The 288,358-nt window shown below is 45.7% G+C and overlaps 4 protein-coding genes across 10 annotated transcripts; 3 read left to right on the top strand and 1 right to left on the bottom strand.

Moving 5' to 3' along the window:
* Positions 1-18,467: 18,467 nt before the first annotated feature.
* TMC7 (transmembrane channel like 7) lies at positions 18,468-59,691 on the top strand. 2 transcript variants are annotated; one of them, XM_073647633.1, is made up of 16 exons: positions 18,472-18,659; positions 26,672-26,909; positions 29,209-29,357; positions 30,523-30,684; positions 32,250-32,332; positions 34,430-34,575; positions 37,089-37,236; positions 38,768-38,941; positions 48,454-48,611; positions 49,170-49,287; positions 50,340-50,437; positions 51,957-52,140; positions 54,885-55,015; positions 55,108-55,263; positions 55,743-55,821; positions 56,419-59,691. In XM_073647633.1, the coding sequence occupies exons 1-16, from the start codon at positions 18,638-18,640 to the stop codon at positions 56,497-56,499; spliced, it is 2,127 nt and encodes a 708-aa protein (XP_073503734.1). In that variant the 5' UTR covers positions 18,472-18,637; the 3' UTR covers positions 56,500-59,691. The 2 variants fall into 2 exon arrangements, with proteins under 2 accessions (XP_073503732.1, XP_073503734.1); XM_073647631.1 differs by lacking the exons at positions 54,885-55,015; positions 55,108-55,263; positions 55,743-55,821 and having other exon boundaries at positions 18,468-18,659; positions 58,479-59,691.
* Positions 59,692-63,197: 3,506 nt separating this feature from the next.
* LOC141162016 (uncharacterized) lies at positions 63,198-144,108 on the bottom strand. 5 transcript variants are annotated; one of them, XM_073647635.1, is made up of 14 exons: positions 143,969-144,108; positions 140,073-140,163; positions 137,930-138,112; positions 127,733-127,785; positions 126,192-126,300; positions 124,320-124,365; positions 123,600-123,688; positions 120,646-120,816; positions 99,002-99,080; positions 81,162-81,308; positions 71,188-72,311; positions 68,204-68,352; positions 66,515-66,584; positions 63,198-63,465 (listed from the first exon to the last, which is right to left on the bottom strand). In XM_073647635.1, exons 1-14 carry the CDS (start codon positions 144,094-144,096, stop codon positions 63,265-63,267), a joined length of 2,640 nt encoding a protein of 879 aa, XP_073503736.1. In that variant the 5' UTR covers positions 144,097-144,108; the 3' UTR covers positions 63,198-63,264. The 5 variants fall into 5 exon arrangements, with proteins under 5 accessions (XP_073503736.1, XP_073503735.1, XP_073503738.1 ...); XM_073647634.1 differs by having other exon boundaries at positions 123,600-123,754; XM_073647637.1 differs by lacking the exons at positions 124,320-124,365; positions 126,192-126,300; positions 127,733-127,785 and adding an exon at positions 139,710-139,966 and having other exon boundaries at positions 123,600-123,754.
* Positions 144,109-144,178: 70 nt separating this feature from the next.
* Positions 144,179-160,893, top strand: COQ7 (coenzyme Q7, hydroxylase). Its single transcript, XM_073647639.1, has 6 exons — positions 144,179-144,357; positions 145,643-145,839; positions 146,038-146,152; positions 156,113-156,252; positions 157,980-158,048; positions 160,459-160,893. Exons 1-6 carry the CDS (start codon positions 144,294-144,296, stop codon positions 160,534-160,536), a joined length of 663 nt encoding a protein of 220 aa, XP_073503740.1. The 5' UTR covers positions 144,179-144,293; the 3' UTR covers positions 160,537-160,893.
* Positions 160,894-223,323: 62,430 nt separating this feature from the next.
* LOC141162018 (palmitoleoyl-protein carboxylesterase notum2-like) lies at positions 223,324-283,962 on the top strand. Of its 2 annotated transcripts, none has more exons than XM_073647641.1 (12): positions 223,324-223,568; positions 251,641-251,996; positions 252,069-252,121; positions 252,270-252,365; positions 253,734-253,794; positions 256,755-256,813; positions 259,447-259,546; positions 271,985-272,173; positions 272,652-272,752; positions 274,330-274,477; positions 276,273-276,320; positions 278,988-283,962. In XM_073647641.1, exons 2-12 carry the CDS (start codon positions 251,689-251,691, stop codon positions 279,289-279,291), a joined length of 1,467 nt encoding a protein of 488 aa, XP_073503742.1. In that variant the 5' UTR covers positions 223,324-223,568; positions 251,641-251,688; the 3' UTR covers positions 279,292-283,962. The 2 variants fall into 2 exon arrangements, with proteins under 2 accessions (XP_073503742.1, XP_073503741.1); XM_073647640.1 differs by having other exon boundaries at positions 223,325-223,559; positions 278,988-283,961.
* The last annotated feature ends 4,396 nt before the right edge of the window (positions 283,963-288,358 follow it).

Here is a 288,358-nt window from a genome sequence, read left to right on the forward strand (position 1 = left end):
AGAAAGACCTGCAAGCGCCAGGACCGTATCTTAAAACTGTTTCAGCTGCGGGATCGGACTACCAGCAGTGCCGAGCTTGCTCAGGAATGGCCGCAGGCTGGTGTGAGTGCTTCTGCACGCACTGTGAGGCGGATGTTACAACTCTCCTGTTAGGTTTTTTTTAGTTTGCTGGTCACATGACCATTTTGCCTATTTAATCCAGCTCCGCCCTCCTGGCTTTGCTGGACTTCATTTGTATTTACTACTGTTGAGCTAGCTTGTTGCTCTGTTGCAGTTCTCTGTTAGTTTTGCTAGGTCTTCTGACCCCTATGCCTTTTTGTTGTGTGTTTGTCTTTGACTGCTACTATTTCTGCTAGGAGGTGTCCAACTTTTCCCAGTCCCTAGATCTTGTAGGGATCCCTCCCTCACATCTATAGGTCTGCTTTCAGACTAGCCGAGGACTTAAACGGGTCTGATCGCAGGATCAGGTTCCCCGTTACATCGTAGGGATCTAGTTTAGTTCTATTGTAGGGACAGATCTCCTCTCTTTCCTTAGTCTCTGTAGCAGATCATAACAGTAAGTCCAGCCATAAAAAAAAAAAATTTTCTCGAAGGAAAGACCTCCAGTTTTCCATCATGGTCTCGGTGCAAGATTTGGCTCAACGCTTGCAGGGACTCTCTCTGGAGGTGACCAAGCTCCAACAACACGTGAGTAGCTGTTCTGGAGCGCATTTTGTGGAACCTAAGGTACGTCTGCCTGATCTATTTTTTGGCGAACAACAAGATTTTTTTTCTTTTAAAAATGCTTGTCTATTATATTTTCGTTTGAGACCCGGATCCTCTGGTGATGAATCACAGCGCATAGGGATCATAATGTCACTTTTGCGCAAAGATCCTCAGGGATGGGCCTTCTCTCTCCAACCTAGTGATCCGTGCTTTAGATCAGTGGATAGTTTTTTTTCTGCTTTGGGTTTGTTGTACGATGATCCTGATCGTGTCTCATCTGCTGAGTCTGAATTAAGACGTTTGAGGCAGGGATCAGGTAATGTGGAAAAATATTGTTCTCACTTCCGTCGGTGGTCTGCCCAGGTGGGGTGGAACGATTCTGCTTTGAAAAGCTTGTTTCTTGCAGGGCTATGTGAAAGGGTAAAGGATTTACTGATTGCTTATCCCACACCTGGAAACTTGCAGGAGGCAATGCAATTAGCTATATGGGTGGACAGGAGAGTGCGTGAAAGGGTTAATGAGAGCAAATCCTCTGCTATGTCAGCTTCGAGTCCTGAGAGGTTCTGTGCTGACAATGGAGAGCCGATGGAAATTGGGGCGATGGCACCCCGCTCTCAGGAAAAAGACCGCCGACTTTCTGAAGGCTTGTGTTTCTATTGCGGAAATTCTGGTCATTTTATTAAGAGCTGTTTGCTTCGTAAGAAGAAAGAAAAAAAAATGGTCAGTCATGCTCGTATTGCCTGTTTAAATTCTAAGGGAGTATTCCTATCTGCCACTACTGCTGCTCAGGATGAATTAATTGAATTTCGGGTATTTGTGGATTGTGGATCTACTCTGAATGTGATTGATGGGGGATTCTTGGAAAAACTTAGATTAGAACCTAAAACTTTGTCATCCCCTATTGCTGTGGTTTCTGTCGATGGCTCTCCCTTGAAGAGTGTTACTCACAAGGTCTGTGAATTTCCCCTCACTATTAATGGTATTCATCAAGAGAATTTGGATTTGGTGGTATTGGATAATTTGCCTTCTCCAGTAATATTGGGGTTACCCTGGTTAAAATTGCACAATCCTGTACTGGATTGGTCTACCAATGAAATTAAGTCCTGGAGCCCTAAGTGTTATGACAAGTGTTGTAACGGGCGCATTGCTGCTGTGGATAGAGGGGAATTGCCTGTACCTATTCAGGATTTTTGGAGAGTTTTTTCTGAGGAGGAGTCGCAGGTTTTGCCTCCCCATAGAGACTATGATTGTACCATTGAATTTGTCCCTGGCGCGACTCTTCCTAAGAGTCGTTTATTTAATCTTACTATTCCTGAAAGAAAGGCTTTGGAAGAATACATACAGACAAGCTTGGCCGCCGGTCACATTAGGCCTTCCAAGTCTCCTGTGGCTGTTGGATTTTTTTTTGTAAAAAAAAAAGATGGCGGTTTACGTCCTTGTCTGGACTTTCGTGAGATTAATAAAATTACTGTACGCAATCCTTACCCACTGCCATTGATTCCTGATTTATTTAACCAGTTAGTGGGGGCCAAGTGGTTCTCTAAAATTGATCTCCGGGGGGCATACAATTTGTTGCGCATGAAGGAGGGTGATGAATGGAAGACTGCTTTTAACACTCCTGTGGGTCATTTTGAGAATCTGGTTATGCCTTTTGGTCTCACCAATGCTCCAGCATTTTTTCAGAATCTTATTAATGATATCCTTAGACCTTTAATCGGCAAAAATGTGGTTGTGTATTTGGATGACATTCTGATTTATTCGCCTGATCTGGAGTCTCATTGGCGGAGCGTACGTGAGGTATTACAGTTATTAATGGACAATTCGCTTTTTGCTAAGCTGGAGAAATGTGAGTTCGCTGTACAGAGAATTAGTTTTTTGGGCTACATTATCTCCAGTGAAGGTTTTGAGATGGACCCGGTTAAAGTTCAAGCTGTGCAGGAATGGCCTAGGCCTATTGGTTTGAAATCGATACAGAGGTTTTTGGGTTTCGCCAATTATTACAGAAAATTCATAAAAAATTTTTCTATTATTGTCAAACCGCTGACCGATCTCACCAGGAAAGGTGCTAATGCGGTTCAGTGGACTTCTGAGGCCATTGAAGCTTTTGTGTTTCTAAAGGAGAGGTTCACCTCTGCTCCCATCCTTATGCAGCCTGATGTGACTAAGCCGTTTTTGGTTGAGGTTGATGCTTCTTCGGTGGAGGTTGGTGCGGTGTTGTCTCAGGAAAACAAGGATGGAGTACATCCCTGTGCCTTTTTTTCAAAAAAATTTTCCGAGACTGAACTTAATTACGATATTGGTAATCGGGAATTGCTGGCGATTAAACTCGCATTTGAACACTGGCGTCATCTCTTGGAAGGTGCTGAATTTCCCATTCAGGTTTTCACTGATCATAAAAATCTGATCTATCTTGATGCTGCCAAGCGCTTGAATGCCCGTCAGGCTAGGTGGGCACTTTTTTTCTCGCGGTTTAATTTTTCCGTTACTTACATCCCGGGTACCAAGAATGTTAAAGCGGATGCTTTGTCTCGCAGCTTTTCTCCCATGGTCGGTGCTGAGGAGGAGGAGACCATTTTACAAGAAGGTGTTGTGATTGCTGCTTTGGACTCCGTTTTGGAGGATGAGATTCTTAAAGCACAGGAGAATGCCCCATCTAACACTCCCCATGGGAGGTTGTTTGTGCTTAGGACCTTTAGGAGAGATTTGTTTGTTGAGTGTCATGAGTCTCGGTTGGCAGGTCATCCAGGAATTTCTGAGACCAAGAGACTTGTGGGTCGCAGTTTTTGGTGGCCTGGATGGCAGAAGGAAGTCATTAAGTGGGTGCGCCAATGTACTGTGTGTGCAAGATCCAAGTCTTCGCATGCTCCTGCTGCGGGGTTGCTTTGCCCTCTGGAGGTTCCTAGTGCACCTTGGACACATCTGGCTATGGACTTTATTACTGACCTTCCTCCCTCTGAAGGTTTCACGGTCATCTGGGTGGTCGTGGACCGTTTTAGCAAGATGTGTCACTTGGTTCCCTTCATCAAACTGCCTTGCGCTAAGACACTCGCCAAGGCCTTTGTCAAGGAAATTGTCAGACTACATGGTGTTCCTACTGACATTGTTTCTGATAGGGGACCTCAGTTCGTGGCTCGTTTTTGGCGTGCCTTTTGTGACAGGTTGGGAGTTCATTTGTCGTTTTCATCCGGATATCATCCTGAGTCTAAGGGCCAGACAGAAAGGAAGAACCAGGATGTTGAGCAGTTCTTGCGTTGTTTTGTGGCAGACAATCAAGAGGGGTGGTCTGAGTTTCTGCCACTTGCTGAATTTGCTCTTAACAACCATATATCCTCTTCTGCTGGGTGTTCGCCTTTTTTTTGTTGTTCTGGGAGACATCCGTCTTTTGGGTCATTTTCCAAATTGGTTTCAGCTGTGCCTGAGGAGGAGAGTTTTTCCGGTGATTTGGAGAGAGTTTGGACGGATGTGCGTGGTAATCTTCAGGAGGCTAACAAGAAATCTAAGAGGTACTTTGATAGGAAACGGCAAGAGGTTTTGTTTGCTGCTGGTGACATGGTTTGGTTGTCCTCTAAGAATCTGCGATTGAGGATTCCTTCTAAAAAATTGGGTCCCAAGTTCGTAGGGCCCTTTAAGGTACTTCAGATAGTTAACCAATCTGCTGTTAGGCTGGAGGTTCCTACGTCCTGGAGGATTAATCCGGTGTTTCATGTTTCTCTGTTGAAAAAAGCTGATGTGTCGGATGGTGATGCCTCTGCCACTGTTCCTCCGGTGGTGGAGGACGGGGAATATGAAATTTCCCGCATCCTAAATTCTAGACGGTATAGAGGGAGTTTGCAGTATCTCGTCGCTTGGAAGGGTTTCGGACCTGAGGATAACTCATGGGTGAGGGCGGATGATGTTTCTGCTCCCAGACTTGTCCGAGCGTTTCACAGGAGGTTTCCTGATAAGCCTGGGCCTAGGGGATCCGGAGGATCCTCTTAGAAGAGGGGGTACTGTTACAACTCTCCTGTTAGTTTTTTTTTAGTTTGCTGGTCACATGACCATTTTGCCTATTTAATCCGGCTCCGCCCTCCTGGCTTTGCTGGACTTCATTTGTATTTACTACTGTTGAGCTAGCTTGTTGCTCTGTTGCCGTTCTCTGTTAGTTTTGCTAGGTCTTCTGACCCCTATGCCTTTTTGTTGTGTGTTTGTCTTTGACTGCTACTATTTCTGCTAGGAGGTGTCCAACTTTTCCCAGTCCCTAGATCTTGTAGGGATCCCTCCCTCACATCTATAGGTCTGCGTTCAGACTAGTCGAGGACTTTAGCATGTCTGATCGCAGGATCAGGTTCCCCGTTACATCGTAGGGATCTAGTTTAGTTCTATTGTAGGGACAGATCTCCTCTCTTTCCTTAGTCTCTGTAGCAGATCATAACAGCAGAGACTCTTTGAGCAAGGGCTGGTTTCAAGGAGGGCAGCAAAGAAGCCACTTCTCTCCAGAAAAAACATCAGGGACCGACTGATATTCTGCAAAAGGTACAGGGAGTGGACTGCTGAGGACTGGGGCAAAGTCATTTTCTCTGATGAATCCCCTTTTCGATTGTTTGGGACATCTGGAAAACAGCTTATTCGGAGAAGAAGAGGTGAGTGCTACCGCCTGTCTTGTCTCATGCCAACTGTAAAGCATCCTGAAACCATTCATGTGTGGGGTTGCTTCTCAGCCAAGGGAATCGGCTCACTCACAGTCTTGCCTAAAAACACAGCCATGAATAAAGAATGGTACCAGAATGTCCTCCAAGAGCAACTTCTCCCAACCGTCCAAGAGCAGTTTGGCGCCCAAAAATGCCTTTTCCAGCATGATGGAGCGCCTTGCCATAAAGCAAAGGTGATAATAAAATGGCTCATGGAACAAAACATAGAGATTTTGGGTCCATGGCCTGGAAACTCCCCAGATCTTAATCCCATTGAGAACTTGTGGTCAATCATCAAGAGACAGGTGGACAAACAAAAACCAACAAATTCTGGCAAAATGCAAGCATTGATTATGCAAGAATGGACTGCTATCAGTCAGGATTTGGTCCAAAAGTTGATTGAGAGCATGCCAGGGAGAATTACAGAGGTCTTGAAGAAGAAGGGGCAACACTGCAAATATTGACTTGCTGCATTAACTCATTCTAACTGTCAATATAACCTATTGGTACTCATAATATGATGGCAATTATATTTCTGTATGTGATATAAACATCAGACAAACACTAATAAAAACCAGAGGCCAGCAGATCATGTGAAAATATAATTTTGGTGTCATTCTCAAAACTTTTGGCCATGACTGTATATCAATTTGGTATTTTCGTACTTTTGTTGATATGCAAAATAAATTTATACCATGCAGTGATTGCTGTAAAAACTAATTCTATAAAACAAACTCCAAATATTGCAGAATTGCTGTTCTGGTTTGCACCCCCTCCCCTTCAAAAAAAATTATAAAATATAATCAATAAATTATATGTACTGTATACCAGAATAACAACTTGTGCCACAAAAAAACCCACAAAATGAATTTGGTTACATTGATGAAAAAATAAAAATGTTTTAGAGTAAAATAATGAAAAAAAATAGTCTAAAATTGTGTAAAATACCCTATATAGATAAAAGTACTGCAATACCCCTCACCAGGACAGCTTGGTTCACAAGATAATAGGTGAATACTGAGAAGGGTTACCTACTTGACCTTTTAGTTTTTCTTGACAGCTTATCAAAAAATCACAGACAGACAATATTTTTTACGGAAACATTGGAAAACTATAATAAATCACTATGATTACTAGGGGTACATGTCAACAGCCCATAAGAACACATTAGCAGCATTCACGGTAAACTGTAAAATGATGAGAATTACAGTAAAAAATAATCTGTATAAGGGACTTCAGCTTAAAAAAAAGAGGGACGCCTTTATTTTTTTAAGGACATGGTAAAAAGGTGCCCTATTTTTACAGATTGTCATAGAATTTCTGGATGGTTGGCAACCCTAATACCTATGTGGGCACCTGTGCAGGAGTGAACCATCCAGTCTCTCATGTTCCTACATGTGCAGAACTTGGTACAGTACACTTGATTTGGAGGCATAACTAGAGTACTATGGACAAGTTCTGGTCCAGGGCCCCCACATAACAGTAGCGTTGCTTTGGTGTACAGTGGGTACGGAAAGTATTCATGAGCTCAAAAGAACTGCTCAATTTGCTCAGAGACAGAATTGTGGCAAGGCACAGATCTGGCTAAGGTTACAAAAGAATTTCTGCATTACTCAAGGTTCCTAAGAGCACAGTGGCCTCCATAATCCTTAAATGGAAGAAGTTTGGGACCAACAGAAGTCTTCCTAGACCTGGCCATCCAGCCAAACTGAACAATCGTGGGAGAAGAGCCTTGGTGAGAGAGGTAAAGAAGAACCCCAAAGATCACTGTGGTTGATCTCCATAGATGCAGTAGGGAGAAGGGAGAAAGTTCCTTAAAGTCAACTATCACTTCAGCCGTCCATAAGTCGGGCCTTTATGGCAGAGTAGCCCGACGGAAGCCTGTCCTCAGTGCAAGACATATGGAAGCCCGCATAGACTTTTCTTAAAAACACATGAAGGACTCACAGACTATGAGAGAAAAGATTCTCTGGTCTGATGAGACGAAGATAGAACTTTTTGGTGATAATTCTAAGTGGTATGTGTGGAGAAAACCAGGCACTGCTCATCGCCTGCCCAATCCAATCCCAACAGTGAAACATGGTGGTGGCAGCATCATGCTATGGGGGTGTTTTTCAGCTGCAGGGACAGGACGACTGGTTGCAATTGAAGGAAACATGAATGCGCCCAAGTACAGAGATATCCTGGATGACAACCTCTTCCAGGGTGCTCTGGACCTCAAAAGTGGCCGAAGGTTCACCTTCCAACAAGACAATGACCCTAAGCACACAGCTAAAATAACAAAGGAGTGGCTTCAGAACAACTCTGTGACCATTCTTGACTGGCCCAGCCAGAGCCCTGACCTAAACCCAATTGAGCATCTCTGGAGAGACCTGAAAATGGCTGTCCACCAACGTTAACCATCCAACCTGACGGAACTAGAGAGGATCTGCTAGGAAAAATGGCAGAGGGTCCCCAAATCCAGGTGTGAAAAACTTGTTGCATCATTCCCAAGAAGACTCATGGCTGTACTAGCTCAAAAGGGTGCTTCTACTCAATACTGAGCAAAGGGTCTGAATACTTATGAACATGTGTGTGAAGAATATTCTAGAATAATCACATGTTCCCTGGTTGTCAGGTCTCCAGGCACAGTGTAACCCGACTCCCAGCTGTAAGAGAGAAGGGAGGGGGGCTTCAGTGTGAGTGTCCCTCTGCAGTGTGAGCTGAGCTGACAGGCAAGCCCCCTGCTGTGATCCTTTCCTTTTTTTAAGTAACATATGCTCTGTTGTGTACAGTAAGGTACTATATTTCTATACCGAGCTGTGGAAGAACTATATGTCCCAGCTCTTCACAAAATGGATTTTCTATCTCAGGGGAAGATAGCGAACGCCAGACTGCATCCTAGACCACTCTAGCGTGTAGGGATGGGGAGATACACGTCCCAGCCTTTTAAAATCTCCTACAACTGCTATGTTTGGTACCCACACGTAGCAGGGGCCCGGCCAGGTCAGTTGACACCAGAACCGGTTCCCTGGGACCATCCAGTATGGGCCACGTTAGTCCTGGGAGTCTCTTAGCCTGGAAGGAACAGGGGGTGGAGACTTGAGCTGTACAGGGGGCAGGTAATGGGAATTCCCAGAGAGTTGGAAGGTCTGTGTAGCAAAATCCTATTGTCTTTTCCCTGGTGAAGCTCGTGACATGCAGAAGTGAGGGACAAGTCCAGCAACCAAGCAGGGCACACATTCTTCCCCATGTGGTCGCCTAACCCCCGAGCCATGCTTTCCATCTAACCGGTAATTGACTTTAAGATCTGTTATGCTTGATGTACCATGTATTTGTAACTCTGACCACTGTATATATAACCCTGATATATAGTACAGACCAAAAGTTTGGACACACCTTCTCATTTAAAGATTTTTCTGTATTTTCATCACTATGAAAATTGTACATTCACACTGAAGGCATCAAAACTATGAATTAACACATGTGAAATTATATACTTAACAAAAAAGTGTGAAACAACTGAAAATATGTCTTATATTCTAGGTTCTTCAAAGTAGCCACCTTTTGCTTTGATGACTGCTTTGCACACTCTTGGCATTCTCTTGATGAGCTTCAAGAGGTAGTCACCGGAAATGGTTTTCACTTCACAGGTGTGCCCTGTTAGTTTTAATAAGTGTGATTTCTTGCCTTATAAATGGGGTTGGGACCATCAGTTGTGTTGTGCAGAAGTCTGGTGGATACACAGCTGATAGTTCTACTGAATAGACTGTTAGAAATTGTATTATGGCAAGAAAAAAGCAGTTAAGTAAAGAAAAATAAGTGGCCATCATTACTTTAAGAAATGAAGGTCAGTCAGTCTGAAAAATTGGTAAAACTTTGAAAGTGTCCCCAAGTGCAGTTGCAAAAACCATCAAGCGCTACAAAGAAACTGGCTCACATGAGGACCGCCCCAGAAAAGGAAGACCAAGAGTCACCTCTGCTTCTAAGGATAAGTTTATCTGAGTCACCAGCCTCAGAAATCGCAGGTTAACAGCAGCTCAGATTAGAGACCAGGTCAATGCCACACGGAGTTCTAGCAGCAGACACATCTCTTCAACAACTGTTAAGAGGAGACTTTGTGCATCAGGCCTTCATGGTAAAATAGCTGCTAGGAAACCACTGCTAAGGACAGGCAACAAGCAGAAGAGACTTGTTTTGGCTAAAGAACACAAGGAATGGACATTAGACCAGTGGAAATCTGTGCTTTGGTCTGATGAGTTCAAATTTGAGATCTTTGGTTCCAACCACTGTGTCTTTGTGCGATGCAGAAAAGGTGAACGGATGGACTCTACATGCCTGGTTCCCACCGTGAAGCATGGAGGAGGAGGTGTGATGGTGTGGGGGTGCTTTGCTGGTGACACTGTTGGGGATTTATTCAAAATTGAAGGCATACTGAACCAACATGGCTACCACAGCATCTTGCAACGGCATACTATTCCATCCGGTTTGCGTTTAGTTGGACCATCATTTATTTTTCAACAGGACAATGACCCCAAACACACCTCCAGGCTTTGTAAGGGCTATTTTACCAAGAGGGAGAGTGATGGGGTGCTACGCCAGATGACCTGGCCTCCACAGTCACCAGACCTGAACCCAATCGAGATGGTTTGGGGTGAGCTGTACCGCAGAGTGAAGGCAAAAGGGCCAACAAGTGCTAAGCATCTCTGGGAACTCCTCCAAGATTGTTGGAAGACCATTTCCGGTGACTACCTTTTGAGGCTCATCAAGAGAATGCCAAGAGTGTGCAAAGCAGTCATCAAAGCAAAAGGTGGCTACTTTGAAGAACCTAGAATATAAGACATATTTTCAGTTGTTTCACACTTTTTTGTAAAGTATATAATTCCACATGTGTTAGTTCATAGTTTTGATGTCTTCAGTGTGAATGTACAATTTTCATAGTCATGAAAATACAGAAAAATCTTTAAATGAGAAGATGTGTCCAAACTTTTGGTCTGTACTGTAAGTATGTTATATCAAATAGAATCTGGTGCCAGCTCTATTCAGGTCGACAAGGCTCTGCTTCACTGGAGTAGTAAAAGAGCCTCTCAGCCCGTCAGGGGTGTGAGTGAGTGTGGGGGCCACGTCAGTAGCCCCCACATGGACCACCTTTTCTCACTCCCTGGTGCCTCTCTGTACCCGTGTGGACAGGAGGTGACGGTGTAGAACTGTGCCTTATGCGTCTTTGAGGGGGGGTGGGGAACGTCACATTAGCACAAGTAGTGGATCCGTATCACTTGCTCCATCTGGCGTAGTGTGACGTCCGGCGGGTGTGGATCCACTGGAAGAAGCGGCGACAGCTGGATTCTGCGGGGTCCCTCTGGTGGCGTTCCTTCACATTGGTGGCAAGCGGTGTGGGATCAAGATAATAGTGTGTGTGAGTGTTTAACACATACTCACAGACACTAAGGACTGCCAGTAGTAGCTTTGATGCTGGGGCCCTAAGATCAGCTCAGCACTAGACAGTCAGAGTTCAAATACTGTAGGATGTGTTGGTGCATCAGGTTGCAGTTCGGTGTCAGTGACCGTAGAGTGCAAGCATGACCAGTGGCAATAGGAGCAAAACCAATGAGATGTCCAATGCTCCAGATGATAAGGAGGAGGTGGAAGTCGTTGTCGCTCCAGAAGGAAGGGAGTTCTGCCCAGGCACCCCAGGGAGAGAGTCGCTAGTGGTTGGCCCTGCAGCAAACCGCCCACCACCTGCCCATCCCCCTAACCAGGCAGGCTTTGACCCCCTCATGTAAGTTGCCACCTTTGAGACCCTCACGGCGGAACGTCAACGGGAGCGCGAGCAGCAGGAGAAAATGCTTCAGCTCCAGCTTCAGCGGCAGGTCCCAGCCAGTACCAAGTCCCCCGAGATCCGAGTCCCGAAGCTGTGGGCGGAGGACTTCCCCCTGCTGGACAAAGGAGGGGACCTGGACAATTTCTTGCTGGCATTTGAAAAAACCTGCCGTCAGTACCATCTGCCTGAGGACCAGGGATTCGGTTCTTAACCCCTCGCCTTAGGGATAAGGCCCTAGAAATCTTTGCGTACCAGCCCAGTGAGACCACCCTGAGTTATGAGGACATCAAGCAGGCTCTGGTCCGGCAATACAACCTGACCCCAGAGATGTACCGGAAGAAGCTACGGAGTCTGCAGCGGGGTCCTGCAGACAGCTGGGTCGATCACATGCGGGCCCTACTGAGAGCCGTTGACCAATGGACCCGCATAACTGGAGCTCACCACCATCCAGCAACTGAAGGAGCTCATCGCAACTGAGCAGTTTCTGTGGAACTGCCCGGAGGCCCTCCAACAGTACCTCCGTGCGCGGAAGCCAAAGGGGGCCTGTGCAACAGCGACACTTGCAGACGAGTATTCCAACAAGAGGACTCCATAGGCCAGGAAACTTGCTGGCTGGAGAGGGAGTAAGTTGAACACAGTGCCTGCTGTCCCCAAGCCCAAGCCCAAGGGGGCACCTACCCATGCTTCCCTCTCGACGCCGGTAGGGGCACCCCTGGTGCCATTTCTTCACATTGTAGGGGAACCTCGACTGTGTCACCTTTGCCGGCAGCCGGGGCCACTTCAAAGCCATGTGTCCCCAGTGCCACAAGGGCCCGTCCCCGTTCCAGAGACTGGCCACTGTTTTGTGTGTGGGTGGGGGTGGTGAGAGGTCCCTTGACAACCTGCAAACTGTCACCATAGGCCAGGCCAGGGCCGTGGGACTTCGAGACACAGGCCTGAGATGACGTTGGTGCGGCCTGAACTGGTGTCATCCCAGGATTTGATACCTGGAAAAACTCTCGCTATCTCCGGGATTGGACGCGTCGAGCCGGTGCTGCCCGTCACCAAGGTGTATTTGGACTGGGGCGCCGGGAGGGGAGTGCAGGAGTTGGGGGTTACTCCGAGTGTTTTACTTGGGAGGGACTTGGGGCGGCTAGTGTCCCACTATGTGGCCACTGAACCCCCAAGGCCTGACTCCCTGGACAACATCATGTCCACCCCTATTGATTCTAATGTTATTAACATGCCTACTGATGGGGAGGCGGGGGTGGGTGATGTATTGTGTCCCTCTCCCCTAGGGGGGAGGAGATTGATCAAGTTGGCTGTGATAAAACCTTAGAGTGCAGCCAGCCGGCCGGCTGGAGCAGTTCGTCCTGTGAGGGTGTCACCAAGGTGACCTACAGGGAGCAAATAGAGGAGGAGGAGGAGCATGCCATGGAGGGCGGGGCAGTCCCATGAGAGGTAGGGCTCCCAGGTAAGGATGCATGGCAGGGTTCCCCCACAACCAGGATGTCAGAGGGCCAGAGTAGTCCATTTAGAGCGGAGGCTTGGTCAGAAGCAGAGGAGAAGCGGGCGCTACACGCGGACAAAGCGGCCAAAGTCGCTGTGACGCGCAGTGATGGCACCCAGGCCCCAGGGGCCCCTCGGGAGTCCGAAGGCTTCTCCCCTTCCAAACAAGTGGCTGCCGGGTAAGGCAGAGGCCAGGAGACAGGTCCCGGGGAACTGACAGAAGACGGGGCAGTTTCGTCTATTCTGGCCACGTCCAGTCAGGGATTTCAGGTGGCGTTAGAGACTGACGACAGCCTGAAAGCTCTTAAGGAGCAGGCGGCACAGCCTTCCTCGGACTCAGACCTCGAGCAGGTGGTCTGGGACCAAGGACAGCTGTACTGGGCAACAGTCCAGCGAGGTTCACCGGAGTTGTGGCCCAGGGACAGACAGTTAGTGGTACCCTATCCATTCAGGGCAGAGTTGTTGTGGATGGCGCACTAGATTCCGATGGGCGGACATCTAGGGATCCATAAGACCAAGGCCAGGTTAGCCCAGCATTTCTACTGGCCAAGGATGGGGGCCAAGGTGGCTGCCTACTGCCGTTCATGTGACTCCTGTCAGAGGGTGGGGAAGGAAGAGTGGCGCCCCAAAGCCCCACTGGTAGCTCTGCCCATTATTGAAGAGCCTTTCAGGAGAGTAGCTGTGGATTTGGTTGGCCCGATGGCCACTCCCAGCAGCTCTGGGAAGCGCTTCATACTAATGGTAGTAGACTATGCCACCCGGTACCTGGAAGCAGTAGCCTTGTCGTCCATTTGGGCCGACAAGGTGGCCACGCCTTAATGGAGATTTTCTCCCGAGTGGGTTTTCCTCAGGAAATGCTCACCGACTGGGGGACCCAGTTCATGTCGCAGCTGATGGAGTTCCTCTGTAAGCAAATACAGGTGCAACATCTGGTGACTAGCCCGTATCACCCACAGACCAATGGCCTGTGCGAATGGTTCAATGGCACCCTGAAGCAGATGCTTAAGATATTGGTCGACTCCCACGGGCGCAACTGGGAGCGGTACCTCCCACATCTGCTATTTGCCTACTAGGAGGTTCCACAGGCCCCTTTGAACTCCTGTACGGCCGGCCGGCGTGTGCCCTCTGGCTCTGGTGAGGGAGGTCTGGGAAGGGGACTTAGCCACCCCTGGAGTGTCGGTCATCGAATATGTTGTGCACTTCCATGACAAAATGTACGCCTTGTTGCAGCTGGTGCACGACAATATGACGCAAGCCCAGGCCCAGAAGCAATGGTATGACCTGAATGCTTGTGAAAGGACCCACCAGGTGGGTCAAAAGGTTTGGGTACTGGTCCCCGTATCCCAGGACAACCTTCAGGTGGCTTGGGAAGGCCCGTACCTCATGCACCAGCAGCTCAATGCCATGACGTACCTGGTCAGCCTGGACCACGCCCGAGGAAGGCGGAGGGCCTTCCACATGAACATGATGAAGGCACATCATGAACGGGAAGCCTGCACCCTTCCCGTGTGCAACCTGCCAGAGGAAGGAGAGGCGGAGACCCTCCCGGACATGCTCACCCAGGCCTGGGCGGGTGGGACCATTGAGGACGTGGAGGTTTGCCACCAGCAGTTGTCGGACCAACGGTCCCAGCTGTGGGCACACCTTCCGGGATTTGTTCAGCAACAAGCCCGGAAGGACAGAATCGGCTGTCCATCACGTGGACACTGGGGATCACCCCCCAATCCGGAGTTCAGCATATCGGGTCTCCCTGGAAGTGCAGCAGCACATGCACCAGGAGACTGACGAGATGCTGAAGCTGGGGGTCATCCAACCCTCCAGCACTGCTTGGGCCTCGCCTATGGTCCTTGTCCCAAAGAAGGATGGACTACAGGGGGCTCAACGCTGTTACAGTCACCAATGCGTACCCAATAGATGACCTGCTCGATCAGCTGGCCCGGGGCTAAGTACCTGACCATCATGGATCTCAGTAGGGGGTCTTGGCAGATTCCCCTGACCCCCAAGGCACGGAAACGCTCTGCCTTTATCACCCCATTCGGACTGTACGAGTCCACGGTGATGCCCTTCGGCATGTGGAAGGCCCCTGACACTTTTCAGCGGATGGTCAACAGGCTGCTCAAGGAACTCGAAGGGTATGCGGCTGCGTACCTGGATGACATTGCCATCTTCAGTCCCATCTGGGAGGATCACCTAGAGCATCTGGTGCAGGTGCTCGGGTGGATCCAATGGGCAGGCTTGACCATTAAGCAGGAAAAGTGCCAGCTGGGTATCAGTGAGATCCACTACCTGGGACACCGGGTAGGTGGGGGAGCTCTGAAGCCAGAGCCCGGGAAGATGGATGCCATCACATCCTGGCCCACCCCCAGGACCAAGAAACAGATGATGTCCTTCCTGGGCACTGCCTGGTACTACAGGAGGTTCGTCTCTCACTATAGTAGCCCGGCGAAGCCCGACGAACCTTACCAAGAAGAAGCTGCCATCTGCAGTCGATTGGACAAACGACTTTGAGACGGCCTTCCGGGTGCTGAAGACCGCCCTTTCCAGCTCCTCTGTACTACAGGCAGCTGACTTCACTCCGCCATTTGTAGTGCAGACCGACGCCAGTGACTTTGGCCTCGGTGCGGTGCTCAGCCAGGTCGACACTATGGGCCATGAACACCCGGTTTTGTACCTGAGCCAGAAGCTCCTGCTGAGGGAGGTGGCCTATTCCATGATGGAAAAGGAATGTCTGGCAATTGTGTGGGCCCTGCAGCATCTGCAGCTATACTTGTGCGGACGCCAATTCATCGTGGAAACAGACCACAATCCCCTCAGCTGGTTGCACACCGTGTCCGGAATGAATGGGAGGTTGCTGCGATGGAGCCTCAAGCTCCAGCAGTACCACTTTGCCATTCACCACAGAAAGGGCCGTGAGTATGGCAACGCTGACGGCTTATCCCGCCAAGGGGAGGTTGAGGATGGGCGCGCGGGGGAGCACCGAGTGGTGCTGCCCCCTAGCACCCGCTAAAGGGGGAGGTGTGAAGAATATTCTAGAATAATCACGTTCCCTGGTTGTCAGGTCTCCAGGCACAGCGTAACCCGACTCCCAGCTGTAAGAGAGAAGGGAGGGGGGCTTCAGTGCGAGTGTCCCTCTGCAGCCTGAGCTGAGCTGACAGGCAAGCCCCCTACTGTGATCCTTTCCTTTGTTCAGGAACATATGCACTGTTGTGTAAGGTACTATATTTGTATACCGAGCTGTGGAAGAATTAAATGTCCCAGCTCTTCACAAAATGGATTTTCTAGCTCAGGGGAAGATAGCAAACGCCAGACTGCATCCTAGACCACTCTAGCGTGTAGGGACGAGGAGATACATGCCCCAGCCTTTGGGAACCTCCTAGAACTGCTGTGTTTGGTACCCACACGTAGCAGGGGCCCGGCCGGTTCCGTTGACACCAGATCTAGGAGTATAGAGAAATGTCTGTTAGCTTTGGCGGTATGTAAGTCGTTAGTAATTTCGATCAGGGCAGTTTCGTTGAAATGTTGGGGACCGAAGCCAGATTGCCGGTTGTCAAAGTGTGAGTTAATGAGAGGTGGGGAGATAGTTGAGAATGGACATTCTGTTTGAGGAGTTTGGAGGCGAAGATGAGCAGAAATATTGGGCAATAGCTGGACGAAGAGGTTGGGTCGAGGCATGGTTTCATCAGGATAGGTGTGATTATTGCATGTTTGAAAGCAGAAGGGAAAGTAATTTCGGTCAGGGCAATTTCGTTGGGGTGTTGGGGACGGAAGCCAGATTGTATTTTGTCAAAGTGTGAGTTAGATGAGAGGTGGGGAGATAGTTGAGAATGGACATTCTGTTTGAGGAGTTTGGAGGCGAAGATGAGCAGAAATATGGGGCAATAGCTGGACGAAGAGGTTGGGTCGAGGGATGGTTTCTTCAGGATAGGTGTGATTATTGCATGTTTGAAAGCAGAAGGAAAAGTAATTTCGGTCAGGGCAATTTCGTTGGGGTGTTGGGGACGGAAGCCAGATTGTATTTTGTCAAAGTGTGAGTTAGATGAGAGGTGGGGAGATAGTTGAGAATGGACATTCTGTTTGAGGAGTTTGGAGGCGAAGGTGAGCAGAAATATGGGACAATAGCTGGACGAAGAGGTCGGGTCGAGCGACGGTTTCATCAGGATAGGTGTGATTGTTGCATGTTAGAAAGCAGAAGGGAAAGTACCAGAAGTTAACGATAGGTTAAAGAGATGGGTTAGGGCAGGGATAAGCAGGGTGGTGAGGTTGTGGAGGAGATGGGATGGGATCAAGTGCACAAGTGGTGAGGTGTGATTTGGAGAGATGAGTGAGCTCTCCTTTAGTAATGGGAGGGAGGAAGGTTACGTGGGAGGGGCAGAGGTCTGTTATACATAGTGGTTGTGGTGGATGGGCAGTAAAGACTTGCCTGGTTTGGTCGATCTTGTTTTTGAAATGTGCGGCAATGTCTTCTGCAGAGATGAGGGAGGTCCGAGGGAGTGGTGGTGGCGGAGGAGAGAGTTAAAAGTGTTGAAAACTGTTTGGGGTTGTAGGATAAAGAAGATATGAGGGTTGAGAAGTCGTGGTGTGCAGCACAGGTGAGGGTCGACTTGAATGTGAAAGTTGCTTTTATGAATGCGGTGAAGTCTTTTTGCGAATGTGTTTTCTTCCAGCACCGCTCCGCAACCCTGGACACTTGACAAAGCTTTATAGTGAGGTTGTTGTGCCAGGGTTGTCTTTTGATTAGTCACACTCTGCCATGCACGAGAAGGGCGATCAAGTCAATAGAGGATGGAATTGTGGCGCTATAGAAATGGTGGCGCTGTCTGTGTTGTGGAGGGAAGATATGGAGGACAGCGGCAGAATAGAGTCGGAGAGTGTGTGAATGTCTAAGTGTGCGAGGTTTCTGGGGGTGCGCTAGTTCCAGGACATGGGGGGCAGGTGAGGAGGACAGGGATGAGAAAGTTAGTAGAAGGTGGTCAGATTAAATAAATGACCCCGGCTTCATTATAAACAAACCGCTGTACTCGCCCTCCCCAGGTCCACCGGTGAGTATCAGCCACTGCTCCCGGTTTCTGGCATTGGCTACGGCGCTGACGTCACGTTGACAGCCAATCAGTGAGCTCAGCCAGTGTAGACAGAACGTCAGAGCTGTTGAGTAGGGATGAGTGGACCCGTGGAAGTTTGGGTTCGTGGGGGTTGACTGAACTGTAGTCCAAAGTTCAGTTCGGGTACCAGAACCTTACATGAACCCAATAGAAACCAATAGGGACCCAAACTTTCGAGCTGGAAAATCTCTCTCTTTCTCGAATGGAATAAACCCCTTGAGGGGTAAAGGTGCGCTCACTGGAGGGTCACGTTTACACCCTGGCAGAGACTATCAGACACCCCTAATAGCGCGTTTTTGCAGCACTTTGCTTTGCACTGCTCATGGGGTGGCTCTCCAGAAGGTGCTGCTTATCAAGGGACACTTCCAGGAAAGTACTAGGCCCATTTGTGTTTATTGGACTGTCTGGGGGTCAGTGTTTATGGGGGTGCTGTTTGGAAGACGCAGCTTATAAGGGCACTCCTTGTAAAGAACTGCATATTGAAGCACTTTCTGGAAATCCCTGCTTGGTCCCTGTTCACATCTGCGTTGTCATAGCGGCATAGTGTTATGAAGCTGCTCGTCATGCAGGTCTCCTCCATACTGGTCACATCCGCTCCTCCCCCCTCAGGTGCGGTCACGTGCTCGCACACCTCGCTCACTTCTGCGAACTCCTCCCCCTCCCGTGTGCAACACCTGGACTAAGATGCGCCCACTACAGTCCTCCCAACCAATCAGACTGCTCCGGGATACGAAGACCCTCCTCATGGATCGTCATGGCAACCATGGTGTGAGGAGGGGGAATCGCAGCTCGGGAGGGATCGACGTAGTCCCGCCCAGCCTGGAACAAGTGGAGGAGTCCCGGGACAAGTCCGTGCGACCGAGCGGAGCCCGGGCAGGATGGACACTGAGACCGATAACGGTAGGTGCCCGGCCGCAGTGAGTCACACACACGAGCTCTGTGACGTCACTAGGTGTGAGAGTGACGTAATGTAGAAGCGGCCACCTTGTGTACTGAGACATTAGGAGACGGGGTCCTGGCGCTCCACAGATGGTTATGAGCAGTTTACACTGGGGAGTCTGTTTTTACAGGGGCAAAAGTTTTAGTATTGACCCCATTGAGTTCAATATAAGTTTTTAAACAAGTCTATGCAGGGTCACGTCGGGGTCCACGCAGGGTCACGTCGAGGTCCATTCAGGACCATGTTGAGGTCCATGCACCTCAGTGTCGAAGGTCACGTCGAGGTCCATTCAGGACCATGATGAGGTCCATACACCTCAATGTCGAAGGTCACGTCGAGGTCCATTCAGGACCATGTTGAGGTCCATACACCTCAGTGTTGAGGGTCACGTCGAGGTCCATTCAGGACCATGTTGAGGTCCATACACGTCAATGTCGAGGGCCACGTCGAGGTCCATACAGCGCTATGTCGCTTTTTATTTTTCCTCCTCTCCTGCTGTAACTTTGCACTTTTCGGTGGACAGGGCTGTTGGTATTTTCCGGTACCATCTGTAGTTTGTATCATTACAATGTCGGGGTTCATAAAACTTTCCGATTTTTTTTTTTATTGTTTCTGTCATTTCTATTATTGTTTTGGTGTCAATGTCTGGTATAAATATTAGTATTAGTTCAGACAGGTGGAATATGTTCTATTTTTTATTTTTTTAAAATTTTCATAATGTACTAGGAATAATAGGGTGACTTTAATTTAAATATATCTATTGTCCCCTATGGGCTTTGAACCTGTGGCCACTAATGCAATGTACCGCAGTATTGCAAAAGATTTTCTTCACACCGGTATCCTCTCTAGCCCAGCCACAGGCTCATAGGTCTTCAAACAGGGCAGATAGGGGAAGAAAGGCAAAGAGAAATCGCACATCGGCTCTCCCTCAATAAGGGGGCACTGACAGAGACCACGGGCCAGCTCCAGGGTGAAAGTGATCAGGTAGAAGGCAGGAAGATATTCAGCAAAAATAAAAGAAACACACCAGGCCTACGCGTTTCAGGCGCTAAGGCCTCGCTCACATGGGAGGATAACTTGGATGAGTGCATGTGATGATTTATCGGATAGCGCTCGGCCCAATGTTATATTATAGGGCAGAGCAGATCTGCAATTTTATTTCTCATCTCTAATCGGTCTGTGGAAAAAATTGCAGCATGCTGCAAGTGTATCTGCTATTCGAAGGGCAGGCACCCTACAAGTCTATGGGTGCATGTGAAACGCCTGACTGCACTTGGATGTCATCTGAGTGCAGTCCAATATCCGCAGACTCAGACAGTGGAAAAGATGGACAAGTTAAGATTTTAGTCTTCCCCGCACCTGAACTCCCAATTTTCTCTTGAGAGAATCAGATCACATTAAGGCAGGTTTCCCACGTCCTAATTTTTCCGGTACCAGAAAAACCCATACCGGAGATATTCGTGTTCGTGTGTACCTGTGTGGCAACCTTGTGCCACCCATGTGCCGCATCAGTGTGATACGTACCGACGCCTATGAATCAGTGTACAGTTAGCGCTGTTCCCAAGTGCCGGGTTCTGAACGCTGCCCTCATCATTGTCCCCTGCTCGCTCTGTGATCAGCACGAGCAAGGGATAATGTTGAGAGTGGTAGTGTCTGCTCCTGCAGTGTCTATGTGTAAAAATAAGAATAAAATAATAAAATCCTTATACTCACTCACCTGTCTGGAGATGTCCCTCCGCTGTAATCCTCTGACTGCTGACGCCAGGGAAAACGAGTCCTGCACTGAGCGGAGCTCACTGAGTGACAAGACACCGCTCCTGAGCTCAGCGCAGCTCTGGGGCCCGCTCGCTGGAGCGGCTCATTCTCCCCGGCATCAGCAGTCAGAGGATTACAGGTGAAATATAAGGATTTTATTGTTTTATTCTTATTTTTACACATGGAAACTACAGGAGCAGTATACTACTCCCAACATTGTCCCTTGCTGGTGCTGATCGCAGCGCGAGCAAGGGACAATGATGAGGACAGCGTTTGGGAACAGCGCTAACTGTACACTGATTCCCAAGCGCCGGTATGTGTCACTTTGATGATATACGGATGTCATCCGTGTGTGTTCAGCGTGAGACATTTTGCGGACCTTGCAATCCTGAAAAAAACGGACATGTCTACGTGTGGAGCACATGGACACACAGTCCGTGGAAACACACTGACGTGCGTAGACCCATAGATTTGAATGGGTCTATGTGTGTCAGTGTCTCCACAGAGGGAATATACGATCCTGTGACCCCGGCCTCACAGCACATGATGATTTGTTATGATTAAGACCCTTAGTAATGAGACGCCTAGGCCCAGTGTGTTTATTTTATTTTTTCCCTTTTGATATTTTAATAGTTACTACAGTGGCGGACAGACGGAAGAGGGCCGTGTGCAAGAACTGTATATGGGCCCCTCTTTGTGTTTGTCCACCCCTGAGTTACTAATAAATAATGTTTTTATGGTCCTTTCCATTGCGGTCTCTGGATGTCTTCCTGCCTTCTGCCTGTGTAAGGTCCCTAGTTGCTGTGACAGCCTCATCAACACCCTATTTCCTTCCAATCTGTCAGAAAGATCAACACTTCATTTGCATATGAATGAAAATAATGATTTCTCAGGAATGCAGCAACAGATAAAAGATATGGAAAGGTTTCAATGGATTTACATGTCAAAGTCCTGCATGTCCATAGATGCAGTTTGGTTGGGTTGATCTTACTGACAGATTTCCAAATTAATAGCGGAACTCTGTTGTTAGAGACGGGTGCTGGCTGTACTACACATCTGGCTTCCCGAGCCCGCTCCATACATGCAGCGCAGACATGGCTAGTGTGCCTCATCACTTGCCCCTGTTCGGCAGTGGCTGTATCAATCTGAATAGTGACTGATGCCTGGCTGTCTGTCCTTATACATGTAGATATAATAGTAGTATTTTGTGCACCATATATGGCACTTAAACACTTCAGCAAAAATGCTGTAAAAGCGACACATTTATTTATTTTTCTTATATAGAGCCATTACTTTCCACAGCTCTTTACAGACATTATCATTCATCACTGTCCCCATAGGGGCTCACAATCTACATTCCCTATCATTATGTCTTCGGAGTGTGGGAGGAAACCAGAGAACCCGGAGGAAACCCACACAAACACGGGGAGAACAGACAAACTCCTTGCAGATGATGTCCTTGAACATACCCCTAGGGTGTGTGTTTTTCTGCAATTTTTTTGCAGAATAGAGCTAACAATACAATCAAATAATGGTCCGATTATATTGTATGGAAAAAAGACATATATAAGACTTAGAATTATTATTATTTTTATCCACACGTGAAATCTGCCAGTGATAAAGCAAAAAACGCAATGTGTCTTTCCAATACGAATGAATAGGATACTTGTTGCAAGCAGATTTAAAGCTTTTTTTTTTTTTTTAATTCTTGTTATTGTTACAGAATCCGTACCAAAAAGCTGCATACATATATATATGTCTTATATTCTAGGTTCTTCAAAGTAGCCACCTTTTGCTTTGATGACTGCTTTGCACACTCTTGGCATTCTCTTGATGAGCTTCAAGAGGTAGTCACCGGAAATGGTTTTCACTTCACAGGTGTGCCCTGTCAGGTTTAATAAGTGGAATTTCTTGGCTTATAAATGGGGTTGGGACCATAAGTTGTGTTGTGCAGAAGTCAGGTGGATACACAGCTGATAGTCCTACTGAATAGACTGTTAGAATTTGTATTATGGCAAGAAAAAAGCTGCTAAGTAAAGAAAAACGAGTGGCCATCATTACTTTAAGAAATGAAGGTCAGTCAGTGCAAAAAATTGGGCAAACTTTGAAAGTGTCCCCAAGTGCAGTTGCAAAAACCATCAAGTGCTACAAAGAAACTGGCTCACATGAGGACCGCTCCAGGAAAGGAAGACCAAGAGTCACCTCTGCTTCTGAGGATAAGTTTATCCGAGTCACCAGCCTCAGAAATCGCAGGTTAACAGCAGCTCAGATTAGAGACCAGGTCAATGCCACACAGAGTTCTAGCAGAAGACACATCTCTACAACAACTGTTAAGAGGAGACTTTGTGCAGCAGGCCTTCATGGTAAAATAGCTGCTAGGAAACCACTGCTAAGGACAGGCAACAAGCAGAAGAGACTTGTTTGGGCTAAATAACGCAAGGAATGGACATTAGACCAGTGGAAATCTGTGCTTTGGTCTGATGAGTCCAAATTTGAGATCTTTGGTTCCAACCACCGTCTCTTTGTGCGACGCAGAAAAGGTGAACAGATGGACTCTACATGCCTGGTTCCCACCGTGAAGCATGGAGGAGGAGGTGTGATGGTGTGGGGGTGCTTTGCTGGTGACACTGTTGGGGATTTATTCAAAATTGAAGGCATACTGAACCAGCATGGCTACCACAGCATCTTGCAGTGGCATGCTATTCCATCCGGTTTGCGTTTAGTTGGACCATCATTTATTTTTCAACAGGATAATGACCCCAAACACACCTCCAGGCTGTGTAAGGGCTATTTGACCAAGGAAGAGAGTGATGGGGTGCTACGCCAGATGACCTGGCCTCCAAAGTCACCAGAACTGAACCCAATCGTGATGGTTTGGGGTGAGCTGGACCGCAGAGTGAAGGCAAAAGGGCCAACAAGTGCTAAGCATCTCTGGGAACTCCTTCAAGATTGTTGGAAGACCATTTCCGATGACTACCTCTTGAAGCTCATCAAGAGAATGCCAAGAGTGTGCAAAGCAGTCATCAAAGCAAAAGGTTGCTACTTTGAAGAGCCTAGAATATAAGACATATTTTCAGTTGTTTCACACTTTTTTGTTAAGTATATAATTCCACTTGTGTTAATTCATAGTTTTGATGCCTTCAGTGTGAATGTACAATTTTCAAAGTCATGAAAATACAGAAAAATCTTTAAATGAGAAGGTGTGTCCACACTTTTGGTCTGTACTGTATGCACAGCAAGTTGTTTTGACATTGCTGCGTTTCTTTTTATTCGTTTTGACGTTTCTTTTTGCACTTTTTATTTTAGGCTTGTTCCAGGCAGAATCTGCCTGAAAAAGGTGTTTGTGTGCACGTTCTCTATTAACATACTCGAGTATGTTCACACAGTGCTTTTTAGGTCTAGGTATCTAACAGCTGAATAGTAGTTTATTGAGGAGCAGCATTTATACAGTATTTGTATCTGAGAGATGACCGGATTGGTGTTGTAGGACGAGGATATAACTTCGTTTTCTTCTTGAAAATTTCCGTAAAACAAATTTTACTTCCAAATTTTCAGGTGGGAAATTTGCACTTGAAAACATTCTGAGAAAGGTGAATGAGATTTTTGTCCTCTCGTCCTCTCCCTGCTTTTACTTTGACCTGATCTAAAAAGTTTTCGTGTCCGCTTCTTATGTAGATTTTCCCTGTAGACATGAATTGGGGGGGATAAATTCAAAACTGAAAACACACAACTGTAGCTTTTGTCGTTTTGACATTGCTGTGCATTTTTTTTCCTTCATTTTTTTACGGCACGTTTGCGGCGCTTTTTCAGGTGGATTGCAGGCAGAGTCTGCCCATTACTACCACTTTTTATATACGCTTTGGCCAGAAATGAGGGAAGCTGAAGTCCGAGGTGCGGACAGCATGTAGTAGAGTAGGAAGAGTTCAGCTAATTGATATGTACTTATGTTATAAAAGATGCAGGAAAAGTTAAATTATTTAAAGCCAACTTTCCATAAATCTGTCGCCCAAGTGAATATATAAAACTGTAATATTTATCAGAGAAATATTTTTTGTTTTCTCTATTTTAGTTGCTGCTTCTTCCCCTCTGCACCTCCTGAGCTCACTATTAGGCCATGGCGCCACTATTTGGTCAGTATTTTTTCTCAGGAGTGGGAGCCAAAACCAGGTGAGGAACAATCAGAGAAAAGGTATAATAGAAACAAGTCACCAATTCTGTATTTATCACCCACTCCTGGTTTTGGCTCCCACTCCTGAGAAAAAATACTAATAGTGGGGCCGTGGCCTTACAGCTAAAATCCCACTTTGATAACACAGAGGATACTGCCAGAGACTGTCAGCTCCCTGAGGTATCAGATTACAGCTGCTTATTGAAGCTTTGAGGGTGAAGGGGAGATGAGCAGAGTGATAGAGAGGCTGAGTCACCCAAGTGCTGGAGTCACAGCTACACTGCTCTCTACTGCTGTATAATGTCATCCATGTTGCCAGATGAACATGAGTGGGTGTCTTTATTTTTTTACCAGTGATTGACAGTTATTTCTGTATGAAGAACTATACTACATTTCTAATTGGAGGTATTTGCTAATATTATTATTACACCTACTACGTATTGGGATAGGATCTTGGATATGGGAATACAACCTTTAATACAAAAGTTATATTGTGGATCAGGATGATGCTTAAGCAGTGGCAACAAAATGTCAGTTTTCCCAGCATATCTCTTTACTACCACAGCTGTAACTTGACCGATGTCTTTTATTTTCCAGATCACAAAAGTAGTTATCGTATATAGGTCACTTTCACTGTTGTATGTAATTCACAGTTGTATTAGTTTTCCACCAGTTAATTATTATTCCTATAAAAAAGATTCTAGAACTCGCTCTGTGCTTATCAGGAAAAGTGCTATTTCATCTCTGCTGCGTCTGTGTAGTGGTGTGCCTCCTGGCGATGTAACTGGATCTGTATTCGTGTAATAAGAACGAACCATAGTAAAGTGCTCAATAGCGAATTCTGTTACTGCCTCTAGGGCTTACTGACAAGTTGCGGCAAGTTTTCCGTACATTACTACTTTCAGACTCCAGAGGATGTGTGTCACTGACATTGCTACTGACAACACAAGCAACATGGACATAATGATGTACATGAAAGGGGTTGTCTCTGGATCGCTGCCCGTTTATATGACTTTATGGGCACATGGACATAACAGAAGAGCGTACCCTTCTATGTACCCATGTATTTAAAAAGCCACAATATATTGTTAGATTTCCTCTTCTTCATGAGAGCCAAGTTTTTGCTGGAACGCATTAAGTGATGGACGTCTGGAACCAGTTTTGTTGTCCCTCTGCTGTGTAGGCCATGACCATCAGGTACACTGCATCAATATGTGGGTACAGTTGGCATAGTTTGCTTAAAAGTATCTTTGAGGGAGGGACTGGCTCTCATTGGAGTGATCATACATGTACGGAGGCTTCCAGGATAGATACAAATGCAAACTGGCTCATTCCTAGGCTTCATACACAACTGGTCTCCTGAAAGGGGTTGTCTCAAGTTCATCAATGGGGAAAATTTGGGTAAAAAGTGATTGTTTTTACAGTCAACTTTGCAATATACTTATTAAAAATCCTCTCCGTTCTCAAAAACCAAGGGTTTTTTAATTGTATAGTGTACAGCTTGTTGCTTAGATTACCTGCCACCCTAGAGGTCCAGCTTGGCCGATGGAGAGCGCAGCGCGAGCAGACCTGTGCTTTACAGATTGCTCGTGCCGCTCTGAATCTGGCTGCACCCTGCCCGCCTCAGTCCCCCTGCGCTGCTTCCTCTACTTACCGTCTGGGAGAGAGCACAGATCGGACCAGTGGTCCGACCAGGCCACTGTCGATCTACAGAAGCCCACTCCCCCATCAAAGTAGGTAGTCAGGGGTGAAACTGCATACTGAGATAACCCCTTTTAATGAGAGCAAGTACCCAGCATCAAGAGTATTTTATTCATCTAGCAAAAAACTTGCTTTTTACTGATGAGGGGCAAATACCCTGAAACAGCCTTGTGTAGGTGGTATCTGTATTGCTTAATACTGTAACTCTGGTCATGTTGTATGAGTTGGACAATGATGGCTAGGTTGACTACGATCAATACATAAAGTATATAAAAGTCACTGCTGCGACATACTTGTTAGCATAACCTGTAAGAGTTCAGCAATGAAGTAGAGCTTTTTGTATTTCAGATGTCTTTCTCCCGGAAGGAAGCACGGTTACGTCGAACCAATTCTTACACGAGTTACCAAGTTACCAGTCCCTGGTGCGAAGGAAACCATCCAATTATGGAACTATGGAGTCGAGGAGAAGCACGCGGCAGAAACTCTCACTGTCCCGGGGGCTTAGTCATATAGAGGCTACGGATGCCGAGCTCAGTACTCCTCCACGAGAGTTTGCCCTCAGCATGCAGGAAAAAAGAAGATTGAGGTTATTATTACTGATGATTAATGGCTGTATTTCCCAGAACCTGATTAATCATTTAATGCTCCCCTATGGAAAAGTAAAGAAAAATAAATTTGAAAAGTATTTAAGGCCACGTGCACACGTTCAGTATTTGGTGAGTTTTTTTTACCTCAGTATTTGTAAACCAAAACCTGAGGAAAAGTATAGTAGAAACACGTCACCACTTCTGTATTTATCACCCACTCCTGGTTTTGTCTTACACATACTGATGTAAAATACTGACCAAATACTGAATGTGTGCACATGGCCTAAGGATTAAAAAAAAAATACTGGTCGCCCTTTTCCCCAGTTAAAAATAAAGAAATGATAAAGCATATTTGGTTTTGCCGCATTCAAAAAAGTTTGATTTCTCAACATATAAAATAGTTTCACCCTTAGGTATAAGCATTGTATAGGAAGGAAAGTATAAAAAAGCCAAAATTGCTGATTTTGTTCGCTTTACCTCCCATAAAAATATGCAATAAAAAATGATTAAAAGATCACATGTACCATCGAAAACTAAAGCTTAGCACTCAAAGCCCTAATCCAGTTACATAGAGTGAGAAGAAAATTAAGGAGAGAAAAAAATTATATATATATATATATATATATATACACACGCTCACACTAAATAAATGAATAAATATAAAAAAAGTGATTGTTTGTGTGTATATATATATATATATATATATATATATATATATATATATATATATATATATATATATATACATATACATACAGGTTTAGTAATATCAGTACAATCATACTGACATGGAGACTCATGTTGCCAGGTCATTTTTTTGTATATTCTTTATTCTATGAAACAAGTAAGCAAACAAGACATTTTTAGAGAAACTGAGAGCAGCGTATGTATAATATTTGTTAACATTTTACTCAACGTTTATCAAAAAATGTGTGTGTATAAATATATAATATTTTTACACTTTTATTTTCCATATCTCTCAATTTCACTTGGTTCATTAACCCTTTCCCTAATACACGGTGTTCTGTTGTCTTTCCAATATCTCATATAAAACATGGGAAGTTTGTGGGCCATGTCTGCGCTGCCAGCTTGTGAAGAAACGTCAGAAGTATTCTAAAATGCCGCTTTCTTTTATTTTCCTCTGCTTTTTAAAGTATAACCCACTTCTTCAGGAAGTAAAGAAGCTTATCCATATGGCTTGTTATTCATATCCTATATATGGGGGAGTTTATAGCTGTTGTTTGTATATCGAATATGTGTAAGTATAAATGTCTCTGCTAAACGTCAGGTCATTTTTACAGCATAGTTGTAAAAAAAAATGACCACCCCCCCCCCCCAAATATCTGGTTTTATTCCCCATCTCACCACATTTGTATTTTATTTACATTTTTTCGTTTTTCAGTATATTATATGGTCAAATGAATGGTACCGCTTAAAAGTACAACATGTCAAGCAAAAATCGAACTCTCATACGTCTATATCATTTGGAAAATAAATTTGCTGTGCCTCTGAGAAGAAAAGGTGGGAAAAAAAAAACCACCCGATGGCGGTGACCGAATCTTATCTATTGGAGAGCAAAACAGCTCCATCAATTATATAGTGGCTGTGGTGGGGTACTGCAGATCCACTCATTCATTCAAATAGGGGCGGATCAGCAGTACCCATCCGCGGCCACTATACTGTTGACTTAGCTGTGGAGCTCTGCAGTTGATAACATCTGGCCGCTTCCCTGTGGTGCTCCATAGGTGAATATAGTAAACTCAGTATAGGGGTACTCACTGATGGGCTGGATTCAGACAATTCCAGTGGCCATGAACTTTACATTGCTGCTGGCAGATCCTTCCAATTTAGATTATATAGGTGATAGTTACCTATGTGAATTAATAAGAGCAAGCAATGGCTTTTAATGCGAGTAGATCCTATGCTACATGATATATAAATGGCTCATTCTCATTAGAACAGACCTCGATTATTCCAAAATGCCTTTGTGTTCCATTGTTCTCTGATTTGTAACCGAGCCAGAAATGAAAGCTCTGTGTACTATAGGGTTTCTTTGTGAGACAGAGGAGTACAATGCAGTCATGGCTGCAGCAAAGTATGCAGATCTTTTATATATATATATATATATATATATATATATATATATATATATATGTGTGTGTGTGTGTTTGTATATACATGTGTGCATGTATGTGTGTGTTATATACGCGTGTGTGTGATAACATATGAAAATATGAATTACTATCATATGAAAATCTCTCTTTTTTGCATTCATTTTTTTTTTTTTTTATTCTTTAGGGATGAGCAAGTGATGTACTCCCAGCAGACCAGAGGCTGGACTCTTTGGAAAGACAATACTAGAAATTTTAGCAAAAAATTCAAGTATGATGCTTTAGCCTTCCTAAAACATCTGGGGCTCTGGAGGTCCAATATTCATGATATTGAGGGTGAGTATTTGTAAGAGGCGACTCGATCAATAATATGAGCGGACCTTGGACTATTTCCTCCGGTAACAGGACACCGGTTATTTGTGAAGAATGCCTTCCGCAAGTTGATACTCCCATCCCTCAGTCAGTGACAGCTCATAGCTGGGAATCCGGGAGGGGGAAAGCGGAGAGTGAGTGGGTGAAATGCAAGACTAAAACTGCATCATACACCATAAAGCTGTATATCACATGAACACAACCATTCTTCCTTTGCCAAGAGGCTGGCAGATCAGGTGGCGTGGTCCTCGGCCGACAGCTCAGCTTTAAAGGGGTAGTACATGATTAGAAAATAAAGGTACAGTGCCATTGGTTGTAAACTTCTTGATTATGTTGCGCACTGTGGACAAATTAACATCATGATCTCTGGAGATGGACTTTTAACCTTGATATTGTTCAATAATTTTGGTTCTCAAGTCCTCAGACAGTTCTCTTCTCCTCTTTCTGTTCTCCATGCTTAATGTGGCACACTCAGACAAACAATGCAAAGACTAAGTCAACTTCTCCCTTTTTTATCTGTCTTCAGGTGTGATTTTCATATTGCCCACACCTGTTACTTGCCACATGTAAGTTTGTTACAAGCATGTGATGCTTGTTCAAAGTTGTTTACCCACAATTTTGGAAAGGTGGCAACAATTTTGTCTGGCTCATTGTTGTGGTTCTGTGTGAAATTATGTACAATTTGCCTTTTTTTGTGTTGTTCCAATACACACAAAGGAAATAAACGTGTATAACAAAACATGAGTAATTGTAATAATTTTCTGGGAGAAATACTCCCATTTTCTGGAACAATTTCAAGGGACCCAACACTTTTAGCCATGACTGTATGTGCAGCTGCCCCTCTATTCTAATGCAAACATGAGACCCCTGTTCTCGGGATCAGTGGGGTCCCAGCGGTCTGATTCTCCCCCAAAATCAACTTGTTATACTTAGAATAGCTATGTAATATATTTAGATTTCATCACACTTTTAGGCTAAGTTCACTCACTCAGGATTTGATGTGGATTTCGGTCTGGATTCTGTGCCGAATTCACATCAATAGCCATAAAAGATATTGTTTTACTCTCTAAAATCTATGTAAAGGTGTTTTTTTTTTCTCCTTCTAACCATCCTTTGTCCTTACTTTTAGGTAAATTTGGTACTGGTATTGGGTCTTACTTCTCGTTTCTGAGATTCGTGGTGCTGCTGAATTTTGTCATTTTTCTTTTGATGTTCTGTTTTACAATCCTGCCACTTGTCATTTCTAAAATGGAAGTTTTCAACAGCACCCAAATTGTTTCATCCAGTGTTGGTAAGAAACATATTTTCTTTTTTGTATATACACCACTGTATATTAAAGAGGTTTCCCCATCGTTATAAATGGGTAAAATTGCAAATTGCTTGTAAAAACAAGCAACTTTCCAGTTTACTTCTTATTAAATTCTATTGTGTATTGCTCAATTCTTAGGTTACCAGCCACCGGTGCAGTCAGAGGTGGTCGTGCTCCTATGTAAGGTAAAGCGCTTACAAGTAGTGATGAGTGAGCGCGCTCGTTTAACCTTTTCGACAGCCTCAATATATGCAGGGATTGCCTGTTTGTTAGGGAATCCTCACATGCGTTGAGGCTGTTTTACGGTTGTAAATCATGCTGATGATGGGACTCAAACATAATATTCGAGCACGCTGAAGATACTCGGTAAGCACCCGAGCATGCTCGGTGAAAGGGTTCGACGAGCACTCTCGCTCATCACTACTTACAAGCTCTTTGCAGTGGAGCTTGCTGATCACTAGATCTGGCCAGCTTCAGTTCCCCTGTAATGAATGATGAGCGAGCATGTTCTGTTAACCCTTTCGGCGAACATGCTCGGGTGCTCGCCGAGTATCTTCAGCGTGCTCGGGTGTTATGTTTGAGTCACTCCGTGTGCATGATTTGTGACTGTTTGACAGCTTTAATACGTGTGAGGAATGCCTAAGAAACAGGCATTCCTCACACGTATTGAAGCTGTCAAACAGTCGCAAATCATGCGCACGGAGTGACTCAAACATAACACCGAAGCACACTGAAGATACTTGGAAAACACCCGAGCATGCTCGTAAATCTCGAGTAACGAGCATGCTCGCTCATCACTATTCCCGTGCGCTCCTTCGATGCTGCAGAGGCAGTGGGAAAAGGCATAATTCAGACCAGTGACGTGACAATGCTGATTGTACAAACTGTCAATCATTCAGGAGCACGTCGCTCCTCAGCAAGCAGGGATCTGGAAGGCAGGGGAACAGTGCGCTCATGAAGTTCATCAGGAGAACAAACCTGAATTCTGATATTATGACTTGATATAATAAGTTTAGACCCATTATACTCGATTCATCAAGACCGGTGTTCACGCTGGTCTTGACAAGGGGACGTGCTGGAGTCAGATGCCACCGATTCATAGAGAGGACGTCTTTTCATGAGGCATGAGCCTCTGACTAGTGGCGTGCACCTCCCACAAATCTTACTCCAGTTGGGGACTGGAGTGAGATTTCTGGAGTAGGAAACGCCACAACCTGCCATGAATTAAACGAGCTGTGGTATCCCGCTGGCGTGGAAACGCCAAAAGTCGCATCTACATTTTGAGACTTTCCAAAGCTTTTACACCATAATTCTGGTGAAACAGCTTTCATGAATCCCGCCCAATGTAAATAATTGGTATATTTTCTAATACCTTGCTGCAGACCCCTAGGTACAGTATTCTCATCCTTGAATACTCTTTGTCCCTCACATATCTGCTCAAGATCTCCTGGGCACTGAATTAAGGAAACAGACACTCAATTACAAAGATTGACCCGATTGTTTGCTTGATATGGATTTTGGCCTAATATTTCTTTTCCTGTTTCCAGAGACCGAATGTTCAAACTACTCCCCACCTAGCCGGGTACTAAAATATTTCTACACGAATATCGTGGATCTGCTGTCTGGAACGGTATGTGTCCGGCCTTGGTTATTGTAAGATTCAATAAGAAATGGAGATATATTGTCCATGGAACTGTGTAGTACAAGAAGCTTTGCTGCTTTCCAGTACCTACTACTTACAGGGGTTCTCCCATGATGGTTAATAAATGTTTGATGACTGGGACCCCCACTCATCACAAGGATGAGGGTCTCCATCCCCAGTTCTATTTAGCTGCAGTTTGGATTAAATGGAACAGCGTATTCCTGCTGTCATCAGTTCACGGTTATGGAAACTAAAAGGATGGCTTTCTCCATCAGATCCAAAATAAAAAATATAAAAAAATGACGATCCAATGGATGAATTATTAAAAAAACAATGTTTTTATTTCTCCATCAGTCCCATAGATCATAAAAGGACCCTTTTTCTAGTTATCAGTGGGTGTCCTAGCGATTAGGCATTTGTAGACTTTTCTAGCAATGAACAACATTTTGGGGAAACCATTTTTGACATGGTGAACCTGATACCGATATAAATTTGAAAGGCAGGTTCTAATGTGACGTGTGTTTGTCCCCATGAGTCCTAACCTGGCAACTTGTTCCATGTCACCCCTTTGTGAAATAGAAGACCCTGACGTTTCAACACTTCACAGCATTTGGTTGTTTCCATCAGTATGATAGACTTTGGATAAAGAGACAGTGCACAGGCTCAAGCAGCGCTCCGTTCAGACTTCTTTCTGTATTTGAATAGCTCTGGGGACTCTGGGGTCCGAGAGTTGTACCTTCACCAACTTAATATCTATCACTTATCCAGTGGACTAGGGATAAATCTTTCGGGCCAAAATACATCTGAAAGGAATATGAATGATACCTGTGATGACACGGCTGCTAATCTTAATCAGCCAGACGTCTAGATTTGTTAAGCAAAGAGAAATACCCTATTGTGTTTGTGTTGACTTGTGAATATATGTGTATTTCTGTGGCTGGTCAAGAAAGACAGACCAGTATTTGTATAACCTTGATTGTTGTCTTCTCTTGTTTGTGAAACAATGATGTTTGTTACTATGCTAATTGCATATTATATTAAAGCCAGCTGAATGTTGATTTAAAAAGCCCCCTGCTATACCAACTATGTAAATTGATTAGCTCAAACAATGAGACCTGAGTGAGCCCTGCACCTTTACCTCTGACGTGTGACTGATGACCTTAGCCACATATGTAAATATAAAAGGGTTTTTCTATCCTGCTGTAAAGAGAATTGAAAGAGACACCATCCCTTGAAACAAGCATCGCTCTCTTTACAGTACCGACTGGAAGTATGTGTGGACTGAATTTCATGGCTGAGACATAGATCCGCTGCTTCTAGGTCCCAGTGGAAAGGTGGGGTTGTGAAAAACCGCCAAGTGCAGCTATGCCATGTTGTTTTTGTTACTCTCCTAGAAATAAATGGCAAATGTAAAAACTGCATGGCAAAATGAGCTATGCCAATATCATAACTCCTGAGTTGTGGAAACGGCATAGCTCATTGTGGTAAGTGTTGTTCATAACTCCCATTAATTTCTAGGGGATTTAAATAAAACCCATAGCTCGGCTGTTTTTGTAAGCTCACTTTTGGGGATTGTGACTTAGAAGCAATTATTCCCATCTCGACTATGAAATAAAAAGATGGTTGTAACCCTTTAAAAATGTTTTCCACCACTTTGATATTGATGGATAGGTCATCAATATCAGATCGGTGAGGTTTGGACACCCAACACACCCGCCGTTCAGCTCTTTGCACTGACTGCCGAGGTCACATGTAAACCATATGCGGATGGTAACATCGCCGTTCCATCACACTGTTTAGTGGTCACTGTTGAGTAACTTGGATCAATAGTCGCTGATCTGCAGTAACTGGTAGCGACAACTACACAGAGTGATTTGAGCTCTGGTGTTCCTGTCTGAAATGTATACATCCGGACACAGCAAAAAGCTGATCGGTGGAAGTGCGGGGTGTTGGACTGCCGCCAATCTGATATTGATGACCTTCTCCAAAGATGGGTCAGCAATAGCAAAGTAGTGGAAAACCTCTCTAGCATGAACTTTTAGATATTCGTATTGATATAATTCTGAAAATGTGCTTCTCTTTCAGGGTTTTCTTGAAGTTACTTATCTGTTCTATGGATTTTACACCATAGACTCCGTCACTGTGTACAATTTCAAGTACAAGCTACCACTAGCCTATGTAATGGTCACAATCGTCTACCTGATATTAAGCATCTCCTGGATTGTGAAGAGGTAAAGTTATCTTTTTCTATGTGACCTTTTGTATAGAATCTTCATTCTAGAGATGAGCGGATCTATTCGCTAGACTCCGGTCCAGCGTCCGCATCAATGGTACCTGGCCGTTAGATGGAAGTCCCACGAATCTAACTTTCGGCAACCCAAGCGCAGCACTTGATTCGTTAGGGCTGGCGCAACGTTATCTGTGCAACGTGACGCTGGACCAGAGTCCTGCGAATTGATCCGCTCCTCTCTAATTAGTACTTATTAAAATTGCATTTGAAATGAAATTGCAAAAATAGCAATCATGATGACTTTGGTTTCATAAATATATTCCGATAATGGTTCATCAAGGAAATCCACATGTTCAAGAGTGTTGGAAAAATTACAGACTGACACTAAATTTCAAGTCTACACGTATGAAAAATAATTAAAAAAAAAAAAAAATCATGTTTTTAAAAAAATAATTCAAGAAAACTCATATTCTGTGTTATACCGAAGAGTGGCCATACCCATTATCTAGGCGGAGGTTGATGATTAAACACCCATTGAACGAATGATCTCCTGGCGAAAGATCTTTATGCCAGCACCTCCATACATATTTTAGTCCATATTGGATGTTAGTCACTCAGATTTGGCCATACAATTTTAATAATGCCAGGTAGGGACCAATGATAGACCTAAGAATGTGCTTTCCCAGAAAGATCCTTTTTGGATTAGCGATTATATTAGTGGCCAAACAAACACTTTCCAGTCTGTCGTCGGACGACTGTTTGCAGAACTGGCTATTTCTTGTTAAATTTCACCACTAATATGTGCATTGCAGATTTGGATTATAGTATTTAAAAATCACATTGAATATAGTTTCTGGACTATAAAATAACCCTACATCTTAGAAGTCCATAGTCAGGGGGTTCAGTGCAGTGTCGAAATACCATGGCCGCTTTCTTTAGAGATCCACTTGATCATTGAGAGAACTGTGCAGCTTTTCATAGCTGCACAGATCTTCCTCACCTTTCCCAGCACTGATCTGTCTGATCGATCCAGGGCATGAAAAAGCTGATGTGCAGATCATGTTCAGCATTCTGTCATAAAGAGAAATTTGGTGCTGTTCCTAGCTGAACAATTCTCTACATGCCCTGCAAAGCTCTGTATGATCCGTGCAGGGCAGGTAAGAAGCTGAACCCAATGTGCACATCACGTAACCGTCACAGGTTTTATATGTGCCCTCTAATAGATGGCAATAGTGATTAGAACTTTTCTGATGTCTTTGTTTTAAAGTAGAGTTCAGTGAATCTCCTGAAATTTGAACAGATTTGCTCAACTGTGAGGTGTGTTATTCAATTCACACATCTTATTCTCGCCTCCTTCCGGACCTCCCTATCCCTCTTCCTTCATCTTCTCCCTTCTGATCTTCCACCACTGCTGACTAGATCCCCACACTATCATTTGGGGAGCGACGCATCTCAATAATGTGGAGCCTAGTCAGCAGCGGACCTCTCGTCTGCAGGAAGACCTGGAGGGAGAAGGAGGAAGAGTTGTTGATAGGAGGGCTGTGCAGGTTGCGGCGGCAGCGGGACAGGTTTTGAGAGAGTCAAACAGACGTGAGTGTAAGAGTTTATTGCGTTCTTTTTTTAAACCACTTCTCGGTCCTTGGACTCCTTACAAAATCTTGTCCACTCACCGTTTTGCTTTATTGATTTAAAATGAATCACCCAAGATTCAGGTTCTCCATCCATGAAATTTGGGAAATTGTAAACCAATTCAATTTTACTGTGATCATATTGCCCCTAGTGTGTGTGTTGCACAAGGTCAGAAAATTAGAGGTGTAAGGGACTGTTAGGACTGAATAGTAATTCCTCGTCTTCCCCAGACCACCAGCTAGTGACATTAAAGGGGTTGTCCACTACTAGGACAACCCCTTCTTGATCAAACTGTTTGGCCCTGAAAAAATAAAAAAGCCTATATTGACTTATACTGTCAAATCGACTCCGGGCCGCGGCTGATCTGCCTTCCTCTTCATGTTGAATTTGTCTGAGCGCAGGGACAGTGGTGCCAGCGCTAATTGGGCTCCGGGGTCACCTGTCATAACAACCGCGCGGGGGCCTGGAACCACGAGTGCCGACACCACTGGAACAGTGCAAGCATGCTAGACGAGTATAAGGTTTATTATTATATCGGGGCCAAACATTTTAGCTCAAGGGGTTGTCCTAGTAGTAGACCACTTCTTTAACTCTTCCACCAGTATCAGGGTCAAACATTTAGATCAAAGGGGATGTCCTAGAGTGGTAGACCACCAGGTAAGTTGTAATTGATATCCAGTAGTTTTATGATCTTTTTTTCTGCTGCTTAGTCCTGAGTGGGTCTTATAGTCCAAAATATACTGTGATTGAGGCAATAGTATTACAATGCAGCGAAAGCAGAGAGAAACCACTGGTCAGTGAGGACTTTTCTTAAGTGGAGTCCAGAGAGAAGAAGAAATGACGACGTTAAGGAGTTGACATATTGTTTTTGCATGTTCTCTCCAGGGCAGTGGAAGGCTTTAAGCGCAGCCTTGTACACGATGAAGACAGATTTCAGAGCTTCTGCAATAAAATATTTGCCGGATGGGATTTCTGTATTAAAGACCAGTACTATGCAGGTCTGAAGCACAGCACTCTGCTGCACGAGTTACAGGCGAGTTACATGTAGCCATGGAGTCTCTCTTTGTTTGCTATGTCACTAAGTGTTGGTGTGAGTCAGTCCTGTTCTTATTCTGCCTTAAAACACAATGGAAAGTCTACATCCTTGCCTTTATCCTGTAACATACAGCTGACACCCCTCTGCAATTGCCAGGGCTGCAAATACTGGCGATCTCAGATGTTTAACCCCTCATTAGATAGCATCTAAGTGGTTAACAGAGGGAGGGAGCGCTCTCTGCCATATCATAGCTCCCTGTGATGCGATTGTGGGGTGCCAAAGTATTTTCATGGTAACTAGGGGGCCTAACAATGACACTATGGCTGCCATCTTACTATACCTTTTCAGTCCTGACAGAGGTAAAAAACGCTGGAGTGGTGCTTTAAAAATAGATAAATAAATACATATAAATGGCAACACCGTGTCTTTAACAACTCAATAAAGGGATCACATACTTGAACCCCCCACAATGAACTCTACAACAAAAAAAATAATACTGACAAAGTTGCTATTTCTTGTTCATACCACCTTGCAAAAATACATAATAATAATAATTTTTATATAGCGCCAACATATTCCGCAGCAATTTACAATTAAGCCGCTGACATGTACAGACAATAAAAAACAATACAATGTATCACATTGAAACAGTTACAGGAGCAGTGAGGGCCCTACTTATAATCCATAAGGAAATAGGGGGGACGCAATAGGTAGAACATGCTGTTATGTACGGTACAGAATGAAAAGCAATCAAAGTCGTATGTAAATTAAGATGGCACAAACTCATCCCGCAACACCACAAAAAAATTTATAGTGCAGTAGTACTAAAAAAAAAATGGTATAAAAGTGCCCCTTCTGCAAAGGGGTTAAAGTGCTGTGCATTGCCAGATAGCTACAACTGTCAGTGTTACGCCAGGGACTACTAATAGAGAGAGGCTTCGGGCATGCGAAGGTAGGTGGAGCTTCACCGGACCCCGGTATGGCCACTTTTTGCTCAACTCTACTGAGAGACATATGGTTGAGAGCATTTTCCTTACCTTTACATATACGGTTCTCATCCGGGCTGTTATAGCCATTTGAACACAGCCTTATTCCAGTCCTATACACGTGTCCTACTGGTGCCTGAGCTATGGATGCACCTGATGTAAAGTCCTGTGGCTGGGATGAGCTCCGGAAGATGCCATGCAATGCCACACCTATCCTATAAGGAGGCCTAGAGTAAGTATGACATGTCAGTTGCTGGTGGCACGGCGGCCAGCAGCACATTTTGGCTGACTTTTATCTTTCCATTGCACCTTAAATATTCATCAGCACAAATTGAGTGCCATTAAGTTCCCATTACGTCTGTTACTGAGTTTTACTCCCTTATAGTTGAGTAAATTCAGTTTGTTTGCTTAGCCTAAATAGTTACTTAACCAATAAGCCACAGATCCTTCCAAGGAAGTGTTTACCATTGTAGTCGGCCAGTATTGCCACACTTCATTTTATTAACTCTAGATATTTATCAGTTCATTGTTTTTCCTCACAGACCGATTTGGCAGAAGAAAGATTGCGGCACAGGAAGCAGAAGCGAACACAGAGAGAAACGATTAAAATCTACTCCTTGAGAATTTTCCTGAACATTATCGTCATTGCAGTATTGGGTTGCTGCTTCTACGCAGTCTACTTGGCCACGGCCTATTCACAAGAGCATAGCAATGCTGTGAGTATCCGTCTGTGCGCGCCCGGTGCCGCGGGGAAGGTACTAGGCAAAGACATTAACATCAAGGTGGCACCATTACAATACTTAGAGGGGTGCATATCCAGGAGCGTAAGAAGTCGGCTTTCCTTTTTTGGTTATTATAAGGGGTCTCATTAGTAACACCATGTTCAGTCCTATTTACGTAGCCCATGTTCATGTGACACTGGCCTAATCCATGTTAGAGAGAGTCTTGAACTAATGGGGTAGAAGTTCAACCTTATAGACTTTTAGATAAACTACATAACATTTTCCAAGCAGTCCACAACAGCATAGTACTCCGTATTATTGTAAAGGGTTTCTCCAGGAGAAGAAAAAGATAAAGTAACTAAAGGAAATGCCCTTCAAAATTCCTAAATATTTTTTTAATAGCAAATTTCACTTGTTTTGTCTAGGGAGGTAATCATTATAGTACATAAAAATGGCTGCCCTTCTCTTATATTGACGGAAAGTTGGCCTTAACTGTTATTAGGCCATGTGCCGTAGGAAGCTCTGCTGCTGTGACTTGGAGTTAAACTATACCACATACAGCCAAGCTGTCTCCATCTCACAGCAGCCACTTAGCATTCTGAAAGACATGGTGGACAGAAGTGTGAGCAGCCTCTTCTTGCCTCATCACCCCTCGGATCTCTATTATTAGATAATAAAGACAGGGTGGACAGCAGTGTGAGCAGCCTGTTCCTACCTTAGCTCTTCTGGTATCTCGAGTATTACATCAGAAAGACAGGGTGGACAGCAGTGTGAGCAGCCTCTTCCTACCTTAGCTCTTCTGGTATCTCCAGTATTAGATCGGATAGACAGGATGAATAGAGCCGTGAGCAGCCTCTTCTTACCTCAGCACCTCTAGTTTCTCCAGTATTAGAGCAGATGCAGTGTGAGCAGCCTCTTCTAATACTAGAGATGCTGTGGTAAGATCGGGTATGCAGGGTGGACTGCAGTGTGAGCAGCCTTTTCTTACATCACCACCCTTGGTATCTCTAGTATTAGGTCAGATAGAGAGCGAGGACAACAGTGTATATAACTTTCACTAGACTTAATGTTTTCTTAAATGGGTTGTATCATCTCAAACATTTGTAGTCTATTGCTAGATCATGTTACCATGTCTGATCTACAGGGGTCACATTGGTCATCTTAAAGGCAGTCTGTCAGGACAAAATGATGTTCAAACCAAATACAGGCTACTGTGCACCCTTGGCATGGCACCTTCCCACCTACTGATTTTCCATCTTTCTCCACCCCCCCCTGTTTCCCTGTTAAAGTCAAAACTGACAAGGAAGAGGATGGAGTAAATAGATGGCAAACCAGTAGATGCGAAGGTACTGCATTGAACTGTTCGGCCATGGTAAGGGTCCACTGATCGACTGTGCTTGGTTTGATCAGTCAGTTTGTGCTGACAGACTCTTTCAAAAAAGTAATCAGTAGAATGAAGGAGCAGTGGTGCTGTCACCCTTCATCTCCGGTTGGCTTTGAGGCTACAAGAATCAGAGTAGCACTAGGTATTGGTTTAGTTTGTGTACATTTATATAATGTCATTTACTTAGAGGGGTTGTCCAAACTGTGGGTTCAGGTCTGCAGTCACTCTATGTGACTGCAGACTTGTGAGTCCTCACAGTGCACGCGCTGTCAGGGTTTGCCGGGATCGGCATGTCATGTGACCACAAGTTTACTTCAAGCCACATTCCGACTAGACATGTCAGGCCTTGCTCAATACACTTGTATTTAGCGAGGCCTCACACGTCTAGTTGGCATATGACCGCATGTACTGTAGTGTTCAAAATAATAGCAGTCCAATATGACTAACCTGATTAATCACTGTTTTTGGTATAAATTATATTACCACATTTCAAACAATTCACCAGTTGGTTCTGTAGATTCTAAGAAAACCAACAGACTCAGCATTCATGATCTGCATGTTTTTGAGTCAGTGTATTTGAATAATATATTGAAAGGGGGTGTTCAAAATAATAGCAGTGTGGAGTTCAATTAGTGAAGTCAATCATTCTGTGAACAAACAAGTGTGAATCAGGTGGCCATTATTTAACCCCTTTCCAACCCATGACGTCTTAGTACGCACATTTGCGTACCCCCGGTTCAGTGAGGGCTGCTGCGCTGAGCCCTCACTGAACCGAGCACATGTCAGCTGATTCTTACAGCTGACATGTGCCCGCGACAGCCGCGGGTGGAATCGCGATCCACCCGCGGCTGTTAACATGTTAAATACCGCTGTCAATCTCCGACAGCGGCATTTAACGCGCGCTTCCGGGTTGCGCGTCATAAGCCCCGCCCATCGGCGACCCCGTCACGTGATCGCGGGTCGCCGATGGGCGTGCATGACAACCCAGGGTCTGCAGCAGATGCCTGTGGTTGTCATGATCTGGTCGCTATGAGCGCCACCTAGTGGTCGGCGCTCATAGCACAGGACCATTTCTGCTGCATGCAGGGGATCTGCTCGTCCCCTGTATGTAGCAGAGACGATCAGACAACTGCTGCTTCTAGTCTCCTATGGAGACTATTGAAGCATGCAGTAAGTGGAAAAAAAAATGTTTTTAAAAATATAAAAAAAATAAAATATAAAAGTTTAAATCACCCCCCTTTCGCCCCATTCAAAATAAAATATAAAAAAAAACAACCCACATACACATATTTGGTATCGCCGCGTTCAGAATCGCCCGATCTATCAATATAAAAAAAGAATTCATCCGATCGGTAAACAGTGTAACGAGAAAAAAATTCTAAACGCCAGAATTATGTTTTTTGGTCGCTTCAAAATTGCAATAAAATGCAATAACGGGCGATCAAAACATCGGATCTACCCCAAAATGTTATCAATACAAACGTCAGCCCGGTGCGCAAAAAATAAGCCCTCACCCAGCCCCGGATCACGAAAAATGGAGACGCTACAGGTCTCGGAAAATGGCGCTATTTTTTTTTTTTTTTTTTTTTTTTTTTAGTTTTTTTTACCAAATTTTGGAATTTTTTTTTCACCACTTAAATATAAAATAACCTATACATGTTTGGTGTCTACGAACTCGTAATGACCTGGAGAATAAGAATGGCAGGTCAGTTTGAGCATTCAGTGAACGTGGTAAAAAAAATAAATAAAAAACAACTGTGGTATTGCACTTTTTTTGCAATTTTACCGCACTTGGAATTTTTTTCCCGTTTTCCCGTACACGATATGGTAAAACTAGTAATGTCGTTGAAAAGTACAACTTGTCCCGCAAAAAATAAGCCCTCACATAGCCATATTGTCCAAAAAATAAAAACGCTATGGCTCTGGGAACAAGGGGAGCAAAAAACGAAAAAGCAAAAACGACAAAACCCAAGGTTGCGAAGGGGTTAAGGGTGAAGCCAGCATGTGTTGTACATTCATTTCTCCTTGAAAGCCTGAGAAATATGGGTTGTTCGAGACATTGTTTAGAAGAACAGCGTACTTTGATTAAAAAGCTGATTGGCGAGGGTAAAACTTATTAAGAAGTGCAGACAATGATAGGCTGTTCAGCTAAAATGATCTTCAATGCTTTAAAATGGAAAGCAAAACCAGAGACATGGAAGAAAACAGAAGACTACCATTCGAATGGATCGAAGAATAGCCATAATGGCAAAGGCGCAGCCAATGATCAACTCCTGGATGATCAAAGACAGTCTCAAGTTACCTGTGAGCACTGTGACAGTTAGAAGACGCCTGTGTGAAGCTAATCTCTTAGCAAGAAGTCCCTGCAAAGTTCCACTGTTTAAAAAAAAAAAAGACGTGCTGAAGCGGATACAATTTGCCAAAAAAGACATTAACTGGCCTAAAGAGAAATTGAGAAACATTTTGTGGACTAATGAAAGTAAAATTATTCTTGTTGGGTTCAAGGGCCGCAGACAGTTCGTCAGACGACCCCCAAACTCTGCATTCAAGCCACATTACACTCTGAAGACGGTGAAACATGGTGGATCAAGCATCATGATATGGGCATGTTCCTCTTACTATGGTGCCGGACCTATTTACCTGATACCAGGGATCATGGACCAGTTTGCATATATTAAAATACTTGAAGAGGTCATGTTGCCTTACACTGAAGAGAATATGCCCCTGAAATGGGTGTTTCAACAAGACAACGACCCTAAACACACCAATAAACAAACAAAATCTTGGTTCCAGTCCAACAAATTGAAGTTATGGAGTGGCCAGCCCAATCCCCGGACCTTAATCCGATAGAACACTTGTGGGGTGACATCAAAAAATGCAGTTTCTGAGGCAAAGTCATCAAATGCCAAAAATTGTGGGATGTAGTCAAAGCTTCCTGGGCTGTAATAACAGGTGACAAGTGCCAGAAGTTTGTTGACTCTATGCAACATAGATGTGAAGCAGTTCTAAAACACTGCGGGTATACAACTAAATATTAGGTTAGTGATTCACAGGAATACTAAATCCTTAAAAAAGAGAGTACATATTGTGAGTTTGTAAAGACAAATGCAGACACTGCTTTTTTTAGAACAGCCCAATGTTCACTTTTTTGTTATTTTCCGTAAAGTAGTTAAAAATGATAGACATTTCTCTTCATGTTTTGAATTAAAAAGCAGTGTGCAATGTTTCCAATGCTCAAAAATAAAAACTAGTATAAAGATTTTGTGCTTAACTCATGTTTTTGAACACTACTTTTGTATGTAGAACGTATGTATGAGCCCCAAGCCTGAACTACCCCTTTTGAAAGTGACAGCAACTTATCAATATATAAAATATTACTTAAAGGGGTTTTCCCATGAATGAAAGTTCATTTTAATCAATAGATCTTGGAATAATAATAATTTCCACAATTGGATGTGTTTAAATCAAAATGTTCCTGTGCTGAGATAATCTTATAAATGTGCCCCTGCTGTGTACTGTGTAATGGCTGTGTCTGACTGTGCAGGAACATGGTCTGATCATACCACATCTCCTGGGCAGGGAAGGAGGCAAAAGACAGTATACAGACATTACAGCAGGAGATCACAGCTGATTCTTTGTTTGAAGTAAAGCATTGTTTAAAAGGAGGCCGTGAAATGTTTTACCTCACAGAAAGAATCAGCTGTGATCCTGTGCTGTCCTGCCTGTATACTCTTTTGCTTCCTCCCCTGCCCAGGAGATGTGGTATGATCAGACCATGTTGCTACACAGTCAGGCACAGCCATTACACAGTACACAGCAGGGGAACATTTATAAGATTATCTCAGCACAGGGACATTTTATTTAAACACATCCAATTGTGGAAGGTATTATTATTCCAATATCTGTTGATTAAAATCAACTTTCATTCGTGGGACAACACCTTTCTGACATGATACGCACTAATACGTTTCTGCGCCCTGGGCCTTATGGACCAGATACGTATTAGTACGCATCGGCTATTCCGCCCTCAAACAGGCTGTGCGAGGGGAATCGCCGCCAGGTGTGAGCTGATTGTCACAGCTGATACCCGATGCTATGTGCTGGAAGCGCGCCCGCCCCGCACCTAGCACATTAACCCCCGAAATGCTGCTATCGAAGTTGATCGCAGCATTCCAGTGGCAAGAGAAGGTAAGCACCGGTAGTCACCTCCTCACCGGTGTCTCATGGTGTCTGTGGCTGGGTCCCGTTGTTGTCATGTGACATCCGGGTCACCTGAGACCAGGAAGATACTTTGATCATGTGCAGTGCATGATCACAATATCTTTTCCCTCTGCAGCACTGACAGCATGTATAGCCCAAGGATGGTGCTGCATTCCTGTGCTATACAGACGATCAGCCTGCAAAAAGTGAAAGCCCCATAGTGGGACAACGTGGAAAAGTTAAAAAAGAATCAGAAAGTGAAAAAAATAAATTGTAAAATTATATAAAAATAAAATAAAAAATAATCCCCAAAAAATAAAAATATATTGTACCCATCAATAAATAGTATTATGAACAAAAAAAAACAATAAAATTACACATATTTGGTATCGCCGCGTACGAAACGACCCGACCTATAAAACTGTTCCACTAGTTAACCCCTTTAGTGAACACGGTAAAAAAATAAAATAAAAAACGAAGCCAAACAACGATTCTTTATCATCATACCACCAAAGAAAAAATCGAATAAAACGTGATCTAAAAGACGAATGTAAATAAAAATGGTACCGCTGAAAACGTCATCTTGTCCCACAAAAAACAAGCCGCCACACAGCTCCATCAGACGAAAAAATAAAAGTTACATCTCTCAGAATAAAGCGATGCAAAAAATATTTTTCTTTCTATAAGGCTATGTGCCCACGATGCAGAAATGCTCCGAATTTTTTCCTGAGCGTTTCAGCATCTCCCTGGCAGAAAAAACGCATGCGGATTGTACATGCGGATTGTACATGCGTTTTCCTGCCAGGGACATGCGGAAGTGAAGCGTTCTTCACATGCACTTCCGCATGCGGGTTGACAAGCGCTTTCCAAGCGATTTTAGCATCACTTGGAAAGTGCTTGACAACTTGGTCACACTATATAAATCCATGTAAACTGCCTGGATTTATATAGTGTGACCCCAAAGAATGGTTAAAAATAAAAAAATAAATCTATACTTACCTTCCGATGGCCCCCGCAGTCTTGCTTCACTCCGTCGTGGCTGCCGGCAGATCGCGGTACACTGAAGGACCTGCCGTCACATGACTAAATGACGTCAGCGCAGGTCCTTCAGTCCACCGCTAGCTGCCGGCATTGGAGGACGAGCGCAGCGGGGGCCGTCAGAAGGTAAATATAAAATTTTTTTATTTTATTCTTTTTTTTCACAGGTTCTATAGTACCCGGGTCCTGAGGAGAGTCTCCTGTCCTCCACACCCGGGTACCATCCGCACATTGGAACGCATGGAAAGCGCATCTACATATACAGTGATGCGTAATCCATGCGTTCCAATGCAAGTCAATGGCAGCGAAAACGCAGCGCTTCCGCAAAATAATTGGTAGTGCTGCGTTTTTTTCCGCAATGATAATCCGCAGCCGAAATTTCCACAGCATGTGCATAGCACAAGCGGGTTATCATTGGTGAACATGGCAGGCCTACTACCATGCGTTTTTTAAGCGTTTTTGCCGCTGCGGAAACGCTTGAAAAACGCATCGTGGGCACACAGCCTAAAATAGTTTTTATTGTGTGAAAGCGCCAAAACATAAAAAAGCGATATAAAGGTGGTACCGCTGTAAACGTACTGACCTGAAGAATAAAGCTACCTTATCAATTTTACCACACACAGAACGGAGTAAAAAAAAAAAAAAAAAAAGACTATTCCTGAATTGTTGGTTTTTGTTTATTCTGCCTCCCAAAAATCGGAATAGAAAGCGATCAAAAAATGTCACGTGCCCGAAAATGGAACCAATAAAAACGCCAACTTGTCCTTCAAAAAACAAGCCATCACATGACTCTGTCAGCCGCAATCTGGAAAAATTATAGCTTGCAAAATATGGCGATGCAAAAACTAGTCTTTGCAAAAAAAAGCGTCTTTTAGTGTGTGACAGCTGTCAATCATAAAAAACGCTATAAACCTGATATCGCTGTAATCGCACCGACCCGAAGAATAAGTGTCGAATCACTTATACGGCACGAAGAAAGGCGTAAAAAATAAACTCTAGGGTTTTGTTTCCGTTGTGTTGGGATATTTTCAAAAGTGAAGAAAAAAATGACTATATGGCAACCAGTGTTGAGCGCAAGTGCTCGCTACTTAAGTTTGCATCGGGTGCTCGGGTATGCACTGAGTATCGCGGGTGCTAGAGTGACATGCCTGAGTCTCCGCCCCATATGCTTCGTGACCAAAAAAACCTGGCAGGGATTGCCTGCCGTGCACGATCGATCCCCACATGTTTTTTTTTGGGTGTCTAACAATTGTGGAACATGCGGGCGGGGACTCTAACATGTCACTTGAGCACACGAGATACTTGGTGCATACCCGAGTACCCGATGCAAACTCAAGTATCGAGCACTTGTGCTCAAGACTAATGACAACTTATTCAATATGATGACATAATGTTATCAAATTCTGTGTCGTACCTCTGGGTCCAAAATGTTCACTATACCCCTTGATAAAGTCCTTGAGGGGTGTAGTTTCCAAAATTAGGTCACTTGTGGGGGGTTTCCACTATTTAGACGTCCGCTCTCAATTCCAGCCAATTTTGCGTTCGAAATGGCACACAGTGCTCCTTCCCTTGTGAAACCCTGCCGTGTGCCCAAACAGTGTATTTTCCACACATATGGGGTATTGGCGTACTCAGGAGAAATTGCACAAAAGTTTTTGGGGTCCATTTTCTCCTCTTGTGAAAATAAAAAATTTGTGGCTAAAACATCATTTTTGTGGAAAAAGTTTAATTTTTTTTTTATTTTCACGGCTCCATGTTATAAACTTCTGTGAAACACCTGGGGGTTGAGGGTGCTCACCACACATCTAGATAAGTTCCTTGAGGGGTCTAGTTTCCAAAATGGAGTCAGTTGTGGGGGGTTTCCACTGTTTAGGCACATCAGGGGCTCTCCAAACGCAACATGGCGTCCTCTAATTATTCAAGCAAATTTTACATTCAAAAAGTCAAATGGCGCTCCTTCCCTTCCGAACCCTGCCGTGCGCCCAAACAGTGGTTTGCCTCCACATATGGGGTATTGGCGTGCTCGGGAGAAATTGCACAACAAATTTTGTGGTCTAGTTTTTCCTGTTGCCCTTGCAAAAATAAAAAAATGGGGTCTAAAGTAACATTTTTGTGAAAAAAGTTAAATGTTAATTTTTTTTCTTCCACTTTCCAAAAATTCCTGTGAAGCACCTGAAGGGTTAATAAAGTTCTTGAATGTGGTTTTGAGCACCTTGAGGGGTGCAGTTTTTAGACTGGTGTCACTTTTGGGTATTTCTGTCATAAAGGCCCCTCAAAGTCACTTCAAATGTGATGTGGTCCCTAAAAAAAAATGGTTTTGTAAATTTTGTTTTAAAAATGAGAAATCGCTGGTCAACTTTTAACCCTTATAACTTCCTAACCAAAACAAATCTGGGTTCCAAAATTGTGCTGATGGAAAGTAGACATGTGGGAAATGTTATTTATTAACTATTTTGTGTGACACATCTCTCTGATTTAAGGGCATGAAAAATCAAAGTTTGAAAATTGCTAAATTTTCAACGTTTTCACCAAATTTCTGATTTTTTTTCACAAATAAACGCAAGTGATATCAAAGAAATTTTACCACAATCATGAAGTACAATATGTCCCGAAAAAACAGTCTCAGAATCAGGGGGATCCGTTGAAGCGTTCGAGAGTTATTACCTCATAAAGTGACAGTGGTCAGAATTGTAAAAATTGGCATAGTCATTAACGTGCAAACCACCCTCGGGGGTAAAAGGGGTTAATTTCCAAGCCAAATTGTTAGTAGCCTCTTACAAGAATAGTCTGTTTATAACCATGTCTGCTAGGTACATTAGTAATGTACACCGTTATCCGGATGAGAAGCCATTAATGCTTATAGTTCTCCTTGCCCCTTTTCCAGATGAGCACTCAGAAAGCTGACGGGCTGAGCCTTCTGGTGGAGTATCTTCCATCCATTGTAATCACTATTGCCAACTTTATCACTCCCATCATCTTTGAAAATATAGTACGATATGAAGACTACTCTCCAGGTTTTGAGATCCGGTTTACTCTTATAAGGTAAGTAACACTCTCCCTGTGATTTTGCCAGTCCTTTAGTTTCTGATGTGCTTACGTGACAGCGTCTTGCCATGGATCCATACATATACATTACGGGATGGGATTATTTATGGGCATTAAAGGCCATCAGCGCCCATCCCATGACACCGGAGCTCCTACTTCCGTCACTCCGTATAGATCTGACCTCTGTACATTTTTTGTCCTCTTTGTACACATGCCTTATATTAGTCATGTTCGTTATCAGTCCTTCAGGTTTTGTCTGTACAAGGCTGCGTTCCTGCTTCATTGAGCAAATAAGTAACGCCTTGCAGAACAGGAAAATCCTCCAGCCGCCGGATCCCGGACTCTAGAGTCTGACTGTATGGGCATACTGTCATATACTTGACACAGGTTAAACGGTTTTCCCCATCTCAACACTTTCTGATCAGTGGGGGCAGACTGCTGAGAGTTGCACATAGTCACGTAAAATATACAAGTCATATTATCACAAACTTTGGTGGATATATGAAAGGTAAAGTAGTTTCAGGTTTCTCCAATGGTTGTCCCTTCATCTTCCAGGTGCGTGTTTGTCCGGTTGGCCAGCATTGCGGTACTGCTCGTCTCCTTATGGAATAAAATTACTACCTGCCCAATTAAGGCTTGTCCAACCTGTGGATACAACTATATAGACTATCCAGTAAGTTATGTGTCAACTATATAATGTGTACATAGGTTGGCTGACATATGCCCTCCGCATGTGATATTTGGGGGTCTAACTGGTGGGATTATGGGCTTAGCACGGCTTTGTGCGGATCACCATTCTGCCTCGTTCACATTCGTTTTGCTGAGATGCAATACCAGCCCTTATATATGGAGCATAGAGGTGTGCTGTGCCTGTTGACTGAACGCTGGTGAGGGGTCACCGCTTCACTGATCGCTCAGTAAAGGGGTTTTCTTATCCCAATATGTAGTAGGTGTAGTAATATTAGCAAATACCTTCAATAAGAAATGTAGTATAGTTCTTCTGATTCACTAAGTCGCTTACCCCATGTGCAGGGCATTGCAGTAGCTTATGTAGCCATGGTTACAATAACTCATATAGTGAAAGTTAGTTAGCTGTTAGTGGTTGTAACCATGGATATCAAAGCTACTGCAATGCCCTGCACATGGGGTAACCGACATAGTGAATCAGATGAACTGTACTACATTTCAAATTGGAGTTATATGCTAATATTATTATTATTACACCTACTACATATTGGGATAGGATCTTGGAGATGGGAATACCCCTTTTAAAGGGATACCCTAGGATTATGCTATCAGCATAAAATGTGTATCCTGTAGCTATTACTCTGATATAGGTAGAGAAAAATCAGTCTCTTCCTTTCATACCCAATTTTCTCTTCTGAAAGTTCCCCACCTGTCACTGTTGCTGTCCTCAATATGCAAAAACATATCTCTATGCTAGAGATGAGGGGATAGATGCCGACACTTGGCGGCACCACAGTCGGCCATTAGCAGGTCCTGTGGCTTCCGAGAGTAAATGATGTAGGGGTTGGGACAGCACAGCGCCATACACTTACTGAAGTGAATCAGAACTGACCTGCAGCACCTGGGAGCGGCCACTACACATCTACAATTCTACAGGTTTTTTTTTCCTTTTTATGTTTGTTCTTTTGAAAGATTATGAGCATGTACTAATGTTATAAACTCTTAGCAAATCTTCTATTGCTCTGTTTTTTTCTACAGTGTTGGGAAACCAGGGTTGGACAAGAAATGTACAAGCTTATGATCTTTGACTTCTTAATCATTTTGGCAGTAACTATATTTGTAGAGTTTCCAAGAAAGTAAGTGTTTTTTTTTGTTATTTTCTTAATCATTAAATTATTATCATTCAGTCAATCATTACATTAATCTGTTTATTCACAAAAGCTTTTATTTAACCCATTCCTAATTTTCTTTCTTTTTCGCGCTTTCTTTATTTTCCTCCCCTTCATACAAGATCCATAACTTTTTTTTTAATCTTTTCATCGACATGGCCGTACAAGGGCTTCTTTTTTTGCAAGACGAATTGTTGTTTTTATTGACTCCATTCATTTTGCCATTTAGTGTACTGGAAAAATAAATAAAAAATAAAAAGATCCAAGTGTGGTGAAATTGTGCAAAAAACACAATTTTGCAATTATTGGGTTTTGTTTTTACAGCGTTTATTGTACTGCCTTTGATGCAGGATCCGGCGCTGAGCCCACATCTTTCACTGCATATGACAGCTGATCTGATGATGGTCATGTGCCTCTAACAGGCTGTTAACAAGTTAAATGCCGCTGTCAATCTCTGACACAACATTTAACATGCGCTGGCCGGAACTGAAAGTTCAAATCGCCCCTCTTTTTCCCCCATTTAAAATAATAGTGATAAAAAATTACACACATATTTGGTATAACTGCTTTCAGAAATGTCCGATCTATCGAAATATAAATTAAATTAATTCGAATGGTAAATGACGTAACGACAAAAAACACTCAGCCCCAGATCCCGAGAAATGGTGACGCTATGTGTCTTGAAAAATGGCGATGCTATGTGTCTTGAAAAATGGCGACGCTATGTGTCTTGAAAAATGGCGACCCTTTTTTTTTCCGTACAGATTTCCGATTTTTTTTTTCCACCACAAAAGAACCTATACATGTTTGGTATCTGTGAACTCGTAATGACCTGGAGAATCATAATGCCAGGTAAGGTTTAGCATTTAGTGAATGAACATGGTAAATAATAAACCCAAAATACAATTGTGGAAATGCATTTTTTTTTTATTTGCAATTTCACCGCACTTGGAATTTGTTTCCCGTTTTCCAGTACACGATATGGTAAAACCAATGGTGTCGTACAAAAGTACAACTCGTCCCGCCATTCTACCGAAGTCCGCAACTAGATCAATTTGCGCATATGCCGCTCCCGGCTAGGATGGCCTGATGACAGGTCCCCTTTAAGCTGGGCGTACAACTTGGGTATCTGATGAACTTGAATGTTTTCAATGAGTCGTCAGGAATAAGGAGCTGCCGGACTATTCTGTCTGTTGCAAGGGATAGTTAGGACACCACTCCTCATCCAACACCTCGGCACTTTGACTTTTGAGCGCAAAGATTTTTTTCACACTGCATATTACAAGTCCCAAAAAGTTTTATCATCTATTCATGCTGTTTCACCATACCAAACACAAAGGAATGCTGCCCAGATAAAGCTTTGTCTGAATGAGCCATACGGGCTGGTGTACCTTGATGGCAGAAAGGGACAGATTAGGAGAGTGCCACAAACTTACAAAATGATGCCAATCTTTACGTCTTCCTGTGCTGATTCTGTATCTTTTAGGTTGCTGGTAACGAATTTGTCATGGAAGCCCCTACAGTGGTGGGGTCAGCAGGAATTTGAGATCCCACAGAATGTACTGGAGCTTGTGTACGGGCAGACAATCTGCTGGATCGGAGCTTTCTATTCCCCTCTTCTTCCAGCTATAGCAACTATAAAGTATTTCATCATCTTTTATGTTAAAAAGGTAAGTGATCAAAACCATAGAGGACACTAGGGCTGCATATAGTGTACCGTTAGGGACTGGCTATTATCTTAAAATGACCTATTGTTTAAAACAGGTTTTTGTGTTACATGTACTTTAATTAAAGAGAAACCTTTCTTTTTAAAGAAAAGTAATTTTCACACTGGCCACTGGGGCTTTTTTAGGTTCCTATTTCCTGTCTTTTCAGGAAAATGTTATAGCATTTTCCTTATTAGAGGCGGAATTACAATGCCTCTGTACACAGCTGATAACTCAAGATCCATCAATCACAATGGGAGATGTCACCGCTCTCCTGCTCTCCTCCCTTCACAATGACTTTTGCACACGCTCATTAGATGCGTCAATACAGAAGATAGGGTTCAGAATCCGAAATATTGTGGCTGATGTACATGTGAATTTCCTTAAACTCAATGAAGCATGAGTCTAAAGTAGCCCCAGTGTGAAAATTGCAGATGTCTATTTTTTATTTTTAATGCTGCTTGTGATATCAGGAAAATACTTGCTAAAAATTAAAAATTAAAAAAATAAATTTAACACAAAAACCTGATTTTACGCTTCCAGTCATGGCCATTTTTCTTTTTTGCGTCTTTGTTTTTTCCTCCTTTTCTTTCACAAGCCGTAACTTTCTTATGTTTCTGCCCACATAGATGTATGAAGGTTTATTTTTTGCAGGACAACTTGTATGTGTGAATGACCCCATTCATTTTGCAATTTTTTTTTTTTTTGTGTGTGTGTTATCGAGTTTACCGGTCTGGTTTGTTTTATATTTCGATATATTGAACTTTTATGGGTGCGGTCACAGGGCTGTGGGGTCGGTAAGCCAAACCTCCGACTCTGACTCCTCAATTTCCATGACACTGAATCCAACTCCAGCTCCCTCATACACGGCTCATGTTTAAGTGATAAATTTACGGTAGGAAACATTTTTCTCAGCTAAAAGTCTAGACCCTTAGATCAGGAATAGGACAGACATTTATAGGACATTTCATAACTTTCCCAAATTCTTCTGAAAAAATATTCCCCACAAACTGCATTGAACTACTGTACCCAATTTATTATATATTTTAGGAGTCAGTCCATTTTATACCGACTCCACCAAAATGGGCACCGACTCCACGACTCCGACTCCACAGCCCTGTGTGGTCATGTCACATACTGTATGTGTATTTTTTATTTTATTTTATTTTTAAATATCTTTATTTTTAATGGATAAAAGGAAGGGAGTGGTTTGTGTGTTTTTTTTTTTTCTTTTTACTGAATTTGTTAGTCTCCTTAGGGGTCTAGAACTTGTGATCATCTGATCGCTTCTACTATATACAGCAATACCACAGAATTGCTGTTTATATAGCAAAAGTCACGGTCTCCTGTGAAGTCCAGCCACAGGCTGGGATCCAATGCAGCTCCAGGATGGCAAGTGCAGGGGTCTTCAGCAGATTCTCGATTGTCATAGCGGCCTATTGGTGTACCGCGATCACATCACCGGACGGCCAATGGACTTATAGAGTGATGTGTCCCCATGCCGGCGCGCTGTTTATGTTGCTGTCAGAGATTCACAGCGGCATTTAACAGATTAACAGTCGTGGACGGAGCTTCTCTTGCAGCCGCGGGCGGAGCTTCTCTTGCTGTCGCGGGCGGAGCTTCTCTTGCTGTCGCGGGCGGAGCTTCTCTTGCAGCCGCGGACGGAGCTTCTCTTGCAGCCGCGGACGGAGCTTCTCTTGCAGCCGCGGACGGAGCTTCTCTTGCAGCCGCGGACGGAGCTTCTCTTGCAGCCGCGGGCGGAGCTTCTCTTGCAGCCGCGGGCGGAGCTTCTCTTGCAGCCGCGGGCGGAGCTTCTCTTGCAGTTGCTGGCGGAGCTTCTCTTGCAGTTGCGGGCGGAGCTTCTCTTGCAGTTGCGGGCGGAGCTTCTCTTGCAGCCGCGGACGGAGCTTCTCTTGCAGCCGCGGACGGAGCTTCTCTTGCAGCCGCGGGCGGAGCTTCTCTTGCAGCCGCGGGCGGAGCTTCTCTTGCAGTTGCTGGCGGAGCTTCTCTTGCAGTTGCGGGCGGAGCTTCTCTTGCAGTTGCGGGCGGAGCTTCTCTTGCAGTCGCGGGCGGAGTTTCCCTACAGTCGCGGGCAGAGCTTCTCTTGCAGTCGCGGGCGGAGCTTCTCTTGCAGTCGCGGGCGGAGCTTCTGTTGCAGTCGCGGGCGGAGCTTCTGTTGCAGTCGCGGGCGGAGTTTCCGTTGCAGTCGCGGGCGGAGCTTCCCTACAGTCGCGGGCGGAGCTTCCCTACACCCACAGTTGTCAGAGGCAGGTCCTGGCCGTGTGTCACCATTATCTGCTGGGTATGGGGCCGCCCGCTCCATACACCCTATGAGCCTGTTCCATACGCCCGATCCTGACTTGTGCCGTACATGTACGGCAGATGTCTTGAAGGGGAAAACAATTGGTCATTTTCTAATGATCATTCCCTTTAAGTTAAGAATGAGGGTTCCATGTACAGGACCTAATGTGAAGAGTGACTGTAGTGCCTCAGACCGGAGGAGCTGTCATGTCTCCATTACATGAGGGGCCTATGACTTGGATGGGAGCTCTGCATGCTTATAGAGGTTGGTATAGATAACCCTCTGTCCTATACCCTGGGGTCCTGCAATCACGACGAGAGAATATCTAAAGCCGTCTACTCCTTTACCCTGCTAGATTTCTACGTATATTTTTGTGCTTTATCATCGATCCCCCTCTGTATCACAGATTACTTTGATGGAAAACTGCAGACCGCCAACTAGACCTTTCCGTGCTTCCAGTTCCAAATTCTTTTTCCTGGTGATATTACTGATTGGCCTCATCCTCGCCTGCGTCCCTGTCGGTATTGGAATAGCGCAGTAAGTCGGACCTTCCTTTTAGACTTTCACATCTGCTGCAAAAGACCCATTAGACCCAGAATCCACATTTCATCCTTTGTTTCAAACTGCAGGATAAATGCATCTAAAGCTTGTGGCCCCTTCATTAATTACAACACCTCCTGGCAAGTAATACCAGATACTGTGGAAACGTTTCCAGAAGGCTTGAAGAAGTTCATTTATGTCCTTTCTTCTGAATCTTTTGCCGTTCCGTTTTTCATGGTGTCGTGGTGAGTCTTGATTTGTGTTTTACTTGAGGGTACTGATATTCCAATACATTTTATTTTTTGGGTTTGGGCAGAAGATTACGGATCTGCTCACATATCAGATCTGACACTTTAATACATGACCTGTGGCAGAAATCCAAGATTGACAGTCACATTTTTGCTTATATGTGCTATGTATTCACACAAGGATTAACCGCTCACTCAGTGGGGTGAATCCACCAGTTTTACTATCCTGGATCCTCAAAAATAAGTATCATGCTCTTCCCTCTACCCTGTTCTTCTTTGCTGGTATCCCATGGTTCATTGTGATGATGAGCCCGCAGTGACCTCTTCTCCATAGAGCTGGCCGTGGTATATTACATTACTATGGACAAACATGACTGATAATGGTCACAGAATAGTGACCATACATAAGAGAGGAAGAAAATCTTGTCTGTTATACTGATTTCTGTGAACGTTCCCTATACTTTTTCTCTCTCCAGCTTGGTAATGTTTTATTTCATTGCGCTGGCCGGTGCCCATAAGAAAGTGGTGGAGCAGTTGCAAGAACAGCTGGCCATGGTAAGAACTAGATATCCATGTTCATTTCCATATCACTAGAGGTCTACTCATCTTCCTCTCAAAAGAGACAATTTGCATATTTCATTTTCCAGAAGAGCATTGCATGACTTATAAGTCTCCTCACCCTGACATGGCCGGCCTGGCTTGTCACTCGTTACAAGGAGAAACGTTACCCCTTAGACCTCAGTCCAGAGCCTCTCACCTTGCCAAATCAGATGTCATACTTTGCACTGACGAGGGGCAATACCTCGAAACACCGTGTCTGCAAATTGAGATTCTGTTTTGGCTTTTATCCTAAGTCTTATTGCAAGGCTCGTTTAAAGAGTCAACATTGACTTTTAGGATTGCTACTTCCAATGGGTGGCACTAGAGATTTAGTCCTCTTCCTCTCTGAAGAGACAATTTGCATATTTAATTTAGGCTTATAAGTCTCCTCACTCTGACATGCCAGGCTTAGCTTGTCATTCTCCACAAGGAGAAATGTTACCCGTTAGACCCACATCACAAGTAAAATGACAAAGCTGTAACCTTATTACCTGTGTGCTGTGCAGGGTATTATGCCAGTTCACAAGTCATTGTCTGTGTTTCGTCTTTTAGGAAAGCAGAGACAAAATGTTCTTAATCCGACGGCTGGCGGAAGCTCACAGCATCCATATCTTACATCGTTACGGGCAGTGAACCCAACACAACTGTTACTACTGGTACAAGAGGCCATGGTACTCGGTGGCTGAACGTATGGGTGCACTTTATTAATTGCAAGGAAAGTTGTATTACCAGTGATCATGGTGTACGCCGTTTACGTATTTTAAAGAGGACCTGTCACCAGATGAAGCGTGGCCAGTAGTTGCTCTAATTTTATTCTCACTGATCCTCTTTGCCATTATTTTTTGTTTAAATCCACCATACGGTTTAAGAAATGTTTTTTTTACATATAGTTTTTACCAAGGAGGCGTAGATCGCAGGATATTAATGGAGCTTTTTGACATGTGAGGAACACTCCCTTGTAAAGGCAATAAAGATTAGCATGAAAAAAAGCCAATATTTCTGGAACCGTATGATGGATTTAAAAAAAATAATACTTCAGTGAGGAGCAAGAGAAAAATCTGGCCACTTTTGACCCGGTGAGAGGTCTTTTTTTAAGCATCCAAAGTGCATTCATCTCTTAACATTACATAGACTTTTATTTATTTTACATTGTAAATGTGTAATCGCATAATATGACTTCTGACCTTGTATTGTATGCAGCCTGTGCTGTAGACCCCAACTGGAACCAGCTGGAAACTTGAAAGGGACTGCCTGGTGTAGAGAATCCTTTCTTCCTAGAAGGGTTCCCGGATGAGATGTGGACCACAAGGGGCTGCTGAGCCCTAGGTTATCCAGCGCGTTTCATGTCTGCATCAGGAGGAGAGAAGAACTGCTGATGCAGCGTTTGTGGTCTCCTTGCCAGGTCTCATGCCCACAAGTATCGTGCTCTTGTCGTGCAGATACTTGGCGAGTAGCCATGAGAGACCACGTCTGATGCAGAAGTGAGAGGTGCCAGATAACCCCTTTAAAGTGATTAGCTTTAATCTGGGGAGGAACCCAATGGCAAGAAAAGGCATGGACTTGCTGGGTTTTTCAAGATCAAGGGACACTCTTTATAGTCACATTGGACTTTGTCGAATACATTAGAGAGGGGATCCCGTTCCCCTGCTGCTCAGTCAGTGCATTTAGTTCCAGTTCTTGGATATATGTACTGATTCAGATGTGTCCGTTTTCTCCAAGGAGGCCATTAATTTGGCTATAAACTGCCTAATTACCTATTTGGCCCATGTTTGGGGGAGAGGGAAGTGGTATTTTGAGAACTTTTTATGCATGGAATCTTTCCAACCTTCCTACACACCATTACACACAAGGGAGATATCTGGATGAGGGGGAGCGAGGACGGGCAGATGTAGTTGTGAGTGAACTCCTCGTCTAGAACTTTCCTTATGGTAGCATTACACCTCAGACAGCTGCCAGCCAAGCGGTTGTTCAGATGTTGGTTATCCCTCTCATTCCCACCATAGCCATGAATGTTCAGCTGAACATACATAATGGGAAGAGGATAGTAAACTGCCGATTGACACTTCTGCCAGCAACTTGTCTCCCATAAGATTGAAAAGATCAAGCATGTCGAAATCGAACCTGCCCAACCCTTTTATACCTTCAAATCCCAACTATTGGGGTGACTTGTAACAGCACCTTACATATTATATAGTCTGCCGACTCCATCGAGATAAGCAAGGTCGGCCAGCATTCCTCCCATTTGTGGCCACCGTGCAGACATACGTTAATGATGGCTGCAGGAGTCTGATACAAGACCAGCAACGTTCGTTCTCTTCCACAACTGTTTCATCATTGTCCTAGACTCTAGGACAATAGCTTTCAGTGAATTCCTGGCCATCATGTAGGAGTATCGACAACATGACTCCATCAACCTCTAGCTGGGAGGAGTGGGGCTCCTCTTAGGAGGGTCTTGACAAAGCCGCCTAATTCCTGGCCTTTCTCCAAATTTATGGTTTCACGTAAACTAGTATCGGGGAAAAAAAGATGCAAAATGATGCCTCCTGAGACGAATGGATGAGGGTATGTTTTTTTTTTTTCACTTTTAGGTCTCTTTGCTTGTATTTTTTTAGGTGAGTGAACACTTGGCTTCCTTCTTGTCTGTGCATACAGTACTGTCATCCCATAGCCAAGCTGCCTGTGACCCGCTGCTCACAATCTAGACTGTTACACAGTTTTTCCATAACTTGAATATAAAGCAGTCCAATGGGAAAATGTAAGAAATTAAGTTTTTTGAAAAGACAAATGTAAAGGCCCCCATACACACTAGACTAAAGCTGCCCGGACCCGCCAATATTGTCTGACACTGTGTATGGAGGTGTCTTGATCATTCCTCCGACAGCTGATGTTGAGGGGGTACGAGAAGGTTCAACATGTTGGTTTTCCAATAGCCGATTCATTTGCTCTCCCTAGAGAGAAGTGTCCGGGGAAGTCGGGAGAGAAAACTGCCGACAGAATGATCATTCAGCCGACATCTATCCAATGTGTATGGGGGGGGCTTTAGATTTAGTGCACTGACCTCTGGCCAGCAATCTGCTTCTTATGGTTTTTACTATGAATTTTCCCTTTGACTGATACGAATACACAAATGTACTTTACCCGCAACTTACTCAAGAGTTAAAACTGAATATTAGCACTTTATGTATTCTGTGTTTTCTATGTTTCTGGTCCATGTATTACAATAAAGCAAAACACTGGTCCATTACCTATTTGTACAGTATAATGAACACTGGAAGACACCCAAGAAGCCATTATTACAGGTTTTCTTACCGGGATGTGGTTGATGATCTAAAGCACTTATTGTGTTGTAGTTTACTATTGTTTTATTCTTTTATTTGTTCTTTTTACATTGTTACATGTCAGTAAAATGTGTAAGGGTAAAACCAATACTAAACAATGTCTGCCAAAGAACATTACTGTGAAGGTAATGAAATAAAATGTATTTGATATTGTCCTTGTTGTTTCTTGTGTAAAGTAATCAATAATTCATAAAATAATTAAAAGGGGGTTCTCAAATCATAAGACTACTTTGCAAGAACTGTGTACTTACATTTGCTCATTTTGCCTTTCTATTTCTTCTTTTCTCTGCTTCTATATAGAAACAGGAAGTCTCTTTTCCCTGCATTTATCATTCCCCTCTTCAACTCCTGACCCTGCTGCTTCCTTCTTTTTTTCTATAAAATTAGTTTTTATTGTGTAAAAGCGCCAAAACATGTAAAAATTATATAAATGTGGTACCGCTGTAATCGTATGGCCCTGAAAAATAAAGCTGCCTTATCAATTTTACCATATGCGAAACAACATAAAAAAAAGCAATCCTGAATTGTTGGTTTTTGTTCATTCTGCCTCCCAAAAATCTGAATAGAAAGCAATCAAAAAATTTCACTTGCCCAAAAATGGTACCAATAAAAACGTCAACATGTCCCACAAAAAACAAGCCGTCACATGACTGTTGGCGGAAATATGGAAAAATTATAGCTCTCAAAATATGGCGATGCAAAAACTTATTTTAGTTAAAAAAAAAAAAAGCGTCTATTAGTGTGTGACAGCTGGTATCGCTGTAATTGCACCGACCTGAAGAATAAAGTTGTGTAATCACTTACTCTGCACGAGCAAAGACATAAAAAATAAATAAAACCAATTCTTCGCCTGCCGTCTTTTTAGGCGTGCATAAAAGTGCTGTCAGCCACAGTTTTGTGCAACTCAGCTGAACAGAGGCCAGATAGAGTCCAGAGTAACTCTGCTGCCTCATAGTGAATGGATTCCTGGGAGTTTCATCTGAATCACATCACTCGGAGATTTAAATGGAAACTCCAATGTAAGTGCTCAATGTAGAGCGCAGGATAAATGTGATCCAAAATATTACGTAAAATGTTCATAACAAAAGCTTTAAATCAATCCACAAAAAAAGTCCCGACTCGGGTCCGTCATCTGTCAATGGAAATATAGAGGCTTTCACGTTACTGGTAGTACAAAGGCTCTGGAAAAGCGCTATGGCTACTCGCCCTCCAAATTCTGCACTCCCAAATCCAAATGCCCCCCTCCTTTCTGAGCCCCAGTGTGCCTAAATCACATTTAGCGTCCACGTTTGGCATTTCTGTAGCGATGAGAGCCTGCCTAATTTACAGGTGCATGTCTCCAGAAGCACGAGCTGGGCATAACGTACTGGTCACTACAACGGCAGTTTGTAATTTTCACTCAGCAACATCCGCTGCTGCTTGTTTCTGGAAAACACCCATGGAGTCAAAATCATCACCACACCTGTATATAAATTCCCAGAGGGATGTCGTTTCCAAAATGTCCACAAACTATTCTACAATAATTTGTTCTCCAAGAGTCAAATAGCGCTCCGTCCCTCCCGAGTCTCGCCGTGTGGCTAAGCAGTACTGTACAGCCACATATGGGGTATTGCCACGTTCAACAGAAATTGTGTGACACATTTTGGAACCATTTTTACCCATTTCCCCAGTGAAAATATAAAGTCTGGGGCTAAAACTATTTTTTTGTGGTAAAAATGTAATTTTTTCATCACCTCCCAATGGTATAAAATTCTGTGACCCACCTGTGATGTCAATATGATCACTGCACCCCTAGATGAATTGATAGGTGTAGTTTGTAAAATGGGGTCACTTATAGGGGGTTCTGCTGTTCTGGGACCTCCGGGGTTCTGCTAATGTGACATGGCACTCGCAAGCCATAAGAGCAAAATCTGCACTGTAATATGGCGCTCCTTCCCTTTTGAGCTTTTCACTGTGCCTCAAAAGTAGTTTTCGACCACTTTTGGGGTATTGATGTATTTGAGAAATTGAATAACAAATTGTACTGTTTATCTCCTATTATCCCTTTCAAAAATTGCAAACTTGTGGTCAAAGCAACATTTTAGTGGAAAAAATAGTAATATTTCATTTACTCAGCCCAATGTTATACAAGTTTGTGAATCGCCTGAGGGTCAAAAATATTCACCACTCCCCTAGATGAATTCCTTGAGAGGTGTGGTTTACAAAATGGGGTTACTTGTGGGGGTTTCTGCTTTTTTGGCATGTCAGGGGTTCTTCAAATATGACATGACAATAGCGCTCCTTCCCTTCTGAGCCTTGCTGTGCGCCCAAACAGTAGTTTTCCACCACATATGGCGTATAGGCGTCCTCAGGCGAAATTGTACAACCAGTTTTGGGGTCCATTTTTTTTCTTGCTACCATTGTGAAAATAAAAAAATTGGGGCTAAAAGGGTGTTATTTAATTTTCATGGCTCAACACTATAAAATTCTGTAAAGGCCCTGAGGGTTCAAGGTGCTCACTACACATCTAGATACATTCCTTGAGGGGTCTAGTTTCCAAAATGGGGTCACTTGTGAGGGGTTTCCACTGTTTAGGGATATCAGGGCTCTCCAAACGCGACATGGCGTCTGCCATCGATTCCAGACAATTTCGTATTCCAAAACTCAAATGGTGCTCCTTCCCTTCTGAGCCCTGCCGTGCAGTCAAACAGTAGTTTTCCACTACATATGGGGTGTGAGCGTACTCAGGAGAAATTGCACAACAAATTTTATGGTGCATTTTCTCCTCTTACCCTTGTGAAAATTAAATATTTTTGGCTAAAGTAACATTTTTGTGGGAAAAAGTGAAATGTTAATTTTTTCCTTCCACATTCTATTAATTCCTGTGATGCACCTGAACGGTTAATAAACTTCTTCAGTGTGGTTTTGAGCATCTTGAGGGGTGCAGTTTTTAGAATGTTGTCACTTTTGGGTATTTTCTGTCATATAGACCTCTCAAAATCACTTCAAATGTGATGTGTTCCCTAAAAAAAAAATGGTTTTGTAAATTGTTGTAAAAATGAGAAATCGCTGGTCAACTTTTAACCCTTCTGACTTCCTAACAGAAAAAAAAATTGTTTCAAAAATTGTGCTGATATAAAGTAAACATGTGGGAAATGTTATTTTTTAACTATTTTGTGTGACATAACTCTGATTAAGGGCATAAAAATTAAAAGTTTGAAAATTGCTAAATTTTTGCCAAATTTCCATTTTTTCACAAATAAACGCAAGTCGTATTGAAGAAATTTTACCACCATCATGAAGTACAATATATTACGAAAAAACAATCTCAGAACCAGTGGGATCCGTTGAAGTTTTGAGTTATTACCTCAATGTGACAGTGATCAGAATTGAAAAAATTGGCCTGGTCACGAAGGCGAAAACAGGCTCTGGCACGAAAGATTTAAGGGTATGTGTATGCATGACACCTTTTAGACATCAGTGTACCTACATCGCAAAGGAAGAAAAAAGTGTTTTTCCTGAAGCGTCATCTTTGATGAAATTTGCACCATTTTTGCAACTTTTGCCCTTTTTTTTTTTTTTGTCAGCAAAGATAGTGCTGGCTTCCAAGCTGAAGCTGTCTGAAGAATGGACCTGTCACTATCTTTAGCTGCTTCATGGCTTTCAAGGCCTGAAGGAGTTAGAAGGATGGAACATCTGCACAGCAAGTCATTTTGACATTGCAGTTCATATGTTCTTTCTTTTTACCATTTTTTTGTGCTTTTTTCAGGCAAGTTCCAGACGGAATGTGCCTGAGCAACATGTTGTGCGAAAATATCCTAAGGAAGAAACTTACGTTACCTTTTAGTGATTTTGCTACGTCTCTTAACCTGCTTTTTCTCTTATATGACCTTACACATGGTAAGTATGATGTTCCCGTAAGAGTGATGCAAAATATAAACATAGCTGGAATTTCTAAAATAAATTTTTATTTAGGCAACATTCAAAAAGGGTGCACTAAAGGATTTAGTGAAGACGTGATAAGTAATAAATCTACCTGGACACACAAAGCATTTATCAGAATTTACAGAATTTCATCCTTTTATTTGGCCTGAATCTTCAATAGTGCAACATCCAACACAGTCTTGGACCTTTTATCTGGAATTTCCACTTTTGCACCATTATCCAGTAGTATCTTTATTGTTTTTGGATTATCTTTTTGTACAGCGTAATGTAAAGCAGTCTTCCCACACTTGTCCTGCTGGTCTATGTTCACCAGTCCAATATTGGTGTCCAACAGCACCTATTTTAAGGTGTGGAAAACATAAAGTTATTGAAATGCAATGGAAAATGTATGAATTGTCACTAAAGTTTAAGGAAGTCATTCAGCCCCAAACTGACGGCATAAACTAAGCACATAGCCTTGGGGAGATGTAGCCCCTATTAAAATCACACCTTTGTCAAATGCAGCGATGCACACTGCCCAGCAGGAGCGCAACGACCCAGGAATGGTCCAGGGAGCTTTGTAACGATCTCACAGCAGGGGCCTGATCGTTGCTACCTGTCAAACGTAACGAGATCGCTAGCGAAATCGCTATTGCATCACAAAACCCGTGACGTATCAACGATCTCGCTAGCGATCTCGTTATGTGTGACAGGGCCTTTAGTCTTCTAATTGCTGTCTCAGATAATCAGAAACTGAAGTTTAATCACATATGCTAATTAGGGTGCTCTATGCTGAGTGCACCATTCTGCCCACTGATTTTGCCTGCCCCCGGCTTACTTACCGGTGGCTGACAGCGCCATATTGTAGAGAGAAGTGTCTCCTAAGAAGGAATGGTCCTTGACAGGCCATTTGCTGGACAGTCACTGTAAGCTAGGATGGCTAATGTCACAAATTTAGCAGGGTCATCCAAAGACTGTCATAGTTCTGTTTGGAGATTCGATCCGGTGACCTGTTGCTGCATGGTGAGTTTCTCTGTCTGCTGAGCTATTACTCTTTCTTCCCTGTCCAAATGCTTATGGTTTCTATTGTCTTTGTTTTCCCTTCTTAATTGCTCCTCTCCAAGGATTTCTCATGTTCCCATTTTGGCTTGCCCTATCACATTCTGGGTGGAGTTTTATATGTTCACCCTTCACTGCACTTCCTTTCTGGCTATACCTCTTGGTGGATTTTTTGTTCAAGAGTTCCAGCTCTTCAGCAAAGGGGTTTACCCTGCTTGGTAAACTCCAGTTGTATTCTTGCAGTTAGTCTGCTTTCCTCCCCAGCACCTTTTCCCTTTACCACTGTTATGTTTCTTGGATATCATACTTGTTCCTTTATTTTTGGTTCTCCTTAACTTTCCCTCTCTACCCTATATGAATGTGTCTTAGTTTTTCACCTTGGGTTTTTGTATCTCTCTTCACACTTTCCTTTCCCTTTGGTTTCTCATACCTCCTGATGAACCAGAGGGGAGTCCGCAACACACTACCACTCAACAGCCTTTTGGGGAGTTAGGTCCGAGGTGGTGTTTTTAATTGTGCGACTAGGGCCTTTCTAGTCTGTACAGGGACCAGTTCGGTGTTGGTATGGTGTGACCCGTGTGTGTGAGTGTACACATTGATAACAGACTACCTGAATTAGTGGATTTGTAAACCACTCTTGTCATTAAGCGCAGGTATGGAAAAAGATGGTATGCACTCTTGGACTTGCCCTTGGTTCAGCTGACAATGCAAATAGGAAGGCCACAAGACTAGTGATATCAGAATACGAGGCCTCGACTAGGACAGGATGTGACGCTAGTCCAATTGGAGAGGATAAGTAGACCAAAACTATCACTCCTTGAAGGAGAACAAAATGAACCTTTTGGAGTTGGATGCAAATCCTGGCATAAAGCCTGGAATGGACAGCCAGTATAAAAAGAACTAGGAAATATAAGAAAAATCTGGGTCAGGCGGTGGCCAGCTCTACTAGAACAGTGAGCCCACAAGCAAGTAGGTTCCAGAGCTTGAGGAAGATGAAAGGTGTGGTCTTGAGGAAGGTTTCTGGGTAATCTTATTGGACCTTACCCTGCAAGGGATGGGGTAGGTGAGAACTGCAATCCTCTTCTTCTTGAGAGTGATATGTGAACATGGTCTAGGCAGAAAAGAGCTAAAGGTAAATTGAACAAAACTTGCCAAGAAGAGGAGAGCCTGACTGGAATGAATTAGAATTTATAAGCAGTTCATCTGTGGCTTGGAGAGGAGCATCATCTTGTTTAGGCAATATCCTCACTCCTCAATGGGGTGAGACAATACATTGTTCTCATGAGGCTGACTAACCTATATATCTGCGACTGACGTAAACTGCTGCAGAATCAACCTGGCTACGCACAAGTAAGATTTTTTGCCGGATGAGACATCATCTCACATATTAGAGCTGTGTCAGCCAGGATGGAAGGCAGGAACAGGGTCCGTCTGTCCTCATTACACTAAGGATGTTGAGTTGAAGAGCTCCACCTTAAAACGTTCTCCAATGTTCGGATGAGACAAACTCCTGGGAGGGTGTTGTTGCAAATGTTGCTTTCCTGCACACAATTTACTAAATCTATGGAGTTGTTGCCTTGATGGGCAAAACTTACAGATTCTAAGCAGATGTTGACGTAACGCATTAAGCAGGGAAGTGGCTGGGAAAGTTCTGAAGTTAAAAAATTGGATGGGGGGGCAAATACTTGGACAGTGTGTGGCATACTCGCCAATTCTTGTGTTACTCACCTCACCTTCATCTATTTAGCTTCAGCTTCCCTGGTCACTCAGCAGGGTCTGCCCCTTTAGTAACTGTCCCTTGGTCAAGAGAGTACGTTGGAATACTGGGGCCAGGTAGAAACGTCTGGTGACCATATGGCTGGTGGGAAGCAGGTGAGACATGGCGATCCTGTACCTCTTTGCCTTGATGAAGGAGTGAGGAACAGTGTGATAATTCAGCACAGTTTTCCCTCCTCCTTTGGGAGTAAGCAGAGAGATTGTGTTCTCCCTGTTTTCCAACTTTTGAGAATGAAGGGACAATAAAAAGCTAAAATAATAAAAGCAAGTAAGGGGGTCCGCCGCCTTCTAAGCTAAAGCTGACTGATGTCAGTGCCTGCAGAAGTGGTATAGCTGGTGCGAGGAACGAAGACCTATATTTAGTGCCTGCAGCAGCCATAACCCATGGTCTGTGTCCCCCAATAACACAGACAACAAATGAACATTTCCCTACTTAACTTAGTAGATACTACACTCATGCGCATTCACTGTGCTCAGCTCCCCACCGATTGGCAATTGATGGCATATCCTACTGATTTGCCATCTCTTGATGAAACAGGAAAACGTTTTTAGAAACCCATAATTTTCTATACCTGGCAAATACTTGGATTCTCCTGTGCAGCTGCATGGTGTAAAAGTGTTTTGCCGCCTTCATCTGTTACACTGAGAATATATAAATCAGATATATTTATAGATAATATAAAAAAAAGTAATGCAGCCAAAACATTTTATTCAGTAATTCAATAATTCAGCAAGATTTCGAACATGTATCTCATTGGCATGCTAACGTAACATGGATATGTGGCACTCCAGGGGTCTGGTTGCCACAGTGGCATTGCCTCCCTCACAAGAGGTGAGGTGATGCCATGCCTGGAAGCAAGCAGGGGTCCCCTAATCAGGTTTTACTAAGCATGCAACACTGTCCTGGCTCCAGACCAGCAAGGGGAGTTCCTCCCCTTGGCAACTGGGATCTAGAGGCGGGGTTAGTTAGTTAGTGTGAGGAGTTGAAGTCAGGACGTCTAAGAGAGAGGAGCTGGGGACTGCAGCTGCGCGGCAGCTTACCCCAGAAGGACCAGCACAGAGGAACCGGACACCGGAGTCCGAGGCTGTGGGGGCACTGAAGGCCCAGCAGCAGAACCCGGAGGGCTGAAGACTGCAGGTCTCCTGGCCCCATCAGACACCCGGAGGCTCAGCAGCACAGAGGGCCCAGCACCGCCACGTGGGAGCGATGCACCAGCAAGGCCCGAGCTGCCTGCCATACGGGTGAGCACAGAACCCTTGCACTCAGGGACGAGGGCCACCGCACAGCTACAAGCAGCAGGGCCAAAGAGATTAGTGGAAAGGAAAGGCCTCCAACTTCACCTGGCAAGGAGGATTCTTTACTTGCTTCCAGGCTGCCCGGACTTCCACTTCTAGCCAGTACCCTAGTCCCGGCTTGTCTAATCACCACCAGTAAAGCTAAGAGGAAACCGCCATTAAGTTGTGGACTGATTATTGCTGCACCATCAATCCCTGCACTACAACGCCCAGCATAACCTATAACATCAACACTGCCCTGGAGCTAAGCTCTACCTGTGGAGAGCCACACCATCCCTGCTGCAGTAACATCAGCTCCAGAGGACTGCTCCGCAGTGGCGGCTCCCTGAAGCCACATACCACAGGTGACGTCACGAACAGTATGCAAACACTATAAATCCCCTGGAAGTAACCACTTTTTATTGACCGCCCTGGGTCACGGACCAGGTCACCGCCACTGTGACATCCCCCAGCATCTACCGGCCCGGCACAGGGCACTCCACGGCCCAGGGGGCGCGTCAGATACATGGGTGGGGTTAATCAGCGTTATTCAAGGGGTTCATGAACAAGATCGATTTTCCCGTATGAGTGCTACGACTCATACCCATGATATTCTGTGGGGCTGTGCATATGTCCAATATTTTCCTTGGACCGAGTGGTCTGGAGAAAAAAAATCAGAGACAGATCAGATTTTGATCCGAAGGGTTGAATCAAAACCAGGAATGCAAGTCTATGGGTCTGTGCAAAAAAATCGGACCGTGCTCGGAGTCTGATTGTCATGGACTGCTTAAAAGGACAAGCGGGAGAAACTTTTTTTTCTCCACACGTATGAGAAAAACTGATGCCAGCTCTGATCAGAATAATCTGTCCGGTTTTCTCGTATGTGGAGAAATTCGTCGTGTGACACTACCTAATATGGAAGTCATGAGATTACTGGTGGTACATGTTCTATTATATTTGTACATGTAGTAACGGATATATTATACCTGGGTAAAAAGAAAAAGGACTGGCACAAAATCCTAAGTGTTGCATCATCTTGATCACGTATTGCAGCTAATGAGCGCTGAAAAATGTTTGAGTTTTCGCTGCACGATTCCACTCTTCTCTGTCTACGGATCTGATACTTGGACTGTTTCTAAAATGCAAAAAAAAAAAAAATTGGTAACAGAAATACAGTGGGGAAAAAAAGTATTTAGTCAGCCACCAATTGTGCAAGTTCTCCCACTTAAAAAGATGAGAGAGGCCTGTAATTGACATCATAGGTAGACCTCAACTATGACAGACAAAATGAGAAAACAAATCCTGAAAATCACATTGTCTGATTTGGAAAGAAATTTTTTTTCAAATTTTGATGGAAAATAAGTATTTGGTCAATTACAAACAAGCAAGATTTCTGGTTCTCACAGACCTGTAGCTTCTTCTTTAGGAGGCTCCTCTGTCCTCCACTCATTACCTGTAGAACTGGCACCTGTTTGAACTTGTTATCAGTATAAAAGACACCTGTCCGCAACCTCAAACAGTCCCACTCCAAACTCCACTATGGTGAAGACCAAAGAGCTGTCGAAGAAACAAAACTTTGCACAAATCAATAGTAAATGCAAATATAAAACTTTGTGATCGGTCTTATCAGAGAATTCTGCTTCTTTCTCCGCTTATAAGCCACGTCTTCCCCTCCTCCCCTGCATTATAAATTTGCCATCCACGCTGGGAAAAAAACAGCTTAACACTGTCTGGTACAACACAAATAGAACTGCCAACACAGCAAGGGTATGCCCTCACTCAAGTGATTTTTTTGGAGCAAACCTGCTTCAAAAAAACATCCTATTAATTTCTATTGTAAAACTATTTGCTGGTCATATGTTCAGTCTTTTGATCGTTTTTCTTCCACTTGAAGTTTTGAGTGTCTCCTGGTGGAAAATGCATGTGCCAAACTAGGCACTGTCTAATCAAAAGGCTGCACAAAAATGCTTTAAGGAAAAAAACAATGCAAAAAAATCCCAAAGAATTAGAGTTTCTTGATGGAGTTTCCACTAGAAAACTTGTTGTTTTTGATGGCCTGAAAAAAACTGTGTGCGTATACCGAGGTGTCCGTTTACAGTACCTCCGGGTACTCCAGTTTCCTGACACATTTCAAAGACATACAGGTAGGGAATTGAGATTGTGAGATCCAGTGGGGACAGTGATATGATGTCTGTAAAGCGCTGTGGAATTAATGGTGCTATATAAGTGAGTAAAATAAGTAAATATATACTCTATAGAGAGGGTAGGAAGGAGGAAGAAAAGGGAAAAGTAAAGAAACAGGCAGAGGGAGACACGGAAAGATTGTTCTGAGCTTTCTAACAAGTTTATTTTTTCTCTCTCAGCTGGATTCACATCTACACTGCTCAGTACTGCTGTATAATATCCTTTATGCTCTCTTCCACCCATAATTGATTACAATTACATGTCCTCTCCCCCCCCCCAATTCATTACAATTACATGTCCTCTCTCCCATGCCCCAACAGCCCCCCCCCCCCCCAATTTAAATCAATTCATATTTCAATGCAGCTGCTTTCTCCAAAAAGGGTACGTGCACACAGTGGTCCCAATTTATCAAGACCGGTGGACGAGGTCTTGATAAGGCGATGGGCTGCAGACCTATGCTTATTCATGAATCGAGAGTGCTGGACAAGTGACATACACTTCTGTGTGCACCTCGCCACAAATCCAACTCCAGTCCCTGTTGGAGTAAGATTTATGGCATAGCGAACGCCGACGCTCACCACACCGAACTCGGTCCACTGTGTTAAAGATGGGCAAAAATGCTGTGAGAACACCAAAAGTCGCATGATTTTAGTTGAGTTGCACCAAAATTATGTGATTCTTCAAAGCTTTTTATACCAGAATACATGCGTAAGAGCTTTGATAAATCAGAGCCAATGTCTTCTATACACTAGCGTATCTACATTGTTTTTGACGCTTCAGGAAGACGCCAGTGGTGTTATTCCTGAAGCGTCTTCTTTCTTGTCTTGTTTGTCATTTTGTTAGTGGCTTTGCCGTCGGCATCTATTTTTTCTTTTAAAGGGACTCTGTCAGCACAGAATGACTGTTCAAACCAAGTACAGGCTCCTGGTGCTTCATGGCGGGGCCAATCACCTTCCCACCTGCTTAGTTTCCATCTATGTCCTCCCTTCCCTGGCTCTAAAAAGCCAGAGCTGTCAATCAAAGAAGATGAGGGTGGAGATTGAGGGAAAACAAGCTGTTGGGAAGGTGTATTTAAATGACTGTCCACGCAGTGAAGCACCAAGAGGGAGTGCTTAGTCTGTGCTGACAGAGTCCCTTTAATTCTATATATAAAATACTTGCGGCTTCTGAGTAGCAGCTACCTGAAGAATGGACTGGTCCCTTCTTTTAGGCGCTTCACAAATTTCGAAGCCTGAAGCAGTTAAATGGCATTAAAAAAGATGGAAGATACAAAACAGCAAGTCATTTTTTCATTGCTGGGCAAAAGTTCATTGTTTTTAATGTTTACTGAGCATTGTTTCAGGTGGGTTCCAGAATCCACCCGAAATTTACGCCGTGTGCACATATCTAAAGAGACGCTAATAAAAAGGTTTCCCTGAAATTCTAAATTTGATTTATATGAAAATTGGCCTGTCTTACATTAATTGCTGCAAAATACATTAAACCTCTCCAAAAGACCATCTGTTTTTTGGAACAGATTTCCTGTAGGAGATTTTCAAGGTCATTGGGCATAGTGGCCATCTTCTTTGAGAAGATTACCCTATAGAAGGTCACTTTTTTGAGTGGTCATCTCAAGGAGGTTTTGCTGTATATATGTGAAAATTGATATATTGTGGTCTTCAGAGGCGAGGACTACCAAGATTGACAGGTCGTGCACTGGAGAGCGTAGAGAAAATTACTGTAGGGTTATCTAAGCACTTCTAAACCATGCAGCCACACAGATAATTTGGATAGCCTCGGGACATACCATAACATCAACATTATGTTCTTCTTGGCCTTCACCTAAAGCATCGAATTTGGAAGAGGAATCAGTATCATCTTCTGAAAGACTCAGATCAAATGATGTATCTGAAAAGATGTATTCCTCATCTAGAGAAGAGTCGGTCTCGTAGCTACTGTGCTCTACACATGAACAGCGGTAACCAGTGGTCATTGTGACTTCACAATCTAGCGTGGAGCCCAACTTGTTATAGTCTGCAAAATCTCCATGAACTTCAATGATATCGTCATGTTCTCCATGTTGAACTCTTGTTTCTTGACTACTGTCGCAGCTGGAAAAAGGCCAAGAGTCGAAAGAGCCTGAGGTCACATTATTCCCAGAGTCTGAGAGAATTTCTTGTAGTAAAGCAAGTTCTGAAGATCCTTTATCAAAGCTTATGTACCCTTTGTTCTCACCAGAACATTGTGACCTGGTATTTGCACACCCAGACGATAGTCTCCGTATGATTCTTGACTTTGCACTAGTAGGACCATCTTGTGTACATTTCTTTGTACAGCCATCCACTTCAAGGATGATTGATGACTCTTTGTTTTCGAGAGCAAAGAACACATAGCTGGCTGGACTGCTGGCTCTTCTATATTTTGGAGACTGTATTTTATTTTGCATTGTCAGATCTCCATCTGTACTTATATTACCAGATGTCACATCATCCATGCTGTTCTCACCAAATAGAGGTTGTCCCTTGCTATCTTCTGATTTTATAATGGTAGAAGGGTTAACTACAATCGAAGGGACGTGATAAGATGTCTTATTTGCCTTAATCTTTCCTGAAGATACAAAAACTTTGGCATTTTTAGAGCTGGGATTGCCCTGAGGTCTTCTTGCTGGACCATATCTTCTCATCATTGTTTTTGTTTTTGCCGATGGGTTTCCTTCGGCAGTTCTTGGTGACTGGTTTGACTTATTGATACTTATGTTAGAACTATCTAAATCACTGTTGTTCACTTTCTTAGCAGTTTCTACTTTTCCATCACTTGTGCATGGAAACTCCAGGTTCCCAAGAGATACCAGACAGGAACTGTTCTTGCGGCTTTCAGGTTTGGTTGTGGTTGTTCTACACTTATCTTTTTCCATCTGAACGTTTTTAGCATCTGAAAATACAGAAAAAAATTGTCCATTATACAGGGAATAGATGTCCTAGAAGGTGAGGGTTTTGGCTGAAGTTTGAGGCTGCGTTACGCACCCCAAATGTTTCACCATGGAGCCACCATACAATCACACTGTGGGGACTGGCTTTTGCATATGAACAAAGCCTCAGGAAAGCTGATAAACCAAGGTGATGGTACAGCTCACCTCTCCCCCTTCTTGCACAGTGATATCAGGTCACAAAGCATGTCCCCTACATTCTTTCATAGAAACCCATACGTTTTTTATGCCCCGGTGCTTAAAGTTAATCAGATTTTTTGTTCTGCTGTGCAGCAGCTCAGGTAAGAGAACTGCCCCCAAAATCATTTATGGAAAGTACAAAATTAAAAAATATATAAAATATATAATCAGGAAATAAAAACATATGAAAATACCATTCACCAAGTATATATTTTATGGTTGTAAAAAAAAGCCATACGATTTATATATTGCCTTTAAGCTAGTAAGAACAAGAAGAGTGAACTCCCAGATCCCTATACTATTGCAACTCAGGAAAGAGAGATCTTGTAAATGGGTGAAAGACACATAGGCCCCGATTCATTAGAGCGCTTTCTCCAGAAATCTGGCATAAAACACTTTCATAAGTTATAATATGACACATAAGCGGATAATATAAAAAGTCTAAATTTTATTATACTGATGTATTAAAAACAGTAAAGAGTACATAAAATGATAGGGGAAGGGGAACGACAAAGAAAAGGTCACCTGGGTAGACAGCTATAGTACATAATAAAGTCTCCACCAAATAATGAGTCATATAATACAAAAGTGTAGGAGAACTATACCACAATAGATCATCTAGATATGGCATAAAGTGCAAAGTGCTAATATGTAAACAAGATAGAAAAATGATTACACAGTAGTGAAGTCTATGGATATAGTGCCACAAGAATACAAAGTGGATAGAGAATAATGAAGCTGTACTGACCCAAGAGACCTGAATCCAACGCGCGTTTCGCCTGGGCTTTGACGAGGATATGAAGAGGAAGAGGATGGGGTAGTATTTATATGGGGTACAGCCAATAGGGGAGGCAGAAGTTGATTAATGCAGGTATGTAATACAATTGAGCTGACATGGCGCCATGTGTGGATAGCCGGACATCGCTCCCCCATGCTGAGCTGCAGATCATATGAGCGCAGATCAGCTGGGGAAGTAAGAGGTCCGGCGTGCGTGTCAGTGTGAGACGCAGCACCGGAAGTCACGTGGTATGCGTCATAGAGGGGAGGGATGATGCGTTCCACCGTGGGACGCAAAAAGGGAGAGTGACGCGGTACGCGTCATTAAGCAGGAAGATATGCGTACCAGTAATGGACCGCAGCGGTGAGAGACGATAATAGATCAAAAGAAGGCAAAAGGAGGAAAAGAAGAAAAGAGTCTAGGTGGATAGTGAAACATTGTGAAGACAAGATAGTGTATGTAGGTGATAATGTGGATGTGATAGTGGATGGGATAGGTAAAGAGGAAGAGATAATAATAATAGAAAATTATATAAGATAATAAGGAAATAAATAAATGACAGATGGTGATGAAAGGGGGAAATACAGTGATAAAAGAGTGGTGAAAAAGAGTCTCCATATGAGACAGATAATAAGTGATAAAGCGAGTGATAATATAGAAATGTGGATAGGTGGGGTAAGTGCAGTGAAAAACAATGAATTATATAGATAATAATGAAAATATCATATTAATACCAAAGATGAAAAAAATAAAAGAAATAAATATGGGAAAGATTAGAATAATAGGGAAAATTAAAGAAAGATGTCATTACCATATCTTTAAGGTAACAGTAGGTATATATAATCATGCAAAATACAAATACAGTTATCATAAGTGATACAGACATCAGTTATATAGTTTGTATACGTATATTCAGATTCATGTTACTGTCCAGATATACTAATTTGTTGATTGGAGAATTCTATCCATAGGGGCCAGTCAGTAAAATGATGACTTGACAACATTGCCTCCCAAGAGATGTGGCTGGAAGTGGATAAAGACCAAAGGGAACCAGGGACGAAAGAACTATGGGGGTGAAAAGACAGAATCAGGTAAGTACACCAACAAAGGAGTTAAAAACAAAGGAGTTAAAAACAATAAATATACAATTAAACCTACGAAGATGAGTGATATCATATATATCATACAGACAACTCAAACTGATTAGAGGAAAGAGGCAAAACTGTTAGTTTCATTGAGGCCATAGGGGGTTATGGTGTTCAATATGATGATCCACCTCGCCTCTTTTTGCGCCAGAATTTTTTTCCAGTTCCCACCCCTAATCCCGGGGTAAACCCGATCTATGCCACTTACTTGAAGGCCAGACGTGTCACAATCATGAAATTGTTTAAAGTGTCGAGGGAGAGTTTTCAACTGTTCTAGGTTGTCGACTTCTCTGGCTGATCTAATATCCAAGACATGTTCCCTGGTACGTCTCCGTAATTCTCTTGAGGTGAGGCCGATATACATCTTACCACAGGGGCATGTCGTGCAATATATTACACCTGTGGTCGTGCAGCTAATGTTGTGGGTAATTTTGAATTCTTTGGTGTGATCAGAATTAAAGAAAGCCTTAGTAGGCTTGATGTTAGTACATGCTACACAGGAACCGCATGGGCGGCAACCCCAGGAAGGGCCCCTAGTAGTGAAAATTCTTTCAGATTTGGGGGCTTCAAGATGACTATGGACCAGGATGTCCTTGAGGTTTTTAGATCGTCGGTATGTGATAGCTGGATGAGGTGGGAGATATTTCTTAAGCGTTTGGTCAATGCGGAGGATAGACCAATGTTTCTCTAGTGCCTGCCACATTTCGCCATTCCTGGCATTATAGGTAGATATAAATCTCACCGATTCATCTTGGTTTTTGGCTCTCGTGGAGTAGAGAAGATCATTCCTCTTAGAGAATTTTGCCCTACGGTGACTCTGATGGATGGTACTATGGTTATACCCACGATTAAGAAATCTGTTTTTCAAAATTTGGGCTTGTCTATCAAATTTAGTCTCATTGGAGCAGATGCGACGCATCCTCAAAAACTGTCCAGTAGGGATGCTTTTGATGAGGTTCCCAGGATGGGAGGACCGTGCATGAAGCAGCGAGTTAGCTGCGGTGGGTTTGCGGTGGACATCGGTTTGAATGAAGCCATTGGAGTCGATGTCCAATAGAACGTCCAGGTACACAATCTTTTCTCTTCCTGTGGTAAAGGTCAGTTTGATATTTTGATCATTTTCATTGAGTAGGTTGATGAAAGATGTGACATCATCTCTGGTACCCTGCCATAAAAAGAAGATGTCATCAATATATCTTCCCCAATAAAGTATATTGCTAGAGAGAAGTGGTGGATTGGTCATGAGGAACTCCCTTTCCCACAGCCCCAGGAAAAGGTTAGCATATGAAGGTGCACCAGCTGCACCCATAGCAGTACCCCGGAGCTGTAGGAAAAAGGAGTCCTGGAAGAGAAAGAAATTGTAACCTAGGACGAATTCCAATAATTGCAAGATTAAGGTGCTCAAATGCATATCATAATTGGACATCTTAAGAAAGGTGTCGACCGCTTTGAGTCCGTCCCCATGGTTAATCGAGGTGTAGAGGGATTCCACATCGCAAGTAACCATGAGGACGTCGTCATCAACATGCACACCGTCCATTTTTTTGAGGAAATCAGTGGTATCTTTGATGTATGAAGGAAGCGATTGTATTAGTGGGTATAATAAATGATCGATAAATTTGCATACGGGTTCGCAAAAGTTACCCACACCTGACACGATTGGCCTACGTGGAGGGTTTTTGATGTCTTTATGAACCTTAGGAGTCAGGTAAAAAGTGGCAATTCGAGGATCTTTGTAGATAAGACAATCGCATTCCTTCCTTGTGAGAATACCCTGAGTAACAGCTGCATCCAGGATATTTTTGAGTTCAGCCTGATATTTAGATAAAGGGTTAAAAGTGAGTTTTTTATAGGTTATACCATCATGGAGTTGTTTTTTAGCTTCCCGTAAGTACATGGAGGTAGGCCAAAGTACTATGTTACCACCCTTATCCGAGGGTTTGATGATGACATCTTGTAATTTTTTGAGATCATTGATTGCAATACGTTCCTCCTTAGTGCAATTATCATATGGTAAACAGGAGGCAATCTGCTTGAAGTCATCCTCAACCAAACGGACAAAAACGTCTATATTGGGGTACATAGACAGGGGTGGGAAACGTTGGGATTTAGGAATAATGGAGGGTGGTAACTTACTATGTTGACCAATTTCTTGTTCATCAAGAAGACTCTGAAGAGTATTTAGTGCCGCCTGTTCCTCTAAAGTGGGATGACTCTGATTCCGCCTCGTCCTCTATGAAGGTAATTAATCTTTCCCAGCATGGACTTACTCAGGCCCAGAATGACATCCTTTGCAAAGGTCTTTCTTTTTCCCCGACATCTGGGTTTGACTATTTTACTGCTGTGAAGGACCTTCATCTTTTCGCTCGCAAACTAGTCTTTAAGAAAATATATGACAGACCCATTGATTCTGATTTATTTCCCACTTTAGAGGAACAGGCGGCACTAAATACTCTTCAGAGTCTTCTTGATGAACAAGAAATTGGTCAACATAGTAAGTTACCACCCTCCATTATTCCTAAATCCCAACGTTTCCCACCCCTGTCTATGTACCCCAATATAGACGTTTTTGTCCGTTTGGTTGAGGATGACTTCAAGCAGATTGCCTCCTGTTTACCATATGATAATTGCACTAAGGAGGAACGTATTGCAATCAATGATCTCAAAAAATTACAAGATGTCATCATCAAACCCTCGGATAAGGGTGGTAACATAGTACTTTGGCCTACCTCCATGTACTTACGGGAAGCTAAAAAACAACTCCATGATGGTATAACCTATAAAAAACTCACTTTTAACCCTTTATCTAAATATCAGGCTGAACTCAAAAATATCCTGGATGCAGCTGTTACTCAGGGTATTCTCACAAGGAAGGAATGCGATTGTCTTATCTACAAAGATCCTCGAATTGCCACTTTTTACCTGACTCCTAAGGTTCATAAAGACATCAAAAACCCTCCACGTAGGCCAATCGTGTCAGGTGTGGGTAACTTTTGCGAACCCGTATGCAAATTTATCGATCATTTATTATACCCACTAATACAATCGCTTCCTTCATACATCAAAGATACCACTGATTTCCTCAAAAAAATGGACGGTGTGCATGTTGATGACGACGTCCTCATGGTTACTTGCGATGTGGAATCCCTCTACACCTCGATTAACCATGGGGACGGACTCAAAGCGGTCGACACCTTTCTTAAGATGTCCAATTATGATATGCATTTGAGCACCTTAATCTTGCAATTATTGGAATTCGTCCTAGGTTACAATTTCTTTCTCTTCCAGGACTCCTTTTTCCTACAGCTCCGGGGTACTGCTATGGGTGCAGCTGGTGCACCTTCATATGCTAACCTTTTCCTGGGGCTGTGGGAAAGGGAGTTCCTCATGACCAATCCACCACTTCTCTCTAGCAATATACTTTATTGGGGAAGATATATTGATGACATCTTCTTTTTATGGCAGGGTACCAGAGATGATGTCACATCTTTCATCAACCTACTCAATGAAAATGATCAAAATATCAAACTGACCTTTACCACAGGAAGAGAAAAGATTGTGTACCTGGACGTTCTATTGGACATCGACTCCAATGGCTTCATTCAAACCGATGTCCACCGCAAACCCACCGCAGCTAACTCGCTGCTTCATGCACGGTCCTCCCATCCTGGGAACCTCATCAAAAGCATCCCTACTGGACAGTTTTTGAGGATGCGTCGCATCTGCTCCAATGAGACTAAATTTGATAGACAAGCCCAAATTTTGAAAAACAGATTTCTTAATCGTGGGTATAACCATAGTACCATCCATCAGAGTCACCGTAGGGCAAAATTCTCTAAGAGGAATGATCTTCTCTACTCCACGAGAGCCAAAAACCAAGATGAATCGGTGAGATTTATATCTACCTATAATGCCAGGAATGGCGAAATGTGGCAGGCACTAGAGAAACATTGGTCTATCCTCCGCATTGACCAAACGCTTAAGAAATATCTCCCACCTCATCCAGCTATCACATACCGACGATCTAAAAACCTCAAGGACATCCTGGTCCATAGTCATCTTGAAGCCCCCAAATCTGAAAGAATTTTCACTACTAGGGGCCCTTCCTGGGGTTGCCGCCCATGCGGTTCCTGTGTAGCATGTACTAACATCAAGCCTACTAAGGCTTTCTTTAATTCTGATCACACCAAAGAATTCAAAATTACCCACAACATTAGCTGCACGACCACAGGTGTAATATATTGCACGACATGCCCCTGTGGTAAGATGTATATCGGCCTCACCTCAAGAGAATTACGGAGACGTACCAGGGAACATGTCTTGGATATTAGATCAGCCAGAGAAGTCGACAACCTAGAACAGTTGAAAACTCTCCCTCGACACTTTAAACAATTTCATGATTGTGACACGTCTGGCCTTCAAGTAAGTGGCATAGATCGGGTTTACCCCGGGATTAGGGGTGGGAACTGGAAAAAAATTCTGGCGCAAAAAGAGGCGAGGTGGATCATCATATTGAACACCATAACCCCCTATGGCCTCAATGAAACTAACAGTTTTGCCTCTTTCCTCTAATCAGTTTGAGTTGTCTGTATGATATATATGATATCACTCATCTTCGTAGGTTTAATTGTATATTTATTGTTTTTAACTCCTTTGTTTTTAACTCCTTTGTTGGTGTACTTACCTGATTCTGTCTTTTCACCCCCATAGTTCTTTCGTCCCTGGTTCCCTTTGGTCTTTATCCACTTCCAGCCACATCTCTTGGGAGGCAATGTTGTCAAGTCATCATTTTACTGACTGGCCCCTATGGATAGAATTCTCCAATCAACAAATTAGTATATCTGGACAGTAACATGAATCTGAATATACGTATACAAACTATATAACTGATGTCTGTATCACTTATGATAACTGTATTTGTATTTTGCATGATTATATATACCTACTGTTACCTTAAAGATATGGTAATGACATCTTTCTTTAATTTTCCCTATTATTCTAATCTTTCCCATATTTATTTATTTTATTTTTTTCATCTTTGGTATTAATATGATATTTTCATTATTATCTATATAATTCATTGTTTTTCACTGCACTTACCCCACCTATCCACATTTCTATATTATCACTCGCTTTATCACTTATTATCTGTCTCATATGGAGACTCTTTTTCACCACTCTTTTATCACTGTATTTCCCCCTTTCATCACCATCTGTCATTTATTTATTTCCTTATTATCTTATATAATTTTCTATTATTATTATCTCTTCCTCTTTACCTATCCCATCCACTATCACATCCACATTATCACCTACATACACTATCTTGTCTTCACAATGTTTCACTATCCACCTAGACTCTTTTCTTCTTTTCCTCCTTTTGCCTTCTTTTGATCTATTATCATCTCTCACCGCTGCGGTCCATTACTGGTACGCATATCTTCCTGCTTAATGACGCGTACCGCGTCACTCTCCCTTTTTGCGTCCCACGGTGGAACGCATCATCCCTCCCCTCTATGACGCATACCACGTGACTTCCGGTGCTGCGTCTCACACTGACACGCACGCCGGACCTCTTACTTCCCCAGCTGATCTGCGCTCATATGATCTGCAGCTCAGCATGGGGGAGCGATGTCCGGCTATCCACACATGGCGCCATGTCAGCTCAATTGTATTACATACCTGCATTAATCAACTTCTGCCTCCCCTATTGGCTGTACCCCATATAAATACTACCCCATGCTCTTCCTCTTCATATCCTCGTCAAAGCCCAGGCGAAACGCGCGTTGGATTCAGGTCTCTTGGGTCAGTACAGCTTCATTATTCTCTATCCACTTTGTATTCTTGTGGCACTATATCCATAGACTTCACTACTGTGTAATCATTTTTCTATCTTGTTTACATATTAGCACTTTGCACTTTATGCCATATCTAGATGATCTATTGTGGTATAGTTCTCCTACACTTTTGTATTATATGACTCATTATTTGGTGGAGACTTTATTATGTACTATAGCTGTCTACCCAGGTGACCTTTTCTTTGTCGTTCCCCTTCCCCTATCATTTTATGTACTCTTTACTGTTTTTAATACATCAGTATAATAAAATTTAGACTTTTTATATTATCCGCTTATGTGTCATATTATAGGTTGTTATTATTTATGCAGACACATGGGAATACCTATCTGCTATGTAACCAAGGTTTTTTGATTGTTGACTTTCATAAGTTGCAAAATTTTTGCCCAACATGAAATTGAACAAAAATATTGCGAATTTCGTCATTTTCACACCAGTTTCACCCAGCTCCACCAAATGGGCAGAACGAGGCCAAGACTCCACAACTCATCTAATCCATGATGAGCTGCTGTGTTCCTTATACCAAAAATCTTACTCCAGTCCTTGACAAGAGTAAGATTTGTGGCGAGGCACACTGAGGTGCACATCACTTGTCAGATGCTCCTGATTCAGTAAGAGGGATTCATCTCTTAGTGAATCAGGCACCTTCTAACTCCGCCAGGGCCCCTCATCAAGACCAGCGCAAACAACAGTGGTCTTGATGAATTAGGGCCATAGATTATCTGGGGAAAACTATCTATTTATTTTTTTTCTAGAAATTACCTTGAGCTGTTTTGACCCTTTAGTCAATGAGTTGAATTAAAAAGCCAGATGACTTTCCTATAACTATCAGTTACCTCTATCCATGGCTGTCTGTGCTCTGGTGGTTGCAGGCATGTCCGCTGCCTTCATAGTTCTACACGGTGAAAGCCAATCATCATATGGAAACACATACTTATTTGTTCCCTTCTTTACAATGAGCTTCTTGCAATACCAAATGCGGGCTTGTAAAAAAAATATATGCATATTAGGCTAAATTAGTATAAATTATTATTGAATGTTGATTGATCAGAAGACTGAACAAGGCTGGCGTACACCTCTGATGTAGGCTTGTGATGTATCACACTGTATAGGCACAGTGGGATATGACTTCCACGTGGCCCCGTTGAAAAAATGTAAACCGCATAGTATACATCTTTACTAGTGTTGAGCGAGCATGCTCGACACTGCTTGGTACTCGCCCGAGCATCACGCTACTCGGGATGTTCGGCGAGCACCGAGCATTTTCGGGTTACTCGGGCGGGAGCTCGGGTCTCCGCCCTGCATGTTTGGCGCTCTTTACAGAGCCAATGAACATGCAGGGATTGCCAACCAGTCACTGTAATGACGCAGCCATGTTGGTTGTGGGCATTACATTGATTGGCTGGCCGCACAGCGTCACCTCGAGTATTTAAAACCAGGCGCCGCCATCTTGGACACAGACCGCTGGGATCAGACAGTGTAGGGACAGCGCTGCTGATTAGTTAGAGATATATACTGCGAAATAGTTAGTGTAGGGTCTGTAAAGGCGGCCAGATCAAACAAACAGTCCTTCTTAGGACTAATATCCATCCCAGATATCCGGCAGATTGTATAGGAGACGCAGTGGTTATACCAGCAAACGCTGCATTACAGTCCTGTGTGATCCTGTTGCTGAAACTGCTGGACTTAGCTCCAGGTCTCGGGGGCCAGGAAAATCCTTTTTTTTTTCATCTAAATCCTCTTTTTTTTTCCTCCTTCATACTGTACAAATACGCATCTTATATCCCCCCCCCCCCCTCCAAAAAAAAAAAAAAAGTGTCTCCCTGATTTTTCAGACACAAATATATCTGTTGAAAATAGTCTGGTGTAGACCCGAGAAATAGAAGTGTGGTTTTGCAGTTCCACGGGTCAAATCTCTGTATTATCCTGCTTTTGGCATTTTTTGCCGTAAAGAAAAACTAATAGTGTCTCCCTGATTTTTCAGACACAAATATATCTGTTGAAAATAGTCTGGTGTAGGCCCGAGAAATAGAAGTGTGGTTTTGCAGTTCCACGGGTCAAATCTCTGTATTATCCTGCTTTTGGCATTTTTTGCCGTAAAGAAAAACAGTAGTGTCTCCTGATTGTTCAGACACAAATATATCTGTTGACAATAGTCTGGTGTAGGCCAGAGAAATAGAAGTGTGGTTTTGCAGTTCCACGGTTCAAACCTCTGTATTATCCACTTTTGGGCCATTTTTACCTAAAAAAAACAGTTTGAGTGTGTCGCTCACTGTTCAGCCGCAAATATATCTATTTAAAATTGTCTGGTATACCCCAGTAAACAATAACTGTTTTGCCATTCCACGGTAAAAAATCTCTATTATTCAGCTTTTGGTATTTTTTCCGTAAAGAAAAACAGTAATAGTTTCTCCCTGATTGTCCAGATTGTTTAAAAGAGTCGGGTGCAGGCCAGAGAGATAGAACTGTGTTTTTCCTCTTCCACTGTTCTAATCTACTTTTTATTACCCTTTTTCCATTGATAGTGCGAGTGTTAGCTATTTTACTTCATTTAGAATGGGCAAAGCGCGTGGCGAGGGACGTGGAACTGGACGTTCTGGTGATGGTGCGTGCAGAGGACGGGGCCGTGGCCAAGGTGAAAATGTGCCACAACCAACAGCCACATCTTCTCGCTCCCACTTCTTGACCGATTTACTAGGGAAGCACAGAAAAACACCAGTATTGCGAACGGATCAGTGTGAACAGGTTATTAATTGGATAGCAGATAATACTTCCAGTTACCTGGGCACCACCACCTCCGGTCTGTCTTCCACACGGTCAACTCTTAGTAGCCGTGAGTCTCGACCGCATACTCCTCCTCACCCTGATGCTCCTTCCTCCCACCATGCCGAGTGTCGTCAGACAGCAACTGATCCCACACTTGGACACTCTGAAGAGCTGTTCACTGGTCCATTTCCAGATTTGTGCCCCTCGCCTGCTCTGCTTGAAGTGGTGGATTAGGAGATCCCATGTAGCGATGCCCAAATATTTGAACAGCCACGGCCACAGGAAGTCGACGCTGGCAATTTGTCACAAGAGGTGGACGATGACGAGACACAATTGCCAGGAAGTGAGGAGGAGGATCGTGGTGCGCAAGTGGAAGAGGAGGAGGTGGTGGATGATCTAGTAACTGACCCAATGTGGCAGAAGGACATGCAGAGTGAGGCCAGCAGCACACAGGGTGAGGGAGGCAGAGTACCACAACAGGCAGGAAGAAGAAGTGTGGTGGCCGCACACAGAAGGCAGGCAACAGTTTCCCATAACACCAACACGAGGGACGTTGCCAGTACAACCTGTAGGTCTTCCAGAGTCTGGAATTTTTTTAAAGACTCTGCTGATAACCCCAAAAAGACCATTTGTACCACCTGCCATGCCAGCATCAGCAGGGGTGACAAAACTACCAGCCTGACCACCACCAGCATGATCAGGCACATGGCAGCAAAGCACCCGACTTTGTGGGGTGAACCCCAGGGTCCACGACCAGTGTCAGCGGGTGTCACCACTGCTTTTTCCGCTGTTGTGCGTGCAATAGAACCCCCTGTTGAGTGTGCAAGGCAATTCCCTGTCCATACTGCATGCAAAGATGCCCCCTCCTCTCAGTCTTCACTTGTTCTGGCAGTTTCTCAAGAAACAGCATCAACGTCTACGTCCACGTCCCACCGCAGTGTTCAATTTTCCATATCCCAGAGCTTTGAACGAAAGCGGAAATTCGCAGCCAACGCCCCACAGGCCACAGTCCTAAATTCGCACGTTTCACGACTGCTTGCGTTGGAAATGCTGCCTTTTAGGCTGGTGGAGACGGAATCCTTCCGCAACCTTATGGCGGTGGCCGTCCCTCGGTACTCAGTCCCCAGTCGACACTATTTTCCCGGTGTGCCATCCCCGCACTACACAAGCACGTGTCCCAAAACATCTGCCGTGCCCTCAACAACGCAGTTACTGGGAGAGTCCACCTGACAACGGAAACGTGGACAAGTGCTTGTGGCCAGCGACGGTACATCTCCCTGACGGCACACTGGGTAAACATAGTGGAAGCCGGGACCCAGTCGGACCTTGGGACGGAACACATCCTCCCCACACCGAGGATTGTGGACCCTATGTCAGTCAGAGTTGCCCCCACAGTGTACAGCTCCTGCGCATCCTCCTCCTCCTCCTCATGTTCAGCCTCCATCTCAGATATCACCACATCAGTTACAAGCTGGAAGCACTGCAGTACTGCCTCCGCCAAGTGGCAACAGGCTGTGCTGAAACTCATAAGCTTAGGTGATAAACCTCACACTGCTTGTGAGTTGTGGACAGCTGTGCAAGAGCAGGCAGATCTGTGGCTGAGACCGCTGAACCTACATCCAGGCATGGTCGTGTGTGACAATGGCCGTAACCTGGTGGCGGCACTGAGGCGAGGCGAGATCACACACGTACCATGCCTGGCTCATGTGCTTAACCTCGTGGTTCAGCGGTTTCTTAAATCGTACCCCGAGTTGCCAGATCTGCTCGTCAAAGTACGCCGCCTGTCAGCTCATTTTCGGAAGTCGGCTACAGCTTCCGCCGCCCTAGCTGTGTTGCAGCAGCGTTTGCAGCTTCCGTCACACCGACTGGTGTGTGATGTCCCCACACGTTAGAATTCTACCCTCCACATGTTGCAAAGGATTTGGGAGCAGAAGAGAGCAGTTGTGGAGTACCAGCTGCAACAAGGCTGTCGCTATTCAGGTCAGACTCCAAAAATAAGACCTCAGGAGTGGACCTGGATTTCTGACATATGTACCATCTTGACAAACTTTGAGGAGCCACCAAGATGGTGAGTGGCGATGACGCCATCATTAGCGTCAGCATTCCACTTGTCTGTCTTTTGCAACGCTCTCTGCAGAGAATTAAAGAGGAGGGATTGCAGCCAGAGTATGATGAGACGGATCAAGAAGCCGTAGCGGTCGATTACACACAGCCCAGCCTCATCTCATCCCAATGTGCATTGGGGGACAATGAGGGAGAGGAGGAGTAGGAGGAGGAGCAAGAACAGGAGCTTGTATCATGCGCTTTAGACGGTAGTACCTGTACAACTGTCATACCGTCGGTTCAGCGTGGGTGGCCTGAGGACAGGGGGGAGGAGGAGGAGGAGAGCCATGGTCAGTCATCATCTTGGTGAGGACACGGAAGTCTTACCCGTTACCAGTCTGGCACGCATGGCTGACTTTATGTTACGCTGGCTTAACCGTGACCCTCGCGTTGTCAAAATGTTGGGTGACAGTCATTACTGGTTGGTGACACTTTTAGACCCCCGCTACAAGGAGAACTTTCTCTCTCTTATTCCTGAGGTGGAGAGGTCTACAAAAATGGGGCAGTACCAAAAGGCCCTTGCTGCAGAACTGTTAAAAAAATTCCCATCTGAACACGCTAGCGGCAGAGGTCACAGTTCGTTGCCCAACCAAGGCGTATATGCGAGAGAGACGCAACTTCAATCCAGCAGAGGCAGGGGAACACTGTCAACGTTCTGGGACAGTTTTCTCAGACCCTCCTTTCGGACAGACCCTGAGGCACGGGGTACTCTCACAAGGAATGGAAAGTTTCAAAAGATGGTGAGGGAGTACCTTGCCGACCGTACCAGTGTCCTCCGTGATTCCTCTGTGCCTTTTAATTATTGGGTATCCAAGCTGGACACTTGGAATGAACTCGCTCTGTACGCCTTGAAGGTCCTGGCCTGCCCTGCCGCTAGCGTGTTATCGGAGCGTGTTTTTAGTGCCGCTGGGGGAATTATAACTGATAAGCGCACTCGCCTGTCAACTGACAATGCTGACAAGCTGACCCTTATCAAAATGAACAAGGGCTGGATTGGGCCAGACTTCTCATCACCACCAAATGACAGCAGAGTAACATAAAGTCAAATCCACTGTGTTATTTCGGGAGGTGTATTCACATGCACCGCTTCACACCCAGACATGGGTATACACTTCCTCATTTCGGCAGTTTTATGTTCTTCTCCATATCCTCAGCCTCCACCACCACTATACCACCAGGGTGACCGTGGTTCGTGTTGCCATTATTGAAAGTTCCTCCGTCCTTATTTTTGTCAGCTTTTGCTTCGAAGGCATAAGCAAAGACTGTGGGAGACCCACTCCCCAATAATGGGAATAATATTTTTAAGATGCTGTACTGTATGGCTCTTGTAAGGGGCATTAAAACCGTCTTGTTAAGCTACTGTGACCTCCACCACTTTTCCAAGGCACATTCAAACCGTCTTGTTAAGCTACTGTGACCTCCACGTCTCTTCCAAGGGGCATTAAAAGCATCTTGTTAAGCTACTGTGACCTCCACCACTTTTCCAAGGGGCATTAAAACCGTCTTGTTAAGCTACTGGGACCTCCACGTCTCTTCCAAGGGGCATTCAAACCGTCTTGTTAAGCTACTGGGACCTCCACGTCTCTTCCAAGGGGCATTCAAACCATCTTGTTAAGCTACTGCGACCTCCACCACTTTTCCAACGGGCATTCAAACCGTCTTGTTAAGCTACTGTGACCTCCACCACTTTTCCAAGGGGCATTAAAACCGTCTTGTTAAGCTACTGTGACCTCCACGTCTCTTCCAAGGGGCATTCAAACCGTCTTGTTAAGCTACTGCGACCTCCACCACTTTTCCAAGGGGCATTCAAACCATATTGTTAAGCTACTGTGACCTCCACCATTTTTCCAAGCATCTCTCAGCACTGGTACAGGTGACCAGTTGTATGGAACACTTTAGCAGACTGTTCAATACCATATATTGGTGGTTTTCATTAGTAAAGATTAGTGTTGAGCGAGCACTAAAATGCTTGGGTGCTCGAAGCTCGGGCCGAGCTCACCGTGATACTCAGGTGCTCGACCCGAGCAACGAGCCCAATGTTAGTCTATGGGAGTCCCGAGCATTTTTGCGGCGGCACCCCCGGCAGTCTGTAGAAAGCCTAAAAAGTGCCCAAAACTATAGTGACAGTGCTCAAAAGACATGGGGACAGCATGGGCATTGCCCCAGGAAGCATTTCTGACCCCCAGGTCACTGCTGTCAACAATGTGGTCAGAGGTATTAAGCCACTTTAACGGGCTCACAATAAAACGTTCAAAAACGAAACTGAAACGGTTTTCCTGTGAAATATGTTAAGGAACTTCCTTTCCAGGGTAAAGACTTGTGTATAAGGTAAAATAAATAACCAAAACCAAAAATACTCCTCCACACCTTGGGCTATGTTCACAAGTAGCATTTTTTATGCGTTTTTGCACTTTTGTATTGCTTTCAATCGTGACAAATGCATTCACCGGGAAATGTCATTTTAACATTTTACAATCTTATCTGGCCATGTGCTATGTGACACATGCATACAGTGCTGAAAAGACATGGGAACAGCATGGGGAAGACCCCTGGAAGCATCTCTGACTCCCAGGTCACTGCCTAAAAGTGTGCCCATCAGAAGTGATCCTTTCCGCATCAGAAGATGCAGACTTGCAACTATCCCCGTGCAAGTCCTTGTGCCAGGGCAGTGTTCAATTGTACCTCCCCCATTCCTTGCAATGCAAGCGCAAGTCTGCAGCCTGCCACCCACCCCCAGGCGCAATACCATACTGCTAGCTTGCTTGCACTTGAAATGGGGCTTTTAGTTTGGAGGAGGCCGAAGCTGGCCACTACCTCATGGCTGCTTCGGCAGCGAGGTATCCATACTCAGTCCCCAGCCGCCCAGCGGCCGGGTGTCCACGCTCAGTCCCCAGCCGCCAGGGGGCGGCCGGGTGTCCATACTCGGTCCCCAGACGCCCCGCGGCCAGGTGTCCACACCCGGTCCCCAGCCGCCTGGGGGCGGCTGGGTGTCCATAAACGGTCCCCAGCCACCCCTATTTCTCCTTGAAACTTCCCCCACACTTTTCTTAGCCCGGCCTGCTTTAGGGTAGCATTGGACGAGCCCACCAGAGAACCAGACTCCTCCGGTGGGCCCTGGCTTCTCCATCAGGGGAGTTGAGAGTGCGAAGGTGTGGAGCATGATGATGAAGATAGAAGTTAGCATCTGCTTTTTTTCTTGGAATGCAAGCGTAAGTGTGCAACCTGCCACCCACCCACCCCCACGCTGCAATACCATACTGCTAGCTCGCACTTGAAATGGGGCCTTTTAGTTTGGAGGAGGCCGAAGCTGGCCACTACCTCATGGCTGCTTCGGCAGCGAGGTATCCATACTCAGTCCCCAGCCGCCCGGCGGCCGGGTGTCCATAAACGGTCCCCAGCCACCCCTATTTCTCCTTGAAAGTTCCCCCACACTTTTATTAGCCTGGCCTGCTTTAGGGCAGCATTGGAGGAGCCCACCAGAGAACCAGACTCCTCCGGTGGGCCCTGGCTTCTCCATCAGGGGAGTTGAGAGTACCAAGGTGAGGAGCATGATGATGATGATAGAAGTTAGCATCTGCTTTGTTTTCTTGGAATGCAAGCGCATGTATGTAGTAGCGGCTAGGCCTGAGGTGGTTAGCGTTTTGGCGCATAGCCTACCTCTTCCGAGGATTGCTGGATGTTTTCCTGCTACTATCCCAGTTGTATGACTCCCGTTAAAACAAAGCTTCAGGTGATGAATGATGGATGAGGTGGTGGCAAAGGAGAAAGAGCAGGAGGAACAGGGACCATTCACATCAATATTAGGCCAGTCAACCACACATGTCTTGTAGGATATGTTACTGTATCAAAAGGAGCTGTTCGGCTACACAGTTATAGGGCATGCAGTGAGTGCAATGCCTAACAAAAATTTCGAGGCACTCCAATGCCCCTTGGAAGTGACATGGAGGTCAGAGGGCCATAACTAAACCGTTTTTTCCATTTATAGCAACTGGGTCTCCTGTGCACTGTTGGCCTAAGCAGTGAATGGAAGGCTTTCCAAAAATTATGAGGAACTGCAATGCCCCTTGAAACAGACGTGGATTACAGCATACTAAAAACCTTCTACCCATTATTGGGGAGTGGGTCTACCTTAGTGTTCGCCTATGCATTGAAAAGCAAAAGCTGACTAAAATTAGGAGGAAATGCAATGCCCATTGGAAGAATGGTGGAGGTCGCAGTGGAATAAAAAGACAATATCAATACCCCTTGGAAAAGTGGTGGAGGTCGCAGTAGCTAAACAAGACAGTTTTAATGCCCCTTGGAAGAGACGTGGAGGTCGCAGTAGCATAACAAGACGGTTTTAATGCCCCTTGGAAGAGACGTGGAGGTTGCAGTAGCTTAACAAGATGGTTTTAATGCCCCTTGGAAGAATGGTGGAGGTTGTAGTGGAATAAAAAGACAATATCAATGCCCCTGGGAAAAGTGGTGGAGGTCGCAGTAGCTTAACAAGACGGTTTTAATGCCCCTTGGAAGAGACGTGGAGGTTGCAGTAGCTTAACAATACGGTTTTAATGCCCCTTGGAAGAGACGTGGAGGTCGCAGTAGCTTAAGAAGACGGTTTTAATGCCCCTTGGAAGAGACGTGGAGGTTGCAGTAGCTTAACAAGACGGTTTTAATGCCCCTTGGAAGAGACTTGGAGGTTGCAGTAGCTTAAAAAGACGGTTTTAATGCCCCTTGGAAGAGACGTGGAGGTCGCAGTAGCTTAACAAGACGGTTTTAATACCCCTCGGAAGAGACGTGGAGGTCGCAGTAGCTTAACAAGACGGTTTTAATGCCCCTTGGAAGAGACGTGGAGGTCGCAGTAGCTTAACAAGACGGTTTTAATGCCCCTTGGAAGAGACGTGGAGGTTGCAGTAGCTTAACAAGACGGTTTTAATGCCCCTTGGAAGAGACGTGGATGTTGCAGTAGCTTAACAAGATGGTTTTAATGCCCCTTGGAAGAGACGTGGAGGTCGCAGTGGAATAAAGACAAAATCAATGCCATTGGGAAAAGTGGTGGAGGTCACAGTAGCTTAACAAGACGGTTTTAATGCCCCTTGGAAGAGACGTGGAGGTTGCAGTAGCTTAACAAGACGGTTTTAATCCCCTGGGAAGAGACGTGGAGGTTGCAGTAGCTTAACAAGACAGGTTTAATGCCCCTTGGAAGAGACGTGGAGGTTGCAGTAGCTTAAAAAGACGGTTTTAATGCCCCTTGGAAGAGACGTGGAGGTCGCAGTAGCTTAACAAGACGGTTTTAATGCCCCTTGGAAGAGACGTGGAGGTTGCAGTAGCTTAACAAGAAGGTTTTATTGCTTTTCGGAAGAGACGTGGAGGTCGCAGTAGCTTAACAAGAGGGTTTTAATCCCCTGGGAAGAGACGTGGAGGTTGCAGTAGCTTAACAAGACAGGTTTAATGCCCCTTGGAAGAGACGTGGAGGTTGCAGTAGCTTAAAAAGACGGTTTTAATGCCCCTTGGAAGAGACGTGGAGGTCGCAGTAGCTTAACAAGACGGTTTTAATGCCCCTTGGAAGAGACGTGGAGGTTGCAGTAGCTTAAAAAGACGGTTTTAATGCCCCTTGGAAGAGACGTGGAGGTCGCAGTAGCTTAACAAGACGGTTTTAATGCCCCTTGGAAGAGACGTGGAGGTTGCAGTAGCTTAAAAAGACGGTTTTAATGCCCCTTGGAAGAGACGTGGAGGTCGCAGTAGCTTAACAAGACGGTTTTAATGCCCCTTGGAAGAGACGTGGAGGTTGCAGTAGCTTAACAAGACGGTTTTAATGCCCCTTGGAAGAGACGTGGAGGTCGCAGTAGCTTAACAAGACGGTTTTAATGCCCCTTGGAAGAGACGTGGAGGTTGCAGTAGCTTAAAAAGACGGTTTTAATGCCCCTTGGAAGAGACGTGGAGGTCGCAGTAGCTTAACAAGACGGTTTTAATGCCCCTTGGAAGAGACGTGGAGGTTGCAGTAGCTTAACAAGATGGTTTTAATGCCCCTTGGAAGAGACGTGGAGGTTGCAGTAGCTTAACAAGATGGTTTTAATGCTTTTTGGAAGAGACGTGGAGGTCGCAGTAGCTTAACAAGACGGTTTTAATGCCGCTTGGAAGAGACGTGAAGGTTGCAGTAGCTTAACAAGACAGTTTTAATGCCGCTTGGAAGAATGGTGGAGGTCGCAGTGGAATAAAAAGACAATATCAATGCCCCTGGGAAAAGTGGTGGAGGTCACAGTAGCTTAACAAGACTGTTTTAATGCCCCTTGGAAGAGACGTGGAGGTTGCAGTAGCTTAACAAGACGGTTTAAATGCCCCTTGGAAGAGCCATGCAGTACAGCATCTTAAAAACATTATTCCCATTATTGGGGAGTGGGTCTCCCATAGTCTTTGCCTATGCCTTCCAAGCAAAAGCTGCCAAAAATTAGGACGGAGGAACTTGCAATGCTGGCAACACGGACCAAGGTCACCTTGGTGGTATAGTGGTGGTGGAGGCTGAGGATAATCAGAAGAGTAAAATACAGCCGAAATGAGGAAGCGTATACCCATGTGTGGATGTGAAGCGGTGCATGGGAATACACCTCCCGAAATAACACAGTGGATTTGACTTTATGTTACTCTGCTGTCATTTGGGGGTGATGAGAAGTGTGGCCCAAACCAGCCCTTGTTCATTTTGATAAGGGTCAGCTTGTCAGCATTGTCAGTTGACAGACGAGTGCGCTTATCAGTTATAATTCCCCCAGCGGCACTAAAAACACGCTCCGATAACACGCTAGCGGCAGGGCAGGCCAGGACCTCCAAGGCATACAGAGAGCGTTAATTCCAAGTGTCCAGATTGGATACCCAAAAATTAAAAGGCACAGAGGAATCACGGAGGACGCTGGTACGGTCGGCAAGGTACTCCCTCACCATCTTTTAAAACTTTCCATTCCTTGTGAGAGTACCCCATGCCTTAGGGCCTGTAAGCTGGGCGGGTCTCAGAAAACTGTCCCAGAACGTTGACAGTGTTCCCCAGCCTCTGCTGGATTGGAGTTGCGTCTCTCTCGCCTGTACGCCTTGGTTGGGCAACGAACTGTGACCTCTGCCGCTAGCGTGTTCAGATGGGAATTTTTTTAACAGTTCTGCAGCAAGGGCCTTCTGGTACTGCCCCATTTTTGTAGACCTCTCCACCTCAGGAATAAAAGAGTGAAAGTTCTCCTTGTAGCGGGGGTCTAAAAGTGTCACCAACCAGTAATGACTGTCACCCAACATTTTGACAACGCGAGGGTCACGGTTAAGGCAGCGTAACATAAAGTCAGCCATGCGTGCCAGGCTGGTAACGGGCAAGACTTCCGTGTCCTCACCAAGATGACGACTGACCATGCTCTCCTCCTCCTCCCCCATGTCCTCAGGCCACCCATGCTGAACCGACGGTATGACAGTTGTACAGGTACTACCGTCTACAGCGCATGATACCAGCTCCTGTTCTTCCTCCTCCTCCTCTCCCTCATTGTCCCCCAATGCACGTTGGGATGAGATGAGGCTGGGCTGTGTGTAATCGCCCGCTACGGCTTTTTGATCCATCTCATCATACTCTGGTTGCAATGCCTCCTCTTTAATTCTCTGCAGAGAGCGTTGCAAAAGACAGACAAGTGGGAAGCTGTCGCTAATGATGGCGTCATCGCCACTCACCATCTTGGTGGACTCCTCAAAGTTTGTCAGGATGGTACATATGTCAGACATCCAGGTCCACTCCTGAGGTCTTATGTGTGGAGTCTGACCTGAATATCGACGGCCTTGTTGCAGCTGGTACTCCACAACTGCTCTTTTCTGCTCACAAATCCTTTGCAACATGTGGAGGGTAGAGTTCTAACGTGTGGGGACATCACACACCAGTCGGTGTGCCCGAAGCTGCAAACGCTGCTGCAACACAGCAAGGGCGGCGGAAGCTGTAGCCGACTTCCGAAAATGAGCTGACAGGCGGCGTACTTTGACGAGCAGATCTGGCAACTCGGGGTACGGTTTAAAAAACCGCTGAACCACGAGGTTAAGCACATGAGCCAGGCATGGTACGTGTGTGATCTCGCCTCGCCTCAGAGCCGCCACCAGGTTATGGCCATTGTCACACACGACCATGCCTGGATGTAGGTTCAGCGGTCTCAGCCACAGATCTGCCTGCTCTTTCACAGCTGTCCACAACTCACAAGCAGTGTGAGGTTTATCACCTAAGCTTATGAGTTTCAGCACAGCCTGTTGCCGCTTCTCTGAGGTAGTACTGCAGTGCTTCCAGCTTGTAACTGATGTGGTGATATCTGAGATGGAGGCTGAACATGAGGAGGAGGAGGAGGATGATGCGCAGGAGCTGTACACTGTGGGGGCAACTCTGACTGACATAGGGCCTGTGTCCTGTGGGGCGTTGGCTGCGAATTTGCGCTTTCGTTCAAAGCTCTGGGATATGGACAATTGAACGCTACGGTGGGACGTGGACGTTGATGCTGTTTCTTGAGAAACTGCCATAACAAGTGAAGACTGAGAGGAGGGGGCATCTTTGCATGCAGTATGGACAGAGGATTGCCTTGCACTCACAACAGGGGGTTCTATCACACGCACAACAGCGGAAGAAGCAGTGGTGACACCCGCTGACACTGGTCGTGGACCCTGGGGTTCGCCCCACAAAGTCGGGTGCTTTGCTGCCATGTGCCTGATCATGCTGGTGGTGGTCAGGCTGGTAGTTTTGTCACCCCTGCTGATGCTGGCATGGCAGGTGGTACAAATGGCCTTTTTGGGGTTATCAGCAGAGTCTTTAAGAAAGGAAGACCTACAGGTTGTAATGGCAACGTCCCTCGTGTTGGTGTTACGGGGAACTGTTGCCCGCCTTCTGTGTGCGGCCACCACACTGCTTCTTCCAGCCTGTTGGGGTACTCTGCCTCCCTCCCCCTGTGTGCTGCTGGCCTCGCTCTGCGTGTCCTCCTGCCACGTTGGGTCAGTTACTAGATCATCCACCACCTCCTCCTCTTCCACTTGCGCACCATGATCCTCCTCCTCACTTCGTGGCAATTGTGTCTCGTCATCGTCCACCTCTTGTGACAAATTGCCAGCGTCGACTTCCTGTGGCCGTGGCTGTTCAAATATTTGGGCATCGCTACATGGGATCTCCTCTTCCACCAGTTCAAGCGGAGCAGGCGAGGGGCACAAATACACTGTGTGCAGAATTATTAGGCAAGTTGTATTTTAGAGGATTATTTTTATTATTGATCAACAACTATGTTCTCAATCAACCCAAAAGACTCATAAATATCCAAGCTTAATATTTTTGGAAGTTGGAGTGGTTTTTTTTTTAGATTTGGCTATTTTAGGAGGATATCTGTTTGTGCAGGTAACTATTACTGTGCAGAATTATTAGGCAACTTAATAAAAAACAAATATAATCCCATCTCACTTGTTTATTTTCACCAGGTAAACTATTATCAGTCCACAAAATTTAGAAATAAACATTTCTGACATGCAAAAACAAAAAACAAAAAAATTAGTGATCAGTATAGCCTCCTTTCTTTATGATGACACTCAACAGCCTTCCATCTATAGATTCTGTCAGTTGCTTGATCTGTTTTCGATCAACATTGCGTGCAGCAGCCACCACAGCCTTCCAGACACTGTTCTGAGAGGTGTACTGTTTTCCCTCCCTGTAGAGCTCACATTTTATGATGGACCACAGGTTCTCTATGGGGTTCAGATCAGGTGAACAAGGGGGCCATGTCATTATTTTTTCTTCTTTTAGACCTTTACTGGCCAGCCACGCTGTGGAGTAGTTGGATGCATGTGATGGAGCATTGTCCTGCATGAAAATCATGTTTTTCTTGAACGATACCGACTTCTTCCTGTACCACTGCTTGAAGAAGTTGTCTTCCAGAAACTGGCAGTAGGTCTGGGAGTTGAGCTTCACTCCATCCTCAACCTGAAAAGGTCCCACAAGTTCATCTTTGATGATACCAGCCCATACCAGTACCCCACCTCCACCTTGCTGGCGTCTGAGTCGAAGTGGAGCTCTCTGCCTTTTATTGATCCAGCCTCTGGCCCATCCATCTGGCCCATCAAACCTTTGAAAAATCAGTCTTAAGATATTTCTTGGCCCATTCTTGACGTTTTATCTTATGTTTCTTGATCAAAGGTGGTCGTTTTTCAGCCTTCCTTACCTTGGCCATGTCCCTGAGTATCGCACACCTTATGCTTTTTGATCCTCCAGTAATGTTGCAGCTTTGATATATGGCAAAACTGGTGGCGAATGGCATCTTGGCGCCCTTTTTGGCCAACACGCTTCTTGTGACCCTGTTGGCTATTTACCATGAAACGCTTGATTGTTCGGTGATCACGCTTCAAAAGTTTGGAAATTTCAAGAATGCTGCATCCCTCTGCAAGACATCTCACAATTTTGGACTTTTCAGATCCCGTCAAATCTCTCTTCTGACCCATTTTGCCAAAGGAAAGGTAGTTGCCTAATAATTAGGCACACCTTATATAGGGTGTTGATGTCATTAGACAACACCCCTCCTCATTACAGAGATGCACATCACCAGATTTACTTAATTGGTAGTTGGCTCTCAAGCCTTTACAGTTTGGAGTAGGACAACATGTATAAAAAGTATCAAAGTGATCAAAATATGCATTTGCCTAATAATTCTGCACGCGGTGTATGGAAATGGACCAGTAAACAGCTCTTCTATCCACACTGATCAGTTCGCAATACTGGTGTTGTAGTGTGCTTCCCTAGTAATTCAGTCAAGAAGTGGGAGCGAGAAGGTGTGGCTGTTGGTTGTGGCACATTTTCACCTTGGCCACGGCCCCGTCCTCTACACGCACCATCACCAGAACGTCCAGTTCCACGTCCCTTGCCACGCGCCTTGCCCATTGTAAATGAAGTAAAATAGCTTACACTCGCACTATCAATGGAAAAAGGATAATAAAAAGGAGATTAGAACCATGGAAGAGGAAAACCACAGTTCTATTTGTCTGGCCTACACCAGAATTTTTTAAACAGATATATTTGTGACTGAACAGACAGGGAGACACTATTACTGTTTTTTTTTACGTAAAACAGGCCAAAAGCTGGATAATACAGAGATTTGAACTGTGGAACTGCAAAACCACAGTTCTAATTTACTGGGGTATACCAGACTTTTTTAAATAGATATATTTAGGGCTGAACAGTCAGCGACACACTCAAACTGTTTTTTTATGTAAAAAAGACCCAAAAGTGGATAATACAGAGATTTGACCCGTGGAACTACAAAACAACAGTTATAGTTATGTGGCGTACACCAGACTCTTTTAAACAGATATATTGGTGTCTGACCAGTCAGGGAGACACTATTACATTTTTTTTTTACGGCAAAAAATGCCAAAAAAAGGATAATACAGAGATTTGACCCATGGAACTGCAAAACCACAGTTATTGTTATATGGCGTACACCAGACTCTTTTAAACAGATATATTGGTGTCTGACCAGTCAGGGAGACACTATTATAGTTTTTTTTACGGCAAAAAATGCAAAAAGCAGGATAATACAGAGATTTGACCAGTGGAACTGCAAAACCACAGTTCTATTTTTCTGGCCTACACCAGACTCTTTTAAACAGATATATTGGTGTCTGAACAGTCAGGGAGACACTATTACTGTTTTTACGGCAAAAAATGCAAAAAGCAGGATAATACAGAGATTTTACCCATGGAACTGCAAAACCACAGTTCTAATTTACTGGCGTATACCAGACTTTTTTAAATAGATATATTTGGGGCTGAACAGTCAGCAACACACTCAAACTGTTTTTTTTATGTAAAAAAGACCCAAAAGTGGATAATACAGAGATTTGACCCGTGGAACTGCAAAACCACAGTTATAGTTATGTGGCGTACACCAGACTCTTTTAAACAGATATATTGGTGTCTGACCAGTCAGGGAGACACTATTACAGTTTTTTTTAGGGCAAAAAATGCCAAAAACAGGATAATACAGAGATTTGACCCGTGGAACTGCAAAACCACAGTTAAAGTTATGTGGCGTACACCTGATTCTTTTAAACAGATATATTTGTGTCTGAACAGTCAGGGAGACACTATTACAGTTTTTTTTACGGCAAAAAATGCCAAAAACAGGATAATACAGAGATTTGACCAGTGGGACTGCAAAACCACAGTTCTATTTTTCTGGCCTACACCAGACTCTTTTAAACAGATATATTGCTGTCTGATCAGTCAGGGAGACACTATTACAGTTTTTTTTTACGGCAAAAAATGCCAAAAGCAAGATAATACAGAAATTTGACCCGTGGAACTGCAAAACCACAGTTATAGTTATGTGGCGTACACAAGAATCTTTTAAACAGATATATTGGTGTCTGACCAGTCAGGGAGACACTATTACAGTTTTTTTTACGGCAAAAAATGCCAAAAACAGGACAATACAGAGGTTTGACCCGTGGAACTGCAAAACCACAGTTATAGTTATGTGGCGTAGACCAGAATCTTTTAAACAGATATATTGGTGTCTGAACAGTCACAGACACATTCAATTTTTTTTTTTTTTGGGGGGGGGGATACCAAAAGGTTAATAAGATGTGCATTTGGACAGTCTGACTGAGGAAAAAAAATAAATACAGGATTTAGATTAAAAAAAAAAAAAAATTTCCTGGCCCCTGAGACCGGGGTGATAAGTCCAGCAATTTGACCAACAGGAGCACACAGGACTGTAATGCAGCGTTTGCTGGTATAACCACTGCGTCTCCTATACAGCCTGCCTGCCTGCCTGATATCTGGGATGGATATTAGTCCTGAGAAGGACTGCTTGTTTGATTTGGCAGGCTTTAGAGACCCTACACTACCTATTTCGCACTATATATCTCTCCCTAACTCAGCAGCACTGACCCTACAATGGCTGATCCGGAGCGACTGTGGCCAAGATGGCGGCGCCCGGTGTTAAATACTCGAGGTGACGCTGTGCGGCCAGCCAATCACTGTAATGCCCACAAACAACATGGTTGCAGCATTACAGTGACTGGCTGGCAATCCCTGCATGTTCATTGGCTCTGTAAAGAGCGCCAAACGTGCAGGGCGGAGACCCGAGCTCCCGCCCGAGTAACCCGGAAATGCTCGGTGCTCGCCAAACATCCCAAGTAGCGTGATGCTCGGGCGAGTACCGAGCAGTGTCGAGCATGCTCGCTCAACACTAGTGCTTACTAGGAGAAGCTACCTTCATATACAACTAACAAACACTAAGATTTCTCATTTATTTCTATTTTCTACAGCAGTAATGCTATTCAAATTTCATATATTTCTTGTCTGCATACTTAGCGTTGCAGTGTGCTACTTCGTTTGTTAGTTATATATGGAGGTAGCCGCTCCTAGTAAGCACCTGTACACACCTATTTCTTGTTTTGGAAGTGCCGGTCAGTTTTTTCTGTTTATACTTACACTGCACACTCTCAGGACTCAGAAGTCTGCAGTCACATAGGATTGAACTACACACCTGTACAACTTGTTTAAGGCTGGTAGCGTCCTGTCGAAACTTCACTCCACTGTTCCTTTGCTCTTCTAATCTAAGTCTCCACAGTCATTACTTTCCCAGCTCTGCTACATCTGTCATTAGTGTTCCAGCCCAGCTACGGTTACATCTTCAACAACAGTTGAACCCTGACTCGGCTGTCCTGCTGCACCAATATCACTTGTCTGTATTGCTGAAAAACTGCTCATACAGGCTAGGTGTTCCTAATTATTTATGGCAGAATTTTACAGAATAGTCATAGCCAGGTTGGTACCATCCCATAGACCTACCTTTATCTTTTTTGTTAATTCTTATGGATAAATCAGTCACTTCTCCAACATCTTTAGCCTTGACATGAAAAGTAAAAGCCTGTAAGAGAATGCAAATGGTACAGTAGGTGGGGCCACAATTTTATAAGAGGGGCTTCCAATGTCAACGACGGAGCATATAGTAGCTTTGGTAATGAAATCAATTGTAGAGCCCACAGAAAACACATAGCCACTAGTGTTGAGCCACCCCCGTAGTGTTCGAGTTCGGTTCGGTTCGTCGAACACCCGTGTGTTCGCCGAACTGTTCGTCGAACTGTTCGTCGAACACCTTCGAACACCGTTAAAACCAATGGCAGGCAAACAAAAACACATAGAAACACATAGAAAACACCTTCAAAGGTGTCCAAAAGCTGACAAACTGCTCAGAAGACACAACTAACACATGGAAAAGTGACAAGTACATATAGTCATGCGAAAAGAAAAGAGGTGGAGGAGTAAAAGGAGGGGGAGACACAGATATAGGCATGTCATGCCCTTCTAAAATCCAAAAAGTGAGAAGCCGACACGTTCAGTCCGCTCCTGCCCGTGCCACCTCCGTGTCGCCGGGTTTGTGCCAGAGCCGCGGTGAACCCTGACGGCCAGCCCCCCTCTCCCAATACTGGTGCCTGTCCGCTGGTGGGTCGAGCGAGCCCCCCTGTGGTGGAGGCAGCTCTAAGCTTTTTAATTTAAATTGTCTCTCTAATTTGAATAAATACACTTTAAATCCATTTACAAGGATCTATTGGAGGGCAAGTCTCATGCCAGCAGCCGCGTAATTCCAGCTCCAGTAGCGTCCACTAAAGCTGCTGCAGTTAAAAAGCTTTTATAAGGATCGAGCTCGGCTGTCCACCGCAAGGCATCCTACTGCCAGTCCGAGCCCCTATGCCTTGGGGTGCCTCCTGATGCTCTTCACTGAGTATCCCGTGGTCCCGAAGCATTTCCTTTGAAAAAATGAAGTGTCCAAACTACAGGTGGTGTAGCTTGCTTAACAGCCGGGATAATCCGCTGACTAGCAGACACTGCTACTAGGCACAAAGTATTTCCTGGGCTAGATGCAGTTAAAAATTTGTAATTAAATACTCTCGTTGGATGCTGAGAAAGCATTCCATAGAGTCTCCTGGCACGCCATATATGATTCTCTTAAAAAGCTTGGGGTAGGGGTCTAGGGGACCCTTTTATAGCCAAAATCACGGCCCTGTATCGCAATACGTCACCTAGGCTGAAGATAAATGGAACTGTAGCACCCTGAGGGCTCGGTTGCTACAGAGGTATTGCACCTCACCCAGAGGTGTGATATCTCACTCTCAGGTAAGGATGTAGTGTGGATCAGGACCCGACACCTGCATGCATTACACCACATTGCCGTGGGGCAGGGCGACCAATATGCCCCTGAGATGGGCACGACAGTCCCTGTCCCTGGCTGGAGTGGGGGGAGGGAACACTGAGGAAGGGGAACCCTGTAGTGCAGGAGCAGGGAGGAAGCAGTTCCTGGGTGCATTGAGAAGGGAGTATAAAAGGTGGGCACCATCTTAGTTCAGTGCAGAGAAGTCTGAGCAGAAGTGGCAGGGAGCAGGGGCTCTGCATGAGCTCTGCTCCGGAGGCGGGCCTAGTAACAGAGGCCCAGGCCTGGAAGAGGGAGAAGGAAGGAAGAGGAGCGGAGAAGGCTCCAGGAACGAGGAACGAAGGGATCTCAGGGGTGCGGACGGGCGAGTCGCCACCGCACGCCCGAATCCACCTGCGTGGAGGGGTCAGGCCAAAGGGGGAGACCGGTCCCCGAAACTAGTGGAGGCAGGAAACGACCCTCAGCTAGAAACAGGAGGCTGTGACATTTTATGTGGCGCAGCCCCTCGCTACACCCGCTAGGAAGGCACCACATAGGGTCAGGGAAACTGGCGCCAAGTTTACCAAGAGGAGGCCCGAGGCAGCCGGACAGAAGGGTTGGTAAGAAAGGCCAGACAAAGAACACACAAAGGGGGTCCTGTGAAGCACTCCAAAGTTATCTGGGAGTTGACTGAGCCCCTCACCTGGTGAGCACAGTACGACGTGGGCAGCCGTTACCTGCAGACGTGGTCTGGATAATAAGAACTGTGAGTAAAGGCCCTGGACTGCATCACTGACTCCGTGTCATTACTGCTGCTGCCCTGCACCATCACCCCCATCCTCCGCATACACTGCCCTGAGGCTATACTCCTCCCGTGGGGAGTTATGCTACGCTCTGCTGCACCCACAACACCAGCCTCAGCGGTCTGCCCTGGAGCGGCGGTTCACTCTGACCGCAATCCACGGGTGGCGTAGTCGGACATTTAAACATCAAAACCACATAAATAGTTCCGCCACTGGTTTGACCGCCCTGAGCCACGGAACCGGGTTGCCGACACGGAGACTACAACCACCAGCATCCACCAAAAAGGGTCCGGCTCCGGGTGTCCCAAGGCCCAGGGGGCGCGTCAGAACATTTTCATCACCTTTCACAATCACCAATGGTACAAGGCAGGGATGTTCTCTGTCCCCTCTCTTATACATCCTAGTGACGGAGCACCTGCTCTCATCAATTCGCCATAACCCCAATATTAGGTAGATTGAGGTGGGAGGCACCGAGTACAAGTGCTCTCTATTTGCTGATGATGTCCTAGTATATATCACTCAATCACATATATCCATCCATGCTGTTATGGCTGAAATAGATCACTTTGTTACATGGTCAAATTTTAAAATCAATGCAGCGAAGTCTGAGGCCCTCGATGTCTCCCTCCCCAAATCCATATAGGATTCCATCCAGTCCAACTTTCCCTTTGCCTGGCCCTCACAGGGTATCAAATACTTATGAATTCCTATTCATAGAGACCTCTCCCATCTATGTTATCTTAATTTTGGGCCCTTTATTGAACAACTCCATACAGACCACGGTTGGCAAGTTAGAACTGTAAGATTCACTACGTGAACCACTGGTGTTTTGTGGAAAAGCACATGTACACTGTGTTCCAAATTATTATGCAAAAAGTGTTTAGGAGTGATAAGGGAAGAATTTGTTTGTTTGTCAGTTAAACTCATTGATGGTGATGTGTGTCAGGGCTCTTTATATCACTGTAAGCAATTGCAGACACCTGTGCTAATTAGTTTGGCAGGTGTGTCCAATGAAAGGCAAGACTACTTAAGAAGGCTGTCTCACATTATTAAGCAGCCTACATTTTCTGCCAAAATGGGAAAGAAAAAGGATGTGTCGGCTGCTGAGAAGCAACAAATTGTGGAGTGTTTAGGTCAAGGCATGACTACAATCAACATTGTGCGATGATCAGGATGAAGTGTCTTGGCAATCAAGAAGTATGTAGCTGATTCACAGTACACACGTGTGCGTGCTGATAAGGGCAAATTGAGGACTCTTTCCTACAGGCAATTACGTCAGGTTGAAAGAGCAGCGGCAAAAAAGCCTTGTCATAGCAGCAGACAAGTTTTTGAAGCTGCTTGTGCCTCCAATGTCCCCCGAACAACAAGATGCAGGGTCCTTCAGAGGTTTGCAGCTGTGCATACGCCATCCTGTCGACCTCCTCTATCCACTTCACACAAGCAGAAACGGCTCCAGTGGGCCAAACATTACATGAAGACTGATTTCAAAACTGTTTTGTTCACGGATGAGTGCCGTGCAGCGCTCGATGGTCCAGATGGATGGAGTGGAGGATGGCTGGTTGATGGACACCCCACGCAAACACGGCTACAGCGCCAACAAGGAGGAGGTGGAGTAATGTTTTGGGCTGGAATCATGGGGAGAGAGATTGTCGGCCCCTTTAGGATCCCTGAAGGCGCTAAAGATGAACTCCATAATGTATGTGGATTTTCTCAAACAGCACTTCCTGCCATGGTTCAAGAAGAAGAACCGTGTATTTCACAGCAAGATCATTTTTCTGCATGATAATGCACCATCTCATGCTGCACATAAAACATCTGCATCTCTGGCTGATATGGGCATAAAAGGGGACAAACTTATGGTGTGACCCCCATGCTCCCCTGACCTCTACCCCATTCAGAACCTTTGGAGCATCATTAAAAGGAGTGTCTATGATGGCGGGAGGCAGTTCACATCTAAGCAACAGCTCTGGGAGGGTATTCTGTCCTCATGCAAAACAATTGAAGCAGAAACCATCCAAAACCTGACAAATTCAATGGACGAGAGAGTTCAGAAGCTCCTTTCGAACAAGGGGTCCTATGTGAAAATGTAACATCACCTAGAATAAAGTTTTGAGTTGAAAACTGTTTGATTTCAGTTTCTAACAACCTGCTAATGCTTATAATTTCAAAAATTACCATTTTTTTGGTCTTTATTAAAATGAAAAGGTTGATCGAAAAGTTTGGGGGATCTAAGAGTGTGGCAACCCAGTAGTCATGATTACTTCGAATTCTGACAATATGAGGGTCATGCTGCAGGTAGTGCAGCAAGAAGGCACTTATGTGTCTTGCGCATCTCGGAGCCCCAAAATTATTTTCCGGGCTAGATGCAGCTAAAAATTATTATTAATTTTAAATCTGGTGAAGCTTTAGTATAGATGGCCTAATAGGATCAGTGCTGCACACTGCTACAAAGCCCAAATTATTTTCCAGTCAAGATACAGATAAACATGATTAGTAATTTTAAATCTGGTGGAGCTTATTATAGATGGCCTAATAGAATCAGTGCTGCACACTGCTACAAAGCCCAAATTATTTTCCAGCCAAGATACAGATAAACATGATTAGTAATTTGAAAGCTTAAAACGGTTGGTAGGGTGATTTTAACCAATCATCAAGCTTTTACTCTCCCCAGGATGACACAGGGGTAGAAAAGTCGTTTCGGATCCATGATTTGTTCATCTTTCTGAACGTGAGTCTGTCTACATTATCAGTGGAGAGCCGCGTGCGCTTATCTGTCAGCACACCACCAGCAGCGCTGTACACACGTTCAGACAGAACGCTGGCTGCGGGGCATGACAAGATCTCCAAGGCATAAGTGGCTAGCTCCGGCCATTTATCCAGATTGGAAGCCCAAAAAGAGCAAGGGTCCAGTGACACAGTCGTGGCTTCAATGTTTACTTGGAGATACTCCTGTACCATCGTCTCTAGGCGTTGACTATGTGTCAGACTTCTTGTCTCCTGTGGCCTTGCAAAGGATGGGCTAAAAAAGTGGTGAAATGATTCCGCAAAATTGATGTTACCAGCAGATACTGTGGTTCTGTTACGGTTTGAGTGCTGAACACTTGACGGTCCCACGGTTGGCAAGTTGGAACTGTGAGATTCACTACGTGCACCACTGGTATTTTGTGGAAAAGCACATGTAAGATTCTGCAACAGTCTCTGCTGATACTCCTGCATGCGTGCATCCCTTTCTATGGCAGGAATAATTTCTGCAAATTTACTTTTGTACCGGGGATCTAACAGTGTGGCAACCCAGTAGTCAGGATTATTTATAATTCTCACAATTCGAGGGTCATGTTGCAGGTAGTGCAGCAAGAAGGCACTCATGTGTGTTGCGCATCCAGGAGCACCAAGTCCCTGTTGTGTTGGTGGCGAGGTAACAATCATGCTTCCTTCCTCTGTCCTCTCCCCACAACCTCGCACAACAGAAATGTGATCAAGGTCTCCCTCATCTGATGAGTCTTCCATCAGTTCGTCCTCCACTTCTTCCTGGGCTCCTGCACCTTCCTCACTAGTTTGGCTGCTACCATGCGCCCTGGTAAAACCATCTCCCCCACCCTCACATGCCTGCCGCCTTGGTGCTGCCGACCGTCTGGACCTTGCAGATGTTAGCCCTTCCGCATACAACTCCTCCTCCTCTACTTCCTCCACCTCCTCTTGTGCCACCACCTGACTCCGAATTCTGTTTAACATGTGCTCCAGCATGTAAATCACCGGAATAGTCATGCTGATAATGGCATCGTCAGCACTAAACATCTTCGTCGCCATTTCAAAACTGTGCAGAAGGGTGCATAGGTCCCTGATCTGAGACCACTCCTCCAGCGTGATTTGCCCCACCTCTGGATCTCGTTGGCCCAGGCTATACGTCAGAACGTATTGCACCAGGGCTTGTCGGTGCTGCCACAGTCGCTGCAACATGTGCAGAGTTGAATTCCACCGGGTAGGCACATCGCATTTTAGCCGGTGAAGTGGCAGGCCCAACGACTTCTGTAGAGATGTAAGTCGCTGAGCTGCGGGATGCGAACGGCGAAAGTGAGCACACAGCGACCGTGCCCTCTGCAGAAGGCCATCTAGTCTGGGATAGTGGGCTAAAAATTGCTGGACAACCAGGTTCAACACGTGAGCCATACAAGGCACGTGTGTGACATTGCCCCGGCGAAGGGCCGCACCCAGGTTTGCAGCATTGTCGCACACGGCCTTCCCTGGTTTCAGGTACAGTGGAGACAACCATTCATGAAATTGGTTCTCCAGAGCTGACCACAACTCCTCAGCTGTGTGACTCACATTTCCCAGACATTTCAATGTAAAAACCGCCTGATGACGTTGAGCCCTACTGCCAGCATAGTAAGGAGGTGTGCAGGATCCCTTCTGCGCAGTTAGAAAGCTTGTGGCATGACCAGACAGGCTTTGGGTGCAGGTGGAAGACCGAGAGGAGGTTGAGGAGGCAGAAGCAGTGGAGGAACTTTAACATAAAGAGGATTGACGCACAACTCGTGGGGACGGCAAGACTTGGACAGCAGCCCCTTGTCCTGCTGTCACCATAGTTACCCAGTGCCCAGTCAGCGACATGTAACGCCCCTGTCCATGCCTACTCGTCCAAGTGTCTGTGGTGAAATGCACCCTGTCACACACAGAGTTTCTCAAAGAAGCGGTGATGTTGTGTGCGACATGCTGGTGGAGCGCAGGCACACCTTTCTTTGAGAAGTAGTGCCGACTGGGCATCTGGTACTGGGGCACTGCGACGGACATAAGGTCTCGAAAATCCTCTGTGTCCACCAGGCGGAAAGGCAGCATTTCTGTAGCCAAGAACTTGCAGATGGTGAAATTCAACCTCTTAGCTTTCTCATGGCTAGGAGGAAATGGTCTTTTACTTGTCCACATCTGAGGGACCGAGGGCTGGCTATTGTGCTTAGACGGGGTTGATAAGGGTGTCCCCGGCAAACTGCCGGTCTGTGAGGAAGATGCAGGCGGACATGTTAGGTTGCCTTGATCCAAAGGTGGTGCTATCGATGTCGGACAGCGCTCAACACCAGCTGGTGTTACCACCTCCAAAGAAAATGATGACCTGCCAATCACGCTGGCTGTTGCGGGTAAAGAGGTGGCAGGTCTGCGCCCCAAAACAGGTGTGACTGCTGTCCCCCCAGTCACAGAGGATGAAGAGGCCGCGGATGCACAAGATATGGCAGACGGTGGTTGGCCCGGCCGGCTAGGCCGCATTGTAGCACACTGAGCTTCCCACTGCAACTTATGCTTCATGTCCATGTGCCGGTTCATGCATGAAGTACTCAAACTATGTATTTTTTGGCCTCTACTTAGCTTTTGCTGACAAATGTTACAGATAACACGAGTTGGGTCATCTTTATCGATCTGAAAAAATGCCCAGGCTATGCAAGGCTTAGCACCCATGCGACCTGAAGAGCCACCACGACTTGTGGTGAGAGGCAGAGTTGTGTTTGAGGATGCAGTTGTTGACGTGCTTCCAGTACTACGTCTCTGTCCAGGAAGGCGCAACCTGACCTCGTCGTCACTAGCATCTTCCTCCACCTCCTCTGCTGACCTCATCTCTTGGCTGACTGTGGGTTGACAGTAAGTGGGATCTCCAACCTCATCATCATCACCCTGTGCGTTATCACACCCGTCGTCCTCAGAGCCAACCTGTTCCTGCCCTGACAAAAAACTAAAGTTGTCGCTCCAATCAGGTATTTGAGTCTTATCATCGTCTTCCTCATTGTCTCCACCAACAGGAGTTACAGTTTGGGAATGAGGGTCTACATTATGGTCAGAACCTTCTGCGTCTGGTCCTGGATCCGACTCATAAAGATTCTGGGCATCAGTGCAGATCATTTCCTCGTCTGGATTCACAGAAGCGCTGGAGTCGACCTCTGATTCCCAGGCTATAGTATGAGTAAACAGCTCTGCAGACTCAACCATCTGTTCTACCTCATACTCAGACGGGCAGCTGGAGATTTGGGAGCTGTGAGGAAGCAAGTGCGATTGGGGTGACACCTTTGAGGACTGGAGTATTTGTGATGTTGAAGTTGATGTGGAGGAGAGCCCACTTAAAGAAGCACTTGATATCCGTTGAAGCACCTGCTGTTTTTGTGCCTCATCTGGAATTTGTAGCGATTGGCGTGGCCGTAAGAAAGGGATCTTATCACATTGTCCGCTAAAAGAAGTAGACATTTTAGTTTGGCTGGAAGATGGTCTTTCTTCTGCAGATGTTACTGTTGCTTTAACACCTACCCCACGGACACAACCTTTTTTCCCCTTCCCAACACGCCTATTCCCCTTTCCACCAGCAGCAGGCCTTTTTCCACTCATTTTGGTGGTTAACTAATTAACAACTCTGGAGTTGTTTGCACAAAAAAACAATGGATGGGAACCGAGCAGAGCTGAGTGGCCAAACTGTGGTATTAGGCCAAAACTATTGGCTGGGTTAGATGCAGAAAAAAATTATATTCAATTTGCAACCTGATGGAGGTCAGTATAGATGGACTAATAGAGAAAGTCCCACACACTGCTAGAAGGCCAAATATTTTTTCAGAGCTAGATGCAGAAAAAAATATATTCAGTTTGCAACCTGATAGAGGTCTGTATAGATGGAGTAATAGAACAAGTCCCACACACAGCTAGAAGCCCAATATTTTTTCAGAGGTAGATGCAGAAAAAAATATATTCAGTTTGCAACCTGATGGAGGTCAGTATAGATGGACTAATACAACAAGTCCCACACACAGCTAGAAGCCCAATATTTTTTCAGAGGTAGATGCAGAAAAAAATATATTCAGTTTGCAACCTGATGGAGGTCTGTATAGATGGATTAATAGAACAAGTCCCACACACAGCTAGAAGCCCAATATTTTTTCAGAGGTAGATGCAGAAAAAAATATATTCAGTTTGCAACCTGATGGAGGTCAGTATAGATGGATTAATAGAACAAGTCCCACACACAGCTAGAAGCCCAATATTTTTTCAGAGGTAGATGCAGAAAAAAATATATTCAGTTTGCAACCTGATGGAGGTCTGTATAGATGGACTAATACAACAAGTCCCACACACAGCTAGAAACCCAATATTTTTTCAGAGGTAGATGCAGAAAAAAATATATTCAGTTTGCAACCTGATGGAGGTCTGTATAGATGTATTAATAGAACAAGTCCCACACACAGCTAGAAGCCCAATATTTTTTCAGAGGTAGATGCAGAAAAAAATATATTCAGTTTGCAACCTGATGGAGGTCAGTATAGATGGACTAATACAACAAGTCCCACACACAGCTAGAAGCCCAATATTTTTTCAGAGGTAGATGCAGAAAAAAATATATTCAGTTTGCAACCTGATGGAGGTCTGTATAGATGGGTTAATAGAACAAGTCCCACACACAGCTAGAAGCCCAATATTTTTTCAGAGGTAGATGCAGAAAAAAATATATTCAGTTAGCAACCTGATGGAGGTCTGTATAGATGGATTAATAGAACAAGTCCCACACACAGCTAGAAGCCCAATATTTTTTCAGAGGTAGATGCAGAAAAAAATATATTCAGTTTGCAACCTGATGGAGGTCTGTATAGATGGATTAATAGAACAAGTCCCACACACAGCTAGAAGCCCAATATTTTTTCAGAGGTAGATGCAGAAAAAAATATATTCAGTTTGCAACCTGATGGAGGTCTGTATAGATGGATTAATAGAACAAGTCCCACACACAGCTAGAAGCCCAATATATTTTCAGAGGTAGATGAAGAAAAATATATATTCAGTTTGCAACCTGATGGAGGTCAGTATAGATGGACTAATACAACAAGTCCCACACACAGCTAGAAGCCCAATATTTTTTCAGAGGTAGATGCAGAAAAAAATATATTCAGTTTGCAACCTGATGGAGGTCTGTATAGATGGATTAATAGAACAAGTCCCACACACAGCTAGAAGCCCAATATTTTTTCAGAGGTAGATGCAGAAAAAAATATATTCAGTTTGCAACCTGATGGAGGTCAGTATAGATGGACTAATACAACAAGTCCCACACACAGCTAGAAGCCCAATATTTTTTCAGAGGTAGATGCAGAAAAAAATATATTCAGTTTGCAACCTGATGGAGGTCTGTATAGATGGATTAATAGAACAAGTCCCACACACAGCTAGAAGCCCAATATTTTTTCAGAGGTAGATGCAGAAAAAAATATATTCAGTTTGCAACCTGATGGAGGTCTGTATTGATGGATTAATAGAACAAGTCCCACACACAGCTAGAAGCCCAATATTTTTTCAGAGGTAGATGCAGAAAAAAATATATTCAGTTTGCAACCTGATGGAGGTCTGTATAGATGGATTAATAGAACAAGTCCCACACACAGCTAGAAGCCCAATATTTTTTCAGAGGTAGATTCAGAAAAAAATATATTCAGTTTGCAACCTGATGGAGGTCTGTATAGATGGATTAATAGAACAAGTCCCACACACAGCTAGAAGCCCAATATTTTTTCAGAGGTAGATGCAGAAAAAAATATATTCAGTTTGCAACCTGATGGAGGTCAGTATAGATGGACTAATACAACAAGTCCCACACACAGCTAGAAGCCCAATATTTTTTCAGAGGTAGATGCAGAAAAAAATATATTCAGTTTGCAACCTGATGGAGGTCTGTATAGATGGATTAATAGAACAAGTCCCACACACAGCTAGAAGCCCAATATTTTTTCAGAGGTAGATGCAGAAAAAAATATATTCAGTTTGCAACCTGATGGAGGTCTGTATAGATGGATTAATAGAACAAGTCCCACACACAGCTAGAAGCCCAATATTTTTTCAGAGGTAGATGCAGAAAAAAATATATTCAGTTTGCAACCTGATGGAGGTCTGTATAGATGGATTAATAGAACAAGTCCCACACACAGCTAGAAGCCCAATATTTTTTCAGAGGTAGATGCAGAAAAAAATATATTCAGTTTGCAACCTGATGGAGGTCAGTATAGATGGACTAATACAACAAGTCCCACACACAGCTAGAAGCCCAATATTTTTTCAGAGGTAGATGCAGAAAAAAATATATTCAGTTTGCAACCTGATGGAGGTCTGTATAGATGGATTAATAGAACAAGTCCCACACACAGCTAGAAGCCCAATATTTTTTCAGAGGTAGATGCAGAAAAAAATATATTCAGTTTGCAACCTGATGGAGGTCTGTATAGATGGATTAATAGAACAAGTCCCACACACAGCTAGAAGCCCAATATTTTTTCAGAGGTAGATGCAGAAAAAAATATATTCAGTTTGCAACCTGATGGAGGTCTGTATAGATGGATTAGTAGAACAAGTCCCACACACAGCTAGAAGCCCAATATTTTTTCAGAGGTAGATGAAGAAAAATATATATTCAGTTTGCAACCTGATGGAGGTCAGTATAGATGGACTAATACAACAAGTCCCACACACAGCTAGAAGCCCAATATTTTTCAGAGGTAGATGCAGAAAAAAATATATTCAGTTTGCAACCTGATGGAGGTCTGTATAGATGGATTAATAGAACAAGTCCCACACACAGCTAGAAGCCCAATATTTTTTCAGAGGTAGATGCAGAAAAAAATATATTCAGTTTGCAACCTGATGGAGGTCAGTATAGATGGACTAATACAACAAGTCCCACACACAGCTAGAAGCCCAATATTTTTTCAGAGGTAGATGCAGAAAAAAATATATTCAGTTTGCAACCTGATGGAGGTCAGTATAGATGGATTAATAGAACAAGTCCCACACACAGCTAGAAGCCCAATATTTTTTCAGAGGTAGATGCAGAAAAAAATATATTCAGTTTGCAACCTGATGGAGGTCTGTATAGATGGATTAATAGAACAAGTCCCACACACAGCTAGAAGCCCAATATTTTTTCAGAGGTAGATGCAGAAAAAAATATATTCAGTTTGCAACCTGATGGAGGTCTGTATAGATGGATTAATAGAACAAGTCCCACACACAGCTAGAAGCCCAATATTTTTTCAGAGGTAGATTCAGAAAAAAATATATTCAGTTTGCAACCTGATGGAGGTCTGTATAGATGGATTAATAGAACAAGTCCCACACACAGCTAGAAGCCCAATATTTTTTCAGAGGTAGATGCAGAAAAAAATATATTCAGTTTGCAACCTGATGGAGGTCTGTATAGATGGATTAATAGAACAAGTCCCACACACAGCTAGAAGCCCAATATTTTTTCAGAGGTAGATGCAGAAAAAAATATATTCAGTTTGCAACCTGATGGAGGTCTGTATAGATGGATTAATAGAACAAGTCCCACACACAGCTAGAAGCCCAATATTTTTTCAGAGGTAGATTCAGAAAAAAATATATTCAGTTTGCAACCTGATGGAGGTCTGTATAGATGGATTAATAGAACAAGTCCCACACACAGCTAGAAGCCCAATATTTTTTCAGAGGTAGATGCAGAAAAAAATATATTCAGTTTGCAACCTGATGGAGGTCAGTATAGATGGACTAATACAACAAGTCCCACACACAGCTAGAAGCCCAATATTTTTTCAGAGGTAGATGCAGAAAAAAATATATTCAGTTTGCAACCTGATGGAGGTCTGTATAGATGGATTAATAGAACAAGTCCCACACACAGCTAGAAGCCCAATATTTTTTCAGAGGTAGATGCAGAAAAAAATATATTCAGTTTGCAACCTGATGGAGGTCTGTATAGATGGATTAATAGAACAAGTCCCACACACAGCTAGAAGCCCAATATTTTTTCAGAGGTAGATGCAGAAAAAAATATATTCAGTTTGCAACCTGATGGAGGTCTGTATAGATGGATTAATAGAACAAGTCCCACACACAGCTAGAAGCCCAATATTTTTTCAGAGGTAGATGAAGAAAAAAATATATGCAGTTTGCAACCTGATGGAGGTCAGTATAGATGGACTAATAGAATGATGCTATGCCCAAAAGATTTTACTTCACTAGGTGCAGTAAAAAAAATGGTATTCTATACACAGGTGGTATATCTTGCAACACAGATAGGCTACTCCACTGACTAACACACTCTGCAATAGGCCAAAAAGGATTAGCTTTGCTAGATTCAGCCAAATGCTGTGAAAAAAACTTGCACAGCACTGGCACAGACCTGCCTGGCAAAAACTGATAGGAACTGATGTAACCTAGTCCTGAAAAGGACTCCAATTACAATTAGTCTTTACTCCCACAATCTATCTATTTAAGAGCACAGACCTGCCTGATAAAAGTCGTAGGAAATGCTGTGACCTAGTCCTTAAAAGGACTGCAATCACAACTATTCCCTACTCCCAAGCTATCTGTAGATTTGTGCGAAAATTGGCTTGAAATTAACAAGGTATAGCGCACACAGCAACAGCGGTGCCGTCTAACACGCAGCTGCAGCAGTGAGAAAATGGTGGCGACGGGGAAAATGGCTTGGTCTTATAGGGCAAGGACATGTGACATACACTGCCAATGACACATGCCCTTGCTTGTGTGAAAAAAAGCACTTCGCTCCGTGTGTGCGCTGCTGATAGGCTGACAGATTGCACCTCCCCACTGTAAATGCGGGAAAGAGAAAAAAAAATGGAGATCTTCATTGTTCCTGCAGAGATCCATCCCCTGCCCCTCCCCCCACCCCGCTGTACACTCAAACTGCGTATTAACATTAATTTTCATCATTACTGAGAAAAAATCCAGTTATGATTTTGGTGCACGAACAGTTATCGAACATAACCTCGAACAGCCGAATTTTTCTCAAATTGTTCGTGTTCGCCGAACGGCTCGAACACCGCCCAAAACAGCTCGAATTTGAGATTGGCGAACAGTTCGAGTAGAACAACGCTCATCTCTAATAGCCACTCAATAAGGAATATACTATGGATTCAGTTTATTTAGAACATACAAAAAATGACATAAAAGACAATATTAAAAATGGAGAGAATCATACTACGGAAAATAGTGGAAAAACATAACACATATAAATGGGTATAAAATACATGGTCAAAAAATACTCAATCTTAAATAAAATGGCTGTGCATAGGGCAAAATATAGATAGAGTGTTAAAATATATATCTACTAGCTATTGAACCCGTTCTACGCCCGGGTGGCGAGCTTTTTTATTGGTATATAGTCTCCCATGCTGGTATGTGCTGCCCTCCTCCTGGTATTTGTGCTGCCCCATCCTGTCCCCACCATCCTATCCTGGTATGCATGGCACCCCTCACCCCCAATCCTTGTATGCATGGCACCACTCACCCCCAATCCTGGAATGCATGGTACCCCTCATTCCCAATCCTGGTATACATGGCACCCCTCATCCCCATCCTGGTATGCATGGCACCCCTCACCTCCAATCCTGGTATGCATGGCACCCCTCACCCACAATCCTGGTATGCATGGCACCCCTCACCCCCAATCCTGGTATGCATGGCACCCCTCATTCCCAATCCTGGTATGCGTGGCACCCCTCACCCCCAATCCAGGTATGCGTGGCACCCCTCATCCCCAATCCTGGTATGTGTGGTACTCCTCAAGCCTATCCTGGTATGCATGGTACCCCATCCCTCATCCCTATCCTGGTATGTATGGTATCCCTCATCCTGGTATGCATGAGCCCCTCATCCACATCCTGGTATACATGGCACCCCTCACCCACATCCTGGTATGCATGGCACCCCTCATCCCCATCCTGGTATGGATGGCCCCTTATCCCTATCCTGGCATGCATAGCCCCTCATCCGAATCCTGGTATGCATGGCACCCCTCATCCCCAATCCCAGTATGCATGGCACCCCTCATCCCCAATCCTGGTATGCATGGCACCCCTCATCCCCAATCCTGGTATGCATGGCTCCCCTCATCCCCAATCCTGGTAGGCATGGCACCCCTCATGCCCAATCCTGGTATGCATGGCACCCCTCATGCCCAATCCTGGTATGCATGGCACCCCTCATGCCCAATCCCGGTATGCATGGCACCCCTCATGCCCAATCCCAGTAAGCATGGCACCCCTCATCCCCAACCCTGGTATGCATGGTACCCCTCATCCCTATCCTGGTATGTATGGTACCCCTCATCCCTCATCCTGGTATGCATGGTACCCCTCATCCCTATTCTGGTATGCATGGCTCCCCTCATCCCCAGTCCTGGTAGGCATGGCACCCCTCATGCCCAATCCTGGTATGCATGGCACCCCTCATGCCCAATCCCGGTATGCATGACACCCCTCATGCCCAATCCCGGTATGCATGGCACCCCTCATCTCCAACCCTGGTATGCATGGCTCCCTCATCCCCAATTCTGGTATACATGGTACCCCTCATCCCTCATCCTGGTATGCATGGTACCCCTCATCCCCAATCCTGGTATGCATGGCTCCCCTCATCCCCAATCCTGGTAGGCATGGCACCCCTCATGCCCAATCCTGGTATGCATGGCACCCCTCATGCCCAATCCTGGTATGCATGGCACCCCTCATGCCCAATCCCGGTATGCATGGCACCCCTCATGCCCAATCCCGGTATGCATGCCACCCCTCATGCCCAATCCCGGTATGCATGGCACCCCTCATGCCCAATCCTGGTATGCATGGCACCCCTCATGCCCAATCCTGGTATGCATGGCACCCCTCATGCCCAATCCCGGTATGCATGCCACCCCTCATGCCCAATCCCGGTATGCATGGCACCCCTCATGCCCAATCCCGGTATGCATGGCTCCCTCATCCCCAATTCTGGTATACATGGTACCCCTCATCCCTATCCTGGCATACATGGTACCCCTCATCCCTATCCTGGTATGTATGGTACCCCTCATCCCTATTCTGGTATGTATGGTACCCCTCATCCTGGAATGCATGGCACACCTCATCCCAATTCTGGTATGTATGGCCTCCTCGTCCCAGAAACCTGGTATGCATGGCAACAAATCCCTCATCCCAGTATGCATGGCACCCCTCATCCTTATCCTGGTATGCATGGTACCCCTCATCCCTATTCAGGTATGCATGGCCCCTCATTCCTATCCTGGTATGCATAGCCCCTCATCCGAATCCTGATATGCATGGCACCCCTCATCCCCAATCCCGGTATGCATGGCACCCCTCATCCCCAATCCTGGTATGCATGGCACCCCTCATGCCCAATCCTGGTATGCATGGCACCCCTCATGCCCAATCCTGGTATGCATGGCACCCCTAATGCCCAATCCTGGTATGCATGGCACCCCTCATGCCCAATTCCGGTATGCATGGTACCCCTAATGCCCAATCCTGGTATGCATGGCACCCCTCATGCCCAATTCTGGTATGCATGGCACCCCTCATGCCCAATCCTGGTAAGCATGGCACCCCTCATCCCCAACCCTGGTATGCATGGTACCCCTCATCCCTATCCTGGTATGTATGGTACCCCTCATCCCTATCCTGGTATGCATGGTACCCCTCATCCCTATTCTGGTATGTATGGTACCCCTCATCCTGGTATACATGGCACCCCTCATCCCAATTCTGGTATGTATGGCCTCCTCATCCCAGAAACCTGGTATGCATGGCACCCAATCCCTCATCCTAGTATGCATGGCACCCAATCCCTCATCCTAGTATGCATGGCACCCCTCATCCTTATCCTGGTATTCATGGCACCCCTCATGCTTATCCTGGTATGCATCATACCCCTCATCCTGGTATGCATGGCACCCCGTCCCTCATCCTGGTACCCCGCATTCCTATTCTGGTATATATGGTACGCCTCAACCCTATTCTGGTATGCATGGCACCCCTCACCCCCCAATCCTGGTATGCATGGTCCCCTCACCCCCCAATCCTGGTATGCATGGTCCCCTCACCCCCCAATCCTGGTATGCATGGTCCCCTCACCCCCCAATCCTGGTATGCATGGTCCCCTCACCCCCCAATCCCGGTATGCATGGTCCCCTCACCCCCCAATCCTGGTATGCATGGGCCCCTCATCCTCCAATAATGGTATGTGAGGTACTCCTCATCCTGGTATGCATGGTCCCCTCACACCCCAATCCTGGTATGTGTGGTACCGCTCACCCCCCTCCTGGTATGTGTGGTACCCCTAACCCCCCCAATCCTGGTATGCATAGTCCCCTCACCATGCAATCCTGGTATGCATGGGCCCCTCATCCCCCAATCCTGGTATATGTGGCCCCCTCACCCTCCAATCCTGGTATGTGTGGCCCTCTCACCCTCCAATCCTGGTATGTGTGGCCCCCTCACCCCCCAATCCTCATATGCATGGTCCCCTCACCCACCAATCCTGGTATGCATGGTCCCCTCACCCCCCAATCCTGGTATGTGTGGTACCCATCATCCTGGTATGCATGATCCCCTCACCCCACAATCCTGGTATGCATGGTCCCCTCACCCCACAATCCTGGTATAAGTGGCCCCCTCACCCTCCAATCCTGGTATGTCTGGCCCTCTCACCCTCCAATCCTGGTATGTGTGGCCCCCTCACCCCCCAATCCTCATATGCATGGTCCCCTCACCCACCAATCCTGGTATGCGTGGTACCCCTCGCCCCCCAATCCTGGTATGCATGGTCCCCTCACCCTCCAATCCTGGTATGTGTGGCCCCCTCACTCCCCAATCCTGGTATGTGTGGCCCGCTCACCCCCCAATCCTGGTATATGTGGCCCCCTCATTCCAAAAAAAGAAACAGTTATACTCACCTTTGTTCTCTGTGCTCCAGTGCTGCTGCGTCCTGTTCTGCCGGAGGCTGGGGGAGGAGTGCGGCGCCGGAGCACCGTGCCATTTTGCTGAAGACACACTGCAAATGTGTCTTCAGTAAAATGGTAACGGATAGCGCTATGTGCATGCGCCGATCCGACGCCTAACTCCTGTCCTGGTCTCCGGCGCCGCGGCGACGCTCCTCCCGGTCAGGTAAGTATGTAAGTATGGCGCCGTAGATAGCGGTATGCGTTCAGTGCCTACGCATACCGCGATCTCCGGCGCCATACACACTCCTCTTACCTGTAACGGCTGGATGCGTGATTCTGTCTGGAGCCAGACTGCGCGTCGCACATGCGCAGTCTATCGAGGCTTCAGACAGAGACACGCATCCCCGGTTATATTATAGACTACCTATTGAACCCGTTCTACGCCCGGGTGGCGAGCATTTTTATTGGTATATGGTCTCCCATGCTGGTATGTGCAGCCCCCCTCCTGGTATTTGCGCTGCCCCCATCCTGTCTCCATCATCCTATCCTGGTATGCATGGCACCCCTCACCCCCAATCCTGGTATGCATGGCACCCCTCATCCCCTAATCCTGGTATGCATGGCACCCCTCATCCCCAATCCTGGAATGCATTGCACCCCTCATCCCCTAATCCTGGAATGCATGGCACCCCTCATCCCCTAATCCTGGTATGCATGGCACCCCTCATCCCCTAATCCTAGTATGCATGGCACTCCTCATCCCCAATCCTGGAATGCGTGGAACCCCTCATCCCCAATCCTGGTATGCGTGGCACCCCTCATCCCCAATCCCGGTATGCGTGGTACTCCTCACCCCTATCCCGGTATGCATGGTGCCCCGCATTCCTATCCTGGTATGCATGGTTCCCTCACCCCGCAATCCTGGTATGCGTGGTCCCCCTCACCCCCCAATCCTGGTATGCATGGTACCCCTCATCCTGGTATGCATGGTCCCCTCGCCCCCCAATCCTGGTATGCGTGATACCCCTCACCCCCCAATCCTGGTATGCATGGTCCTCTCACCCCCCAATCCTGGTATGCATGGCACCCCTCATCCCCAATCCTGGAATGCATGGCACCCCTCATCCCCTAATCCTGGAATGCATGGCACCCCTCATCCCCTAATCCTGGTATGCATGGCACCCCTCATCCCCTAATCCTGGTATGCATGGCACCCCTCATCCCCTAATCCTGGTATGCATGGCACCCCTCATCCCCAATCCTGGAATGCATGGCACCCCTCATCCCCCCTCCCCCCCGTTCAGTGCCTACGCATACCGTGATCTCCGGCACCATACACACTCCTCTTACCTGTAACGGCTGGATGCGTGATTCTGTCTGGAGCCAGACTGCGCGTCGCGCATGCGCAGTCTATCGAGGCTTCAGACAGAGACATGCATCCCCGGTTATATTATAGACTACCCATTGAACCCGTTCTACGCCCGGGTGGCGAGCATTTTTATTGGTATATGGTCTCCCATGCTGGCATGTGCTGCCCCCCTCCTGGTATTTGCGCTGCCCCCATCCTGTCTCCATCATCCTATCCTGGTATGCATGGCACCCCTCACCCCCAATCCTGGTATGCATGGCACCCCTCATCTCCTAATCCTGGTATGCATGGCACCCCTCATCTCCAATCCTGGAATGCATGGTACCCCTCATCCTCTAATCCTGGAATGCATGGCACCCCTCATTCCCTAATCCTGGTATGCATGGCACCCCTCATCCCCTAATCCTGGTATGCATGGCACCCCTCATCCCCAATCCTGGAATGCATGGCACCCCTCATCCCCCAATCCTGGTATGCATGGCTCCCTCATCCCCTAATCCTGGTATGCATGGCACTCTTCATCCCCAATCCTGGAATGCGTGGCACCCCAAATCCTGGTATGCGTGGCACCCCTCATCCCCAATCCTGGTATTCGTGGCACCCCTCATCCCCAATCCCGGTATGCGTGGTACTCCTCACCCCTATCCCGGTATGCATGGCATCCCTCACCCCCATCCCGGTATGCATGGCACCCCTCACCCCTATCCCGGTATGGTTGGCACCCCTCACCCCTAATCCCGGTATGCGTGGCACCCCTCACCCCCAATATGCATGGCACCCCTTACCCCCAATCCCGGTATGCATGGCACCCCTCATCCTTATCCTGGTATGCATGGTGCCCCGCATTCCTATCCTGGTATGCATGGTTCCCTCACCCCGCAATCCTGGTATGCATGGTCCCCTCACCCCCCAATCCTGGTATGCATGGTCTCCTCACCCCCCAATCCTGGTATGCATGGTCTCCTCACCCCCCAATCCTGGTATGCATGGTCCCCACACCCCCCAATCTTGGTATGTGTGGCCCCCTGATCCCTTTCACGCTGTACACACATACAAAAAAATAAACACTTATACTCACCTTTCTTCCCTGTGCTCCAGCGCTGAGGTGTCCTGTTCTGCCGGAGGCCGGGGGAGGAAAAAAATAAAGTTGGATCCAAAATGGCTGACTTCAAAATGGCCGCCATGGTCACCACCCACCTGGAAAAGTTTTCCCCCTCCCATATACTAATGTGCCACAAACAGGAATTTGATATCACCAACCATTCCCATTTAATTTAGGTGTATCCATATAAATGGCCAACCCTGTAGATATCCATGGTGGTAGTCTAGGCTAATGATAGGTTGATATCCTGGGAACTTTAGCCTGGGTTACTGATTAACATTAGATAATTTGGGACCCACCTCCATGAGTCAGACCAAAGCGGCTATATCCTGCATGCTGTAGAGGAAATGTATAGGTGAGTGTAGCAATAAAATCTGATTGCCAAGTTTTTTAAAGCTGGATCAGGGGAAAAAGGGTGATCCGTTGATCCCATGGATGGCTTGAGTATTAAAAGGAGTAATTGTGACACAACTCATAAGACTGGGTTCAGACAGCTGAACTAAAACTCTGACCAGTTATGTACCGCTCCATGTGCTCGTTTGCAGAGTGGACGAGTGCAGCAGCCACTTGCTATTTACATGTACTAGTCTTGTCCGTAAATTGAACCAGAATAATGCATGCTGCGATTTCTTTTTTTTGCATGCAAACCATTGATCCGTATTGTCAATGGCTGTAATGGGTATGTGTGCTCCTCGTGTGCGGTCCGTGGCGCATAATACGAGCCCTTAAACTGATTGTTTTCCCATGAGGTAAAAAATATACCTCCCACCGCTGCCACCAATTTGTCAGGGAAACTTGCCGGCCGGTGGGTGTCGCTCTCTGGCGCCCCCTTACCTCCCAGGTCAGTCAAGGTACTGCACCTAGAGTAAGTAGTGCCAGGAAGCTGCCACCAGCGGGGGAAGACACTGTGGGGTGTGTGTTGTCCCTTACACGTCACTAATCCGTGACGCCACGATACGGGCACAGCTCTCCGGCGACCACTCGCTCTAGGTGCAGTACCTTGACTGACCTGAGAGGCAAGGGGGCGCCAGAGAGCTGTGCCCGTATCGTGGCGTCACGGATTAGTGACGTGTAAGGGACAACACACACCCCACAGTGTCTTCCCCCGCTGTTGACAGCTTCCTGGCACTACTTACTCTAGGTGCAGTACCTTGACTGACCTGGGAGGTAAGGGGGCGCCAGAGAGCGACACCCAAAGCTTGCTATGTTTACCATCTTTTCAGTTAGCCATTAAAAGGTATCAACCACTGAGGACTCTCAAATTCCAATATTGTTTTCTCATGAACACTCGAGGGAGACCCAGCTCTTACCTGTTCTGCACTGGATGTAATGGTTTTGGCCAATGGATTTTGAAGGGAAACTGTGTGGGTTCTCTCGCTTTTCCCATATAGTCGTATAAACATGGAGGGTGTTGTTTCTTGAACGTTGACTGTGGTGTAAACAGCGATTTCATAATCTATGTTCTCACTTGTTGTTGGCACCTGCAGTTTACACAGAGACCGTACGTGTAACCATAGATGCAAATCCCAAAGTGTAATTGTAAATCCTCAACCACAAAGAAACGAATGTCAGGTGACATACTTTATTATCATGGCTTTCTGGTAACGATAACACCATGCTATCAATGCCAGCGAGATGGATTTGTCCCATAGAAATAAGAGTATTATGTTCACAAGTTAATAGCGTACTATACCAAGCTGCGCAAATTTCCTGCTGTGTGCGGAGTACAGACCTGACAATAGTATACATGCATATATATACAGTACAGACCAAAAGTTTGGACACACCTTCTCATTTAAAGATTTTTCTGTATTTTCATGACTATGAAAATTGTACATTCACATTGAAGGCATCAAAACTATGAATTAACACATGTGGAATTATATACTTAACAAAAAAGTGTGAAACAACTGAAAATATGTCTTATATTCTAGGTTCTTCAAAGTAGCCACCTTTTGCTTTGATGACTGCTTTGCACACTCTTGGCATTCTCTTGATGAGCTTCAAGAGGTAGTCACCGGAAATGGTCTTCCAACAATCTTGAAGGAGTTCCCAGAGATGCTTAGCACTTGTTGGCCCTTTTGCCTTCACTCTGCGGTCCAGCTCACCCCAAACCATCTCGATTGGGTTCAGGTCTGGTGACTGTGGAGGCCAGGTCATCTGGCGTAGCACCCCATCACTCTCCTTCTTGGTCAAATAGCCCTTACACAGCCTGGAGGTGTGTTTGGGGTCATTGTCCTGTTGAAAAATAAATGATGGTCTAACTAAACGCAAACCGGATGGAATAGCATGCCGCTGCAAGATGCTGTGGTAGTCATGCTGGTTCAGTATGCCTTTAATTTTGAATAAATCCCCAACAGTGTCACCAGCAAAGCACCCCCACACCATCACACCTCCTCCTCCTCCATGCTTCACGGTGGGAACCAGGCATGTAGAGTCCATCCGTTCACCTTTTCTGCGTCGCGCAAAGACACAGTGATTGGAACCAAAGATCTCAAATTTGGACTCATCAGGCCAAAGCACAGATTTCCACTGGTCTAATGTCCATTCCTTGCGTTCTTTAGCCCAAACAAGTCTCTTCTGCTTGTTGCCTGTCCTTAGCAGTGGTTTCCAAACAGCTATTTTACCATGAAGGCCTGCTGCACAAAGTCTCCTCTTAACAGTAGTTGAAGAGATGTGTCTGCTGCTAGAACTCTGTGTGGCATTGACCTGGTCTCTAATCTGAGCTGCTGTTAACCTGCGATTTCTGAGGCTGGTGACTTGGATAAACTTATCCTCAGAAGCAGAGGTGACTCTTGGTCTTCTTTTCCTGGGGCGGTCCTCATGTGAGCCAGTTTCTTTGTAGCGCTTGATGGTTTTTGCAACTACACTTGGGGACACTTGCAAAGTTTGCCCAATTTTTCGGACTCACTGACCTTCATTCCTTAAAGTAATGATGGCCATTCGATTTTCTTTACTTAGCTGCTTTTTTTTTGCAATAATACAAATTCTAACAGTCTATTCAGTAGGACTATCAGCTGTGTATCCACCAGACTTCTGCACAACACAACTGATGATCCCAACCTCATTTATAAGGCAAGAAATCCCACTTATTAAACCTGACAGGGCACACCGGTGAAGTGAAAACCATTTCCGGTGACTACTTCTTGAAGCTCATCAAGAGAATGCCAAGAGTGTGCAAAGCAGTCATCAAAGCAAAAGGTGGCTACTTTGAATAACCTAGAATATAAGACATATTTTCAGTTGTTTCACACTTTTTTGTTAAGCATATAATTCCACATGTGTTAATTCATAGCTTTGATGCCTTCAGTGTGAATGTGCAATTTTCAAAGTCATGAAAATACACAAAAATCTTTAAATGAGAAGGTGTGTCCAAATTTTTGGTCTGTACTGTATATAAATATATATATATATTAGTGTTGTGCATAAGTTTTAGGCAAGTGTGGTGAAAATGCTGTAAAGTAACAATGCTTTCCAAAATAGAAATGTTAATAGTTTATTTTTATCAATTAATAAAATGCAAAGTGAATGAAGAGAAGAGAAATCTAAATCCAATCAATACTTGGTGTGACCACCTTCTGCCTTCAACACAGCATCAGTTCTTCCAGGAAGACTTGCACAAAGCTAAACACTTTGTAGGATTACAGTCAGGTGTATGAGTAACCAATTATACCAAACAGGTGATAAAGAATCATCATTTTCATATTTAGGTTGAAAAACTGTTATTAAAAAAAACAGCTGTATGTAATACCAGCCACAGTCATGGACAAAAGTGGTGCTGTTTCGGGGAGGGGGGGGATTTTTTTTTCGGTCTCATGCAATCCCTTTATGGTTGTGAAAAACAGGAGGTCCAAGATTTCTTACATATCAGCTGCGCGCTGTGAGGATTTTCCGGTGCCGGCGCTGGGAGAGGCGAGCAACCTGCATGCGAGTGGTCATGTGCCAACTAAACGTGCGCAGCCTCGCTCAATGCAAGTGTATTGAGTGAGGCCAGTCAAGTCTAGTCGGAATGTAGCCGGAAGTATACAAATCACATGCTTACAGTCACATGACCGCATGCTCCCGGCAACGGAGAATCCTCACAGCGCACAGTGCGTGCAATGTGAGGATTCACAAGTCTGCAGTCTCATAGAATGACTGCAGCCTTTTAGCCTAAGGCCGGACAGTCCCTTTAAGCAAATGAGCTCCATAGCGCGCCCCAGTCATCATGTTGCCGGCTGTCACATTTACACTATACAGTTATATACAGAAAGCAGTAACATACTGTTCGATTCTTCAGTAAGTCCAGATTCCCATTTTGACCGTCTTCATCCAGATATGATGTCTTTGTATTGGGAGAAGGTTCCTCAGAAGCTGTTGGAATATTCACACTTATTGAGTTAAGCGATCGCCTCCCACCTGATTTCAAAGATGCTTCTCCTATTAAGAAGAGGAATATATTAGGCCACATTTATTAGTTTACACACAGTTTTGGGCAGCAAAAAGTTACAAATCATATCTTACAAACTTTAAAAAGTTGCAAATTGCTCACATATTTCAAAGTTTGCCAAAAGTTAAAAAAAGCAAAGCGGAGTACCAAGAGGGGACAGCCAACAACCTTTAGGCCACGTTCACACATTCAGTATTTGGTCAGTATTTTACATCAGTGTTTGAAAAACAAAATCAGGAGTGGAACAATCAGAGGAAAAGTATAATAGAAACAAGTCACCACTTCTGTATTTATCACCCACTCCTGGTTTTGGCTTACAAATACTGATGTAGAATACTGCCCAAATACTGAACGTGTGAACGTGGCCTTAGATAGATACATCAAATGTTGCAAATCTGCACATGCTGATAGGAGGTGTAGATATAATTTTCAGACTTTAGGACAGTGCAAAACTGGACCAAATTTATTAAAAGCCATGCCAGTCTGGATAAATCTTCCCTGATATTTTATGGGGGTTTTTTATATCCGGTTACTGTTCCCTCCAGAGATACTTACCGATACTTTTGTGTAGGTGAAGATGGTGTGAATGATGTTCTGAAGTCTACGATTTAATAAACAAAAAACAATTCATTATATATTACCTAGGGCAATGCAATTCAGGCACTCTAAAAGGGATTCTCCACTACTTAAAAAGTTAATGTTAATGGGCCCAGGGTGATGTAAGGAAACAAAAAAATCTCATCTCTTGGAATGGCGCTGCTTCTCCACCTTCTATATTGTAGCCACTACGGCCAATTAGTGGCCCTTTCACCAGATTTTGGAGGTGAATACAGGATTTTTGTTTTCTTACACTACCTCGAGCCCATTAAAATGAACTGCTTTAGTAGTGGAGAACCCTTATAAAAGGGGTTATTTCATCAGCCAGTCCTTGTATATAGCTCTAATAGAGAATTCTGCAGTAATAAAGAGGTGCCTCCTGCATATAATAAAAACAGATCTCTATAGGAAACTGTGCAGCCAACTACATCGACTCAAATGGCCCATTAATTTAGGAAAATGAAAGTGAATTACATTCCCTACAGAACTGATTGTATAGTCTACAGTACCTGTGTGAACAGACCCCTCTATTACTCCAGGTACCACACCTGGGGGAGAGCAGTCATCCTTTCCTGGAAAATCTAAAAGTGGTGGTGCCGGTGTTGGACTGAGGTGCTGAGGGCCCACCAGTAACCAAATCCAGGGCCCCACTTTTCAGCTACATGCAAATGTGACATTATCCTCAATCACAAATTTATATAACAATGAACTGGCTAGATTGTAAATGAATAAGATGCTGCCTTTGTCTGTACATAGTGATTCAAGTATATTGTGCCAAGTACAGCTCATATAAGAGGTGATGGCCCACCGGAGAATTGCCCTGTTCTCCTGTGGGCCAGTCCAAGCCTGGGTGGTGCCCATGACATGTAGATCAAGGGTGGATACTTCTGTCTTTTTGATACGGTCTGTCACTATATTGCTTGCAGTTACAAGCAGTAATATCTAGCGAGCCTAAAGACATGAATACATTCAATGGAAAACTCTGGTTTCCACTATAGAAAAACTCATCAGTTTTAGCTGATCTGTTTTTAATATTAGTTTCTGGAAGGAGTTTTTCAGTTTTGGAAAACCACTGTCCCATTACTGCAGTGTGATGTAAAAAAAATACACTGAGTTTTACTCACCCTCCCCGGGTCCAGCACTGAATCTCCACCACTGTTAACGGTGTCTGTTATTTTCTGCGCAGTGAAGATGTCACATCGACATCGCTGCAGCCAATCAATGAGCTCAGTGGCTTTGAGCAGCTTGTGCTGTTAACTCGGCATGAGACACTGAGTTCAGATATTGGCTGTAGCGCTGTCGATGTGACATCTGCACTGTGCAGGCAATAACAGACACCAGGAGCAGCGTTAGAGACTCAGCGCTGGACCCGGAGAGGATGAGTAAAGCACAATTTATGATCTGACGTCATGTTTATCAACAATAGGAGACATTGGAAGTAGCAGAGACATAGTGCCGGACTGGAGAAGAGTGAGTAAGGCACAGTCTGCTTTTTTTCCGTTTTTTACAGCAAACTGCAGCCGGGAAATAGGGGTTTTCTGAAACCAGAAATCCCCTTAAAGTGACCATAGGGTGCTATGTGGCTATTATTCCCACTGATCAGCTGTAATTTGTGCGGGTATCCAAAATTAAGTGGTCAATATCACTACAGTACCACCACAGAAGAAAGGCACCGTTATATTACTACGTTGAATCTTCCATAGCTAGGGCTATTGCTAATAGATAAGGGTCCAGAATGGAAAATTCCCGTCCTCCTTTACTTCCCTAATATGGTATATGGAATGACAAGTTCTTAGCTAGCCCACCCCTGAGGAACTATTTGTTTCTTACAGTGGCCACAATTAAGTTTGCCGCAGATGATATGAGTCTTTTGAATTCTCCATGCGACACGGCTTGTCTGGAGCTTTGGCCGGTGCCTGAAGAATGGACCGTCCAGTCACTAGAAAATGAACACAGACTTTGTTTTATTCAGCTGTATCCAGCAACGCCAGACACTTTCAGCAGATAACAGTAATACTACCTATAATGAAATACATTCAGCAGATGACTCCTGACAACCTGGGGCTATCATAAATGTGGTGAATGAGCCACAGCTACGGCTCCGGTCTATCCTGTAGGCTGACAATCAGTAGAATGAACAAGACCATGTGCTGTCCTATAATAGTCCGCCGTTGGAAAACATCATGAACAGCTAATCTTACATGTAACCAATAACCTCATGATTCCTGATAGATCGGCACCAATCTAATATATATGGGGGTCCTTGGAAGAATAGAAGGAACAAGTCGAAGAGGAAGACCAGCAACCCGATGGCTTGATACTATCAAGATAACAGCGGAGAAGATCCTGGCGGACCTATCTAGGCTTGTACAAGATCGATCTTCCTACAGAGCGTTCATCCATCAAGTCGACATGGCTCGAGATTGAGCTGAAGGCCGTTAATGATAATAATTCTTGGATGGGGATAATATTGGCCTATCTGGCTTCTATTTGTTTCCCAAAATGAGCAGAAATGGAGGTCTTTATCAGCATGGAGGAGCAAAGGTGTTAAATGGGGATAAAATAAAACTTTTAAAATGATAATTTGTCCAACAATATACTTGGATTCTTCATTATTCCGTCACTACCAATACGGTATTTGGGCCCCCATCTTTGTACACGATTGGTCACTTTGCCGGGTGTCGGTAGTTGATAACCTATCAGCTATTTTCTGCTCCGGTTGGATGTAATCTGTGAATAGAGGTGGAATAGCATAGCTCCATACACAGTGTAGTGGCTATTGCCAAAAACTGCAATTAAAGGGGTTGTCCGGTTCAAATTGATAAGTCTGCAGTCACTCGGTGTGACTGCAGGCTTGTGAATCCCCCTAGGATAAGCACTGTTCACTGTGAGGATTTGCCGGTCTCTAAGCCTGGACCGGCAGGTACATATGCGTTATACATACTCCCGGCCTTGCTCCATACACTCTAGTAGTGACGTGGCCGACTAGACGTTGGCGTGGCCGGGAGTATGTATAACTCATACACAACCTCCGGTCCAGGGTCAGAAACCGGTGAACTGTGAGTGTCCTAGGGGGATTCACCCAGAGTGACTGCCGACTTATCAATTTGGATTGGACAACCCCTTTAAGCTCCTATTCACTGATCTGATACTGATTATGCAAATTTTCGGTCATCAATATCGCGAGGTTGGACAACCCCTTCAACAATGGCTCATTAATGTGCAAAAGACCTGATTATACAAACTGTATTCAAATGTCAAAAAATTCCTGATCAAAAAAATATATAAAAAGGAATTTACCTTTATTGAGACATTACATTTCAATTTCATCCAAAAGAGGAAGACCAATACCTAGAAGGAATATTATCTACCTGTCTTTCCAGTTTATGTCCCTCAGGAAAACATAATTTCTAGCAAAATGCTCCTGTAAAAAATAGATCATAAACATATCTTGTAAATGTGGTAAGAAAACGACAGCTAAAAAAAGATCTGACAATCGGTCAGCAGATTCCGTCTCCATAAACCTTTAACACCGTTCAGCAGGTCTTAGAAAAATAAGTTCCAATATCTCCATGTTTCCTATAATAATCCACACATATCTGAGAGAATGATCTATAAGGCCACGTTCACACATTCAGAATTGGGTCAGTATTTTACCTCAGTATTTATAGCCAAAACCAGGAGTGGGTGATAAATACAGAAGTGGTGACATGTTTCTATTATACTTTTCCTCTGATTGTTCCAATCCTGGCTTTGGTTTACAAATACTGGTGTAAAACACTGACCAAATACTGAACGTGTGAACATGGCCTTATTCAGTTGCACACAGCATGCAAAAGAATCATTAAAGGGGCTGTCCAGATAAAAAAAAAGTCATTGCCTGTCTACAGGACGGGAGATAAGCAGCTGATCAGTGAGGTCTTACTGCTGGAATCCACGCTGATCAGCAGAATGGGGAGCTATCCCTATTATAAAGGAGCAGCAGAGTGCATGTTTGACCTCCGCTCCATTAATTCCCTAAGGGGCTAATGAGCGCTATGCTTGGCGTTTGTTGTCAGCCCCATAGAGAATGATTGGAGTGGCAGTCAGGTGTCAGACCTGCCGTGCCATTTTTTTATTGGGCATAGAAGTTCTCTATTGTGCTAAAACTTCCCTGATGTACCAATCGGTACAGTTCCCAACGTCTGTAAACCCACTGATCAGTAAGCTGCAACTTGTTTTCACCAGACAATCCCTTTAAGTTCATTCCCTCCCGCCTCTCTTGGAAACCATGTGTCACGCCAGGTGTAAGTGCAAAACAGAGGGAAAAGGGAGAGGGAGCCCAGACACTAGGGAAAGGGGGAAGTGGAGACCTCCTAGTCTGGTGTAGCGTCACTGTCTCAACTAACGTTCCTATATTGCCTCCTCAGCTATCGCCGATCTCGTGCCTCGCCCTACTCTCCCTGGTGTAAGGCTACGGCTAGGGATGGAAGGAGATGAGCACTAGTCAACCTCCAATAAAACTCTAAAGACAACAAGGGAAGACAAAACAGGGGAAAATGGCTTAGCTTTAGATGAACTCCAAATGTGCTCATGACCTCAAGCTCAAGAGAGGATGAGGTACTGCTCCTGCTAAGCTTCACAAGTAGAAATGCATATAACCGGCAACTCCCTCTCAGACACACCAGGTATGTGTACACCTAGGCCAGAGAGCTAATTAGCAAGAGAGAGGTAGCCACTCGGTCCTAAAGGCAGCCTCCTATCTAAGCAGCTGTCTGCAATGCCAAATGTGGAGATCTCCTGCAACCCACTATAGGGCGGATGTCTGTCACCTCTGACGCACCTGTGACATCATGTTGGAAGATGGCAAAGAATGTCAATCAAGAGCAGAGGGAAGGGATTTGGAAGGAGGACTCTTCAGTGAAGAATGAACACTCGGTGGACACTTAAGGGGTTGTGCCACGAACAAAAGTATACTTTAATCAACAGATCTTGGAATAAAAATAAACTCCACATACTTATATTTTGATTTCTATCTGAAATACGTATACATATAGAACTAAATTGGCCAGGTGATCTCAGCAGGTTGCCATTGCTTACAGTTACAAGTCGCAGTTCAGCTGTCTATAGCAGAGCCAGATACTGAAAATCTACACTGCCTTCTAAAATATAAGGTGTAGTACCAATATGGACATCATAATGCTAATGAATGATTAAAGGAGTTGTGCCACAAACAAAAGTATATTTTAATCAATAGATCTTGGAAAAAAATAAACTCCACAATTGGATGTGTTTAAATAAAATGTTCCTGTGCTGAGATAATCTTATAAATGTGCCCCTGCTGTGTACTGTGTAATGACGGTATCTGACCGTGCTGGAACATGGTCTGATAATACCACATCTCCTGGGCAGGGGAAGAAGCAAAAGAGTATACAGACAGGACAGCAGGGGATCACAGCTGTTGCTCTCTGTGAGGTAAAACATTGTTTAAAAACAGGCAGTGAAATGCTTTACCTCACATAAAGAATCAGCTGTGATCCCGTGCTGTCCTGTCTGTATACTCTATATTGACTCCTCCCCTGCCCAGGAGCTGTGGTATGATCAGACCATGTTCCTGCATGGTAAGACACAGCCATTACACAGTACACAGCAGGGGCACATTTATAAGATTATCTCAGCACAGGAACATTTTTACACATCCATTTGTGGAAGTTATTTTTTTTTCCAAGATCTGTTGATTAAAATGTACTTTTGTTTGTGGCACAACCCCTTTAATCATTCATTAGCATTATGATGTCCATATTGGTACTACACCTTATATTTTAGAAGGCAGTGTAGATTTTCGGTATCTGACTCTGCTATAGACAGCTGAACTGCGACTTGTAACTGTAAGAAATGGCAACCTGCTGAGATCAGCTGCCATATATTGTTCTATATGTAGAAAAAAAAGAGACAAAAAGCAGCACTAGAAAGCCATAAAAAATATATGAGGGTGCAAAGTCCTCCAGGCATGTACCAAACCTTTTATGTAGAATTGAAAAAATGAAGATAGCTCTCCTTTTGGGGAATAATACTCAACCTACCAAGAGCCACATAAATTATAAGGCACTTCCAAATAAACCTACAAAGTCACAGAAGTCAAAAAGGCTTTCTGACTTCCATGATTTTGTAGGTTTATCTTCTTGGGGAAAAGTTGTTGGTGATTTATTAGCCCATAAGGGCTTCAGGCAACGTTTCGACTCTAGGTGTGAGCCTTTCTCAAGCCATAGTTCTATATGTATACGTATTTCAGATAGAAATCAAAATATAAGTATATATCTACTTATTTTGTGTAGCGCCGGCGTCCCTGCCCTCTGCTAGGCAGGGACGCTGTTCCCCTCACCTCTCTGCTCCGTGCCCGGCGTCCTCCTCCCGTTCTGCTGGCAGCGCGCGCTCCTTCCCGGCCACTGTGCTTAGGGCGCGCGCGCGCGCTCTCCCTCCCTCTTAAAGGGGCCGCGCGCGCCGTCCTAAGGAGTCCCCGGCCAATGGCCGGAGGACTTCACCATATATAAGGCACCTCCTCCAAAATGGAGGTGCCCGAGCAATGTTGTTGCACTGTTCACTACTCTGCTTCAGCCCTCAGGTCCCGTTGCCAGTTACCTGCCAGATACCTGCCAGATTCCTGCCAGCTTGCTGTCTTATTCCTGCCTGTTTATCTGCTACCTGCCTGCTAGTCTGAGGTCCGACGGTCTGCCTTACTACTCCTGTCAGTCTGTCTAAGGACCAGCCTGTCCGCTCACCTGGGAGCGCACTTCAGCCACCTGCCTGCTTGCCTGAGGTCCGACGGTCTGCCTTCCAACTCCTGTCAGTCTGTCTATGGACCAGCTTGCCTGCTCACCTGGGAGCACACATCTGCTACCTGCCTGCTAGCCTACCTGGAGGCTCCGCCGTCACGTGCTGTGACCACCTGCCTGTCCAGTGACTCCTGCCCGCTCACCTGGGAGCGCTCATCTGCTGCCTGTCTGCTAGCCTACCTGGAGGCTCTGCCGTCACGTGCTGTGATCACCCGCCTGTCCAGAGACTTCTGCCCGCTCACCTGGGAGCGCTCATCTGCCGCCTGTCTGTTGGTCTTCCTGGAGGCTCCGCCGTCACATGCTGTGACCACCCGTGCATCCAGAGACTCTCGCCTGCTCACCTGGGAGCTCACGTCTATCATCAGCCGCCACAGGTCGTACCAACCCTTTACCCAGAGACTGCCCCGGTCACTTGCCGTGACCATCTGCCCGTTCATCCAGAGACTGCCCCGGTCACTTGCCGTGACCATCTGCCCGTTCATTCAGAGACTGCCCCGGTCACTTGCCGTGACCATCTGCCCGTTCATCCAGAGACTGCCCCGGTCACTTGCCGTGACCTCCAGCCCGTTCACTCAGAGACTGTCCCGGTCACCTGCTGTGACTTCCTGCCCGTCTTCCCTGGTCGCCACCCGCTCCCTTACAAGGACCGCCCCCTTGTATAGTAGCTCAGAGGTTCCGCCTCCCAGACCCGTTACAGTTTGCTCGGGCCATGGAACCCGGTGGCACCCAAGCTCCCTCGCTCTCGGACCTGTGTCATGAACTGTCCCGTCAAAGGTCCCAACAGGAGTCCATCCTGGGTCACCTGCGGAATGTCAATACTCGCCTGGACACTCTGACTGCTCCACCAGCAACCTCCGCCAGTGCCATGTCTCGCAATCCGGCAGCTCCGCTGCCCACTAGTACCATGGTATCCTACCCCGGACCCCGGCTTTCTGCACCTCCTCGCTTCGGAGGCGACTCCGCCCAGGCTCGGGGCTTCATAAATCAGTGCACCCTGCACTTTGAACTATTGTCCCACCAGTTTAACTCCGACCGAGCCAAAATTGCATTCATCATGTCCCATCTCACCGGGGAGGCCCTGGCCTGGCTAAATCCTCTATGGGAGAGAGGAGACCCCCTGGTGTCCAACTTGCCTGCTTTTCTCACGGCTTTCCGGAAAGTCTTCGACGAACCCGGACGGAAGACCTCATCCGCATCATCACTGCTACGCCTCCGTCAGGGAAGTCTCACCGTGGGCCAATATGCCATACGGTTCCGTACCCTTGCCTCGGAGCTGGCCTGGGATAACGACGCTCTGGTATCCGTCTTCTGGGAGGGTCTGTCCGGCCGTATTAAAGATGAACTTGCCGGTCGGGACATCCCTACCACTCTCGATGACCTAATAACTCTTGCCACCCGGATTGACCTACGGTTCCAGGAGCGTGCCAAAGAGGTCACCCGTGAGAGGAGGTTACCACGTCTAGCTCCTACTTTTCAGAAACCCGTCACTCCCTCCGTCTCTACCCAGGTACACTCTCCTGAGCCTATGCAGGTCGACCAGACCAAGATGGTCAAAACCCGTCAGGACTTACGCCGTGCCGAGGGGAGCTGCTTCTACTGTGGCAGTAAGGAGCACCGGATCCGTACCTGCCCGGAGAGGTCGGGAAACGCCTGTGTCTAGGTTCGCTCAGAGAGGTCGACCTAGACAAGAATAAATCCTCTCCATCTCTGCTGTTGTCAGTCTCAATCGTCTGCGGGGAGAACCGTTATTTCGAACTAGCCCAACTTGACTCTGGAGCAGCCGGGAATCTTATTTCACAGTCCCTGGTAGAGAAATACCGCATCCCCACCAAACCTCTGGCTGTACCCTTGTCTGTTGCTGCCGTGGATGGGGGTCTCTTACCACGCCCCATCCAACTCATCACCGAATCCATTACTCTGCAGGTGGGAATGCTGCATTCTGAGAGTATCTCCTTTCATGTTCTGCCTGGACTCTCCCACGCCCTCTTGCTAGGCCTACCTTGGCTCCAGAGACATGCACCCGTGCTTGACTGGCAGACCGGAGAAGTCCTTCGCTGGGGACAGGACTGCCATAAGACCTGTCTGGTTCCCGTCCATCCCGTCCGTCCTTCTCCTACCCCAGCTAATCTACCTGGACTTCCGATTCCTTATTGGTCTTATGCTGATGTCTTTAATAAAAAGGAAGCAGAGACACTACCCCCTCATAGACCATACGACTGCCCTATCGACCTGTTACCTGGTACTACTCCTCCCCGTGGGCGTATTTATCCATTATCCGCTGCTGAGACCCGGTCGATGTCCGAATATATTGAGGAGAATCTGGCCAGGGGATTCATCCGGAAATCTACCTCCCCGGCGGGAGCAGGCTTCTTTTTCGTCAAAAAGAAGGACGGCTCTCTCCGTCCCTGTATAGACTATAGAGGCCTTAACCAGATCACGGTGAAGAATAAGTACCCCCTTCCGCTCATTCCGGAGTTATTTGATCGTCTGAGGGGGGCTAGAATCTTCACCAAACTGGACCTCCGTGGGGCGTACAACCTGGTTCGTATCCGTCAGGGGGATGAATGGAAGACGGCATTCAACACCCGGGACGGCCACTATGAATATCTGGTAATGCCCTTTGGTCTCTGTAACGCTCCTGCCGTCTTTCAAGAGTTGGTCAATGACATCTTCCGGGACCTTCTCTACTCCTGCGTAGTGGTGTACCTGGACGACATCTTGGTCTTCTCTCCGGATCTCCAGACTCACCGGAGGGACGTTCGTCAGGTCCTGCTCAGGCTCAGGCAGAATCACCTCTTCGCTAAATACGAGAAGTGCCTCTTTGAGCAGACCTCGCTTCCGTTTTTGGGCTACATTATTTCTCAGACCGGCCTACGAATGGATCCAGAGAAACTGTCTGCCATCGAGAAATGGCCTCGACCGGAGGGGTTGAAGGCCATTCAGCGATTCCTGGGCTTCGCTAGCTACTACCGCCTCTTCATACCACACTTCTCTTCCCGGACTGCCCCAATTTCCGCGCTCACCCGTAAGGGTACTAATCCCAAAGAGTGGCCGCCTGAAGCAGAGGAGGCCTTTCTTTCCCTAAAACAGGCCTTCTCTTCCGCCCCGGTGCTGCATCGCCCGGACGGCAACAAGCAGTTCTTCCTGGAAGTTGACGCCTCCTCCTCTGGAGCCGGAGCGGTACTTACTCAAAAATCATCTTCCGGGAGAATGGTAACTTGTGGCTTCTTCTCCAAACTCTTCTCCTCTTCTGAGCGCAACTATTCCATAGGAGACCGAGAGTTATTGGCCATCAAGCTGGCGTTGGAGGAGTGGCGTTACCTACTCGAGGGGGCTCTTCACCCGGTAATAATTTACACTGACCACAAGAACTTGGCTTACCTCCAGCATGCCCAGAGACTTAACCCGCGCCAAGCCCGGTGGTCCTTGTTTTTTGCTCGCTTTGATTTTGTTCTTCATTTTCGCCCGGCTGACAAAAACGTCAAAGCAGACGCCTTGTCCCGATCCTTTCTGGTGTCCGATCTCGAGGAAGAACCTAAACATATCATCGATCCCGCCAGAGTAATGCAGGTGGCTCCCGTGAGTCTAAATCGTCTCCCTCCCGGTAAGACGTTTGTTTCAGTACCTGATCGGAAGAAGATCCTACACTGGGGCCATTCGTCTAAACTAGCTGGCCACGCCGGTCAGAAAAAGACCCTCCAGCTTATTGCCCAGCACTACTGGTGGCCTACCCTGCACAAGGACGTAATAGACTTTGTTTCTGCCTGTGTGTCCTGCGCCCGCAACAAGGTCCCGAGACACCTGCCAGCCGGTCGCCTCCTTCCGCTTCCTGTACCTGCAGCCCCCTGGCAGCATATAGCAATGGACTTTATAACTGACCTCCCAGTCTCTGCCGGTTGTACGGTCATTTGGGTGGTCGCTGATCGCTTTTCCAAGATGGCTCACTTTATTCCCCTGCCAGCCCTCCCGTCTGCACTCGAGCTGGCTAAAGACTTTATCCGCCACATCTTCCGTCTTCATGGCCTGCCCCTCCACATCGTGTCGGATCGTGGGGTACAGTTCACCTCACGTTTCTGGAGAGCCACTTGTAAACTGCTAGACGTCACCCTGGACTTCTCTTCCGCTTACCACCCATAGTCCAATGGTCAAGTGGAGCGGATCAATCAGAACCTGACCAGTTACCTCCGGCACTTCGTTAATGCCCTTCATTCAGACTGGGTGGATCTCCTACCATGGGCCGAGTTCTCTTATAACAATCACGAGAGCGAATCCTCCTCCAAATCCCCGTTTTTTGTAGTCTTCGGTCAGCATCCTCGGATTCCTTTTCCTGTCTCCACCTCTGTGGACAACCCGGCTGCGGAATCTCTCGTTAGCAAATTTTCCTCCATTTGGGAGAGTACCCGATCCGCACTCCTTCAGTCGTCCGAACGGATGAAAAGACACGCTGACAAAAAACGCCTGGATCCTCCACAATTTCGTCCTGGAGATAAAGTCTGGCTCTCATCTAAATATGTCCGACTCAAGATACCTTCTTACAAGTTAGGGCCTCGGTTCATCGGTCCTCTGGAGGTCATCAGTCAGATCAACCCGGTGGCCTATAAATTGAAACTCCCGGCCAACTTACGGATCCCTAACTCCTTCCATGTATCTCTCCTCAAACCTGTGGTACTTAACTCTTTTTCCAAGTCTACAGGTACGCCTCCTGCTCCGGTTTCTGCTGAGGACGAGTTTGAGGTAGAGAACATTCTTGCCACCAAAAGGGTAAGAGGAAAGACCTTTTTTCTAGTAGATTGGAAGGGGTTTGGTCCTGAGGAGAGAACGTGGGAGCCCCGGGAGAACATCCATGCCCCTCTTATCCTAGCTAAATTTCTGTCTGGCCTAAAAAAGGGGGGGCCTAAAGGGGGGGGTACTGTAGCGCCGGCGTCCCTGCCCTCTGCTAGGCAGGGACGCTGTTCCCCTCACCTCTCTGCTCCGTGCCCGGCGTCCTCCTCCCGCTCTGCTGGCAGCGCGCGCTCCTTCCCGGCCACTGTGCTTAGGGCGCGCGCGCGCGCTCTCCCTCCCTCTTAAAGGGGCCGCGCGCGCCGTCCTAAGGAGTCCCAGGCCAATGGCCGGAGGACTTCACCATATATAAGGCACCTCCTCCAAAATGGAGGTGCCCGAGCAATGTTGTTGCACTGTTCACTACTCTGCTTCAGCCCTCAGGTCCCGTTGCCAGTTACCTGCCAGATACCTGCCAGATTCCTGCCAGCTTGCTGTCTTATTCCTGCCTGTTTATCTGCTACCTGCCTGCTAGTCTGAGGTCCGACGGTCTGCCTTACTACTCCTGTCAGTCTGTCTAAGGACCAGCCTGTCCGCTCACCTGGGAGCGCACTTCAGCCACCTGCCTGCTTGCCTGAGGTCCGACGGTCTGCCTTCCAACTCCTGTCAGTCTGTCTATGGACCAGCTTGCCTGCTCACCTGGGAGCACACATCTGCTACCTGCCTGCTAGCCTACCTGGAGGCTCCGCCGTCACGTGCTGTGACCACCTGCCTGTCCAGTGACTCCTGCCCGCTCACCTGGGAGCGCTCATCTGCTGCCTGTCTGCTAGCCTACCTGGAGGCTCTGCCGTCACGTGCTGTGATCACCCGCCTGTCCAGAGACTTCTGCCCGCTCACCTGGGAGCGCTCATCTGCCGCCTGTCTGTTGGTCTTCCTGGAGGCTCCGCCGTCACATGCTGTGACCACCCGTGCATCCAGAGACTCTCGCCTGCTCACCTGGGAGCTCACGTCTATCATCAGCCGCCACAGGTCGTACCAACCCTTTACCCAGAGACTGCCCCGGTCACTTGCCGTGACCATCTGCCCGTTCATCCAGAGACTGCCCCGGTCACTTGCCGTGACCATCTGCCCGTTCATTCAGAGACTGCCCCGGTCACTTGCCGTGACCATCTGCCCGTTCATTCAGAGACTGCCCCGGTCACTTGCCGTGACCATCTGCCCGTTCATCCAGAGACTGCCCCGGTCACTTGCCGTGACCTCCAGCCCGTTCACTCAGAGACTGTCCCGGTCACCTGCTGTGACTTCCTGCCCGTCTTCCCTGGTCGCCACCCGCTCCCTTACAAGGACCGCCCCCTTGTATAGTAGCTCAGAGGTTCCGCCTCCCAGACCCGTTACATTTTGCATCCATATGTAGTAATATATGGATGTGAAACCTGGACTATAAAGAAACAAGACAGAAGAAGAATCAAAGCCTTCAAACTCTGGTGCTGGAGAAGGATGTCATCTAAAATACCATGGATGGCAAGAAGAACAAACAAATCAATTTTAGAACAAATCAAACCAGATATGTCACTTGAAGCAAGGATAACCAAGCTATGACTTGCCTACTTTGGACACATCATACAAAGAGAGAAATCACTGGAGAAGAACATCATGGTCAGAAGAAGAGAAGGAACAAGGCAAAGAGGAAGACCAGCAACCCGGTGGCTTGATACTATCAAGATAATAGTGGAGAAGACCCTGGTGGACCTATCTAGGCTTCCACAAGATCGATCTTCCTACAGAGCATTCATCCATCAAGACGCCATGGCTCGATATCGAGCTGTAGGCCATTAAATAAAATAAATCTAGTTCTATGAGGCCTCCAGAGCTAATGTTGTGAGTCACGAGCCTGGGGGGCAAATCCTTTCACAGAATTGTGATATATTGAACCCTTACTAGCATTTGCTATGGAATCTCGTATTAATTACTGTATGAAGCGTGTGGGGTGTGACATACCGGGATGGTGAACGACGACATGTTCTCTCTGATTCTCCTCCGCACTTGCTGCTGATGATCCGGATTTATTTCCACTTTCTTGTTCCATCCAGATTTCCTCGTGTAGGATCTGATGGAAGCTTCCAATTTATTACCCAAAAGGTTTTCCTTCAGTCTTGGAGATCGTTTGTGTCGTTCTGCAAACTGAAAGATAGAGAACCTGTCATCTCCCCTGACACGTCTGTTTCAGTAACTACAGGCTTTCCCAATAAAATAATAGGAAAAGCAGTGATAACCGTATCCCCGCTATGTTCTGACATTCCTCTGTATTTCCTCAAGGAAATGGATCATTATATTGTCAAGTGGGCATCACCATTTCCATAGCTAATAGGATTTGTCTCTACAGAATCAGCACAGTCACCGCCATCTTGGTGCTCCTATCCGCCTACCAATTTCATTTTTTTTTTTATTACTGACCTGAAGAATCACATTGCCAGGTCATCATTACTGCAAAATGAAAAATGTAAAAAACAAACTACAATAAAAAAAAACATCAAAATTGTGTTTTTGTGTTTTTCTTCATTTCACCGAACTTGGAATTTTTTTTCCGTTTCTCATTTTATTATTATATGGTAAAATGAATGTCGTCTTTTAAAACTTCAACTTGTTCCATAAATAACCAGCCCCAATACAGCTATACCGACGGAAAAATATAAAAAGTAGGGCTCTTGGAAGTAGGTTAGTAAAAAAAAAAAAAGTACAAAAACAAAAAAATCGCACTGTCATGAAGTGGTTAAAACTGTGCAGAAGAGTCGTGCTGTCTGGTGTCCAACTCGACCACCACAGTTTTGATAGAAATCTCCCGGCCACTGCAGTCACCATCAGAATTCGTCAAATAATCTCCATAAGTTTACCAAGGACTCCCCAGGTAATGCAGGGAGGTGTAGTGTGATGAAGTTGGAGTTTAAGGGGTAACATTTCCCTTGTGGAGAATGACATGCCAGTGTAAGGAGACAGAAAGGACTTGAACTCTTGGGCCACCTATTGGAAGTAGCAATCCTAAAAGTCGATATCGACCCTTTAACGAGCCTTGTCATATGACTTAGGATAAAAGCCAAACTAGAATCTCAATTTGCAGACTCCTGCTTCAGGGTGTTACCACTCCTCAGTGCAAAGCATGACATCTGATTTGGCTGGGTGAGAGGCCTCTGACTGGGGTCTAAGGGGTAACGTTTCTCCTTGTGGAGAGTGACATGCCAGGGCAAGGAGACTTATAGGCCATGCAATGCAATCAGATCTCATGCTTTGCACTGAGGAGGACTAACACCCTGAAACATGTGTCTGTAAAGCTTGTTAAAGGGCAGATATTGACTTTTAGGATTGCTACTAATAGGTGGCACTAGAGTTCTAGTCCTCTTCCTCTCTGAAGAGACAATTTGCATATCATGATGAAGCTGGGCACAGTGCCCATTTGACTCTTCGCGTACCGTTAGTATATAGTACGCAGCATTTTAAAGATTGATTTTTTTCGCTTTTGCTGCAAGTGAAGAAACATAGCGGGCATAAACAGAAGGATTGTCAGGGCTTCCATTACATATTAGTGGCAGGTTAGGGTGGTACAATGACCTGACAGGTCATCTTTAAATTGCAGTTCTATTATGAAAACACTTCTGGATTCTCATTCACCACATGAATAGAATTAAACTGTTCATAAATAGATAAAATATAATAGTAAATAAAAAATAATGGTGCAAATTAAAAATCTTACACTTCTGGCGAACCCCTACTCCAAGTGACTTACTGCAGGGGCGGGTGAAGCATTGTATCATTTTATATTCTGACTAAGACCTCTTCCTTGGGCAGCCAAAAATTCAGTTTGCCATTCTTAGTAAAAGTGACAAGTCCTATGTAAGCTTAGGAGGAACCTCCTTAATGTACATTCAGGAAACACTGGTTGGGAATCAGTACAGTAGGGTCTTCCAGGGTTTGTACAGGTGGGCTTTCAATCACAGCCACCCTGCTGCTGGAAATTGTGTGGACACAATGGAGCACATGTACCTCAAAATGAAAGAAAGAGTTAAAAAATAAATGAAAAAATGCCAACATGACACTGTGTAATGTAGGGTATTGAGATTTCCCATTATTACAGTATCGCTCTACTTACCTGATACAATCGATGTTTTTCATTTGAGTCCTTTTCATTCACAGATAAATCAAAGCCGGCTTCTTTTCTTTCTACATCAAGATAATATTTTCTGCAATTAAATGTATTAACATTTTTAATGTGTTAAATCTTATAATGCTACAATGCACATCTACTATCTATCTAAAAATCAAAAATAGACGGCACTCCAGAACATAGCGGACCTATCTATCTATCTATCTATCTATCTATCTATCTATCTATCTATCTATCTCATATCTATATATTATCTCTCTTCCATTTATCTATATCTATTTTCTATCTTATATCTATCTAGCTAGCTATTATCTATCTTCTATTTATCAATTATCTATGTATCCTATCTATCTATCTTTCTATTATTGATCATCTATCTATTATCTATCCCTGTCTATTATCTATCTATCTATCTATCTATCTATCTATCTATCTATCTATCTATCTATCTATCTATCTATCTGTCTATCTATTATCTCTCTTCTATTCATCTCTCTGTTATCTATCTCCCATCTGTCATTATCTATGTATCTGTTATTTATCTTCTATTTATCTACTTTATCTTTTTATTTATCTGTTATTTCTCTTCCTATACTTTTAACTGTCTATTGTCTGGTACTATCTATCTCTTACACAGTAGTTGTTACATTGTTTGATGCTGCAGATGTTTTGCTTCTACACATTGTTTTATTTTCATTTTGAGCCTTGATGTGTCCTTTGTATTCTTAGTCTTGTTGTGACCCAATATGTATAATTTTGTATCTCACTGACTTTGAGTTGTGTATAGTTCTCTCTAATCTACTATCTGTGATAAAGTTCTCAATTCTCACCATCTGCTGCCTTTGTTTTTAAAAACTCAGTTTTACTGGCATAAAACTGCTTGAAATGTTACAAAATTTTTGTACAACTTTTTTTGTTATTTTACAACTTTTGGTACTTTTATACCAGTGCTGGTCAGCTGCACTTACTTTTTGAAAAGTGGGCAAAACTTAGCTGAGAGGGCTGTGGCTGAACGTACCCAAGAAATTCATCATAATTTATGGCAAAAAAATTGTGTAAATTATAACAGAAATGTACTCTAGTCCCTGACTGTAATAAAGTCTCTGACTATAGGAACATTTCTGGCCGGTGGAGCAAGGCAGCTGAAAGATGCACCTAAATGAATACGTTGTGCACACCTCATAATGAAGTTGGCACCTCTTACTCCAGTGCACAGTTCATCAAGACTGGGAGACAAAAGACAAACATTGCAAGCAGATTAGCTATACTGGTGACCATACAGTGGGAATGGTGTGTGTCTATGTAACTTCCACAATGGACACATCTATAAATATACAGTATATCAGCTGATTATTTGGGGTCAGACTTCTTTGTAGTTTTGACACTTATCTGAGTATTTATGTCGCCTCCTTTGGCCAATGTGTATTGAGGAACTACTGGGAGTGAACTGAAGAATCGTGATGAGGTCTGGCTTGTAAAATCCAAACTAAGAAGCATTACGGCAACATATCTATATATCTACTATATCTATCTATATATCTATTATCTATCTATCTATCTATCTAACTATCTATCTACTGTATCTATCTATCTATCTATCTATCTATCTATCATCCGTCTATTATCTATTTGTCTATTGTATATCTATCTCTCATGTATATCTATCTCTCATATCTATCTATATATTATCTATCTAGAGAATATGAAAAGAAGGGAGCACTCCAATCACAAAAATATTCTGAAAAAAGTGAACTTTATTAAGCCCAAATAGCGACGTTTCGGTTCGTAGAAACTTTCACTATCTATTATCTATCATCTAACTATCTATCTATATTATTATCTATCTACTGTATCTATCTATCTATTATCTATCCATCTATATATATCTCCATCTATCTGTTTATCTATCAATTATATATATATATCCCATATCTATCTATTATCCATTTATCTATTATCTATATCTATCTATCACATATCTATCTATTATCTACATCTAGCTATCTATTATCTATCACCTATCTAATATCTATCTACACTGCTCAAAAAAATAAAGGGAACACTTAAGCAACAGAATATAACTCCAAGTAAATCAAACTTCTGTGAAATCAAACTGTCCACTTAGGAAGCAACACCGATTGACACTCAATTTCACATGCTGTTGTGCAAATGGAATAGACAATAGATGGAAATTATTGGCAATTATCAAGACACAATCAATAAAGGAGTGGTTCTGCAGGTGGGGACCACAGAACACATGTCAGTACCAATGCTTTCTGGCTGATGTTTTGGTCACTTTTGAATGTTGGTTGTGCTTTCACACTCGTGGTAGCATGAGACGGACTCTACAACCCACAGAAGTTGCTCAGGTAGTGCAGCTCATCCAGGATGCACATCAATGCGAGCTGTGGCAAGAAGGTTTGCTGAGTCTGTCAGCATAGTGTCCAGAGGCTGGAGGCGCTACCAGGAGACAGGCCAGTACACCAGGAGACGTGGAGGGGGCCGTAGGAGAGCAACAACCCAGCAGCAGGACCGCTACCTCCTCCTTTGTGCAAGGAGGAACAGGAGGAGCACTGCCAGAGCCCTGCAAAATGACCTCCAGCAGGCCACAAATGTGCATGTGTCTGCACAAATGGTTAGAAACTGACTCCATGAGGGTGGTATGAGGGCCCGACGTCCACAGATGGGGGTTGTGCTCACAGCCCAACACCGTGCAGGAAGCTTGGCATTTGCCACAGAACACCAGGATTGACAAAGTAGCCACTGGCGCCCTGTGCTCTTCACAGATGAAAGCAGGTTCACACTGAGCACATGTGACAGAGTCTGGAGACGCCATGGAGAGCGATCTACTGCCTGCAACATCCTTCACCATGACCGGTTTGGCAGTGGGTCAGTAATGGTGTGGGGTGGCATTTCTTTGGAGGGTCGCACAGCCCTCCATGTGCTCGCCAGAGGTAGCCTGACTGCCATTAGGTACCGAGATGAGATCCTCTGACCCCTTGTGAGACCATATGCTGGTGCGGTTAGCCCTGGGTTCCTCCTAATGCAGGACAATGCCAGATCTCATGTGGCTGGAGTGTGTCAGCAGTTCCTGCAAGATGAAGGCATTGAAGCTTTGGACTGGCTCGCCCATTCCCCAGACCTGAATCCGATTGAGCACATCTGGGACATCATGTCTCGCTCCATCCAACAGCGTCACGTTGCACCATAGACTCTCCAGGAGATGGCGGATGCTTTAGTCCAGGTCTAGGAGGAGATCCCACAGGAGACCATCCGCAACCTTGTCAGGAGCATGCCCAGGCATTGTAGGGAGGTCATATAGTCATGTGGAGGCCACACACAATACTGAGCCTCATTTTGACTTGTTTTAAGGACATTACATCAAAGTTGGATCAGCCTGTAGTGTGTTTTTCCACTTTAATTTTGGGGGTGACTCCAAATCCAGGCCTCCACTGGTTAATAAATTTGATTTCCATTGATGATTTTTGTGTGATTTTGTTGTCAGCACATTCAACTTTGTACAGAACAAAGTATTCAATGAGAATATTTCATTCATTCAGATCTAGGATGTGTTATTTGAGTGTTCCCTTTATTTTTTGAGCAGTGTATTATCTATATATTTGTCTATTATCTATCTATCTAGCTATCTAAATAGAAAAAACTGATAGCAGCACAAACTTGAGCAGATTTTGGGTGCGATACTTCCTGAGTAATGCGGTTGCAAATGTAAAATATATAAATGGAAAAAATCAGGCAGCACTGCAGTTCAAAGAAAAATTGTGGACTTAAAGTGGATTAAAGTCCACAATTTTTCCTTGAACTGGAGTGCTGCCTGATTTTTTTCCAGTAATCTATCTATTATCTATCACAGCCCCACTCACAGCCTTGCAGCCACTGCCGGGATGATGACACTACTGGGGACAGTGCAGTCCATGCTCCTCGCTCGCTGTCTCCAGTCTTCTGCAGATAGATGTTGTCTGCAGCCATAGTAACACAGGGTGTGGACCATGAAGCAATTCGTCTTCGACAAAATGGCGCCTGCACTGCGGACATTTATGGTCAAATAATTTTTATCTCTACAATAAGAGTCAAGCGTCGGCGGTTTCCCAGCAGCGGCCGCAGATCTGATGACGTCACGGGGAGCTGCGAACTTTATGTGACAGCGACAGGTCTGTGGCAGCAAGAAGGTCGCGGACTGCAAGTGTAATGGAGAAGGCTGCGGGGCTGTGGAGGCTGCGGCCGCTGTACTGCAGCCTCTCCGGGAGGCCAGGTAACCCTCCATGTGTGTGCTGCACTGCTCTCATCTGCTGCTAACATTACGACCCCCAACGTCCCGGGATGTTTTATGGCAATTGTAGTTTGTCAGCAGGGCAGATGGATACAAGGACGAGTTATGGGGAGATGTAACGGGGTCTTCTGGGTATTGCAGTGCTTCTCTGATTTCTGGGAAATGAGGCCGGGCAAGGGGTGTTCACACCGGTGCTGTAAGTATCAGGCCCTGCCCCCACCCTGAACCTGTGCTCCCCAACACCAGGCAGTGGTCACTGTAATATTAAAGGGGTCGTTCACTGACATTGATGATAATGATACTTAGCATAGCTCATCAGTTTTAGTGGGGTCTGACACCCAGCGCCTGCACTGATAAGCTATTGTCAGCTGGATGTAAACACTGTGTGAAGGGTACAGCTCAGCTCCAAACACTGCGTAGTGGCTGCTCCTGTTACCGCAGCTCCGCTCCTGTTACCGCAGCTCCGCTCCTGTTACCGCAGCTCCGCTCCTGTTACCGCAGCTCCGCTCCTGTTACCGCAGCTCCGCTCCTGTTACACCCCCAAACCGCTTAGTGGCCGCTCCCACTACTGCAGCTCCGCTCCCATTATTGCCGCTCCGCACCCACTACACCACGTAGTGGTCGCTCCCACTACTGCAGCTCCACACCTACTACTGTAGTTCTGCTCCTGTTACTGCATCTCTGCTCCCACTACTGCAGCTCCGCTCCCCGAAGCAAATTCCTCTTCACTTTCGCTACTGCAGCTCTGCTCCCATTATTGCAGCTCCACACCCACTACACCGTGTAGTGGCCGCTCCCACTACTGTAGCTCCACACCTACTACTGTAGTTCTGCTCCTGTTAGTGCATCTCTGCTACCACTACTGCAGCTCCGCTCCCCGAAGTGAATTCCTCTTCACCTTCGCTACTGCAGCTCCGCTCCTGTTCTTTTCAGTAGGATCAGATCTGTCCTATTTACAAGAGATAAACTTTGGTGCAACCCCTTTAGCCGTTAATGACCCACCATTTTTTTTTGGTCTCTGCATTTTAGGAGCCATAACTTTTATGTTTTTGCAATGACGCAGCTCCATCAGGTGTTGGGGAAGGATTTCATTTATTGAAGGCCTTTTGGGAACTCAAATCACTCACTGTGCAATTGATAATGATTGTTTTTTATGATGCAAATAATGAAAAAAGTGATTTTACAGCCGTCTAACACGGTACATAACCTTGCTTTCTTTTCACACACTTTCTAATACCTATAATGTGCATTTTCTCCTCATTATCAGGAATAAGGGGACGGTGCTGCGCCACGGTCTGTGCCGGTGCCGTCAGACATCACAGCTCAGGGCTTTACTCAGATGAAGAAAAAGCCTTGTTGGATAGAATAATACGAGTGGACCATGCTGGAGAATATGGAGCAAATCGTATTTATGCTGGACAGATGGTCGTGTTGGGCAGATCGTCGGTAGGACCCATCATTCAGGTGACTCAGTACTCTCCTTTTTTTAATATTAGCTATTGATAGGCAGTTGATGACAAATGTCATATATCGCAATGTCTTATATTTCTGGATGTGCTGTTACTTTACTGCTTGAAAAATTTGTCATTTTTGAAAACCTCAAAAATAAAAAAAAGTTCCAGCTCTGCTTGTATATTAATAATTGTGCCCTTCTTGTTGCAGCACATGTGGAATCAGGAGAAGGATCATTTGAAGAAGTTTAATGAGTTAATGATATCAAACAGAGTGCGGCCCACAGCCCTGCTGCCCTTCTGGAATGTGGCTGGATTTGCTTTAGGTGGGTTCTTTTGCCACATTATTAGGCACAGGTACCGCCTTGTCTTGGATCTCATGCTCACTAAAAGGATTTTATACGGCTAGTGAATGTACAGAGAAAGGCAACTAATTGAATTCCATTTCTTAAAGGGAATCTGTCAGCAGGTTTTTGGTCTGTAATCTGAGAACAGCATGCTGTAGGGGCAGAGAGCCTGATTCCAGTGATGTGTCACTTACTGGGCTGCGTGTTGTCATGTTGATACAATCACTGTTTTCTCTGCTGCAGATGTCGGAATGTTGAGCTCTGTAAAGCCCCGCCCACACCCCTGATTGGCTGCTTCCTGTGTACAGTGGTGGGTCGGGGTTGGACCAGGAGACAGACGCGAGACACTTAATCCTGTACTGATAATCTTCTGCTGATAAAACTTAGATTTTATTGAAACAGCAACACACAGCTTAATTGGTGACACATCGCTGGAATCAGGGTCTCTACCCTTACATTATGCAGCTTTCAGATGACATAGCAAAAACCTGCTGATAGATTCCCTTTAAATTAGGCCTGTAGTGGAACTTCACTGGGAAACTGTCAGTAGGACCGTGGTGCATTGTGCCCTAACTGCAGTGACAGGTGCCCTGATCCTATTGAACTATGTCTTACTCTTTTTAGATGAGTTATAGTTCTATTATATCATAACCTTCAAAGTTTCTCCATCTATAAATACGATATTACCACTGAAAAAATCAAATTATAAACAACCGAAACGTTTTAATAAAAATGATAGAGCTTATGCTAGAATAATATCATAATAGAAAGGGATGAAAAAGTATATAGTAATCAAGTTTATTGCCCAGTATACATATAAATGGCAAAAGGTAAACTAAAACAATAAATCAATCAGGATAAAGATGGAAAATTGATCATCTAAAACCACAAAAATTATCCTGAAAGAGACAATAGGTCGCCCAGAAGAGTACTCCCCCGGTCAGTATATAATATATACAAAAAATCGGAATAGACAGTAAAAACTGTCCATAAAGGATGTATAACAAAAATGATGCAAATATCTGTTAAAAAAACCCATACAAAAAATGACAAATATATTATTATCCAAATGTAATGAATAAATAATAAAACAAAAATAGGTGACACTGTGTAATACGTAACCCAGACAAGGTATATGTCATAAATGCACTGCAATAGGTGTCTTAATAAAGAACACTAAATGGCAACAACAGTTATTAGATGAAAAAATAAGTAACCTTATGTTATATATAAGTTATGCACAGCAATAAGTCACAATTGCAATACAGTGAGTATTATGGTAAATAACACACTTGATAGCAGCAATCAAATAAGGTGCAAAGTATATAACTATGGAACATAGTCATTACCGATGGACATTGGGGAGAGAAGCGAGGGGGTGCACAGGCACCTCGACGCGCGTTTCATAAGGAGACATCAAATTAATAAACTTGATTATTATATACATTCTTTTTTATCCCTCTTTTCTGCCTTTCTATTATGATATTATTCTAGTATAGCTCTATCATTTTGATTAGATAAGCAGTTCTTTTTGGTTGTTTTATAGTTCTGTTATAGGTATCCTAAAGATAAGTTTGTGTCTGCCAGCATCCTTGTGCCCAGCTCAGCATGGTGACAAGTCTCTCCCTATCCGGGAATACATATGAATAGCAATAGGCGCAGGAAGGAATTTTTTTCCCCTCTATGGCAAACTGGTCTGTGTGGTTGAGGCTGATTTTTGCTTTTTTGTCAGGTTTAGTCCTTTAACCCATACAATGCATTTCTTTTCATTTTCCTATCACCCATGACAGCACCACAACGAGAGAGGGGATCCGCCCTTCCAGGACAGGAAACCTACAGAATAAAAGGGCGGCGCCTTTCCACCACCTCAGTTGGTTTCCTGTCCTTGACTGGGAGCCTTGTTAAAACGGCGGCAGAAGAAAGAAGAGAAGATTATTCCCAGACCTGGGCCGGACGGTTTCCAACAAGGCACAGTGTCTGCTGCGGCCGGCGCCAGGGACCTGGAAGCGCCATGGTGGGTCCAAGGGGGCCTGTTCCGTCGGACGGGCGCGAGCAGCAGCCGCACCATTACCTTATGGTGGCCTGGCAGCTACGCATCCCGGTTGCGCAGGCGCAGGACGCTATCCAGGAAATCGCGCCCTAAGACGCACGCCGGTGAAAAAAATAAGTAGCGGAGACCCATGTCTTCTAACATGTTTCCGACTACTGTTTTGTACCAGCCTGCGGCCCTGATGTCGAGCGTACCGGAGGGTCCTTAATGGGAGAACCTTAGACAGGCTTACCTGTTGAAGATCCGGATATGACTGAGCAGTGCCCCTGCCTGGGGTCGGCTGCTCCAGCTCTGCACGTCAGTGAGAGAGCAGCTGTGGAACTGCGCCCCTGTCTGGGGTCGTCAGCTCCAGCTCCATGCATCAGCACCCATACTGCTCAGGAACCAGTACCAGGCTCTCACGCAGGAGAACCTTGAAGAAATACAGCAAGATAAGACTTTGCCAGCAATGAATAACCTTGTAAGTCCTCAGAATCCTCCTGGATGGAGAAAGAAGAATGTTGTGAAGAAAAAACGAAGAGTGGTGGTCATGGGGGATTCCCTGTTAAGAGGAACAGAGGCCGCTATCTGCAGACCAGACATAACCTCAAGAGAAATGTGCTGTCTTCCTGGAGCAAAAATTAAAGATGTGTCTGACAGGATATCAAGACTCTTCAGACCTACAGATCACTACCCATTCCTGCTAATACATGTGGGGACAAATGACACCGCAAGAAAGGACCTGGAAACCATCTGCAGTGACTTTGAAGACTTAGGCAAGAAAGTGAAAGAATTGGGAGCGCAGGTGGTCTTCTCATCCATCCTCCCAGTGGATGACCATGGAACAATGAGGTGGAATAAGATTCTACAGGTGAACAACTGGCTACGTCGATGGTGCCGTCAACAAGGATTTGGATTTCTGGATCACGGGATAAATTACCTATACGATGGACTACTTGCTAGAGATGGGGTGCACCTTACGAAGACTGGAAAACATGTATTTGGAAGTCGCCTTGCTACACTCATCAGGAGAGCTTTAAACTAGAACAATGTGGGAAGGGAAGCAAAAGGCCAGAAAAAGCCATACAGCTGACAAATACTATTGAGATCTCTGCTACTGGAAGTGGAAAGAAAGAACAAAGACAAAAAAATCTAAATAAAAATATGGGAGGAAGAGAAACCAATCACAAACTAAAATGTTTTTATACAAATGCACAAAGCATGGGCAACAAACAAGGAGAATTGGAACTACTAATGCAGGAAAAGAAATATGATGTCATTGGAATCACTGAAACTTGGTGGGACGATACACATGATTGGAATAAAAGGCTAAAAGGATACAACTTATTTGCAAGAAACAGAATTGATAAACGAGGAGGAGGTGTCGCATTGTATGTTAGAAAAGCGTATATCTGCACAGAGATTGAAGCTTCAGAGACTGGGAGTTCTGTGGAAACTGTTTGGGTAAGAATACAAGGAGAGAACAACGGAAAGGACACCATTGTAGGCATTTACTACAGGCCACCTGGGCAAGCTGAAGATATGGATGAACTCTTTATGTATCAAATGACCAAGTTCTCCAAAAAATATGACGTAGTGGTCATGGGAGATTTCAACTATCCAGACATTTGTTGGGAATCTCTCTCAAGTAAAACTAACAGGTCAAGCAAATTCTTATCCTCTCTTGCTGACAACTTTATCTTCCAAAAGGTAGGGGAGAAAACAAGGGGATCTGCTACTTTGGATCTAATCCTTATAAACAGGGAGGAAATGGTTGAGGAGGTAAAGGTGGCTGGGACCCTAGGAGGCAGCGATCATGCTATTATAGAATTTTGGATAACTAGAGGAGGAAGACATGTGAAGACTCAAACTTCAAGGTTAGATTTTAGAAAGGCAGATTTTAAGAGACTCAGAAAGAGAATAGGAGGGATCCAATGGCTGGATGTCCTTAAGGACAAAAATGTCCAGGAAGGATGGGAAATTTTTAAAAATGAGATTCTCAAAGCACAATTGTTAACAATCCCGAAAAGTAGGAAGAATGGGAAGCATTTAAGGAAACCAGGATGGATGAACACAGAACTTAAACACATGCTAAAAAGAAAGAAAGAAATGTTTATTAAATGGAAAGAGGGAGGCATATCTAAAGAAGATTATAATGCAGTCTGCAGATCCTGCAGGGCACGTATCAGGTTAGCTAAAGCTGACAATGAATTAAGGCTTGCAAGAGATGTCAAAAGCAATAAAAAAGGATTTTGGGGGTATGTCAAAAGTAAAAGAAAAGTCAAAGATGCTATAGGATTTTTACAGGATGAAAATGGAGAAATGGTAAGAGAGGATGTTGAGAAGGCCGAACTTTTTAATTCCTATTTTGCATCTGTTTTCTCTCAGAAAGAAAATGTAATATCAACTGATTTTCACTGTCCTTTTAAAGGAATAGAAGAATCCAAGTTATCTGTAAACAGAAAGATTGTGAGGGAATATTTAGCTAACATAAATGAGTTCAAGTCTCCAGGTCCAGATGAATTACACCCCAGAGTACTGAAGGAGATCGTAGAAGAAATTTTAGAACCACTCTCCATAATCTTTGAAAATTCTTGGAGAACAGGAGAAGTCCCAGAAGACTGGAGAAGAGCAAATGTTGTTCCTATCTTCAAAAAGGGGAAGAAGGTGGACCCAGGGAACTATAGGCCGGTGAGTCTGACTTCTATACCAGGAAAGATCTTTGAACAAATTATTAAACATCATGTATGTAAGTACCTGGATAAGAATGAAGTGATTAACCAGAGTCAGCATGGGTTTGTAACTAACAAGTCATGTCAGACTAACTTAATTTCCTTCTATGACAGAATCACTGACTGGGTGGATCAGGGAAATGCTGTAGATATAGTATATCTTGACTTCAGCAAAGCATTTGACAAAGTATCTCACACCATCCTTATTGAAAAAATGACCAAGTATGCAATGGACCAGGCAACTGTTAGGTGGATTCATAACTGGCTTAGTGATCGGACTCAAAGGGTGGTTGTAAATGGCTTCACATCCAGCTGGATGAATGTCTCAAGTGGGATACCACAGGGCTCTGTCCTGGGACCTGTATTGTTCAACATCTTCATCAATGATTTAGATGAAGGAATTGAGGGTAAACTGATTAAATTTGCTGATGACACAAAGCTAGGAGGGATAGCTAATACTAGAGAAGAGAGAGAGAGGATTCAAAAAGACCTAAATAAACTGGAGCAGTGGGCAGCAACCAACAGAATGGTTTTTAACAGGGAAAAATGCAAAGTACTACATCTGGGCAATAAAAATGAAAAAAGCATATACAGAATGGGAGGAATAGAGCTAAGCAACAGTACATGTGAAAAAGACTTAGGTATACTAATAGATCATAGACTGAACATGAGTCAACAGTGTGATGCAGCAGCAAAAAAGGCAAATACAATTCTGGGATGTATTAACAGAAGCATACAGTCTAGATCACGTGAAGTCATTATCGGTCTTTACTCCTCTTTGGTCAGACCTCATCTGGAATACTGTGTACAGTTTTGGGCACCACATTTTAAAAAAGACATAGACAAACTGGAGCAAGTTCAGAGAAGAGCGACCAGAATGGTGACTGGTCTGCAAACCATGTCCTATGAGGAACGGTTGCAGGATTTGGGAATGTTTAGCTTGCAAAAAAGAAGACTGAGAGGAGACTTAATAGCTGTCTACAAATATGTCAAGGGCTGTCACATTGTAGAAGGATCATCTTTATTCTCATTTGCACAGGGAAAGACTAGAAGCAACGGGATGAAACTAAATGGGAGGAGACACAGATTAGATATTAGAAAAAACTTTTTGACAGTTAGGGTGATTAATGAGTGGAACAGGCTGCCACGAGAGGTGGTGAGTTCCCCTTCAATGGACGTCTTCAAACAGAGGCTGGACAGACATCTGTCTGAGATGATTTAGTGAATCCTGCTTTGAGCAGGGGGTTGGACCAGATGACCCAGGAGGTCCCTTCCAACTCTACCATTCTATGACTTCTATGACTCTATGAATTGCACCCCTGTCTGGGGTCAGCAGCTCCAGCTCTGTGCATCAGTGAGAGAGCAGCTGTGGAACTGCGCCCCTGTCTGGGGTCAGCAGCTCCAGCTCTGTGCATCAGTGAGAGAGCAGCTGTGGAACTGCGCCCCTGTCTGGTGTCGGCAGCTCCAGCTCCGTGCATCAGTGGAGAAGCTGCTGTGGAACTGCGCCCCTGTCTGGAGTCGGCAGCTCCAGCTCCGTGCATCAGTGGAGAAGCTGCTGTGGAACTGGATCCTGTCTGGGGTCGGCACCTCAAGCTCTGCACGTCATTGAGAAAGCAGCTGTGGAACTGCGCCCCTGTCTGAGGTCGGCAGCTCCAGCTCCATGCATCAATGGAGAAGCTGCTGTGGAACTGCGCCCCTGTCTGGGGTCAGCAGCTCCAGCTTTGATCGGCGCACTATTGGAGGCACCCCTGCCTGTGGTTGACAACCCCAGTATTGCTCAGGCATGGCCGGATGGAGAGGAACAGGCCTGTGACTTGGTCCAGCCTCCGAATCCTTACAGCTGGTGGTGAGTGATCTTCGTGAATGTTTACCTTGTTTATGGGGCCCTTTCCTTGTTATGGTTACTAGGAAAGGCTGAAGGAAGTTAGCGCAAAACTCAAAAATGGGTGTGTGTGCGCTCTGTAAGACCCCATCTGGGTCAAGGGCCTCGTGCTTTAAATTTGGCTTCAGGACGGAAGCTGGACCTTAGACCTCTAGGCTAAAGTTAGCCACATGTCTGGGCCGCACAGAGCCTCATGATTGGGCTTCAGAATTTACCACAAAAATGAGCCTCAATCTGCTCAGTAAATGTTAAAGTAACACTCAGAGGTTTTTACTGTTGTCCTCCAGTCTGTGTACTCCATCCATAGGACGGCACATGGTGTTAATACAGCACATGGTCTCTGTGAAGGTCTGCTGTCCAGCTGCGTCTCATCAGTTGGCTCCTTTAGATGGGGCTAGTCTGACAATTGAGATTTACCACCCAAAGGAAAGGTTTATCCTTCATTCAGATGGATTACTCTTTTAAATTAAAAATCTGAGCGCAGTGCCTCACAGTGCCTTATAAAGCCTCTTTGCGCTTCACAAAGAGCACATCATAGTGCTTCATAGAATCATAGAATGGTAGAGTTGGAGGGGACCTCCTGGATCATCTGGTCCAACCCCCTGCTCAAAGCAGGATTCACTAAATCATCTCAGACAGATGTCTGTCCAGCCTCTGTTTGAAGACGTCCATTGAAGGGGAACTCACCACCTCTCGTGGCCACCTGCTCCATTCATTGATCACCCTAACTGTCAAAAAGTTTTTTCTAATATCTAATCTGTGTCTCCTCCCATTCAGTTTCATCCCATTGCTTCTAGTCGTTCCTTGTGCAAATGAGAATAAAGATGATCCTTCTTCAATGTGACAGCCCTTGAGATATTTGTAGACCGCTATGAAGTCTCCTCTCAGTCTTCTTTTTTGCAAGCTAAACATTCCCAAATCCTGTAACCGTTCCTCATAGGACATGGTTTGCAGACCGGTCACCATTCTTCATAGCATAGCGCTTTATAGCACATTATAGTGCCTCATGGCACATCATAGTGCGTCATAGCATAGCGCTTCATAGCACATCATAGTGCCTCATAGCACATCATAGCATAATGCCTCATAGCACATCACAGTGCCTCATAGCACATCACAGTGCCTCATAGCACATTATAGTGCCTCATAGCACATTATAGTGCCTCATAACGCATCATAGTGCCTCATAGCACTTCACAGTGCCTCATAACGCATCATAGTGTCTCATAGCACATCATAGTGCTTTATAGTGCTTCATGGCATAGTGTCTCATAGCACTCCATAGCGACTTATGGCTCTTCATAGCTCCTCATAGCATAACATATCATAGTGACTCATAGCATATCATAGTGCCTTATGGTGCATTCATAGTGCCTTTTAGTACCTCATGGGGCCTTATAGTGTCTCTCGGTGCTTCAGGGTGCCCCTGTGCCTTGTAGTGCTTTATAGGGTGTCTGTGCCTTGCAACGCCCCTGTGCTTCATAGTCCCTCTTTGTAAAGGTACTGGTTACACAACTAAGTTTATGTCTGACAAAACCAAGTTCAGCAACTTACCGAATTCAGGGGGAAAAATATCCTAGCCTCTATTTTTGAGACAGAGGGTGGCAGTATTCCTGGCTGGTGCTCAGCTGGCTCGGTGTAATGCCGATTGGGGGCAGGTGACAATAAGAGCGCTTCCTTAGTTTTGCAGGTTAATAATAAACCTTGTAGGGTTTCACTCTTAAAGGTAGGAGGCATCATGTAGTGCTCATACAGCCATTGTGGGTTTGGTCCAATCGAGCGCAGTTTTATTGCTTTTTACAGGTTGCACAGAAGTCCTAAACATTAATATTTCTGGTCTTGTCCAAGCTCTGACTAAATAGGACAGACCCTGACTACTCATATACAGCTCAGCTAACCCAGCTTGACCAAACAAAATAATATTTATCCATGGCAACCACTGATACTTGTGGAGTCTGGCCTGTGTCTCTGATTAGCTCCAAGACACATACCATCTGCTCTGCTCTCCAGCAGTCTGACTAAGGTGAATGCCTAGCCTGCTCTAGTGCTTAGCTCTCCAGGTGCCCTAATAAAGACCTGTAAAGCTATTATTTAACCCAGTCCTACCTGGGTTTGCTACAACCTGAAGGGGCTGTACAGATTTCTGAGAGTTAGATCATTGGAAATGGACTCTTTAAGACCTGCTAGTAAATCTGCAATTCCAGTTTGCTATATAGTAGTATAGGCGTTTAAGGAGGTATAAAATCAGGTTCCAATTCACATGAAGCATCAAATTTCCTGAGAATAGTTCTTAGCATAAAATGAGGATTTAGGCTTTCAGTTTGTGTCCTTCCATTCAGATGTTAATGAGCCTTAAGGCTTTATGGAAAATTATAATAGTTAGGACAACTCTCATATCGAAGGAAGAGGCATTGACAATAGTTTACCTGAACTATTTCGGGATTATGGACAGATCCATCGAGTGCTGCAGAACTCACTGGGCAGTGAGTAAGATTTGTAGTCTTCCAAGGTAGAATAAGGAGTCTTGCTATATGTCAAAATTAATAAGCAGTCTGAACAATGCAATATTGCTGTTAATAACTCTAATCTCCTACATTCCAGTAGTAGCATGGTCACGGGTACACACCCGGGGGCTGCCTCTAAAGATCCGGTTCCTCTAACCTAAAGAAGCTTTAGGCAGTATATAAGAAAGCTCCGTTCATCTATGCATTGTCACAATGTAAAGGTCTGGTCATACAACAGAGTAGCTTTATCTTACGTAAAAAGATAGGCTAGCTCCGGAACCGACCCATCTCCCGAAGATGGCTTCCAATTTCCATAGAAGTCAGGAAATTGTGCACCCTACTTTCTGCGCTAATCCGGGGAATCCATAGCAGAACAATAAGAAAGCGGATGTCCCCATCAAGCATTATGTAAGGTTGCGATTCAGTCTTTACCTCTCTTTGTGGTGCTGTCATGGGTGATAGGAAAACACTAAATTACTTACCGGTAATGTGATTTTCCTGAGCCCATGATAGCACCCTTATATTCCCTCCCATCACTGGTAGAAGTTGATCACTTCATTTCCTTCGTCGTGTTTCATTCACGCGGTGTGTAGAAGGAAAAATCATGGGATATATAACTATTAAGTAGTGTCCTCTCATACTCTGTAAAAAACTGAGGTGGTAGAGAGGCACCGCTCTTTTTTATTCTGTAGGTTTCCTGTCCTGGAAGGTCAGATCTTCTCTCTCGTTGTGGTGCTGTCATGGGCTCAGGAAAATCACATTACTGGTAAGTAATTTAGTGTTTTTCCTCAGGGTTTGGGACGGCCCTACTGGGAAGAAAAGGTGCAATGGCCTGCACTGTGGCTGTAGAAGAGACCATATCCAATCATTATAATAACCAGATCCGAACACTTATGGAGAGGTATCCTGAAAAACACAAGGAGTTACTGCAGGTATTCATACAGATGTCCGGCCAGGATTCCATGACAAACCCTACATTATAACATGTTTTCTATTGTTATCTACTTCAGGATAAAGCATAATACAGTGGGGAAAATAAGTATTTGGTACACTGACAATTTTGCAAGTTTTCCCACCTACAAAGAATGGAGAGATCTGTAATTTTTATCATAGGTACACTTCACCTGTGAGAGACAGAATCTAAAAATAAAAACCAGAGAATCACATTGTATGATTTTTACATAATTAATTAGCATTTTATATTTTAGATACAGTAGGAAAACAGAACTTAGTATCTGGTACAGAAACCTTTGTTTGCAATTACAGAGGTCAGACGTTTCCTGTAGTTCTGGACCAGGTTTGCACACACTGCAGCAGGGATTTTGGCCCACTCCTCCATACAGATCTTCTCCAGATCTTTCAGGTTTCGGGCTGTCGCTGAGCAACATTGAGTTTCAGCTCTCTCCAAAGATTTTCCTTTGGGTTCAGGACTGGAGACTGGCTAGACCACTCCAGGACCTTGAAATGCTCATTACAGAGACACTTCTTAGTTGCCTTGGCTGGATGTTTTGGGTCATTATCTTGCTGGAAGACCCAGCCACGACCCATCTTCAGTGCTCTTACTGAGGGAAGGAGGTTGTTGGCCAAAATCTCGCGATACATGACCCCATGCATCCTCCCTTCAATATGGTGCAGTTGTTCTGTCCCTTTTGCAGAAAAGCACCCCCAAAGTATGATGTTTCCCCACCATTCTTCATGATTTGGACAGTGTTCTTGGGATTGTACTCATCCTTCTTCTTCCTCCAAACACGCCGGTGGAGTTGATACCAAAAAGTTCTATTTTGGTCTCATCTGACCACATGACCTTCTCCCATGCCTCCTCTCGATCATCCAGATGGTCATTGGCGAACTTCAAATGGACCTGGATATGTGCTGGTGTGAGCAGGGGGAACTTGCATGCCCTACAGGATTTTAATCCATGACGGTGTAGTGTGTTACTAATGGTAGTATTTGACACTGTGGTTCCAGCTCTCTTCAGGTCATTGACCGGGTCCTCCTGTGTAGTTCTAGGCTGATTCCTGACCTTTCTCAGAATTATCCTTACCCCACGAGGTGAAATCTTGCATGGAGCCCTGGACCGAGGAAGATTGACAGTCATCTTGTGTTTCTTCCATTTTCTAATAATTGTGCCAACAGTTGTTGCCTTCTCACCCAGCTGCTTGCCTATTGTCCTGTAGCCCATCCCAGCCTTGTGCAGGTCTACAATTTTACTCCTGGTGTTCTTAGACAGCTCTTTGGTCTTGGCCATGGTGGAGAGGTTGGAGTGTGATTGATTGTGTGGACAGGTGTCTTTTATACAGGTTACTAGTTCTAACAGGTGCAATCAATACAGGTAATGAGTGTAGAGTAGGAGGGCTTCTTAAAGAAAAACTAACAGGTCTGTGAGAGCCAGAATTCTTGCTGGTTGGTAGGTGATCAAATACTCATTTCATGCAATAAAATGCAAATTAATTATGTAAAAATCATAAAATGTGATTTTTCTGGTTATTATTTTTAGATTCTGTCTTTCACAATTGAAGTGTAAATACAATAAAAATTACAGATCTCTACATTCTTTGTAGGTGGGAAAACTTGCAAAATCTGCAGGGTATCAAATACTTATTTTTCTTACTGAATATAATATTCGTCCTTATGTAACTTGTAGTCCTTTTCTCTGCAGACCATAAAGCAGTTTCGGGATGATGAGATGGAGCACCACGATACAGGACTGGAACATGATGCCGAGCAGGTAAAAGAACTGAAACAGGAGCTAAAACATTTTCTTGAAATATTACTCTTTTTTTTTGCATCTAATTGTGCATGAAGAAGCTACCCAAATAATAATCAGTAAAAATCCCCTTTCATATCCAAAGTTTCTAAACAGACCCATGTGTTTTCGTGGTTACAGACAAACAAATCCTCTGTAGTCTAAAAGTCACACTTTCCTTCATCTGTCTACTATTTTTTTGGCTATCTGGTAGCTTAGCAAGAAGTTGGGGACACACATAGAGCTATTTGACTGCAGGATCAGACTACAGACTTGGGTTTTGTCTGGGAAATGGACAGTGTGAATGTGCTGTTTTACATTGCATGTATACCAACTTATGCTCCGGCTCATTTCTTTGGTTTTGCTGTAGTTTTTTGTACGTTGAATAAACAGGGGTGTGGCTCCCATAATCAATGCTTTAACTCCTTCCCAACATATGACATAGTATTACATCATATGTCGGATCCCTGTCTTTGATGCAGGCTCAGGAGCAGAGCCTGTATTCTTAACAACAGCAAGTGGAGCTGTTAACTTAAAAATATATATATAAAAAAAAAAAAAAAAAAAGAAATTTGAATCACCCCCTTTTCCACCAATAAAAATAAAATGTGTTATTGCTGCGTCTATAAAAATACAGTCCATCAAAATATAAAATTGGTTAACCCTTTCAATATATTATACATCGACGATGTCGTCGTAATAAAACTGACCTGGAGAATCATGCAGCCCGGTCATTTTTGCCATACTGTAATAACAAAACTCCAGAACAATTTTTATGTTTTTTTTTTTTTCATATCAAATGAATGGTGTCATTCAAAATTACAATTTGTTCCGTGAAAAACAAGCCCTTGATGTCAACGAAAAAATAAAAAACTTGTGGCTCCGGAGAATGAAAGGGAAAAAAAAAAGTGCAAAAACAGAAAATTTCCTGTTTGGGAAGGGGTTAAAAAAATTGTAAAATATTTGAAAAGCCGTGGACCACCCATGTGAGGTTTGTAAGTGCTGCCACATTGGTAGCCAGAAACATGGACGTAATAAACTGCTTTTAGGGACGAGTCAAGGACTATCAGAGCTTTTAAAGTCTGTCAGGGAGACACGGGCAGGATCATACAATATCCTGCCGCTGCCACCAATTTGTCAGGGATTTCTGCACCCGCACGATCCTGATTACTCACTACTTAGCTATCAGCAAGCGATCAGTGAGCATATGGCGTACACACCTCCGAATTCCAACGCATGGAATATGTGTATATGCCCCCCCGTACGATCACTGCCAGCTTCACGATACCACAATTAAGATTATTCGCTGCCACCACCAATCAGTTTTAAATATTCAAATACAATACAGGCCTGATCAGACGCCTGCTTTCTGGTAGTGTATGTGGCTTCGGGGGAGGAACGATTACAAAACAGAACTATTACATTTTATATTTAATCCAAAAAGGGAGGCAGTGTTTATGAAAAATATACGAAGATTTTACAAAGGGGGACAATACAGAATATACAGTTGCACAAAATAAGGGATTAACGGAAGAAACTTACTAGACTGATCGCAGAGATGATTGTTTAGCTGGAGGGGACGCGCTCCAATGGACCGTTATCGAATGGGACCCGTGCTTAAAAAATATGTATCTCCCGGCATGAGTGCAGACCGATCTTCAGCTGGATCTTTTATGGCGAAAGGCGGACTCTGCCCACACACTCCCCTGTGATGACCTCACGTGGGCTCGTCTCTGCCCCTCATGGTTTTATTAAACCTCTAACTTCTGATATAACTTTTTGCTGGTTACTTACAGAAGTTAGCAAGTGATGCCATATTTTTTATTGTGAATTTACCTTTCTATTAAGACCAGACATAACATGGCTGCTGTCCGTTATTTTTGTACTTTTGCGTTATAGCTAACCGGAAGAGCTCACAGATCCGGAAAAATGTGCATATTGTTCCTTAGCTAGCCCCTCTGCTAAAACTGTGGGTCCCATCATTATCGGAATTATAGAACTTCCTACAGTCCATATTTTGTGTCGGTGCCTATGAGACTGGTGAGCAAAAGGAGTTTGCAAATGAGGATGACCCTGCTATTGTACAGAGTGTGATAGAATTCTTTTGAATCTTAAACTAGCCGTTTCCTCTTTACCCAGGTGCCTATTCATCACCCATGTCTCTCTGTTTGGTATGATAATTTGCATAGATAATTGAGTTTGGGGCTTCCTTTGGCCCCTGTCATTTGCATAAAGGCAGCTGTCTAGATTGCTAGCTCCTCTTCCTTTGATAAATGGTATAGGGGAGGGGGAAGAGAGGTTTGGGGAAGGAGAAAAATTCTGATTATTTTCTATGACAAAGTCCCATTGAGTATTAATCTGAAGTAGTAACACTTGGCTATCTTGTTCACAGGCTCCCGCTTATTTCCTGCTGAAGAACGCCATACAGATGGGCTGTCGAGCCGCGGTGTATTTATCAGAACGCATATAAGAAAAGGAGATTTTTTTTTTTCTTAAACACGTAGCTAATAATGTAAGAAGAATTTTTACTGTCTTACAAAGTGAGAACCGTTTTATACTGCTTTCTTGAAATGAAACGCTGGAGAATTTGGAGTGTTTTATAAATGGCCACTAGGTGGCAGTGTGGATTTCTGGATATTAGTGATTGATCCAGAAAACACGTCTTATTCCGGAGGATCTTGACTTCTATGTAATGGAGGCAGTCATTTCTGGCGGATTAATCTGGATATACTGGAGCTTCTCAATTTATTAGAGAACGCAGAGGCACAACGTGTTTTAATATGAGCGTGTTTAATCTCTATGGTGCCAATAAAATGTCCTTATTTAAGTTATTGGTTTTATTAGTCATTGCTTATATAACACCGACATATTTCACAGCACTCATCCATGTCTTTGTAGTGTTAGAGGAAACCCACGAACGCACAGACAGAACCTGCATATGGGTGAATTGTAAAGCAGGACACCAGATGCTATGGTGCAACCAATAATGGGTGCCAGCGCAGTGCATGGGGGCCGGTGCAGCTTTCCACAGCATGACATGTATGAAAGCTTTATAGGGCTTGTCTTATTAATGGGCCCAGTGAGGTGAAAAAAATAAAAAATGTGATATTTGCCTCCTGAATAGTGTGTCTTTTGCTCCGACAAAATGTGAAGGTTGCAGCATTTACGTGACGCCCCTGGTTCAAACTAAGCAACTTTGCCGTAAATGAGCAATTCAGTGTTTCTTCCCGCCTTCTAGCTTTCCATCTTTGCTCTCCTCTTCCTTGATTGGCAGCTCTGGCTTTACAGGAGGCAGAGAGGGTTGGAAAATCAGTAGGTGGGAACAAGTACTGAACTGCTCGGCCATGCCAAGAGTCCACAGAGTACTTGTGCTTGGTTTGAACAGTCATTTTATGATGAAAGACTTTAATGGTGACCATATGGGACGCCCCTTGGCAAAGCCTTTTAATGATCTGGAATTATTTGCACGGAATGAAAATAACACAGCGGACAGGTTTGTATTTCTGTCACTTTAAAGGGAACCTATCACTCAATTCATGCTGCCGAAACTATGGGCAGCGTGGATCAGAGCTTGGATGCCCAATTGCTGCCAGGTATATTTTTTCCCTGCGTTTCAGAGAATATATAGTTTGAAGAGCCGGCCAGGGACTATAGGAATAAATGAGACTAGTCCGGTGCCTCCTCTTGTTATCTTTTCTCCAAGCCAATCGAGGTGATTGACAGGTCTCTGGCTATGAACACACGTGGAAGAGATCTGTCAATCACCTGTCTAGAAGAAGACCGCGCAGAGCGGTGCCGGACTAGTTTTGCCTCTCCCTATGCTCCCTTGGCTCTTCAAATTATTATTATTTTTTTAAATGCCATAGTGTTTCATAGTAAAACGTATTTGGCTGCTATGGTGCAGGTGTGAACAGGTTACTTGGATGAAACAGTGAAGTCCACCCCCTTACACAGACAGGCTCTGATTCATGCCGCCCATAGTTCGGGCAACGTGGATTGAGTGAGATGTTCCCTTTAACTTAGGTCTCAGTCGTCCTTAATGTCACATTCTAGGACTGTAACTTTTACGCTCACTACATAGGATGAGACCTAGAAAAACAATGATATAATCACATTACCTGGAAGGGGCAAAGAATGTGACGACCAATAAAATGTTATGATTCAGTGCACAAACATCTCACGTAGGTAACATGAGTATATATGAGTGTGTATCGTTTATATATATTTTAAAGTGAGAATGTCGCTGATTAAGTATCGGCATTCTGAGTGCCGATTGATAAGGGCTCCCCATACGTGTGTGTCCTGAATGGTAGAGGGGTGTAAACCTCTGCTGGAAGCTTTTTAGAACAAAACATGTCCGACCCTTCTTTCCTCCGACATCTACTGACAGGAGAGAGTCGGTAGGCCACCATACGCGTAAGACAGTAAATCAGCAGGTCGGCAGCATGTGGTCCAGTGTGTCTAATAAGGACATGTAGACAATTCTTCAGTATTGGCTCAATCCACTGACTCCCAGGATGACCTGCACTGGGCAGGAGTGAGAGGCCGAGCATTGCCAAAGCAAGAAAAATCATGAAAAGCTATTCCAACCAAATGGCATTTATTATATGGGAAAAGACTAAAAGCAGTCTGGCTCATACAGCGTGCTCGGTGGAGGGGATGTGTGATGCTCCATTCAGGGAAGCCATATATGATTTATGTCCCCAGGATGTCCACATCAGGAGAGTTAGTATAGACAGACATGTAAGTGACTTCCTGGAATGTTCTCTGCCCGGCGGAAATATCTTATCATAAGGATGGATGGAAATAGATTGTTCCTGTTTTAAGCACCCGAAACGCGTGAGTGATCAGACTAGAAGTCTTCTCCTACCACTCAAATTATGGTCAAGACTAAATTGGAAATGAGCAGCACAGCGCCACATACTTCTCCATGTACAATGTGACTGACTTATAGAACAGACTGAGTGCAGAACTTTACATGGTCGGGACGCAGAATATATGCCAGTCCTATAGGAACCGGGGCCCGGTCTTCAGGGTCCGGTTAGCATTAAGCTGAGGCATTAGAGTTGGTCCAGTGTGTAGAAAGTGTATAAATGCCCATGCCAAGCAAGTACTGTAGGTGTGCTATGTTAATGGCTGTTGTGACCTGTTTGAACATAACCATGGATGTTCTCAGCATCACCAGGACACAGGAAAAGATCCAGCTTTAGGGGTCTACTGGATAGATGCCGCTCAAAAGCAAAGAGTCCTGGACATTTTACTGCTGGGAAACGCCCATTGGACACTTGGCATAGAAGCACTTGCCAGATAAAGCTCTCCCCAACCATATAAATTAAATATATGGTCCCAGGGGAAGTATGAAGCTGGCTCAGAACCCATTAGATGCCGACTGTGTTACACAGCCTTCATCTGTCTTCAACAGCAGTGGCCAGAGTTTGCTCCTATCGCTTCTGATAGCTGATTAAATGTCTGTCAATAACTGGAATTTAAATGGTTAACATGCCAGTTTTCGCATGCACCAGCACCCTCTACCGTGACATTGGGGTACCGATGGGTTATGGCAGCCGGGGGCCACAGCAGGCTTTCCTAACAGTAATGTTGAGCCTCCTTTGAAGTTTAGTCTGCGGCTGGGTTTCATAGATGCATGGCAGTTCAGCATTACCGCACTACAATAGTATAAACTATTAAGAAAATTGCAGGTTCAAAGTCCTCTAAGGGAAATAAAAAATAAAGTAAAAATAATTGTAAAAAGTTTTTTTGTTTGGTTTTTTTTTTTTTTTTTTTAAAAAATGTGAATTTTTTTTTCAAAAATGTAAATGTTTAAATCACTCCCCCTTTTCCCATTTAAGAAATAAATAAACAATAAATTATAAAAATAAACATACTTGATATCGTCGCGTCCGTAAAAAACATCTATCAAAATTTAAAACCATATAAACGATGAAAAGAAAAATAACAAATGTCAGATTTACAGTTTTTCATTGATTCACTCCCCACAAGAAAATGCAATAAAAAGTGATCAAAACACCATACGTTCTCCAAAATGGTATCAGTAAAAACATCAACTCAGCGTGCAAAAATCAAGCCCTGACTCCTCTCCACTGAGTCGGAAAGGAAAAAAAGAAAATGGTGTTATAAAACTTTCCAGGATCCACACATTTTGCTTTTTCCACCAATGTAGTTATATAAGGGTTTGAAACATTTTGGAGTACATATAACTTAACAAACTTTTATTAACTTTTTTTTAAAAAAAGCAAATTGACTTTCTGGTCTTGGCTTTTATCCTAAGTCATGTGACAAGGAACGTTAAAGGGTCACTATTTTTTAGGATTGCTACTTCCTGTAGGTGGCACTGGAGTTCTAGTCCTCTTTTCTGAAGAGACGATTTGCATATTTCCCAGAGGAGCATTGCTGCTTTAAAAGTCTCCTCACCTGATGTGCTTAACACGTCACTCTCCACAAGGAGAAATATTACCCCTAGATATTAACTTTTTAAAACTTTTATCCACCCTTTATTAGAAGGAATATAAACACATTGTTATGTTGTGAGAGCCAATCGTGAGAGCAGCAACAACTGCAATCAAGCGTTTGTGAGAACTGGCAATGAGCCTTTTACAACACTTTGGAGGAATTTTGGCCCACTCATCTTTGCAAAATTGTTGTAATTCAGACTCATTGGAGGGTTTCCAAGCATGAACCTTCTTTTTAAGGTCATGCCACAGCACCTCAATCAGATTAAGGTCAGGACTTTGACTAGGCCACTCCAAAGTCTTAATTTTGTTTTTCTTAAGCCATTCAGAGGTTGCCCTGCTGGTGTGTTTTGGATCATTGTCCTTCTGCAGAACCTAAGTGTGCTTCAGTTTGAGGTCACAAACAGATGGCCGGACATTCCCCTTCAGGATTTTTTGCTAGACAGCAGAATTCATGGTTCCTTTTACCACAGCAAGTCTTCTAGGTCCTGAAGCAACAAAACAGCCCCAAACCATCACACTACCACCACCATATTTTACTGTTGGTATGATGTTCCTTTTCTGAAATGCTGTGTTACTTCTACACCAGATGTAATGGGACATACACCTCCCAAAAAGTTCAATTTTTGTCTCGTCCGTCCACAGAGTTTTCTCCCAAAAGTCTTGGCGATCATCAAGATGTTTTCTGGCAAAACTGAGATGAGCTTTTATGTTGTTTTTGCTCAGCAGTGGTTTTCATCTTGGAACTCTGCCAAGCATGCCATTATTGCCCAGTCTCTTTCTTATGGTGGCGTCATGAACACTGACCTTAACTGAGGCAAGTGAGGCCTGCAGCTCTTTGAGTGTTGTTGTGGGGTCTTTTGTGACCTCTTGGATGAGTTATCGCTGTGCTCTTAGAGCAATTTTGGTCGAGTTATACTATTAACTATCTTATTACTATTTATTTCTCCTTGTGCATATATGGATTAATTATTTTAATCTATTATCAACATGTTTTTGATTTAACTCCACTTTTGTATGTGTGTGCTGTTCTTTGGTGCCTATGTGGCAATAGCCACCCATTTACCTTTTGCCATTCTTTAATCTTGTTTGTGTAGTTTTTATTATTCTGATTAATAAAATATATTTTTATATATACTATTTGCAAAGTTCTTGATATGTCATTCCTCCCTTTTGGTGCTATAAAGCGTTAGTGGCGATCTAAACATAGGTCTGCAATTGAGCTGTATACACAAAACATTAGGAAATAAGAAAAATACAAAATTGATACTGTCACGGGTTTACCATGGCAGAGAGAGGCCAGAAGACTGCGGTGTCTGGTTTCACATACTCCTGCACTGATTAGAAGCACTTCACCATCATATTAAACAGTGCAGGTTAATCTGTTCAGTTGAGAGCTTCTGGAGCTTTCCTGCTTTGATGGATTGCCAGTGTTCGTTCATACTGCCTGGTTCTGGAGTTGGAGGTGCTGGTTGTTTGAGGAGGCGTTTGGAGAGTTGTTCAGAACACTGTTGCTTGGTGTTTGTCTGTGTGCACATCCTCATCCTCTCCTATTTGGTTTCTCCTTCCTTTAACTCCCCGGTGTTCCACTCTGTTGTCTGTGAGTGCATTTTTGTATGATTGGCATTTTCATTTATCTCTGAATGCCTTCCCTTGTTAGTATAGTTTGTTTATTCTTATACACTACTTGTCATGCAAGGTGGGGGAAAGACTAAGTGCAGCACGAAGGGATAAGGGGAAGGGAGCCCAGCCACTAGGGAAAGGGGGAAGTGGAGACCTCCTAGGCTGATCTGCTATCACCCTGTCTCCTCTATCGTCCCTATATTGGTTCCTCACCAATCGCCACACAGGAACCTAAAACCCTGTATTTCCAAAGAGCTAGGCCCTGGCTAGAAAAGGGAGGGGTGAGCGCTAGTCAGTCCCCTCTAACAACTAAAGACAACAAGGTAAACAGACATCGGGGGGAAAGTAATTTAGCTTGCGCCGACTTCAGAGAGATAGCACACACGGCCTCTTAGCACCAGATAGGAAGTAAGAACAGCACTTCCTCTAAGCTTTCACAAGGAAACATGTGAATATCACCGGTGACGCCCTAAAGCAGACTGAAAGTATTTAAACACCCAGGCCAGCAGGAGGAGGGTACCGCTGTGTCCTAGAGTGAGACAGCTTCTAAGAAGGTGTCTGTAATGTCAAACGAAGAGATTTCCTGCAACCAACTGTAGGGCGAATGTCACATCTGACACACCCGTGACACTACTACTCCCCACTTCCCTGGGTGAAGAAGGGGACAGATAAGGGTTGATATAGGAACACAGCAAGGCACATAGATCCGGCATCTTCACCATCAGAAGTAATTCGGAGAGCAGGGATAGACTTGGGCGCCCCCTAGCTTGAAGGATAGGGAAGGAGCCCCTAGCACTGGGATATCCTGCAACAGTGCCATGATAAACTTTAAATTGCAAGATCGTTCCTATTGACTCCAGTTCAAGGCTAGAAGTAATCTGTTAGTTGGATGTTCTTGTATAATGCAGGGGTGTGTCTGATACAGTCATGGCCAAAAGTGTTTGCACCTTTGAAATTGTTCCAGACAATGAAGTATTTCTCCCAGAAAATCATTGCAATTACATGTTTTGTTATACACATGTTTATTTTCTTTGTATGTACTGGAACAACACAAAAAAAAACAAAGTAAAAAATGCAAATTTGACATCATTTCACACAACACCCCAAAATTGTTGGCACATTTCCAAAATGGGGGGGGGGGGGAGACATCTTTGTTTCAAGCATGTGATACTCATTCAAACTCACCTGTGGTAAGTAACAGGTGTGGGTAATATGAAAATCACACCTCAAACCAGATAAAAAGGGGAAAAGTTGAACTGTTTGAGGACTTGAGAACCAAAATTGTTGAAAAATATCAATGGTTACAAGTCCATCTCCAGATATGTTGATGTTCCTTTGTACATGGTGCTTTATATAATCAAGAAGTTTACAACCCATGGCACTGTAGCTAATCTCCCTAGACGTGGACGGCAGAGAAAAATCGTTGAAAGGTTGCAATGCATGATAGTCCGGATGGTGGATAAGCAGCCTCTTAAAGTTCCATTGAAATTCAAGCTGTCCTGCTGGCTCAGGGTGCATCATTGTCAGCGCGAACTATCCATCGTCATTTGAATGAATTGAAACGCTATGGCAGGAGACCCAGGAGGACCCCACTGCTGACACAGAGACATAAAAAAGCAATTCTGCAGTTTGCCAAAATGTACATGAGTAAGCTAAATATTTAGATTTGAGAGTCCTCAGTGGTTAATACCTTTTAACCCCTTAACAACATTTGACGTACTAATACGCGTCTGTGCCCTGGGACTTAAGAGCAAGACTCGTATTAGTATGTCATGGCGATCGCGCGCGCACACAGGCTGTGCGGGCGCGATCGCCGCCGGGTGTCAGCTGATTGTCACACTTATACCGCATGAGGAACGGCGTAAAAAATAAACTCTCAGGTTAGGGTTGTGCTAGGGTTAGGGTTGTGCTACGATTAGGGTTGTGCTACGGTTAGGGTTGTGCTACGGTTAGGGCTGGGGTTGGGGTTATGATGGGGTTGGGATTTTTTTCAAAAGTAAGAAAAAAAGATGACGATATAGCGACTAGTGTTGAGCGCAAGAGCTCGCTACTTGAGTTTGCATCGGGTGTTCTGGTATGCATTGAGTATCGTGGGTATTTGAGTGACATGCTCGAGTCTCCGCCCCATATGCTTCACGGCCCAAAAAACTTTGCGGGGATTGCCTGCCATGCACGAGCGATCCCCGCATGTTTTTTTTTGGGTGTCTAATAACCGTGAAACATCCGGGCGGGGACTCGAGCATGTCACTCGAGCACACGCAGTACATGGTGCATACCTGAATACCCGATGCAAACTCAAGTAGCGAGCACTTGCGCTCAAGACTAATGACAACTTATTCAATATGATGACCTAATGTTATCAAATTCTGTGCCGTACCTCTGGGTTCAAAATGTTCACTATACACCTTAATAAAATCCTTGAGGGGTATAGTTTCCAAAATGGGGTCACTTGTGGGGGAGCTCCACTGTTTAGGCACATCAGGGGCTCTCCAAACGCGACATGGTGTCCGCTAACAAATTGAATGGAAAATCGGCTCAAATTGTTAGCGGACGCCATGTTGCGTTTGGAGAGCCCCTGTGTGCCCAAACATTGGAGCTCCCCCACAAGTGACCCCATTTTGGAAACTAGACCCCCCAAGGCACCTATCTAGATGCATAGTGAGCACTTGGAACCCCCAGGTGCTTCACAAATTGATTCATAAAAATGAAAAAGTGTTTTTTTTTTCACTTTTTCATTTTTACGAATCATATGGGGTATCTGCGTGCCCAGGGGAAATTGCACAACAAATTTTGGGGTCCATTTTTTCTTGTTACCCCTGTGAAAATAAAAAAAATTGGGTTTAAAGTAACATCTTTGTGAAAAAAGTTAAATGTTCATTTTTTTCTTCCACATTCCAAAAATTCCTGTGAAGCACCTGAAGGGTTAATAAACTTATTGAATGTGGTTTTGAGCACCTTGAGGGATGCAGTTTTTAGAATGGTGTCACTTTTGGGTATTTTCTGTCATAAAGACCTCTCAAAGTGACTTCAAATGTGATGTGGTCCCTAAAAAAATGGTTTTGTAAATTTTGTTGGAAAAATGAGAAATCGCTGGTCAACTTTTAACCCTTATAGCTCCCTAACAAAAAAAAATTTTGGTTCCAAAATTGTGCTGATGTAAAGTAGACATGTGGGAAATGTTATTTATTAACTCTTTTGTGTGACACATCTCTCTGATTTAAGGGCATAAAAATTCAAATTTTGAAAATTACAAAATTTTCAAAATTTTCGCCAAATTTCCGTTTTTTTCACAAATAAACGCCAGTGATATCGAAGAAATTTTACCACAATCATGAAGTACAATATGTCACGAAAAAACAGTCTCAGAATCAGGGGAATCCGTTGAAGCGTTCCAGAGTAATTACCTCATAAAGTGACAGTGGTCAGAATTGTAAAAATTGGCCTGGTCATTAACATGCAAACCACCCTCGGGGGTTAAGGGGTTAATGGCTAACTGAAAAGATGGTAACAAATTGCAAGCTTTCGAGACTACGCAGGTCTCTTCATCAGGCTAGTATAACACAAAATCTGAAGAGTCACATATTTATACACAATAAGACAAAAAAATAATGCAATAGATAAGACAGGTGATGGAAAGCAGAGTTATTATGGAAGAGATAAACAGTTCTGGCTGTAAATATTTTAGCAGTTAATAGATAAGGAGTGTGAAGGTTTTATTGTCCTGTGACTAGGTCCAGTGTTATGATGGCCTCACAAGTCTGAGGAGCACATTCCATAGTTGATGTAGAATGACATAAATCCATGCAACACATTCATTCCTGCTCTGAAAGTGTCAAAGGTCATCATCAGTTTATATTCTGAGATTCTTCTTTCTCTCTGAGATTTGAAGTTGCCTTTTAATATCAGTAATTTCATGTATTTTATGCTGTGATCAGGGGAACAAAAATGCTTGGCTACAGGTAGATGTATTCTTTTTTATTTTATTGTGTGGCGATGATGATTCATCCTTGTCCTAAGTTTTTGCCCCGTCTCCACTACATACAGACCCCCAGCTGGACATTTGGTACATATAATTAAGTACACAACATTAGATGTGATGCAGCTGAAAGTAACTGGGATCTTGTAGTCCTGATGTGAGCTGGGTATCTTCATCTTGTCTGTGGTCATTATAAATGGACAGGTTTTACATTTTTTTCTGGTTGCAAGGAAAGGTACCTGTAGCTGGTGGAGATGACAGGGAGCTTCTGACAATGATGCTTCTTAGATTTGGGGGCTGCCTGAAAAACAGAAGTGGGGTGTCTGGAAATATGGATTGTAATCGGGCATCTTTTTGTAGTAAGGATTGTAGTTTCCGTGCAGATCTCCTTAGCGCCTCCAGGTTTGGATTGTAGGTGACTACTAGAGGTTTTGTAATGTAGGAGATGATTCCTTGATATTCTGGTGGCTCTTGTAATCTTGTTCTCAATTGTTCTTGGATGGTAGCCCTGATTCAAAAAGGTCTTTTTGAGGCCATCAAGGTGCTTGTCTCTATCCATAGGGTTGGAACATATCCGATTGTATCTGATGGCTTGGCTGTAGAGTTTTTTATGTGTTTTGGATGGAAACTGTCCCATTTAAGGTATGTAGGACGGTCGATTGGTTTCCGGTACAAGGATGTCTCTATTTCATTGTTCTGTAGCTTGATGATGGTGTCCAAAAAGTTAATTTCAGTACAGGAGAAGTTGAGTGTTAGGTTGATGGTGGGATGAAATCGATTAAAGTGTTCATGGAACGTCTTCAGCTGTTGCTCAGACCCCGTCCAGATGATTAAAATATCATCAATGAAATGATAGTAGGCCAGAGACCTGATGGGACATGAGGACAGAAAGTCACTTTCAAGCTTGGCCATGAAAAGATTTGCGTACTGTGGAGCCATTTTACTTCCCATCGCTGTACCAGTCTCCTGTAGATATACAATGCATTGTGAAAGTATTTGCCCCCCTTGAACTTTTCTACCTTTTGCCATATTTCTGGCTTCAAACATAAAAATATAAAATTCCAATTTTTTGGGGAAGAATCAACAACAAGTGGGACACAATCGTGAAGTGGAACGAAATTTATTGGATATTTTAAACTTTTGTAACAAATTAAAAACTGAAAAGTGGGGCGGGCAAAATTATTCGGCCCCCTTGAGTTAATACTTTGTAGCGCCACCTTTTGCTGCGATTACAGCTGCAATTCGCTTGGGGTATGTCTCTATCAGTTTTGCACATCGAGAGGCTGAAATTCTTGCCCATTCTTCCTTGCAAAACAGCTCGAGCTCATTGAGGTTGGATGGAGGGCGTTTGTGAACAGCAGTTTTCAGCTCTTTCCACAGATTCTCGATTGGATTCAGGTCTGGACTTTGACTTGGCCAATTTAACACTTGAATATGTTTATTTTTGAACCATTCCATTGTAGATTTTGCTGTATGTTTGGGATCATTGTCTTGTTGGAAGATAAATCTCTGTCCCAGTCTCAGGTCTTTTGCAGACTCCAACAGGTTTTCTTCCAGAATGGTCCTGTATTTGGCTCCGTCCATCTTCCCATCAATTTTAACCATCTTCAGTGTCCCTGCTGAAGAAAAGCAGGCCCAAACCATGATGCTGCCACCACCATGTTTGACAGTGGGGATGGTGTTTTGAGGGTGATGAGCTGTGTTGCTTTTACGCCAAACATATCGTTTTGCATTGTGGCTAAAAAGTTCGATTTTGGTTTCATCTGATCAGAGCACCTTATTCCACATGTTTGGTGTGTCTCCCAGGTGGCTTGTGGCAAACTTCAAACGAGACTTTTTATGGATATCTTTGAGAAATGGCTTTCTTCTTGCCACTCTTCCATAAAGGCCAGATTTGTGCAGTGTACGACTGATTGTTGTCCTATGGACAGACTCTCCCACCTCAGGTGTAGATCTCTGCAATTCATCCAGAGTGATCATGGGCCTTTTGGCTGCATCTCTGATCAGTCTTCTCCTTGTTCGAGATGAAAGTTTAGAGGGACGGCCGGGTCTTGGTAGATTTGTAGTGGTCTGTTACTCCTTCCATTTCAATATGATTGCTTGCACATTGCTCCTTGAGATGTTTAAAACTTGGGAAATCTTTTTGTATCCAAATCCGGCTTTAAACTTCACCACAACAGTATCTCGGACCTGCCTGGTGTGTTCCTTGGTCTTCATGATGCTCTCTGCACTTGAAACAGAAACCTGAGACTATCACAGAGCAGGTGCATTTATACGGAGACTTGATTATGTAGCGCCCCGAGTGTTCGGTCGCTACAGAGGTATTGCATCTCACCCAGAGGTGTGATATCTCACTTCCAGGTAAGGATGGAGTGTGGCTCAGGACCCTAACACCCACATGCACTACACCACATTTCTGGGGGGCAGGGCGACAATGCTCCCAAGAGTGAGCACAACTGCCCCTGTCCCTGGCTGGAGTGGGGGGAGGGAACACCTAGAAAGGGGGAACCCGGTAGTGTGTGGGTGGGGAGAGTAGATCCAGGGTGCACTGGAAAGGAGGAGTATATAAGGTGGGCAGAGAGAAGAAGACTGGGAGCAGGGGCTCTGTACGAGCTCTGCTCCATGGGCAGGCCAAGTCACAAGGTCTGGGCCTGGAGGAGAAGAAAGGAGAGGAGAGGAACGGAGGAGGCTCCAGGAGTGGAGTGAAGGGACCCCAGGGGTGCGGACCGGCCAGTCGCCACCGTATGCCCGCCGCTACCAGAGTAGGGGGGTCAGGCCAAGAAAGGGAACCGGATCCCTCATCTAGTGGAGGAGAGCAACTACCCTCAGCTAGTGACCGGAGGCCGTGGCATTGCACGTGTTACGGCCCCTCACTACACCCGTTAGGAAGGCACCATATAGGACCCAGGGAAATGGAACAAATGTTTGCCCGCCAAGGCCCGAGGCAGCTGGACAGAAACGTGGTCAATTGTGGGGTACGATGGGCCAGAGAAAGGACACACGAAGGGGGTCCTGAAAAGTATTCCAAAGGTACCTGGGAGTTGGCCAAGCCCCTCACCTGGTGAGCACAGTACGACGTGGGCAGCCATTACCTGCAGAGGTGGCTTGGAGTGTAAAACTGTGAGTAAAGACCCTGGACTGCATCACTGGACTCTGAGTCATTACTGTTGCTCCCGCGCACCATCACCCCCATCATCTGCACTCACTGCCCTGAGGCTATACTCCTCCCGTGGGGAGTTATACTACCCTCTGCTGCGCACACAACGGTCTGCCCCGCAGCGGCGGCTCTCAGTGACCGCAATCCACGGGTGGCGTAGTCGGACATTTAAACATTAAAAACCAAATAAACAGATCCGCCACTGGTTTGACCACCCTGAGCCACGGGACCGGGTCGCCGCCACAGAGACTACAAACCCCCAGCATTGCACAGAGACCCAGCTCCGGGTATTCCCCCACACTCGGCCCAGGGGGCATGTCAACTTTGGCGTAGTCGGCAGGATTCGAAACCAACCCGTTATCATCGGGTATTGTGTGCCTAGAGACTGTTTCACTGTATTGAATGTGGCGCCCGCCCCAGAAGAATGGACGCCATTATGTGCGCGCCAAAAGATGACGAGAAGCCACCTCCCATCGTGGGCCAGGTCCCAGAATGGCGCCAAAGACGGAGCCCACCCCCAACGGCCATGAGTGCGGCTGTAGAGATGTCCATCAACGTGGGGGGGCTGCCCCTGAGAGTGATTGCCAGCAGGTTGCTCCGGGACCACCCCCAACAGGGGCGGAAGGGAAAGAAAACCGAAGGCCAGGGTGTGGTTTGGATCAGTCTTGGCAGACCACACCTGGAGATGGGGAGGAGCGCCAGCCCCAGTACCCTTACCAGTGGCCTGCTGCAGGCCGGAGCGGCTCCATGCAGCCTCGCGGAGCTGATGGCCCAGCTCCCCGGAGAGGACCCTGAATTCCTCCGGACTGGGCTGGAGGATTTGGACCGGAGGATGGTCCAGGCGCAGCGGGAGGCCATCGCGGGGTGGAAAGAGGAAATGGCATGGCGGGTCGCGACCCAGCAGCAAGTGGCGCTGCCAGCACCCGACAGCATGCCTGCCCCTGAGGACAGAGAGAGAGCAGCACTGCAACGGGAGCAGGTAAGGGGGACGCCCCTGCTACAAGCCCTGACGCCACTAGCCTGCCCCTGGACCCCTTCGCGGAACCGATCGCCCCGGGAGTCGCTGCACCTCCTCCTCTCCCGCCACCTACACCTAGGCCCCAAGCCCCGAGCGCAGCCGCCGGACCACGCCCCACGCCGTGCCCCTTGATCCCGGGTGCGGCCGGAAGCGGCCCGCTCCAAGCCTAGTCGCAAGGCCGGATGCCCACAGGCGCCTTCCACCAACTAGCTCCCCCGGTCCCAACATTACCACCCCTGGGCACGGACTTGTACAGCCAAATTACCGGTCCTGATGGAGAGCCGGTCCCCATACTACGCAGATGGGTTCACCCTTGCCACCGGAGGGACCCGTCCGCGGAGGCCAAAGCCCCGCTTCCTCCGCTCCTGCCCGCTCCGCAGCCAATCACCATCCTCCAGCTCCCGGATGAAGAGGTCCAAATTGAGTGGGATCAGACCGGGGAGGACCTGATGGGGTTCTCGCAAGAGACGAGGGCGGACGCAGCCCGCAGGCGAGAATTCTGCCACCGGGAGATGGCGCAGCTGGAAAAGGAGAGGCAGACGCGGCGCCAAAAACAGGAGCAGCTACAGGCCCGGAGCGCGGAGGAAAATACCAGGGCCAGCCGAGACCCCCAGGCTGCAAGCGGTCCCAAAGTCACCGGGATTATGGTCAGGTTCCACCAGGAGAGTTGGTGGGGGTTCATTCGGGACCCGACGACGAACACAGACATCTTTGCCAACCGGAGGGATGTGGAGAGTCGCCTGCCCGAGGGTCACCCGAAACGGGATCTGTTCCCGGGGGATCAGGTGTCATACACCCGACACCGAGGCCTGAGGGGGTGGTACGCCCTCAACGTTCAGCGGATAGAAGAACAGCGCTGCCCTGAACCCTGCTACACGGAGGACCCGGACGGGTCTGAAGAATTTTATGAGCAGGAACGTCCACAAGGGGGACACCACTACTAGAGAGCAGCAGCACGAACTGTATATAGTTACCCGTCAAGGTAGAAGAAAAAGAGTTTCAAGTTATGCCCGTTTCGGGATTATAAAAAGTTCACCCGGTTCGGGATTGTTGTCAGTTTATTCGTTAAAGTTACCCGAAAAGGGTCTGTGAACTATCCGGCTGAGGACTGGGAGCAGCCAATCCTTTCTATCCGGCTGAAGACTGGGAGCAGCCAATCCTTTCTATCCGGCTGAGGACTGGGAGCAGCCAACCATTGTAAATAGTTGCACTTCTTAAAGTGCCCCCTATTGGTTTTATAAACTCCTACCTCAATAGATACCTGAAGGTGTTTGAAAGTTTGCACTTAGTAAAATTGCACCTTGTTGGGTGACATGGACACGTGGTCGCGGCAAGGACTGTGGCCTGTTAAAGAGACTTCGCCGTTGAAATGTTGCTGATAATGTTTCATATTTTCTACTTAAAAGAATGTTTTATATGTGTATATTGAAAGTTATATCAAGGAAAGAGAAACCGTAAATGAAAGGAATGTTGTATATGTTAATAAAAAGAGAAAAAGTTTTATGACAAGTAATGTAAAAAAAACAACAAAACTTTAATTCTGCATGTCTAGAAATCAATTGTCTTTTGCTCTGTTCCAGCCCGCGGACGTGCTGTGATTTACCAGGGGGGAATGTAGCGCCCAGAGGGTTCAGTCGCTACAGAGGTATTGCATCTCACCCAGAGGTGTGATATCTCACTTCCAGGTAAGGATGGAGTGTGGCTCAGAACCCTAACACCCACATGCACTACACCACATTTCCGGGGGGCAGGGCGACAATGCTCCCAAGAGTGAGCACAACTGCCCCTGTCCCTGGCTGGAGTGGGGGGAGGGAACACCTAGAAAGGGGGAACCCGGTAGTGTGTGGGTGGGGAGAGTAGATCCAGGGTGCACTGGAAAGGAGGAGTATATAAGGTGGGCACCATCTTGGAGTCAGAGAGAAGAAGGGGAGAGAGGAGAGAGAAGAAGACTGGGAGCAGGGGCTCTGTACGAGTTCTGCTCCGTGGGCAGGCCAAGTCACAAGGCCTGGGCCTGGAGGAAAAGAAAGGAGAGGAGAGGAACGGAGGAAGCTCCAGGAGTGGAGTGAAGGGACCCCAGGGGTGCGGACCGGCCAGTCGCCACCGTACGCCCGCCGCTACCAGAGTAGGGGGGTCAGGCCAAGAAAGGGAACCGGATCCCTCATCTAGTGGAGGAGAGCAACTACCCTCAGCTAGTGACCGGAGGCCGTGGCATTGCACGTGTTACGGCCCCTCACTACACCCGTTAGGAAGGCACCATATAATAGGACCCAGGGAAACGGAACATACGTTTGCCCGCCAAGGCCCGAGGCAGCTGGACAGAAACGTGGTCAATTGTGGGGTACGACGGGCCAGAGAAAGGACACACGAAGGGGATCCTGAAAAGCATTCCAAAGGTACCTGGGAGTTGGCCGAGCCCCTCACCTGGTGAGCACAGTACGACGTGGGCAGCCGTTACCTGCAGAAGTGGCTTGGAGTGTAAAACTGTGAGTAAAGACCCTGGACTGCATCACTGGAGTCTGAGTCATTACTGTTGCTCCCGCGCACCATCACCCCCATCATCTGCACTCACTGCCCTGAGGCTATACTCCTCCCGTGGGGAGTTATACTACCCCCTGCTGCGCACACAACATCAGCCTCAGCGGTCTGCCCCACAGCGGCGGCTCTCAGTGACCGCAATCCACGGGTGGCGTAGTCGGACATTAAAACATTAAAAACCAAATAAACAGATCCGCCACTGGTTTGACCACCCTGAGCCACGGGACCGGGTCGCCGCCACGGAGACTACAAACCCCCAGCATTGCACAGAGACCCGGCTCCGGGTATTCCCCCACACTCGGCCCAGGGGGCACGTCAATTACACACAGGTGGATTCTATTTATCATTATTACCAGTCATTTAGGACAACATTGGATCATTCAGAGATCCTCACTGAACTTCTGGAGTGAGTTTGCTGCACTGAAAGTAAAGGGACCAAATAATATTGCACGCCCCACTTTTCATTTTTTAAATTTTTAAAAAAGTTTAAAATATCCAATAAATTTCGTTCCACTTCACGATTGTGTCCCACTTGTTGTTGATTCTTCCCCCATAAAATAGAATTTTATATCTTTATGTTTGAAGCCAGAAATGTGGCAAAAGGTAGAAAAGTTCAAGGGGGGCAAATACTTTCACAATGCACTGTATGTTGTTATCAAATTCAAAGTAATTGTGGGTGAGGATGAATTCTGTAAGTTTGACCACAGAATCAGCATCAATTCCTATATTTTCCATGAAGATTTTGCAGGCATTTAATCCATCCTGGTGTGGGATATTACAATACAAAGATTCTACATCCATGGTGGCCAGGATGGTTCCTTCTGGTAGAGGACCTATTCATAAGTAAGCTAAAATCCTTCTTGTGGTCAGATGAGACCAAGATAAAGCTGTTTGGTTAAGCACATCATTCTACTGTTTACCGAAAACGGATTGAAGCCTACAAAGAAAAGAACACCGTACCTACAGTCAAATATGGTGGCTGTTCAGAGATCTTTTGGGGTTGTTTTGCTGCCTCTGGCACCGAGTGTCTTGACTATGTACAAGGCATCATGAAATCTTAAGATTGCTAAAGGATTTTGGGTCACAACTTAGTGCCCAGTATCAGAAAGCTGGGGTTGCATCCTAGGTGATGGGTCTTCCAGAAAGACAATGACTCCAAACATACTTCAAGAGGCACCCAGATATGGATGGAAACAAAGCGCTGTAGAGTTCTGAAGTGGCCAGCAATGAGTCCGGATCTAAATCCCATTGAACACCTATTGAGAGATCTTAAAATTGCTGTTGGGAGAAGGCGCCCTTCAAATATGAGAGACCTGGAGCAGTTTGTAAAAGAAGAGTGGTCCAAAATTCCATTTGAGAGGTGTAAGAAGCTTATTGATGGTTATAGGTAGCGATTGATTGTAGTTAGTTATTCCAAAGGGTGTGCAACCAAATATTAGGATGAGGGTGCCAACAATTTTGTCCTGACCATTTTTGGGTTTTGTGTGAAATTATGTCCAATTTGCCTTTCTTTCTGTTTTTTTTGGTGTTGTTCCAATACACACAAATGAAATAAAAATGTGTATAACAAAACATGCGTAATTGTAATAATTTTCTGGGAGAAATACTTCACTTTCTGGAACAATTTCAAGGGTGCCAACACTTTCGGCCATGACTGTATATAGTTGTAAAATATCCACTTAAAGGTATCATCACCTGCAATCTGTTTGTTTATGGACTTGACCAACACTGCACTTAGCACTTTGTAGTGAATGAGAAACATTTAGCGTATTGTCAAGCCTTCCAGTAGAGGTGAAAAGCCCGATACCACAGTTGAAAGTCAGATTATCGCAGCGATGACAGCTTTACAGCGTCAGCCACATTCACCAGCCACTTACATGTCACGATGAAGCCATTGCACTTGTTTCTGTATTTTAGCCGTACCCCGCTGCGTTCTCATACACGGCTTGTATCATTTTATAAATAGACTCCCTTGAAGTGATCATTATAATGGCGGAAGAATGTGCCAGTTGTCTGCCCATTTGTTTACAATACAAGTGATCCGGCTGCCAAGCATCAAACACATTCACGGTATAAGTTGAAGATTACCTGGATCGCGAAAAAGATTTACAAAGAGCACTTTGATGTGAATGTATCTATTACAGCAGATGTATCAGCAAGCAATAGTGTATGGTACAAAGGAACATGCCTTTTATGTTTTATATAGGTACAGAGCGGCTCCGGATACGACTTTCATCTTTCTTGCTATTTGAAATGTGTTTATATCGATAAAGGTCTATTAAATGTCCTAATAGTAGGGATATTATGATAAAGGTATGTCCACTTTTAAACCTTATTTTATAATTTATACATACAGTGCATTGTGAAAGTATTTGGCCCCCTTGAACTTTTCTACCTTTTGCCACATTTTTGGCTTCAAACATAAAGATATAAAATTCTAATTTTTTGGGGAAGAATCAACAACAAGTGGGACACAATCGTGAAGTGGAACGAAATTTATTGGATATTTTAAACTTTTAAAAAAAATTAAAAACTGAAAAGTGGGGCGTGCAATATTATTCGGCCCCTTTACTTTCAGTGCAGCAAACTCACTCCAGAAGTTCAGTGAGGATCTCTGAATGATCCAATGTTGTCCTAAATGACTGGTAATAATAACTAGAATCCACCTGTGTGTAATCAAGTCTCCGTATAAAGTCTCATGCTGTGCAGTGCCAGTGTTGGACTGATTAACGACCACGAGTCCGGCACTCTAGCATTCATCAATTCGGCACGTGACAGCGTGGGAAACACAGGATCACAGGATGTTCGGGCCCCCCATTCATTTGAATGGGCTCCTGGTTTGTGTACCGTTCTGGTACCCGAACCAAACTTTTTAGAAATGTTCGGCCGAACCCGAACATCCACAGGTCCACTCATCCCTAATGATGATCCACAGGTCCGCTCATCCAGTGTTTTTAAATAAATCATTTAAAAAATACAGCTTGGGGTCCTCCCCATTTTTGACAACCAGCCAAGCTAAAGCAGACAACTGGGGGCTGGTATTCTCAGACTGGGAAGGAGCCATGGATATTGGCCCTCCCCGGCCTAAAAATAGCCCGCAGCCGCCCCAGAAAAGGCGCATCTATTAGGCTATGTTCACACACTTTGTGTTTTGCTGCGTATTCTGCAGCAGATTTTTATGCAAATTTTCAGCTGCGTCTTGCAGTACCAGCAAAGTGTATGAGAAACCAAAACTCCCTGTTCACACATGTTGCTTTTAGTTTGCTGCGTATTTTCTGCCTTGCGTTTTTTCACCCATAGGAATTAATGGGTGGTGAAAAAAAACACTGAAAAAAACGCAGCTAAAGTTTTTTCAGCGTTTTTGATGGCAAAATTTGGGTTTTATTTTGTGATTAACCATAGTGTTAAAGCAAATAGTGTCATACAAACTCAATGCATTGCCAGTGTCTAAACTATTCCTGATCAATTCACCTCCCCCACTGTGCCCAAAAAAAATGAGATTTTTTTTTTCACAGAACTTTATGTACATGCATGAATAGAGATAAAAGGACAGTGAAAAAAAACACATCAAAAACGCAGCAAAACCTGCGTTTTTGATGCAGCTGTTTTCCTGCCAGAGAAAAGTTGTCAGCAGATTTGCAGCAGATTTAGCTGCAGAAAAAAAACACAACATGTGTGAACATAGCCTTAGATGTGCAAATTCTGGCTATTTGCCCGGCTCTTCCTACTTGCCCTGGTGCAGTGAAAAGTGGGGTAATATTTGTGGGCTTGATGTCAGCTTTGTAATGTCAGGTGACATCAAGCCCACAGGTTAGTAATGGAAAGGCGTCTATAAGACACAGTCATTACTAACCTCAAAGTCAAATATAATAAAAACACACAAAAAAGTCCTTTTAAATTGAAATAAAAACACAGACTCCTTTAACTGAAAGACACTCTCCTCATCCTCTTTCACCTATTACTGTAAAATTAAAAATAATAAAACACCATATTCCTCACCTGTCCGACGATAATCCATATAATCCATATGTCCCACAACATGCTTCAACTCTGCTACATCTTGATTGCATGGCAAAGTCCGTGTTTGCCCATCCCTAGTCCTGATCACTGAGAATCTCAGTACTGGGACCTCCAACAGTCATATGAAGGAGGTCCCAAGTCTCCTTTAAAGGGAATTTTTCAACAGGTTTTTGTTATTTAATCTGAGAGCAACATAATATAGAGGAAGAGAGCCTGATTCTAGGGATGTCTTACTTGCTCAGCAGCTTGTTGTCGTTTCAATACAATTAGGGTTTTATTAGCAGGAAATTATCACTTCAGGAATAGGTGTCTTATGCCAGAGAGTCAGGATAATCTGTGTCACCCCGCCCCCACCACTGATTGTCAGCTTGCTGACAATGTACAGTGTACACAGGAATCTGCCAATCAGGGGTGTGGGCGGGGTTATATGCTGCTCAGGATTCATAGCACTGCTACATCTACAGCAGGGAAAACAGGCATTTTATCAAAACCACACCTAGCAGTCCAGTAAGTGATACATCGCTGGAATCAGAGTCTCTGCCCCTACATCATGTTGCTCTCACATTTCATATCAACAACTTGTTGACAGATTCCCTTTAAGTGGAATAGCAGTTAAGCATGGACATAGATGCTCCATTCATAGTGTATTGCACTGCTGAAGATAGCCATGTATAGCACTCGTTTATCTTCAGCAGTACCATATACCTTAAATGGAGAATGATCAATGTTGGTCCCACAACGATCAACAAGTTATCACCTATCCTGCAGACAGATATCTTGCATGCTTGGTACAATCCCCTTAAAAAGTTTCAATATTGATCTTCAGGAGCACAGCGCTCCTCTGCCTCCTGATTTCCTGCTTGCTTGGGGAGTTATGTGCTCCTGATTGACAGCTCACACCAGCGGTATTTTCACACTGCTGGCCTGAACTACAGTGGGGAAAAAAAGTATTTAGTCAGCCACCAATTGTGCAAGTTCTCCCACTTAAAAAGATGAGAGAGGCCTGCAATTGACATCATAGGTAGACCTCAACTATGAGAGACAAAATGAGAAAACAATCCTGAAAATCACATTGTCTGATTTGGAAAGAAATTTTTTTGGTGGCTGACTAAATACTTTTTTTCCCCACTGTATGTGCTGCACACACAGACATCTTTGCCCCTGCAGCACGGGATGAGCTCATGGGCAGTAAGGCTTTCCAGATGGGTTAATCAAGCCAGCTTCAGAGCAGCACTTAGAAGTTCTATAGAAAAAAGTTTGTAACAGCTGCTCTCCTTGTTTGGGAGACTGGCCACTGCTGATAGACTACAACAAGCAGTAAGGAGGAAAAAATACAATTATTATTAAGAACGTGCAAGATTTTTAATAACCAATACATTCCAAAGTTGCTTGTTTATACAAGATCTTTGCAATATTAACCAATCACAATTATTAGAATAACCCTTTAAAGGGAATGTGTTATAACAAAATGACTTATTGTTTAAACCAGGTTTTTGTGTTACATGTATTTTTTATTTATTTATTTTTTATGCCCATAATATCTGTAAAGCGCTGTGGAATTAATGGCGCTATATAAGTGAGTAAAATAAATAAATATCACAATCTTAATTTAAAAAAAATAAACAAATTAGTAATCTTGCAATTATCACACTGGCCACTGGGGCTGTTTTAGACAAGAAGTTTTCTAGACAAAAAAATTTCAACTAGTTTTCAGCAGTTTCCTTATCATCAGAGGCAGGATTACAATGACAGGAAACACCTCTATACACAGGTGAGAATACAGGACCCACCAACCACAATAGGTGATGTCACAGCTTCTCCTGCTCCAGACTAACCCCAGCACTTTTAGTCCCAGAACTAAATCCTCATGGTAAGTACTCAGCAGATTTTTTGTCCATATTTCCACTGCTGAGAAAATTCACAGTGGCAACAGACCAGTGCCGTGGATTTATAACTCACGGGACATCTATACAAAAGGTTGAGATTTTTTTTGTAGACCATACCCTGATAAAAATCGCCCCACTACACTAGATAAATGCTGTGTTGTCTCGCAATGTCTCCGGTCTACGAGTTTCACACCATGGTGGTACTACGTCTGGATGCTGGAGTTGTTTATGTTTTGTGACTTGACCTTTATCGTTATGTTGGGAGGGAACGGTATGATCTAATGATTTTGGCAAGTCACCCGAGCTCGGTGATTGAGGCTGGAGCTTTCAATTCATTTGTCACTTTTAAGAACTCCTAGTAAATACCAACAGCTGCATTCTGTCTGGATCTCGTAAGCCAAGGAAGAATTAATGGCTTTGAGGCAGTCACGCAGATGGTGGTGGTAAAATACAAATGGCATTGACATTACTACAGGTTGATGAGTGCTTGTTCTCAGCACAAAAGAAATACAAAACTGACTTGTTTAAAGGAGCACTCCAGCATTTTTTCGATTTGTCTGTCTGTTAACAATCATGAGTTTGTGTTTAATGAGTTTATTAACATTCACCAGTCGTCGTCTTTCGCCGTTTACAATGCTAGAGAGCGCCTTAAAAAAGGGCTTATCCAAGACTATTCTACCTGGTGTTAGTCCGCGCCTGCCGGTGGTTCAGCTCCTCAACATCATCAGATCAGCTCTTCCTCTTCCAGGCTGCTCTGTCGACAAGGTGTGACTGCCGATGTCATGCTGATTGAAAGCCAGCTCCTCACAGTTAGGCAGCAGGGAGCCGGCTGTTGACCAGCATGATGTCGGCAGTCACGCCCCATCAACAGTATATAGTGGAAGAGAAGCCGCTACTTTGTCTACCTGATGTCAGTGAAAGCCGCTGAATTGCCGGCATGAGCAGTCTGTGACCTTCTGTGCTGGGCACAACCGGCAGGTAGTTAGCAACTACCTGCCTGTTGGTTCTTAGGCCCACAGTAAAAAAATTAAAAAGTCCTAGATAACCTCATTTAAGTATTCAGAGACCAAAGCAGAATATACAAAAATATAACTTGAAGCTCTTGGGCTTTATTGCATAATCTGGAATAGTTCCCCCACGTACCAGGTGTCATTTATAACACTGGTGTCTCCTTGTGCGTCCACCACTACTAGTTAAAACCTACAGCACAGATATTCAATACATGCTGTATAAATCCATAGGCAGTTAGCTCCCCCTAGCGGTGGCCACATGCAAGCAACTTTCAGTTCCATTAAAGATATTATGATTATACTAGTTAGGAGAGAATTTTGTACTGAAAATGGAATGTTGGAAATGTCTCTTACTGCAGCATGTGTTTGTCTCCGTAATTACATTTTAGATTTATTAAGGTCTAACCAGGGTAATGTATGCAAAAATATTAAAACTAAAGTATAGCATTATGTGATTGTTCCCCACAAATCAGCCAATAGTATTTATTCCAATATTTGAATCTCTACTTCTACCATACATTCCAATTCCAAATTCGGTTGTAACAGAGATAGGAATGTGGCACGGATAATGGAGGTTTATCATTGCAGTTATACCAGGCTTTAGCTGAGCATTTCAGTAATTTAACTTTAGATGGCCACTGTCCTTTCAACAAACTGTGACAGAGTCACTGGTGTGATATATGAGGGGAGGTATGTGTCACTCAGGTTGCTCTCCTATGTGAACTGAAACCTACTAAATTTCCTCCAGCATGTTATATGCTGGGGGTTAACGCTCTTAAAGGGTGTGGTTTTATGGGAATGGCAAAGAGGATGGGAAGCCATTCCCCTTACCTCCCCTTAGGGTGTGGCGGAGCAAGGTTTAAATGCTCAGTCATTTTAGTTTCCTGGCTGTAGTGTGTGGTCTGGAGAGGGAAGTCTCCAGGCTGTGTTGGGCTGAAGCCAGAGCAGCACCGGAGGACTGGTGTTGCTGAGACTTTACTGTGCTACCTGCAGTGGGCAGAACCTCGCTGGCTAAAGGACTCTGTTATACTTTATCGTTTGTTTTCCCGTTAACCTCGAGAGGGACTGTTTATTTTTATGGAACGGTGTGGAAGTTTATGCCTCACAATAAACCCACAGGAAGTTTACCCGAACTGTGTGTCCTGTGTCTGCCTCTGGAGAGCCGAGCAAGTTGCTTTACCACAGGTGGTGTGAGAGTGCTGGCAAAGATTCAGGAACATGTGTACCTGCGACAGAGAATGGTGGATGTCCTGGGTGATGGTCGTCAGCCAGCAAGAGATGCCCCGCAGCATGGAAGAGCTTATCAAGCACTTAGTCCAGAGCCAGCAGCAGCAACATCAGCAGCACCTGCAAAAATTACAGCAACACCGGGAGCTACAGCAGCAGCCGATCCTACAACAGCAGTAAGCTCAACAGGAAACGACCAAACTGTTACTACAACAGATCCAGTTGCAGCAAAAGGCGCAGCAGCAGCACCAGCAGGAGCAGCAACAGCAGATACAGATTCTAGCGGATGCCATCAAAGGCAGAGCGACCGCCGCACACCCAGGGCCAACTGATGACTCACACGTCAGGAAGGCGGTAAGATGGGCCATGCAGAAGATGACCCCTGGGGATGATGTAGAAGACTTTCTGACAGTCTTTGAGAGGGTGGCTGATCGGGAGAGACTTCCACCAGAACAGTGGGCAGAGGTTCTGGTGCCATATTTGTCGGGTGAATCCCAAAAGGCATATTACGACTTGGCACTGCAGGATTCCAAGAAATATGCCAAGCTAAAGACAGAGATCTTGGCACTCCTGGTAGTGAATATGGCGGTGAGAGCCCAACGAGTCCACCACTGGGCATACACCAGCGACAATCCCCCTCACTTGCAGATCACTTCATTGGCCTGGTAGAGAGGTACCAGGTGGTTGAGAAATCCCTCGAGAAACCAGATACAGTCACTTCCTCATACTGGGATACACAAAAGGGGGTAGGTTCACCACAGAAGGGGTCTAGAGCCACCACTTGGGGGCATCCTACTTCCACTGAAGGTGCCACAAAGACGATTGTTAAAGAGATAGTCTGTTGGCGGCGTCACAACCCTGGACACGTAGCCGCCCGGTGTCATATGTTCCCTGAGCCCATGGACTGCAGACTAGGCAGATGGGTCTCCTATTATGCTTATCCAGCCTGCAGACTGTGGATTGTCGACCCGGCGAGGGGCCGCAGGCATGTGCCGTGTCCATTAATGGAGTAAAGGTGCTTGGACTGTTGGACTCTGGTGACCTTAATCAGAGCTACCCTTCCCCACCAGTTGGTCCCTTCCAGAACTGTGGGAATTCGGCGCATCCATGGGGATGGCAAGGACTACCCCGTGGCCACAGTGACAGTGGGAACAGACTGTGGTGCCCAGTCCCACGAGGTCAGGGTGGTTAAGGACCTGATACATCCCGTCATACTGGGCCGTGATTTTTCTTTGTTTTGGGAAAGATAACCAGACTAAGTAGCGGGGGCAAAAGCCAGGTCCATGGAGAAGAACCCCCGACAAAGTCTCAGGTGGATGAGTTCCCACTGTGCGTCTTTGCCGGCTATGAGGGCAAGACAGTGACCGAGGAGGCCGACCTCCCTGAGTTAGATGTGTCTAGAGAGAACTTTGGGACGGCTCAAGTTCGGGACCTGACCTTAAAGGGGGCATTTGACCAGGTTACTGTATGTAATGGGGTTGCCTAAGAGCCAGGGGCCGACACCAGGTTCCCCCACTTTGCAGTGCAGGTGGAGTTGTTATATCGGGTGGCCAAACTAAGGGGCGGTGAGAGAGTGGAACAGCTGATAGTGCCGGGGCCATACAGACGGAGGGTACTAGATATGGTCCATTCACATGTTCTGGGAGGACACCTAGGGGTTGAGAAAACTCAGGAGAGGATATTAAGAAGGTTTTATTGGCCAGGGTGTTACCAAAAGATTCTGAACTATTGTTGGTCCTGCCCCACCTGCCAAATAACCGCTCCTTCTTCCCGCTTCCGTAGTCCATTAGTTCCACTACCGGTGATAGAGATCCCCTTTGAGAGGATTGCTCTGGGCCTAGTAGGGCCTTTACTCAAATCAGCCCGAGGCCACCAATACATACTGGTGATTATGGACTATGCGACCCGATATCCAGAAGCGGTACCGCTAAGAATCTCATCGAGTAAATGCATAGCCAGGGAACTTGTCCATATATTTGCCAGGACCGGTCTGCCAAAGGAAATCCTAACGGATCAAGGGACCTCGTTCATGAGCAAGGTAATGAAGGAGCTGTGCAAGGTTCTCCAGATTATCCAGCTGCGAACCTCCGTTTACCATCCGCAGACAGACGGCTTAGTAGAGCGCTTGAACAAGACTCTTGTCAGTTCCAGCCCCGGGATCGTGTTTTGATGCTAATCCCTACAGTCGAGAGCAAGTTCCTGGCCAAATGGCAAGGTCCATCACTATAGCAGAGACTCTATCACCAGCCCAGAAGCAACAGTGTCGAGAACTACTGCAGCGCAATTGGGAGCTGTTCTCAGAGTTGCCGGGGCATACTCAGGTGGTAGAGCATGATGTGCTAACAGAGCCATATGTAAGAGTGAATCTGAAGCCGTACCGGATTCCGGAAGCATGCCGGGAGGTGATTTCGGCCGAGGTGAAGAGGATGTTAGACCTCGGGGTGATAGAGGAGTCAAAGAGTGGGTGGTCGAGCCCAATCGTCCTCGTGCCAAAACCCAACGGAGAGTGGAGGTTTTGTAATGACTACCACCGGCTAAATGAGGTGTCCAAGTGTGATGCGTACCAGATGCCCCACGTCGATGAACTCATCGAGAGGCTTGGACCGGCGAGGTACATCACCACTCTTGACCTGACGTAGGGCTATTGGCAGATCCCCATGTCCCAGACGGCCAAGGACAAGACAGATTTCTCGACACCTGAAGGGTGCTTTCAATACACTTCGATGCCGTTCGGACTACAGGGGGCCCCAGCCACCTTCCAGAGGGCTATGGATCAGATCCTAGCCCCACATAAGAAGTATGCCACAGCCTATCTTGTCAACATTGTAGTCTTTAGCTCAGACTGCGCTAGTCCGTGACCTAAACTACAGGCCGTTTTGGATGCTCTAAGGAAGACGGGATTTATTATAAATCCATGAAAATGTGCTGTTGGGAAAGAGGAGGCCAAGTACTTGGGCTACGTCATCGGCAGAGGCGAAATAAAGTCGAAGTCAACAAAATGGAGGCAATCCAGACCTGGCCGCAACCACTCTCCAAGAACAAGTAAGAGCATTCCTGGGGATGGTGGGATATTACAGGCGGTTTATCTCGGATTTTGCCATGATAGCCTTGCCACTGACGGATCTCCTATAAAGCACCATATCAACCATGGTGAAGTGAACGGAGGAAACAGAGACCGCATTTCAACAGTTGAAGCTAGCACTGTGTAAGCAGCCGGTCCTGGTCGCACCAGACTTTAAGAAAGAGTTTGTGGTCCAGACAGACGCTTCAGAGGTTGGTCTAGGAGCCGTACTCTCTCAAGAGATAAATGGGGAAGAACATCCCATTCTCTATCTGAGCCGGAAGCTTTCCTCCTGTGAGAAAAACTACGCAATAGTAGAAAAGGAGTGTTTAAACATAAAGTGGGCAGAAGATACACTGAGATACTACCTACTAGGCCAGAAGTTTAAGTTGGTGTCAGACCATGCCCCTTTGAGATGGTTGAGGGAAAAATGCCAGGGTAACTAGACGGTCCCTAGGTCTTCAGGACTTTAACTTTCACGTGGAGCATAGGCCCGGGAAGTTACACAGGAACACGGATGCCCTCTCTAGAATTCCCTGCCTGGTATCGGAAGGTGCCCAAACCCCCGGCTTTGGGCAGAGGAGGGGAATATGTGACAGAGTCACTGGTGTGATATATGATGGAAGGGTGTGGTTTTATGGGAATGGCAAAGAGGGTGGGAAGCCATTCCCCTACCTCCCTTCAGGGTGTGGCGGAGCAAGGTTTAAATGCTCAGTAATTTTTGTTTCCTGGCTGTAGTGTAGTGTGTGGTCTGGAGAGGGAAGTCTCCAGACTGTTGGGCTGAAGCCAGAAAGCAACACCGGAGGACTGGTGTTGCTGAGACTTCACTGTGCTACCTGCAGCGGGCAGAACCTCGCTGGCTAAAGGACTCTGTTATACTTTATCTTTTGTTTTCCCGTTGACCCCGAGAGGGACTGTTTATTTTTATGAGATGCTGTTGGAGTTTATGCCTCACATTAAACCCGCAGGAAATTTACCCGAACTGTGTGTCCTGTGTCTGCCTTTACATAACTCAATAATACAAGAAAATACAGGGTGACCCATGGAAAAGTAGTCAGCCTCTAGTACTAGTGCCACAGTCCTTGGAGGAAGCCGTAACCCCTTGCTCTCTGTCAGGTGAAGTGGTGTTGCACTGTTTTTAGCATTCTGGCTTCTTTTTGTTTTCCTGTTCAGTTCTTCTGTGCACGTCATGTCAGAAAGATGGTGTTCTCGCTGGAACAGTGGATAGTGATTGTGGAAAGTTACAGTATGTGCAAAGCGGATCAACTAAGTGGGTTACATTTAAATTAGACAAAATGTACAATTCGGTGAGGAAAGTTGAACTTGATGGACCTAGATCTTTATTCAACCTACGTAACTATGTAAATGCAAGAGGCCTTCGCTGACAAGTAGCCAGGAACAAATCCACCAGCTAAACATTGTATTCAAAGTCTGGTTTGGAAATGGTATCAAACCAGCTCTGTCGGAAATATGAAGAAAATGATGCCTCCATCAGTCAGGACAGCCGAAGTCCTGCATGAAATTCAGCAATAGATAATGAGTAGCCCCCAAAAATCAACTCAAAGACTGTCTCAACAAGTTGGTGTATTGCGAGAAATGTGTCTGTAAGTGCTGAAACCTCTGAACCTCAAACCATGCCAAATAACATGTACAGAAACTGAAAGAGGCTGACAAAGCTAAACTCCTAAATTACTCTGCGTGGCTGCTGACTGTGATTGCTGATGGACATTTGGACACATTGCTGCACTTCATGACAGATGAAGCTTCGTTCCATTTATCAGGTCATGTACATTCCCAGAATGCAAGGTACTGCTCCACTGAGTGACCCCATTTGACTCATGAAACACCACTTCACAACCAGAAAATTGGCTTTTGGTGTGCGGTGTCAAGAATACAAAAAGTGGGCCCAATTTTCTTCAACTCAGTTGTAAATATTGCGGTTTACCTGGACATCTTTGAACAGTTTTGCGACCAACTAACAACAGAAGTAAAAATGTCTTGCTTTTTCCAACAAAATGGGGCAAAATCCCATTCCTCCTCAGGTTTATGAACTGTTTACGGAGGAGTGAACAGTGAGCAAGGACTTATGGTCACCATGTTCCCCAGACTTGTCCACATGCAATTTTTTATCTGTGAAGAGCACAGGGCTCCAGTGGCTACTTTGCCAATCCTGGTGTTCTGTGGTAAATGCCAAGCGTCCTGAACGGTGTTGGGCTGTGAGCACAACCCCCATCTGTGGATGTCAGGCCCTCATACCACCTTCTGGTGTGCTGGCCTGTCTCCTGGTAGCGCCTCCAGCCTCTGGACACTACGCTGACAGACACAGCAAACCTTCTTGCCACAGCTCGCATTGATGTGCCATCCTGGATGAGCTGCACTACCTGAGCATCTTCTGTGGGTTGTAGAGTCCGTCTCATGCTACCACGAGTGTGAAAGCACAACCAACATTCAAAAGTGATCAAAACATCAGCCAGAAAGCATTGGTACTGAGATGTGGTCTGTGGTCCCCACCTGCAGAACCACTCCTTTATTGAGGGTGTCTTGATAATTGCCAATAATTTCCATCTATTGTCTATTCCATTTGCACAACAGCATGTGAAATTGATTGTCAATCAGTGTTGCTTCCTAAGTGGACAGTTTGATTTCACAGAAGTTTGACTTACTTGGATATTCTGTTGTTTAAGTGTTCCCTTTATTTTTTTGAGCAGTGTATATATATATGTGGCGCCCCTGAGGGTTCGACCGCCACAGGAATGCTGCACTTCTTTAATGGAGTGTGGTGTTCCTCCTCTGAGGTAAGTCCGGTGCGAGGGTAGTGACCTAACCTCTTGCATCCAACACCACATTTCCACCAGAGGGAGCTTGTATGCACTAGTGCTGCTCCCCTGGTTACAGGGAGACTGGGGAACACAAAGTGGTAGGAACCAGTTAGTGGGTGTGGGTGGAGGAACAGTCAGTCAGTTACACTTCAAATCTAGTATTTAATAGAATGCCATCTTTGATCTTGGTCCTTCAGTCCTTTGATGTGTGGGTCCCTGTCTGCCTAGTGCAGAGTCCAGTCCTTTAGACCTGTGTGGTCTCTGGCAGTCTTGCTGTCAAGTGGTCGTACTGTGCTGTCCAAAATGTGTGTAAAGTGACTTCCCTCCGGGAGCGCAGATCCTGTGTGGGCCTGCACCGGCATGGGACACAGCCCTCGTACCCCGATCTATGGGACGAGAGGGAGGTTGCAGACAACGAATGTCTCAACCCGGCCAAGGACCAGGATCAAGAAGGCCCGGGAGCTTTAGAGTGTGGCTTCCTAGCAAATGGGTCCCGGGGAGGATGCAGACGGAGCGGAGCACGCCACCTGTCCTCGCCTACCTGATCTATTCAGAGGGATTCCGGCTGCAAGAGGGGTGCCGGCCCCCGACACCCGACCTCGTACTCTATGTCCAGGATGGGAAAGCCCGGTTAGGCCCTGAGGATCCCAGCGGGCCTCGGCTGGAGAGGAATTGCCACCCGAGCCCCACACCTGAGAGGAGCTCAGAGGGAGACCCGGCCTATCTACACACGCACAGACGGGAAGGGGTAAAGTCTGTAGTGCAGGAACACTCTGGTGTAGGGACACTGCCGGACACTGGACTTCCTCGGAGGTAGTCGGACCCCCGTCCCTGGTGGCCGCAGGACTCCGCGAGGAGCAGGGAAAAGCCTTGCGCTGCTTATGAGAACTGTGAGTAAAGCCTTGGAAATTCATCCCTATGGCCTCTGGACTGTTCATTACGCGCCATACCACGCGACGTCGTGCCCGTTCTCCCGCACTACTACCCCCCTTCATCCTGCCTTGCCTGCCCTGAGGCCCTGCTCCGTCTGTGGGGAGCAGCGAGAACTTTAGCCGCCGTGACACCGGGCCTCAGCTGACTGCTAGCGGCGCTGGTGGTGACGCGCCCCTGGGCCTGAGTCGCGCAGCGTTGCGCACGCGGGAGCCTACCCGGAGCCGGATCTGATAGGGGTAGTAGTCTCGTGGCGGTGACCCGGTCCGTGCCCAGGGAGTCAAGCTGAGTGGCAGAGTTTAGCAGAAGATGGTACGGTGTTCGACTACGCCACCCGTTGAATGCGGCTATGAGGCCGCCGCTGCAGGGCAGACCGCTGAGGCCGGTGGTACGATTGTGCAGCGTAGATGGTATAACCCCCAACGGGAGGGGTATGGCCTCAGGGCAACCGACGTGTTTGAAGGGGGGTAGCAGAATAGCATGCAGGTAGCAGGAACCACTCAGAGACAGTGCGGTGTAGTTCAGGGTCTTTACTGGTGGCAAAGATAGACCCTCCCGGAGTACTGGCTAGCGATCGGGGCCTGGTCAGTCCGTGAGCAGATGGGATCTCCCCTGGCCAGGCGGAGTTGTAGGCCTCCCCAACTAATTGTACTCTTCTGGCTACCTTGCTAGAGGCGGGTAAAAGTAGCCCACGTCCCTGAGTGTACCGTGTGGTGCTCACCCGTATGGCCGGTGACTCGGGGCCTTCTGGTAGCTTCCGCTCCACGACGGCGGTGCTGGTCCCTTACGTGTGACCGTGCCTTCGGGTTTCTTGGCCAGAGGACCTGAAATCCCCTGCCGGTCGGTTTCTGCTGCTGGGTAAGGATTAGTCCCCACAGCCTCGGACTCCGGGTCCGGTGAGAACTCTTCAATCAGGGCGAGCTCTACAGCTTCCAGCCCCTGACTCCTTTTAGCACTGCTCCCACTGAGCTCCTGATCTTTCTTTCCTATAGCTGCTCCTCTCCAGACCAGACTGTGTCTCTGTCTGGGACTCCTCTTCTCCTCTTTTCCTTCTCTCTCTCTAACCCTGCCTCAGCCCCAGTTTTATATAGGGGAAGTTCTTCCCCTCCCAGGACTGGGCAGGAGGTGTGGCATGCATAGGATTCCTGACCAGGAGACCTCCCACCTGCTCCCAGACGTAATATTGCTATTACTGTGGAAACCAGACCCCTGGGGTGCCACATTCCCCCCTAGTGAAATTTAGTACTCCGGGACTAAACATACTTTTGTAAACATAACAAGTTATAAACAGAAACAGTACAATAAAGAAAAACACATTAGGATGGTCACGGCGTGTCCGCAACCGGGTGCAGTTTTTGAAGAAAACAAGGGTGTCCATTTCACCAAAGAACAGGGAGCCGTAACCAGGTAGGGTTCTGTCCTGCCCCGAGTCTTTAACAGTCTTTAGTCCGTTCCTGGGTTACGCTCCAAACATATGCACAAAGGATTCCGGATAATCCATAAACGACACCTATAAAATAACTAGAAATACACAATTATTCACAAGCAACAATAAACAGGTAAATACAAATAAAACAGTTTGAGCACTTTAAATCCTCCAACGTACGGGCAACTGGCCTCTAGTGACCCTAGTAGACCTACGGAGCTGACTGACTGGTCCTGAGCTACAGGGTGTAGGGGCTGTCAAAGGTAAACTGGGCAGCTGTCTACGGGCTCTTTGGCTCACTAGGGGCACGGCAGGCTCACTATAAGCAGAGGGTTGATCCTCCTGGTCTGCTTGTGTGGGGTCTTTTGCCTCCTGGACCGGCTGCTCTTCCAGCTCTACCTGTTTCTCCATAGGTACTTGAGATGCTGGTTGGAGGAAGGTGAGGACGGGTACCACAACAGCGCCATTGACTTGAGTCCAAGACCGAGGGAAGTCTCCGAGCACAGTACTGACCATATCTTCCCTTTCCTCTGCGGGTCGAGGACCTTCTTGTTCTTCTTCAGGGTTCCGTAGCTGTTCGGGACACTTCTTCAGGTGATCTCGGGATACAATGGCTGTGGTTTCTCCTCCATCCTTACTGATTGTGCAGACTTTCGGGTTCTCATGGCTTGAGGGCAGTACGGTGTACGGGTCCTTCTCCCACTGGTCGTCCAACTTGTGGAGCCGTCTCTTCCTCTTCAAGACCTGCTCTCCAGGTACCAGGGGAACAGCGGGAGCATACTGGTTGTAAGTCTTCTCCTGTCTTTCTCTAGCTTGACAGAGACTTCGCTCCACGCTCTCCTGTACTTTCCGGTACTGCTGCTGCCTCTCCGTGTCCCAGTCTGCTTCTGGTGAAGTGTCCTCGGGTGTCAGGACTCCCATATCCAGGTCAACAGGCAGCTTACCAGGTCTTTCTCTCATTAGGTAAGCCGGGGTACAGTTGGTAGAACCTACAGGGATGTGGTTGTATAGGTCCACCAGATCAGGCAGTTTCTCAGGCAACAGACTGCGTTCTTCCAGGGGCAATGTTTTCAGAAGATCTATCACCACCTGGTTCATTTTCTCGCAGAGTCCATTGGTTTGTGGATGATAGGGTGTTGTTCTTATCTTCCGGCAGCCATACAGAGTGCAGAACTCCTGGAAGACCTCCGCTTCAAAGGCAGGTCCCTGGTCCGTCAGCACCTGCTCTGGGTATCCGTGTGGACGGCAAAAGTGCTGCTGGAAGGCTCTAGCTGCTGTTTGAGCCGTTAAGTCCTTGACGGGGACGACAACCAAGAACCGGGAGTAGTGATCCACGATTGTTAACGCATAGACGTAGCCACTTCTGCTGGGGGTCAGTTTTACATGATCCAAGGCTACCAGTTCCAATGGCTGCTTGGTGACGATGGACTGCAGGGGAGTCTTCTGGCTAGCACGGTCCTTCCTTCTTAGGTTGCATGGGCCACAGTCTCTGCACCACCTCTCGATGGTTCCTCTCATGCCTACCCAATGGAACCGCCCGCGCAGCAGGAACTCTAGCTTCTTCCATCCGAAGTGCCCAGCTCCGTTGTGGTATGCCTCCAGTACCATAGCCGCGTCTCTTCTTGGCACCACTACTTGCCAGATCAGTTCATGCGTCCGGGAGTTAACCATTCTGCGGCACAACTTCCCCTTGTAAAGGAACAGTCGACTCTTCTCAACCCACAGTTGCTTGGCCTCCTCCGGAGCGTCTGGGTCAAGGCGGGCATCTGGCTGAGTCAGCATCTCCTTCACCAGTCGGACGGCGGGGTCACTGTCTTGCGTTTCCGCCCAGTTGTAATGAGGTAAGGGGTTGAACGTAGCAGATTGCTTACCCCTTACACGGTGGGAATACTGGATAGTCCCATGACGGTGGAACGCGGGGAGTTCAACTTCTTCCAGTTCCTCTGGATCTTCCCCTACGTCCGGTAGGTTTGGCATTCTGGACAAGGCATCCGCGTTGCTATTGGAGCGTCCTGCCCGGTATTTGATCGTGAACTCATAGTTGGACAGGCGGGCCATCCATCTCTGCTCCAGGGCACCGAGTCTTGCCGTATCCAGGTGTGTCAACGGGTTGTTATCCGTGTACACGGTGAACCGGGAAGAGGCGAGGTAGTGCCTAAAGCGTTCGGTGACTGCCCACACCACTGCCAGGAACTCTAGCTTGAATGAGCTGTAATTCTCAGGGTTTCTTTCGGTGGGTCGCAGTTTTCGGCTGGCGTAAGCAATTACCCGTTCTTTCCCCTGCTGGATCTGGGACAGTACGGCTCCTAGCCCGACGTTACTTGCGTCGGTGTAGAGGATAAAGGGCTGGCTGTAATCAGGGTACGCCAGGATTTCATCCCCCGTGAGGGCCATCTTCAGCTGGCGGAAGGACTCTTCTTCCAGCTTCTCCCATCTGAAGGATGGCTTCTGGTTCTTGGCCTTCCTGGACTGGCCTATCAGGAGGTCCTGCATAGGAGCTGCCTTTTTGGTGAAACCGGGAATGAATCTTCGGTAGTAGCCTACCAACCCGAGGAACTGCCGCACTTCCTTTACGCTGGAGGGGCTTGGCCATTCCTTAATTGCGGTGATCTTATCAGGGTCGGGAGCCACTCCGTCAGCACTCACCACGTGTCCCAGGTACTGCACTTTTGGTTTCAGGAGGTGACACTTGGAGGGTTTCACCTTTAGGCCGTAGTTTGCCAGGGCTTCGAACACTTCTGCCAGGTGTTTCAGGTGGTCCTCGTAGGTCTTGGAGTAGACGATGACATCGTCCAGGTATAACAGGACCGTCTCGAAGTTTCGGTGTCCCAGACAGCATTCCATCAATCGTTGGAAGGTTCCTGGTGCGTTGCAGAGTCCGAACGGCATGCAGGTAAACTCGCTAAGTCCCATCGGGGTGGTGAATGCGGTCTTCTCCCGGTCCGCCTCTGCTACAGGAACCTGCCAGTACCCGCTAGTGAGATCCAAAGTGGAGAAGAAGTTAGCAGATTTTAAAGCAGCCAAAGACTCCTCTATCCTTGGTAAGGGGTACGCATCTTTGTGTGTGATACGGTTGATTTTCCGGTAGTCTACACACATTCTCATGGTGTTGTCCTTCTTTTTAACCAAGACTAGTGGAGCTGCCCAGGGGCTACAGCTATCCCTGATTACTCCAGCCTCCTTCATGTCTCTAAGCATCCCCTTGGCGTGTTGGTAGTGTGCAGGGGGTACGGGTCGGTATCTCTCCTTTATGGGAGGATGGTCTCCCGTGGGGATGTGGTGTTCTACCCCCTTTACTCGCCCGAAGTCTAACGGGTGTTTACTAAACACTCTCTCGTACTCTTGAACCACCCGATAGACTCCCTGTTTCTGGTGTGAGGGAGTGGAGTCAGTTCCCAAATGTAGTTGCTGACACCAGTCCTCCATTGGTTTCTTAGAGCCGTTACCTTCCTCTGGGTGAGATGGAGGCAAGAGTTCCACTGACTGTACAGAATTTTGGTCGATGGTATACAATTTGGCTAGCGTGGCATACCGGGGCAGGTATACTTCCCTCTTCCCGATATTTATTATGCGAACGGGCACCCTCCCATGGCGTACATCAACCACCCCCCGTGCCGTCAAAATGGTGGGCCTACTGTCTGAGTAGACTGGTTCCACCATTGCCTGGTAATCTCTACCTCTCAGACCAATAGCTGCCCGGCACCAAATCATCATTTCACTTTTCGGGGGCATGGCAATAGGGAAAGGGTCACACATTCTCACGCTTCCTATCTCACCACCGGAGAGTTCCACCTGTTGCCGCCACATCAGTGCCCGGATCTCTTTTTGGAGCACTCGCTGCTGGCCGGAGCTGGCGTTCTTGGCAACCTGCTGTAAAATGAAAATCACCTCTGCAAGACAATTTTCAATCACATTAGTTCCTAGAGTTATCTTTGGGTGACTCTCGCGCTTGTCAATGTCTACAATGATCAGTCCCTGTGCTGCCAGTTCGACTCTACCGATTTTAATGGTCACCTCTTTAAATCCGATCTGTGGCACGGGCTGACCATTGCTGGCGATGATACTCAAGTCGTCGTCAGGGTAGCGGGTTATATCCGAGTCATTCCAGTACTGCTTGAAGAGCACGTACGGGATGGTGGTGACCTGTGACCCGGTGTCCAGTAGGGCACTCATAGGAATGCCATCCAGTACCACAGGCAAGACTGGACGTCCTCCCACGTATTTGTCACGCCAGTTCGATGGGCCTGGTGATCTTATTCCTGGGGGTTGGCCCTCTACCCCAGGTTGTGCCAGTTTAAAGGACAGTACCTTGCCATATGTCCGGGTTGATTGCAGCGGCGGCAGATGGGTTGTCCGTCCTCGTTGTATCGGTCGCTGGGTCTTCCTCTGGCCGGTGGGGTCCTCCTTGGTCGACGCCACGGGATGTCCTCCGGTCCGGATGCCAGCTGGATCTTCCCTGGAGCAGAAACCTGTAAAGACTGCACAGTTCGGGTTAGCGCAGCAACGCTTTTATCTAGCTCTTGGACCTGATGGTGCAGGTCTGGAGCCGGGTCAGTGTTCAAAGCCTGCGCGTCAGCTCCCACAGGCCCTGTCGACAAGGGCGCCGCCTCCTGGTGGTAAGCGGTAGTAGGGCGCCTGTGGGTCACAACGCCACCCGGTGCCGGTTCTCGGAGCACCCGGATGGCTCTGTCCTTGAACTGTGCAAAGTCCAGATGAGGATCCTGTAAGGCCATTGCCCGCAACTGGGTTCGGTGGGCATTGCAATATAGTCCCTCTATAAATTGTTCGGTCAACAGCCTGTCCTCGTTTCCCACGCCGTCAGGGTCGGTCTGCTTAATTGCTCTCAGGGCCTCTTGTAGGTTTAGTGCATAGTCCCTTATATTCTCATGTGCTCGCTGTTTGCACCCGTAGAATCTAAGCTTAATCTCGGCTGAGGTGCGGGTATCAAAGGTGTCCTTCAGCCGGGTTAATATCCCTGCGACAGTCCTCCTCCCAGGTGGCCAGGACTTTACCTCCCTTTGGGCTGCCCCGGTTAGTTGGGCCACCAGGATGCTCACTTTTTGCTCTTCTGTGAGGGGGTACACCTGGAAGAGGCTATCCAGCTTTTCTCTATAGTCATTCAGGGTATGTGACTCCCCTGAGTACTGGGGTAGCCAGGCTGCCCCCGGGATATAGGGCATGGTGAAAGGCATGACCGCAACAGCGGCGGCGCTGGCGGTGGCTGTGGCAGTGTAGCTCTCCTCCGTATCCGACATCCTTCTCCCCCCTAGTGGACCGTGGCCTACCTTGCGATGATCCTCTTCCGTAGGCCGCGGTTCCGCAGTGGATCGTCAGGGTTGAGGACCTTCCGTCGCGCTCCTGTGACGTCGGCGTCTGCTGGGCTCCTTCCAGGACCTTACGCAACGTCCGGACGTGAGGCGGGGCTTCAGTTCTCGCGCGCTTTCAGAGTCCACGCCCCTCTTCTTCCCGCGCGGCGTCCTCAAGATGGCGTCCAACGGCGAGAAAACTCCACGGATGGCGGGAAGAAGGCAGAAGATGGCGCCGGATGGCGGGAAAACTTCACGGATGGCGGGAAGAAGGCAGAAGATGGCGCCGGATGGCGGGAATCTTCACCACAGGTAAGTTTAACAGTCTTCTTTCAGGCACGCAGTACCCGGTGGTTGCGGGCACGGGATCCTGCCGACTACGCCAAAGTTGACGCGCCCCTGGGCCTGAGTCGCGCAGCGTTGCGCACGCGGGAGCCTACCCGGAGCCGGATCTGATAGGGGTAGTAGTCTCGTGGCGGTGACCCGGTCCGTGCCCAGGGAGTCAAGCTGAGTGGCAGAGTTTAGCAGAAGATGGTACGGTGTTCGACTACGCCACCCGTTGAATGCGGCTATGAGGCCGCCGCTGCAGGGCAGACCGCTGAGGCCGGTGGTACGATTGTGCAGCGTAGATGGTATAACCCCCAACGGGAGGGGTATGGCCTCAGGGCAACCGACGTGTTTGAAGGGGGGTACCAGAATAGCATGCAGGTAGCAGGAACCACTCAGAGACGGTGCGGTGTAGTTCAGGGTCTTTACTGGTGGCAAAGATAGACCCTCCCGGAGTACTGGCTAGCGATCGGGGCCTGGTCAGTCCGTGAGCAGATGGGATCTCCCCTGGCCAGGCGGAGTTGTAGGCCTCCCCAACTAATTGTACTCTTCTGGCTACCTTGCTAGAGGCGGGTAAAAGTAGCCCACGTCCCTGAGTGTACCGTGTGGTGCTCACCCGTATGGCCGGTGACTCGGGGCCTTCTGGTAGCTTCCGCTCCACGACGGCGGTGCTGGTCCCTTGCGTGTGACCGTGCCTTCAGGTTTCTTGGCCAGAGGACCTGAAATCCCCTGCCGGTCGATTTCTGCTGCTGGGTAAGGATTAGTCCCCACAGCCTCGGACTCCGGGTCCGGTGAGAACTCTTCAATCAGGGCGAGCTCTACAGCTTCCAGCCCCTGACTCCTTTTAGCACTGCTCCCACTGAGCTCCTGATCTTTCTTTCCTATAGCTGCTCCTCTCCAGACCAGACTGTGTCTCTGTCTGGGACTCCTCTTCTCCTCTTTTCCTTCTCTCTAACCCTGCCTCAGCCCCAGTATAGGGGAAGTTCTTCCCCTCCCAGGACTGGGCAGGAGGTGTGGCATGCATAGGATTCCTGACCAGGAGACCTCCCACCTGCTCCCAGACGTAATATTGCTATTACTGTGGAAACTAGACCCCTGGGGTGCCACAGTGGCGCATCACCAGACACCACAGGTGGCATAGTCGACAATTACCACTCAACCCGGATAGCCCTAACTCCATTTTCAATGTGACGGCCCTGGGCACGGAACGGGTCCAGGTCATGGCTGCATCCTCCTCAACATCTGACCCGGCTCCGAGTACCACCATCTTCCCAGGGCAGGGCTGAGAGCGTCACATATATATATATATATATATATATATATATATATATATATATATATATATACATATACATACACACACACACATGTCTTTCATGTTGCTGATTCTGAACATAAGCTACATGCATGTAAAAGGAGAGCAATAATCCCTGTCTCAGTGTACTGTTCATGGGAGGCAATATAGCAGCTAGTCTCTACCCCCTAGCTCAGAAACAACTGAAAATTACTTTATAGACCCTGCAGAGGGGAACACTGGTAAAAAAAAAAATTGAATTGCCATAAATAGTGTCATTCTTCGTTTACAAACACGTGACAGCTCATTTAGAAAAGTCACCTGAAAGGGCAGGTATGCTTTGACTACATTCAGGAGATATGAGTGATGTCCATAATACATGTGTTAGTGTTGTGTAGGAAGTTCTTTACGTATCATCATTGTTATAACCTTTTCATTGTCAGTTACTTGATATTGCAGGAAAGGCATGAAATGTGTCTTCCCTGACATGTATGCTTTATTTCATCAAAGGCTAACTGAGAGCAATGTTGAAGGGGTTGTCAAAACTACTTTCTTTTTTCGTGCCTGAAGATTGCTAGTTCAGACCAGCGTCATAATAAGAGGTCAATTGCAAAGTTGCTTGTTTTTACAGGCACTTTACAATTTTACCCACTTAAGAAGTTGAGACAACCCTGTAAAGAGAATCTGTCGCACGATTTTGCATGTTAAAGTAAAGGCATGGCCATAATGGCGCTGTTATTCAGTAGACTCCTTTAGTGAAGAAATTCGCATGGTGGTTGTTCTTTAATCAGCATTTGAAGTTTTGATGTAAAAAGCTATAGGTGCATAGAGGTGGGACTGTGGGTAGGGTATTCGGCTCCTACCTCGGCCCCTCCACCTACCTCTGGTTTCTGTATCGCAGGTCACTGCTTTGTAAGTGACTTGCCTCCTGTTTGAAAGTTTGTGCCAACGCCGCCCTCGCTGCAGTTGGCGCTTGCGCAGATTGACCTACCAGAAATCTTCAATAAAATGGTGTCGGTGGTGGCGCATGAGCCGATTAACCTCCCGGCTATCTTCAGTAAAATGGTGTCAGTATGTTACGATACTGGCGTAGTACTGCTGGAAACCAGTGGCCGAAAGAGCACAAGCAGGAACAGCAAGCGATAGTAGAAGTTCTTGTAGTTAGCAAAAGGAGTTGTAGGAAACCATTCGTAGATAGGTGAGAACAATCTAGGTAAGAATGTTCAGGAGCTTGGAGACTGGAAACTAAGCTAACAGCTAGACAAGTACTCAAGCAAAGAGTGAGAGCCATGCGGCTTTAAGTAAGCACAAACAGGAAACAAGATCCCACAGGTTCAGAATCTGCCATCTTAGTAAAAGGCAATTGCCGAACACAACAGCAGCCTCCAGTGGTAAGGAGTGGGATTGCAGCACAATTATTAAGGTGAACAATAGCAGCCACTATTGGTCAAACTATAGAAGGACAACTGGAATCCTGACATGGTAGTGGCGCATGCACAGATTGAGATCCAGCTCAATAACGTCCTTTAGAGATCTCAATCTGCGCATGCGCCTCCATCAGCGCCATTTCATTATCAATCTCTGACAGCAGCATTTAACACGCATAGACAGAGAGGCGTACCATTTCACATGCTCATTGGCACGCCCGTGACGTGATTGCGTCAAATCACCTCCCTTTTCACCAATTAAAAATAAAACAATTAGAAAAAAATACACATATTTGGTATTGATACGTTTATAAAAGTCTGATCTAGCAAAATATAAAATGAATTAATCCAATCGGTGAAAAGATCGAAATGCCAGAATTACGCTATTTTGGCCACTGCAACATTGCAATGAAAGGTGATCAAAACATCGTAACTACCCCAAAATGGTATCAGTAAAAACATGAGGGTGCAAAAAGTAAGCTCTCAAACAGCCTCAGATCCTGAAAATTTAAAACATTACGGGTCTCGGAAAATGGTGACAAAAGCAAAACAATTTATTTTATTACATTTCTCAAATTTTTTTCTCCACTTAAAAAAAAACAATACATGTTTGGTATCTACAAACTTGTACTGACCTGGAGAATCATATTGCCAGGTCAGTTTTACCATCTAGTGAGCATGGTAAATATAAAACCTAAAAAACAATTGTGAAATTGCACTTGATTTGCAAATTTCAACGCATTTGGATTTTTTTCCTGCTTTCTAGTGCATCACATGATACAATGAATGGTGTCATTCAAAAGTACAGCTTATCCCGCAAAAAACAAACCTTCATACGGCTATGGGAATGGAAAAATTAAAAAGTTAGGCTCTTGGAAGAAGGGGAGGAAAAAACGAAAACTAAAAAAAAAAAACGGAAAATAACCCGATCATGAAGGGGTTAACATGCAAAACTGTGCTGACAGGTTCTCTTTAAGTAGAATCTTTGTATATCTACTATAAACCATACTGCAGTGCCCACATGATAGCATTTTTTTTTTTCTTGGCAGGTAAGCCTCCAATGTGAATGTGCCATGTATGTAAAGTATACTGTGAACTCTATCAGTTCAGCATCGGCAGGCAGGACACAGTAATACCAGCGATTTTCAGTAAACTTGGAAGACTTGTTTGTCCCCTGTTTCATTAGATGGCTTTTGATATAATAGCACTGACATATAACATGAAGATACAGTGGGAACTTTTCATGGGTTACATTCTCACAAGCCCCCTTAAGCTTCTGTTGGCTTTCCTAAGCTTCATATATGTTGACCTATGTGTTTTAAATCCTGCCAAATACGACATTCTTCCAATGTCTCTGTGATCAGATATGCAATTCCTGTGATAAAACATCAACCGGGCCGTTTGCTTATGTCGGACAATTCTTTGTGCAGCTGTTCTTGAGTTAATACTCTTGACTTCAGCCAGTGCCTTGAAGTCTTGATTTCCAAACTCACGGCTTCATCATTCAAATCAAATCTCACATTTATAAGACAAAAGTATTATTGGAGTGATAAATATATTAGTCAGCCAAAAATATGATGATTCCCTGGAGAAGGACATCATGATCGGAAGAATAGAAGGAACAAGTCGAAGAGGAAGACCAGCAACTCGATGGCTTGATACTATCAAGATAACGGCGGAGAAGACCCTAGTGGACCTATCTAAGACAGCACAAGATCAATCTTCCTACAGAGCGTTCATCCATCAAGTAGCCATGGCTTGAGATCGAGCTGAAGGCCATTAAATAATAATATCCGTATTATGATTGCCTGTACATGTAGCGGTTAGGCTGCGGTATTTACTGCAGGAGCTGAGAACCATCCTGCAATTGTCACAGTTTTACCATAAGAATAGGTGAAGCACAAAGAGGGAACTTTATCATCTCACTACACCAGATTTATAGCATCAAAGCATTGCAAAATTTGGCACAAAGGGTATTTGTGCAAAAATTATGCAACCTCTGTCTGTGTGCACCAGTAGGTTTATTTACATAGGGGCTTACTGAAACCAGAAAACCTAAAACTGGCTATGGTCTACTTGCCCGCCCCTGTCCGGTGCGGAGTCTCTGCCACTGCTCTTGGGGGATTGTTATTGTCTGCAGCGCCTAAGTCACGTTGACAGAGCTGCAGCCAATTGTTGCGCTCTACGGTTCTGCCTGAGTAAACGACATGAGTCGCTTACAGTGTCATGGGTGTGTCAGGTGTGACAGACAGTCGCTCTGGAGCCGGCTGTAGAAGGTCACTGTGCTTGGCATTGCAGACACCTTCTTGATCCTCTCATCTCTGTAGTATCCTTCTTCCTTTAGGACCCAGCAGCGACCTCCACCTTCTGCTGCTGATTGACACACCCTTGCTTAGTAGTTAAATACTTTCAGTTTCTCCAGAGAGTTGCCAGTGATAGTTCTATGTACCTCTGTGCAGACTTGGAGTACTGGCAGTCGGCTAGTCTCATCTTTGGTGCCCTTTGAGGACAGTTGGCTTTATCTCTCTGGTATCTGCTCAAGCTAAATGTATCCCCTTTGTTTGTTTACCTTGTTGTCTTTAGTTTGTAGTGGGGCCTGACTAGTGCTCACCCCATTCTTTCCCTATCCAGGGCCAAGCTCTAGGAACATTCAGGGCTTAGGTTCCTGCTTGGCGATTGGTGCAGAACCAATATAGGGATGATAGGGTAGCCAGGGTGATATTAGATCTGCCTAGGGGTCTCCACTCCTCCTTTCCCTAGTTGTTGGGCTCCCTTCCTCCTCTTCCTGTCGTTGTACACTTATTCTTTCCCTCACCTTGCGTGACAAAGACCTACTGAGCTAATTTGTTGGCTTTGGTGCTGTCAAAGTGACATCAGCACTGCAGACAATGACAGACACCAGTAGCAGCGGTGGAGGTTCAACACTGGATCTAGTGAGGGTGCGCGAAGCACACTTTTTTTTTCTTTATATCAAACTGCACATGGAGATAAGAGTTTTCTGAAACCGGAAAATCCCTTTCAGTAGACCTGCTCAGTATAGCTATGCTCCATGGGATACAATAGTATGCAAATTAGCTGTCTCCAGAGGAAAGAAACTGTCTGACAGCTGGCACTCATTGGAGGTAGCTGTCAACTGGAGTCACTGTCCCACTTCTCAACAAGCCTTGAAGCATGACTGGTAATATTAGCAAAGCCAGTGTATCTCCAGACTGATGAGGGGCAAACACCCCCAAACAGCAGTAAGTAGATTATTCTCTGACTTGGCTAATATCTTCAGTCTTGTTGCAAACCTTGGACTTTAATTTATAGGGTGTGGCCTTCAATAGGTAGCACTTCTGAGACAGTTTCTTCCCATAGTCTATGGACAGCAATCATAAAAGCTATGTTACCAGTAGAAAAGAAGAAAGTACTGGTGCACCCCACACTCACAGCAGTGACATTCAGAGCTCCCCCCATCACTATCCCAAAAACCCGCTTACAAAACACACTTCAGTAGTGATATCCAGAGACCCCCTATGATATTGACATCTATTTCCCCCTGCCTCCACCACAGCATTGACATCCAGTGCCCGCCTCCACAGGAGCTACCTTCAAGCACCCCTCCTCCAATCAGCAGTATAATCCAACCTCCACTTTACCACATTTATTTCTCCACCCCAGCAGCGATTATATGCACATCGCAAGATAGTCTTCTGTGGAGGGCAGCGGCAGACTTGGCGACACACTCTGCATGTCTGTTTAAAGGTAGGACAGAGGGGTTTTTTAATAGGTGAGCGCAACAGCGAGGCTACTCACAAAGGTGGACCCTGCTTTGCATATGTGTCACCCAGACCCAGGGGGAATATAGGGGACTCGGTACCCGGGCCTTTTACCTTGTAGAGGAGGTCATGGCAGTCGGCTCCCAGGGCCTGTACTCTGGGTCTCTCTTTAAAAAGGGGTTTTAGTGTACAGTTTGTCTCGTGACGCCACCTGTGGTTTCCAGTAATGGTTACCGGCGCTGCTGCAGACCTCCGGGGGATGATGGGATGGCAGCTGGGATGTTTCTGCTCCCCACAGACGGAGCGGGCCCCCGGGGCAGTGTAGGTGCAAATGGTGGTGATGCTGGGGCTTGCAGTGCAGGAGAGATGGCGCAGCAGGAGTAACTGACAGAGACAGGGGATTCACTTCAGTACCTTTACAGGTGCGGATGTCAGGTACGGTCCAGGGTACTCGGTAGGAAGGGTGCACTTCAGGACTTCTCCCCAGTGAGCTGGTATAAGGCCTCCTGGTCCGTGTCTCCCTCTCTCTAAGCTCCTGGCCAGCCTGCAACTGGGCCTAGCTTCTGTGTCATGCTGTTCCTTCACCTGTCGCTTGGTAGTAGGACCTATTTCTGGCAACCACTATCCCTGGACGCCGGGGCCTTCGTGGTTCCTAGTCCTGTCAAGGGTTTAGCTTCAGGTCGACCAGGGACTTGTAGTCCTCCTGGTATGCTGGTGTTCCTTACTGGGTATAAAGGACCCTGTAGGCGCGGACCCGGTGTCCGGTTTGTGTCTTGGGGTGAGCCTATGATGCTCCTCTGCCCCCTCAACTCCTCTCTCCTCCGGCTACACTCGGGGCCCTCAATACAGCAGCAGACGTGCTGGGTCTTCACTGCTCTCAGTGGCAGCACACTCTCTGACTAACTACTAACTGAAGTGCCTAACTCCACCCTCCATATACAGTATAGACCAAAAGTTTGGACACACCTCATTTAAAGATTTTTCTGTATTTTCATGGCTTTGAAAATTGTACATTCACACTGAAGGCATCAAAAACTATGAATTAACACATGTGTAATTGTATACTTAGCAAAAAAGTGTGAAACAACTGAAAATATGTCTTATATTATAGGTTTTTCAAACTAGCTACCTTTTGCTTTGATGACTGCTTTGCACACTCTTGGCATTCTCTTGATGAGCTTCAAGAGGTAGTCACCGGAAATGGTTTTCACTTCACAAGTGTGCCCTGTCAGGTTTAATAAGTGGGATTTCTTGCCTTATAAATGGGGTTGGGACCATCAGTTGTGTTGTACAGAAGTCAGGTGGACACACAGCTGATAGTCCTACTGAATAGACTGTTAGAATTTGTATTATGGCAAGAAAAAAACAGCTAAGTAAAGAAAAACGAGTGGCCATCATTACTTTAAGAAATGAAGGTCAGTCAGTCCAAAAAATTGGGCAAACTTTGAATGTGTCCCCAAGTTCAGTTGCCAAAACCATCAAGCGCTAGAAAGAAACTGGCTCACATAAGGACCGCCCCAGGAAAGAAAGACCAAGAGTCACCTCTGCTTCTGAGGATAAGTTTATCCGAGTCACCAGCCTCAGAAATCACAGGTTATCAGCAGCACAGATTAGAGACCAGGTCAATGCCACACAGAGTACTAGCAGCAGACACATCTCTACAACAAATTTTAAGAGGAGACTTTGTGCAGCAGGCCTTCATGGTAAAATAGCTGCTATTAACTACTGCTAAGGACAGGCAACAAGCAGAGGAGATTTGTTTGGGCTAAAGAACACACGGAACGGACATTAGACCAGTGGAAATCTGTGCTTTGGTCTGATGAGTCCAAATTTGAGATCTTTGGTTCCATTCCACCGTGTCTTTGTGCGACACAGAAAAGGTGAACGGATAGACTCTACATGCCTGGTTCCCACCGTGAAGCATGGAGGAGGAGGTGTGATGGTGTGGGGGTGCTTTGCTGGTGACACTGTTGGGGATTTATTCAAAATTGAAGGCATACTGAACCAGCATGGCTACCACAGCATCTTGCAGCGGCATGCTATTGCATCCGGTTTGCGTTTAGTTGGACCATCATTTATTTTTCAACAGAACAATGACCCCAAACACACCTCCAGTCTGTGTAAGGGCTATTTGACCAAGAAGGAGAGTGATGGGGTGCTACGCCAGATGACCTGGCCTCCACAGTCACCAGATCTGAACCCAATCGAGATGGTTTGGGGTGAGCAGGACTGCAGAGTGAAGGCAAAAGGGCCAACAAGTGCTAAGCATCTCTGGGAACTCCTTCAAGACTGTTAGAAGACCATTTCCAGTGACTACCTCTTGAAGCTCATCAAGAGAATGCCAAGAGTGTGCAAAGCAGTCATCAAAGCAAAAGGTGGCTACTTTGAAGAACCTAGAATATAAGACATATTTTCAGTTGTTTCACACTTTTTTGTTAAGTATATAATTCCACTTGTGTTAATTCATAGTTTTGATGCCTTCAGTGTGAATGTACAATTTTCAAAGTCATGAAAATACAGAAAAATCTTTAAATGAGAAGGTGTGTCCAAACTTTTGGTCTGTACTGTATATATCCCTAACAGGGCTCCCTCTGGTGGTCAGAGGTGGAAGGGTGGAGGTGTTTGTTTGTAATGAGGGCCTCTTGTGGAGAAGTCCGTCCATGCACCCTTTTGGGTCCTGTGGTACCTGTGAACAGCAGGGTGCCACATTACCCCCTAGTACAATTCAGTACTCCTGGACTGAAGCATTTTGTAACAGGTTACAACAATAATTATAATAATAACAATAACAATAACAATAATAAAGTTACAGTAAGTCCCGTAACCCGGTGTCCATTTCACCGAAGAAAGTGTAAAAATTAGTAACATGAGGGACCTGCCTGAAAACCCTCAACGTAGGCCCTGGGCGTGGCAACAGAGCATAAGTGATCCAGGTGTTGGACCACGTCTTCGGCCACGCCAAACGGGTTTTTGTTCAGTGGTCAAATAAGGGGGGCACTTTTGATGAGTGCAACTATTTACAAGGACAGTTTATGGCTGCTCACAGTCCTCAGCCTACAAGTCTCTGTACCCTGACGGGTAACTACAGGCACACATTAATTTCAGTTTACACAATAAACAATAGGCAATACCCAACTGGGTAACCATTTATACTTTAGGCATTTTGTATTTTAATCCCTAAACCTGGCAGGGATTTTGCCTTGTGTGCTGCGTGTGGACCTTCGTAGCACTGGAGTGATACTGATGTCTGTGCATGCACTCTCTGCTAACCTATCCGGTGTATGTGCTGGTAGATTATAAAACTGCCTCAATCTCTCTATGGGACAGGCAAGTGCACTGATTACTGGGCCTTCAGGCTCTGCTTCAACGGGTGATCCTCCTCTGAGTGGGGACTCTTCCTGTTCCTGAGCAGGTTCCTCTAGGGCGCTCACAGGTTCTTCTTGTGGTTGATAGAAGTGTATTAGTGGTATAATAACTGCTCCATCAAGTTGAGGCCAGTCCGCAGGGAAATCTCCTAGAACTGTGTGAAGCACATCTTCCTTGGGTTCTTCCGGTGCTATAGGAGGTACTTCTTCCTCCGTTGTCTTCAGTAGACCTGGGCACACTTTCAAGTGGTCTCTTGAGACTGTTGCGGTTGTCTTACCTCCATCCTTACTGACCAGGCAGGTTTTACTGTTGTCAAATCTGGAGTTCAACACTGTGTAGGGCTCTCTTTCCCACTGGTCATTGAGCTTGTGACCTCTTCTTTTCCGCTTCAGCACTATCTCTCCAGGTGCCAAGGGTTCTGCTGGTGCATGTTTATTGTACTGCTCTTCCTGTCTTTCCCTCACCTTGTTTAGACTGTCTTCGACACAGGCCTGTACCTTCCTGTACTGCTCTTGCCGACTTGTGTCCCAATCTTCAGTGGACGTATCTGCAGCAGGTTCTACCACTCCGAGTTCCAGGTCCATGGGCAATTTTCCAGGTCTTGCTCTCATGAGGTACGCTGGGGTACAATTTGTAGAACTCATGGGTATGTGGTTATGCATGTCCACTAGGTCAGGTAGCTTTTCTGGCCACTGGTTCCTTTCTTCCAAGGGTAGGGTTTTCAACAGGTCTATAACGATGTTGTTCATTTTCTCGCACATACCGTTGGTCTGCGGATGATATGGCGTAGTCCGGATCTTCTTGCATCCACACAGGTGGCAGAATTCCTTGAATAGCTCAGCTTTGAAAGCAGGGCCTTGATCTGTGAGCACCTTTTCCGGATATCCATGGGGTCTGCAGAAGTAGGCTTGGAACGTTCTTGCCGCAGTTTCCGCTGTCAGGTCCTTGACAGGGGCTACCACCAGGAACCGGGAATACAGTAGTGATCCACCATGGTCAGGGCATAGGAGTAGCCTGATCTGCTGGGTGATAGTTTGACGTGATCCAGAGCGACAATCTCCAGGGGTTGGGTTGTTTTGATGGACTGCAAGTGTGCTTTCTGGCTGCCGTACTCTTTTCTTCTAAGGCTACAGGGCCGACAATTCCGGCACCACCGCTCTATGGAACTCCACATTCCAACCCCCAGCCAAAGTGACCTGCTTGGTCGTGGTAGGCCTCCAACACCATCTGGATATCTCTCCTGGGTACAACAATCTGCACACCATTTCATGGGTCTTTGGGTTGACATACCTTCTGCACAGCTTCTCTCTGTAGATGAACAGCCGGCTTCTCTCATTCCACAGGTGTTTGGCTTGTGGAGGAGCATCCTTCTCCAGGTGAGAACCTTCTTGGGTTATCAGTCTTTTGATGAGGCTGACAACCGGGTCTCTGTCCTAGGTCTCCTTCCAACTGTGATGAGGTAAAGGATTTGGCGTCCTACCATGACATCTTCTGGAGGCGTGCTGCTTGTGGATCATTCCATTTCTGTGGAAAGCAGGTAGTTCAATTTCTTTGAGATCATCCACTTCATCCTCGGTGTCTAACTGGTGGGGCATCCTTGACAGGGCATCTGCATTGGTGTTCTTGTGACCTGCCCGGTACTTGATTGTGAACTGATAATTCGACAGTCTGGCCACCCAACTCTGTTCCATAGCTCCCAACCTGGCTGTCTCCAGGTGTGTCAAGGGATTATTGTCAGCAAAGACTGTCAATTTCGTTGAAGCTAGGTAATGCTTGAACCTTTCAGTGATAGCCCAGACCAAGGCCAGGAACTCCAGCTTGAAGGAACTGTAATTCTCCGAGTTCCTGTCAGTAGGGCGAAGCTTCCTACTGGCATACGCAATTACCTTTTCTCTGTCATTTTGCTTCTGGGACAACACAGCTGCCAGTCCCTCGTTGCTGGCGTCGGTGTACAGCAGAAAAGGCTGGCTGTAGTCAGGGTAAGCCAGGATTTCTTCACCAGTTAGGACTTCCTTCATTTCTGCAAAGGATTCAGCCTGTTCCTTACCCCACTGGAATGGGGGACTTTTACCTCTCTTGGACTGTCCTACCAGGAGATCTTGTAAAGGTGCTGCCTTTTTGGTATAGTCCTTTATGAACCTCCTGTAGTATCCGACCAGTCCCAGGAATTGCCGTACCTCTTTGATGCTTCTCGGTTCAGGCCACTTCTGGATGGCAGTGACCTTCTCCGGGTCTGGTGCTACTCCCTCTGAGCTGACTACGTGTCCCAGGTACTGAACCTTCTGCTTGAGCAAGGTGGCATTTAGAAGGTTTTAGTTTCATGCCATACCGGGACAATGCTTCAAATACCTCCGCCAGGTGCTTCAGATTGTCTTCATACGTCCTCGAGTACACAATAACGTCATCCAGGTACAGCAGCACTGTCTCAAAGTTCCGGTGTCCTAAGCAACACTCCATCAGCCTCTGGAATGTCCCGGGGGCGTTGCAGAGCCCAAACGACATACTGTTGAACTCGCATAATCCCATCGGGGTGGTGAAGGCTGTCTTCTCCCGGTCTTCCTCAGCAACAGAGACTTGCCAGTACCCGCTAGTGAGATCCAATGTAGAGAAGTAATTGGCAGATTTTAGTGCAGCCAGGGATTCCTCTATACGGGGCAAAGGGTATGCATTTTTATGTGTTATTCGATTAATTTGTCTATAATCTACACACATCCACATGCTACCATCCTTCTTCCATGACCAGGACCAGGGGAGCTGCCCAGGGGCTACACCTATCCCTTACTACCCCTGCCTTTTTCATGTCATGCAAAATTTCTTTGGCTTTTTGGTAATGTGCTGGTGGTATGGGTCTGTAACACTCCTTAGTGGGTGGATGGTTACCGGTGTGTATGTTGTGTTGTACCCCTTTAACCCTTCCAAAATCAAGTGGGTGCTTACTAAACACTTGTTCATATTCCTGAACCACTCTGTAAACACTGTGTTTCTGATGGACAGGGGTGGCGTCAGTCCCAACATGGAGTTGTTGACACCAATCCTCCAGCTGAGCTTCGGAGTCATTGTCCTCCACTGTATCTGGTGGGGTCAAGGATTCCACTGTGTGTAAGGCATCATTACTCACAGTATACAGTCTGGCAACAGTGGCGTAACTTGGCAATTTGACTTCCTCCTCCCCACAATTTAGGAGACGTAGAGGTACCCTCCCATTGCGTACATCAACTACCCCTCTAGCAGTTAGGAGTGTAAGTCTGTGCTCTGAGCTAACGGGCTCCACTACCACCTGGTAGTTCTATCCCTTGAGACCTATTGCTGCTCTACACCAAATCAGCATCTCACTCATTGGGGGAATCACAATGGGTATCGGGTCTGTCACCTGTACATTACCAATCTCACCACCTGTTAGTTTTACCTGTTGCTGGTACAGGAGGGCTCGAATTTATTTCTGGAGAACCTTCCTCTGCCCTGGTTTGGCAGTGTCAGAAATCTGTTGGAGTAAAAACAACACTTCTCCCAAACAGTTACCAACAATATTTGTACCAAGTATCATATACGGATTGGTATCACCAGGATTAGATTCTATAACAATTAGTCCTTGGTCCTTTAGTTCCACTCTCCCCACCTTCACTGTCACGTCCTTAACCCCTACTAGGTTAAGAGGAAGGCCGTTAGAGGCATACACAGAGAGGTTCAGGGCTGGCGGGTGGAGTTCATCTATGGACCAGTACGTTTTGTAGAGGACATCAGGTATGATGGTTACCTGTGAGCCGGTGTCCAGTAATGCAGGTGTTGCTATGCCGTCTAGCACGATGGACAGGAAAGGCCTTCCTCCTACAAACCGGTCGTACCAGCTTGATGGGCCTGATTGATTTACTCCTGGGTGTCGGCCCTTGGCCCCAGGGTTTGCCCATTTAAAGGACAGTCCCGCGCGGTGTGGCCTGCCTTGTGGCAACGGTAGCAGATGAAGTCTCCTGGAGGGCGACGTTGGTCGTTGGTCCTCCCACGGGGTGGCGTTGTCCTCCTTCTTCTCCTTATCCAGGGGACATCCTCAGGACTGTCGGCGAGTAGGATCCTTCCTTCCGGCTCCGTCTGTAGCTGCAAGGTGCTCAGGACAGTGGTTAGGGTTTTACTCAGCTGACGCACTTCAGAGCGCAGGCTGTCCAGTTCGCTAGGGTGCACTGTTTGCATTTTTGTTTCAGCCGTTAATGAAGGAGCAGTAGGTGCTGCGGACACTGGGGTGGCCCCACCCTGGTAACGCTGAATAGCAGAATCTGTTGGTTCCAGGGGCTGCAGACCCTTAATATCCATGTCCTTCAGGTGGCATTTGGATGATCTAAGGCCCACTACCGTACGATTCTGCTCTCCTCTTGGGACCTCAACCCCTGGATGAACTGTTCTGTCAGCATTTTGTCCTCACCATGTATGCTGGCTGGACTAACCTGTTTCAGGACCCGCAGGGCTTCCTGTAAGCGCCAGGCATAGTCCCAGATACTGTCCTCAGGTTTCTGGGTACAGTGGTAGAACCTCATCCGGAGATCTGTCTCAGTGCGGTTTGCAAACACAGTTTGCAGTCTCTTAAAGATAATGGATACTGATCCTGGTCTGCGGCTGGCCAGGTTTCAACTTCCCGCTCTGCGGCACCAGTCAATTGTCCCAGCACAACAGCGGCTCTCTGTTTACCAGTCATTGAGTACATATCCAGTACACCGCATATTTTCCTTTTGAATCCAGACAGGGTGTCTGGTTTGCCGTCATACTGGGGAAGCCATTTTGCTCCAGGGATATACGCAGGGCCATGGGTATCAACGGAGTCACAACCCCTGCTGGTGGAGCGGCCGCTCCGACCTGAGCAGCCCCGGGCGCAAGTTGAGCATCGGGAGCGTTTACCGGTGATCCGGCGTTTTGCTGGTAGTCGGCCATGGTTGCGCCCCCCTAGTGAACCGTAGCCTACCTCCTTTACTTTAATCGGGTAGGCCGCAGCTCCGCAGACGACGGTCTCCTTCCAGGACCTGATACTTCCTGGTGCTGCGTCAGAGCGCGAGGCGGGGCTTGAGCTTCGCGCGCTTCCAGCAGTCACGTCTCTCCGATTCCCGCAGTTACGCCCCTCTTCTTCCCGCGCGGCTGCGCGGTAATGGCGGCGATGTTCACCACAGTTCAAACACAGTTCAAATATGGCACACAGTACCCGGTGGCAACGGGCACGAAATCCTGTTTGTAACGCCAGGAAAGAGATGTGTCACCCAGGGGGAATATAGGGGACTCGGTACCCGGGCCTTTTGCCTTGTTTAGGAGGTCACGGCAGTCGGCTCCCGGGCCCATACTCTGGGTCTCTCTTTAAAAAGGGATTTTAGTGTACAGTTTGTCTTGTGACGCCACCTGTGGTTTCCGGTAATTGTTACCGGCGCTGCTGCAGACCTCCGTGGGGTGATGGGATGTTTCTGCTCCCCACAGGTGGAGCGGGCCCCCGGGGCAGTGTAGGTGCAAATGGTGGTGATGCTGGGGCTTGCAGTGCAGGAGAGATGGCGCAGCAGGAGTAACTGACAGAGACAGGGGACTCACTTCAGTACCTTTACAGGTGCGGATGTCAGGTATGGTCCAGGGTACTCGGTAGGAAGGGTGCACTTCAGGACTTCTCCCCAGTGAGCGGGTATAGCGCCTCCTGGTCCGTGTCTCCCTCTCTCTAAGCTCCTGGCCAGCCTGCAACTGGGCCTAGCTTCTGTGTCATGCTGTTCCTTCACCTGTCGCTTGGTAGTAGGACCTTTTTCTGGCAACCACTATCCCTGGACGCCGGGGCCTTCGTGGTACCTAGTCCTGTCAAGGGTTTAGCTTCAGGTCGACCAGGGACTTTGTAGTCCTCCTGGTATGCCGGTGATCCCTACTGGGTATAAAGGACCCTGTAGGCGCGGACCGGTGTCCGGTTTGTGTCTTGGGGTGAGCCTATGATGCTCCTCTGTCCCCTCAACTCCTCTCTTCTCTCCTCCTTGCCTCCGGCCACACTCGGGGCCCTCAATACAGCAGCAGATGTGCTGCGTCTTCACTGCTCTCAGTGGCAGCACACTCTCTGACTAACTACTAACTGAACTGCCTAACTCCACCCTCCATATATATATATCCCTAACAGGGCTCCCTCTGGTGGTCTGAGGTGGAAGGGTGGAGGTGTTTGTTTGTAATGAGGGCCTCTTGTGGAGAAGTCTGTCCATGCACCCTTTTGGGTCCTGTGGTACCTGTGAACAGCAGGGTGCCACACATATCTATCTGTTAGATCTGACACTAATGCACTGAGCTAGCAGACAGCCGCGAGCCACAGATTAGGGTCCCACAAGGCGATGCTCTATGACAGGGGGTCCTCAAACTTTTTAAACAGGGGGCCAGTTCACTGTCCCTCAGACCATTGGAGGGCCGGAATATAGTTTTAAAAAAAAACTATGAACAAATTCCTATGCACACTGCACATATCTTATTTTGAAGTAAAAAAACAAAAATGGGAACAAATATAATATTTACAATGAAGAAGAAGTAAAGTTAAATCAACAAACTGACCGGTATTTCAATGGGAACTATGGGCCTGCTTTTGGCTAATGAGATGGTCAATGTCCAGTTCCATATTTGTCACTGCTAGTCGTAACAAGTGATGCAAGTGTACATCAGTTAGTCTGGATCTGGTTGGAGAACAGAAAGAAGGCATTCTTTAACAAATTACCTCAGGCTCAGACTGGTGTGGTGCGAGAGTCCCCAATAGGCAGGTAAATGTCCCCAATAGGCAGCATAGGTTCCTAATAGGCAAGTAAATGTCCCCAATAGGCAGGTAAATGTCCCCAATAGACAGCATAGGTCCCCAATAGGCAGGTAAATGTCCCCAATAGGCAGGTAAATGTCCCCAATAGACAGCATAGGTCCCCAATAGGCAGGTAAATGTCTCCAATAGGCAGCATAGGTCCCCAATAGGCAGGTAAAGGTCCCCAATAGGCAGGTAAAGGTCCCCAATAGGCAGCATAGGTCCCCAATAGGCAGGTAAATGTCCCCAATAGGCAGCATAAGTCCCTAATATGCAGGTAAATATCCCCAATAGGCAGGTAAATATCCCCAATAGGCAGCATAGGTCTCCAATAGGCAGGTAGATGTCCCCAATAGGCAGCATAGGTCCCCGATAGGCAGGTAAATGTCCCCAATAGGCAGCATAGCTCCCCAATAGGCAGGTAAATATCCCCAATAGGCAGCATAGGTCTTCAATAGGCAGCATATGTTCCCAATAGGCAGCATAGGTCCCCAATAGGCAGCATAGGTCCCCAATAGGCAGGTAAATGTCCCCAATAGGCAGCATATGCACCCAATAGGCAGGTAAATGTCCCCAATAGGCAGCATAGGTCCCCAATAGGCAGGTAAATATCCCCAATAGGCAGCATAGGTCTCCAATAGGCAGTATATGTTCCCAATAGGCAGCATAGGTCCCCAATAGGCAGCATAGGTCCCCAATAGGCAGGTAAATGTCCCCAATAGGCAGCATATGTACCCAATAGGCAGGTAGATGTCCCCAATAGGCAGCATAGGTCCCCAATAGGCAGGTAAATATCCCTAATAGGCAGCATAGGTCCCCAATAGGCAGGTAAATATCCCCAATAGGCAGCATAGGTCCCCAATAGGCAGGTAAATGTCCCCAATAGGCAGCATAGGTCCCCAATAGGCAGCATAGGTCCCCAATAGGCAGGTAAATGTCCCCAATAGGCAGCATAGGTCCCCGATAGGCAGGTAAATGTCCCCAATAGGCAGCATAGCTCCCCAATAGGCAGATAAATATCCCCAATAGGCAGCATAGGTCTCCAATAGGCAGCATATGTTCCCAATAGGCAGCATGGGTCCCCAATAGGCAGCATAGGTCCCCAATAGGCAGGTAAATGTCCCCAATAGGCAGCATATGTACCCAATAGGCAGGTAGATGTCCCCAATAGGCAGCATAGGTCCCCAATAGGCAGGTAAATATCCCTAATAGGCAGCATAGGTCCCCAATGGGCAGGTAAATATCCCCAATAGGCAGCATAGGTCCCCAATAGGCAGGTAAATGTCCCCAATAGGCAGCATAGGTCCCCAATAGGCAGGTAAATATCCCCAATAGGCAGCATAGGTCTCCAATAGGCAGCATATGTTCCCAATAGGCAGCATAGGTCCCCAATAGGCAGGTAAATGTCCCCAATAGGCAGCATAGGTCCCCGATAGGCAGGTAAATGTCCCCAATAGGCAGCATAGGTCTCCAATAGGCAGTATATGTTCCCAATAGGCAGCATAGGTCCCCAATAGGCAGGTAAATGTCCCCAATAGGCAGCATATGTACCCAATAGGCAGGTAAATGTCCCCAATAGGCAGCATAGGTCCCCAATAGGCAGGTAAATATCCCTAATAGGCAGCATAGGTCCCCAATAGGCAGGTAAATGTCCCCAATAGGCAGCATAGGTCCCCAATAGGCAGTTAAAGGTCCACAATAGGCAGGTAAAGGTCCCCAATAGGCAGCATAGGTCCCCAATAGGCAGGTAAATGTCCCCAATAGGCAGCATAGGTCCCCAATAGGCAGGTAAATGTCCCCAATAGGCAGCATATGTACCCAATAGGCAGGTAGATGTCCCCAATAGGCAGCATAGGTCCCCAATAGGCAGGTAAATATCCCTAATAGGCAGGTAAATATCCCCAATAGGCAGCATAGGTCACCAATAGGCAGGTAAATGTCCCCAATAGGCAGCATAGGTCCCCAATAGGCAGGTAAATATCCCCAATAGGCAGCATAGGTCTCCAATAGGCAGCATATGTTCCCAATAGGCAGCATAGGTCCCCAATAGGCAGGTAAATGTCCCCAATAGGCAGCATAGGTCCCCGATAGGCAGGTAAATGTCCCCAATAGGCAGCATAGGTCCCCAATAGGCAGGTAAATATCCCCAATAGGCAACATAGGTCTCCAATAGGCAGTATATGTTCCGAATAGGCAGCATAGGTCCCCAATAAGCAGGTAAATGTCCCCAATAGGCAGCATATGTACCCAATAGGCAGGTAAATGTCCCCAATAGGCAGGTAAATATCCCTAATAGGCAGCATAGGTCCCCAATAGGCAGGTAAATGTCCCCAATAGGCAGCATAGGTCCCCAATAGGCAGGTAAAGGTCCCCAATAGGCAGGTAAAGGTCCCCAATAGGCAGGTAAATGTCCCCAATAGGCAGCATAGGTCCCTAATAGGCAGGTAAATATCCCCAATAGGCAGGTAAATATCCCCAATAGGCAGCATAGGTCTCCAAAAGGCAGGTAAATGTCCCCAATAGGCAGCATAGGTCCCCGATAGGCAGGTAAATGTCCCCAATAGGCAGCATAGCTCCCCAATAGGCAGGTAAATATCCCCAATAGGCAGCATAGGTCTCCAATAGGCAGCATATGTTCCCAATAGGCAGCATAGGTCCCCAATAGGCAGCAAAGGTCCCCAATAGGCAGGTAAATGTCCCCAATAGGCAGCATATGTACCCAATAGGCAGGTAAATGTCCCCAATAGGCAGCATAGGTCCCCAATAGGCAGGTAAATATCCCCAATAGGCAGCATAGGTCTCCAATAGGCAGCATATGTTCCCAATAGGCAGCATAGGTCCCCAATAGGCAGCATAGGTCCCCAATAGGCAGGTAAATGTCCCCAATAGGCAGCATATGTACCCAATAGGCAGGTAGATGTCCCCAATAGGCAGCATAGGTCCCCAATAGGCAGGTAAATATCCCTAATAGGCAGCATAGGTCCCCAATTGGCAGGTAAATATCCCCAATAGGCAGCATAGGTCCCCAATAGGCAGGTAAATGTCCCCAATAGGCAGCATAGGTCCCCAATAGGCAGGTAAATATCCCCAATAGGCAGCATAGGTCTCCAATAGGCAGCATATGTTCCCAATAGGCAGCATAGGTCCCCAATAGGCAGGTAAATGTCCCCAATAGGCAGCATAGGTCCCCGATAGGCAGGTAAATGTCCCCAATAGGCAGCATAGGTCTCCAATAGGCAGTATATGTTCCCAATAGGCAGCATAGGTCCCCAATAGGCAGGTAAATGTCCCCAATAGGCAGCATAGGTCCCCAATAGGCAGGTAAATGTCCCCAATAGGCAGCATATGTACCCAATAGGCAGGTAAATGTCCCCAATAGGCAGCATAGGTCCCCAATAGGCAGGTAAATGTCCCCAATAGGCAGCATATGTACCCAATAGGCAGGTAGATGTCCCCAATAGGCAGCATAGGTCCCCAATAGGCAGGTAAATATCCCTAATAGGCAGCATAGGTCCCCAATAGGCAGGTAAATATCTCCAATAGGCAGCATAGGTCCTCAATAGGCAGGTAAATATCCCCAATAGGCAGCATAGGTCTCCAATAGGCAGCATATGTTCCCAATAGGCAGCATAGGTCCCCAATAGGCAGGTAAATGTCCCCAATAGGCAGCATAGGTCCCCAATAGGCAGGTAAATGTCCCCAATAGGCAGCATAGGTCCCCAATAGGCAGCATAGGTCCCCAATAGGCAGGTAAATGTCCCCAATAGGCAGCATAGGTCCCCAATAGGCAGCATAGGTCCCCAATAGGCAGGTAAATGTCCCCAATAGGCAGCATATGTACCCAATAGGCAGGTAGATGTCCCCAATAGGCAGCATAGGTCCCCAATAGGCAGGTAAATATCCCTAATAGGCAGCATAGGTCCCCAATAGGCAGGTAAATATCCCCAATAGGCAGCATAGGTCCCCAATAGGCAGGTAAATGTCCCCAATAGGCAGCATAGGTCCTCAATAGGCAGGTAAATATCCCCAATAGGCAGCATAGGTCTCCAATAGGCAGCATATGTTCCCAATAGGCAGCATAGGTCCCCAATAGGCAGGTAAATGTCCCCAATAGGCAGCATAGGTCCCCGATAGGCAGGTAAATGTCCCCAATAGGCAGCATAGGTCCCCAATAGGCAGGTAAATATCCCCAATAGGCAGCATAGGTCTCCAATAGGCAGTATATGTTCCCAATAGGCAGCATAGGTCCCCAATAGGCAGGTAAATGTCCCCAATAGGCAGCATATGTACCCAATAGGCAGGTAAATGTCCCCAATAGGCAGCATAGGTCCCCAATAGGCAGGTAAATATCCCTAATAGGCAGCATAGGTCCCCAATAGGCAGGTAAATGTCCCCAATAGGCAGCAAATGTCTCCAATAGGCAGGTAAATGTCCCCAATAGGCAGCATAGGTCCCCAATAGGCAGATAAATGTCCCCAATAGGCAGCATAGGTCCCCAATAGGCAGGTAAATGTCCCCAATATGCAAGATAGACCGGACCCAGTGTTAAAAATATAAAAAATACCAGTACTTACCTATGTCCCCCGCTGCTCTGAATAGGCGCCCGCTCGATTCTGTCTACTTCTGGCACAGGCGTGTGACGTCATCACGTCGACTGCGCTGTCTTCCGGAGTGTCAGCGCATCGCCTTTACTCGCCGCGTCGTCGTTCCGCCCACGATTACAGGGCCCGCCGGCATTGAACTGTCATCTGCTAAGCAGGACAGGTAGCGGCGGCAAAAACACCCGGCGGGCCGGATAAACATCCTCGGTGGAAACATCCTCGGCGAGCCGCATGTGGCCCGCGGGCCTTAGTTTGAGGACCCCTGCTCTACGACATATGCAATGTGCACTGCAGAGCGATACATTGTAGCAAACTGCTAGAGATACGTGTGCTGCTTATAGTAATCATGCTGATACATTTAGCTCCCCGATTCATCATTTGTTGCTTTTTTCAAGTCACTTTTTTTGTCTTGTGGTATTCGCTGCTGTTTTTGTGCCAAACTCTTTAGAATGGCGCAAGCGGTTCATGAATTCGGAACAAAATCAAAAAATTTATTTCTGTCTTTAACCTTTTTTCCAACTACTGATCAAAATGTCACGTTTCGATAAAATGACGCAAATTTTCACAAATATTTCGGACATACATACCGTAAAATCTCTCCAGACCTGGAGTACATTTGGGCAAAAATTTTGCAACTGTTTTAAAAAGTCACAATTATTAAATTATTTGAAATAAACATCCGGAAACTCCTACAATGCTAAACCTAAAAATAACAAAAACAGGCGAACACATATAAAATAATAAATAAAAAAGGTGCAAACTAAAAGTTGGGTAAGGCATAAGTGAAAATCAGGCATAAAAGCACCAAAACTAGAAAGTCTGTAATGCAATAATTTGAGATGAGCGAACCCAAATTTAAAAGTTTGGGATTTAAACTGGATATTTAGTGTCTGGTGCTAAACTACGAACATGGACTTCTCCCAGAAGTCCGTTTTAGGCTTTGTGCCCACGATGCGTTTTTTTAAGCGCTTCCGCAGCGGCAAAAACGCTGCAGAAACGCTTAAAAAACGCATGGTAGAAGGCCTGCCATGTTCCCCAATGATGTGCTGTGCACATGCTGCGGAAATTTCCGCTGCGGATTATCATTGCGGAAAAAAACGCAGCACTACCAATTATTTTGCGGAAGCGCTGCGTTTTCGCTGCCTTTGACTTGCATTGGAACGCATGGAATCCACATCACTGCATCTGTACATGCGGATATTAAGCGATTCAATGTGCAGATGGTACCCGGGTGTGGAGAGGAGGAGACTCTCCTCTGCACCCGGGTACCATAGAACCTGTAAAAAAAAGAATAAAATAAAAAATAAATATTATAGTTATCTTCTGATGGCCCCCGCTGCGCTTGTCTTCGCTTGCCGGCAGATTGCGGTGGACTGAAGGACCTGTGCTGTCATTTAGTCATGTGACGGCAGGTCCTTCAGTGTACCGCGAGCTGCCGGCAAGCCAGGACGGAGCGAAGCAAGACTGCGGGGGCCATCGGAAGGTAAGTATAGATTTATTTTTTTATTTTTTACCATTCTTTAAGGTCACACTATATAAATCCATGCTGGTTGCATAGATTTATATAGTGTGACCAAGTTGTCAAGCACTTTCCAAGTGATGCTAAAATCGCTTGGAAATCGCTTGTCAACCCGCATGCGGAAATGCATGTGAAGAACACTTCACATCAGCAAGTCCCTGGCAGGAAAACGCATGTACAATCCGCATGTACAATCCGCATGTACAATCCGCATGTACAATCCGCATGTACAATCCGCATGCATTTTTTCTGCCAGGGAGATGCAGAAACGCTCAGGAAAAATCCGGAGCATTTCTGCATCGTGGGCACATAGCCTAAGTGTGAAGAGGGAAAGGTGGGTAAGGAGGGCCAGAGCGAGAGAGACAGAGAGGAGGAAGAGAGCGAGAGAGAGAGACAGAGAGGAGGAAGAGAGCGAGAGAGAGACAGAGAGGAGGAAGAGAGCGAGAGAGAGACAGAGAGGAGGAAGAGAGCGAGAGAGACAGAGAGGAGGAAGAGAGCGAGAGAGACAGAGAGGAGGAAGAGAGCGAGAGAGACAGAGAGGAGGAAGAGAGCGAGAGAGACAGAGAGGAGGAAGAGAGCGAGAGAGACAGAGAGGAGGAAGAGAGCGAGAGAGACAGAGAGGAGGAAGAGAGTGAGAGAGACAGAGAGGAGGAAGAGAGAGAGAGAGACAGAGAGGAGGAAGAGAGCGAGAGAGACGGAGAGGAGGAAGAGAGAGAGAGACAGAGAGGAGAAAGAGAGCGAGAGAGAGACAGAGAGGAGGAAGAGAGCGAGAGAGAGACAGAGAGGAGGAAGAGAGCGAGAGAGACAGAGAGGAGGAAGAGAGCGAGAGAGAGAGACAGAGAGGAGGAAGAGAGCGAGAGAGAGACAGAGAGGAGTAAGAGAGCGAGAGAGACGGAGAGGAGGAAGAGAGAGAGAGAGACAGAGAGGAGGAAGAGAGCAAGAGAGACAGAGGAGGAAGAGAGCGAGAGAGACAGAGAGGAGGAAGAGAGCAAGAGAAACAGAGAGGAGGAAGAGAGCGAGAGAAACAGAGAGGAGGAAGAGAGCGAGAGAGACAGAGAGGAGGAAGAGAGCGAGAGAGACAGAGAGGAGGAAGAGAGCGAGAGAGACAGGAGGAAGAGAGAGAGACAGAGAGGAGGAAGAGAGCGAGAGAGACAGAGAGGAGGAAGAGAGCGAGAGAGACAGAGAGGAGGAAGAGAGAGAGACAGAGAGGAGGAAGAGAGAGAGAGACAGGAGGAAGAGAGAGACAGGAGGAAGAGAGAGAGAGACAGGAGGAAGAGAGACAGAGAGCGAGCGAGAGAGAAAAAGACTAAAGTTTGGGTGGGTACCAGAACCCAACCTTCCACAGCTCCACTCATCCCTAGCAATAATGTATTGTCTCCACTTCTCAGCAGATAGAATACCTAGCAATGTGCCAGTGCAGCCTGTGGATCTAAGCAAAATTATTTTATTAACTGGAATGGTGAGAAATGGAGACACAAATTAAATCAGAAAATTGTAGAACTTTTCAATATTTGGTAATAAACATTCACATAATAATAGTAACATTGCAAGGAACAGCCCTCCAGACCCTAATCCCTTCCTTGCGATGCTCTGCTGTATGGTAACCTGCCCGATAATACGTCTGAAAGGTCGAAGAATGAGAATGACCTTGTAGGTATGTAAATATGACTTCCTGTTAAATGAAATAAAATGCTTTGGGTCTTTGTGGGGAACTGTTCTGCATTCCTTGTTCCCCAGCAATGACGGTGTTAAGCAGTTTAACCTTGGCCAGGCATGTCCCTTTGATGTCTATTGATGTCCTGCATTTCAGGGATGTGAGGGGACTAGGCTTGTAATCCCCTTTACAGATCAATGAGTCATCCAGCTGCCATCCAAAATACAGTATATGTGCACCACATAGGAGGATGCAGTGTTTTCTTCCTGAGAGGGGCTCGTGTCTGGTGGTCGGATCCTCTATGCTCCCCAGAGGTAATCTAGGTATATGGCTTCACCTCTATAGACTGTCGTTTCTTGCATGTTACCTAGTATAAATCTATCCTCTACAGTATATCAGATGTTCACCCTTCTGTATGGAGAGGATTTTATCACTAACATGTTGCAAATGTCAGAAAAATGTGCAAATGTCATCTTTTTTTCTGCATGTATTTGTCCACTTGTTATAGATTGCATATAGATATTGCATTTTCCATCCGCTAATGACATTTATTGGAAGATTTTCCTTCGGCTAGAATGCAGCATGGACTGGACGGAGGCAGAAACCCAATTATATACAGACACATAGAAATATATATCAGGTCATGTCCATTCATTTATATGGTAACGATATAGCAAAGCCGAAGGTGCTTTTTTGTGGTCTTACATAGGACTGCAAATGAACAGATTAATTTCCCATTTGGTGAGTTTTTGATTTTCGGCATCTATTAAATTACTTTAATTTGTTTCATTGTGGTTTTTTTTTTTAGATGCATTTTTATCGTGTTTTTGTCTTTTTTGGTATCTGCTTTGTTTTTGATACTTCTTGGTATTTGCCTCTGACAAAACTTTATTGATAGTCATGTGCGGATTACATGCGTTATTTTACCTGTGGATTCTCCACACCTAATAAAATTCTATGGGGACATAAAACTCACTGTACCCACAAGGAAAAATTGACTTTTTGCAAATTTCAATCATGCGTTGTGTAAAAAATAAAGCACAGTGTGCAAGAAATTTCTTTGAATCCCATCTACTTTGCTGGAACTCTAAGGTCATGTTCACACATCATGGTTTTTTCAGCATTTTTTTATGCAAATTTTCAGCTGCGTTTTGCAGTACCAGCAAAATCTATGAGATTCCAGAAATCTCATGCACACATCATGTTTTTTTTTTTTGTTCAGGATTTTGTGCTTTGCAATGTTTTTTTAAAAGGGCATGTCACTTCTTTCAGCATTTTTTTTCACCCATTGGAAGTAATGAGTGATGAAAAAAACGCACCAAAACACGCAGGTGTCAGGTTTTTAGCTTTTTTTTTGCATAAACCAGAATGAGATTTTTTTTTTTACTGAACTTTATGTACATGCATAACAGAGACAAAAGGACAGTGAAAAAAAACGCTAGAAAAACGCTGAAAAACGCACCGAAAAAAAAAAAAAAAACAAGAAAACAGCAGCAAAAATCCTGAACAACCTCCTGGCAAGAGATCAGGTTTTGCTGCAGAAAATGAATGCAGAAAAAAACATGATGTGTGAACATAGCCTAAGACACTGCATTTTTTGTGCAGTGAAAATCTGCAGCGTCAAAAAGTCATTGTGGGAACTTAACCTTACAATAACTCTAGTTATCATGAGGCATCATAGATATTTATGGGGTTTTCCAGATTTAAAAAAAAAAATTACGATAATTCCTGTATTGTAAGACTACGTTCCCACGTCGAGCTTTTGGTGCGTTTTTGACGCTGCGTGTTTTTGCTGCAGTGTTTTATAGTTCCAGCAAAGTGGATGGGATTTATAGAAATCTCATGCCCATGGAGCTTCTTTTTAACATAGCGTAAACTGACCTGCGGTGCGTGTTTCAAATCCGCAGCATGTCAATTTCCCTTTCAGGTACGCTGAGTTTTCTGTGCTGAATTTCCCCACAGACTTGTATTAGGTGCGGAAATTCCACAGGTAAAAAATGCACATATACGTCTTTAGTGCATTTTCGTGGTGGAAATATATCAAAAATGCATGAAATGGTGCAATCAAAAACTCACTAAATGCTCATAGTGAGAACATTGCCTTAAGGGTACTAATACCAACGATTTTCTACCATGGATCTGTGTACCAGCAGAGTGAATAAGATTTTAGGGAATTTCATTCCCAACAGCAGAAATGGACCTACATTACAGAATTTAAATTTACAAGATGACAATTTCTGCTGTGGATTTATACCACAGATTTCACTATTTGCCATGTGTGTTCTATACAATAAAGTACAATACTATAAAATAAATTCTCTATGAGAAAACCACTGTCAGACTCTTTTGGCAGCAGCTTTCTCAAAGAAAAAAAAAAGGATAGGCAGCCCAAAACTGGACATACTGGATCCTTCTCTCTCCTGACATAATTTGTCGGTGGAAGAGTCAGGAAGCCCCAATACACATTATACCATTGGAAAATCCCGCTAATATTAACAGGTTCTTCCGACATTAGTCTTATGTGTATGGGGGGGCTTAACGCTTTCAGCTGTACTTTTCTGTGCTTATATATGACCTCGGACCACATTACAGGTGAGCTGAACATTTATGTGGTCATTTAATCAACACAAAGAATTTCAGAAAAAGACAAATACGGGTTACAAGCTCCCAGCCGAAAGGAGCTCACTGACATTCCGAGTTAAAGGGCTTTTCCACTTTTAGAAAAGCGATCCCCAAATATTTCCGAACGTTTGCTGCATATAAAATAAGATCACTGCTGCAATCAGTCACTGAGCTCAGCGGCTTTGCCGATAAAAACAGTACGGTTAGCTGAGCTCAGTGATTGACTGCAGCGGTGATGCGCACTATAGTTGTGATGTCACCACTGCAGCCAAAACACAGAGACCGGAGCAGTACTATCTAGCTTTCTTATTTTACATGACTGCAAGCACTTGGGGACTACTTTATTAAAACTTTAAGGCTACGTTCACATGAGAATTTTTATATTCCATTTCTCTGTTCCAATGTAAAAACGGGCTCGTTGCATAGCAGAATAGAGGGTCCCCATTGAATATTGTAGGGTCCGTCTGGATTATGTGTGAGTTTTTAGAACATAATAAAGTTTTGAATGTTACACGTTTTCTTCTGTTGTAAAAACAGACACATAACAGAACCCAAGCAGATCCCATAATAAGCAATGGGGTCCTTCCGCTACTGTTTGCATCGGTTATACAATGGATCCATTTTGATAATAATTCGGTTTGTCTGTTCCTAAAAATGGAACAAACAAATGGAAAGTTTAAATGCTAGTGTGAACATGGACTTACTCATTCTGCAGCCAGCAATGTGCCTGTAAAAGACAAATAGTGCAACATTTTTAATGAAACCCAATAGCAAACATTATTTTTAGTCCCCAATACATGCTTTTAATGCATTGACAACAAAGTTCTGGTCCATACAGTATATCTGGGTTGGATACAATGTGCCTTGATGTGCAATTAGTGCTTATTCATATGGCAGAAGGTTATTATAATGCTGTGTTCACAAAATGTTTTTTTAGCCATTTTTTGGGCAGGTATGCTCTGAAGAACTCCTGAAAAAGTTCTCAGAAAACGCTTCCTATTCATTACCATGTAAAAACAACTTGTTGCTTTTGAACGTCTTTTAACCACTTGAGCGTTTTGTAAAAGTTTTCTCCTAAAAAAAAAAATTGCTAGCATTTTATTCATTGTTTAATAGAGTTCAAAAAATCTCAGAAAAATAATGCCTAAAAAACAATTAAAAAAACACGTCTACAGATAATGCCAAAGAAAAACATTAATAAAACACAGGCTAAAAAAAGCCAGTTTTTGATCAAGTGAAAAAAAAAAAGTCGTGTGAACATACGACTAGGAGTCTTCTGGTGGAAAGCGCTTCAGGAAATTCCCCTTTTTTGGGGGAGTTTTTCTTTTACTGAAGCGTTTTCTGAAGCATTTTTGAAGAAGTTTTGGAGAGTTTTTTATCCTTTGCAGCCTATTAATCTGACAATGTCTAGTTTGTAGAGGTTCCATCTGGATCTACTACGAAGCACTGACATTAGCTTTTTTTTTTTCTTCCTTTTTTTCACTTAAAATGGGAATTAGACCTACTGGTAATTTGATTTCCAGGTAGTCCCTCAGGACAGCACACCAGGAGGTAGTCCTTTCTTGACTTATGACAAGACAGGATCACAGAGAGGTTAAAAGGCCCGTCCCACCTCCACCCTCCAGTGTTTTTTCAAAGTACACAGAAGAATGGATGCAAATGGTCTATACTTTTCACTAGAACTCATATGCATGATAAACAAATGGCCTTCAGCTCAGTCTTGAGCTATGGAGACTTGATGGATGAACTATCTATAGGAAGATCGATCTTGTTCAAGCCTAAAGATAAACATAAGGGAGGGGAAATAAGGGTGATGTCCTGAGGGTCTACCTGGAAATCGAATTACCAGTAGGTCTAATTCCCTTTTTCCAGTACGTTCCTCCAGACAGGACACCATCAGTAATACGAGAGAAATAGCACCAAGTGAGTACAGAAGCCATAAAGGACCAAAATACCGGGCAAGAACCAAGCTAGGTATAGTAACTGATCTATAAGATCAGAAGAAAATATAGACAATTATAGATATCTGCAAAGATTAATCACCATAGTGAGTGTCTGATACACGTCTATAATGCCAAATATTCGGTATAAATGTGGAAGACAAATTATATAGCAGAAAACCGAGTGAGACACTCCACCGTTGTACCCAACACCAATAATCTTAGTGGATAGATGGGGAAAGCATTGTGATGCTAATACATTCCAACACAGGTGTCCACGGACGTCTATTCTGAGTCTATATCTCTAGGCCTCAAGTAAGGGGTGGACATTATTGAAACTAAGGAAATATAGTGGGTACGGAAAGTATTCAGACCCCTTTCAATTTTTCACTCTTTGTTTCATTGCAGCCATTTGGAAAATTCTAAAAGTTTATTTTTTTTCTCATTAAAGTACACTCTGCGCCCCATCTTGACTAAAAAACAGAAATGTAGAAATTTTTGCAAATTTATTAAAAAATAAAAACTGAAATATCACATGGTCATAAGTATTCAGACCCTTTGCTCAGTATTGAGTAGAAGCACCCTTTTGAGCTAGTACAGCCATGAGTCTTCTTGGGAATGATGCAACAAGTTTTTCACATCTAGATTTGGGGATCATTTGCCATTCTTCCTTGCAGATCCTCTACAGTTCCGTCAGCTTGGATGGTGAACGTTGGTGGACAGCCATTTTCAGGTCTCTCCAGAGATGCTCAATTGGATTTAGGTCAGGGCTCTGGCTGGGCCAGTCAAGAATGGTCACAGAGTTGTTCTGAAGCTACTCTTTTGTTATTTTAGCAGTGTGCTTAGGGTCATTGTCTTGTTGGAAGGTGAACCTTCGGCCAAGTCTGAGGTCCAGAGCACTCTGGAAGAGGTTTTCATCCAGGATATCTCTGTACTTGGCCGCATTCATGTTTCCTTCAATTGCAGCCAGTCGTCCTGTCCCTGCAGCTGAAAAACACCCCCATAGCATGATGCTGCCATCACCATGTTTCACTTTTGGGATTGTATTGGGCAGGTGATGAGCAGTGCCTGGTTTTCTCCACACATTCCACTTAGAATTATCACCAAAAACTTCTATCTTTGTCTCATCAGACCAGAGAGTCTTATTTCTCATAGTCTGTGTAACATACCTGGCGGCGTCCTTGCATAGTGGTCCATCTCCCACTGTGCAAGAGCGCGCTCTTGATCTCCAGTCCAGACTGCCACTCTGGCTTCTTTCCATGTTGTCTGCTTTGCTCTGCTCTTGCTGTTTAGGGCGACGCCCACTGAACTTCCTGTTTCTTGTAGCTGCTGCTGTCACTCCCCTGATGCGTCCTCAGCCTATTGCTGTCTGTCACCTGGTATTTAACCCAGTTCCTCCTTGGAATCCTTGCCTGAGCATCTTGTTCTGTCAGTTGGCGTCTGGTCGCTGACATGCCAGGTCCTGTCTATGTTTCCTGCCTATCGGTATCAGTTCCCGTGTCTGAACTGTGTCCTGTCTGTGCACTCTAGCCAGCTGTCTCTCTGCCTTCCTGGAGGTTGTATTTCCAGGCTTGTCTGAACACGCTCCTAGCCTGTTCGTCTCGCCCTCTTGGGGCCGCATACCCAGACTCGCTCCTGTATTTGTTGCAGTACAGTTCCTGTCTGAACTGTCTCCTAGCTTCCTATCTGTTTTGTCTTTATGTCCGTTTGTTCCCTTTTTCTGCAGTGTCTGAACCAGCACTTGGCTTTACCTAGGCTCGTTCTTGCATTTTGTTGCAGTAACTGTTCTTGTCTGAACTGTCTCCTAGCTTCTTACCTGTTTTGTCTTTATGTCTGTTTGTTCCCTTTTTCTGCAGTGTCTGAACCAGCACTTGGCTTTCCCTAGGCTCGTTCCTGCATTTTGTTGCAGTAACTGTTCTTGTCTGAATTGTCTCCTAGCTTCTTACCTGTTTTGTCTTTATGTCCGTTTGCTCCCTTTTTCTGTAGAGTCTGAACCTACACCTAACTTCTACTCGTTGTCATTGTACTTCCGTTTGTGAGTTGGAGTCCTTTCGCTACTTCTTTGCAAGTACCTTGTGTGTATCTGGTTCTGCCTTTCTTTTCCAGTCTGTTCTGTGTGAACAGAGCTCTGTCCCCTTTGCTTTGTCTTTGTTTACCGCTTCGGCGATTTATCTCTGTCCTGTCTTACTTACCGCTTCGGCGGTTCCTGCCCGCTCAGCCCTGTCCACCGCGTCTGCGGTTTTGCTCTGCTCGGCCTTGTCCACCGCGTCTATGGTTTTGCTCTGCTCAGCCTTGTCCACCGCGTCTGCGGTTTTGCTCTGCTAGCCTTGTCTACCGCGTCTGCGGTTTTGCTCTGCTCAGCTTTGTCCACCGTGTCTGCGGTTTCGCTCTGCTCAGCCCTGTCTACTGCACCTGCGGTTTCGCTTTACTCTGTTTGATTACCGCATCTGCGGCTCTGAACTCGTCTCCCAGTCTGTACTGGACCCTACCCAGCCTGCGCTCTAGCCTGCCTGTTCCTGTATTCCCCGGTGTGGGCCAACTGCCGTGTCCGGAGTCTGACCTGAAGTAGACCCTGGTCCCTCTGCTCGGTTCCTCCCTGGTGCACTGGCGTCGTATGCCGTCGTGCGACCTTGGTCGGATCGAGCAGATACTTAGTTACGCCCCTTCAGGCACTCTCCGGTTCATGGCACAGTGGAACCACTAAACACGCACACGCCAGTCAGTCTGGGCGTGTGCATTACAGCCTGGAAGTCCTTCATGTGTTTTTGAGCAAACTCTATGTGGGCTTTCATATGTCTTGCACTGAGGAGAGACTTCCGTCGGGCCACTCTGCCATAAAGGCCCGACTGGTGGAGGGCTGCAGTGATAGTTGACTTTGTGGAACTTTCTCCCATCTCCCTACTGCATCTCTGGAGCTCAGCCACAGTGATTTTGGGGTTCTTTTTTATCTCTGTCACCAAGGCTCTTCTCCCACGATTGCTCAGTTTGGCTGGACGGCCAGGTCTAGGAAGACTTCTGTTGGACCCAAACTTCTTCCGTTTAAGGATTATGGAGGCCACTGTGCTCTTATGAACCTTGAGTAATGCAGAAATTCTTTTATAACCTTGGCCAGATCTGTGCCTTGCCACAATTCTGTCTCTGAGCTCCTTGGGCAGTTCATTTGCGCTTATGATTCTTATTTGGTCTGACATGCACTGTGAGCTGTGAGATCTTATATAGACAGGTGTGTGCCTTTCCAAATCAAGTCCTATCAGTTTATTTAAACACAGTTGGACAGCATGTGACTTAAATATGAATGTCTGAGCAAAGGGTCTGAATACTTATGACCATGTAATATTTCAGTTTTTCCTTTTTAATAAATTTGCAAAAATTTCTACATTTCTGTTTTTTTCAGTCAAGATGGGGCGCAGAGTGTACTTTAATGAGAAAAAAAATGAACCTTTTAGAATTTACCAAATGGCTGCAATGAAACAAAGAGTGAAAAAATTTAAAGAGGTCTGAATACTTTCCGTACCCACTGTATGCAGTCTGGAAGGTAACATCCCCTGCCATTACCAACACAGGATGATCAGCAGACCACCTGATAGACAAGCATGGATCATCACTCCTGTGGCACTGGTGTTAACGGCATAGGGTGTCTGGGCTCTGGAATTAACGAAAGTGGCCTAAATAAATGTCCCTACCATCAGTTGTGTCATATACAGGAAGGAAAAGTGATGAACTGACTTGTTATATCCGAGGCTGGCTCCTAACACAGGACCTTGGTAAAACTCAGGGTCCTGAAGGTGGAAAAACAGCAATGGAGGGAAAAAAAATGTGTTTTTTTTTGTTGTAACCAAGATAAGCTATCAAGTTGGGCTCTCAGCCTGGAGAAAATAAAGACCTAGAAGGCCTTACATTATCATTTGCAAGTAAATGAGGGAACCCCACAAGATCTTTCCAATTATACTTTTACACCTAGACAACAACCGTGACAAGGACTATCCTCTATATCTAGAGGAAAAAGATTTATTCCAATCATAGAGGGAGATTGTAGATAAGAGCAGCGAGACTATGGACTATTTACTGTAAGAGTAGTGAGAGTATGAGACTCTTTGCCACATGATGCTATACTGTTGATTCATGACAAAAGATTCATGGAGGAATGGATGTCTTCCTTGGTAAATATAATATTACTGATTATGGTACTAGAATCTGACAAGATGTTAATCAAGGAACTAGTCCGATAGCTGATTGTGGTATCGAGAGGAACTTTTCTCCCAACCTGAGGAAATTAGCATCTACCTCATGGGATTTTACTTCTGGATCAGTAGTATGTTATGTTATAGGATGAACTCGATAGACATACATCTCCCTTCAAGCATAACTATGAAGAGTCCGGACTTTAGCAATTAAGGGCCAAGTCTGAATACTTCTGACTAGACAGAGCATGGGCAGTAGCTGAGTTGAGACTCCTGTTATGAAACAGAAGAAATACTAGGCCAATCCGAGCATAGTTGCTTATTCGGTTAAGCCAAGTTCCAAAGAATGAGGCAAAGGAATCTGGACCTGGGTTCAGAGACATAAGGCCTCTCTAACCGGAGTCGAGGCTACAGACACAAGATGTGAAGCGAGAGGCACAAGGTGCGAAGCACAAAGCCAGAGGCACAGGGCAGGAGGCACAAAGTCAGAGACACAAGGCACAAAAGCCAGAGGCGCATGGCATGAGTCACAATGTCAGAGACACAAGGCAAAAAAGCCAGAGGCGCATGGCACGAGTCACAAAGTCAGAGACACAAGGCAAAAAAGCCAGAGGCACATGGCACGAGTCACAAAGCCAGTGGCATAAGGCGCGAAACACAAAGCCAGAGGCACATGGCAGGAGGCACAAAGCCAGAGGCACAAGGCACAAAGCCGTGAAGCGTTAAGAGGCCGTGAGGCTCTCAGAAGCAGTGAGGCGCTCAGAGACTGTGAGGTGCTAAGAAGCACGTAGACACAGGACTGGAGTTTTTTCAGACTAGCCCCACCTGAAGGAGCCGATTAATGAGACACAGCTGAAGGGTAGGCTTCACAGAGATAATGTGCAGTTTTAACACTAAGTGCCCTCCTACAGATGGAGTAATTAGGCCTCGCTCACACGAGCGTATAACACGGCCGAGTGCTATCCAATGTTTTATTGGATAGTACTCGGCCCAATATTATACTGTGAGGCAGTGCAGATCAGTGATCATTTACTCATGTCGATTCGGCAGAAAGACTCGGCTCATTCTCACCCATACAAGTCTATAGGTGCGTGTGAAACATCAGACCGCACTCGGATGTCATCCCAGTGCAGTCCGATATATGCCAAGACAGGCAATGGAGGAGATGGAGAAATTACTTTCTCCGTCTCCTCCGCTGCTTTGCTACGATTCTCTCATGTGAGAGGATTGGAGCACAGAGGACTGACGCTCAGCTCCTGCTCGCAGCAGAGCTGGAACCGAGTGTCAGTAGCATATCACGTCCAATGCTCACACATCGGATGCCATACGCTGGTGTGATCCTAGAATTAGACTGAGAGTGGTCTGGAGAGACAACAGGGGAAACATCGGAGTCTTATTCAAAATGAGGACAAACATGAGTTTTTTTGGTATGTTAAACCCTGAAGCCCAATCATGAGGTCCTATGCGGTCAAACTATGAAACAACTGAAGAGTACCGGCCACAATATAAGGCTGCAAACTGAAGTCAGACCATGAGACACAGCCCAGACATAGCCAAGAGGTCCAAGGCCTAGCTTCTGTACCTGAAGCCAATTTCAGCACATGGGCCCCAAGACCCAGCTTCGGCATAAAGGCATGTGGCTAGTACGAGCCCAGAGGGTTAACCCTTCAAGACAACATTTACACAGTGCACTAATCTGAGCAGCCTCCCCACCGTGCCGTAGCTCCAGCTAACATTAGAAGAACAGGGGTAGCTGGTAATGCTGAAACAACTCCATGGAGGGGAGCGGCGTCATAACCAGAAATACTACATTATTGTAGACGGTGCACTGGCTGGCTGTTGGTTGAGGGACCTCTACACAGAGAAGTGTCAGCCCCAGACCGCTTGACAGAGGGAAAGAAGGGCAGAGACTAGTGTTGAGCATTCCGATACTGAAATATCGGGTATCGGCCGATATTCGCGGTATCGGAATTCCGATACTTAATTCCGATACTATTGCAATATCGTATACCGGAATCGGAAGTTCCCATAATGCAATGAGACATTTTCATTTTATTCAGCCAATGAGGATCCTAAGAAGTGTGGGCACATCCTGTTAGGCATGTAGGCATCTTAACTAATGGCATGGCTGTGATTGGCTGCTGAAATGATGTCATGATGCACTATAAAAGCCACCGCCGCCATTTTGAGCTCACTCTGCTGTGAATTCAGTTAGGGATAGGACGCTGTTGTTCTGAGGGACAGTTTTAGCTACCTATTTGCTCTATACTGCTTTACCCAAGCTACTTTCTAAATCACTGTGCCTTGCAGTGCTAGTGCACAGTTCCCTGTGCTGTTCACCGCTATCTGCAAGGTCTGTGTGTGTGAGTGCAGCTCACCCTGTAGTGTGTGCTTCAGCCAAGTCTGGTTGTAGTGCACTCAGTGTGTGTCACTGCCTCATACATTGTCCTTTTTTGCCAATTCATAATTTTTCCTGATATCTCCTATTAGTGTGGTGGTTCCATCTGTATTCAGCTAAATTGGTTCCAAACACACTATATAGGAGTAGATAGAGAAATTTTTTTCCGTCTTGCAGCACTAGTGCACAGTGCTCTGCATCTGTACTGTTCACCGCTGTCTGCAAGGTCTGGTGTGTGAGTGCAGCTCACGTTGTAGTGTGTGCTTCAACCCCGTCTGGTTGTAGTGCACTCAGTGTGTGTCACTGCCTCATACATTGTCCTTTATTGCCAATTCATAATTTTTCCTGATATCTCCTATTAGTGTGGTGGTTCCATCTGTATTCAGCTAAATTGGTTCCAAACACACTATATAGGAGTAGATAGAGAATTTTTTTCCGTCTTGCAGCACTAGTGCACAGTGCTCTGCATCTGTACTGTTCACCGCTGTCTGCAAGGTCTGGTGTGTGAGTGCAGCTCACCCTGTAGTGTGTGCTTCAACCCCGTCTGGTTGTAGTGCACTCAGTGTGTGTCACTGCCTCATACATTGTCCTTTATTGCCAATTCATAATTTTTCCTGATATCTCCTATTAGTGTGGTGGTTCCATCCATATTCAGCTAAATTGATTCCAAACACACTATATAGGAGTAGATAGAGGAGCCTTTCTGCAGCATTGGGCCCTGCAGCCCCAGCCAGATTAGTATTAGCCTATTTTTTGCAGCCTCATCTATTGCATTGTAGGTTACCTTCCTACATTGTAATAGCTACAAAAAGTTTGTGATACTATCGTTATTACATCTTTAGGCACATCCAGTGTCTTTTTGTGACAAAAAAAACCTAAATAAAGTTCACCAAACACTCCACTTTACAGTTGTGTAGGCCACATTAGCTCATATTAAAGTCTAGTCCACACTTTATAAAATTAGTGTTTCTTATACCTGTTAGCAGCTGTTCAGGAATAAGCACACTAAGCCCTTAGTACTTTTCTGCCTATCTTTATCAGTCTACCAAGATGAAGAAGGCAGGGAGTAAGGCATGTGGTCGTGGTCGTGGGCGTGGGCGTGGAGTTTCTGCAGGGAGAGGACGTGAGGATTCTGTGCCTGCAGGGAGAGGACGTGGGGATTCTGTGCCTGCTGCGGGCACCAGTGACTCAGCATCCCCCAGTTTTACCAGGGAACAGTCCTTTATGCGCAGCTTTGTAGGAGCTAGCCGTACCCCACTGCTGCGCGAGGACCAAATTGAAGCCGTTGTCGGATGGATGGCAGCTAACGCATCGACTTCAATTAGTTCCAGATCCTCTCAGGTCCTGAGCACTGAAGAGCACCCATCTGTCTCTTCACCACCTGCCAAATTGCCCAGGCAGTCAGAGAGCCCTGGACAGGAGCCATCTCTACTTCTGTTCTCTGAATCTCTTGGCTTGGAAAGAGGGGGCCAGCCAAGCAGAATTCGAGAATTTGAAGAAGAGGTAGTATGCAGTGATGCGCAACCGTTTTGTCTCTCTGAATCTGAAGAGGCGGGTGGGCCAGTGCCTATGGTCAGCAGCACACCTCAGTACGCATCTGATGATGAGACTCAGGTGCCACTTTCTGGTGCGTACTGTGCTGTCGAGACTACCCAGGAGAAGCAGTTGTTTGAAGAGGGTGGTGTAGATGATGAGGTCCTTGACCCATCATGGCGTGAGGGACAGGAAGGTGGTGGGAGCAGCTCTGAGGAAGAGATTCCCCGAACGGCCCAAAAAGGAGGGAGAGGGAGGGGGCAGACTTGGTTGCCTGTAGCCTCCACTTCGGCACCCATTAGGAGCATGGCTCTTCCAAAATCCAAAGCGGGCGCTCCCAAGACTTGCAGTGCCTGGTCCTTTTTTGACACAGTTGCAGATGACATTTGCTTTGTCAAATGCAAGCTGTGTAATCAGAAGGTGAAAAGAGGGAAAAGTGTCAGCAACCTCAATACCACAAATATGTGGAAACATGTGCGGACCAAGCACGTGGTGGAGTTACACAAACACACTGAAGACCTAGGCCAACCTACAGCGCCACCTACCACCTCTTCAGCTCGTGTTGTAGCCTCTTCCTCCAGCTCACACACAGCTGGTTCGGCTTCCTCACAGGATCGCCATGGAAGAATCTCTGGCACTGTTGTACAGAGACACAGTGTAATTCCACCCACAGCACCACTTTCCCAGTCATCCTCACACTCCCAGGCCAGTCTACAGCCATCGTTAGCACAGGCATGGGAGAAAAGGCGCCCATACTCGGCAAACCACCCCCGAGCACAGGCTCTGAATGCTGGCATTGCTAAACTACTGGCCCTTGAAATGCTATCATTCAGGCTGGTGGAGACTGACACATTCCGTAACTTTATGGCATTGGCAGTCCCACAATACAACGTGCCCAGCCGCTTTTATTTCAGCAGGCAAGCCGTCCCTGCCCTGCAACATCATGTGGAGGGAAAAATTAAACATGCGCTACAAAACGCCGTCAGTAGCAAGGTCCACCTGACCACTGATGCGTGGACCAGTAAGCATGGACAGGGACGATACCTTTCCCTCACTGCCCATTGGGTAAATGTTGTGGAGCCGGGTACAGATCTTGAGAGTGGCGCTGTACGTGTTCTGCCAACTCCAAGGATTGCAGGAATCCAGTCTGTACACATTGACTCCTCCTCATACTCCAGTTCCTCTGAATCAGCGCTGCAGGAGCCGTCACGGTCTACCTCCACATCGACCCGTGAACGGTTACCTGTTATGATGACCGATATGAGCACAGCCGTGGCCAAACGTCAACAGGCCGTATTAAAATTAATTTCTTTGGGGAATCGAAGCCACACAGCGCAGGAGCTCTGGAATGCCATCAAGCAGCAGAGTGACGTGTGGTTTGTGCCAGCGAATCTCCAGCCAGGCATGGTAGTGTGTGACAATGGCCGAAATCTGGTGGCAGCTCTGGGCCTAGGCAACCTCACTCACATCCCATGTCTGGCACATGTGCTCAACTTGGTCGTGCAGAGTTTTTTGAGGGACTATCCGGATCTTGATGCACTGCTTCACAAGGTCCGCATAGAGTGCGCTCACTTGCGGCGTTCCAGCAATGCAAGATCACGCATTGCAGCTCTGCAGCGCCGATTATGTCTTCCGGAACATCGCATCATATGTGACCTACCCACCAGGTGGAATTCAACGTTACATATGTTGGAGAGGTTGTGTGAGCAGCAGGCAGCAGTAATGGAGTACCAGCTGCAGCAGGCGCAAACAAGTCGCAGTGCGCGCCGTTCACACTTCACCACCACTGAGTGGGCCTCTATGAAGGACATTTGCCACGTTTTGCGTGCCTTCGATTATTCCACGCGGATGGCGAGTGCAGATGATGCACTAGTCAGCATGACTATCCCCCTTATCTGCCTGCTTGAAAAAACACTGCAAGCACTAAGGGACGAGGTTTTGGAAGAGGTGGAGGATGAGGAGTCACAAATGCCATCTGCTTCTCTACAGTCTGCGCAACGTGGTTCCTCACAAAGGCCTAGGCAGGGGACACTTTGTGAGGAGGATGAGGAGGAGTCAATGGATGAGGAAGACATCTGTCCAGAGGAGGGAGGTACACAATGCTCTAGTAGTCAGTATCTAGAGCGAGGGTGGGGTGATGCAGAGCAGGCAGAGATCACGCCTCAAGCAGGGGACAGCGTTTCTTGGCCAGTTGGCAGTCTGCAGCACATGGTTGATTTCATGCTGCAGTGCCTCAGAAACGACCGCCGCATCGCCCACATTCTCAACACGGCTGATTATTGGGTGTCCACCCTCCTAGATCCTCGCTACCGGGACAACTTACAAAGCCTCATAACACCATTGAACCGGGAGCGTAAAATGCGGGAGTACCAAGACGCACTGGTGCATTCCATCATGTTCTCCATTCCAACCGAGAGCAGTGCTGCTAGTGCTTTACAAAGCAGCTCAGTGCGTCGAGGCAGTGGAGGAAGCTCTGCACAAAGAGGGAGCAGAAGCAGCGCCTCAGCACAAGGCAAGACCAGTATGGCCGAAATGTGGCAAAGTTTTGTGTCCCCGCCGCCACAAATGTCTACACCATCACAGACAGCTCCAGTCAGCAGGAGGCAACGTTTCCGTCAGATGGTGACAGACTACATGTCTTGCCCTCTTAGTGTACTCCCAGACGGCTCTTCTCCCTTCAAGTTTTGGGTCTGTAAGCTGGATACATGGCCAGAGCTTAGTCAGTATGCACTGGAGGTGCTAGCTTGCCCTGCTGCTAGTGTATTATCGGAACGCGTCTTTAGTGCCGCAGGTGGTGTACTAACAGACCGTCGCATGCGACTATCCTCCGATAACGTTGACCGGCTTACTTTTCTCAAAATGAACAAGGCCTGGATCTCTCATGAATTTGCCAGTCCTCTTCCAGAATAAATAATTGGTTGGCAACAGTATCCAGGTCTCCTGTTCTGTTCATGTTTCTACCACCTGAACTGTAATCCCTGAGCTCCAACACCGCCAGTTGGCGCTCGGAAGTGCCGTCTGCACAGTCAACACTTGCTGCCGTGTTATTGGGGTTCAGTAACGTCAGCTGTTCTCCTGCTGTGCGGACGGCAATTTCTCCTGATTTGTCCACATCCACTGTACTACACATTTTAAAGTTGCTCCAATTACTCCTCTGGCTCCTCTGTTTTCATTCTTATCCCTGGGCTCCAGCACCGCCAGTTGGCGCTCGGAAGTGCTGTCTGCACAGTCAACACTTGCTACCATGTTATTGGGGTTCAGTAACGTCAGCTGTTCCCCTGCTGTGCGGACGGCAATTTCTCCTGCTCTGTCCACATTCTCACTACTACAGATTTTAAAGTTGCTCCAATTACACCTCTGGCTCCTCTGTTTTCATTCTTATCCCTGGGCTCCAGCACCGCCAGTTGGCGCTCGGAAGTGCCGTCTGCACAGTCAACACTTGCTGCGGTGTTATTGGGGTTCGGTAACGTCAGCTGTTCCCCTGCTGTGTTCACGGCAATTTCTCCTGCTCTGTCCATATTCACTGTGCTACTTATTTAAAACTTGCTCCAATTACACCTCTGGCTCCTCCGTTTTTAGTATTTACCCTGGGCTCCAACACCGCCAGTTGGCGCTCGGAAGTGCTGTCTGCACAGTCAACACTTGCTGCCGTGTTATTGGGGTTCAGTAACGTCAGCTGTTCTCCTGCTGTGCGGACGGCAATTTCTCCTGCTTTGTCCACATCCACTGTACTACACATTTTAAAGTTGCTCGAATTACACCTCTGGCTCCTCTGTTTTCATTCTTATCCCTGGGCTCCAGCACCGCCAGTTGGCGCTCGGAAGTGCCGTCTGCACAGTCAACACTTGCTGCCGTGTTATTGGGGTTCAGTAACGTCAGCTGTTCTCCTGCTGTGCGGACGGCAATTTCTCCTGCTTTGTCCACATCCACTGTACTACACATTTTAAAGTTGCTCGAATTACACCTCTGGCTCCTCTGTTTTCATTCTTATCCCTGGGCTCCAGCACCGCCAGTTGGCGCTCGGAAGTGCCGTCTGCACAGTCAACACTTGCTACCATGTTATTGGGGTTCAGTAACGTCAGCTGTTCCCCTGCTGTGTTCACGGCAATTTCTCCTGCTCTGTCCATATTCACTGTGCTACTTATTTAAAACTTGCTCCAATTACACCTCTGGCTCCTCCGTTTTTAGTATTTACCCTGGGCTCCAACACCGCCAGTTGGCGCTCGGAAGTGCTGTCTGCACAGTCAACACTTGCTGCCGTGTTATTGGGGTTCAGTAACGTCAGCTGTTCCCCTGCTGTGCGGACGGCAATTTCTCCTGCTCTGTCCACATTCTCACTACTACAGATTTTAAAGTTGCTCCAATTACACCTCTGGCTCCTCTGTTTTCATTCTTATCCCTGGGCTCCAGCACCGCCAGTTGGCGCTCGGAAGTGCTGTCTGCACAGTCAACACTTGCTACCATGTTATTGGGGTTCAGTAACGTCAGCTGTTCCCCTGCTGTGCGGACGGCAATTTCTCCTGCTCTGTCCACATTCTCACTACTACAGATTTTAAAGTTGCTCCAATTACACCTCTGGCTCCTCTGTTTTCATTCTTATCCCTGGGCTCCAGCACCGCCAGTTGGCGCTCGGAAGTGCCGTCTGCACAGTCAACACTTGCTGCCGTGTTATTGGGGTTCAGTAACGTCAGCTGTTCTCCTGCTGTGCGGACGGCAATTTCTCCTGATTTGTCCACATCCACTGTACTACACATTTTAAAGTTGCTCCAATTACTCCTCTGGCTCCTCTGTTTTCATTCTTATCCCTGGGCTCCAGCACCGCCAGTTGGCGCTCGGAAGTGCTGTCTGCACAGTCAACACTTGCTACCATGTTATTGGGGTTCAGTAACGTCAGCTGTTCCCCTGCTGTGCGGACGGCAATTTCTCCTGCTCTGTCCACATTCTCACTACTACAGATTTTAAAGTTGCTCCAATTACACCTCTGGCTCCTCTGTTTTCATTCTTATCCCTGGGCTCCAGCACCGCCAGTTGGCGCTCGGAAGTGCCGTCTGCACAGTCAACACTTGCTGCGGTGTTATTGGGGTTCGGTAACGTCAGCTGTTCCCCTGCTGTGTTCACGGCAATTTCTCCTGCTCTGTCCATATTCACTGTGCTACTTATTTAAAACTTGCTCCAATTACACCTCTGGCTCCTCCGTTTTTAGTATTTACCCTGGGCTCCAACACCGCCAGTTGGCGCTCGGAAGTGCTGTCTGCACAGTCAACACTTGCTGCCGTGTTATTGGGGTTCAGTAACGTCAGCTGTTCTCCTGCTGTGCGGACGGCAATTTCTCCTGCTTTGTCCACATCCACTGTACTACACATTTTAAAGTTGCTCGAATTACACCTCTGGCTCCTCTGTTTTCATTCTTATCCCTGGGCTCCAGCACCGCCAGTTGGCGCTCGGAAGTGCCGTCTGCACAGTCAACACTTGCTGCCGTGTTATTGGGGTTCAGTAACGTCAGCTGTTCTCCTGCTGTGCGGACGGCAATTTCTCCTGCTTTGTCCACATCCACTGTACTACACATTTTAAAGTTGCTCGAATTACACCTCTGGCTCCTCTGTTTTCATTCTTATCCCTGGGCTCCAGCACCGCCAGTTGGCGCTCGGAAGTGCCGTCTGCACAGTCAACACTTGCTACCATGTTATTGGGGTTCAGTAACGTCAGCTGTTCCCCTGCTGTGTTCACGGCAATTTCTCCTGCTCTGTCCATATTCACTGTGCTACTTATTTAAAACTTGCTCCAATTACACCTCTGGCTCCTCCGTTTTTAGTATTTACCCTGGGCTCCAACACCGCCAGTTGGCGCTCGGAAGTGCTGTCTGCACAGTCAACACTTGCTGCCGTGTTATTGGGGTTCAGTAACGTCAGCTGTTCCCCTGCTGTGCGGACGGCAATTTCTCCTGCTCTGTCCACATTCTCACTACTACAGATTTTAAAGTTGCTCCAATTACACCTCTGGCTCCTCTGTTTTCATTCTTATCCCTGGGCTCCAGCACCGCCAGTTGGCGCTCGGAAGTGCTGTCTGCACAGTCAACACTTGCTACCATGTTATTGGGGTTCAGTAACGTCAGCTGTTCCCCTGCTGTGCGGACGGCAATTTCTCCTGCTCTGTCCACATTCTCACTACTACAGATTTTAAAGTTGCTCCAATTACACCTCTGGCTCCTCTGTTTTCATTCTTATCCCTGGGCTCCAGCACCACCAGTTGGCGCTCGGAAGTGCCGTCTGCACAGTCAACACTTGCTGCGGTGTTATTGGGGTTCGGTAACGTCAGCTGTTCCCCTGCTGTGTTCACGGCAATTTCTCCTGCTCTGTCCATATTCACTGTGCTACTTATTTAAAACTTGCTCCAATTACACCTCTGGCTCCTCCGTTTTTAGTATTTACCCTGGGCTCCAACACCGCCAGTTGGCGCTCGGAAGTGCTGTCTGCACAGTCAACACTTGCTGCCGTGTTATTGGGGTTCAGTAACGTCAGCTGTTCTCCTGCTGTGCGGACGGCAATTTCTCCTGCTTTGTCCACATCCACTGTACTACACATTTTAAAGTTGCTCGAATTACACCTCTGGCTCCTCTGTTTTCATTCTTATCCCTGGGCTCCAGCACCGCCAGTTGGCGCTCGGAAGTGCCGTCTGCACAGTCAACACTTGCTGCGGTGTTATTGGGGTTCGGTAACGTCAGCTGTTCCCCTGCTGTGTTCACGGCAATTTCTCCTGCTCTGTCCATATTCACTGTGCTACTTATTTAAAACTTGCTCCAATTACACCTCTGGCTCCTCCGTTTTTAGTATTTACCCTGGGCTCCAATACCGCTAGTTGCTGCTCAGAAGTGCCGTCTGCACAGTCAACGCTTGCTCCAGTGTTATTGGGATTCAGTAACGTCAGCTGATCCCCAGCTGTGTGTCCGGCAAATTCTCCTGCTTTGTCCACATCCACTGTAGTACGGATTTAAAACCTCCTCCAAATACACCTCTGGCTCTTCTGTTTTTAGTATTTACCCTGGGCTCCAGCACCGCCAGCTGGTTCTCGGCAGTTCCATTGGCTCTTGTACCTTCTGCTACCCATCCGGGTTCCAGTACCGTCAGCTGGTTCTCGGCAGTGTCTTTGGCACGGGTACTCCCTCCTGCCCAGCCTGGTTCCAGCACGCCAGCTGTTTCCGGGTAGTGTCAACGTCACTTTGCCTCCAATGCGTTGTCCTGTCGTGTTGCGGTCGGGTTAGCCGACTCTATGGTGCCTGCAGTTTAGGTGACTCCTATGTGGGCTGCGGGATCTGGCAATGAAGGCTGGTTCCATAGTGCCAATAGGACAAGCACCCTCTGTAGGACTGTGGGTTTTGGTAACTGCGGCCGGCTCGCGGCCTTGAACTTTTTTTTTACATGGGTACCTTCTGCTACCCATCCGGGTTCCAGTACCGTCAGCTGGTTCTCGGCAGTGCCTTTGGATTAGGTGCCTCCTTCTCGGTATCCAAGTTCCACCAACGTCTGCTGGTCCTTGGTAGTGCTTTCTGGCACAGGTACCTCCTGCTTAGTAACCGAGTTCCAGTAACATCAGCTGGTCCTCGGTAGTTCCATTGGCTCTTGTACCTTCTGCTACCCATCCGGGTTCCAGTACCGTCAGCTGGTCCTCGGTAGTTCCATTTGCTCTTGTATCTTCTGCTACCCATCCGGGTTCCAGTACCGTCAGCTGGTTCTCGGCAGTGTCTTTGGCACGGGTACTCCCTCCTGCCCAGCCTGGTTCCAGCACGCCAGCTGTTTCCGGGTAGTGTCAACGTCACTTTGCCTCCAATGCGTTGTCCTGTCGTGTTGCGGTCGGGTTAGCCGACTCTATGGTGCCTGCAGTTTAGGTGACTCCTATGTGGGCTGCGGGATCTGGCAATGAAGGCTGGTTCCATAGTGCCAATAGGACAAGCACCCTCTGTAGGACTGTGGGTTTTGGTAACTGCGGCCGGCTCGCGGCCTTGAACTTTTTTTTTACATGGGTACCTTCTGCTACCCATCCGGGTTCCAGTACCGTCAGCTGGTTCTCGGCAGTGCCTTTGGATTAGGTGCCTCCTTCTCGGTATCCAAGTTCCACCAACGTCTGCTGGTCCTTGGTAGTGCTTTCTGGCACAGGTACCTCCTGCTTAGTAACCGAGTTCCAGTAACATCAGCTGGTCCTCGGTAGTTCCATTGGCTCTTGTACCTTCTGCTACCCATCCGGGTTCCAGTACCGTCAGCTGGTCCTCGGTAGTTCCATTTGCTCTTGTATCTTCTGCTACCCATCCGGGTTCCAGTACCGTCAGCTGGTTCTCGGCAGTGCCTTTGGATTAGGTGCCTCCTTCTCGGTATCCAAGTTCCACCAACGTCTGCTGGTCCTTGGTAGTGCTTTCTGGCACAGGTACCTCCTGCTTAGTAACCGAGTTCCAGTAACATCAGCTGGTCCTCGGTAGTTCCATTGGCTCTTGTACCTTCTGCTACCCATCCGGGTTCCAGTACCGTCAGCTGGTCCTCGGTAGTTCCATTTGCTCTTGTATCTTCTGCTATCCATCCGGGTTCCAGTACCGTCAGCTGGTTCTCGGCAGTGCCTTTGGATTAGGTGCCTCCTTCTCGGTATCCAAGTTCCACCAACGTCTGCTGGTCCTTGGTAGTGCTTTCTGGCACAGGTACCTCCTGCTTAGTAACCGAGTTCCAGTAACATCAGCTGGTCCTCGGTAGTTCCATTGGCTCTTGTACCTTCTGCTATCCATCCGGGTTCCAGTACCGTCAGCTGGTCCTCGGTAGTTCCTCAGCTTTCTTGTACCTTCTGCTACATTTCCAAGTTCAAGCTTTTTGAAATGGTTCTTGGTAATCACTCTGGATCTCCCTGACGAGGACCCTGAAGACGAGGACCCTGAAGACCAACCCTAAGAAGACGAGGACCCCGAAGACAATGACCCTGAAGACGAGGACCCTGAAGACCACCCCGAAGAAGACGAGGACCCTGAAGACCACCCCGAAGAAGACGAGGACCCTGAAGACCACCCCGAAGAAGACGAGGACCCCGAAGACGAGGACCCAGAAGACCAACCCGAAGAAGACGAGGACCCCGAAGACGAGGACCCCCGAAGACGACGACCCTGAAGACCACCCCGAAGAAGACCAAGAAGATGACCCTGAAGAAGTTGACCAAGAAGACAAAGAAGAGAAGACAAGCACCAAGATACAGAAAAACAAGAGACAGAAAACCAAGAAGCAGAAATACAAGAAGCTGCAGAACAAAAAGCGGAAGAACATTAAGCATAAGACTAAAAATCAGAGCAAAAGATAATATCTAAATTATAAGCAGAAGATGACTAAGCAGTGTATGGGGGTGAGTCCGTTCCTCCTCGTGGTGCCCCTGGAAAAGACCTGCTGCTGCAGGCCAAACTGAACGCGGACAAATCCTGTTGTAAATCTTTTGTGACGGGCAGAACGAAAGGTGTAATGTCCAACCTTTTATAGATAACAACTACAGGAATGCCTGTCACAAATAAGAATATGATGAAGAAGAAGAATATGAAGAAGATGAAGAAGTAGAATATGAAGAATGTAAAAAAAAGAATAATACGAAGAAGGTGAAGAAGAAGAAGGTGAAGAAGAAGTGGATGAAAAAGATGCTGAGGATGATGAAGGAGAAAGTGTGGGAGAAGTAAAAAAGAAGGTGAAGAGCATGGAAGTAGTGAAACATAAATATCTGACAAAATATAAAAATACTTAACATAGTTAATATTTCCGTAACTCAGAACATAATAAAAAAATATTAATTCCTGCTATTCCATTTGACTGGGCTAAACCTCTATGCCTTTATTGTCTCCCCCACCTCCCCCAATACATTCTACATTATTCTTAGTTGTTTTCCTTCATGTAGAAATAACCTACAAGGAAAGAAAGGGTTTATTTTAATTCCGATATTTATGTCCCATTGACTTGCATTGGTTTCCGGTATCGGAATCGGCGATATCCGATACTTTTTCGGTATCGGTCCGATCCAATCCGATCCGATATTTCCCGATATCGGAAGGTATCGCTCAACACTAGCAGAGACCCTCGAATCCCACCCGAGTCCGTACTCTGATACAGCGACTGATAACTTTAACATTAATGCCTTATCCCGTGGAGGCTCCATGAGCCTCCACGGGAGTCCTGTTAGAACTCCTGAGAAGACCGAAGAGTACTATAAGTGTGCACAAGGCTTGAGGCACTGGAGCGTGTTTAGGACCAATCTCACAAATCCAGAATATGTTAGAAAGAAGCCATATAAATTGATCCTTCTACACAGGAGCCAAGTGGAGAGAGATCAAAGTATTCTTCTTGCCCGATGTATTCGCACAGGGCTTTCACAGATGGGCATATTGCCCAGTTTCACAGAGCCGATGGGAATCTGGATGTTGTGAGACTAATACAGACCCAGAGATAAAGCCGTTCTACAAATGCAGAACCCAGATAGTCCCAAATATGGTAGAATGGAGATCTGCTAACAACCCCAGACTTCATAATTAGCGGAGCTACTAGAGGCAGATAAAATACCAGAGGCATTACTTTCACTCTGGTCCTATATAAGTGTTCAAGGTCATCTGCACACTATTGTTTCCTAAAGGGAATCTGTCGCAGGTCTCTATCTGAAGGCATAAAGTAATGACAGAGACCCTGATTATATTGCTGGGTGGCTTAAAGAGTATCATTTTTATTGCATAAATTAATCGTACACATGAAAATAAGTAACTTTGTAATATATCTTATTAGAGAAGTCTACTTTTTTCTCCTCCTAGACTGATCATTCACTCTCAAATCATAGATAAAAATCAATATTCAGTGAAGACTTTCCCATTACTGAGATAGGCAATGACAGTTGGGGCTTATAAGATTGTGTGGAGGGAGGAGCTATAGGCAGACACAGACCTTCTACTGAAAGTTCTCCTGAAAGGACAGTTAAAGAGGTTGGCCACTACTTTTTTTTTTATTATAGATGGCCTATCCATAGGATAGCCTATCAATCTCTGATTGGTGGGGGTGCGACGCTCGGCACCTCCGCTCATCAGCCGTTATTGGTGTTAGCGGGCAGCTGAAACTCAGCAGCTATGTCAAAACTATAGGGGCTGTGGCCAGGTACTACAGATCCACACCCTATCTATTTGAATAGGGGGTGGATCTGCAGTGCTCAGCCACGGCCACTATAGAAATGAAGCAGCTGCTGCGTTTCCACAGCAGCCGAGAACTTTCAGCCCAGTGCTGGTAATGGCTTCAGCACAATTCAAGAGCTTAAGTCCTTGCTATATACTGTGGTGTCCTCAGTATACAGGCACTACAGCTCAATTCACCCACCATTGATTGACATTTTCTACTTAAAGGGGTTCTCAAACATAATAAAATGGCTCCCATAAGGTAATTCAAATGGCAGCCCGTCCTAGTCACATTTTCAGGGAATGTTGTAATCTGAAGAAACACAGCTCAGGAGACCCGTATCTCAACTGACAGAGGAACTGTATCACAAGCACACATGCTGGTAAGCTGAGGAGAAGGGCTGTGACCAGAGAAGATCTAAATCTTCTCGACTGACAGAGCACAAAGGATTTTTTTTCTCCAGCCTCAGCCCTATGAGTGCAGTCAACTGGGGAAATTCATTCTTCTCCTGTCACAGCTCTTCTCCTTGACTCAGGAATGTATTTGTGCTTATGATATGACGCACCCAAGGGATGGGGACTCGGTGCCCGGGCCTTGCTGTTTGGTTTTGGGGGATGTCGCGGTGGCCGGCTCCCGGGCCCGTACCCTGGGGTCACTCTTAAAAGCAAATGGAAGGGGGAAAGGGTGTATGGGAAAGGGGAAAGTTTGTGACGCCACCCGTGGTGTCTGGTGAGGATCACCAGCGCTGCGACAGTCCTCTGAGGCCGGTGTTCAGGCAGCTTAATTGGTGCGGCTCCCCACAGGTGGAGCGGGGCCTCAGGGTAGCGTAGAGAGGGTTTGCAGAATAGAGCGTTGGCGGGTGCAGAACCGCTTAGGAAAGAACAGACAGAGGCAGTAATTGAAATCATCCAAGTCTTTACTCACGGTGGTGCTTTCTCAGCTCAGAGCTTCTCTCTGCTGTCACACGGCGAGCTGCGGCTGCCAGGGTGGGGTTCAGCTCACTCCAGGTAGTTCAGGAGCATTGGACAGGACCCCCGCCCTAAAGTGTTCCTCTCTTGTTGAACTTCTCCCGCCTTGTGTCCCCGACTGAGTCCCGTACAGGTACTGCAATGTCCCTTGTGGGTAACGTGTAGTTCCCGGACCGACTGGGTGCCCTTTTTGGTGTCTTGTGGTGAGAACGTGGCGTAAGGCTGGGTCCCTCTGGATGAACTCAGATTAGGGCATACAGGTGGCGACTCCGCTCCGTCCGTATCCCCCTGGGATCCACATAAGCCTCCGGACTTTTCCGACAGAGACGTGAAGTGCAAAGTCAGATAATCGGGGATCGGTACCCCCTCTTGCGGCAGGGTCTCTCTGGCAGGGCCAGAATAAGGTATGCAGGTAGCGACTCCGCTCTATGCGCACCCCCTGAGATCCGTTCGCCTGTGGAGCCTATCTCCTCTGCTCCCCTCCTGGGCTAAATTGGTTGGACTCTGACCGGGGACTGAGCCGGTTTTAACTCTGCCCCAAGCCCCCGCCTCGAGGCCTGAGAACGGGAACCGTGGACCCTCAGCCGGCTGCAGCTTAGTGCTGACTTGCCGTCCCAAAGACCCTCGACCAAAGACCCGGTTATTAAAATGGCCTCCAGTTATATATGATTCTATTAAGTGCTAAACTAAAGTGCTTCCTCCACCCTCACTCACTACGTGGTTCCCCCTAACTTTGGTTCCCCCCACCTCCTCTTTTCAGGCCCGGGGCAGCACTATGGTGCTTTTAGGCCCCCTTCAGAACTGGAGTGGTGTAGTGTTGAGTGTGTGGTTGGGGTCCTGTGTAGCACTCCATCCTTACCTGGGAGAGGAGATACCACACCTCATTCTGAGGTGCAGTATCCCTGTGGCGACTGAACCCTCAGGGGCGCCACAGATACAGCTCCTCTGTCAGTTGAGACACAAGTCTCTAGAGCTGTGTTACTTCATACTGCAGCCCATCCTGACATGTGACTGGGACTGGCTGCCATTAGAATTATGTGATGGTGACCATTTTATTACATTCTTTACACTGTGTTGACCTGTTGAAACTCGTGTTAGCTTTTTTTTTGCTGTGGTTTTATGAAATCACCTTGAATCCAGAGCTTTTGCCAAGATTTAGAAAAATCTCAGCAAAAATGATGGTGTTTTACCGCAATTTTGGAAAACACATTTTTGGAAAAATTGAGTTCTACTACAATCTTGGAGAAAAAGAAAACACACCATGGTTTTTACATGTAAACCCACCCTTATATATAGTGAAGGAAAAAAATATCTGGATTTTGTGGGGGAGATGCATCTGATGAATACAAGTCATATAGCACTTGGCTCATGCTGCAGGAGATAAAGATTTCATGAAAACGACCAAAAATTACGAGTCAATGATGATGCTGGAATCAGGGTCAATTTTTTATGCTGCCCTCAGATGGGGGGTGGGTGACGGGAGATAGCCTGGTGACTGAATCCATTTAACACCACAGAAATAAATACAATGCTCTTCTGCTAATGCCTCATTCACACTGATTATGGCTCAGGTACTAAGCTTTGTGGCCCACCGTTAAGCCCCCGTCTCACATAGCGAGATCGCTAGCGAGATCGCGGCTGTGTCACGGTTTTGGTGATGCAACAGCGACCTCACCAGCGATGTCGCTATGTGCGACACTTTGCAGCGATCAGGCCCCTGCTGTGAGGTCGCTGATCGCTGCAAAGTGTCCTGGACCATTTTTTGGTCGTTGCCCTCCCGCTGGTCAGCACACATCGCTGTGTGTGACCAGCGGGAGCAGCGATCAGGCTGGTAACCATGATAAACATCGGGTTACTAGGGGCACACGCGCACTTAGTAACCCACTGTTTATCATGGTTACGAGCCTGCTAAAGTGAGCGGTAACCTCCCGCTCACCGTAGCAGAGTGGTAACCATGATAAACAACGGGTTATTAGGTGCGCGTGTGCCCCTAGTAACCCGATGTTTACCATAGTTACCAGCCTGCTCCTGCTTCAGCAGGCTGGTAACCAGGAGCAGGACATCGTGGAAAGATTCTTTCCACGATGTCGCTGCTCCCCTCATCGTTGGTGAGCCTGACTGTTTGACAGCTCACCAGCGACCACATAGAGACGCAGCAACGATCCCTGACAGGTCGTATCGTTGTCGGGATCGTTGCAGCGTCGCTAAGTGTGACGGGGCCTTACCTTTCCTCCTCTATCAGAAGTGCAGATGCATTGAAACATCCCTACGCTCACAAGAGCCGGCCTGACTGCAGGTTTGTGACCTGAACTAAGTGCACCATAGGGATCTGCGATGCCAATAAGTTGGGAGTTGTGGCCATAATACGCATGTTAAAATGTCATGTTATGGCTAGCTGTAAGGCCATGTACACACACCGTCCTTTTTTTTGAGGACTATTTGCCGTAAAAAAAAGTCAGACACTTCTGTTTTTGATCGGAGTCGCAGATCAAAATAACAGATGACATCCTTGTTTTGTCAGTGGTTAACGTTGCAATGAATAGGAGAAACGTTGTAATTTATTTTTTCATACTTGTAAATCACTGATGACAGAGTGATGATAAAAACTGACACAATGGCCAAAGACTGATGAAAATTAGATAAAAAAAACCAAAACACTAATGACACTTGGACTGATTGTTACATACTTGAAAAATCACTGACGTCTGAATGAGGCCTCATTTGGGGCTGTTCACACATGCATATTTTTTTTAGTCAGGGTGTATGCAAAAAACAAAACACCAAACATGTCTGTTTTTATCACAGCCACGGATCAAGCTTTCCCTTTTAAATCAATGGGTCCATGAAAAAACAGAAAGAGAGCACATGGTTATTATGCATGTGCTGTAACTTTTGGGTAGGAAAAGTTTTTTTTTTAAACATAAGAAATACTGACCAAAAATGTTTGAAAATCAGATTAGGGACAACAATGACAAAACAGTCAATTTTTCTCATATGCAAAAAAAAAAACTCACCCCAAAACAAATGTCTGAATGAGGCATAAGGTTTTTTCCGGTGGACTCCCTTAGGCCAAATTCACACATTCAGTATTTGGTCAGTATTTTACAAAAGTATTTGTAAGCCAAAATCAAGATTGGAACAATCAGAGGAAAAATGTGATAAAAACCCATCACTACTCCTGATTTTGGCTTACAAATACCAATGTAAAATACTGACCAAATACTGAACGTGTGAACATGGCCTTAGAATTGCAGTCCTGACCATTTCTCACATGCCACCCTCTTCCAGGCTGATCACCGGTTATCTGCTCCAGACAGACATTGAGCTCCCCTACCACAACGCTCACATACAGGCTCCAGGTGCAGCTCTTAATCACTGTGCTAGTCCTAATATCTGAGATGGACTATGTTTTGAGGAACCTTCACTAATCTTCTCCATTCAGACTCCAGGCCATATTCCAGCTTTTCAAAAAAACTGGTTTAGAAAATCTGCCATTTTCTACATTCACAGACAAACATAAGACAGGGTTCTGGGTGGCCCAACTGGCTTTCCTACAGCCCATTATTGTGTCCATCTCACTCTAAGCTTTTGTTTCAGGTCTGTGATTTGAAGTAACTGGACGGAGTGAGAGCCAAGGTGCACAATATGCTGCTGATAGCGGTCATCCTGGTTATGCTTACTGTGAATGAGGTGATGCCACAAAACAAACGTGGGAATAAAGGCAGTTCAAGAAATTCACTTCAGGGTAGAGAACTTCTTCAACCGGGTATTGAGGAGCAGTCCATTTCTGTTCCCGGGATGTCTTCAGTGAATGTCTCCTTACCGGAACAGACTTTGATTCCAACAAAAAGTTCAATACTGGCTTCATGGACTGAGCAGAAAGTATCAGATGATATGAGGCTTTATCTACTCAAGAACACCCAGGTGACCTGCAATGATGGAACCACTGCAGGGTAAGCACTTTATAGACCTTCAGAGCAAGTAGATGTTCAAGGTAACTCCTCTTCTGCCTCTTGCACTCGCAGGTATTACATACGAGAAACCAAAGCTAGCAAGCGATGGATAATATTTCTTGAAGGTAAAGACTCTATTTTACAGCCCAACCTATAACCTTCTTATTTTCTTTATTAATGATAAAGCCAGGAAAATGGCTGGGGTCTTCTCTTCTAAGTAGCTGCATTAAGTAACCATAAGTTAGATATAAGATTTTCTATCTTTCTTTCCAGGAGGGTGGTGTTGTTACAGCAAGGAGACTTGTGATGTTCGATACAAGAATACTAAGCGCCTAATGAGCTCCTCCAACTGGCCAAAAAGCAGAAGAGGTAACCTTGACTCATTTAAAGGGGTTTTCCTTTAACAGATCTTTATAATCTACTGTATTTATTAGATTAGGCCAGTTTCACAAGTCCTAACATGCGCTGACTGCAATATTTGGATTGGCCGTGAATCTATCCAACTCCACAGGCTGTTGAGTTTGGGTGAGGAGACCCGTGGCCAGTCCTGACTCGGACCATGAATGTCAAGAAAAATGTCTGATCCCTGTACAACCACTGTGAAGAATTATTTAAATGGAGCCTGCGTAATGGCACTCTATCCAAGTGTATGGGACTGGTAGAGACAACCGAATACTACATGGCCTGTTTCCTTCAGAACCATAGTTGTTTAATGCAGTGGCAGGTGCCTACTTGATCATACTGCAGTGAGACTGAGTGGGGGGGCTTATCTTGATTCTGATTGGGGTGGGGGGGGCAATAATCCCACTTGTCATTTATTCAATTGATATGATACGGGTTAGCTGTGAGAAAACCCCCTTAAATGCACAGCTACATTCATGTCGCAGCATACTAAGGTCTCATTCACACCTCAGTTTTTCACGTACATAAGTGCTATCTATTTTCTTTCATGGATTGCACTCATACCTATCACAGCCTATGGGGCTGTTCACATGTTGGGTATTTTCCTTGGACCGAGTGGTTCCGCACAAAATCACAAAGACATGTTTGATATTGACCAGAGTGTCGGAACAAAATCCGCAGTGAAAGTCTGTATCATTGAAGTGCCAATGTCTCTCCGCATAAAAATAAGAGGTTTTTGTGTAATGAATATATATTTTATAATTTGACAGGTTTTCTTTAAACCATGTCACCATCTAAACCAGGAATGTCAAACTCAAATACGCAGTGGGCCAAAATTAAAGACTCTGACAAAGCTGTGGGCCAACCTTGTTGGTTATTAAAAAATTTCTACAATTGAGTTTTTCCTTATCGTGCTCCATGCGGAATAATGGGCCCCACATAGCGCTCCATGCGGAATAATGGGCCCCACATAGCGCTCCATGCGGAATAATGGGCCCCACATAGCGCTCCATGCGGAATAATGGGCCCCATGTTAAAAAAAATAAAAACAAAAAACCTCTACCTCGGTCCCTCTGCTCCGGTCTCTGCAGCTTTTTCCTGCTCGACACAGTGGGCGCAAAATCCAGGATGCTGATACAGTTGAAGATACAAATGCTGGTGGGCAGTGCCAGAGTCGCAGATGAAATATAATCACCCTGATGGCCAAATTTGGCCCACGGGCCAGAGTTTGACTTGCGCAATCTAAACAGTGTATCTGACTTTATAATGTGACCAGTGCCATGTTGGTTTTGCAGCAGAATACCTACTCGGCTCATGTCCTCTTGTTTTTGGCAGGTGTAGGAATATTATCTTCCCGACAGGATGAGAATCCGCATTGGTGGAATCTAAATGCCGTGTAAGTTTTCGAACAGACCAGAACGTTATACAAGACCGTGCCCAATTATACATGAGATTGGGGAGGATTTATGAGAAGTGGAGCTGTTGAAATTTGCAATTTCTCAACTTTTTTTTTTGTTCTCTGCACCTGTTTTATTAATCTTCCATTGGTAAAAGGAGCCTAAAGTCATTTGAGACCAGTCATGAGACATTCTACTATCCTACTGAGTAATCTCAGAATGGAAAAGTGTCGGCGTCTTTTACATCGGAAATGCTCCTCCAGTCCCATTAGGCCATGTTCTCATGTTGCGTATTTGTTGAGGTTTTTTTTTACCTCGGTATTTGTAAGCCAAAACCAGGAGTGGGTGATAAATACAGAAGTGGTGACGTGTTTCTGTTATACTTTTCCTCTGATTGTTCCACTCCTGGTTTTGGCATACAAATACTGAGGTAAAATACTGACCAAATACTGAATATGTGAATGTGGACATAATGACTTTGGCACATTGTACTCTTGCAAGCCCTTCATTAAGACTGGCGTGTGCAACATCGGTATTACTCAATCTGTCCCAAAGCTTTTCTGAGGCAGTAAAAAGCTATTGTGGGTTCTTAGTCATGTGCTGGTCTGCGCCCTTTGTCATCTTGGTCGCTGCCTATGGAGAGTGCGGAGGCCGATATGACTCTCATTACACAGTGACAGTGGGGGTGGGGTGAAGACCCTTAGTGATCCTGGGAATGGGGTACTGCAGGTCTAGCTTTAATAGAGCAGAGATGCACATGCTCGTCCTCTGCTCCATTCATTGTCTGAGCGTGTCGGGAATATGACTGCACTATACTAATACTGGTGAAGAACCCTTAACCGTTGTGAGACTGCAGCCATATTATACAGGTCAGGACCAAGATTCTAACCTGAGGGAGTGGTTGACTATAATGACAATTTAATACATGTGCTTGGGGTGTAAAGCCCCCATCTCACATAGCGAGATCGCTGCTGTGACACTGTTTTGGTGACGCAACAGCGACCTCACCAACGATGTCGCTATGTGTGACACTTTGCAGCGATCAGGCCCCTGCTGTGAGGTCGCTGATCGCTGCAAAGTGTCCTGGACCATTTTTTGGTTGTTGCTCTCCCGCTGGTCAGCACACATCGCTGTGTGTGACCAGCGTGAGCAGCGATCAGGCTGGTAACCATGATAAACATCGGGTTACTAGGGGCACACGCGCACCTAGTAACCTGTTTATCATGGTTACGAGCCTGCTAAAGTGAGCGGTAACCTCCCGCTCACTGTAGCAGAGTGGTAATCATGATAAACAACGGGTTACTAGGTGCGCGTGTGCCCCTAGTAACCCGATGTTTACCATAGTTACCAGCCTGCTCCTGCTTCAGCAGGCTGGTAACCAGGAGCAGGACATCATGGAAAGATTCTTTCCACGATGTCGCTGCTCCCCTGATCGTTGGTGAGCCTGCCTGTTTGACAGCTCACCAGCGACCACATAGCGACGCAGCAACGATCCCTGACAGGTCGTATCGTTGTCGGGATCGTTGCAGCGTCGCTAAGTGTGACGGGGCCTTTACTCCACTTTCCACGATGAGGTTTTGATGTTGCAGATTACAGAATTTCTTCACCTATTGTGTTTTTGTTTTTTTACATGTGATTTTGATGCTGCGAGCTCTTGCTTCTTTTATGTTGCATGCATTTCTGTAATAAAAGCATAGGAGTTGTTTTTTTTTACACTGTGGATCTTCTGCATGTAAAACTCGGCGTACACGCAAGAGAAGTCGACGTGTTGCAGATTCCAAAGATTAAAAAAAAAAAAACACACAAATACACTGAGCCTGAGACTTCTATTAATCCCATCCATTTTTCTGAAACTGTTAGACACTGCGTTTTTTTTTTTTTGGGGGGGGAGTGGTTGTGCGGGGCGGGTTTTGCACATTGTCAAAAGCTCAGTGGGAACTTGCTTAATGGGTTTAATATTGGACTGGTGCAAACTTGGGGAGTTCATGGGTTAAGGTGTACAAAATACTAATGACCCACACTATGCCATTCAATGCATGTAAAATCGCAATTGTGTTTTTTAAGTACAGAATTGGTGTCATTGACCTAAAGTCACCGTAAAAACAAACTTGCTTCTAAAAAAGAAAAATGCAGCAAAAACAAATGGCAGATTGCTATTGACTATTTTGGTGCGAACACCTGTGGAGAACATTCATGGAAAAGGGCTTGTTCCCATGCAGAATTTTTGCATTCATATTTTATGGTGTTAAAATTCAAGAAATGCAAAGTTTAATGAGGACTTGCCACTGTAATTGCAATTTTCCTGTTGAAAACAGCATGGCAAAATCGCTATCTCTAAACCTATCCTTGGGTAATACACTCTCTATAAAACACTCAGTATTGCCAACAGAACATCTCAAATCTGGATATTACCGGTGTAATTGACTTATCTGAAGTTTTGGGTTCTGAGGTCCAAAAATCATAGATCCCCCCCCCCCCTCCCCCCGCCCATAAAAGAAACAAAAGACCGTAAACCAAAAAGGCTGTATTGCTCATAGTTTGTAGGCATATGGCTGCCGTGCCAACTCTATTATATGAAGCTCTTCTCTATAGGAGCATGTTTAAATTATTTTTTATTCATACTGCACCCTACAACAACAACAAAATAAAAAAACAGAAAAAAAACCACACCGGTGTGCATGGGGCCTTAGAAGGATTGTTCTCAGCACAACAGCATTGGAGGATTGAAAAAAAAATCTCCGTTTCTAACTTCCAGCTAGAAATAACACATGAAGCTTTTCTTTACTTTCTGTGGCATAAGCATATAAAAAGACAATTAGAAACTACATCAGCAGGTCTGTTCTGGTGGTCTAGAATAACATTACCGTTACGCCCCTCATAACCCTCCCAGGCTAAACTTTAGAAATTAAATTTAGTGCCCAGTACAGTCAAACTAATTGTTTTATTCTTTCTTCCACAGCTTTGTGCCATATTGCTCCAGTGATGTCTGGAGTGGAAACATCTCCAGATCCCGGAATGGTACCTTTTTTATTTATTTTTTTTATAGACCTGACTTTAAAAATATCCTGTCGTTAACACATTATAATAATTAGTCGGTTTAAAATCTTGTATAGATTTATATTAATGTAATTACCATGAGTTGAAGTTTAACCAGTTTATGAGCAGGCCATTTACCAACCCCTCGTCCTCCAACTCCACCACACACTCCTCTTATCCTTCCTGAACAGGGATCTATTTGGGTTTTATCATACATGTGCTTTTAATGGCTCATTAATTTTCTCGTTCCGATATTCAAATGATCCTTGCCTGTTTTTCACAACACATGGGGCTTAATTTTTATGTAACTTCTATCTTCCCTTTCTTTGTAATATTGGGAGAAAAAGTACATACACTCATATTTTGTGTGTGTGTATATGACTCGCCCCCTGGGCCGAGGGGCACCCGGAACCGGGCTTCTGGGGGTTGTAGTATTCGTGGCGGTGACCCGGTCCCGTGGCTCAGGGTGGTCAGGCCAATGGCAGTATTTTGTGGGTTTTAGGTTAATTGTCCGACTACGCCACCCTTGGATTGCGGTCAGTGTGGACCGCCGCTGCTAGGTAGACCGCTGGGGCTGATGGTGTATGCAGCTGAGGTAGTGTGACTCCCCACAGGAAGAGTGCAGCCCCAGGGCAGTAAGAGTGGATGATGGGAATGATGGTGCGCGGGCGTCCCAGCACTAGTAGTGCTGGTGCGGCGATGAAGCAGAGACGTGGGGTTGCAGTTCAAGTTCTTTATGTCCCAAGTCATTCCGCGGGCAATGACTGCCCAAGCCGTGCTGCGTCCACCAGGCAGGGGGCTCGGTCATCCCCCCCCCCAGGCAATTCCAGAGTGTGTCACAGGACTCCCTTCTACTCTTCTCTGGCCGTGCCCCACCAGTGACACTGTCTGTCCAGCTCCCGCAGGCCTTCTCTTGGGAGGGCTTCGTGCTCACCTCCCTGACCCTATGTGGTATGCCTTTCTCGTAGGTGTAGTGAAGGGTCGCACCAAGATATGATCGCGACCGCCGGTCCTTGGCTGAGGATTAGTCGCCTCCACCAACTTGGGATCCGGTACCCTGTTCTGCCAACCCGTCACCCGCAATCTCCTGGGCCTTTGGGGTTCCTTCTGCCTTCATGTCTCTGGGCCTCTCTTAGTGTTCTGTTCCTTTCTTCCTTTCCTTTCTGTTCCTGTCTTTTCTGCTGGCTCTGGCCTCACAGGCTAGGCCCGCCTCCGGAGCAGAGCTCCACAGAGGCCCTGCTCTGTCACTTCCTCTCTGACTGAACACTGTTCTAAGATGGTGCCCACCTCTTATACCTCCCTCTCTGTGTATGAGGCCAGGTGACTTGCAATCAATGGGCTCCTGCCTATGCCCAGAGGCCGTCCCCTCCTGCTCCTACATCACTGGGTTTTCCTCGCCCCCTCCCCACTCCAGCCAGGGACAGATGATGTCATGCCTGCACTTCTGTCTAGTGGGAGCACCGTTGAGCTGTCCCTTGGAAATGGTGTGTGTGTGTGTGATGCATGCTGCAAAACGAGCCCTGGTCCACACTCTATCCTTACCCGGGAGTGGGATATCACACCTCTGGTTTGAGGTGCAATACCCCTGTAGCGGCCGAACCCTCGGGGCGCTATATATATATATATATATATATATATATCTCTATCCGCACAGGACTAGATTAAACATTTTTCAATTGTGTAGAAATGTTTATATATTGGACATATATTTTCTTTCATTGGAGCGAAACTAGAGACAGCAACTTAAAACAGAGACACTGCCAGTCTATCTAATATACAGTATATATATATTTTCAGATTTTTTTAATGCACTGTGCCCCCAGCAAGTCTTAAAATGCTCTCCCACCTCACAGATGTTTTAACCTATCAATATATTTTAATTTCCGTTGTAATTGGGGCTTGAATTTTGGCCTCCTGGCTGCATAGCAGAGCTGACCAAATTTCCAGCAGCTTTTGTTCCCTCCCTATGCCCAGCTATCACATGATCATTGGGTCTGGAGGAAGAAGCACTGTCAGTGCTTCCTAATCTGTATAGTGTGAATACAGAGATTGAAAAGGTAAACATAGTAATAAACCATACTTATAGGAAGTCTGGCTGTGTCTAACTGGCTTCCCTCCCCCACAGGTTCAAGATTTTGGCAAACCTGCTTAGACTGCACTGATTTGTTTGTTTTTTTAGAACATCAATGCAGAGATTAGAGTGGACTGCCTGAATGTTTATAGTCTGTGTAGTCCAGCAGTAGTTAATGCAATTACCTTATGAGCAATTCCTTTTATATAATACTGTTTGGGAATTTGTCTTTTTATTAGAGTATAAGTTCAGAAAATAATCTTGCAGAACTTCTGGGAATATGTTATGTGCATATAATGCTGTGGAAGGCTCCTTCTGTCACATTTGTCAGGAAAAATAGGGTTGCATTCAACACGGCTTTCTCTATATTTAAGAGAAAAAAAAAAAACTTTGGTGGAGCCCAATGGACCTTAAGTGTCAATTGGGTTTGTCGGCCGCCACTGATCCACAACAGCTGTAATTCCTTTCTTCTGCTCTTGTGACTGAACAGGAAAATATAATTCACAGCTCCGATCTGAACCTAAAGTTTCTTTGTTTTCTACAGACTATACATTTATGGGCTCAGTGATTATACAGGAGGTGATCCGTGAGTTGGTGCCGAAGGGCATTAAACAGGCAAAAAGTGTCATTCTGGCTGGTTCCAGGTAAGTCCTCATTATTTACTTTATTTACTTTTCTCCTTCCCCCATGATGGCACCACGGAGAGAGGGGATCTACCCTTCAAGGACAGGAAACCTACAGATAAAAAGGGTGGTACCTCTCTTCTGCATCAGTAGATTTCCTGTCCTTGATGGGAACCTACAGTACCTAAAGGAGGCATACCTGCGGGGTTCCAGAAGAAGACTGAGATCGTCGTTGGAGCCCGGCCCGGCCCGGTCAGTCCGACCCAGGCAGCGGGGGTTCCCTGCCTCAGCTGGTGCGGTGTCCTGAAGCGCCACCACTGGGGTCAGAGGCCTTTAGGGTGTGTGGGGGTCCAGACGAAGAGGAGCAGTGCCTGTTGGGGCCCAACGGTGGTCTGGGCAGAACTTCCGGGCTCTACCGTGCATGCGCGGGTGCGCTGGGCACCTCTGGATGACGTAGCTCCGCATAGCATGATTGGGAAACCAGCCTGCGCAGGCACGAGCGTCCCCCTGCAGGGGCCAGCTGGAGGGGGGGGGCTCCCCTAGCTTTAAAAAACAGCTGGGAACGCCAATAAGTGCTTCTCCGAAGCTCTGGCACGCTGTCTTGGAGGCATCAGTCACCCAGGACTCGGGCCATCACAGAGAACGGGATAACCGTGGAAGTGGGTGCTCTGGCAGGTCATCACAGCGCAGGAGGGAAACCCCGTCTACAAAGATGGCGTCACCTCCTGACCCGGTACCCTCTCTTCCGTCAGATTGGTAAGTGATCTTCGTGAAAGTCCACCTTGTAATTAGGGCCCCCCTCTCTTTTGTCTTATTAGGGAAGGAAGAGTACAGGCATAACTAAGAATAGGACCTGTGCATGGAAGTTTTACCCGCTACTTGGGATAAAAGACTCTGCAGTTCCTGTATAGAGCAGACCATATGCGAGGAAACTCCGAAATTTGCCTCAGAACTTAGATACCTGATAAAATCGCAGGTTGAAGATACTATTAAGTCCCTTCGGGGGGAGGGAATTTAAAAAAACAAAACAAAAACATATCCCCCGAGTCTGGGTCTAGCAGTTTGGAGAATGACGGAGATTCAGACACATCAGATTCTTCGTCATCCTGTTCCTCATCTACGGATAGGGGAGGACAGAGCTGTTTTCATCTCGATGAAACAGTCTCATTAAGGCCATCAGATCCCCCTATGGGGTTGGCAGACCCTCGGCCCAAAAGATCTATTCAGGACGTGATGTTCAGCGGATTAGAACAAAAATAGAGGAGATCTTTTCCACTTAATGAGCAAGTTCACTATTTAATTAAGAGTGGAAAAGACCGGAAGGGAAAGGCCTCCTTTCCCCAAAATGAAAGTACCCGTTCGATGACCCGGCGCGTTCCTTTTGGGAGAAGGCACCAAAACTGGATGTTGCAATTGCTAAAGCCTCAAACAAGTTCTCCTTCCCATTTGAGGACATGGGTGTGTTAAAAGACCCCGTGGATAAAAAAGCAGACGCCTTCCTAAAGGGTTCCTAGGGGAGGGTTAAAACCTGCGGTAGCAGCTACATGTACGGCCAGGTCATTAATGGTCTGGCTAGACCAGCTTGAAACGCAACTGCGAGAGAAAACGTCGAGAGACACAATACTAGAATCCATCCCGGTAATGAAAGGGGCTGCTGCCTTCCTAGCTGATGCGTCTGTGGACTCTGTCAGATTAGGAGCTAGGGTGACAGGGCTCACTAAGGCGGCTAGGCGAGCCCTCTGGCTTAAATGTTGGCCTGGGAATCTACAGACAAAATCAAGATTATGTTCCATCCCTTGTGAGGGCGAATTTCTGTTTGGGCCCACCCTTGATGACATCTTGGAGAAAGCTGGGGACATTAAAAAGCGTTTCCCTATCCTATCTAACACTGCTTAGAGGAAGCCCTTTCGGAGCAAAAGGTTTATCCGCATTAAGCCCCCTAAAGACCAGGATAAGTGGGAGGACAGGAGAAGGAAAACCAAAGGGTTCCTGTTCAACAAATCCCCCAATGACAGCAGAAAGCCTTCCACCCGGGGAAAACCCTCATTGGGAGGGCTATCAGAATTTCTCCCTGCCTGGGAAACAATATCCAACAGCTCATGGATTCTGAACCTAATAAAATCAGGTCAGAAATTCCAGTTTCTCTCATTTCCACATCCAAATTTTGTATTAACACCCAAAAGGTCCTCAAACGAGGAGCAGCTGGCCTTAGAGCAAGAAATCCGAGGACTGATAGGGAAAGCGGTCCTTCAGGAGGTCCCGACGGGGGAAAAGGGCGAAGGCTTCTACTCTCCGTTATTCCTGAGGAAGAAACCAAATGGGACTTACAGGACGATCATAAATTTAAAAAAGCTGAACAGGCTATTTGAAGGTGAAAGCCTTCAAGATGAAGACAATAAAATCATCAGTGAAAATGCTGTTTCCCGACAGCTTCATGATCGCTCAGGATTTATCACGTCCTGTCCCCCCCATACACAAAGATTACCAGAAATTCCTTAGAGTAGCAGTTTCCATAGGTGGAGTGGTCAAACACTATCAATACACAGCCCTCCCATTCGGAATCGTCATAGCCCCAAGGGTATTCACTAAGGTTATTGCGGAGGTGATGGCACATCTAAGGAAACAGAACATCCTAGTCGTTCCATACTTGGATGACTTTCTGGTAATAGGGAGTTCCTTCCTGCACAGCAGAACCCAACTAGAAAAGGTCATGGATTCTTTGACACACTTAGGATGGCTTTTGAATCTGAAAAAATCCAAAACAGAGCCATGCCAGATACAGGAATATCTGGACATCGTGTTGGATTCAAAATGACAAGAGTGTCGTCTCCCCACAGGGAAAATTCACAAGATCATAGACCAAATATCGCGGGCAAGGACCCACCCGTCTATGACTCTACGGAAAGCCATGTCCCTTCTAGGCTCCCTGAATACGTGTTTCCTGGCCGTCCAATGGGCCAAATACATACCAGGGCCCTGCAGTGGGAAATCTTAAAGGTAGAAAAATCTCTAAAAGGACATTTAGAAGGGCAGCTAATGCTATCATCAGAGACCACACTTTCCGTAGGGTGGTGGGGGAAGATAGACAATCTAGCCTGGGGTATTCCAACCACAGAAGCAAGCTCTGGGGGCTGGGGGTCTCACCTCAGCAATCTTGTAGCTCAGGGGGTCTGGACAGAACACCTGAAGCCAGTTTCCTCAAACATGGAGCTTCTAGCCGTAGTTTGCACTCTGGGAGTTCATACACACACTTCAAGGTCACCACATGAGGGTGTTCTCAGACAACAGAGTAGTAGTAGCGTACCTGAACCACTAGGGGGGTACCCAGTTCCATTCTCTGATGCAAGCGACGGAGGTCCTCTTTCAATTAGCCGAGGAAAACTTACAATCCCTATCAGCCCTACACGTAAAAGGGATAGAAAATCGCACGGCAGACTTCCTGAGCCGGACACGGCTAAGACAGGGCGAGTGGGACTTAAATCGGTCAGTTTTCAGTCAGATTGTACAAATGTGGGGACGTTCTTCCATAGACCTGTTTGCCCACAGTCAGAACAAGAAAACGGACTCATACTGCTCTGTAGACCCCAAAGGGAACCCCATAGCTTTAGATGCCTTTTATGATCCCATGGAGTCACCCTCTAGCTTACGCTTTTCCTCCGACTGACCTGATTCCGGCTGTTCTGAGGAAAATCAGGAAAGAGAAAGCAAGAATAATCTTGATAGCACCCTTCTGGCCAAAGAGGGTGTGGTTTTCTTGGCTGAGGATGATGTCAATCTCCGACCCATGGGTACTTCCGGACCTTATTTTGCAGGGTCCGGTACTTCATCCTCGGGTAACAAACTTGCACTTGACAGCCTGGAATCTGAAAGGGCTCTTCTGAGGGACAAAGGATTTTCCCCAAATCTCATCACCACACTACTTAAAGTAGGAAACCCGTGACCACCAAACTTTACGAGAAAACTTGGAGGACGTTCCTTTCAGTCTCCGGTTCCAGGCTTGGAGGGGAGGTTCTGACACGCCCCCAGGGCCGTGGGGTACTCGGCAGCCGGGCCTCTGGTTGCTGGGGGATATCACGGTGGCTGACCCGGTCCATGGCCCAGGGCGGTCACCCAAAGGGGGGTTATTTATAGGGGATTTGTAAAGTGTTCGTGACGCCACCTGTGGAATGCGGCCAAAGGGAGCCGCCGCTGCGGAGCAGTCCTCTAGAGTGGGTGTTAAGGCAGCAGGGATGGTGTGGCTCTCCACAGGTAGGGCTAGCTCCAGGGCAGTGTAGGTAGTGTAAGTCTCGCTGGGCGTTGTAGTGCCAGGAGGCAAGAGGGAGCAGATGAAAGAATGGACGGAGGCAGTACAGTGCAGTCATCCGAGTTTTTACTCACCGTTCTTATGACAGTTCACTGGTGCACTGTATGGGTGCCAGCCTCCTACGTCGCGCTGCGTTCACCAGGCAGGGGTTCAGCACTTCCTCAGGCAGATTAGGAGCACCTGACAGAACCCCACTTTCTTGTGTTCCTAGCTAGACCGTCTTCACGCTGGGTCTTTCTCCCTCCTGCCCTGCGCTTCCCACTCTCAATCCCGCTCGGGTGCTCTGAAGTCCCTCCTGTCTTGTTGAAGTTCCCGGACCTGCTTGACCCTCATGGGGATTAGAATGAGGCTTCGGCAACTGACTATATAAGCCAGAAGCCTCTGGTTTTCCCAGTCGAGACTTAAAGTAACACGGCTGGACCAGGGGCCAGTCCCCTTCTTGCGGCCTACGATCCTTCTGTCTCCTGACAGATTCGGGGCGTACGGGTGCCGTCTTGCACTCGCCGTACCCCCTAGGATCCCTTCTTTAGATCGGAGCCTACTCCTCTGCTCCCCACCTGGGCCTCTAGGACTGGGCCCTGCTTGTGGAGCAGAGCTCCTAAAGAGAGTCTGCTCCCTGAGTGACTTCTCCCACTTCTCAACTGTTCTGACCTGCTACCCTAAGATGGCTTCCCTTTATATACCTACTTCTATGGTGCTCCCCTAAACTGCTTCCTCCACCCACACCCACTACTGGTTCCCCCTACCTCTGGGTTCCCCCCCCACTCCAGCCAGGGACAGAGCTCAGCAGGAAACACATTGTATCTTGCTCTTCCAGCCAGCCTGGAGTAGTGTAGTGTTGGATGCAAGTGTTGTTGGGGTTCCGGGCAGCACTCCCTCCTTACCTGAGAGAAGGGGATACACACCTCTGGGTGAGGTGCAGTACCTCTGTGGCGACTGAACCCTCAGGGGTGCCACAGTTCCAATAACAGCTATCCTAGAATTCTTACAGAGGGGTTTGGAACAGGGCCTGGCCACAAGTACCTTGAAAGTCCAAGTTGGGGCGCTGGGAGCCCTATACAACTTTGATCTGGCCAGGGATAGATGGGTATCTAGGTTCATTAAGGAATCATCCAGATCCCGACCCATCCCCTCTAGAAATACTGCCCCTTGGGATTTAAACTTGGTCTTTTCAGCTTTAACAAAGGCCCCTTTTGAACCTCTGTCAGGAGCGTCCCTAAAAATCCTATCCCTCAAGACAGAGCTTTTAGTAGCTCACATCTGCAGGTAGGGTCAGTGATATTCAGGCTGTATCTGCAAGCCCTCCCTTCACACAAATCTTGGAGGATAGGGTTACTCTGAGAACTGACCCTGCCTACCTACCAAAAGTGGCATCAAGATTCCACAGGTCTCAGGAAATCGGCCTACCTTCTTTCTGCCCCAATCCTAGGAACAAGAAAGAGCGAGACTTGCATACGCTAGATGTCAGAAGGTGCCTAATCCGTTACCTAGAGGCGACACGAGTGTAGGGAGGATAGTTCTCTCTGTTTGCTTTCAGGGCTCTCGTAAGGGGAAATAAGCTTCTAAGGGCACGCTGGCCAGATGGCTAAGGGAAGCCATCACACTGGCGTACTACTCACGTGGGGAAGCCGCCCCGGAGAAACTGAAGGCCCGCTTAACAAGAGCGGGGGCAGCCTCCTGGGTGGAAAAGGCCGGTGCCACAATAGAGCAGATATGTAGAGTGGCAACCTGGTCTCCCCCCTCCCCCTCCCCTCTACTTTCTTCAATCACTACCAGCTAGACTTAACCTCTTCTTCAGACCTTACTTTCGGGAGAAGGGTTCTGGAAGCTGTGGTTCCCTAATGATTCACCTCTCTGTAATTCTCTCCGTGGTGCCGTCATGGGGGGGGAAGGAGAAAGACTTAGTTACTTACCGGTAACGGGATTTCTCAGAGTCCATGATGGCACCCGTACATTCCCTCCCTTCACGTGTGGGTGCACACACTTATTAGTTGCCCATATGTAGTCTCACGTGGTGTTTCTGATAAGTTTCTTAAAAATGTTACATTTTGTGTTCCTAATCTGGTGGTCCTCTCATGCTCTGTAAACAACTGATGCAGAAGAGAGGTGCAGCCCTTTTTATCTGTAGGTTTCCTGTCCTTGAAGGGCGGATCCCCTCTCTCCGTGGTGCCGTCGTGGACTCTGAGAAATCCCGTTACCGGTAAGTAACTACGTCTTTTGTATTGTCCTATCCATATTTATAGTGTGGCTGTATCTGATGATCATGGTCCATAGATATCCATCTTTCTGTGTATGATCATCTATATATGTGTAATCTGGAACAAATTATCTGAATCTAGGCTTCATTCAGACGTCCATGAATCGTGTACCTGGTCTGTGTTTTTCATGGATAGAACACATTGTAGTCTAAGGCTGTTCACTGGTCTTATTTTTTTTTTTCATATGAGAACATGGGGGTACGTGCACACGTTAAATATTTGGTACAGAAATGTATGCACCATTTTTGCACCTCTTGGCAGTAAAAACGCTGCGTAAAATAGTGTGTGTGTGTGTGTGTGTGTGTGTGTGTGTGTGTGTGTGTGTGTGTGTGTGTGTGTGTGTGTGTTTGTTTTTTTTTTTTTTTTTTTTCTGTCATGTGAAATACAGCACAAGGGACCTGTGCTCAGTATGGGGGGGACCCTGTGCGCAAGATGAGGATCATGTCTGCAATATGGGGGACGTGGATGGGGGACCATGTCTGCAATATGGGGGACGTGGATGGGGGACCATGTCTGCAATATGGGGGACGTGGATGGGGGGGACCATGTCTGCAATATGAGGGACGTGGATGGGGGACCATGTCTGCTATATGGGGGACCATGTCTGCAATATGGGGGACCTGGATGGGGGACCATGTCTGCAATATGGGGGACCATGTCTGCAATATGGGGGAAGGGGGAAGACCGGGGTGTAAGTACTTTCAGAGCAAGGAATCCGGAACTGCCGGGGCCGTGCCTCTGGTTGCAGGGGGAAGACAAACTGCGAGCACAGGAGTCAGGTGACTGGGAAGCTGGGTGCGTTTCCAGAGTGAGAGCGGGGAGGTCAGGTGACCGGGGAACTGGTGGTGTGGCTAGACAGAGAAGAGACTAGGACGTTTGCGTGAGAAAGCGGAGCTGGGTCCTACTCAGCAGAGCAGTGTGAGAGGGTCCAGGCTCCTGGCTGCAATACTTGGAGCAAGATCCGAGTGCAGTGGACTGGAGGAGTCAAGCCGACTAGAGGGAGAAGAGACGCAGGGTCCGTGGACCCGATCACGTGAGGTGCCGTGTTATGGACTAGGGACTCAGCGGGTAAAACCGGAGACCGCCCGCTGCCACCAGAATACGGAGCATTGTTTGGGCGGGGACGGCAGAAAAAATCAACACCGGCATCAGCTGACAACTGCCTTGTGAGGAGCAAGAGTCAGCTAAGTGAAAAAACTGTCGATTATAACCGGTTCTACTCTGCTACATCTAGTTAAACTGTGAACTGTTAGTAATAGACTTTTACCTGCTACTTCCCTTGTTTTTTCCCCATATTTTCCCCTGTTACTCCCTGCATGGAGGTTGACCCTGTTATCATAAACTTCCCCTGTTTATTAACCCCATATTGGCTGCTCTGTTTGTGTCACTGCATCTAAAGTACCCGTGTTACATCTGCAATATGCGGGACCATGTCTTTGCATTGTCCAAATTTGTCGATTTCTCAGCATGCAGCTTTGTTACAGTGAAAACTTGACACATGAAACTGCTAACCTTCTGCACTAGGTGGCAGTATACAACCTGTCTTCAAATGACATGGAAAATATATATTTTTGTACCGTGTTAGCCAGTAGATAGAAAAATATTTAGATTTGAGAGTCCTTAGTGGGCGATGCCTTTTAATGACTAACTGAAAAGAAGGTATCAACCACTGAGGACTCTCAAATCGAAAAATTTTTCGAATAACATCTCATTTATTGCAAAAAATTGCATTACAATTATCTGAATGTATTTCATCACAAGTGCATCTGCTTTGGTAACTAGACAAGAATTGCAGAATGACCGCTAAACTGGCCCTAGGCATTAAGCGGTTTTGTCCTTAGATCAGGCCGACACTGAGACAGGTTCATGGTGTAAGTATTAAGGATGATGTCCAGACCAGTAGCTAGTCTCCTGACCTACAGCCTGAAACGCGTGAGGTTACGAAGCTTGCGTCAGAGACCACGGCTACCGCCTCTCACCCAGCCAAACCAGTTCTCACACTTTGCACTGACGAGGGGCAGTACCTGGAAACAGTATCTACAAATTGAGATTCTGAATTTGGCTTTTATCCATTCCTAAGTCATGTGACAAGGCTCGTTAAAGGGTCGACATTGACTTTTAGGATCACTACTTCCTATAGGTGGCACTAGAGTTCTAGTTCTCTTCCTCTCTGAAAAGACTATTTGCAGCTACATAGTCAGGGATTCACAGGATCCCAATTACTCAGAGACCACCCACTGTGATCTCTTGAGCAAACAGCTCTCTGCCCCCTAGCATCCAGACAATTGCACAATTGGCTGACGAATATAGGAGGCTGCAGGCTGTTCTCTCTAAGTAATTATCAGCAAGCTAGCAGTGAGCCTACGGCATACACACCACCTGCCAACGCATGGCATATATGTATATCCCCTCGTACGATCACTAATAGCCTCACGATAACCCACTTAATATTATTTGCTGCCACCACCGATCAATTTTAAAATATAATACAGGGCTGATCGGACACCTGCTTTCTGGTAGAATATATGGCTTCGGGGGAGCAATGATTACCGGAGAAAAGAAACAGGACTATTAAATTTTATATTTAATCCAAAATGGAAGCAGTTTTTATGAAAAATATACAAAAGGTTTTAGAAAGGAGACATTACGGTACAGAAAATGAAAAGGATTAATAAAAGACTTACTATACAGATTGCTGTTTGCAGTTTAGCTGGAGGGAAGGCACTCCAATTTGACTGTTATCGATAGGGATCCCTTGCTTGTAGAATATATACCTCTCTGCAATGGGTATGGACCCATCTTCAGGTGGGTCTTTCATGCTGAAGGGGGGACCTGCCCACACACTCCCTGTGATGACATCACGTGGGCGGGGCTCCACTCTTCATGTTTTTATTAAAATATCTAACTTTCGCAACAACTTGTTGGTTGAGTACAGATGCGCGTGAGTGATACCATATTTTCCATTACGAATTTCTTTCTTTAGAGACCACACAGGGCATAGCTGCTGTTATTTTGTACTTTTGCATTACAGATTTGGAAAATTATGCGTATTGTTCCTTAGCTGACCTTGCCACTAAAAACGTGTGCCATTATTATTGGAAGTATAGAAATTCCGATATTCCATATTTCGTATCGGTGCCGGCAAGACTGTAGATTTTTGTTGCGCAAAAAAAGGGGATGCCCTGGGGGTGAGAGCATTCTTTTGAAGCCAGGAATTGTATCCTTATCATGTACGTGTATATCGCAAGCCTGTGCCACTAGGAAATGCATTCCTATGTTAATTTGAATGGACTATTGAGCTTCTTTTACTCTGACAGATGGTTAAGTGAGTGGGGGGGGGGGGCTTCAGGTGGAGAGAGAGATTTTCTTAATATTTTCTATGACATACATCACTGCACATTAGCCAATCGGTGAGCTCAGTGGCTCTGCCCAAGTAGAGAGATGGCCCTCCTGAGTGCCCCTGAGCTCACTGATTGGCTGCTGCGCTGTCGACATGATGACTACAGCCAATACCAGACAACGGGAACAGCTCTGGGGATGGCGAGTAAAGTCCGATTTGTTTTTTGCAACAAATTGTCCCAGAGCACCAGGATTTTCTAAAAGGGGCAACCCCTTCTTAAAATCACTCCATTCTTATTCTATTGTGTACAGCTTTTTTGGTAAAGTCACCAGCCATCTCAGCACTTGCAGGCTTCCTAGGGCAAGGAGTGCGCACTTGCACGCTATTTGCTATATAGCTAGCGTGCGATGCTCTGAGACCGGGTGGACCTGACCAGCCTCGGTGCCCTTGCGCTTCTCCAATGTCGTGCTGTCAAAACTGCCTCTGCTAGAGTGTACTTTTCGGGTCGGTTGTTCAGCCATGCCATTTACCCAAACTGTCAATCTTCAGAAGTCCACCTTCCTCAAGCATAAAGGAAACCAAAAGGCAGAGGAGCAGGGCGCTGCAGTAGAACAAACATGAGTAACCCCCGCTCACCCTTCAATGGATTCCATTTTTACAATAGAACTCGGTTGTAAAAAAAAGAAAAGTAAAAACCATCCTGGGAATAGCAATAAAATAATGGAAACATTGATGTATACCCACAGAACCGAAGACAAAAGTTCTCTTTGCCTTTGTCTGATAAATGGGGGGGCCTTGGACCTAACGGGCTATAGCCAATGCCATAAGCGTGCACTGCAGACATCGTGAAAAGACCCTCCAGGAGTCTTGTGTCTTCAGTTGAACTTTCTTTTATTAAATGTAAAAAGGAAAAAATGTGCAGCCTGATAGCAGGTTTTATGTTTACCGCCTACACCGCTAGATATCCATTAAGAAGAAAACAACAAGTGATGACTTTATCAGGTCAGCCATGGCATCCAGGTATTGTGTGCCTTCAATGCATACATCTCCTTGAGTTACAAGAGAGAAGCGGACGGATGCATGCAAGTTAGATGGTTTTGATTATACCAGGTAGCTGTGTTATGGTCATAAAAGGACAAACCTTCCACCGCTCTGCATGAATCTACTTCGAAGAGCTTCAAAGAACATGGGGGAACTAAGTAGATTGCAGTTCCCTCAAGTAATGGTACTAGTTCCCATGGGGTAAAAAAAACAGTAAACTTTAATTTGCGTGTGGGAAATTGGCAGCGTATTTCAGTAATTGTACTTTGATCAGATGTCAACCCTTGAAATGCAAAGCACAAAATGTGCCGCGGATTCGCTTTTCCACAACAAAATCCACAGCGTTTTTTTTTTACCCGAAAAGTCCAATGGGGGCGAACAATAAAGATCTTTTAGTTGCAGAAGAGAACAATGGTATCACTAGAAGGGTGAAGTGAGATCCGGAACGCAGTGCTTGGACTGGCCAGAGGCTCTCACGACCCAAGTGTGACAGCTTCATGTATTTCTATGCAGCTGTCACACTTGGGTCGGGACAGCCACCGGCCAGTCCGTGCACTGTTCCGATCTCGCTCCGATTTATACTGACATCAGACTGCGCCTCTGCTACGTGACAAGACTAGCAGTATTCCTAATGGCACATAATGGGTAGAGGGCTTTGTATAGCTGTTGCATTGGCCCGTCAGATACACCACCTGGCTCTGATTGGCAATATGGCCCCTCAACTAGTCTGGTTTCAAAACCCCTTAGAGTATGTGCACATGTTCAGTACTTGCTGAAAAATCTGCTGCATACACTGATGTGTTGGAAGGATGAACTCATTAGTACTAGGAAATCCTTCAGGTTTTGACACAACTACACAGAAAAAAACCACGACAAACGAAACGTGTGCACAAACCCTTGTCTTCCAATCCTTTGTTTTGTTTTTTTTGTTCACAGACCAATTGATTGTAATGGGTAAGTTTTGATCCATGACTTCGATTAAGATCGTCCATTTTTTGATTGTGCACTAAAAACGAATGTTCTCATGTTCAGAGAGGTCTCCATGCCAGTAAACTGTGGGGGAAATGCTAGAGCATGTGGAACATGGACATCTGAATAAGGTCTAAGAGTGTGCTCACATGACCATATAGCGGTAGTCCTTAAATACTGCAGCAGAGTCCTTAAATACTGCAGCAGAGTCCTTAAATACTGCAGCAGAGTCCTTAAATACTGCAGCAGAGTCCTTAAATACTGCAGCAGAGTCCTTAAATATTGCAGCAGAGTGCTGTGTTTTATGGCTATGATTTCCAGGCCAACTGCGGGTCTTTTGACCCTAACGAACAGCCTGATATATACCGGTATGCCTATGAAGCTGATGTTTCAAGCTCGGCTGGGAATTGAAACCTTAACGTGGACCATAAAACAAGGCTACTGTATGGTTGAGTGCCTGCACCCTGTAACGCATGATCTTATGTAATTGCAATTAAGGTAAAAGGTTTCTGGACTTGTCATGTTATATCTTCCTTCATGTGTTCTAGCGCTGGAGGTACTGGAGTCTTGATCAACATAGACAGGGTGGCTTCCTTAGTAGAAGAGTTGACCGCTGATACTGTACAGGTCCGAGGCCTTGTGGATTCTGGATGGTTCCTTGAAAGTAAACATGGAAAATCTGATTGTATGGATGGAGCCTCTTGTGCGCTGACTGACGCCATAAAAAAAGGCTTGAAGTAAGTGACAAAGAAAATCAACAACCCACTAATAATGTCTGACATCATCCATGAGCATGAGTGACCACATATACTACCAGGTCCACCACTGCAAAGTGGTTTTCTCACTAAAAACCTTTTATAAACTATCCTCATTTAGTTTGAAATGATCATTGGGGTGTGACTGATGGGACCTCCAGCTTTTGAGCGTATACAAGGTGTTGGCGTAGTGGTGGCATGCATGACCACCTTTCCATTCACCGCTCGTTTGGAGAGAAAAAACTGAATTGACTGTCTCAGAGAAGTGAATGGAGAGTGGTCATAATGCTACATTTGAGCAAGGGACTTTGGGACCCCCATTCTTGTGATAGGACATTAAGTGTTGGACCACCTCCTATACTTTTGGCGCCAGAGGCCCTTTTCTGTCTACACCTGTACCTGTGTTGTACACATATATAATGAATTTGTAGAATACATTTCCTATACGTTGTCTTTGCAGACTATGGAATGGAGCGCTCCCAGAGAGATGCAGGCAGCAATATAAAAAGGAAGATGAGTGGCAGTGCTTCTATGGCCCAAAGTCATACACCTCAATGAGAAGTAAGCGTCATGGAATATTCTCATTAGGAGCATACAGTAGGCTCCGATTAGCACAAGGGAGATAATCCCATAATGAGGGTTAGGCAGTACACCCACTAAATGTCACCAAGTCAAAGGGTTTATCAGAACTACTATTTTGACAAGTTTGTAGGATTCTGATAGACATGCAGGGCTGTTTGAACACTGCTTATGGCAGTCATAAGTCTGAAGAGGACACCGGTTGTCTTAAAATGGGCTATAAAGTGATAACTGGGACCTAAATATTGTCCTTTCTCCTGAGAAACTCCATGTATAAAAAAGGCAATATCTCGATATTAAATGTAACTACTAAACTTTGTCTGCTTCAGATTTAATGGTGTATATATGACCATCTGTATGTTTTGGGTGAATTTAATGGTGTTGGGTATTGTATTTGGAGCATTTCCATCCTTTCTCCAATTTCATTTTCAATAACTTCTGGGCAGCACTGAGAGAATTATCATCATATAGTCTACAGGGGGTACCAATTGTGGAGAAGGCATATAGGGGATGCTTTTAACCTGTGTGTACCCGGACTATATGAAGTCACTTTTTCCAGAAGTGCATTTGGGAGGTCAGACACTGATGTTAGATGGCTCACAATCTCCATTCTAGTTAATAAGGAAGGTGTTCGTTGACTTCAGGGCTCCATGTTGGTTCAGTTATGTTTAAACCGATCCAACCATGTTTTTCCTGGACCTTGCGTTGTGCATTTGGCACAGTTCTGCAAGAACCAAACTAGTTCTTTGCCCAAACTGTTCACACAAAGTTGAAAGCTACAGTAGATAGAGTTAAGGGAAATTTTGATGTTTTACCATACAAGGCCTTTTGCACAAAGTCAACTGGGGCCAATCTGCAATCTGAAAAATTAATTGCATAGCATTTTCCTTCCTCCAGAAACCTTTACAGTTGGCACAATGTGGTCAGGCAGGTGACTATCTCCTGGGATTCGCCCAACCCAGGCTTGTCAGAGGTCAGATGGAGAAACATCAGACACTTGGCATTGGTGATGTAAGGCTTGTAAGCAGCGGTTCAGCCATAGAAACCCATGTCATGAAGCTCTTGTTGCAGTTTATGTACTGATGTTAATGCCAGAGGAGGTTTGGACTGTGCAGTTATGGAATCAGAAGAGCGTTGGTGACTTTTCTGCAACCTTCTCCTCAGCACTCACTGACCCCTCTTTGTAACTTTTTGTGTTCTCCCTATTAAACCAAAAAACAAGCTGGGATTGCCTGCCATACATGGGCAATCCCTGCATGTATTTTGGATGTCTAACAGCTGTGAAACATGCGGGGCTGGGACTCTAACATGTCTCTTGGGCTCCGCCATACTCTGTGTATACCCGACCACCCAATGCAAACTCTAGTATTGAGCACTTGCCCTCAACACTAGCTGATTTGCTTTGGTGACTGCATGGCAAGGGTCTGGACTTTTCACCATATAGTGTAAAAAGTCTTTGAAAAAGGAACAGTAAAGAACATAATCAATATGTTTTTATTCATCCCTATAAAGTTGTTTTTTTATCTGTTTCCTTGTTCTTATCGTTGTTTGTTTTTCAGCCCCTATCTTTGTGGTTCAATGGCTCTATGATGTTGAACAGCTAAGAATAGAAAATATCCAGACGGACTTCCAGTTCATGACAGCTAATCAGTGGAACAACATACAGGGCGTTGGAAGAGAGCTTAAGAAATCCCTGCGTGAAGTCCCGTAAGAGATAAACCTGTTTCCAGACCAAAGAACTGGAAGAGGCTTCCTTGGCATTTATCCATAGTGACACATGTCACCGGTCTATTCTGGGAGATCTATAACATGTTAAGAGGGGAAAAGACCCAAAATACTAAACGCAATCCACCCATCCCTCTGTATAAAACGTAAAGTTGCCACTAGGGGGCACTATATGTCTGCATTTCTGCAGCTGTAAGTGGCAGACAGCCAGGTTTTTGTAATGTAACTTCGAGGCTATGTATCTGGTTAGGAGGTATCCATCAGAAAAACTGCAATCAACCACTATAAGAATGTATATTAAATATATTGGTGCAGATTTTTGAGCTAAAAATTGTAAGGTTAAGTTGGACATTTTCTTTTAACTTCTTTCTATGAGATTAGAAAAAAAAGTGGCTCCTTACTTGAAGCAGTACCAAGCTTGTCAGTGGGTTATGTGCAGAATTGCTATTCAGTCTCATACAGTATAACTTAATATCGGCCTTTCCTCATACGTGACTGTCCTTTTGATCTGTGGGACATTTTCACTATACAATGTAAATGTATGGTACAAGTTTAAAGGGGTTAGGGACCCGAGGAGAAGACCTATGTAAGCTGAGAGAGCACAGAACTGTTTCTATGTATTTAAAGGGAATGTGTCAGCAGGTTTTGGCTGTGTAATCTGAAGACCGCTGGAGATGGAGGCGGAAACACAAAATTCAGGGATGTCACTTGTCAAAATGCGTGCGGTTTACTACCTGTGAAGGATTTATCACTAAGAGATTAATGTTGCTTTACTACATTAGTCTGGCAACGCCCCCTCCTGTGATAAACAGCTCACTGTCTATGGACTTTGTACAAAGAGAGCCTGGTGTAGGCAGGGTTGGCTCTGGTGTGGGCGGGGTTAGCTTTCTCAGCTCTGCTGCACTGCTAAATCTAAAAGCTCTGATTGTATTAGAACAGCTGCACCCAGTAAACTAAGTGATGCATTGTTTGATTCAGGGTCTCTTTACCTACATCAGGCTGCTCTCAGATGAGGTAGCAAAAACCTGCTGACAGATTCCTTTTAACAGAGAAAATGACTATGCTGCATGGTGGAGCTGATGGATCTTGGCAGATCAGCCAGTAATGTCCTAATGGGGGCCCCGTTTTCCTCTGTAATCAGGGCTCCTATGAAAAGTTGAAAGCTTTAATTTCTTAATTATTCATTTTTTTCTACAGTCTTTTATGACCATGTGGGGGATATAATATTAGATATTTAAATAAAAACTAAGCTACAAATATGCCAGCACCTCCCGCCAGCAAATAAAAACCTGTCACCCTAGCCTCCATCCCTATACATTCTGTGTAGCAAAATGACTGAAATAAAATAGGAAAACCATTCTGATACTTTATTTCTTAAATGTTACAAATTTATATAAGAACTATACATTCACTAACAAAAGAAAAATAATTAGGGTTGTTTAACCACCACATTCACAAAATCACTATAATGTCACCAGTCAATTAGGACCAAAACATTCTGGTTATAAGCGGGTGAATAAATCGAGCTGATCTGCGGTATCATAAAGTGTATTTTGTATCTCACACACACATTTTGCCCCGAAAGATTATAGGAATGTGAAGTTAGGAGAATTATCCCACCATTGGTTTATAAATTAGAGAAAATGTTTAAAAAAAATAAAAAATAAAAAAAGTGCATTTAACTTTATTAATTTGAATAATGAATTTTTATTTCTTTGTATTGCATAATGATGGGGAGTACACCATTCATACACTCTCTTTATCTCCTATATTACAGGGCAGTGTTTGCTCCGGCCTGTTTCTCCCACACACTTATCACAACAAGGTAAGAAGAAATGAAACTTTCCAAATATTCTATACGTTTTCTATAATGTCTAATCTGTCTGTGTTGTCTTGTTTAGAAAAAAGTTTTTACTATGAGATTTTTTTGTTTTATCTACGGTTGTGGGCAAAAGTTTTGAGACTGGCACGAATTTGTGTTTTCACAAAGTTTAGTGTTTTTAAATCTTCAGTTTTTACACTTTTATTGACAAGTGCATCAAGTTTATTCAAAGACTACAATTTTTTTCAGTGTTGATTCTTATTTTTCAAAACTTCTGCCCATCCATCACCCTGGCACATGCTGGATATCGGCTTCTGGGCCAAATCCTGACTGATGGCCAACTCCAAACACTGATTAGGCAAAAATGGGTTATCACAATTTCTGTGTTTTTTGTTTCTCCATCTGATTTTTGAGGATTGACCACAGGTCCTCAATGGGGTTGAGATCTGGGGAGTTTCCTGGCCATGAATCCAGAGTTTCAATGTTTTTTTTTCACCGAGCCACTTAGTTATCACTTTGCCTGGTAATTTGGTGCTCCATCATGCTATAAAAAGCATGTTCATCACCAAATTACTCCTGGATCATTGGGAGAAGTTTAGATCACTTTTTTTTTTCTTTTTTTTTTATACATGGCAGTGTTCTTGGGTAAAATTGAGTGAGCCCACTCCATGGATGAAAAGCCCTCACACATGAATGGTCTCAGGGTGCTCTACTGTTGGCATGACAAAGAGCTCATGATGGCACTCACCTTGTCTTCTCCAGACAATCATTCTTCCAGATGTTCCAAACAGTCTGAAGTAGGCTTTACAGAGGAAAGAACTGTTTCCCAGTCCTCGGCAGTCCAATTCCTGTACTACTTGTACAGTTGCTTTTTTTTTTTTTGAAGAGACTCCAATTTTTCACCATAGTCAAGATATCTGCTTTGTGTTAGTGAAGGAGACTGGAAAATCTGATCTGACTCTGTCCTGCTAACTTTGGTGGCTAGTTAACATGACTCCGTGTTATATATTTGGATTTCCTAGACTTTTAGCCATGCTTATGCATTACTATAAAGAGGTGTTTTACGAGAGGGAGAAACCCCTGGTGGTCAGCAGTCTATGGGAAGTTGCCAGCAGCTACACATTTCTACTGCAAGAAAAATATGATATCATGTGAAATAAAAGGGAAAAATTATGTGTTATCCCCCAGAATGGAAGTCGCTCTCCTCTTTCTAGTCCCGAATAGGATTCTGAGAGCTTATTGTTAGGGGTCATCCTAGCAGGCCAATCTCTTTTAACCAGGAGTAAACGTGCTCAAACACCTTCTAAAAGTTGTTGGCCAAATGCTCATTTAGCCAACAGATTTTTATTTCTTTTTTCCGTCCCAACCATTATGCCACCCCCTCCCTAAAAACACATACATACTGGGTTCAGACAAGTGTGAATGTGTTTTTTCATAGGGAGAGAGGAGTAAGTTGTTGTCAATTTCCATGAGAAAAAAAAAAAAAGATTGTACTGTTCGTTAATGGCTACCTACCTTAAGCTAATGAAATTGCACTAACTTTCATTCAGAAAGTTTCATATCAGGAGGTAATAAATGACTAAATGAAGTTTGAAAATTGATCCGAGGATCGATCTTTCTCTTGTGTGTCTCTCCCAGTAATATAGGCTGGATGTGAGGTCTGTGTGTATCCAGGATGCTGATGTTTTTCAGTATTATTATTATTAATTATAGCGCCATTTATTCCATGGCACTTTACATGTGAAAAAGGGGTATTCATACAAGAACAATTACAATAATCTTGAACACAATGTGACAGCGACTGGTACAGGAGGAGCGAGGGCCGACAATCTACAAGGGATGGGTGCGGATACAGTAGGTGAGGGTAAAGCTGGTCGTGCAACGGTGGTTACTGCAGGTTGTAGGCTTGTCGGAAGAGGTGGGTCTTCAGGCTCCTTTTGAAGGTTTCCACGGTAGGCGAGAGTCTGATATGTTGGGGTAGAGAGTTCCAGAGTAGAGGGGAAGCACGGGAGAAATCTTGTATGCGATTGTGGGAGGAAGAGATAAGAGGGGAGTAGAGAAGGAGATCTTGTGAGGATTGGAGGTTGCGTGCGGGTATGTAACGGGAGACTAGGTCAGAGATATATGGAGGAGATAGGTTGTGAATGGCTTTGTATGTCATAGTTAGGGTTTTGAACTGGAGTCTCTGAGCAATGGGGAGTCAGTGAAGAGATTGGCAGAGAGGAGAGGCCGGGGAATAGCGGGGGGACAGGTGGATTAGTCGGGCTGCAGAGTTTAGGATGGATTGGAGGGGTGCGAGAGTGTTGGAAGGTAGGCCACAGAGCAGGAGGTTGCAGTAGTCGAGGCGGGAGATGATGAGGGTGTGCACTAGTGTTTTTGCGGATTCATGGTTGAGGAATGTGCGGATCCGGGAGATATTTTTGAGTTGGCGTCGGCAGGAAGTGGAAAGGGCTTGGATATGTGGTTTGAACAGTATGTAATAGATCTTCACTTCTGCTATCCAGTTTGTATCCTGCAATTTCCTTTTCGTGTGCTTACCTTTTTAAGTCTATAGACTGTTTTCTTAGCCCTCCTCATGACACTTTTCCCCCCTCCACTGCAGTTGGAACAATATAAAGTCTATGCACCTCTTCAGTTTTCTCTAAGTATGTTCTCTTTTCTTTTTCTTAGCAACTGGTTGAACTTCCAGGTGAAAGGAGTCACTTTATCACGAGCTCTCCAGTGTTGGATAAAAAGTCTCCAGGACCGGAAAGGCCCAAAGACTTCTATCCGTGGATGCCCCTTCCATTTAATCGATAACTGTCAATGGCCGCACTGTAACCCCACATGCCCAGCCCTTCATGATCCGATAACTGGGCAAGAAGTAACCCTATTACAGATGTTTCTCAGACTGAGCATTGAAAATCAAAGGAGAGGACAAGAGCCCAAAGGAGACATGAGTCAACTATTGGCAATGTTGAGGAATGGCGGTTAGCTGGAACATTGACCTTTTTCCTATTTATAATATCCAGGAGATGATCAAAAAATTCCCTCTTTTTATTAGGCCATATGGAACATTTTGGTGTATATTTTTAAATCACATCTATATTGTCATACAGTTTGAAGAGCTGTAAAACATCTAGGACCCCATTTATCAAAACTAAAAGGAAAATCTGGCCTAATTGCCCATAGAAACCAGAGTTCAGCTTTCATTTCTTATACTTCTCTGGCAAGATGAAAGCTGGCCTATGATTGGATACCATGGGCAAAAAACCTTGTGAGGGTTTTGTTTTTAGTTAGTTTTTTTTAATCTGCCCTTTTGTGTTAATCATATGAAATTGATGTTGGAAATGTTAACATTTGTATATTGGTGGTTTTATTCTACATCTCGTGTTCATTTTATTTACTGGTAAACAAAAGATATGTCAGTAGAATGGAGATCACCGATCCCTGCGTGAGTCAAAATAGGAGTGTGATAACCTGGACTAGAAAAACTTATTTTTATTTATTTTTTTCATTTTATAAAACATGTCAAAATTTCACGGTCTGAGTTTGAACCCCAACGCCTCGAATGGCATTGCGTCTCAAGACCCAAACTCAAAAGCTTCATAGACTATCTATGAAGCTGTTGAGCTTGGGTCTGGAGATGCGAGGCCCATCCAGACATTGTGGTACAAACTTGAACTGTGAATATCGGATGTGTGAAACCGACCTAATTATTAGGGAGGAAGCACTGAAGGACTCAAACTATGGGCTATTTTAGAGGTGAGGTATAAAAACAAGGAACATATTTGATAAAGATCATTGAGGTTCTCCTGGCCTACTTCTCATTGTCTACAAATAGTTCTATGAAGAACCTGGTTGGCTTTAAAAATAAATAAAATAAAAAATGCCACCTCTGCTCCTGTAGAGGAACGATTTCTTCATATATATGGCCTGGTGGTCCATGGCGCTACTTTAGATAGACCTTGAGGTTGTTGGGATTCTTCTGCACTGCTATCTACAGATCACAAGTTCTTGGCATTGTGTGAACGTGGGTATCTAGGATTGCGATGGTCAGAAAATGAAGTTTTTAACCATGAGTCAAGCCAAAGCTTGAATCCATATGTGTCTGAAAGGCTCAGTAGTTGGCCTATGGCACACTCAATGACATGCTGGTTGACATTATAAAAGCTGAGTTATGGTTTAGTCAAAAATTGAAATATACCCGATTTTGATTGTGTAACTACTTGTTAAAGGGAGCCTGTCATGCTGGACATGGTATCTGACCTCCAGGCAGGATGTTATAGAGCTGGAGAAGCTGAACAGACCTTTAGGCTATGTGCCCACGATGCAGAAATGAAGCAGAAAATTTCTGCAGCATTTCTGCATCTCCCTGGCAGAAAAAACGCATGCAGATTGTGCATGCGTTTTCCTGCAGAATACATGCGGATTCACATGCAGATTCACATGCGTTTCCACATGCAGATTGACAAGCTCTTTCCAGGCGATTAGCATCACTTGGAAAGAGCTTGACAACTAGGTCACACTATATAAATCCATGCAAACAGCATGGATTTATATAGTGTGACCGTAAAACAGTGCTTAAAATAAAGCTATACTCACCCCCGATTCCCCGGCGTGTGCTGCAGCGCTCCTTCCTGTCTAGTTCCCGGCTGCCGGCATATCGCGAGACACAGCGGTGAAGGGCCTGTGGTCACATGACTGTGACGTCACCGAAGGTCCTTCAGCGCTGCCGGCCTGCAGAGAGAAGCCGTTGGACAGGTGAGTATAAACTTTTTGTTATTTTATTCTTTTTTTCACAGGTACAATGGTACCCAGGTCTGGATGAGAGTCTTCTCTCCTCCAGAACTGGGTACCATCCGCACATAGAGACGCATAGAAGCCGCTTGTACAAATGTACAGACACGCATTATATGCGTCTCAATGCAAGTCGATGGCGCTTCCGCAAAATTAATTAACATGCTGCGGCTTTATGAGTGCTGCAGAACCGCTGCGGAAAAATCTGCAGCATGTGCATTGACATTGCAGAATTCCATTGGGGACCATGGGGTGCGGATTACCATGCGTTTTTGATGCGTTTCCGCTGCATAAGCTCATGAAAAATGCATCGTGTGCACGCAGCCTTATACATTTTTGTGCAAAAACTTTCCGTACAACTTGTATTTTACTTATTGAAATCCCTGGTGTTTTGTATGCAGGAGTCCAGTGGGCGGTCCTACTCGGCATGTACAGTCATACAGGGAAGATGGTCAGTCACTGAGAACTACCAATCACTAGTGGGATTGTCCTCTGGACTCATGTATGTAAACATCAGGAATTCAATGAATAAAATACAGGTTGTACTGAATCTTTTTCAACAAACCGATTATATCCTTGTTCTTGGCTTCACCTTCTCTATACCGTGCTGTCCACAGATCAGACTGCATGTATAGTGGAACAGATCACTATTTTGCACCAATGTTCTTATGTTAGATATTGCAATGCAAGATTTATATAGGAATGAAACATAAGCATAACATAAAAAGCTACACTTTATTAACTAGTAATACAAAGTTGTTTATATAGCTTTGGTGCTTCTTTTCTGACATTTGTTGCCTGGTAGTAAATTTCATTATCATACTGATTGTGCTTGTTATCGCCCCAGGATTTTAATATTGCATATTCCTGTATCATTTTATAATTTGGAATATTTTAATTGTGATCTGATAGAACAAGCGGTTTTAACTCACAAAATGAACAAGGTTGAAGATAAAGAATGAAATGAAGACTGTGTATTGATGGTTGTGTTACTGTTTAGCCTCGAGCTTACTGATACAAGAGGCAATGTGGAAGGAAGGTAGATGGGTGTGTAAGATGCCTAAATGAGGTAGTCGTGGGTGAGCTGTAGCCCATGCTCTTTTTGGCACTCTACAAAGTGTGTCCTCCCTCCGATGTGTTGCTTTTGTATGTGGTGTTTCCCACTTACTTCTGGCCAGCAGGCCTCTTCTGACTCCAGGAATTCCTCTTCTGGAACTAGGACAGCAATGAATTCAGAGGACACAAGGTTCAGAACAACTGGAACTTTACTTAGTAACTAGCAGTATATATAGGCAGATATAAAGGATAAGGCCCAATAGGTTGTCACTTTTCCCACAGGTACTGGATACAACTTTAGCCCTGGTTCCCGATCTAGGTGAAGCATCCCTGCTACTTTCTTCTCTAGCCCTAGGGAATCTTCCTCACCATTGACAGTACATCTGGATCCCATTTCACTCCGCCTGAGTCCTGATTTCTTCTTCAGCCTCGCAGACAATGTGCCACCAGGCTGCGAAGATTGTCTCGAGGTTCCCAGGCTGGCTAAGGGGACTCTTGATGAGAGATTCTCTGGCGATCCACTGGTCGGGATACTAGGTCCACATCTACCCTAGCAGCCCCTATAGAGCCTGTTGGTTTTTGATGTACTGCACACCTAATGACCGACACAACTCACTTCCTGCTTCTGGAAGCTACCATGAGATTCCTAAAGTGCCCACCCACTATGGGCTGTCTTCACACATAGTAGGCATTTAGACTGTGTGAGAGTTAACGGTTAGTGGCAAACTTCACTTTTCACCTACATTCCAGACCGTGACATCTTGTGGCCATTGTGTTTCACTGTGGGCTGCAGTATTAACAAACAGGAACAAAACATTATTCACATTCTGTACTACAACAGCACTGATGTCTTTTGGGGAAACATGGCAGCTGGTCATCTCCTTACAGGTGGGTACTGGAAGTGTGTCAAATAGGACCTGTCACCTTCTCTGAAGTGGGCAGTTTTTCTCTTATTCTATTTCCACTGCTCCTTTCCTTTTTGCTTATTCCATTTTTTTTTTTTTTTTTTTATTAATTTTCCATATGGTTCCAGAGATGGGCAATTTTTCTGTTTTGTTTTTTTTCTCTAAAGGGGTGTGACTCACAGGGTAATAATGGAGAAGCAGTTTAGACATGCCCCAGGGGATCCTGTGAGTCACGCCCCTTGTAAAAAACAATAACAATTGGTCCTAAATGAAAAAAAGTCCAATATGGTGGATTTAAAAAAAAAAAAAAAAAAATCTGATTAGCAGTAGTGTTGAGCGAGCATGCTCGACACTGCTCGGCACTTGCCCGAGCATCACGCTACTCGGGATGTTCGGCGAGCACCGAGCATTTCTGGGTTACTCGGGCGGGAGCTCGGGTCTCCGCCCTACATGTTTGGCGCTCTTTACAGAGCCAATGAGCATGCAAGGATTGCCAGCCAGTCACCGTAATGCCGCAGCCATGTTGTTTGTGGGCATTACAGTGATTGGCTGGCCACACAGCATCACCTCGAGTATTTAAAACCGGGCGCCGCCATCTTGGACACAGTCGCTCCGGATTAGACAGTGTAGGGACAGTGCTGCTAAGCTAGGGAGAGATTTATCCTGCGAAATAGTTAGTGTAGGGTCTGTAAAGGCTGCCAGATCAAACAAACAGTCCTTCTCAGGACTAATATCCATCCCAGATATCAGGCAGACAGGCAGGCTGTATAGGAGACGCAGTGGGGTTATACCAGCAAACGTTGCATTACAGTCCTGTGTGCTCCTGTTTCTGAAATTGCTGGACTTAGCTCCAGGTCTCGGGGGCCAGGAAAAATCCTTTTTTTCCATCTAAATCCTTTTTTTTTCCCTCCTTCACACTGTACAAATACCCATCTTATTAACCTATTGGTGTCGCCCCCCCCCCCCCCCCCAAAAAAAAAAAGTGTGTCTCTGATTTTTCAGACACAAATATATCTGTTGAAAAGAGTCTGGTATAGGCCACAGAAACAGAAGTGTGGTTTTGCAGTTCCACGGTTCAAACCTCTGTATTATCCACTTTTGTGCCTTTTGTATCTAAAAAAAAAAACAGTTTGAGTGTGTCGCTCACTGTTCAGCCGCAAATATATATATTTAAAAAAGTCTGGTATACACCAGTAAATTATAACTGGTTTTGCTGTTTCACTGTAAAAAATCTCTATTATCCTGCTCTTGGCATTTTTTGCCGTAAAAAATAAATAGTGTCTCCTGATTGTTCAGACACAAATACATCTGTTGAAAATAGTCTGGTATACACCAGTAAATTATAACTGTGGTTTTGCTGTTTCACTGTAAAAAATCTCTATTATCCTGCTCTTGGCATTTTTTGCCGTTAAAAATAAATAGTGTCTCCTGATTGTTCAGACACAAATATAACTGTTGAAAATAGTCTGGTGTAGGCCCGAGAAACAGAAGTGTGGTTTTGCAGTTCCACAGTTCAAACCTCTGTATTATCCACTTTTGGGCCATTTGTATATAAAAAAAAAACTGTTTGAGTGTGTCACTCACTGTTCAGCCGCAAATATGTGTGTATATATATATTTAAAAAAGTCTGGTATACACCAGTAAATTATAACTGTGGTTTTGCTGTTCCACGGTAAAAAATCTATATTATTCAGCTTTTGGTATTTTTTCCGTAGAGAAAAACAGTAATAGTTTCTCCCTGATTGTTCTGATTGTTTAAAAAAGTCGGGTGTAGGCCAGAGAAATAGAACTGTGGTTTTCCTCTTCCACGGTTCTAATCTACTCTTTATTACCCTTTTTCCATTGATAGTGCGAGTGTAAGCTATTTTACTTCCTTTACAATGGGCAAGGAGCGTGGCAAGGGACGTGGAAGTGGATGTTCTGGTGATGGTGCGTGCAGAGGACGGCGCCGTGGCCAAGGTGAAAATGTGCCACAACCAACAGCCACATCTTCTCGCTCCCACTTCTTGACCGAATTACTAGGGAAGCACAGAACAACACCAGTATTGCGAACTGATCAGTGTGAACAGGTTATTAACTGGATAGCAGATAATACTTCCAGTTACCTGGGCACCACCACCTCCGGCCTGTCTTCCACACGGTCGACTCTTAGTAGCCGTGAGACTCGACCGCATATGACTCGCCCCCTGGGCCATGGGGTACCCGGAACCGGGCTTCTGTACGATGCTGGGGGTAGTAGTGGCAACCCGATCCCGTGGCATTCTATCAATCAGTGCTTTAAATGTCCGACTACGCCACCCGTGGATTGCGGTCAGGGATAACCGCTGCTGCAAGGCAGACCGCTGAGGCTGGTGTTGGTGTGCAGCACAGGGGTAGGATAACTCCCCACGGGAAGAGTGTAGCCTCAGGGCAGTGTAGGTGGATGCTGGGGGTGATAGTGCAGGCCGCAATAGTAAGAGTTCAGAGTCTGCTTCAAACAGTCCAGGGTCTTTATTGTAGGAATTATTAATGACCCAACAGTAGTACCAGTTAGGAATGGGCCTGGGTGTCTGAGAGCATTCGGGCGAGCCCCACTGGTCAGGGTGAGTGTGTAGGCCTACCGTTCTCTCTATGCTCTTTCTGACTATCCCCCTCTTCGTGGTGTAATAGCCCACGTCCCTGAGCTGGCCGTGTACTTCTCGCCTGTATGGCTTGCGACTCGGGCCTTGGGTACCTTTTGCTTTCTCCTCGCTGTACTGGTCCCTCTGTGTGGCGGAGCCTCCAGGCTTCTTAGGCCAAGGGACCTGAAATCCCTCGCGGGTTGGTTCTCTGCTGCTGGGCTTAAAACCCTGACAGCCTCGGACCCCAATGTCCGGTTAGAATGGTTCTCTCAGCCAGGACCTGCTCTCGTCGCCTCTGTCCCTGGCTCGCAGTCTCTCCTCTGCCTCACAGACTCCTCAGCTGCTGCTGACCTGTCCCCTTTCTCTGAGAACCATTCTGGTCACTTCAGAAGTGGGTTCTGGTCTCTCTAACCCTGCCCCAGTTCCAGCTTTTATAGGGCAGCCAGCTCCCCCTACTGGCCTGGGACAGGAGGTGCTGCATGCTAATGGTCCCTAACCAGGGAACCTCCCTCCTGCTCTCAGACACAGATTATTGTTTGTGGCATCCAGGCCTGGGGTGACACATTCCCCCCTAGTAAAATTTAGTACTCCGGACCAAACAGGAAACACAAATACAGGGTATAAATAATAACATATATATACAAGCACATTTTGTCCTTATGGTCACGGCGCTTCCGTGACCGGGTGTCCATATCACCCAACAAGGTGAAGTCTTGAACGGTGCGGGGACCTGTCTCCATAAACCCCAAGTTCCTGGCCTTGGGCGTGGCGACAAGGCTGAGCTGCCTACTTTGGACCACAAGAGGGCCACGCCGGACAGGTTTTTCTTCTGTGGCCATCTTCGCAAGAGGGCACCAAGTGCAACTATCTACAAGACAGTTCCGGCCATTCAGTGTCCATGACCTGTTAGTCCATCGTACTAGGAAAACTGGAAAAACATTATTAATAACCAGGTAACAAACATAAAACATTTGCAATATACAGCATTTAGATCTTCCAGCGAGCTGGTATTTGACCCCTAGTGCTCCGTGTTGACCTGCGTAACCTGCTGTCTGGTGGTGGTCTAACCTGGCTTTCCCCACTAGCATTAAGGGTACAGCTACTAGCTGGGTCTACAGGCAGTTCAGGCAGCTGTCTGCGGGTCCTTTGGCTTACCGCAGGCATGGCAGGCTCACTGTCAGCAGAGGGTTGACTCTTCTGGGCTGCTGGCATGGGTTCTTCTGCCTCCGGGGCTGCTTGTTCCTCTCGTTCTTCCTGCTCTCCTGTAGGCTCCTGCTGCGTTGGTTGAAGGAAGTGTAGGACGGGTACCACTATTGCGTCGTTTATCCGAGTCCAGGACCGGGGGAACTCTCCGAGAACGGTGCTGACCATTTCTTCCTTGTCCACTGCGGGCTCAAGGTCATCTTGATCTTCACTTGGACTCTGCAGTTGCTCAGGGCACCGTTTTAGGTGGTCTCTGTAGATGGTGCTAGTGGTTTCTCCTCCATCCTTGGTAATTACACATACCTTCGGGTTGTCGTGGTTGGACGGCAGTACTGTGTACGGGTCTCTCTCCCACTGGTCATCCAGCTTGTGAAGCTTTCTCTTCCACTTCAGGACCTGCTCACCAGGTTCTAGGGGACCAGCAGGGGTGTGTTGGTTGAAGAGCCTCTCCTGCTTTTCTCTCGCTTGAGCCAGACTCCTCTCCACACTCTCCTGTACCTTCTTGTACTGTAGCCGCCGTTCCGTATCCCAGTCCGCATCTGGGGAGGTGTCCTCGGGTGTCAGGACCCCCATCTCCAGGTCTATCGGCAGCTTACCTGGTCTTGCTCACATCAGATAAGCCAGGGTGCAATTTGTAGCATTCACCGGGATATGGTTGTATAAGTCTATCAGGTCTGGCAGCTTCTCCGGCCACAGGCTGCGTTTTTCCAGGGGCAACGTCTTGAGGAGATCAATGACGATATTGTTCATTTTCTCACACAGCCCATTGGTTTGCGAGTGGTAAGGCGTTGTCCGAATCTTCTTACAGCCGTAGAGGTTGCAGAACTCCTGGAAGATTTCCGCCTCGAAAGCTGAACCTTGATCTGTCAAGACCTGTTCCGGATACCCGTGTGGACGGCAGAAGTGTTGTTGGAAGGCTCTGGCCGCTGTTTGGGCTGTCAAGTCCTTAACGGGGACCACCACCAGGAACTGGGAATAGTGGTCCACTATTGTCAGGGCATAGACGTAGCCCGACCGGCTTGGAGCCAATTTCACATGGTCCAGAGCTACCAGCTCAAGAGGCTGCCTGGTGACGATGGGCCTCAAGGGTGTCTTCTGGCTGGTACAGTCCTTCCTTCTGAGGTTACATGGGCCGCAGTCCCTGCACCGCTTCTCTATGGCCCCTCTCATACCGACCCAGAAGAACCGTTCTCTCAGTAGGAACTCCAGTTTCTTCCATCCGAAGTGTCCCTCTCTGTCATGGTAGGCCTCCAGGACCATTGCTGCATCTCGTCTTGGGACCACTACCTGCCAGGTCAACTCGTGTGTCCTGTGGTTGACAAGCCTTCTGCACAGTTTACCTTCGTAGAGAAATAGTCTGTTCTTCTCCTTCCACAGCTGCTTAGCTTCCTCAGGGGCATCCGGATCGGGATAGGCATCTGCCTGAGTCAGCATTTCCTTCACCAAGCGAACGGCAGGGTCACTATCCTGCATTTCAGCCCAGCCATGATGGGGTAAG

The sequence above is a fragment of the Phyllobates terribilis genome, unplaced genomic scaffold, assembly GCF_046119375.1.
Source record: "Phyllobates terribilis strain yellow unplaced genomic scaffold, ASM4611937v1 Scaffold_9__5_contigs__length_417890890, whole genome shotgun sequence".
Lineage (NCBI taxonomy): Eukaryota > Metazoa > Chordata > Amphibia > Anura > Dendrobatidae > Phyllobates > Phyllobates terribilis.

Coding starts and splice junctions, on each gene's coding strand:
- LOC141162016 (XM_073647634.1), bottom strand. CDS start 144,096: ATGGTCCACACCCTGTGTTACTATGGCTGCAGACAACATCTATCTGCA. Junction 120,817..123,599: donor ACTTACTGAAGAATCGAACA/GTATGTTACTGC, acceptor TGTAAACTGCAG/GTGCCAACAACAAGTGAGAA. Junction 63,466..66,514: donor AGAATCCAAGTATTTGCCAG/GTATAGAAAATT, acceptor ACCTTAAAATAG/GTGCTGTTGGACACCAATAT.
- LOC141162018 (XM_073647641.1), top strand. CDS start 251,689: ATGCTGCTGATAGCGGTCATCCTGGTTATGCTTACTGTGAATGAGGTG. Junction 251,997..252,068: donor AATGATGGAACCACTGCAGG/GTAAGCACTTTA, acceptor TTGCACTCGCAG/GTATTACATACGAGAAACCA. Junction 276,321..278,987: donor CACACACTTATCACAACAAG/GTAAGAAGAAAT, acceptor TCTTTTTCTTAG/CAACTGGTTGAACTTCCAGG.
- COQ7 (XM_073647639.1), top strand. CDS start 144,294: ATGGAGAAGGCTGCGGGGCTGTGGAGGCTGCGGCCGCTGTACTGCAGC. Junction 144,358..145,642: donor CAGCCTCTCCGGGAGGCCAG/GTAACCCTCCAT, acceptor CCTCATTATCAG/GAATAAGGGGACGGTGCTGC. Junction 156,253..157,979: donor AACACAAGGAGTTACTGCAG/GTATTCATACAG, acceptor TTTTCTCTGCAG/ACCATAAAGCAGTTTCGGGA.
- TMC7 (XM_073647633.1), top strand. CDS start 18,638: ATGGACACTGAGACCGATAACG. Junction 30,685..32,249: donor AATTGTTTCATCCAGTGTTG/GTAAGAAACATA, acceptor TCCTGTTTCCAG/AGACCGAATGTTCAAACTAC. Junction 37,237..38,767: donor CTCTGCTGCACGAGTTACAG/GCGAGTTACATG, acceptor TTTTCCTCACAG/ACCGATTTGGCAGAAGAAAG.